The sequence below is a fragment of the Ammospiza caudacuta genome, chromosome 12 (assembly GCF_027887145.1).
Source record: "Ammospiza caudacuta isolate bAmmCau1 chromosome 12, bAmmCau1.pri, whole genome shotgun sequence".
NCBI classification, from domain to species: Eukaryota; Metazoa; Chordata; class Aves; order Passeriformes; family Passerellidae; genus Ammospiza; species Ammospiza caudacuta.
In genome coordinates this window covers 21,623,171-21,909,691 of record NC_080604.1, presented here as the reverse complement: position 1 = coordinate 21,909,691, position 286,521 = coordinate 21,623,171, and the positions used below count along the sequence as shown (strand labels likewise).

At 52.2% G+C, this 286,521-nt stretch overlaps 1 protein-coding gene across 2 annotated transcripts; it reads right to left on the bottom strand.

Moving 5' to 3' along the window:
- Positions 1–93,851: 93,851 nt before the first annotated feature.
- GRM7 (glutamate metabotropic receptor 7) lies at positions 93,852–259,653 on the bottom strand. 2 transcript variants are annotated; one of them, XM_058812843.1, is made up of 10 exons: positions 259,109–259,618; positions 190,248–190,464; positions 164,117–164,258; positions 162,944–163,098; positions 153,005–153,145; positions 148,414–148,614; positions 144,144–144,283; positions 133,627–134,562; positions 113,491–113,737; positions 93,852–95,082 (listed from the first exon to the last, which is right to left on the bottom strand). In XM_058812843.1, exons 1-10 carry the CDS (start codon positions 259,616–259,618, stop codon positions 95,033–95,035), a joined length of 2,739 nt encoding a protein of 912 aa, XP_058668826.1. In that variant the 3' UTR covers positions 93,852–95,032. The 2 variants fall into 2 exon arrangements, with proteins under 2 accessions (XP_058668826.1, XP_058668827.1); XM_058812844.1 differs by lacking the exon at positions 93,852–95,082 and adding an exon at positions 107,058–107,128 and having other exon boundaries at positions 259,109–259,653.
- Positions 259,654–286,521: the final 26,868 nt, after the last annotated feature.

Genomic DNA, 286,521 nt, shown 5'->3' with positions numbered 1-286,521 from the left:
GCTCTGTGAGCCTGTCTGTAAAGTGAGCAATACAGTGTTCATGCAGAAATGGATTAATTACCTTTGTGCCCTTTAGTTTGGAGTGAAGGGCTTCCTGCGCTGCAGCCTGGGCCGCGCTGCTCAGGGGAAGCTGCTCCTGTGCTCAGGCACCTGGGGCTGCTGGGGGGGCCAGCCTGGGCTGCCAAATCCACCTGGGCTGCTGTGGGGCTCTGGGACCATCTCCAGGCTGCTGTGGGGCCACGGAACCATCCCCAGGCTGCTGTGGGGCCGTGGAACCATCCCCAGGCTGCTGTGGGGCCACGGAACCATCCCCAGGCTGCTGTGGGGCTCTGGGACCATCCCCAGGCTGCTGTGGGGCTGTGGGACCATCTCCAGGCTGCTGTGGGGCCGTGGAACCATCCCCAGGCTGCTCTGGAGATGTGGAACCATCCCCAGGCTGCTCTGGAGATGTGGAACCATGCCCAGGCTGCTGTGGGACCATCCTGCTCTGAGATGGGCAGAGCTCTGTGCCCGGCACCATCCACGCCTGGTGTGAGGAGGTTCCAGGGCTGCCACCTCCATCACAGGGCTGGCATCCCCTGTCCTGCTGGCCTCACTGCCAGGAAGGCAAATCTGGGAAGGGAGGACACTGAATCTGGAGGATTCCTCGCCAAACCTCCCGAGAAAGCCGTGGGTGCACACAAAGAAAAGAAGAGATGTGCCAGAAGGGGCATCCCAGGGCGAGGGGTGCTTCAGCCGCTGGGCTGCTGAAGGTCGGCAGCTGCTGCTGGAGGGCACGGGCCAGTCACAGGGCCGGAAGGGTGCTGGGGATGATGAGAGTGATGGGGGTGATGAAGGTGATGGGGATGATGAAGTGGAGTAGGATTGAGGTGCAGGAGGCAGAGGGCACGAGCAGGATGGAGGTGCAGGAGGCAGAGGAATGGAGGGTGTGCAGGAGGATGGAGGTGCTGCAGGCAGAGGGATGAGGAGGAGGAGGAGGAGGGTGCATAGGAGGATGGAGGTGCTGGGGGCAGAGGGGATGAGCAGGGTGGCAGGGCACATCAAGAGGAGCTGTGGCTGACACGGCCAGCAGCAGGGGTTGTGCTGGGCTCTCCATCCTTCAGCCACAAATGACAGAGAGCTCCTGCCCCAACACCCGGTGCTTTATTGGGCACTGAAAGCACCGGTCAACAAAGCCATGGCTGTGTCTGGGACACCTCTGTGTGTGTCTGTGCCAGGGTCTTGGAGCTGTCTTTGAAGACTGAAATGTTTTGACATTGGGAACTTTACTACCAGGGAGAAATCTCAGAAATGCAAGAATGCAAAAGTAACAAAAGTAATTTTGCAGATCATTGCAGTTAAAAAATAGAACCATTAGCAAAGGAGGACTAACCTTATCTGATGCTCCTCTTCAGCATCTGGCATGTAGTTTTATGGATTGAGCTGTTTTTCATTTTGACACTAAGAGCCCTCTTTTAACTTTCCAAACGGCACATCTGAAAACAGCTCAGGAATCTCAAAGAGAAAAAGAGTTGAAAACAAAGATTCCTTCTCTGCAAAGTCTCTTCTTCACTGAAACTTGGCCACAAAGGCCTGGCTCCCAGCTGCAAACCCTCTTTTGGAAGAAATTACGAGTGGCCTTTTACAAACAGAGCAGTCCTGCTGCCCCCACCACAGCCCTGGGACGGACCAGGATGGACAAGGATGGACCAGAACGGACCAGGATGGACCAGAATGGACTGGGATGGATCAGAATGGGCTGGGATGGATCAGAATGGACCAGGGTGGACCAGGATGGACCAGGATGGGGGAATTCTCCCCACAGCCTTTATGAGGAGCACATGGATGTTCATGCTGGGGCTGTTTCCCACTCTCTGGTCATTCTGCTGCTGCTGGCAGTGTGTAACAAAGGTGCCTCACCTGGGCATTGCCCGTGTGCCACCAGGGCCATGGGAACAATCTGCTGCTGCTTGGGAACGGGCTCAGGGACTCCTTTGGAAAGGCTGCCAGATCACCCCCATTATTCACTGCAGAAGGACCTGTTGTGGTTTGATAGGAGGTGTCCTGTTTCCTTAAATTAATGATACCCTGCAGGGCTGCACCATATACTTAAATTGCCATTTACTGTAGCAATAAATATTAATCATCCTCTAAAAGAAGAAATGGGCCATTGTCAGAAGGAAGTAAAGGAACATTTCATGTTACCCCAGGCTGTCTTGTTTCTGCAGGGACACAAGAAAAATTGTGTTTATCATCTGGTATTTCAACAGAAAAACACTGTAGGGCCTCTCTAAATCCATCCAGCTTAACTGGCTGCTTGCAAGTTCAAAAAACAACTATGGATTTAAAAGAAAGCATTTATTTCCCTATAGTTTAGCTGGAGTTTATCAAATGTTCTTGCAGGCTGCCGGAGCACGTGGGGATGAAGGGCCCGGCTATGCCAGCAGGGGCAGTGGCAGCTCCCAGGGATTCTGCCACCATCTGCACCAGGGATGCCATCCTGAGGTGAGCCCAGATGTGAGCCCAGATGTGAGCCCAAAGCTGGCCCTGCTGCACCCTCAGCAGCTGAGCCGTTCCACACCCGGCCTGCAGCAGGAGCAGCTGGGTCAGCAGGGGCTCACTGTGAGCAGGGAATTCTTCAATTGCCTTGGCGTCCCATCCACGGCAGAGCAGGGCAGGGCAGAGCTGATCACTCCCCCCTGGGAGCACAGCCTGGCTTATGGCCGGGGTTCAGGGTGGGTGGGAGTCCCCAGAGCCTGTCCCAGGTCTGGCATGCAGCCCCTCTGACATTACCTGGACCTGCCCATATTTCTGTCCATCCCTCCCTCCATTATTTTGTGTTGACCCTGTTTATTACCTGGTTGTTGCTCCTTAGCAGCTGCCAGCCCATTTATCTCTCCATGCTCCACTCAGAGGCTGTCACTGTTTGATCTCAGGGCTGGAACTCTCCCTGTCTGGGGCAGATTCTCCCTCCTTTGCCTTGGTGCTGCCCGAGGAGCTCTGCCCTGGTCTGCCCTGGGATGGAAGGGTCATGGTCCCTCTGTGTCCACAGGGCCTGGGCAGCTGGAAATGGCACTGGGCAGCTGGAAATGGCACTTCCCAACAGGGGCCCTTAGTTTTGGTCAATTCAGTGGCCCTGGGGGTGCCCAAAGGCCAGGGTCAGGCTCTGCTCCCCTGCTTTCACATGGTAACTCCTTAAACTTATGAAGTACTGGGAAAAACTGGAGATGGAGGGAGGAAGGAAAAAGAAAGAAAGGAAAGAAAAGAAAAAAAGAAAAGAAAAGAAAGGAAAGAAAGGAAAAGAAAAAAGAAGGGAAAAGAAAGAAAAGAGAGAAAGAGAGAAAGAAAGAAAGAAAGAGAGAAAGAGAGAAAGAGAGAAAGAAAGAGAGAAAGAAAGAGAGAAAGAAAGAGAGAAAGAAAGAAAGAAAGAAAGAAAGAAAGAAAGAAAGAAAGAAAGAAAGAAAGAAAGAAAGAAAGAAAGAAAGAAAGAAAGAAAGAAAGAAAGAAAGAAAGAAAGAAAGAAAGAAAGAAAGAAAGAAAGAAAGAAAGAAAGAAAGAAAGAAAGAAAGAAAGAAAGAAAGAAAGAAAGAAAGAAAGAAAGAAAGAAAGAAAGAAAGAGAAAGCCAGGCTGGCACGGGCTGGCTGTGCCCACGGTGTGCGTGCCCATCCATCACAGCCTGACACGCTCTCACATTCACAACATGGGTTTGGAATGTGGCTCCTGGCCCCAGATGGAGCAGATTTACAGCTCTGAGCTCCACAGCAGCCTGTGGAGGTAAATCTGGGCAAAGGAATTTCCTTGTACCTGTCATTGTAAAGATTTCACACAGCACCGCTCCAGCAGAATTATTTATCTCTACAATCACAGCAACAAGGGAGGAGACAGCGTTATGTAAGGGCTGTGGATGGGTTTCATGTGAGAACAGGATAATGGACATGGCACAGCACACATGGATTCATTTCCCCCCTTCCCCAGAGGGCAACAAGAGCTCCTCAGCCCAGGAGACGTGGCTGGGAGCAGGGTGAGGGAATGCACAAAGAAATGATGTTGGACAGCCCAGGACTCAGGGAAGTGCAGTCTGCCGTTTCTAGGTAGGAACATTTATTTTTTAGAGGGGATAAAGTAGGAAAAGAAGTGACCTTACCAACCTTATCAGCTTCACCATCATTCAAATTCCTTTAGAGAATGAATCTTCAGCCTTTCAATGAGTTCTGGTCTTTTGGGTTGAATTAGGGAACCAGTAAATGGTGATTAAATTAAGGATAGTCCTAAGTTACTGAATAAGAGAAAATGGGACCAGGGAACCCAGGGAAGCAGCCCACACGTGCTCTGTAAGGAATATTCTTGCTGCCAGGGCAGTGACATCCTAGGGGTGCCCAGGTACCCCTGGCAGTCTGAGAGCTGTACCCCAGCCCTGGGGGATGGACAGGGTCACTGAGCCCCCCGTGTCTGTAAGTGCTGCAGGAGGGGAGTGAGGAGCTGTGCAGCCCGAGGGACAGGAAAAGGCAAGCAAACAAACTCCAGTGTGAGTTACAGCTACCCAGGGACTTGTCCAACTCATTTCTGGCCCCAGTTGGGTTTGTGTCTCTGTGCTCCAGGCAGCCAACACAAGCAGCCTTGCCATGGAAACTGCCCCCTCACCATGCAGAGACCCCGGAGGGGCTGGTGCCAATCAGCCCCAAGCCCTGGGCACACAAACACCAGAGGAGCTGCCCCGTCACACCGCGCCTGCCACTGACATCTCTATTTTAACCATTCACAAAGGGTGTGAGACCCATCCCAGCTCGTGGGGGTGATGGACTTCCTGAAGGGACACTGTGTGCTGGGAAGCAGTGTCCCATCACACTGAGCTCCTCCATGAGTGCTCCTGCTGGGAATCCCAGCCCAGCCCCATCCTGAACCCAAAGACAAAACTCCTTTTTTAAGGTTCCCCACGGCCTGTACATACCATATTTGCAAAGCAGTGTCTGCATAACTCATTGCTGTGGAAAGAGTCATCAGGATGATGTATTGAATCCCAGCCATCTCCATTATGGTATGCCATGTATGTTTTTAGAAGCTATTTTTAAAATTAATAGTACTCCGTAATGCTGATAAAGTAGAAAGCATTTATAATTTGTTGCACTCCCAACCTCTTTCTAAGCCCACATTAGTTCACTTTCCACTCGACTGGAGGACAATTTTTTAAAGATATGATGGTTTGGAATTTGTTAATAGTGTATTAAGAGAAAAAACCCTTTGTTATTTAATGAGTACACGGCTCTGAAGTGTTCTATAAAAGCTGTTGTGCTTCCTTTCCACCCTGATTTACGTCTCAGTGTTTCATGGCAGCATTCCCAGCCTCCTGCCACAGGAACACTCCTCCTTATCTCCCAGGCTTCGTGCTCTGGGTCAAGGCTGGATGGGGTTTGGAGCCAGGGACAGGGAGCTCTGGATGCTCCATTGGCCAGGAGGAGCAGACACACCTGGAGGGGATGCCAAGGTGAGGTTTGGTGGCAGGGACGGGGAGCTCCATGCCCCAGAGGAGCAGACACACCTGGAGGGGATGCCAAGGTGAGGTTTGGTGGCAGGGATGGGGAGCTCCATGCCCCAGAGGAGCAGACACACCTGGAGGGGATGCCAAGGTGAGGTTTGGTGGCAGGGATGGGGAGCTCCATGCCCCAGAGGAGCAGACACACCTGGAGGGGATGCTGGATGAGGTTTGGAGCCAGGGACAGGGAGCTCTGTCTGCTCCATGCCCCAGGAATCCACACACACCTGGAGGGGATGCCAAGGTGAGGTGTTCAACCCTGCTAAGGAGGTTTCAGGAAGCAGCCCTTTGCAGACACTGAACTTTATCCATGTCAATGCCCAGATTCTTGCCACCATTGGGTTCAAAAGCCCTGCATTTGCCAGAAACTGAGATTCTGGTGGTGTCCTCTGGAACAGGCATCTCCTTCTCTCCAAGAAAGGATCTCCAGGCAATTTCCTCTTTCAGTGAGCCCCAGTGCTGCAGCGCAGCCTGGGCAGGGGCAGCCCCAGGGCAGGGCAGGCTGGGCTGGTGGCAGAGCTCATCCCCAGGGAGGGGATACCTGGAGCCACAGGACAGGGCCAAACCCACCTGGGCCCTCCTGCTCCAGAACCGCACCGTGCAGGACACTGGTGCACTGGGACACGCACTGGGGCACAAACTGAGTCTATCAGAATTATTAATGGTGTTTTTCTAACCTTTTTAACGAGAAGATGCTCGCTTCCAACAGCACTGCCAGTGTTGGCATCCTTGAATTTTTTTCTTTCCAAAGTGGTTTAATTGAGCTAGGTATAAATAGCATATCAGTAAACAAGACCTTTTGGCTCTGTGAATCATGTCTAAAATATTTGAAGCCCTCCACAGCCTCTCTAATGGTGAAGAATGTGCTCATTAGGCTGGTCCAGATGCATTCTGCAAGCCAGGGAGAAGCTCAGTGTGCAGCAGATAAATCACAGCCGTGTTAATGCTCCTGTTCACAGGGCTCTGGCACCCCCTCCAAGGACCTGGGCACGGGTGGCTCTTGGGCCTTCCCAGATTTCCACAGTTTCACCCCAAAACAGTTTTGACACAAGAATCAGTTTATTTCATTCCATTGACTTCACCCCCTGCCTCAGAGAATGCCAGAATGACTCTAAAAAACCCATAAACAATCCTGCACTGGAAACAAAATGGACACTGGGAAAAAGAGCAACTTTTGTTCTGAGTTTACTTTCCTGGGAATTTCTCAGCTAAGCATTTACATGACAAACATCTCCAGTTAATCTGGCTTGGGTGATGTAAGGGAATGGTCCCATCCTGCCCAGGAATGCATTTTATTTTCCTTCAGTAATCTCTGTGGTATTAATTACGTCTGGTTCAGGGTATGTGGAAGCGTTTGTAGCATCAGGAACTTTATTTTTAAAGTCACACTAGACCCACAAACACGTGTGCACGTGGATTCACACCTACCCCTACCCAAATGACTGCGGCAATTATAGAACAGGCTGGAAAGCTGGAGCCCAGAGGCAGAGAGCAAATGCCTCTGAGGTGAAGGGCGGAGAGGGCTGGTTGGACCTGAATAACAAAACTGAAATGCCCACGTCTAAAAATATCCAAGAATACACTTAGGTCCCGGATTCTTCGAATTTCCTTAAAATGCAAATATGGGGATTGGAGCTTTTCTTATCTCGCCCGACGCCTCTCGGAAATGGAATTTGTTGCGTTTATAGGCTGCTTTTATCTGACAGGCTCAAAGCCCTCTGCTGATCTCAATTAAAGCTTGGCTGTGGAGCTGTGCGAGGTTGGGAACTCTTGGTCGAGGTGAGGAGAAGAACTCCATTAAAGACAAAAGAGAGGAGAAGAAGCCCCCAGGGCTGGCAGCAGGGCAGGGCCAGGTGCTGCCCAGCCACTGTGGGCAGCTCCTCTCACCCAGCAGCAGCAGCAGCAGGATTCCAGCTCCCCTTGGGCCCTGTGCTCAGTGTGGGCCCTGGTGATGCTCCTCAGCCTCCCTGGCTGCTGCTCTCGGGTCCCCTGGGAGCCACACAGAGAACAGCAACAGCAAATGCATTTTATAGAGCCTCCCTCTCTGTCTCAGAGCAATTGCACTGCTACATGTGATGTTTTATCACTGCCACATCTGATATTTTATGACTTCTGCTGGGGATTTAATAGAATAGAACTGAACTCATACATGCCATGGGATTATTAATAGAGTAACACTGAACTCATGCTGCCCTGCAGGGTCAGGCATCTGGGGGTGATTGTGCCCTGGACTTTTCCATCCCTGTGCATCTCCCCCCATGGTGGGGAAGTGTGGACACACTGACTGGGAGGGTGGGGAGGGTCTGCAGGGTCAGGGTTGGGCTCCATGGACCCCAGCACAGCTCTGTGAGAGAGCAAGGCTCAGGCCATAAGTATTTCCTGTTATTTTCCAGCCATCAGTGTCTGTTCTAGCCCAAATCCATGCCAGCAGTCCAGGCTGTGCTCAGGCAATGCACCCCGAGTTCTCAGGGTGTGAAATGTGCTGAGCTCACCCTGGCACTGCTCATCCCCCTTTCCTCCTGTCAGCAATTAGAGCCAATAAACATCTCAGGCACAATGAGTGGATTTATTATGGTTATCTTAGTGCTAAGTAAACTCAGAGATAAGAAACACAAGATGGTCCATCATCTTAAACTGCTCATTGAATTATTATCTTAAGTGTTTATAGGCTGAGGAGAAGAGCAGCAGCTCCCAAAACTGAATCCTCAGAGAACAAAGTGGTCCAGTGGGAGGTGTCCCTACCCAGGGCAGGGGATTGGAACTGGGGGGTCTTTTAGGTCCTTTCCAACCCAAACCATCCCAGGATTCCTTGAAGGAAAGGTTTAATGGTTGGGCTCAACGATCTTAGAGGGCTTTCCCACCCAGATGATTCTGTGATTCAGTGAAAGAAAGCCAAGCACAAGCTGCACTCAGAACCACATGGGAAGGTCACAGGTGAGCTCAGGCTTGGTTGTTCATAAATCCCAGGTTATATTTGCTGAGATTCTCTTCTAGGAAAAGCAGAAAGATTGAAAAACCCCTCTTGACCATGTCATGTTCCCCTGGTGTCTAATTGCTGGTGGCAATGTCCCCAGCGTGCCCAAGCCCAGGCTCAGGGTGGTGCTGGGCTCTGCAGGAGGGCTGGTGGCCCCACTTTCAGTGCAGAAAGGTGAATTCCTGTGTATTACAGCACTTCAGGGGTGTGGAACGGGGCAGGTATCAGTTTGTTACTGCGGTGATCTCTGAGTGCCTGTAATTGGACAGGATCAAGTGCACATCTTCAGGTGCCACTTTTAAAACACATAAAATGTTCTTTAGTCTCTCGCCCGTTTCCAGGCACTGCAGCTCCCCATGCTGGGAAAGCTCATATATTCCAATGAATCACATCCTTTTCTTGTCTAATCACCAGATCCCTGACCTGGCACAGCAGTAACAATTCACTTAAACTATTTGTAATGGTGAGCAGGGTCTGTAAATCAGCCTCTCTCTGCTGACTCCGCTGCAGCCGTGTGGATTTACTCCAGCTCTGGATCTGCTACGTTCATTTTTTAAACCGAACCTTTTCCCTTATTGATGTGGCATCTGTGAAGGTCACAGATATGTCTGTGTGATGCCATACGAAAGGAGACAGTACAAGGAGATGCTGTTCATCAACATCCAGACAGTTCATTCCTGTTGATGCAGAGAAATTCCCAGAACTGCTGCACGTCTCTCTCCCCATCACTGGAGCCACCAGCCGTAAATCTGCGACTCCAGCCATGGTGTGGGGCTCATTCACCCCGGGGCAATTCTGCTGAAATGCTCAGGAAATGCAGCTTGGCTCCAAACCGTGCTCCTGCCTGCTGGGGTTTGGTCTCGGGGCTTCAGGGAGCCTCTCATGGCTTTGGTTTCACACTTCAGCAGTGCTGGGGTTCTGTAAACCCGGAGCAAACAGAGGTGGGGCAAATGTTCCGAATAGGGAAATTGCATCTTCCCGAGCCCTGGGTTCCCCCGCAGCGCTGCTCTGAGGGCCCAGGGCTGGGCATGTGGGGTCTGGCTGAGGGGGCACTCCCGGCACCGTGTACAGCCCCGTGCCCAGCCCTGGAGCATCCCCAGCAACCCCTGGCACCGTCCCCAGCCCTAGAGCCCCCCCAGCATCTCCAGCACCCCCAGTCCCGTGCCAGCCCCGTGCCCATCCCGCAGCAGCCCGGCCCCGGCAGCGCCCATCGGGCTCCCGCTTCAGGGCAGGCCGCACTCGCCACCTACGGAGCCCGGCGGGAAATGCAGCAGCAGCAGCGGCAGCCCCGATCCCATCCCGCAGCCCCGATCCCATCCTGCAGCCTGGATCCCCTCCAGCAGCCCTGATTGCATCCTGCAGCCCGGATCCCATCCTGCAGCCCTGATTGCATCCTGCAGCCCCGATCCCATCCCGCAGCCCGGACTGCATCCTGCAGCCCCGATCCCATCCCGCAGCCCGGACTGCATCCTGCAGCCCTGATTGCATCCTGCAGCCCTGATTGCATCCTGCAGCCCGGACTGCATCCTGCAGCCCTGATTGCATCCTGCAGCCCTGATCCCATCCTGCAGCCCGGACTGCATCCTGCAGCCCAGATCCCATCCAGCAGCCCTGATTGCATCCTGGAGCCCTGATTGCATCCTGCAGCCCCGATCCCATCCAGAGGCCCGGATCCCATCCTGGGAGGTGACATTTCCTCTCCGGGCACAGAATCCCAGAGGAAAAGCCCTCCAGGATCATCGAGTGCCAGCTGTGCCCATGCCCCCCCTGTCCCCAGCCCAGAGCACTCAGTGCCATCTCCAGGGGAGCACCTGCAGGGATGGGCACTCCAAACATCCCTGGGCAGTGCCAGTTCCTGAGCACCTTTCCATGGGCAAATTCCTGCTCTGTCCCCCCTGAGCCTGCCCAGCCCAGCCCCGAGGATGGGCACATCCCTCCTCGCACAGAAACCTCCCCCTTGCTGGCTCTTTGTAACCTGATGTGGCCTTTTTCTCCATCTAGCTCTGTTCATTTCTTACCATCCTGAAAAATAAACCCTCATGAGATATTGGGCAGGAATTGCTCCCTGGCAGGGTGGGCAGCCCTGGCACAGGTGCTCAGAGAAGCTGTGGCCACCTCTGGATCCCTGGCAGTGCCCAAGGCCAGGCTGGACACTGGGGCTGGGACACCCTGGGACAGTGGGATTTAGGGTCCCTGCCATGGCAGGGTGGCACTGGGTGGATTTAGGGTCCCTGCCATGGCAGGGGTGGCACTGGGGGGGATTTAGGGTCCCTGCCATGGCAGGGGTGGCACTGGTGGATTTAGCCATTCTCTGGTTCTATGATCACTGGAAATGCCAGATGGGGATATGAAAGCAGGGAGTTTATTCCTGTGCAGAGCCCAGCTCCAGCCTCAGCCCAGCAACACCTCGACCACCCCTGCAGCAAACCCGTGAGAAATTTATTCAATACATCCTGCCTCATTTTCTTGTCACAAATTGCCAGTATTCACTATTCAGTTCATCACAAAGTAATTCTGGCAGACAATTCTTGATCTGAAGTTCATTTGTAGTTCATCTTCAGAATTAATTTCTTTTTGTTGGACACATTAATGGCATATTACTGGTAATGCTCCTAATGAGGCTTCCAGCATGAGCACTCACATCTGCATTCATAGGGTTTATGAAAATATTCCCCACTAGGTAAAAATTGATTTACAATAGAATGTCCGAGTAAATTGCTAAATATTCATGAGCACTGGGCATCAAACACCCCTGAGCAAGTGTGAAAACAACTGAGGATGCTGGGGCTCCATGTCTGGCTCTCTGTGAGGGTTCCCTCTCTCCCTGTGTGACTCCGGTGTTGTTGCTGTGTCCAGCTCTGGGCAGCTCCTGCTCAGCCTGCAGGATCCCCTTGGACAAATCCACCCCAGATGCAGCCAGGGAAGGCTCCTCCTCCTGCCTCTGTTCCCCAGAAACGTTCTGGGCTACACGTTATCTCTTAGCAGACTCACAGCTAAATGCTTTTAAACTTTATCTCTGATTTCTCATTAAAACTTGCCTGCATTGATGTTTTCAGCTGTTCTGTCAGAGACGTTGCCCTCTCTGTGTTAAACACAGAGTTAATGAGCAGCTTCTGTATTGAACCTTCTTCACTTTTTTTTTGGTTCAAAATCAGAATCAATAATCCCTGATCAAGAACACGGAGTTATTAAAAAAACCCTTGTCTCTGGAATTAGAAGTTAATTTTGGATTTTGCAGTGAAACATAAAATATCTGGGAAGGGAAAGCTTCTCAGCACAGTGGCCCATGCAAAGCACAGCTGCAGCTGCCCAGAGGAGGGAAATCTGCTCCTGCATGAGCTCCCTGGGCTGGGGTGGGAAGGGCTGGGCAGGGGCAGGGGCAGCATCCCCAGGCAGTGCCTGCCTCCCTCTGATGGCACTGGCAGCGACAGAGGGAGCACCAGGCTCTGCTGTGCTGCCACCACTTAACATCTAGAAACATTAAATGAGCTTCACAGATGTTCTCCTAGCTGCTGAACAAATTTAGAGCTTGAAACATTTAAGGGAAGGAAGGGAAGGAAGGGAAGGAAGGGAAGGAAGGGAAGGAAGGAAGGAAGGAAGGAAGGAAGGAAGGAAGGAAGGAAGGAAGGAAGGAAGGAAGGAAGGAAGGAAGGAAGGAAGGAAGGAAGGAAGGAAGGAAGGAAGGAAGGAAGGAAGGAAGGAAGGAAGGAAGGAAGGAAGGAAGGAAGGAAGGAAGGAAGGAAGGAAGGAAGGAAGGAAGGAAGGAAGGAAGGAAGGAAGGAAGGAAGGAAGGAAGGAAGGAAGGAAGGAAGGAAGGAAGGAAGGAAGGAAGGAAGGAAGGAAGGAAGGAAGGAAGGAAGGAAGGAAGGAAGGAAGGAAGGTACTGACACTGAAATTTTACCTGTGTTTCTTTGAACAGCAAGCACATTTACTCCTGTTATTATCTGCCACATGGAAAGGTAACAAAATGTGGCTTCAGCCACTGGGATTTGTGGCTTTTTTTGCCCTTTCTCTGCAAATTAACAGTCTGAATGGCAACATCTCTGTGTCACTTCATCGAGGCATGTGAATCCTGCTCTGATGCTGCAGCCTGCACATCCCATTCCTAGAGAAGAGTCCAGTGTAAAAGCAGGGCCAGAGCCAAGCAGGGCTGTCCCCAGAGCTGTGCCTGCCTCAGGCACTGGTGTCCAGGCAGGAGCAAAGGGGGGTGGATTGTTCAGGTGTGTAAATATCACCCCACAGGGGGGAAAAAGCCAGACAGACTTGTGGGGAGATGGCAGCTGCGCTTGGAACACCTGAGCGGAGTTCATCTGATCTTTTATTAAACTCTATTGAATTTATCCATTAATAATTTACCCTGGACATGAGGCATTCTCTCCCTGAGCAGTTCTGAGCACTGTGAGAGGGCCAGGAGGGAGCTGAGAGGCTGCTCCTACTGCTGCTGCTGGGCTCGGGCTCTGCCCTCACACCACGGGCAGGATTTGGGGTTTGGGAATTGGGTTTGGGTTTTGGGAATTGGTGTTTGGGGTTTGGGGTTTGGGAATGGCTGTCACGGAGCAGGAGGTCCCTGAGGATGCTCCCTGCCTCCCCCAGGCTCTGGAATGCCCTGGGCCAAGGCCCAGCACAGCTGAATGAGGATTTTTTGGCTTTGTATTCCTCATTGCTCTCCCTGTCAGACTGCAGCCCCTCACAGGCAGGACTTTTTTATGTCACATTTATATTTATTTATTCTCACTACATGTTAAATACTAATAATGGGGACCTTGAGGACAGACTCTGTTGGTTCTTATTTGCTGCTCACATTTCAAGGCCTCCTCTTAGGCATTATCTAAATTAATTCTTTATTCTTTATCCAGCTGTGATCACGGATGTTTCATGGAGGAAACCCTGGAGCAATGACCTGAGTTCTTTTTAAATCAATAAGAGAACTCCCAGAGAATTAAACCTAAACTAATCTCTACATAAACTCCCTCCATAGTCTTAACCACAATTAGGGGTTGATTTACAGCCTGGGGGCTGAGGTGTTTCACCTCCTTGTGTGGCTGCTCACAGCACGGCCCTGCTCCTTGCACAGACACAAAATGCAGGATTTTAAACATTGAAATATCTTAAAATCTTTGTACAATTAGAGTTTTGGTTTTTGTTGGTTTTTTTTGTACTTACCACTTACTTCCTCTTATAGTACATTAACACTTCTAGCACACAGATACTCAGAATTTTTATCTAAATTGCCTGAGTGTAAATATCTCTATTGCTGCACTGGAACATGCAGACTCCACACAGACCTTTAGTACTGAAGCACAGTTTTCCAGGCAGCTCCTAGGAAGGATGTGTGAGAAAGTCCTGTCTCTTAACCTACATTTGAGATGAGAATTTCCCTTTTATTTTGTGTGGCAGAAGAAACTGAAGGTATCACTGAAGGAAATTGAGAAAATCAATCCATTGCTGTGCAGACCCACCTCCAGAGAAGCCTTGAGTTGCACTGAAAAGAGAATTGAACTAATCCCCAAAATCAGGGAGATGCTGGAGCTCAGTGAGGCTTGGCCCCAGGTGTTTGCTGCAGGAGCAGGGACGTGTGTGGGGTGGGACAGACACCCACAAGGAGCCCTCGGTTTTGTGGTTTTGGGTTTTTTTGTTTTCTGAGAGCAGCCTCAGGAATGCTGGAATTTAACCAGGATTTAATACAGGAAATGCTGTATTTTAACCAGAGACCCCAGGCTGAGCTGTGAATGCCAGTGGGTGCCCTGTGCATTATTTCTCTCTCTCTCTCTCTCCTGCACCTGCTGGGCTGAATTTCCCCAGTGCTCCCCGTGCTGCCATCGTGCCTCCTTTGCAATGAGGAGCATTTTTGCTGACACTGAGGGAGTCCTGCAGAGCCCAAATCCCTCCAATGTCTCCATTGCTCCTTGCCTGCAGGGCAGGGCTGGAATTCCCGGTGTCTGGGAGCCGGTCCCGGTGCTGGCCGGGTGCCTGCGCGTCAGGACAGCGGCGGTGCCGTGTCCCCATCGCTGTCCCCATCCCTGTCCCACCCTGTCCCCACCCTGTCCCCATCTCTGTCCCACCCTGTCCCCATCCCTGTCCCCGCCTGTCCCCGCCTGTCCCCACCCTGTCCCCATCCCTGTCCCACCCTGTCCCCACCCTGTCCCACCGCTGTCCCCGCCTGTCCCCACCCTGTCCCCATCCCTGTCCCCATCCCTGTCCCCACCCTGTCCCCACCCTGTCCCCATTCCTGTCCCAGCCTGTCCCACCCTGTCCCCATCCTGTCCCCATCTCTGTCCCACCCTGTCCCCATCCTGTCCCATCCTGTCCCACCCTGTCCCCATCCTGTCCCACCGCTGTCCCCGCCTGTCCCCACCCTGTCCCCATCCCTGTCCCACCCTGTCCCCACCCTGTCCCACCGCTGTCCCCGCCTGTCCCCACCCTGTCCCCATCCCTGTCCCCATTCCTGTCCCAGCCTGTCCCACCCTGTCCCCATCGCTGTCCCCATCTCTGTCCCACCCTGTCCCCATCCTGTCCCATCCTGTCCCACCCTGTCCCCATCCTGTCCCACCGCTGTCCCCGCCTGTCCCCACCCTGTCCCCATCCCTGTCCCCATCCCTGTCCCAGCCTGTCCCACCCTGTCCCCATCCTGTCCCCATCTCTGTCCCACCCTGTCCCCATCCTGTCCCACCGCTGTCCCCGCCTGTCCCCACCCTGTCCCCACTCTGTCCCCACCCTGTCCCCATCTCTGTCCCCGCCTGTCCCCATCCTGTCCCATCCTGTCCCACCCTGTCCCCATCCCTGTCCCCGCCTGTCCCGGCACACCGAGCCCCGCAGGCCCCACCGGGTGGCACTGTGTGTGTGACAAAACCTTGGCTCGCTCCGGCCGCTCCCAGCGCCACCGACCGCAGCGGCAGCAGCGCCGATCGCAGGGCACGAACGGGGATTGCAGGGCAGAAATGCGGATTGCAGGGCAGAAATGCGGATTGCAGGGCACGAACGGGGATTGCAGGGCAGAAATGCGGATTGCAGGGCAGGAACGGGGATTGCAGGGCACGAACGGGGATTGCAGGGCAGAAATGCCGTTTTCAGGGCAGAAATGCGGATTGCAGGGCAGGAACGGGGATTGCAGGGCACGAACGGGGATTGCAGGGCAGAAATGCCGTTTTCAGGGCAGAAATGCGGATTGCAGGGCAGAAATGCGGATTGCAGGGCAGGAACGGGAATTGCAGGGCACGAACGGGGATTGCAGGGCAGAAATGCGGATTGCAGGGCAGGAACGGGGATTGCAGGGCAGGAACGGGGATTGCAGGGCAGAAATGCCGTTTTCAGGGCAGAAATGCGGATTGCAGGGCAGGAACGGGGATTGCAGGGCAGGAACGGGGATTGCAGGGCACGAACGGGGATTGCAGGGCAGAAATGGGGATTGCAGGGCAGAAATGCCGTTTTCAGGGCAGAAATGCGGATTGCAGGGCAGGAACGGGGATTGCAGGGCACGAACGGGGATTGCAGGGCAGGAACGGGGATTGCAGGGCAGAAATGCCGTTTTCAGGGCAGAAATGCGGATTGCAGGGCAGAAATGCGGATTGCAGGGCAGGAACGGGGATTGCAGGGCACGAACGGGGATTGCAGGGCACGAACGGGGATTGCAGGGCAGAAATGGGGATTGCAGGGCAGAAATGGGGATCGCAGGGCAGAAACTCGGATCGCAGGGCAGGAACGCGGATTGCAGGGAGGAAACGCGGATTGCAGGGCAGGAATGGGGATTGCAGGGCAGAAACTCGGATTGCAGGGCAGAAATGCGGATTGCACGGCAGAAATGCGGATTGCAGGGCAGAAATGCAGATTTCAAGGCATCTTCAATGTTCGGAAGATAGGCTGGATCTGTGGGAAAACTCCCAGTCTGTAATGGGCTGAGGATGCTGTAAAGGAGTTTTAGGAGATTTGCCTGTTGCTGCACTCTGCAGAGTGCCTCTAGTTTTAAGCCCTGTGGATCTGTAGGGCCGATGATGACAGCCAGGGTGAACGGAGTATCTATGAACAAAGCCTCATCCCTCGCTGGAGGGACACCCCCTTGGCTGAAAGGCAGCGCTGCCAGGGACAGATGTGATGCACGAACCATCCGTGCCCACGGGCAGGGCCGGGGAACACCTCAGAGCCTGCCCCAGCTGCTCCGGCACTCAGAGCCCCCTCTCAGTCGCGGTATTGTGGTATTGTTCTGTATTTCCCAGCACCGAAAGCAAACCCATTTGTTTTTAAATGTAAATCCTCTGCTAAAAGCCATAATGCTAATGGGAGACAGCAGAAGTTCCCCTGGCAGCAGCAGGGTAATGAATGTCAGGGCTTGTTCAGTATCTCTCACTCTCAGCATCCCAGGGGACTGTGCAGATAATGCCCTGCAGAGGCTTTTGGAGCCAAAACAAAATAACAGCTGGTCCAGGGCACTTTACAAATCCCATTCCAGATCTGCTCTCCCCTAAAGCCACTGGACTGATTTGCCCCCCAGAGCTGAACCAAGCCCTTTGTTTACTTTTGGTCCTTTGAAAAGAAAAGAGAAATTAATTATGATCATTTTTCTCAGCACTTCTTGTGGAGACCAAGTTCAGACCTGCCCAGATACCTGCCTGGCACACAGGGAATGAGGCTGGGCTTGACACACAGCCTGGCCACAAATAAAGACTGTGCCAGGGTTGTGATCACAAACACTGTGCCAGGTTCTGGTCACAAACAGTTCCAGGGTTCTGGTCACAAACATTGTGCCAGGCTTTGATCACAAACACTGTGCCAGGGTTCTGATCACAAACAGTTCCAAGATTCTTGCCACAAACACTGTTCCAGGTTCTGTGGCACACCTGGAAATTCCAGGTGAGTGTTTCAAGGCTAGATAGCCTTGACAAAGCCTCATCATCTGAGTGAACCTGAAGAGATTTGGTAACCTGATGAGTGGCAGCAGAGAACAGCCCCCAGCCCTGCACAGTGTCTGTTCACAGAGCCCCAGGAACAGAAAAGTTGATATAAATTGTTCTGTCCCTGTGGCGTGAGGTGCTCACAGCTCAGGTGTTTGACAACTATTGGATGCTTTCTTGGAAGCTGCAAGCTGAACCTCCCAGCTCTTTTGGGTACCACAAAGGCAGAAGAACACAAAGTTGTGCCAGAAGCACAGAACTCTCTGCAGCCTTTGAGGGAACTCGCAGAGTGCTCTGTGCTGCCAGTCACAGGGTGCATGAAAGGAGTGGAGGATGAGAGGCACAGAGCTGTCTAGGAAGGGGTGGGAGGGGGAGGAAAGGGAGACTGATGCTGAGAGGCAGGACAGAATAGGAATTATGTAAGCAAAACTGGCAGAAAATTAAAATAATGAAGAGAAGGCTGGCAAAGTTTCCTAGAGCTGCCAAGTTTCTTTTTGTGCCTATTTTACTGCTGCTGCTTCACAGAAGGCACAGTTAAGGTGGGTGCAAACTCCTCCCTCCTGCCTGAACGATTCACAGCTCTGAAAAGCAGCCTCAAAGCCAGCAGCACCTGGCTGAGAGTGTCCCTGGAGCCCGGAGTGAGCCCCGTGCTTGCACAGGCAGCTCCATCATGGGGAGGGACAGCAGGGCCAGCCGGGGCTGGCAGCTGTGCCCTGCAGTGACACCGTCCCCATCAGCTGCACAATTGCTCAGATTGCTGAGCAGCCCAGGCAGCGATGCTGGGTCCCTGCAGACAGCCAGCCCAATGAATTTGGCTTTCCTGGCCCTTTTCCCTCCCTGGCTGCTTTAATGTGCCCGAGGCCATGCAGGGAATGTGCTGAGGGCAGGAGCTGCTTCAATGGAGGTGCCTGTGCTGCTGCTGCTGCCTTTGAGCCAAAATGAAAGTCATCCTCCCCGTGTCCTTTCGCATCTCAGAGCCTGTGAACGCCCCAGCTCTGCCCTGGGGAGCAGCACATCCTGCTCCTCTGTGTTGTCAGGGCTCAGACACCTCGTTCTGCTGTTCTGCTGCAGGGCCTTTGCCAGGGGCCTCTCCTGGGAGGCATTGCCACTCTTGTTCTGCAAACCACAGCAGCAGCAGCTGGAGAGTCAGAGCCTGAGCTCAGAGGGAGCAGCACAGCAGCAGCAGCAGCAGCACAGAACAGCCCAGTTCCTGTTGGGATCACCTAAAGGATTAAATTCTGCTCAAAAATCCTGCTGGTTACCAAAGGATGTGGTGATGTTTGGTCTCAGGTTGGATCCAGTGCTCCGGGGCAGGGCAGGGATCTGCTGGCACACAGGGATGGGGCACAGCTCAGGGGGGGCCCAGCGCCAGGGAACTGCTGCCCAAAGTTTCCCTTGCTTCCCACGTATTAACTGTGCTTTCAGATTGGAGGGACAGAGACCCTGGAGATCTATTTGGGGTTCTTTTGTAATTTTAATCCTTTTTTTCTCTTACACTTGCCCTTATCCACCTTCTATAAGGGTCTTAAACTAGCACCTACACCCTGAGCTGGTTCAGCTGTGAGGAATAAGGAAGAGAAACATCATGGGAGGCTCAAAGAAAATGTCCATGGGATAGTGTTGTACTGCTCCATATTACAGCTCCGTGTAGCTGCACACTGGGCTGTGCTCTGAAGTGTTCTGCCAGCAGAGCTATGCCAGCTGAGCAGGGCTGAACAGGGATGAACAGGGCTGGGCAGGGCTGAGCAGAGCTGAGCAGGGTTGAGCAGGGCTGAATGGGACTGAACAGGGCTGGGCAGGGCTGGGCAGGGCAGATTTAAAGGAATTTATTCAGGCACGTTACTTGTGTGAGAGCACACTTTGGGGGATAGTTACTCCCAAGGCTTTGGAAGGACTCTAAAGGCTGCAACCACTTGAATCCTGTTGAAATTCAGTAGCTGTTGGTTCCTCCTGTGTTTGCATTCAAATAAAGCCTCACGTTTTATCTCCCTCTCTGTTTAAAATGTACCAGCTGTGCTTGACCTTGTGCATGATGAGCTCTCCTGGGCCGGTGTGGATCTGCAGCTCATCCCTGGCTGCCCCAGGACCTGCTGCTGTTTGCTGGACCCTGGCAGGGCTGCACTGGGAGTATTTCAGTCTCTCTCCCCAGAGATCCCTCTGCCCCCAGGGACACCTTTTGCATGGGGAAGCTGTTTCTGATGGCAGTGAGATCTGGATACGCAAAGATCCATGAAGCAGCGCCCAGGCAGCAGTCCCTGCTTGTTCTGAGCCCCTTTCACCCCAGCTGAGGGCAGCCCCAGCCATCCCCTGCTCTCCCTGCCCAGCCCAGCCCCAGCCCAGCCCCACACAGGCTGATTGCGGCGTCACAGCTCAATTCATTATGGATATTCAGTTACACAGCTCCCCTCTCCTGGAGGATCTGCTCTTCCTGTGGTGGGGACTCTGTGGGCAGGGACTGAGACCCTGAGGGCTGGGAATGCACACCCAGCCAGGAGAACAGGCTGAGAGCTTGTTCTGGGGAGAGGAGCCCAGGAGGGCAGGGATGGCCTTTATGCATCATGCATGCAGACATTTCATGCACACATTATCCCTTCCCCAGAAGATTTTCTGTTTGCTCCAACGACAACATTTAATTTTTAAAATATAAGCTTCTTTCACCTTCATATAAAAGATCAAGTCCCCACTCTGTTGCAATTACAGGAACAATAATGCTGGGGACTCTGCTGGGAGAAGCAGATCTGTCTGTCTGTCTGTCTGTCTGTCTGTAACCTGGCATCTGCCATGGTAATGATGCCCATGCAGCAAACCTGGTGGGCATCGTGAAGGGAATTTTCTTCCTCCTCTTCAAAGGTGAAGAACATGACTGGTTCCTTTATCTACTGCACGTTTCCTGACTCAATAAAAAAATACTGAGATTTTTTACTCTTCTTTTTATTTTTTTTTTCTGTGACAAGACTTCACTGTATAATAAAGATGTTCTCATGAGTAGAAAGAGGAGCTCAGCCACAAAGGGACATTACCCACACATGGAGGGACAGCCCCACACTGTCCCAGCCCCCAGACACAGCCCTGAGCCCTCTGTGTGAGCCCACCCCAGCTCTGCCCGGGACTGACTGCGCTCCAACGCAGGAGCAAACTCTCCCTCCCCAGCAGGAGGCACAACTGCCGCTCCTGTACAGACACTGCCTTGGCTCCTGCACTAACCAGGAGTTCCTAATCTTTGGACTTCTCTGTGCTGTAACAAATCTTGGCTTTGATAACCTTTTGGCTTTGGAAAGCACAGATTGTTCTGTGCAGAAGAACTGTGTGCTATCCATTAGCAAATTGGACTTGCAGCATTGCTCTCCTTTTTTTAATTTTCAGGCTCACAAGAAAATTGGCTTTTTTATTATATCTTAAAGCTGTACCCTCAGTTTCAGACAGGGTCTGTCGTCCCCCCACACCACCAGGTCTGAGTTACCCCAGTGCCCTGTTTGCCCTCCCTGCTGCACCTGTGCTGCTCCTGCAGGGCAGTCCTGGATTGTCCCCAGCTGGACCTGTCAGTGGCATTGCCCTCAGCTGGACCTGTCAGTGGCATTGTCCCCAGCTGGACCTGCTCGGTGGGACTGTCCCCAGCTGGACCTGTCAGTGCCATTGTCCCCAGCTGGACCTGCTCGGTGGGACTGTCCCCAGCTGGACCTGCTCGGTGGGATTGTCCCCAGCTGGACCTGTCAGTGGCATTGCCCTCAGCTGGACCTGCTCGGTGGGACTGTCCCCAGCTGGACCTGTCAGTGGCATTGCCCTCAGCTGGACCTGTCAGTGCCATTGTCCCCAGCTGGACCTGCTCGGTGGGACTGTCCCCAGCTGGACCTGTCAGTGGCATTGCCCTCAGCTGGACCTGTCAGTGCCATTGTCCCCAGCTGGACCTGCTCGGTGGGACTGTCCCCAGCTGGACCTGTCAGTGGCATTGCCCTCAGCTGGGGCTGTCAGTGGCATTGCCCTCAGCTGGAGCTGTCAGTGGCATTGCCCTCAGCTGTGCTGGGCAGCCAGGGTGGACAAAACCCGGCCTGGGAGCTGCCCCTGCCCTCCTGCAGGGTCTGGGGCTCGGGGGGCACCTGCAGCCCTGCCCTGCCCGGGGTCACCCCCTGCCCCAGAGTCTCTCCCGGGGACAGAGCGCTCCGAGAACTCCTGAATTAACTGCCCTGGAAGGCTTTTGGAAGGTAAGAGCAACTTGGGCTCTCTTGTAACACCCCAAGGGATGAGGAAGGCAAATCTTTCCACAGGCTCAATTCTGCGAGAGGGAATCAGTAATTTGGAAGTTTAATCTCTGCTCCCACCTAGAAAGGACAGGACAAAGGCAAGTTGCTGTGTGATGTGAATGAGGACCTTGGCAAGCAGAAATTTCTTCCCTGCTGTTATCCTGGCCTGTAGAAAAGCCTCAGAAAAAGATCAAGAATTGGGAAAGAGTCACAGATATCAGAGTTCTCATTTCCAGTGCTTGAAAGGCCCCAGGGAGAAGTAATTGGAAAATGCTTAAAATCATATTGTTATAAGGCAGCCACATTTTGCTTTAAAATTGCAGTGCAATAATCTTCTTTACTGATGGCAAGAAATGTGGTGAATTTAAAAACCCTGATAAAGAGCAGGTGGGCAGGGCTGTGTTTGCAGCTGCCTGTGATGCAGTGTGGATGTCCCAGAGGAGTGCTGCAGCATTCTAGCCTCCTGTAAAAACCCCAGCCCTGCCTCTCCATCCCTGGGCTCCTCCTCAGCTGTGTGTCCCTGGCTGCAGTGCCTGTTCCATGGGGTTTCCCTGTAAGGGGTTTAAATCATCCCTTGCTCTTGCACTGCCATGGCACTGGGCTGAGTTAGCCTCTCCTCCTGTGCTGTGATGGGCGCTGGGTGCCACAGGGCTCCTCGTGGGAGGAGACAGAAAAAATGTAATTTTTATTTTTTTTAATGTATGTCATTTGATCTCAGACTCCCAGGAGATGTAAAGGAAGGAAAGGATAATGACATACCAGGAGGATGCAGGCTGAGCACAGAAAGGTCAGGATTTATACCATGTTCCATGTGAAAGGAAGGGCAAAAGCTGCTCCTGCAGGCAGGCTGTGATGTGGCTGTGAGCTTGGGAAGCTTGGTGTGTTGTTCCTGTGTTCCTCAGATATTTTGTGTTCTGATGTGAATTCCTGAAGTGCGGAAGCAAATTAATTCATTATCAGTTTTGATAAATGATGAGATGCTTACACATGGTTTTAAACACCTGTGCCACGTGGCTTGGCCAACATCACAGTTTGTGAATGTTCCCTGAGCAGCGTGGCAATGTCAGAGCAGATATTGTGCATTTTCCACAGCTCTGTCTCGGGTCTGCTCACTGTTTCATTGCCACTTCTAGGTCATTAGTGAAGTGACACCCGAGGGGGAACAGAGAAATCAAATGACAGTGTAGGTGATGTCTGACATTAGCCAAATGTCAGCCTTTCTGATGGAGGCATCAAAATTAATCTGAAAATGTTATACCATTTTAGTCATTTTCCTAAGAGATTGCAAATACAAGAGGCAGGCTGATGACATTTTGATTATAGTTTCAGATTGCAGAGACCTTGCAGAACACACCTTCTTCTCTCCTCTCATGTAATTAAAACCTGCTGTCACCTTGATCTTTATTATATTTTTCCATGTCCTGGCAGGTCTCTGGAGTTCTGTGTGCTATTGATCCTTGCTGTTTGAGCAAATTCAACATGTCAATATTGCTCAGATGAGCAAGTGGCTCTGGTGTTTTGCGTTTAAGGGTAAACATGAGAGAAGCACATGGCACAGTGAGAGTATCGGTAAGAGCGCACGAAGAGGTGCAAGGAAGTGAACTCAATCATGGCTCAGGAAAGGCTCCAAGCCCTGGGGTGACTCCATGCTGGGTGATCCCAAAGGGACCCCTGGAGCTCTCCCTGGGCAGGAATGGTGTTTGTAGGGCCACGGTGGGACAGGAGCTGGGCTTTGGGCTGGCAGCTCCCCGTGCCCACCATCCCTGAGCTGGGTTTTCCTTGCTGAAAATGACTGCCGGGCCGTGAAAGCCAAGTGTGTGCAATGCAGGAGTACTCTTATAATGGATTGATTTTGGCTGCAAATCTGATTTTTGGCTGTAAATTCTGCTGCAGAGGGAACCCAGGGAGGGTGACTGTCCCGTGAGGTTTTTGTGGAGTGCCTTGGCCTAAAGGTTTGCACAGGGTTTCCTGTCAATAGGTTTTATTTGCTGGTGCTTCTCCTGACAAATGCCTTCTAAAAAGCAAGTGGTCTTTAATTCAGCTGTGCTCAAATTTGCATTCCTTTAATGCAAAGCAGATGCTCTGATATCACCAGTGGCAAGGAGATAAGCTCAGTCCAGAGTTTTCTCAAGGAAATTAAAATGTTATGGAAGACAAATGCCCAGACGGGAAAAATCCCACAACAGCCCTAAAGCAATCAGGGAAAAAATTATGTGGATATTTGGACTTTACATTTTAATGAGACTCTTTGGAAACATTAAATCCATTTGCTTTTCCTTTTCTAGGCTTACAGAAGGGATGAGACAATGACTGTAAAAAGAAAATTTGGCATTAATATCAGTGAAGAAAAGGGTTATGTTCAGTATTAAATTCCTTCATGGATACCTTCAGCATATAGTGAATAAGTAGAAATAGATTTAAGAAACACTGTAAAATTAAACTTTATAAGATTACTTTTTTATGGAATATGCAGTAGCTGCCACATAGAATAAATGTATGTTTTTCATTATATTTTTATTATTCATTTAAAGCACATTAAGGAGCAAACAACCATCAAAGAAAAAGAAACTTATTAGATTTAGCAAGTAATCATATCAGTTTTATGTATGGTTATATTTTGTGGAAGAAGGGAGAGATGCATGTCAGGTGTCCTTTCAGGCTATTCAGTGAGCCATTTTTCTTTGGGAGAACAATATTAATGGCTGTTTGGCTCTGCTCCTGCTGGATTGCATGAGCGTTTTGTCTTCTTTATTACAGTTCCTTATAAGAGTGCCATTACAGCTGGAGCAACCAGCAGAGCATCTGGAGAAATGGATTGCTTTGATTTTGGTCTCTAAATGGGCCTTGGTTTGTGTGTGCTCCTAATTTGTTTAAACATTTGGGGAAGGGTTTGTGGCTGTGAGTGGTGTTGAGTTGTTGCAGGCTGTCCTCCAGAGCTGAGACTGTGCTGTGGTGGGAGAATCTGCTGATAAACCTTGGATTGGGCTGGTGGGGACCAGGGCTGGCTGTGTCCTTTGGGTTCTCTTTGGTGGATGACGCCCCTTGTCACCTTTCTGCCTTGGCTCTTGGTCCCTCCCAGACCAGGATCTGCTCTCTCCTGGCTGTGCCAGCTCAGCAGGACCCCCTGCCCTGCCCTGCCCTGCCCGGGGTCTCTGGGCTTTGGGAGCTCTGTGGGTTCTCCAGGCTGAGTTTGTGAACAGCCCAGCTCCCCCAGCCTGTCCTGGGCAGGGAGGGGCTCCAGGAGCTGCACAGCATCCTGAGAATTCCCTGCAGGAGCCCTGGGCCAGGTGTGCTGGGCAGGAGGAGCTCCAGGAGCTGCACAGCATCCTGAGAGAGCTCCTGCAGGGACCCTGTGCAGGGAGGAGATCCAGAGCCTCAGCAGTGTCACATCATCCTGAGAGTTCCCTGCAGGGACCCTGGCCCAGATTCCTGGGCACCGAGCAGATCCAGAGCCTCAGCAGTGTCACAGCATCCTGAGAGCTCCTGCAGGGACCCTGGGCCAGGTGTGCTGGGCAGGAGGAGCTCCAGGAGCTGCACAGCATCCTGAGAGAGCTCCTGCAGGGACCTTGTCGAGGTTCCTGGGCAGGAGGAGCCCCAGGCTCCCCAGGTGTGCCAGCTCCCGAGCTGGGCTGCCTCACCTGGCTGCTCCTGCTGGGCTCAGCCAGCCTGGGCACAGGGGTGGGCACGCTGGGCTCAGCACAGGGCCGGGCTCAGCACAGGGCTGGGCTCGCTGGGGACAGCAGGGTGTCCTGCCAGCTGTGCCAGGGCTGTGCTGCTGCCCCAGCCCCTCAGCCTCCCTGGGCACGGTCTGTGGGAGCTGGGATCCGCGCTGGCAGCACCTCGGGCTCAGCTGAGATTCCCCTGGCTGGCCCCGGTGATGGCACTGCGGTGGAGTTCATGTGGGTAATGAATGGGCACTTGAGCAGAGCTGCTGAAAGCCAAAAGGGCAATGCTTGTGTTCATGCTGAATCACTACAGTAAATTTAGCAATGAGACTTGACATTCTCTGCCTAATAAGAGCAATTTTTATGCTCAAATTGTGACTCTCTTTATATAAAAGGAAAATAACATTAAGCAGTACTGTATAGCTTTAGCAGTGTCACAGTTTCTATAAATGTCAAAGTACTTATTCATTTAGTTGACAAATGTCACTTCAGAAGCAAATTATTTTTCTTAGTGGCAACATGATTTATGTATGCAACACAGTCCATTTTTTGAAAAAGTGGGTTTCTTTTCAAGAGCTATTAATTACAGATTATTTGCAATAATTATTTTGAGGACTTCATATTTTCATAACACTTATTAGAGCAACATCTCTGAATTACTTTTTGTGGAAGAACCTTATACAGAACCTTTCACTTGTGTGTTAAATGTAGGTTTATTAATCCCTAGATGATTGCAGGAAAATTGAGTATTCAGCAAGTGATCTGGGGGCCCCTGGAGGAGATGAAGCTCTGGTGCTCTGGGCAGGGATGCAGCTGAAAATTGCATTTGAAGCTGTGAGGAGGAGGAGGAGTGTGGCAGCCATCAGGGGAAGGGTGTGGGACCAGGGCTGGCTGCTGTGGTTTAGCTCAGGGCTCTGTGCTGGGTGCCCTGTGAAAGCCAGGCCAGGTTTTTATTGCTCTGATCCTGGTGCATCCCCAGCTGGCTCTGAGCTGGACCCCAGGGCTGCACAGCTCTTATGGCCCCTGCACGCCTTGGGCAGCAGTGAATGTGCTGGGAGCCCAAATTCAGCACCAGGAAAGCATCTGGAGCAGCAAGCTGTGAACACCTCCCAAACCTGAAGGGTGGCCCCAAATGCTGCAAGAAAAAAAGATTAAAAAAAGTTAATGGGTACAGAACTTCTTAAAGCACCAGTAAGGAGATTCACCTTTTGTATTTGCTTGGAAAAATGTGATCCAAACGCTGCTGCTCCAGCAGGGTAAGGAATGAGTGCTTGCCACAGCTGCAGCCACTTGCAGAATTTCAGTCTCATTCTGCTGAAAGTTCAGCTGAGTTTTTCCTGACACAGGTGAGCCTGCTTTGAGGCTGTGACATTTCATGTGGTTTTGGACTGATGGAAAATTGCAAGTGTTTTTTCCTGGCTTTGCTGTGGTTCATGTAGCATAACAAATAATAAATAAATAATTTTTAAAAGTGCTTTATTTCCAAGCCGATGTGATCTCCCATAGACACTGTTTATTTAAGCACAATTTCACCTTAAATACAGCCATTCTTTGTAGGTCTCAGCCTTAACAGAGGCAGAAAATGTGATCCAGGTTTATATAAATAATAGCTGGGGTTTATTTTCTGTCCCAGAGGGGGATAGTGCAGGTGTGTGCCTTTGTAGCAATAGTAAAAGATTTAGCAAGGAATGGCTTTAAAATTTAATCTGTGCATTCTGCTGCCTGAAAATCAACTTTGTGCTGCTGTGGAGAGGCTGCTGTCCCTCGCAGGGAGGAGCTGCTGCTGTGTGGGACCCTCTGTGCTGGCAGCCTGCGCTGGGGCCTGCCCAGTGTCTGCAGCTTTTCCCTTCTCTTTGCCTTGGCATTCCTGACATTATTTTCCCATACTAAGCATCTGTATTTTTAAATACAATTTTCTTGAATAATTTGAATTAATGTTCAGGCAATTACCAGGCTCTTCATGTACTTAGGGTACATATGTAATTGCATCATTTGGACAGTTAATTGCCCTGTTTAATGATGTTACATCAATTTCCTTATTAAGCATAATGAATCAAATGCAACTGCCGAGCACATGGGGTTTTGAAGGAGCAGTTTCTCACATGGTGGCTTTCACAGCAGGAGGAAGCCTGACAGAAATGCTTGGGCTGGACTGCAAGGTGCTTCCCACTGGCTTTGATCAGAGATGGAAACCGAGCTTTGAAAGAGAAAACTCTTCCATTCTGGGATTTTGGGGTTCAGCATCTGTTTTAAACCTTTAGCACTGAGAGAAGACTGAAAAAAACGAGCTGTACAAGAAAGGGGGTGAAAGGAGCAGAAACAACGTGTGTGAAAGGAGCAGAAACACAGGAGCTGTGCTGCCTTTGGGCCATGGCTCCATTCCCTGAGCTGGGCTGGGGGATATTGCAGGAGTTTAAACTCTCCCAACGTGTGTGAAAGGAGCAGAAACACAGGAGCTGACACCCTGGGCAGGGACAAGGGGAGCGGGGACACTGAGGGGGCAGTGATCAGCAATGCTGAAAACAAGGGGAGCTGGGAGGGACAGGCTGCACAGGGCAGGCACAGAAACTGCAAGCAAAGGAAAGTTTCTGCATTACTCCCTTATGTTTATTAGCAGTAACATTTCCAAAAGGTTAAGCTGGATTGTTGAAATGAAGACTAACAGTGTTTGTGGTGCGTTTGAGAAGTGACCTGCCCTGATGAAGAACTCACAGCCCATTCTCCTTGCTCTGCAGTTTTTACACTGATGATGCATTGTTGCGGCACTAATGCCAAAATACTCCATGATTCTGTCATACCTGCTGAGAACTTCCCTTTCTGGGGGATGCTAGTGCTGGCTGTTTCCCCAGACCCTGCCCAGAAGGGATTTTTGCTCAGCTGAGCTCAGACATTTGGGGTGCACATGGGAGTGACCTGGTGTGGCACCTGCCCGGGCAGGTTTGGGTGCTGGGCACCATCAGGGCCACGCCAGCCTCTGCAGGGAGTGCTGTTTTGTGATGTCTAATGAGGGAAACACAGCAGATGGAAAAGGGAGCATTTTGTGTTGCTTTTAGAAGCCAAAATATGAATGAATTTTCTTCTGCCGTAGGATCAGTGAGCAGAGTAGCTACCAGAGGCTTCCATGCAATATTATAGGCACAAACAGATTTGACAGGGTTTTCTTTTCCCTGTGGAATTTCTAGTAAATAGAGATAAATTATCTCATCTGTTTTCTGTTTATTAGCTGGGACTGTATCAAATTAAGTGCCTCCAGTATTGCTGTGAGATGGAGAAATAATCACTGCCCTCCATTTAATCATTTCTCTGCCAACATGGGCTCGTGGCAGTGGCACTGGAGGAATCTGCTGGCCCTGCCTGGCCGTGTGAGTGCTTGTGCAGAGGGGAAATACCTGAAAATACCTGCCAGAAGCTCCCTCCTCCTCCTGGTGCTGCTATTCCTCCTGGTGCTCCTGGTCTCTCACCTACAGCTTTGGCACCACCTCACTGCTTGTGACCACACAAATTTGCCACAACACAATCATTTATGGCCAGCTGGATGTTTTCTGTGCAGAGAACCTTTTTTTCTGAAACGAAATATAGATTTTTGTGTGAGTGAAGCCTTAGAGCTGTGGCACAGGTTGGCGTGCAGCTCTGCAGACTGGCTGGACCCCCTTGGGCAGGAAAAAGCAATTTAGGGTTGCACCACTTTGCTTGGGGTCACCTCCACTTGAGCTGTGGGGGTCTGCAGGGCTGGGGAGGACAGGCTCAGTAAAGCTGATGTGAGAGCAGCATTTCTTGTGGGAATTGTCATGTAGGGAATGGAGGAGCTCCCCAGGACAGGCCAGGGATGCACTGCACCTCCTTGTGTGTTATCCTTGGCTCAAACAGCCTGCCCTGCTGCTGAGGCTGAAAGCTGAATGATTTGAATGATGTTTCAGAAAGCAGGGGGTACTTGGAGGGTCCATGTCCTCAGCCTGGTTGTTCATTTTTGTCTTGTCTGCAGTCACTGTTGTCCTGCAGTAACACACAGCATTCAAACAGTGTTAGTTGTATTTATGGGGTAGATTGAATTGGTTTGAGTGAGATGTAATTCTTTGTTCAAAACCTCTCCAAACCACCTTTATTGCCTTTCCCATTCCACCTTTGTGCAGGCTGCATTAGCATTTAAAAAAGGCTTTTTATTGCAGGCTCTCCTCTCCTGCTCCCCTCGGCCTGGGAGGGCACAGGGCACCTTTGGGGTTGCTCACAAATGCCTGCTTGGTTACGCTTTGATGGCATCTCAGCAGCCCCGGGGCCCTGCCAGGGCAGGGCAGGAGCCCCAGGCGCTCAGGAACATTGATGGGATGGCAACTGCCCCATATCTATCTGTGATTGGGTTTTTCCTCCCCTAATCCCTCTGTTCTCCTCAGAACCAGCCCTGTCACACCAGAGGGGATGTCTGGCACCCTGGTCACCCTCCCTGTGCCAATGCTGAGCATCTCTCCCTGCCTTCCCCGAGCCACCAGTGCCAGCACCTGAGCCAGGCAGCGCTTTGAGTCAGTACATGGAATTCTCTGCAGTGTGGGACTGGCAGGGAACTCTGGCTATTGCAGTGATGATGGTGAGGGTTTGCTGCTAAGGCCCTTCCAGAAACAATAGCAAGCAAATTCTTTGTAGAACCAGGGCTCTAAGTGAAACCTGAGGTCTCAGGAAGGGGGCATCACTGCAAGGGTTGCCTAGATTATCATATCTGCATTTTTCCCCTGTGCTCCACTGCAGCAGCACAGAGCAGGGAGTTTAAAGGAGGCAGCCCAGGGTGGGAACACTCACTGTTACCCACATTAACCCCAGGGCTCCTGCTGCCTCCAAACACTCAGGAGTTCTATACACTGCCCCTGAAGCATCACCCAGCCTGGTCCCTCACCCTTTACAGCTGCTGGTAGATCTGGCACATGCAGCATTTAAATCAGCTCCTCATTGTGTCCCCTGTTTGGGTGCCGATTGGTGGGCAACAGGGGTGGTAATTAAAGATTTGCTCTGTGCCATGGGAAGAGAAGAGAACAAAAGCATCTGTTGCAAGGGGAGGTTTGTACCAGCTAATAACAAAACCTCTCTAAGTGGGAGGGGAGTTCAGTACTGCAATAAACAGTCACTGGGTTTTGTAGGATCCCTACACCTCCCTCTCCATGGGTTTTGGGGACAGAACAGGTTGTGCTGGCACACCTCTATGGTTGATCCTGCTTTGTGCCAGTGGGATGGACTGGGGCAGTATTTTAGACTAATTTTTTATGATCCTAGGACACTTTGTGCATATCAGCCCAGCAGAAATCCTTGTAGGAAGTGATTTCATGTTGGGGTTTTCAATCCCAGTCACAGTTAATGAGTATCCAGAGTGCTTCTCGTACATGTGCTGTGTTTAAATAAAATGTTCTGTGGTGCTGGCTTGTTTTACCTGAATCCATTCGATATTTCTGTTGTTACTGATATTGGATTTTTTGGTCCGTACGTTTTGTCAGGTACTGAAATGTGATTTAGCAATCCAATAACACTAATGTGCTGCAGAAATATGGCTTTATCCACCGGCCACCAGTAACCCACAGAAGCACTGCTGGAGTTTTAAGCTGACCTTTTCTGTTATTTAGCAGAAAATCCACGATTGCAGGAGGAAATAGAGTTTTTCCTTTGTGGGCAGCATGTTTTCCTTCAGGCTGGGAAGGACTGAGGGGCTGGGCTGCTTTCTCTGGGCCAATCCAAGCAGAATAAAGACATTTTTGGTCAATAGCCCATGACCGTGCCAGCAGGGGTGAGGATTGCCGTGGGATCATGGAGTGGTGTTGGCTGGAAGGGACTCAGAGCCCACCCCAGGGCTGGGCAGGGACCTTTGCTCCAGCCCAGGGTGCCCAGCCCTGCCCTGGGCACTGCAGGGACACCTGGGGGAGTTCGCTCCCAGCAGCTTTTCCAGCACTGTGGGCAGCAATTGGCATCAATGCTGACCCTGAGACTGTGGGATTGTCCTGCCAGTGCTGCCCCTTTGAACTGGTTATTCTGGGATTCACTGCACAGGCTTTAGCTGCTGGATGAAATTGTGAATGCTCCTGGTGAAATTTGTGAGGAAAAAATATGGAGCCCTTTCTAGTAGTTTTATAAGAAGAGATGTGTTCTTATAGAGCTCTGTTCTCTGTTCTGAAAAGGGCCTTTCAAATCAGGTATAGCTTTATCACCACTGGGCAACTTCTTGGAATCATCCTATAAAGTTTAATAAAAACCCAAGGTGTCAAAGAAATTATGCAAAAGGATGCAAAGTACTCTAAAAGAGAGCTTCTTTTTTTCTGCTAAATGCAGTATTGAGAACTTCCAAGTTCCCCATAAAAATATGCTGATGTTCTTTTATAAATATCATGTACCACTTTATAAATATTTTATGAAAAATATTAACACTTTGCTTTGGAGGAAAGCTTTTGAGGCTTTTAGGCACATCACAATTGCTTTCTCCAGTCCTCCCACACTGCAGCATTTCCCCACTGCTTTTGTCCTTATGCAGAGTGCTCTGAGCAAGCAGAGGTGGCTCAAACCTCTGCAGGAGATCAGCTGAGGGCAGAACTGGTGAGGTGGAAAAGACCTTTGAGATCAGCAGGTGCAGCCCCCAACCCACCACCATGGTCACCATTAAATGTTCACCACTGAAGTGTCCCCAGTGTCACGGCCAGGGGGCTTTGGGCTCCTCCCGTGAGTCACCCCTGCTCCAGGGCTGGGCACCTTGTGCGGGGCTGCTGGTTTTGGGGGGCTGGCACAGCCTGTGCATGGTCTGTTTGTGATTCCTGCCTCCCTCAGCATTCTCCCCAGAGCTGTGCTTCATGATTCTTCTCCTCTGGATTCTTGCACTGCCTAATTTTTATCTTGAGGTGTTGTTTTGCCTTTTTATTTTCTTCCCTTGGCTGAAGGATTGAAGGAAGGACGCCTGAGTCTGTGATCCCACAGCCCCTGTGAGGCAGGGTCCTGTCTGTCCTCTGGGCACAGGGAGAGCCGGGGGATAACGGGATAACAGGGGTGGGATAATGGGGTGCCCCCAGCCCAGGGTGGCTGCCCGGGCAGTGCCAGCAGTGCCCAGGATGGCTGTGGCAGTGCCCCGGGGTGGCTGCAGGAGCTGCAGCAGGTCCCTGTGCCGCAGGCCAGCTCAGCACAATGCCCGGCAGTGAGGGCAGCCCTGGGGAGCCAGGGCAGTGCTGTTCTCTCTGTTCCACCCTGCCTGCCAGGGAGAGCAGTGCCAGCTCCCTGCCATAACAGCTCTGTGCTGCTGATGCTCCTCCTGAGCTCCCAGGGCAGAAGCAGCAGCACTCCAAATGGCTCATTATGGATCTGTGTGTGTTCCTGGACCTGCTGAACCTCAGGGTTTTCTTAAGGGCTCGGCTTTTTTTGTTGTAAAGCTTGACAGTGTAACCCTGCTAATTTGAACATAAATGTTCTGGGTTTTTTGATGAATAAGCTTACAGTTCACTTCACATGGACTCCCTGATGCACAGCCCCAGTGGATGCGGTGCTGTGTGCTCTCTCTTTCTCCCCCTGCCCTTTTCCCTTCCCACACTGCGCCTCCCCAGCCCAAAGGCAAAGCCCCGCCACCCCTTCATCATCTGAGCCTCTCATCTCCTCCCTGGCTGCTGCTCTGCAGGAGAGCCCGTTCCTGCTGCTCATAATGAGCTTTCACTCAAGGGGCTGATCAATAGCAGAGCCCAGCAGGTCTGTCTCCATTGCTTGTTTTCTCTATCTTGAATCTGCCAAGAGAGATTAGACCATTGCCAAGGTCACTCAATAGGCTGTGAGTGAAGGGAAAGATATCTGGCTGACTTTTTTAGGACAGGCTGCAAAAAGGCAGCAGTGGAGCTCAAACTGTGTGCACAGAGACAGATTAAACCTGCCTCAAGGGCGCCAGGGGCTGCAGGAGTGAGCCTGGGGTGAGAAACACTCCCCTGCCAGGGCAGGTGGGTGCCCCAAAGTGCCCTGGCAGCACTCGGGGGATGCAGGAGCAGAGCAGAGATGCAGGAGCAGAGCAGAGATGATGCAGGGGCTGAGGGAGGGACCGCAGTGCTGAAATCAGGGGGGCTGTGCACGGTTTTGTGGGACACAGATGGGGCTGTGGCACTCAGCGCCCTGGGGGCAGCCCTGTGCCCTCCTCCTGCTGGCACTGGGGACCCTGAGGAGCCCCAGAACCTGCTGAGCACTGGGCTCTGGGTGCCTCAGCTGCTCCTCAGAAATGGGAAATATTATTAAAAACAAAAGCAGGAGTCACTGAAAGTTTTTTGTGTTGCCAATGAGTGGAATGACGGGGGAGGCTTCTAGGAAGAGGCAATATATTTAATGGCTCTGACTGCTGGAACAGGGACAGCAGTCTCCATGGCTGCTGTGTCTGAGAGCTCGTCCTGCTTGTTTTCCCCCAGCTTCCAGCAGCTGATCTAATAAAACACACTGTCTGGATAAATCTTGCAGCCTCAGATCATCGTGTCTGCCTCAGAACAGCTAATAAAACAGCAGACAGAGTCCCCTAATATCCTTTCCTCATTTGATGGCCCCTCCACACAGACCAGGCAATGTTCAGGAGCCTTGCACAGAGCACTCTGAGGTGTGGCTTTACCTGGCTTTGCACATACAACTGAAATAACTGCTTCCACAATAACACAAATTAAAAATCCTCTCCACTCTCTCTTCATTCAAACTTCTCCTGAGTTTGAGGCTATTTGATCTGTAGGACATAAACCCCCCTTTCTCTGCACTGGGAGGAGATGTGGCTGTGCCCAAGCTGTAATTCTGCTTTTATACCTGCTACATTGGTAGCTTGGTTTCATTTCAGTCTGGTTATCCCTAAGCTTTTAAGCAGCAGTGTGCAGTTAATTGCTGTCTTGGCCCGGGACCAGAGCAGGCAGGACTGCTCTGAGGAAGGAACAGCAGTTGTGGGGTTTTTGCAGGGCTTTTGGAGGTAAAATGATCGTTTTGATTTCCTCTGCCTCCCCATGGCCACCAGGGTGAGGCCACAGTGTCAGTGATGGTAAGGGATGAAGGAAGTTGTGTTCATTCCTTCAACTGTAAGAGACAATCTCATATAATTATCTGTGAGAGAAAGCCAGCAGATAATTGCAAACTGCCACAGCTCCCACTCTGAGTTGTTCTGTGTGACTAAAGGCTTCAAAGCCTGAAGATTTAAATCATGTGAGTGGCCTGACTCCAGAGTGACCAAACTGGGCTGGAACAAGGCAAACAGAAGAGACTCTGGCTCTGAGTGTGCCTGTCCTTATCTTACAGCTTTATCTGGGCTTCTAATTGAATTTTAAAGATGCTGATTATAGGCTGAGGCTCCAGCCCAGATGGAGAAGGACCAGTGGGACTGAGCTTGTCTAGAGCCCCTTTTGGCTTTGAAACCCTTGCTGTTCTCCTTCCCAGAGCTGGTCAGGCCAGGGGCTCCAGTCTGGGCCTGGGTTTGGTGCCAGGGCTCAGCTCAGAGCTGTCCCAGGGTGTCCCCAGTGTCCCCAAGCTGCAGAACTGCCCTGTTTGCAGCTCTCTGGTGGCTTCCCAGCAGTGCCAGGCCTTGCCCAGCTGTCTCCTCCCTCTCTCCCTGTCGTTTCTGACCCACTGGGTGTTGGTATTTCAGTTTCAAGCCCAGTTTGGCACGGGGTGAGGGAGATGCCAAAGCTGGTGGGGTCTGTCCCTCCCTCACCCCAGAGGCTGCATTTTCTGGGGCTGTGAGAGCTTCTCCTGCCTCTGCCAGAGGATCTGCACTGAAATCACTTCAATTTGAGGAGAATCCTTGCTGTTCTCCATGCCCTGTTTGGAGCCAATCCTTTCCTGCTGCACTGTGGGATTTGTGCAGTATGAAGACTTGACACAGGATTGTCCTGTGGGTGAAGGCTTGGCCAGAGCTGGAAGGAAAAGTGTTCAGGAAGGGTTTTTGTTTGGCTTTGGATGTACCTTTGGGTTTTTCTTGCCACTTAACCCCCTGTCTGTGCTGTGGGAAGTGATTCTGCTTGCCTTAGTGGGCTTCTATAAGAATGTAGAACTATAGAAATATAGAATATACTTCTATACTTAGAAAGTCAAGAGAAATGCAGATTGTGGGGCTGTTCCTTGGCCAGGAGCACAGGTGAGCAGCAGAGATGGAAGTGTTTGCTTCCCTGTACCATGGCCTCAGTTTGTAGACTGACTGAACCATCAGCCATGGGTTGGTTGTTTACTGACTGCCATGGGCTGGTTATCCTCTGTTTACTGATTGAACCATCAGCCATGGGCTGGTTATCCCTTGTTTACATCCATGGGCTGGTTATCCTCTGTTTACTGATTGAACCATCAGCCATGGGCTGGTTATCCCTTGTTTACATCCATGGGCTGGTTATCCTCTGTTTACTGATTGAACCATCAGCCATGGGCTGGTTATCCCTTGTTTACTGACTGCCATGGGCTGGTTATCCTCTGTTACTGACTGCACCATCAGCTGTGGGGTGATTATCCCTTGTTTACATCCATGGGCTGGTTATCCTCTGTTACTGACTGCACCATCAGCTGTGGGGTGATTATCCCTTGTTTACATCCCTGGGCTGGTTATCCTCTGTTACTGACTGCACCATCGGCCATGGGCTGGTTATCCTCTGTTTGCTGACTGCCATGGGCTGGTTATCCATTGTAACTGACTGCCCCATCAGCCCTGGGCTGGTTATCCTTTGTTTACTCATTTGTCTCATTGTGTTGCACGCTATGAAATCAGTTTAAGTGTGATGGAATGGGATGCACTGAACTTCAGGTCTGTTAACACAATATGGCAGCATGTTTGGATGCATTAGTTTCACTTCATGGAGCCACAACTGGCTCTGACAGTGGTGGAGCTGGTGGAGGCTGGGACAGGGCATAACACAGATCCCACTGCCAGTGCATTTGCCTCAATGAACCTTGGCATCATCCATAATTGTTCCAAAAATAAATCAAATTTAATCTTGTAGAGTGCTTGAGGAGAACAATGAAGTCCAAATTGAGTATAATTTTCCCCATTTTGTCTCTTGAAGCAGCAAAACCTGCAGGTTTAATTTAACTTGGATTGCCCAGAGCAGCTGGGGCAGCCCCTGGATCCCTGAAGTGTCCAGGGCCAGGCTTGGAGCAGCCTGGGACAGTGGGAGGTGTCCCTGGGTGGGCTTCAGCATGCCTTCCAACCCCAAACTTTCTGTAATTCTCTAATTCTAGTCACCTTTCTATCACTGCTGTGGAAGCTTGGGGCAGGAGGTAGCTGGGGATGATTTTGGTGCTTCCTCTGGTGATCTGTTTTTTCTGTTGCCTGTGCTTTGTTTGATGTTCTAAACGTGTTTCAAATGGATCTCCCTGCCACAAGGAGAATAAACAGTGCCCTGAATGAGGCTCTATCGGTGTTTGGGCAGGCGTGCAGCTGTAACTCAGTGTGGGTAACTGGGGACTGGGAGTGTGCAGGGAATGCCCTCGGGAAGGGCTCAGGGCTCTGTTCTGCTGAGGCTGGCCCTGCTGGCTGGGTGGCACAGGGCCCTGCTGAGGAGGCCAGGGCTGGGCTGGGGCTGCTCCAGACCCCCCAAAGAAGAACAAGGCTCTGGAACCCCTGGGGCAAGGCTGGTGACACAAACAACTCTGCCTTTCAGCTCCTGTTTGCTTCCTTCCCTTCTGCCAGCTGAGATGTTATTAACTCTGTCAGCTCTCTGCAGATTAATTGGAGCTGTAAACACTGGAATTACCTTTGGGTTGAAGGAGTGAGCTTAATCAGACCTTGAGGAGGACAGGGGAGCTGTCTGAACGTTGCTTGGCTTGCTCACAAAAACCTTTGGATCTTTGCAGATGGAAAACAATGGTCTGAGTGAATGAATGGAAGATGTTTGTCTGATTTCTCCTGCCTGTGTCACTGAGATGTTGGAATTGGTTTGGTTTTGAGTTCCATGATTCTGTGGCCTCGCAGCAGTGGAGATCCCAGAGCTGGTTTGGCACTGTGCTGGGTGTATGAAATGCTGAGTGCTGCAGGAGCACCTGCAGCTCTCTGTGTGAGCATTCCCTGCTCTGGAGGTGCTTTTTGCAGGGCTGTCATTTTCCATGCCCCATCCTGGGCAGGGGCTGCGGTCTCTGTGCCCACCCTGTGCCAGCAGCAGCCCAGGGTTCCAGCCCTCACCACAGCTCCCTGATGCCATGCTGACCTTGCTCTGTCCTTCCCATGGGTTCTGGAATGAGCTGCTAGAAAACAAGCACGTGTTTAGTGTTTAGGAGCTTTTTCTACCTGAGTTTCTTTGTGTAACTCACTGCAGCCTGTCTTTGCAAGCGTGGTATTTTTCTCCTAAAGGGCTCTGCATGTTTATGGATCTGCAGGAAGATGTGAGTGTGTCAGAGCAGGAGCAATCGAATGGAAATACAAATGGAACCTGGGGCTGGAGGCAAACTGGGGGAGCTTGGGCCTGCTGCAGGCTTCCAGGAGCTCATTATTGAGCTGTTGATTTCATTAGACCAAAACCAATGGTGTCTGAATAATTAACAATTTGCTTTGTTGGTGGCACGCTTTGTCTCCCATTGATCCATTTCCTTTAAATTGCCTGGAGTGCATTTGGGGGGGTCAGACCTGTGTTGTGGGACAGGGGCCCTGTCCTTGCTGTGCAGTCAGGGAGCCTTGGGTGTGTGTGCAGCTCCCTTTCTTAGGGGTTTGCTGTGCTTTGCAGTGAAACTCTTCCCCTCTCAGAGCCTGCCCAGGTTTCACATCCCTGGGGGCTGAACAAACTCCTCCTTTATGTTTCAATATAAAACAATGTCCTATAAACCAGGCAGAATTTTTAATAAGAATATAAAGGTGTACTGTAATAGAGGATTTATGCATTTTTATTGGGTTTCCTGGTGCTACAATAATAGCCATCATTTTCTGAATGTGTTTTCTTGTAGTGGGCAGAAATTGTGAGGCTGGATCCTGATTTAAGGAGGGTTCCTCACAGCAAGCTGGGCATTCCCAGCCCTTGCCCTGGGAGGATTTACTCCTCTGTGAGCATCCCTGAGACCTTCACTGCCTCTCCTGAAGGACAGGACCTGTTCTTGCCCATCCCCACTGAGCTCTGTAACCCTGCAGGACCTGTCCTTGCCCTGTCCATCCCCACTGAGCTCTGTCCCCTGCACTGGCAAGGGCAGAAGGAGTTTGTTCTGCTCACACCAAAAGGAGCTGCTGGAGGATGAGGCTCTGCAAAGTCAGACTCAGATGTGTGCAGAATAAATGGGGAAGTGACTTTGGTTTTCAAGGCAAATGAAAATTGTGACGTGGGAAGAAGGAAATAAGGGAGCTGCACCCAAACATTGTGGAACAGAAATTTGTTTTGTAGCTGAAAGGAGCAGTTTGAAAATCCCTGTTTTTCAGCAGAAATTGCTTGGGAGCAGTGAGGGAAGCACAAAGCTAAACAATTATAAATGGTAACCTTTAAAAATAGAGACATATTCCCTAACAAACAGCTCCTCTTCATTATCAGACACTTGTTAACTGAAATATTTATTTGGGGTTATGGGATGTTTAAAAATGCAGCAGCTGCTCCGTTTGCTCTGTCCCTCTGTGTGATTTATTCAGGGTTGGTGCCTGTTCAGCAGCACAAGGCAGGGCAGAGCTGCTCCCTGCAGCTGCTGGGGGCTCTGGGGCAGCAGAGAGAGGTGTGAGCTGTGCTGGGTGTGTGCACACCCCGAGAGGTGTGAGCTGTGCTGGGTGTGTGCTGGGTGTGTGCACACCCCAGAGAGGTGTGAGCTGTGCTGGGAACCTGGCTGGGTGTGTGCACACCCTGAGAGGTGTGAGCTGTGCTGGGAGTGTGCTGCGTGTGTGCACACCCTGAGAGGTGTGAGCTGTGCTGGGAGTGTGCTGCGTGTGTGCACACCCTGAGAGGTGTGAGCTCTGCTGTGTGTGTGCACACCCCGAGAGGTGTGAGCTGTGCTGGGAACCTGGCTGTGTGTGTGCACACCCAGAGAGGTGTGAGCTGTGCTGGGGAGGAGGAGGAGGAGGAAGGAGGTGCCTGCACAGGTGCTCCAGCCTGGCTGAGAAACCTGGCGTGTCAGGGCTCCTGACAAGCCATACATCCCCAGCTCTCACATAAGCTGAGCATGAATATTAACCTGTCAAAAGCCACCTGAGAAAGAAATTGACCTCATTTGCAGACAGCTAAAAGGAAATTTTTTCTCGGGCTCACAATGTTATGAACATTTTTTGTTCATAGAAGCCGTCGGGTGTGACACAGACTTTATAGATATAGGGAAAAATCACTTCTTGTCATTTAGCTCACGTAATTCTCCCATTTTCACTCCAGCAAAATGTGGGTGGGACAGACAAACCCTGCCTGCCCCCCTTCATGGTTGGCTTTGGGGCGTTTTGTAGGCAGAGGGTGCAAAGCAGAGTTGCTGTGGCTGGCGTTGCCCTGCTGGGCCCTGGGTACTCCCAGTTCCAGCTGCAGGTGGCACTGAGCCCAGCTGGCTGTGCCCAAATCCCAGCCGTGCCAGCCTGGGAACAGGCTGGGACACCACCACCACCCCCTGTGCTCCGGGGGCACCAAGTGACCCGGCAGGGTGAGGATGAGGGGCCCTGGGTGTCCCTGGAGCTCAGAGGTGACAGCCCAGGGTGCCAGGGTGAGGTGCCCTGGGTGTCCCTGGGTGTCCTGAGGTGACAGCCCTGTCCCTTTCAGGGCACACAGGCACCTCATCCTCTGTGCTGCAGTGCCAGCGCTGCCCTGGGTCACTGGGTGTCCCTGTGCTCCCATCTGAAGGGATTCTTGCCCCAGCCCAGGAGCTCTGGCATCTCTGATGCTGCTGCTGCTGCTCCCAGTGTGCCATGAAGAGCCCCAGTGGGTTGGTGCCTGTGGGATGGTTGCTAAGGTGACACAAACAGGCTTTTGCTTCAGCTGCTGGAGAGGACAGTTCAGCAGGAGGTGTTCAAATGAAGCTGAATTCAAACCTCTTTGCATTCTTTCCCCCTGAAGTAAAGCCAATTTTGTTTCCTGGAGGTTTGGTTTTGGACCCCCTGAGCTGGGGTCATTTCTAGGCCAAGCAAAAGCATCATTCTGTGTATCTGCAAAGATGTCTGTGCTTGAGAGAGAAAGAGGAGTCTGACACAGAGTGTTTCACTTGCAATCTGTGTTTCAGTGCTCACTGTGTTGCTGCACACAGAAGCGCTGGGCTGGAAGGTTTCTAATGGCTGAGTTTATCAGAGATCACAGGAGCAGAGCCTTGATGATCCCTCTGTGCCGTGTTACTGCTCGGCTCTGCCCTGTTTGCCCATTTGAGCTGCAAATGAGGGCTCTTGCATCACTTGGGCAGATAAATAAGCACAGAGCTTTGCCAGCAGATCTCGGTTCGTGCTGCTGCGCTCAGCTCTGGCTCGGGAGTCGCTGCCTCTGCTCAGCTCTGCCTCTGCTCAGCTCTGCCTCTGTCAGTGCCAGGAGAGCCGAGGAGCTCCTTGCTCTGGAGGGGCACAGGTGCACTCAGGCCCAGCTCTGGGGCCCTGGCAGCCTCCTCTGCAGCTCCTCTGGAGTGCTGCTGCCACCTGTCCTTGTGAGCCCTGCTGGCCTTGTGGCCGCTCCAGAGGCTGCAGCCTGGCCACTGCATTATATCCATGCCTGGGGGGAGCCCAGGCTCGTGGGGGGCTGCAGGGCTCTGGCCATGCTCTGCCCGTTTGCAGGGCACTGCAGGGACCCCTGCATGGTGGGTGCTGCCCCTGAGCCCCCGGCTATCTGGGATATTGGTGTTACCTGTTAGATCTCACAGCTGCTGCACAGGGTTCAGCTCCTGTCTGTCTGTGCTGGCTGGGGGCTCCTGGTGGTTCTCCCCTCCCAGCCCAGCTGTGCCAGGGGATCCCAAGTGCCAGGGCCAAGCAATGCCCCTTCCTTGCAGCCAGCTCCTCTCCCCTCAGCAGGAGCTGGCTGTTCCGGAGGGCTGGGAGAGAAGGATCAAACCTCCCCTACACACCTGCCCCTGCCCTGATGGGTTATCCTTGTGCTCTGTATGGGAGAGAAGGCTCAAACCTCCCCTACACACCAGACGTGCCCTGATGGGTTCTCCTCCTGCCCTGCAGCAGCACCGGGGCTCTCGTGGCTCCACTGGCAGCAGACAAATTTGCTTTATTTATGTCTTGGCTGTGTGATCCAGACACTCTGTGAGTTTGGAGTCTGTCACACAGAGCCCAGAGTCAATAAATCCCCTCATAGTTAATCATAGCCTGGACACAAATCATTCACAAATGCAAACAGAAGGTTCCTTTTTGGGAGGTTTAGAAATGGGTGCATTTAAAACCAGAGTATTTGAGCTGTGTCAGGTTTAATTTTCACTTACTAAGAATATTAGTTAGGATGCTATTTACTTAAGAAATTTGCCATTAAGAATTTATTCCTAGCAAATGCAAGCACCTCTGAAACCTTTGTTCTCAGTTGAAACAAAATGCTTTGTGGGATTATTAAACACTGCTCTGTGAACTTTGAATTTCAAACAGGAGTTGGGTTCAAAAGGGTCCCAATGGATTGAGGAGATGGAGGAGACCAGCGGGGACCCCCCTCTGGCCTTGAAGGAGTGCTGACATTCCAGCTTGTGCCTTGATTTGTGTGGGGAGGTATTTACACCCACTGACCTTGTAAAAATGGTAAATTGTAGAAATGGAGCCAGAATTAATTGTTCTCCTCTGCAGCAGGATTTCAGAAGGCTTTGTTTGTGCCAGCAGCAGCACACAGGGCCCTTCTGGTCAGTGCTGTGCCTGCACTGGGGTGTCTGGGCTGGGCCTGGGCTCTGTTTTGGGAGGGCTGTGCAGGAGGTCTCATCTTGTAATACCCTGATGTCCATTTGTGCTGGTTTTTGTTCTCTTAACCTCCCTGATGTGCCCTTGTGCTGGTTTTATTCTCTCAACCTCCCCCCCTTTCTCAGTTCTGGAATCTGTAGCAATGAGGGCTCAGTTGTAGGAGGCTGGGCACAATTTGTGAGAGCAAAGTTGTATTTTTGTAGACCTGGGTGCATTCTTGTGTTGAATCCATTTCACCTCGTGAGTTTGCACCTCAGCCACTTTTATGTTATTAGAGTACAACCAGAAATGGAAGGAGCTCTCCTCCCTGTGCAGGGTTAGTTAAATTCTCCATATGCTGGTAGGTTAAATGGGTATTGAGCTGTTTAACATTAATTAAACAGCCAAGGCTGGGGAGTAGCCAGGAGCACACCAGCCAATTAAAGCAGTTGCCTCTGTGAACAGCTGCCCATAAATCAGCTTCTCTTGTACACATAACAATTGTTAATTGAATAATTGCTTAAAATGAATCTCTTCATTTTTCCTCGGGAAATGCACTGCATTGACTTGGAAACATTGAATTTTTGAGCAGGTCTTGATTTACCAGAGCTGAGGTGCAACATGTGTGTTAGCAGGAACAAAGAGCTCAGAATGAGGGACAGGAGGGTTTGGGGTGTGCAGGAGGGACAGGAGGGTTTGGGGTGTGCTTTTGGTCAAAAGGTGCTGGTCAAACCACTGCTAAAATTGATTGTTTCCAAGGGTACAGGGAAGGAGACCCGAGTTTGGGCTGAAAACATCCAGTGCACAGACTGGACACTGAATGGACAGGAGGGTTTGGGGTGTGCAGGAGTGCACAGGAGGGGTTTGTGTGAGTGTGCAGGGGTGTCAGAAGCTCTCTGGGAGTCCTTTGGAGCTTAACCTTTCCTTGGCCAGCCCAGGCATCATTGGGCATTGGGCAAGGATCAGGCTTGTACACTTTTTCTCTGCCACTGTTCAAAAGTTCTGAGATGTTTAAGCTCAGACTCCAAACAAGGATTTCTGGTGTATTTCAGATTATTTGATGTGATCTGGGAGAAAAGCATCAACTCGTGTTTGCTCTGGGCGAGCTGGATGTGGCTCCCTTATGTGTGTCAGGGAGCCCTTGGCACTGTGGGGAAGAGCACCCCAAGGTTAGGAAAGCTTTTATCTGTCCTGCTTGGTTTATAATATGAAAGAAAAATCTGAGTCTGCATCTTTAGCTGCTGCAGGTTTGTGAAATTCCTTTGAAGTTGGCACTCTGATATGCATACATAAAGAATCAGAATAATTTCAGTGAAAATCTGCTAATACAGATGTTTTCTTCTTTATAACAATAACAGTGAATTTTGATCACTCCTAAACAAGATCAAAGGCATCACAATCTCCTCTTTGTTTTAACATTATAATGAGAATACAATGATGCCTAAAACACTTGAGTGGTTGGAGGCACAGTAGCTGAAATAAACCTCAGCTGCCTGAGTGATGCCTCAGTGTTGGGCTGCAATAACCCGGATTGTCTTGGCTGCTGGATTCTGCTGAAAGGAGCAGCACAAATGGCTGAGGACAGGAATTCAGCCCATGTGCACTGGTGTACACAGCAGCAAAGGTTCTCCCTTGGAGTCCCCAGCCGTGGGAAATGAGAGGGAGTTTTCATTTCTGATGGGGGCGCAGTGGCCTCAGGAATGAGATTTTTCTGTGCCTGGTTTGTTTGGGTGTGCTGGGCAAGGGCAGTGCCCTGCATGTCTCACCTGTGCACCCCCTGCTCCTGCCATGGCGGCTCCTGTGCTGGGAGGGAGCAGGGAGAGCGTCCCTGGGGCTCAGCTCCACCAAACCCCTGCAGCCACAGCTCTGGTTTATCTCCCTTGAGACGCTGAGGGGTTTGGGGTCCCTCCCTCTCCCCCATCCCAGCCTTGTTCTGTTCATGGAATCGAGGAATGGTTTGGGTGGAGGGAACCCCAGAGCTCAGCCATGGCCTGGGCAGGGACCCCTTCCTGAGCTGAGCCCCAGCAGGGCTGCAGTGTTTGTCACCTCCCAGGGCAGGCAGGGCCCGGCTCAGGTGTGTGCATGGCCAGGGAGGGCTGGAAATGGAGTAAACCCCCAGCAGCAGCAGCCCTGCTCCGTCACACACATCTTTTATGGAAAATCCTTTCCCTAGGATCTTTCCTCCCGAGAAGCTGTGAGGCCTCAGGAGCAAAATGTAAACAATGGTTATCTGCTGCTGTGGGATGCAACAGGTGCATCTGGGATTGGTCTCTGTGGTTGTTTCTAATTAATGGCCAATCACACCCAGCTGGCTCGGACAGAGAGCTGAGCCACAAACCTTTGTTATCATTCTTTCTTTTTCTATTCTTAGCTAGCCTTCTGAGGAAATCCTTTCTTCTATTCTTTTCGTATAGTTTTAATGTAATATATATCATAAAATAATCAGCCTTCTGAAACATGGAGTCAGATCCTCATCTCTTCCCTCATTCTGAGACCCCTGTGAACACGGTCACAGTGCTGTGCCCTGGGGCCATCCCTGCTGTGCCAGGGCCAGCCCTGCTCTGGTGCTCAGGAACCTCCCGCCCTGTCCCAGAGCCACCCTGGCACAGGAGCTCCTGTGGCTGGGTGAGCTGGCAGCTGCTGGGGCTCTGAGCTGTCCCCCAGGAGCTCCTGAGCAGGGATCTCAGGGATTCTGTCCCGTATTCCCCCTCTGGCTGGGCTGGATGTGGTGCAGAATGAGCCTGTGGCAGCTGCAGGCTGAGTGCCCTCTGCAAATGCAGCCCTGTCACCCTCCCAGCAGCTGGAATTGGATGCCCACAGAGGTGGTAATTACAAATCCCAGCCAGGCTGCACAGGCTCATTTGTCTGTGTTTATCATCAGAGCAAGAATATTGATCATTACTAAACCATTAAATGTCTTCGGAGAGGAAGGAGAAATCAGATTAATAAAGGTTGACGTGCATTGTGGAAGGTTCTTCTCCATGAAAGTCAGGTTTGGCAAGTGCAGAGATGACAAATGAAATCCCTGTGCTGGCCTGGGCAGACAGCACCTCAGAGAAAGGCACCTGGGCTTCCTGTAACTCAGCTGTGCCTTTATTTCAGAGCCAAGGGGGTCCTGTGTGTTTACCTGTGTGTGTGTGCAGCTCTGGGCTCTGCTGGGCTCCCTGAGCCTGGAATTCTGGGCTCAGACCCTGCCTGGCAGGGGGCTCTGAGCCTGGGGACAGCAGGGATTCAGGGCTACAGCCCCGGCTCTCCCCCTGGGATCGAGTTCTGGGCTCAGACCCTGCCTGGGAGGGGGCTCTGGGTTCAGGGCTGCAGCCCTGGCTCTGCCCTGGGCTGGCACGCAGCTGCGCCCTGGGCACTGCTCAGTGGAGATGTTACGCCTCTGTCTCAGCAGGGCTGGGTGTTTGCAGCCCAAACTGGGATCTCCTCTCTGTACCCTTGGAAACAATGCACTTTGGTTTGACCAGTACCTTTTGGCTAAGGGCATTGTCACCAATTTCCCTTCTCAGTCCCTTTATCCAATCCCCACTTTACAGAGAAATGGCTGTGGATGCTCCAGGCTGGGTTTGTTTCCTCAGGCTGGGTTTGGGGTCTGCAGGGAGCAGCAGAGCTGGTGTGGGGTGCAGGGGCAGGTAAAGCAGAGCCAGGCTGATGTCCAGCTGTCCTGCTGGTGTCTGTCAGCCCAGGAACAGAACTGACCATCTCCCAGGCTGATGTCCAGCTGTCCTGCTGATGCCCAGCTGTCCTGCTGGGTGTCTGTCCAGCTGTCCTGCTGGTGTCTATCAGCCCAGGAACAGAACTGACCATCTCCCAGAGCACAACCACTCCACAGCTGGAGCTGCTTGCACACATCTGCAATCAGCAAAAGCCTTTAACTGTGGAGCTTTAGCCCCAATTTGGTTTCCACGCATGCCAATTAGGAGAACCTTGTTTTCTATAGATACAGTCTTTTCTATTTTGAAAGCTTGACAGTTCTAATGCTTTGAAATTATTGAAGCTGACATGTCTCCTCAAGAAATGTTTAATCTGTCAGATTCTTCCTTCTTCTATCATCTCAATCATCTAATGACTAAAGAAAAAGAAAAACCTCCCAATGAGTTATTTTCTACCTTTCTTTAACTTGCCAGTAATTACAGAGATTTTTACTTGTGGTAGGAATCTCTCTTTAGAAACAGAAAAGAGCTAATTAAAAACATCCAATATCCCAAATGAAGAATTATGTTGCAGTGCAGAGTGGTTTGCAGGTGATAATGTCCCTGTGGGTTGGAGACATGACTTTGTTGTGCTGGGTGCTGAAAAGACAACCTTTCTGGATTCTTTCATTTTTACACTGGAGTTTCTCTTTGTGTTCATACAAGCAAATCTCCCTTTTCTGGTGACATGCATCCTGGTAACTGTGCTGGGAGGTTTTTGTCAGTCTGAAGGGAGTGGCAGACTGGCACAGACTGGCAGTGCCCCTCTGAGGAGGGCCAAGGATGGTGCAGCAGGGAAGTCTGGGGTGGGCACCCCTTGGAGACGGGCACAGACCCTGCAGGTGATGCCCTGGAGCTTCAGAGTCATCTGCAGGGACTCGGAGCAGGGCTGGGGGAGCTGCCTGGGGGTTTGGTGTGCTGTGTGCTCCTTCTGTCTGCTTAAGCTGCTGCAGGAGCCCTGGCACAGGAGTGGGCAGATGGTGAAATTCCATGAGATCTGCTGAGGGGAGAGAAAAGCCATGAATGGGTGATATCAGCACTATCAGTTTCCTTTCATCCTTCAGTGAAACCAATTATTGATTGCAGTGGGAGTTTGAATAAGGGATGATGGAAAATGGGTGGGAGCAGGAACCTCAGATTTCAGTTTGGATCACCAGCTCTGGTGTACAGTGTGTTCCTCCTGCTCAGTCACAGCAAGGAGAGTGTTTGTTATTCTGTGGAGGGAGAGCAACAGGATGTTACACATTAACAGCCTTGATTCCTAATTAAAAACGAACAAGCGATGCAAACTCTCCCAATCAAAGTCTTTAATTGGTGCAGGTTTCATTTTTTGATGCTCTCAGTCCCCCACATCTGCATGTATAATAGCAGGTAACTCCCCCATTGTGAATGATGGATGTGAAGATATAAACAAAAGCAGCTTTGATTTATGACTTAAGATCCCTGCAAAGGCATTTTAAACAATGTCCCTCAGCTGCCTGCTGGCACTGCACAGCAGCAGTGCAGGAGCCAGAGCCCAGTGCAGTATGGCACTGCTCAGAGCCCAGCCCAAGGCTCTGTGCCCACCTGGGGCTCTGTGCCCACCTGGGGCTCCATTCACAGCCAGATCCCAGAGTGTGGCACTGCTCAGAGCCCAGCCCAAGGCTCTGTGCCCACCTGGGGCTCCATTCCCAGCCAAGCCCTGCCCTGGATCCTGCCCTGTCTAATCCCAGACGTGTCAGCAGGGTTGATCCTGCCCCAGGCAGCTCCCCAGGGACTCTCCTGCCCTTTGAGCCTTCTGCTGGAGCTCTGATGGAGAACGTGCCCTGACCCAAAGGGATTTTCTACTCAATCCACCCTCATTTCTTGTTGGTTGAGATGCCCCTCATATTTGTTCAGCTGCAGGAAGGGGTGCTTCTGTGCAGCAATTAATTAATCGGGAAGCAGCTGCACAAGGGCAGCTTTCCTTGGCTGGACAGGCCTGGTGGTTCAAGGAGAGGCTGGGTGGATGTGTGGCAGGCCCAGGGAGGTTTTTGGGGGCTCTGGGGTACCCCAGCCCCTGCCTGCCGGAGCTGTGCAGCACAGCTCTCCCTGCCTCTGCTGCACTCCATCCCACAGCCTCCTCCGTGGCTGTCGGTGCTTTTCTGTGCATCTGTGCTTGCCTTTTATCTTGCAGATCTCCTGTGCCGGGGCCCAGCTGCATCTTTGCACAGACACTGATTTTCAAGGAGTCAGGAGAGGTGTCACCTGCCAGGTGTCTGCAGGCTTTGATCAAGCTGAGCCATGGACTAGTGGCAGCAGGCACAGGCAGGGATCTTTTGCCTCCTCTGTGGTGTCTGAGTTTCCTTGCCCTCTCCATCCCTGCTCTCTCTGTCCATCCCTGCTCTCTCCTCCCTGCTCTCCTTCCCCTGCACAGGTGACAGGAGCTGCTGGCCCAGCCCTGGCGACAGCACCTGGCAACCATGAGCAGCGTGTGTTTTATTGGGGTATCTCAGAAGAAATGACTGTTAATAGAACTTATTCAGTCTGTTCACTAGCGTGTGCCACCAGGAGAGCAGTCAGTCTCAGAAGGCTCCAGGTTCCCTGGGAGCTGGGGATGTAAATCCACCTGAAATGAGAGAGCACATCAGCCTCTGGGCTGCACTGCGTGACTGGGAGGAGTTAAAACACGCTTGAAACAGCCACTGACAAACCCCATCAATGGGAACTCCTGGGACTGAGCCCAAACGCTGCTGTGGAGCCCAGGGAGCACCAGAGTGGGAGAATCCAGCAGCAGGGCTCGGTGCCAGGCTGTGTTTGTGGTGCTGGGACCCCTGCAGCCCCTCCTTGGCGGGTTCTGCCCTGCCCTCGCTGCTCCTGGGCTTTGTCCCCTCCTGGCTGTGATGCTCGGGGTGCTGTGCTCCAGCAGCTGCTGCAAATGGACCCTGAGCAGCTCAGGGTGAGCTCAGGAGCACACCCAGCAGGATGGAGATCATTTAGGGGAAAAGGGAATGGAGGTGTCTGTGCTCTCCTCAGAACCAGGGGTAGGGGTGGCTCTGCTGCTCCTGGGGTCTGCAATGGGCTTTTGTTTGTGCTGGCTCTTCCTCAGAGCTGCTGTTCGGAGTCATTTGCCACATTCTGCTCCTGCTTTTTGCAAGTGAAGAAAAATGGGATTCTGAGGCTTTCTCTGTGCCTTGTGCTGCAGGGAAAAGGAGCACTAATAGCCCATGAATAATTAGTGTGTTGTTCTAAGCTCACATTCTAGATGGATGCAGTCAAAGCGTGCCTGGGTTATCACAGAGGCTGGGGGAGCTCTGTGGGGCTGCCTGGCCCTGCTCATTGCAGAAATTCCTGCATCAGAAGCACCCAGGGACAGTTCTGCATGCCAAACGTGGGGTGACATTTGCAGCAGCACAGCCCTCCCAACAGGGATTGTTTGCTGTGCACAGCTTCCCCACAGCCCATCCCGAGCTGCCCTGGGAGCTCTGGCAGTGCCCTGGGGGCTGGGGAGGGCTCTGTGTGTGAGGGGTACCTCAGGGTACCCCAGAGCCTCCTGCCAGGTGCCAGCACCAAGGCAGGCAGCACAACAATGGGCTACAGGCAGCTTTTCAGCCTCTAGTTATGGGGTGCCTTGAGCTGCCCTGACACTGCCAGCTCCTCTGAATTCCTTTGGCATCAGCTGGGATTCCTGCAGTGCCACACAGGGACTGGGCTCAGGGCTGGGCTGGGGGCAGTTGATGCTGCCTCTCCTTCCTCCTTGCCCTGGAGCCCCCAGCCCCTGGCTTTGCCCATCACTATTGGCATCTTATATGAGCTCACACTGCACATCACCCTTACTTTGAAGGCTGTAATTGGCACCATCTGCCAGTGCCTCCCTCAGGGAAGAGCCTGGGTGTGCCCTGGGCAGGGAATGGATCAGGGTTTGTCCCATCCGGTGTATTTGATACCATTGACCAGTGCAGGCAGAGGCAGTGGGACTGCTGCAGCTGTGTTGTTGCTCTGGTTTAACAGCTGATGCACAGTGCAGGAGGAGCTGGGATACCTGGCCTGGGTAAGGATTGCTGAGCCCTGGCTGCCTCACTGCCCCAGTCCCATCCCATTGTGCACACCCAGTCCCTGTGCCTGGGCAGTGGAACAAATACTGTGGTTGTGCACGTGGAAAGGCTCCACACAGAGCTCAGATCAGATCAGAGCTGCCTCCCCTGCAATCCCCAGCTCTGCATCCCCTACTGGAGCCGAACAGCAGCAGGGATCCCATGGGTGTAAGGGCAGAGAGCTGCGTGCAGGTAAAGGCAGCGAGGAACAAACTCCTCCAAGGGATGGAGACAAGGGGTAACACACTGTGGGAAGGCTGATTGATGCTGTCTTGGCAGATAAAGCCCCAGATCCTCTGCAATTCGTTACTTACAGTTCAGCCCCGTGAAATCAATTACTGAGATGCAATTTAATTAAGGCAGGTTAATGCTTGATCTAAGGCACGAAACCCATAAGATGTAATTTCAGTTTACTAATCATTGTGATGCTAATGGCCATTTGACATCTGCTCGGGCAAATTGGGCCACAGTTTGGTGCCAATTGCCTCTGATTGCCCATCCAGAGCAGTTTGGGGCTGGGGGAGCTGGGACAGGACTCAGGGAGGGACTTTCCTTGGTTAAATCGGGCCATGGTTTGGTGCCAGTTGCCTCTGATTGCCCATCCCAGAACACCCAGAGCAGTTTGGGGCTGGGGGAGCTGGGGCACCCCTCAGGGAGGGACCTTTCTCTGGCTGATCCCTGCTGCTGCTGCCCAGAGCCCTGGCCTGGGGTACCTGGCACCTGTGTGCAGTTCCCATTGCCCTTTCTCCCCAGAGATCCCAGAGCTTCCCCCTGTACCACAGACCTGGCCAAGGCCTTCTGGGGGCTCTTGGGTTCATTTGTTGTGCAGAGATTCCCATCCCTGGGGCAGTTGTGCCTCTGCTCTGCCCATGGTTCCCATTGCAGGGAAGGTCCAGCCCTTTGCTCCAGCTCATTGTTCTGTTCCTGCCCCTCGTGGTGCCGAGGTGGCAGACCTGACAGAACTCTCTTTTATTCACTTTCCTGCAGCCCTCACTGTCATCTGGGATGTTTGTGTGAGTGGGGACTTGGGTCTCTTCTGGCTTCAGAAAGTTTTTATACTGTAATTTCCAAACTGGTGTTTGTAATTAGTCCATAAAAGAAGGTAATATGTGAAAAGTGTTCGACTGCTCTTGCCAGGATAGAAAATATATATTGTAATGCATCCAGAAAACATTTCAGGGGTAGAGGATCAAGTTGTATTTGATTTTCTCATTCTCTATAATAATCATTTTTGTTGTCTTGCAAAGCTCCAGCTTTGAAGTGCGACACATAAAGATTCTGCAATACCAGCAACTGTTTCTCTTTAGCTATTTTCCAAGTGATTTGATTTTCTCAATAGCATTAACTATATGGAGGTCTAACAAGTTGTAATTAATGTATTCAGCCATTTTCTTTTGTGACAGGCTGGAATGTGAGTGACAGCATGAAGGGAAGAAGCAGAATAGAACTGGATGCTTGAGAAGATTATCATAACATAAAAACTGACAACTCTCTGGCTCTTGAATAACATATTGTGTTACTGAAAAGGGAGGAAAAAGCTATTTCACAAAAAAGCCCAATGGGGCTTAGAAATTTTTTGAGGAGGGGAGAGATTTTCAAAAGCCTTTTTTAGTGCTGGACAGATTTGAGTACTGAAGTTCACAAACAGTTTCTTGCTTGCTGAAGTGTGTGTGCAGGGGGATTTGGGAGCTCAGGTGGGATGTGGGGCTCTGAAGGACCTGCTGGTTCCTGTGGCTGCAGGAGCTGGGGGGATTTGGGAGCACAGGTGGGATGATGGGCTGGTTCCTCTGGGTGCCTGTGGCTGCAGGAGCTGCTGGGAGGCAGCAGCCTTGGAGGGGGAGCAGGGAATCAGGTGCAGAGCCTGGCTGGCCGGTGGAAACCAGGCTCCCCACTCATCTGCCAGGACCTCAGAATCTCCTGAGCTGGCAGGGACCCAGCAGGGTCAGCAGAGGCAGCTCTCCAAGGACTCCCCAAGATCCCACCATGTGCTGAGAGTCTCTCCAAAGCTGAAGCACATGCTCAGCTCATCCCCTGGGGCTGCTTGGCCTTTTGGGAGCTGGGATTCCTCCTTGGGAAGGTGCCCTGGGTGATTAAGGAGCAGGCCTGGCAGCCTTTCCTCCCCTGCTGCCATCCATCCCCCACAAGGTCATCCCTGCCCTGGCCCCTTCATGTTTATTTCTGAGCCAATAAAATTCCCATTTGCTCTGCTCCATTCTGTAATCCACAGCTTTCAGCCTGGGGATTGATTATCTGTATTCCTAGATAAAATCAAAGTGCAGGACTTTAAACAGATTTCACTTGATTATTTCCCCCAGACAGCTGAAATGGTGGTGTGGAAACCCAGATTAACTGAGGGGTAGGCCAGAGCTCTGTACCTGTGTTTGCCCCCTGGCCTGGCTGCATTCCACTGCTCAAGGGGTTTCATTGCTCTCCCTCATTTCCCCAGCAGGGAGGGAAGGGCTGTGCCCAGCCTGGGCTGGCACTTGAGCAGGGCAGCTCAGGGAGCTCTGGCTGCAGAACAAACCAAAAAACACCATGGGCACCTGTCTGCAGCTCTGCCCTGGGCTGGGGGGTCCCAGCACTGTGTCACTGCAGCTCTGCCCTGGGCTGGGGGGTCCCCCCAAGTCACTGCAGCTCTGCCTTGGGCTGGGGGGTCCCCCCAAGTCACTGCAGCTCTGCCTTGGGCTGGGGGGTCCCCCCAAGTCACTGCAGCTCTGCCCTGGGCTGGGGGGTCCCAGCACTGTGTCACCGCAGCTCTGCCCTGGGCTGGGGGGTCCCAGCACTGTGTCACCGCAGCTCTGCCCTGGGCTGGGGGGTCCCTTGGGCTGGGGGATCCCTTGGGCTGGGGGGTCCAGGACTGTGTCACTGCAGCTCTGCCCTGGGCTGGGGGGTCCCCCCAAGTCACTGCAGCTCTGCCCTGGGCTGGGGGGTCCCCCCAAGTCACTGCAGCTCTGCCCTGGGCTGGGGGTCCCCTGGGCTCTTCCCATCCTGCAGGAAATCCTGACTGAGGAACCAAGGCCTGGATGGAAACCTGCAGCTCTGAAGTGTGCTGGGTGAAAAGTAAAAGGTGGGTTTGAAACAGAAGGAGAGAATTCCTGGCAGGAATACAGAATTCCTGTTTTCTCCACCTGCCTCTGAGATTGGATCGAGGGTGTGTTCAAGGAGCCTCTGCTCGGCTATTTAAATGTATGAAAGTGAAATTCCTAAGGAAATCAGGAAATTAAAATGGATTTCAAGGAGGATGTTAGAAATTAGGATTGGAGGACAAGTTGTTAGCACTGGCTCTAATATTTTTTTGGGACTGGAGGACATTTTTGCACGAGATTTTTCAATAGAAATATAAATGTAATCCCAGCACGATTTGAGAAACACATTAATTGTGAGCTATACAGCAGATGGAGGCTTTAAAACTGTATTATTTCACTTGATTTATTGATGGCTTCTTCAGAATTTTTTAATTGCCATTTTCTTCTGAAAACCTTTAGTATCTATCACATTGATAGATGTAAGATTGAACACTGCCAAGAGAAGAAGATATATATATCTATTTATCCCAAACCAAACCAGACATTTGAACTTTTTGATTCATCAGTGTGTTGACATTTATTTTAGTCATGGTTGAAATTTTTTTTTTTCTTTTTACACTTCCAGGAATGATCAGTGATTCAAAATATCCTTTCCTTTCTACAGGAAACCAGGGCATCGTAAGTGAGTTTTTCAGTTCTGGGCAGACAGTTTTGTAATCCAGAGCATTGAGATGCTGGTCAGGGAAAGAGACATTCTCCATCTCTTTCTTGTGATATTGAAGTGTAAATTGAAACTGTGGCAACAAAGTCCAGTGTCAGTGATAAGAAATTGCAGGTGTGTGTAGTAGGGGATGGATTTGTGTTCGCAGATGGATCACAGGTGGATTAGACAAATAATTGGCAAAGGAACCTGGGAACCTGCACCAGGCCTTCACTGCAGTCAGCTGTACAGCTACCCTGTAATTCCAGGGAAGTTATTCCAGCCACTCTGATTTACAGGAATCACTGAGATTAGGAGAATTCAGAACTGACTGTAAGGGCCTCAAAAGAGCTGCTGAAACGTGTGAGTCATGGTGGAGAGCCTCCAAACAGGAGCTGTGGCACAGGATGACGACATGTCTCCTTTGGGGATGTTTTCATCTGAATTTTGCTCCATTTCCTTTGTTCCTTGGCGTGCTGTAGTGTGGGGTGAAGCACACTCCAAGCAGCAGCATGTGGAATAACTGCATGATTTTGCAATCTCTGTTAAAGCAGCTGCATCTGTAACTCATTTCATGGAAGTTTTACTGTTTTTTTTCCTTTTACCATATCACACTCGAAGCTCAATAAAGATAAACTTCAAATAATGTCAGTACATCAGGGAAGATTCAAAGCCCTGCAGCTGAGCCCCTATTCCTCAAAGTGCCATTTATGAGCTGAGCTGCTTTAATGCAGTGCTAGAAGTAAACCCAAACATTTGGCAGTGTCTGTATCGGCACCCTTGGGACAAATGATGGAGGAGTTATTTGCTCCAGCCTTTAATCAACTTTAGGTAAACAGCACAAGGTACCTGGAGCATCCATATTTCCTAATTGGCTGTGTTCAATTGTGCAGCCTGCCACAGCCCAGCAGGGACTGAGGGAAGCTCCCACCTGGAGCTGTGATGGATGTGCTCTGGCAGCCCCAGGAGCTGCAGCTCCTGCCAGAGCCCTGCAGACATGGCCAGGTCCCAAATCCCCTGGGATGCCCTGCCCTGCAGACATGGCCAGGTCCCAGTGGGATGCCCTGCCCTGCAGACATGGCCAGGTCCCAAATCCCCTGGGATGCATTGCCCTGCAGACATGGCCAGGTCCCAGTGGGATGCCCTGCCCTGCAGACATGGCCAGGTCCCAAATCCCCTGGGATGCCCTGCCCTGCAGACATGGCCAGGTCCCAGTGGGATGCACTGCCCTGCAGACATGGCCAGGTCCCAAATCCCCTGGGATGCCCTGCCCTGCAGACATGGCCAGGTCCCAGAGCCCTGCAGACCTGCTCCTGAGCTGAGCTGTGCTGCTCCCTGCTTTAGCACTGCCAGCTCTGGTTATTTCACCTGTGCTGAGCTCCCTGGGCCAGTCAGTTCCTGTTACTCAAGCAGGGCTTCCCTGGGGCTCAGGGAGTTTGGTAAATCTGCTTCCTGCACTTGGCTGGTGGAGTGTTTGTGGCCACCTCTGCAGAGACCTTGGGTGAGCTGTGAGGTGAGGCAAAGGGGAGGTGAATCTCACTGTGGGGTCGTGTCCAAAATCATACAGAGGTGGCAGGACTGGGGAAAGGCACAAGAGAGGAGTGATGGTGAGGAATGGCTTTGCTTTTTAGGGCATTTGAATTTATCTGCTTCCCTTGGAGTCTGTGCCGAGCTTGGTAGCCCCAGAGCGAGCCCAGGCCCTGTGTCCATGTGCCCAGTGAGGCTCAGTGTCAGGGCCAGGGCCTTGGAGCATCCTGGGGTGGTGGGATGGGAGGGGTCCCTGCCCATGGCAGGGGACAGGGGATGATGTTCAATGTCCCTCCCACCTCAGACCCTTCTCTCCTTGCATGTTTGCTCTCCCAGCCCTCACCTCTGCCTCCTCCTTCCAGGGATCACTTCTGATGCTCTCCTGCTGTCCTGATTTTCTCCTCTGTGTGTCTGTGTGAGTCCTGGGGCCGTGGCACAGCTCAGTAACTGCAGGGGTTCCAGAGTCAGCTTCCTGAAATCCAGGGAGCCTTTCCCAGCTCTGGCACCTGTGGCAGCACACACACAGCCCCTAAGAGCAGCATTGTGCACAATATTCTGCATTTTCAGCAGGTTGGGACACCCTTCGTTAGGATTCAGACTTTATGCACTGATTACTGCTCCTCTGCTACAGCTTAACTTCTCCTGCATGGCTTAACTTTAAACCCAAGTGAAAGGAAATCCAATAAAGATAAATGAGATGCCTTTAAAGGATCCAAAAGGAAATTCAGTAGTGTCAGCAATGAATGTGAAGATACAGTGGGTTGAGGAACTTGAGGATGATGGGTTCTTTATGAAGTTACAGCTGTTCACAAAGTCTTGGAAGTATTTAAGATAATTAATTGCTTTAGGAGCAACATTTCTTCAAATTCTCATGGCTGTGAGTCTCTGAGTTCCTGTCTAGCCCCAGAGCTGGGTGCATAATGTAGGAGCTAGAAGCTGATGCCAAGCAGAGTGCAGTAAGCACTGGCAAAACCAGCTCAGCTTCCTGTGGAATTCCTCATGGACAAAGTGTTTAATGTGCTTTCTGAACAACAAAATCTGTTTCTTTTCCACGTCTCCTGGTGCCAGTGGTGAGCAGGGGTTTCTGCTGTTCCCCAGACAGGTGAGTCACTGAGCTGTTTATTCAAAATGGGTCCCCAGGGGTGGCATGAGCAGTTGTGCAGTGCCCAGGAATGGTCACCTTCAGATGTGTTCCTGAATTTTAAAGGAATTCATTCCTTCCAGAGCTTGGTTGTCACTGTTGGGTTCAGTTTGACTGCTCAGGGTGTCTGTGGGTGCAGAACCAGAGAGGTGCCCAAATCCCCTGGGTGTCAGCTCTCCTGACTGTGAGGGCCAGCTCAGGGGTGTTTGGCTCTTTCCTGATGGCTCTGAGGACAAGCAGTCCCTGCCCATGAGAGGCCTGCTCAAAGGAGGGTTTTGGTTCCAGCAGCCCCTGCCCATGAGAGGCCTGCTCAAAGGAGGGTTTTGGTTCCAGCAGCCCCTGCCCATGAGAGGCTCCTCAGAGCAGGGTTTTGGTTCCAGCAGCCCCTGCCCATGAGAGGCTCCTCAGAGCAGGGTTTTGGTTCCAGCAGCCCCTGCCCATGAGAGGCCTGCTCAAAGGAGGGTTTTGGTTCCAGCAGGCCCTGCCCATGAGAGGCCTGCTCAAAGGAGGGTTTTGGTTCCAGCACCCCTGCCCATGAGAGGCCTGCTCAAAGGAGGGTTTTGGTTCCAGCAGCCCCTGCCCATGAGAGGCCTGCTCAAAGGAGGGTTTTGGTTTCAGCAGCCCCTGCCCATGAGAGGCCTGCTCAAAGGAGGGTTTTGGTTCCAGCAGCCCCTGCCCATGAGAGGCTCCTCAGAGCAGGGTTTTGGTTCCAGCAGCCCCTGCCCATGAGAGGCTCCTCAGAGCAGGGTTTTGGTTCCAGCAGCCCCTGCCCATGAGAGGCCTGCTCAAAGGAGGGTTTTGGTTTCAGCACCCCTGCCCATGAGAGGCCTGCTCAAAGGAGGGTTTTGGTTTCAGCAGCCCCTGCCCATGAGAGGCCTGCTCAAAGGAGGGTTTTGGTGTCAGCACCCCTGCCCATGAGAGGCTCCTCAGAGCAGGGTTTTGGTTTCAGCAGCCCCTGCCCATGAGAGGCCTGCTCAAAGGAGGGTTTTGGTTCCAGCACCCCTGCCCATGAGAGGCCTGCTCAAAGGAGGGTTTTGGTTTCAGGTGTTGGAGGGATGTCCCAGTTCCCCTCCTGTGGCAGCAGCTGCTCCTCGCAGTTATTGAGTTCTGTGCCCAAATCCCCAGGAATGCCCCGAATGCTGGGACTCCTTTCCTCAGCAGCCTGCTCTGCTCCCTCTGGTTAATGAGATCTGTGCTGGAGCTGTCATCCCCAATTACAGTTTCCCTGTTTATGTTGTTCTTCCCACTGGTCACCAGCGCAAATGGCTCTGGGAATCTTAATGCATTTCCTTTTCTTCTAATGCAGAAATGCCTGCAAACCAATCAAAACAACCATCCTACTCTGATTGTGTATTTTATTTCTGCTGAAAGGTTCAAATGTAATGAAAATAAAATGTTCAATGAGCAAACACAGATTTTCCAGAAGAAACAGGCACATTTAACTTGTTTTGAAAGATGGATGAACGCTATTAGTTTTGATATATTCTATATATATCTTCTCACTTGACAATTGTTATTTAAAGATTTAGTTCTGGGTTATTGCTGCACTTATGTTGTAGAGTCGTTTTACACCAACGCACGGATCAGTAACTTAATTATAAATAAGGGGTTTAAGCCAAGTGTAATGAACAGAGTTTTCTTAGCCAGAGTGGGCCTGGCTCAGCTGTGGGGGTGAGCTGGTGCCATTGGGGTGCCCCAGTCCCACAGTCCCCCAGAGGGTCCCAGGGTGCTGAACTGGGCTGTGCTGGGCACGGGACACCCTGGAGACCCCAAAATCAGCAAAGCTTGGTGAGCTTGGTGTAATATGGGGGTGTAGGGCTGCTGTGCACAGCAATTCCAGGATGTCTGCCCCACGAGAGTCAAAACGGATGCTGGGACCAAATATTGCAGGGGGTTTTATTTTTACACTTCTTTCTTTAGCAAAGTGCCTGGGTATTGTTCAGCCTGAGCCCCTCGATGCATACCATTGTCAATATTAATTTAAAATCCTTTCAAAACGCCTATTTAAATATTTAATTGTGAGGTGCTTTTTTTTGCTTCATCTCTCTCATGTACATTGCTCTTTATCTCAGCAAACGAAGCGCTTGAGGCTTTGACAGGGAGGGAAGGAAAGTGATGAAAACGTGAGAGGCAGGAGCAGCAGATTGCCCAAGTCTGGGAGGTTCCCTTTGGGGTTTGGGGCAATTTGTGCAGGATTTGGAGAGAAACGGGCTGTTTGTAACTCGGGATGGGAACCTGAGCGGCTGCGCTGCTGTCTGGGGACTGCAGCGGCTGCGAGTGCGCCAGCAGAGGGGGAAGGAGAGGAGCTGTTCTCTGCAATCACCTGGAGAGAGCCAGCCCGGGCTGGGGCGGGTGCCAGGTACCCATCCCGGGCTGGAGACGGTGCCCAGTGCCCATCCCGGGCTGTGCAGGGTGCCCAGTGCCCATCCCTGGGTGCAGAGGGTCAAAGTCAGCAGGAATTCCATTTTTCCCTCACTGCACTCTGGATGGAGCCTGGCTGGGGAGGGGATGGCAGGAGCTGGATTTGGAGCTGGTAAGTGCAGTTCTCACTGGCACTGAATTCATGGGGTTAAACTGAGTTTGGAGTAAAACAGATGAAGTTTGGCACTTCAATAATAGAGTTTGGGGCAGGATCTGGAAAAAGAGATACCTTAACAACTGTGGCAGAAGTGGGGAACACCCAGCTGCAGACCCCCATGGCCCCAGAGCAGTTCTTCTCACCAAAAAATGAGATTTCAGGTGTAGGTGATGCCCTGATCTGAGGGCAGTGCACAGCTAGGGCACAGCCAGGGCACAGCCAGGGCACAACCAGGGCACAGCAGGGCACAGCCAGGGCACAGACTGGGCACACCAAGCCTCCCTGCTCAGAGCACTCCTCCTTCCCCTGCCTGATGCCCAGCTTTCCTTCCTCTGCCAGCGAGGGAGAGGGGCAGATGACACCTGGCAATCCATGAAACACATGGAAAATGGGATTTCGCTCAGAAGGGTGATGGGGAGAACTCTTAAAGCTCGTTCCATCCCGAGTGCTGACATTTGCAGCAGGGAGCTCCCGGCCCTGCTGCTCTGGAGTGGTGCCTCTCTTCCTGAATGCTGCCTTGTGTTCTGTAGCAGGGGCAGGGTGACAGTTCACTGACCTGAGGATGAACGGGGAAAAGGCATCTCATGTGGAATGAAACGATTTATTTGATTGAAACACTGAAGCTGCGAGATTTCTTTGTGTGGAAAGAGGAAGCGAGTGCAGCCTCAGCCAGGGGGCCCAGCAGGACCAGCCCTGTCCAGCAGGATGTCTGTCTGTCTGTCTGTCTGTCCCTGTGGGGACACCCAGCCCCACACGTGGGGACCTCGTCCTCTTCTGCTCTGGTGAGGCTCCTGCCATGTCCTGGACTGCACCTCAGTAAATCAACAGCAAGGTTTGGGTTACCTGGGGGAAAACAGGGCAGGCTGGGCTGGGAATGGGGCTGGGAATGGGGCAGGAGCTGGGCTGCACTGAGCTGCCTCCCTCCCTCTCAAGCCTTCCTGAAAGCACTTCAGGCCAGTAATTTGGATTAAAAACATTCTTTGGGCTCATGGAATAGCCCAGGTTGGGAGGGACCCACCAGGATCCCCCATCCCAGCCCTGGCCCTGCCTAGACACCCCACATCCCACCCTGGGCATCACTGGCAGCTCCTGGAGCTCTGGGGCTGTGCCCATTCCTGGGGAGCCTGGGCAGTGCCAGCACCCTCTGGGGATGAACCCTTCCCAAAATCCAGCCTGACCAAAGTGTCATTGGCAGCAGCTGGCAGAGGGCTTGAGCATCCCGAGGGTGGTTCCCAATTCCTCCAGACCTGCACTTAATTTAAAATCTGGCAGGTGCTGTAAGAACTGTCCCAGTACAGAAATGGGGAAGAGAGAAGGAAGCTTCCAGTGTGACTTCCATCCCTTGCTGGCAGTAAGAACATCCCTCATTTGTGTCTTTTAAATCATCTTAGGTTAAGCTTAGAAGTGCTTAGATTTACTTTTATGGATTTCATTTTTAAATACTTTCACTTGGAAAAATTACTTTTAAATTATCATTATTTTCTGTGAAATTTGCTTTCTTCATCTGTCCCATGGTTTAAAAGTCAACTGCTTACTCAAGAGAAAACCACTTTGATGTCATGGAAGTAATGAACACTACAAAGAGACTTTTGAAAACTTTCAGTTTTGTTCTCAAAATGGCTGATAATGTCATTTATTCTTCTTCATCCCCTTTTCACTGCTACTGAAAGTACAAAAAGAAAGAAAGGGGAAAGCAAACAATACCCTGGGAATAATAACTGAAATGTTTTTATGGGAATTAATCTATCTCTTTTCTAAAAATGGGCGAGAAAAGTAGAAATAATTCCATGAAGCCGATAGGAGAAACCCCAAGTGTCTGTGCCTGTCCTGTCCCTGAGCTGTCAGCACTTGGCAAGGGGTGGAGGTGGCCCCATGTGGGGTGGAAATGGACAAGTGAAAGGAGTGTCTGACACAGGGAATGCTGAGAGGGGTGATTGGGGTCAGATATGGGGAGAACTGAGTGTGGGCAGCCCTGGCACAGGTGCCCAGAGCAGCTGGGGCTGCCCCTGGATCCTTGGAAGGGCCCAGGAATGGGCACTGGGGCATGGAGCACCTGGTCTGAGGATGGATCCCAGTGCTGGATCCCACCTTGGTGCTGCCCCTGGGCCCAGGTGGTTCAGGGGGATGTGGGTGCCCCTGCAGCTCCCAGCACATCCAGCATGGGATGGTTCCATGGGGACAGGAGCTGCTGTTGGATCTGGCACAGGGACAGGAGCTGTGCCCAGCACAGGCTCCAGCTCAGGTTTTATCAGAGCACGAGCCCCCAGAGGCTGTTCCCAGTGGGGTGTAATGGAGGGGACGGGAGAACACAGATGCAGCCAAGATGGTTTTTGCCTTTTTTAGAAAATCCCTGCGATGGCCAAGCCCAGGGAAGTGAAGATGGCCAAGCCTGGGGAGCTGAAGATGGGCAGCATTAATTCTGTGTTTCACAGCTGGGGAAAAGGGAGCAAACGCAGAGCGTGACACCCGAGGCTGCAGCAGCTTCCCTGCCTTCCTCCATCTGGTTCTGAAGCAGGAATTGTCTGTCTGTGTGATTGCAGCTCTGGCTGCCTGTGCCCAGACTGCCAGTGCCCAGAGAATGAAATCACTGCTGCTGTGCAGCACAGCTGGGGAGGAGGCTGCTCCCCCTGCATCCCCGCAGGCAGGCAGGCTCCTGGCATGGGAGCCATCTGAGCTCTGGGTGGATGCACTGAGTGCTCCCCTGCATCCCTGCAGGCAGGCAGGCTCCTGGCATGGGAGCCATCTGAGCTCCGGGTGGATGCACTGAGTGCTGCCCTGCATGCCCAGGTGGATGGATAGATGGATGGGCACTGAGTGCTGCCCTGCATGCCCAGGTGGATGGATAGATGGATGGGCACTGAGTGCTGCCCTGCATGCCCAGGTGGATGGATAGATGGATGGGCACTGAGTGCTGCCCTGCATGCCCAGGTGGATGGATAGATGGATGGGCGCTGAGTGCTGCCCTGCATGCCCAGGTGGATGGATGGGCACTGAGTGCTGCCCTGCATGCCCAGGTGGATGGATGGGCGCTGAGTGCTGCCCTGCATGCCCAGGTGGATGGATGGGCACTGAGTGCTGCCCTGCATGCCCAGGTGGATGGATGGGCGCTGAGTGCTGCCCTGCATGCCCAGGTGGATGGATAGATGGATGGGCACTGAGTGCTGCCCTGCATGCCCGGGTGGATGGATGGGCGCTGAGTGCTGCCCTGCATGCCCAGGTGGATGGATGGGCGCTGAGTGCTGCCCTGCATGCCCAGGTGGATGGATGGGCACTGAGTGCTGCCCTGCATGCCCAGGTGGATGGATGGGCGCTGAGTGCTGCCCTGCATGCCCAGGTGGATGGATAGATGGATGGGCACTGAGTGCTGCCCTGCATGCCCGGGTGGATGGATGGGCGCTGAGTGCTGCCCTGCATGCCCAGGTGGATGGATAGATGGATGGATGGGCACTGAGTGCTGCCCTGCTTGCCCAGCTGTACCTGCAGCCTTTCTAACTGCAGCCTGTGCTCTGTCCCTCTCCTGCACGCCTAATGGAGCACTGGGCTCTGCACAGAAATCCATCCCTCCTCCTCCTCCTCCTGTGTGCTTCATCCTGCTCTGGCTGTGCCAAACGATGATGGCTCACTGCACACCTGCCACACAGAACGGGGCTTTATTTACTTGTTTGTGTTTAAATTCTAGACTGGATGACAGAGGATAAATCGGGGGAGAAATTGATACATTAGAGAATAAATTAGACATTAGAATCTGGAAGTAAATGAATAATAAATTAGCAAATAAGTCAGGCGTTCAGGCATCAGCAGTGCTCTATCATCTCTGTGTGAGAAGCCATGCAATGAATGTTGTTGGGCTCCTTTGTTTCTGTAACAGGCCAGAGGAAAAAGCCACCTTTGCAAACACTAAATCTTGTCGCACCTTTGCACATGATTTAAAGATCTGAAAGTGAAAGAATCCTTGATTTTCAGTAAAGAGAGGGAAAATTGATAACACTCATGAACCTAATTTGAGTTACAAACTGGGCTCTGGCAGAGCTTTGCTTGGGTTTGGTTTGGCCACTCCATCTTTACCTGCCAGCAGAACATCTTCAAAAGAGAATCTCCCTGAACAAACAGCACTTACTCATCTAATTGCTCACCAAGGACACCCCACTAGCAGGATTTATAGAGGCTCTCAACACATGAGTTATTTTGAGGTCCTTCCAGACTGTCCCAGAGTTAATTCATCAGCAGCTGCATCATTTGTGCCAAACTTTGTTCATGGCTGGCTCCGATCTCTGGGCTGGCTCTGCACTTCCCTGGGTGTTTGTAGAAACACTGACACACCAGGGTCACTGCAGGGACTCCTTATGGCACAGCCCACCCTGCCAGGGCTGCCAGCTGGGATGTGGAGAGCTCTCCCACGCCAGATCTTCTCTGGCTGGCTCTAAAGGGGCTCAAGTCAACTGCAATGCCCCGACTTTGACTGGACTTTTGTTTTTTTTTTTCATGTCATTGACATATTTTGTTTTAAACCTTTTCCTAGATGCTGCTAAAGAGCCCAAACCTCCCTGGGCAATGTTATGGGCCAGAGCCAGATCCAGCACAGATCAGAACCAGCTCTAGCATGGAGCAAAACCAGCTCCAGCATGGGTCAGGATCAGAACCAGCTGCACCCAGCTGGCCCCAGCCCAGGTGGGCAGCCCAGGAATGGGTGACAGTGCCAGAGGTGAGGGTGGCACTGAGGAGTGACAGTGGCAGAGGTGAGGGTGCCAGTGAGGAGTGGCACCTCCCAGGAGTGCCCCCTGTGCTGGGGGTGTTTGGGGTATTTGGGGCATTCCCTCCTGGCTCTGGTGCTCAGTGTGGGGCCACCAAACCCCAGATCACCCCAGCCAGGACAAGTTTCCCACACAAAATCTTGGCAGAATGTCTTTGTTTAAATGTATTTCTGTGTGTTTGCATTTGTGAGAGCAAACAAGCCCCATGAAGTCTTTGCTTAGGTTATGAATTATTTGCTTATTTGCTTATTTTGTTCAATGTTTGTGCAGCTGCTGATTTTTCGTGGCTGTGGCTGTGGCTCAGCCCAGGCTGCCTCATAGCAGTGAGTAATAAGGGTGGTAAATGTAATTAAAGGAGTCAGTATTGCTCTTTGTGGTGGTGTGGCTGTGCCCTGCTCACAGGGAGGGAGGGAGAGCAGGGGGACCCCAGGCTGGGACCCCAGGCCAGGCTGCTGGGATGTGTGATGGCTTTGGCTGTGGGGAGCACCCAGGAGCTGTCCCTGATCAATAACCTGTGGGATTCCTGCTCTGCAAACTGAGCCAAATTCAGATTAGGGATGAAAAGGCACATCTCAAGGGAATTGTTTGTGTGGTTGTCTCAGCATTTCCTTTGGACACAGCTGCTTTTCCCAGATTGGGTGCAGTGGTGGAGCAGCTATAACAGTGACCCAGAGCAAAGTTGAATCAAATTCACAAGCAAGGCAAAAAAAGCCACAAAGCCACCTTTAAAGTGTAACCACAAAAGACCTTCAGGCTGTAATGGAGAGCAGTAATAACCCAGTGACAGCACGAGCAGAGAGAAACCACAGCAGAGAGGGAGAGCAGCAGGACACAAAGAGCCATGAGAGGGGGACTGCAATCACTGCCTGCTGTCTGTGGCTGAGCTTGTTTTCCTGCAGCCCCATTAAATCATGTTTGTGCTGGATCATCAGAAGGAAAAGGCACCGTAAAGGTTTATGAGGTGAGCCTTGGAGGGGATGAGTGTTTGTGGCAAGCTGCTGTGGGCTAAGGGGCCATTCAGGAGAGGCGGCAGTGCCAGGCTGAGCTGCTGAACTGCTGGGTGGGTGGCACTGAGGGACAGTGCCAGGATAGTGGCAGGGTGGCAGTGCCGGGTTGTGCAGGAAAGCAGAACTGGCAAACCCACTGTCACAAACACCTGAGAGCTCCATCCCTCAGAGAGCAGCTCCTGTCTCAGTGCTCCATTTACTGCCCAGCTCAGCTCCTGGGGAGCACTCACAGATCCCTGCAAGGTCCCAGCAGGGTAATTGGGAATCATTGCTCAACAAAACCAAAAATTGCTGAACACAGCCCTGCCCTGAGCTGTGCCTCCAGGTGGGCACTGCCCTTTAAACCCCCATGATCAATCCCCTGATAAAATCCATCCCCAGCTGCCCGGTCCCTCGGGGCTGGCAGCAGCTGAGGGTGCAGCAATGGGAGGTTTGGCTGCCCTGTGCAGGGATGCTCTGCAGAGCTGCCCCCTCCTCCTCCCAGCACAGGCTGGGGTGGGGATGCTGCTCAGGGCCCTTCCTGCACCCCCGGGAACAGATCAGAGTTAGAGACTACAAACTGCTCAGGTGTTTAGCTTGAATTCAAACACACAGGGCTGTGCTGCCAGGAGCAAAGGGGAAGCCTCAGATTGTTCTGCCTGACTGCCCTGTGCAGGGGCTCCACTCTGGGTTCCCTTTCCTGGGCTCCCCTTCCCACATCAACCCCAGGGCTGTTCCCTTTTCCTGGGCTCCCCTTCCCACATGAACCCCCGATCTGTTCCCCCTGGACCCCCACACCCCCAGCAGTCCGTGGGACATCTCTGTTCCTGTGAGGTGCAGCAGGTGCCTTCAACCAGCCCAGGGCTGCCAGTCACTGTTTATTCTCTGAGAATCAGAACTAACCAGGGTTTGGACACAAAGGCAGACCCCCATATAGTCAGCTTTCTGGAAGGATGCCAGCAAAAACAACAACAACAACAAAACAAAACAAACCCCCCCCCCCCCAAAAAAAAAAAAAGAAAGGAAAAAAATTAAAAATTAAAAAAAAAATTGGAAATTCTTGCACAGCTGCAAAGACTGGGAGCTTGATTTACCAGTGCAAACAAGAGGAGCCTGCCAAACTGCCAACACAGTTGTCTAATTTGTTGACATGGAGATCACAAGCAAGGTTTTATTTAGTCCAGTGCATCTGCATTTGTTTGCTGCTTCTCAGGTTTGTGATCCAGCCCCTCCTGGGTGGGGAAAAATGCTCCAGGTCCTTCCCCAGCAAGGGCAGGGGGCATTTAAACCTCTGAGCCTCCCTGGGAGGGTCTGAGCTCCCAGGGGGGTTGCTATGGGGCTGGGGCAGGTGGGGGGACAGGGATGGGTCCCTGCCCCATTGGGGTGGGTGACATCCAGCTGGGTCCCTACACTGTTGGGTGGGTGACATCCAGCTGGGTCCCTGCAGGTGGGGTGGGTGACATCCAGCTGGGTCCCTGCAGGTGAGGGTGGGTGACATCCAGCTGGGTCCCTGCCCCGTTGGGGTGGGTGACATCCAGCTGGGTCCCTGCACTGTTGAGATCCTTCCCAAGGAACCTGGGTGCCAGCTGGGGTCCCACTGCAGCCAGGGCATCCAGGGATGGGGCTCCTGCTTTGGCTGCCTTGGCCCTGCTCACACCCAGCAGAACTCTCCCAAAATCCCCGAGGGTGTTTTGCCCAGACAGACAGGGAGATCAATTCCTTGACCAGGAGAATCTCCCTCTCCCTTTCAGCCTTAATAGAATTTTCCTTCTTTGCCCCTTCCATGTTCTCCAGTGCTCCCCCAGCAGGGACAGGGCACCGTGCAAACCCTGGTGCTGAAAGCCCCCAGACCCCCAGGCTGCAGTGAGGAGCCCCCAGACCCCCGGGCTGCAGTGAGGAGCCCCCAGAGCCCCAGGCTGCTGTGAGGAGCCCCCAGAGCCCCAGGGTGCAGTGAGGAGCCCCCAGGCTGCAGTGAGGAGCCCCCAGAGCCCCAGGCTGCAGTGAGGAGCCCCCAGACCCCCAGGCTGCTGCAAGCAGCCCCCAGAGCCCCAGGCTGCTGTGAGGAGCCCCCAGACCCCCGGGCTGCAGTGAGGTGCCCCCAGACCCCCAGGGTGCAGTGAGGAGCCCCCAGGCTGCAGTGAGGAGCCCCCAGACCCCCAGGGTGCAGTGAGCAGCCCCCAGAGCCCCAGGCTGCTGTGAGCAGCCCCCAGGCTGCAGTGAGGAGCCCCCAGACCCCCGGGCTGCAGTGAGGAGCCCCCAGGCTGCTGTGCCACCTCTGAGCACTGCTCTGCCATGGAAATGGGAGATGCAGCAGGTCAGGGGTCACTCAGGTCACACACTCACCTATTGCCAATGCAAGTTTACCTTCAAGAATCGATTTCCCCTGCTCAGGAAATCATTCTGTGAATGCCCAGGCGACAAAGGGACTGCACGGGGTCATTCTGGCTCAGGAAAAATTCTATTTGGCACGAAAACACCGTGACCCCAAATGCTTCCTCCTGACCTCTGAATAATTCTTGTCTCTTAGTGCTGTATTAATACATTTAAGTAACTCCAACTTTCAAAATGTGGGATGATACTGTTTAGAACTCTCTAAAAATTGGTAAATAACTTTTTTACTCTAATGACAGCTGGGAAAAATAATCCTTTCAAAAACTCTAATATTTTTTAAAAGCCCTGTGCTCAGCTCTATAAATGCACAAGCAACTGAAGCCCAGGAAAAGCTTTTCGTTTTTGGATGTCCTGACAAAATCCCCTCTGTTTGGGACAGAAGCATCTTGGGATGAACCATCTGAGCCTGGGGTCCGATGGCCTCATCCTGGGCTGGCTCAGACTCTGCAGCTGCTGCATTTCTGTGTCCCTACAGCCCTGGGGGTCACACACACCCCGTGGGGTGTCCCCAGGGTGTCCCATGGTGGGCACAGAAGGGGTGTCCCAGCTCTGCTCCCTGGGGCAGGGCTCTGGCCTGACTCCATCCCAGCTCTGCTGAGCTGTGGCTGAGCAATTTCCCCTGTGTCCCCTGTTCCTCCTGGGCTGGCCTGTGCTGGCTCAGAGCTCTGAAATCCATTTGTTCCAGTGATGCCAGGCTGGACCTTAGTGCCTTCCCAAACATCTACTAAAGCAGAGCCACGGCCTTTCTTCCCCAGAAAACTTCCATTTGCTCTCTGGCTGGAATGGTGATGGCAGAGCAGAGTGTTTAGGATCTCCAAATTCCCTGCCACAAAGCAGGAATTAGCTAATCAGAGGGACAGACAGGCTAATTACAGCAGAGAGAGCACTTCTATTTATTCCCAAGGATCTTGTTAATCAGCAATAATGGAAAAGGAAACAGCAAAAAATTACAAGGCAGTTAAGTGAGTTTGGGGTAAAATATATGTTCTTAAATTAACCTAAGTGCCTTTGAATCACAAGAATGTTATTTAATTAATCCATTAACAATATGAAACTCGAATCCTCCTTCCCCCTGTATTTTCAGTAGTGGAGGTAGTGGTGTGTGTGGTGTGGAGAGGAGCTGGTGGTGCTGCCTGCTCTAAGGTGGGACAATATTGACCCAAAGATTTCATTTTGGGGTGCCTTTTGCTGTCCCAGTAGAGAAAAGCTGGGGCAGAGGTGCTGGGCAGTTTGCAGAGGAGGCAGATGCAGGGGTCACAGTGTGAGCCCTGGGCTGAGGAGTTTGGTGGAACAGGAGCAGGAGCAGAAGGAGCCCAGCAGAGATGAGTGATGGAGCTGCTGGTTCCCTGTGCCTGCAGCACAGGAACATTACACCAACAGCAGCAGTAAAATAAAAGCAATTCCATGTTGGCCATTATCTGATCTCCCTGATGTGCAAACACCCCTTTGGGATCAGGGCTCATCACTGGGATAGGATGGAGAGCAATAGGATCTGGTCTGCATTTGGAGTCTGTTCATGAGCACATTCAGTCTCCTGATTGGAAAGAAACTCCCTTAAAAAATCAAACTTTGGTCCCCTCGAGTCACATAGAGACAGGCACTAACAAGCATCTTGTAAGCTCAAAATTGAGTTTTACAGCATTTCAGCAGAGCAGTCTTGGAAAATTAAGATGAGGTGTGGAGACAGGAGTTTGTGTATCTGTGTTTGATGGATACATGCTGTGTGCAGCTGTGCTTTCTGTGTGTACACTGTACCTACACCTGTGCTGACCACATCCCCCTGAATTATTTCACCCTGCAGGTAAATAAACCTTGGCTGCAGCACACAGGACAGAGAGGAGCCCAAGGAGCAGCTCGTGCCTTTTGCAGCCTCCCCTCCCCTGCCACACCAAGCTCTTCAGAAAATGGTCCTTCAAATATTGATGGTTTCAGCTTCCCCTCACTCCTGGTGCTGTGTTTGGAGTGTGCTCTGATGGAATCTGTGGGGAGCCCATTCCCATGGGCTGTTTGGAACAGCACCTTGGATGGGGATAGAAAGGAGGAGGAACAGGAGGATGCTAATGGGAACACAAACTGTTTCTGCCAGGAGGGACATCTCAGTCACCTCCTCGTGTTCTGTGCAAGCCCAGGTGTCCCCATGGGGAAAGTCCTGTTGCTTTCCAGGGACACGTCCCTGTGGCACTGCCATCCTGGCAGCTGGGGGGCTCTGTGTGCAAGGGACAGTGAGCTGAGATCCTGGGGACACGGGCAGTGACAGGGGCAATGTCCCTGCCCAGGGGACACAGGCAGTGACAGGACAATGTCCCTGCCCAGGGCACACAGGTCAGTGACAGGACAATGTCCCTGCCCAGGGGACACAGGCAGTGACAGGACAATGTCCATGCCCAGGGCACACAGACAGTGACAGGGACAATGTCCATGCCCAGGGGACACGGGCAGTGACAGGACAATGTCCCTGCCCAGGGGACACAGACAGTGACAGGACAATGTCCCTGCCCAGGGGACACAGACAGTGACAGGACAATGTCCATGCCCAGGGCACACAGACAGTGACAGGACAATGTCCCTGCCCAGGGCACACAGGTCAGTGACAGGACAATGTCCCTGCCCAGGGGACACGGGCAGTGACAGGGGCAATGTCCATGCCCAGGGCACACAGGCAGTGACAGGACAATGTCCCTGCCCAGGGGACACGGGCAGTGACAGGACAATGTGCCTGCCCAGGGCACACAGACAGTGACAGGACAATGTCCCTGCCCAGGGGACACGGGCAGTGACAGGACAATGTCCCCTTGCTGAGAGGAGCAGGCAGGACTGGCACTGCACACAAGGCTCTGGGTTCCTCAGGGCTCTCACAGCTGGGTCTCACTCTCCTCCCTGCTCCCCTGCTCATCCCTCTATTGCTCAGGACTCACACATTGCTCACTCTGGAGCTCTCTCATCCAGCTCTGACTGAGTTTTTAATTTCCTTTGTGACCAAGCAATCCAGCCCAGCCTGGGCTAGAGGCTGAGAGAGCTGCTACAATAAAGCTGTGCTGTTGTTCTAGAAAAAGCTGACAGCTTCTCAAGGGCTGTTGACATTTCTTGTATCAAGAATTGTACACAGCAGCAGCATTCACGGGCCCTGAGCAGGGGATTCCTGTGATTCTCCTGCCTGGCTCTGCTGTGTTCCTACATGGGCACTGCTGGTTCAGAGAGTCCCAGAACTCATTTTGGCTGATCTGAGCTGTAATGTTTTGTTTCACTCTGAAGTGTTTTTTTTTTTTTTTTCCCTAAGATAGAAAAAAACTTATGAAACTTGAAGTCCATGTCAAATAGAAAATTTTTTTGATGTATTTTATCTCAATGCCACCATGGAAAGTATTGAATGATCCACTTCTAGCTGAATATTAATGAAGTAAATTATCTTGGAAATTTCCCCACTGTGTTCATACTCCAGGAACTAACAGGCCTCATTAGATGCCTGTTGATTAGAAATGTTCAAGTGGGTTTTCTTTCTTTGAATTGCAGTTAAAATTAATTTGCTAGAGTTAACCCTGGCCTGGAACGGGCTGTCACTGAATGTGTGAGCAGGGAGGGGAGGGCAGGTCACTGCCCTGGGTGGGTTAGGGTGCCCTAACCCTAACCCTAACCCTAACCCTAACCCTAACCCTAACCCTAACCCTAACCCTAACCCTGAGGGACCCCGAGGTCCCTTCCAGCCCAAACCTCTCTGGGGCTGTGCTGAGTTTCTGCCTTTGCTCAGGCCTCAGCCAGGCTGTGCTCCTGCCCCAGTGGCACCTCAACACTCGTGTCTGCTCATCCTCTGTCAGCTCTGCAGCTCGTGCCCCTCTTGTGCCTGGGCTTGTTTCCCTGGAGCCCTGTGCAGGCCAAGGGATGCTGCTGAGGTGGCTCCCTCAGGCACAGAGCCAGGAATGAGTGCAGTGTCACCTGTGAGCCCAGCTGGCAGCACAGCTCCCTGAAACAGCCCAGCACTGCCCATCAGTGCCCCCAGTGCCCAGCAGGAGCATTTGGGGCCTGGCAGCCCCCAGGGACTGCAGTTAGAGATGTGTTTCAGCACCAGCCCCTGCAGGGTTAACAGGCAGGGCAGGGGATAACACGTGTAATAGATTTTATCTTTCTGGGGGCTGAATCCAGGCAGATTAAATGCTGCATTCCTTGCAGTTATTTCTGTTCTCAGGATGTGTATTTGGGTCAGAAAGATCCTTAATGCTGTAATGGAAACGCATTACAGGCACAGAGAGCTTTGGCTGTCCCTGGCTCTGTTCCTCTGGGGGTGGTGCTGAGCCCTGGCAGTGCTGTGGCTGTCTCTGGGATTGGGACCCAGGTGCTGTGTGTCCCCTCACGCCAGGGAGCTGGGCAGGGAGCTGGGCAGGGCCCTGCAGCCCCTGATCCTGCTCAGCCCAGGGAGGCAGGCAGGAAAAGCAGGGGCTGCATCCTGAGCCAGTCTGGAGCCCGAGGGGCAAATCCTGCTCTCCCTGCAGGGAGGAGCTGGCTGGGCTGGCAGCTCTGCCAATGGCACGTTCCAGCCCTGGGGACATCACTGCTGGCACTGCCACCCAGCCAGGGCTTGCTCACTGCCCTGCTCCCCATCCCACCTGGAGCAGGAGGCTCTGCCAGGGGCAGGAGGGGCTGGGGACCCTTCCCTCGAGCTGGTCTGGCACCTCAGGCCCCAGGTGGCTTTGGTTCCTCCAGCCCAAGGAAACAATTCCCACCCAGGAAGTGCCAACTCCATGCAGCTGCCTGGGACAGAGCTTAGCAGGGATAACTTCAAGGGATGCCCTGTGTGTGGGGTGCACTAAATGGGAACAAAAACTCAGCCCATGTTCATTCCAAGATCCCGACACTGTCCCTGCAGCCCTGGCAGGTGGCCACAGCCAGCAGGTGCTTGCCTGACCCCATGTTCTCCTGGAGACAGTGCTCAGAGGAGAAGGACATCGTTTCCTGCAGTCCAGGGGAGCAGCAGGCTCAGTCTATGCTGTCTGTGCCGTTTGTCACAGGCTCAGATGGTTCACTGTGCTCAGTGATTTATTCCTCCCTCCCTTCCCCTGCGCTCCCTCCCAGCCTCCCGAGTGGCTCAATTAGATAATTGCCCTGATTGAGACATCAGGGAGCTCTCAGCTGTCTGAGGCCCTGCCTGGGCACCAGGGTTCCTGGGAGGAGAGGAGAGCTCCTGCAGGCACAGCACGCACAGCCCTGCTCTGGGGTGGGCATCCCCGGGAGCTGCAGGGCTGCTGTGCCTGGCAGCTGCCAGCCTGGCTGCTGGGCTCTGTGTGCTGCATGCCCAGCAAGGAACCCCCAGAGTGGCAGGGCAGTGGTGACCAAGGAACCCCTGGTGTGGCATTTAAATTGTGACCAGGGAACTCCTGGTGTGGCAGCTCAACAGTGACCACAGAGTGTCTGGTTTGTCATTTTAGTGGGGACCAAGGAACCACCCCCAGTGTGGCAGCTCAGCAGTGACCAAGGAAGCCCTGGTTCGTCATTTCAGCAGCGACCAAGGAACTCCATGTTGGCAGCTCAACAGTGACCAAGGAGCCCCAGGCTGGCAGGTCAGTGGTGACCAAGGAAGCCCTGGTGTGGCAGGCAGGTCAGTGAGTCCCTCCTCCCCATCCTCCCAAACCCCTGACATTCATCGATCCTGTGCAGGCACAGCTGTCACTGCACAAACCCACGGCGTTTATTAATCTGCCGTGGAAAGATTTCCTGCCACTTCTCACCACAATCAACCCCACATCGTGAGCAGTGATATCCCCTGCCGTGCCAAAGGAGGGGAGAGCCCCTCAGGAGCCTGGGATGCCTGTCCCTGTGTCCCTGTGGGGATGGGGCTGTGCCCAAGGAGGGGAGAGCCCCACAGGCTGCCTGGGATGCCTGTCCCTGTGTCCCTGTGGGGATGGGGCTGTGCCCAAGGAGGGGAGAGCCCCACAGGCTGCCTGGGATGCCTGTCCCTGTGGGGATGGGGCTGGGGCTGTGCCCAAGGAGGGCAGAGTCCCTCAGGGTATCTGGGGATGCCTGTCCCTGTGTCCCCATGGGGATGGGGCTGTGCCAGCCAGGGAGGGCACGGACCCTGCAGCTGTGCCAAGGAGAGCCCCTCACCAGCCAGCCCCAGGCCCTGGGCAGTGCTGCTTCCTCACTGCCTGTTGGCACCTGGGCATTGGGCTAAAATGGAAATTATTGACCCACACTCACGTGGCCTTTGCTGAGCAGGTGGGATGTGGGACCAGGGCTGTCAGGAGCTGCATTTTGCTCCAAACTCCAGCAAAGTGACGGGGTGATTTCTTATTTTCATTTATTTAATAAATATCTCCAGCCATAGAAGCATTTGCCTGACTCGGTGTACCAGCATGAATTAAAACATTCAATTACACCACTGGGGGAAGTTTAAATATTTACTTATTCTTGAGGGGATTATAAATTAACCCTAAGGACCTCCATAAACCTTTGCCAAGACATTGACAAAAATCTTGAATCCAGACCTTAATTAATCTGGGGAGAACTGCACAGAGGCCCCAGAGCTGCTGGGTGGGAGAGCCCCAAGGGCCCTGCAGGAGCAGGCACACCCCGCTGCAATAACTCACATTTACTGAGAGCGAGTGGGGATGATTAAACCCTCTGTACCTGGCACATTTCATGGTGTGCAGGGGAGCTCTGGCTGCTGCTCCTGAGCAGTTGGGGACGGGCAGCCTGGCCCGTGGGGCTGTGCTGTGGTACCAGGGCCAGGGATGCTCCAGCAGCAGCCAGGGCTGCTCTGCCTCAGTGGGAAGGGCTCCTGAGCAGGCTCGTGGTCCCCCTGAAGCTCCTTCCCTCTCCCAAGGGATAAACAGGAATTGAAACTTGCTTGTCCAGTATATTCACTGCTGCTCTCTGAGGAACTGAATGGAGCTGTCGGGGGGCGATCAATTAACAAGATGGGTTTGATGAGCAAACAGCAGTGCAGGTGCAGCCCCAGCGAGGAGGGGTTTAAGGGGTTTGGGAGGCCTCTGGAAGGGTGTTGATCCCCAAATCTGCTCCCTGGGATGCCCTGCCCCTCCCAGGCAGGCACGCTGCTCCAGGGCAGGAAAAGGGGAATTTGCTGGGACCCCATCCTGCCACCCTCCCAGCCCTGTATTCTGTGCTTCTCATGTGGTAATTGATGGTTTATTTCAGCAGAAAAGCAAAACTCTGCCTGAGAAAAGCCTGCCCAGCCTGGCCCTCACTGTGCCTTGGACTGCAGCTGCAATCCTGCTTGATTTGGATTTATTTTCCTGAATTATGTGCATCTGTCGTGGGGCTGTTTGACAATCACCTGCCCTGTGCAGGTGCTCCTGCTCTCCAGACACCACGGGGCTCCTGAAAGGATGCTCCCGTCTCTGCAGGGCAGCAGAGCCTCTGCTGAAAGGGCTGCAAATTGGGCCAGGCTGGAGGAAGCAATTCCAGGGATGAAAGCAGGTACAGTAACTGCACCTCAGTAACCTCAATAACCTGACTGTGGCAGCCTTTGGTGGCTGTGCAGCTCCTGGTGCCCAAGCCACCCTCCCCTGTGCCACATACACGTGGCAGGTGAAACTGTGGGGGAAAGAAAGGGAAAAATCCCTGGGGCTGGGAATGAGAAAGGGATTTCACATGGATTTCTTGGGGCTTTGCTGAGATCTGGCTGGGGCTGGAATGGTCTTTAAGGTCCTTTCAAACCCAACCCTCTGCTGGAGTCATGGAATAAAAATTACTGTGAGTTCCTCTAGCAGAGGTCATGCTGCTGGGAGGAGCCTGCAGCAAAAACAAATCCCTGAATTGCTCCAGGCCAGGATTCCCCCTTTGGCCTGTCCTTAACCACCCTCCTTCTCCTGTTCACACCTTCCTGCCAAGGTGGGCTCTGGGCAGGGGCTGCAGGGGCTGCACACCTAACCCTGAGCCCCCCAAAGCATCTGCAGGGGGCAGGGGAGCCCCAAACCCCAAACTCTGCCCCAGGAAGGGGTTTGTGGTCACTGCACAAACCCAGCTGCCCTGCCAGGGGTACAGGGACAGCCCCAAACCCCAAACTGCCCCAGGATGGGGTTTGTGGTCACTGCACAAACCCAGCTGCCCTGCCAGGGGTACAGGGACAGCCCCAAACCCCAAACTGCCCCAGGATGGGGTTTGTGGTCCCTCTGCACAAACCCAGCTCCCTGCCTGTGCCAGGGCCTCAACCTGCTCCAGGGAGAGCTTTGCTGTGCTGGCAGCAAGCAGGAGTTTATTAATTGAGCAATTTCTCCTGACCTTGATGGAGACCATCACTAACAGCCAAATAAATAGATTAGTACCCTAATATTTCAAGGGCAGGCAATGAATTGCATTTCTGTGGCTGGGGCTGCTATGCTGTGGCAGTGGCCGGAATGTTTTGCACGTTTTGGTTCCAATTTGCACAGAGACATCCATCACACAGGGACAATGCTGCACCTCATTCACTGCAGCAAATGGCACCAATTAAAAACAACTCCGTAAAAATTATACTGAATCTTCAATTACTTGGGGAGATGAGGAGCAGGACATTCTGTAATTGACTTGTTCATCTTCTCATCCTCTGAGCACAGCCCTGGCCAGGGTAAGTGCCGGGCTGGAGTTTCACCCCTGGTTCCACTCTCTGAGCACTGTAAATCACACACTGTGGTTTCAGCTTTCAGGCTGGATGAAGGTTATTATCTGTATCTGTGGGAGAGTGGGAAGATGGAGCATTTTTTCCATCAGAAATGCAGTTTTCTTCCAGCTCTGCTGCTCCTGGTGTGCTGTGACACCTCCTGCTGACACCTCTCACACGGCTCTGGATGGGTTATTAGAGTGGAGAGAAAAGCAGGGGATGGGAGTGAGCACTGGCCTGGCACTGCAGGGCTGGGAGCTGGGGCTGTGCTGCTCAGCACTCCTGGTCTGCAGGTACATACAGCACACCTGAATGGTCTGCATGGTCTGTAGGTACACACACTCCTGTTCTGCATGGTCTGTAGGTAATCCCGTGTTTCAATAAGGAGCAAAAACAAAATGCCATGAAATGATGGAAATTCCTGCCTTTGCAGATGCCCGCTTTGAAAATAAATAGAATGGGAAATGAATAGAATGGAATCCTGAAGGGTGGAAAAGATCCTCGAGATCACCCAGTCCAACCACCAACTTGGCACTGCCACCAAGCCATGTGCCCAAGCACCACATCCTTTAATTACCCCTGGAAATCAGATGCTGCAGGACTCCCTGTGGTAAATACATTTCTAGCCGTGGAATGAGCATCTCTGGTGCCACTAATTACCCGGGCTCAGCTCTAATGAGGGCCCTGCTGCACGTGCTCCTCACCCACAGCTGGACTCGTTGGGATGAACAATCAGCTGCTGCTGCTAGAGCCAGGGTGTGCCTCAGGGAGGGGGCTCTGCAGGATGTCAGCGAGGGTGGGCAAGGCCTGTTAGTGCTGTCCCAGTTGTCAGAGGTAAGTGCTGCCAGCCTGGCACCGAGGGGTCTCTCCTGTGCCCAGCTCTTTGTGTTTTACCAGCCACAGCTGGGCAGGAGCCTGGCTTTCCTAGGGCTGCTGAAATGCTCCTGTGGGAGGGCATTGCTGACTCTGCCTCCGTTTAGGGGAAAGTTTTTCTCTTGTTGCAGACTGTCTGAAGAAAGCTCCTGCCCAGGTTTGGCTCTGCCACCCCTGGAATGTGTGTGCCCAGCTGGCTGCCAGCTCTGCTGGTTTGTTCCATCACTTCTGTTTTGTCCCTCCATGCCCTGTGAGAGATGTGAGGAACTTTGCTTGCTGGGAGGTCACTGAGGGCCCTGAGCACCTGTGGTGCTGTGTGGCTGCTGCCTGGGATGGGTGTGCTTACACTGAGTGTATTTACATCTTCTTTTCCTGTCCCTAAACTGATGCCCCTTTGTTCCCTTCTGAGGCAACATTCCAAACTTTGCATCAGAGTGAAAAGCTGGCTTTCATGTTTGCTGTGCAGTAAGATGATGTAGTGAGGATGAGCCCTCAGTGTGATCCATGCCTCTGTCAGTGCTGTCACCACCAGGGCTCTCTCCTCTCTGAGCAGCCTGTGTGTTCTTCAGGCCACTCTATACACTTGCTGCCTTTGATCAATAATTTAGGGTAATCATTTTGTTCTGTAAAATTTCCCAAGCCTATATATATTGCATGAAATGCAGAATAGCCAATCTCAGGATGGATTTTTAAAAGCTTTTCATGAAAGGCTTAGGGTTTTGTTTTTTTTTTTAACTCTGGGGAGGGGAAAGAAGTGGGCCTAGAGACGTGAATAAATCTGTTTGTTTGGGGCCTTTGATTCCTGAAGATTTATTTTCTTAATAGTGCAGGGTAGCACTATGGCTGTGTGCAGCTCCTCAGCACTCATGGAGCTGCTGTGTTCTGATTGATTTTGTTATTTCAGCCTCCGGCCCTCCATGCCCAGTGAGGGGAGAGCAGTGGGGCTGGCACATCCCTGCCTGGCAGGAGGGGAGCAGAGCTGCTGTGCCCTCCTGTGCTCCTGCCAGGGAGCTGCTGCAGGGCACAGAGCTGGAAATGAGGGGCTCTGCAAACTGGGGTGCCAGGGGCAGGGAGAATGGGCTATTTGGGGTGCCAGGGCAGGGAGAATGGGCTGCTCTGGGTGCCAGGGGAGAGCAGGGTGTCTGAACTCTGTTTGGTGCCAGGGCAGGGAGAATGGGCTGCTCAGGGTGCCAGGGGAGAGCAGGGTGTCTGAGCTCTGTGTTGGACACAGCAGAGTGTCTGAGCTCTGTTTGTGTGTCTGGAAAGGAGCAGGGATGGCAGAGCCAGAGTCGGCAGCACAGACCTGCTGGAGCACAGAGCTGGGTGAAAGGAGGAAAAATAATCACTTAGAGGTGGGAATCTCTGTGCTGAACGCCAGGTGGAGGTGAAATGGGAAGGAGAAGCACACAACTTTACAGGCTTTTTATTTTTGGGAGTGGGGGAAGACTGATTTATAGGCAGTATTGACTAAGGTCAGAGAAAACAGATGAGGAGCTGGATCTGTGCTCTGAGCAGCCTCTGCAGTAGAGGCAGTCTGAGGATCTGCTTTATTTATGTATTTGTTTATTTTAAAAAGGAAGAAAAAATACCATTAAGCAGCAGTGGGGAGAACATTCACGTGCTGCATCTATTTGTCTATCTCCACAAATAATGAGGCGTAGGATTGGAATAGGTGGGGAGTGAAACCTGACTGGAGTCTGATGTGTGGGGATTCAGGTTTCACTTCCAAGGAGGAACATTTCAAATGGCTCAGGCAGTGTGAGCTGATGTGTTTTTCCCTCAGGAAATGGGATGCAAAATCATATTTATTGCTGCTGGTAGGGGATCTGAGGGTTTCTCAGTGCAAACGTCTCCATCTCCAGAGGAAAGAGGTACCAGGGCATGTTCTGAATTCCACATGCCTGTGCAAGGGGAGAGGGAGCCCAAACCTCTGGCTGTGGGGCCGTTTGGAGAGGCAGCGCCTGGGGGATCCATGAAATCCCTCTGGGCTCTCAGAGCCTGGGGCTGCCCCATGGATGGGGAGGTTTGTGTCCCACTGGTGAATCCATGGGGCTGTGCGTTATCCTGGGATCTCCCATGTTCCTGAAATGAAACAAACCCACCTGTGAGGGGAGCTGATGGAAGGAGCCCTGAGGAGCTGGGAGAGGGGCAGAGGGAAGCAACGCCAGGGCAGGCACACCTTGGTGCTTGGGGTGAGCTGGCCACAAGGAAATCTGTGTAATTGTGACATTTCACAAATCTGGAATTGTGACATTTCACAGTGTCCAACAGCACACAGAACCACCAGGCACTGAGCACACCACAGCCTGCACGTGTTAAAATTCCTCCTGTGCTCAGAGTGAAGGGCAGGACTGGCTGTGGAGCCAGGCTGGTGAGGAGGGGCAGCAGAGCCTGGCCATGCTCCCCATTCCATGTTCCCTATTCCATGAATGTTCCCTATTCCATGATCCCCATTCCACGGTCCCTATTCTGCACCACCCCTCCTGATGGGATCAGGGGCTGGCAGCACTCCTGGCTCACACACAGCCCCGCTCCCTGAACTTTCAGTAGGTGTTTTCCCTCACCTGTTTTTGATTCTGGAACCCAGGAGGAAAAATAATTGGATATAGGGGGAAATAAGAGCCTTCAAATGTGATGTTACCGTAATGTGCTCTGGCAGCTTGGGCAACGTGCTCACTTTTGCAATCCTGAGGTGCATGAATAACACATGAGGCAGAGCCAGCTGGAATGAGCTGGAAAGAGAGCTGGGCCCAGGGCAGGGAGCACATAAAAGGTGTTCTCCAGAAAGGCCCTCCAAGCTTTATCTTCCCCAGTGCTGGCTGGAGCCTCCCATGGCCCCCGCAGCAGTGGCAGCCCCTGCTGTGTGCACTGTTGTCTTTGTGGTGTTTATTCCTTTCCAAGGTTCAGCTCAGTGCTGCAGTTGATAAAGATATCTCCTTTTATTGCCTGTTTGCAGGGCCCTGTGCACAAAGCAGCTTTGGCCTGCTCTTTAGGAGTGCTCTGTGCTATTTCACTATTGTGCGTTTGCAGGGAAATAAAGAGAACTGTTTGATCTCTATTGTAGAGTGGGCTTTAGGCTTTTCCATGAATTGAAGCCACATGAACATAATTAATTTAAGTCCTTTTGTCTGCCACTTTTCTGGTTGCTACACACAAGTACCAAGATGACAAAAAATGACTTGGCCAATAAGTGGCAATAAGTAAATGATGTTGTATTGATCTGAGCAGACTGAGCAACCAGTCTGTTCATTACAGCTCTTCCAGGCTCCTTCCAAACCAGCCTTTCTGTTAAATATGAAATGTGTGTCTCCAGTGCTGGATCAGCCATTAAATTATGCTCATGGATATTAATAAAAGAGCTGGAGGCTTGTCTTTATGCAGGCAGAGAGGGAGCACCAGTTACATGGGAAATGGGATGAAGAATATAGTTTTATGGTGCTCTTAAAATTTATTCCATTTTAAGATATGTAGCAGTGTAAGAAGTGAGAATTCTTTAATTCTGACCTTTCCACACATAAATTGGCATATTTGGCTTATCTTTTTCCCCCTTTACCCAAAGAATCACTGACAGCTCTTGTTTCCTCTCCAGCAGAGGAATGGCCTCGCTCCCAGCAGGGCTGGCAGGGACACGGGTCCAACCTGAACATCCTCCTGCTCTGAAACCTCGGCTAAAGGAAACTGCCTGGGTGCTGGGCTCAGCATTCCCTCAGGGCTGCTCTCCTGGGCTGGCCTGGGCTTTGCTTCCAAATGAGAGATCCATGGTACAGAAATGCATGGCTCTGGGAAGGGCACAGCACTCCTGCTCTCTGCAGAGCCCAGCTGCAGGGCAGGGAGCTGGCAGTTATTAAATAATGCTCTGTGCCCGATTCTAATGACAGAAACTGCACTTGCAATCTCCAGGTGGGTCTGATCATCCATAATCTGCAGTTATTAAGTTGCTGGGAGAGATGAGAGTGAGAGTGCATTGAGTCCTTGCCATTTATAAGGCCAATTACCAAACCGTTTCTGTCCAGGCACGGAGCTTGTCGAGCCTAAGTGAGAATAACCACGGCAGGAGGGAGCAGGAGGTGCCCAGGGGCAGCAGGCAGGCACAGCTGGGCTGCACAGGGCGCCTGGGCAAGGGAAGGTTGGCACCAGGGACATCCTGGCACCCTTGGCAGGGTGGGGACCTGGGTGCTCCCTCCTTTCTGTGCTCTCAGCACCTGCCAGGCTCTGCAGTGAATGATGTTCAAACCCGATCTCTTTATCTTCTTCTGAAGGTATTTGAGCTTCCCATCCCTTCAGGAAGGGAAATGTGAAAATGTCCATGGCCAGGCTTCTGGATGTGTCCAGCTGAACACAGCTGCTGGCACTCCCTGCCTCTCACTTCTTCCATTTTTTCACCAACCTCGGTTTTCCTTCTATTTAAATTTCAAATGAATATGTTGTGTTTTCACAGTAATACCTTGAGATTGGTTGGGTTGTGCAGACATTTTAGTTGATTTTGTGTAATGGTTTGGGTTGGGAAGGACCTTAAATGCCACCCAGTGCCACCCCTGCCATGGCAGGGACACCTCCCACTGTCCCAGGTGCTCCAGCCCCATTGTCCAGCCTGGCCTTGAGCACTGCCAGGGATCTGGGGGATGGAATGACAAATATTTATTTATTCCTGCTCAGATTTGTAAGGCCACAACCAGATGCACTAGAAAATAATAATAAAAGAAATATTCTTCCTTCTTCTTTGTTCAAAAAATGTTCCTCTGGGAAAAGCCTGAGCTGAAAGTAATTTGTACCCCACAGAGGTAATTTTCTACCCCACATTTATAGAAGAAATGCTCAGAGTAAAGCTGGTAAATGGGGTAGAACAGAGAGGCCTGACAGGATTATTTGTATCCTCCTAAGAAGCCAAGCAGAGCAAAGTCATCTGCAGGAAAATGTCCTGGGTGGGAGAGGTGGCAGCTCAGGCAATATCCAGAATTTCTCTGTGCCTCTGCCCTGGGAGGGAGGCCCAGCCTGAGGACAGGCTGCTCTGGCAGCAGCTGAACCCACACAGCTGAAAATAAAGGAATTATTAACAGTGGAAACGTTTAAGCACTTCAGGTAATTAGGAAATATCTCTGTGCTCTCAAATAAGTAAATTAAACCTGTGTTAAATAAGTGCCCAAAGAAAAGCAGGTGCCAGGGTGCAGGGGGTCATGAATAAAACATTTCTGCAGCATTACCTGGTACTCAGTCTGGATGGCACTGCAGGTGGCACACAGGGACCTGGCCATGGAGTGCCTTTGGCACCTGGGCAGCTGCTCCCTGTGCCCTTTTTGTGGATTTTATCTCCTTTTAGGAAATACCTTTGCACCTGGGCAGCTGCTCCCTGTCCCCTTTCTAATGGGTTTTATCTCCTTTTGGGACAGGCCCTCTGAGGAGGCAGCACAAGGCTGCAGTCCCTGTCACCAGCAAATATTTCTTAACTAATACTTTGATTTCTCACAAAATTGTGAAGCAATTACAGAAATTAAGACAAAAGTCTGATTAATTGGAGGATAAATGGCAACAGATCCCAGTGCAGAGCCACCAGCATTCCTTAAGGGTAACTTTGAAATGTTTTTAAGCCTTTTCCTAACTCACTGGATGTCCTCTGCTGCTCATTTAAAGCCATCTTCCCACACCCAAAATTTCAGATTTATATGTAAATGCACTGTTGATCAATTAAAAGATAAACCCAACTTTTATGTAGGAATCTAGAAGGAATAAACTCAATAAAATGCAATTTTCATATCCTGATCTTTGTATACAGTGATCAGGAGCAATTAATCAGATTATTTTTATTGCCCAATAGTAATTTTCCACTCTGTAGTAATTTTCTTGGTCTGTAATTGATAGTTATAAAACCTTTTTATATAAAAAGCTAAGTTTCATGTAGGGGATCTGTTTTGATCAAAGGCAGACCAATGAATGGTGCTGGAAACACAGGGCAGGGTGACCCTGGCAGGAATGTGGTCAGGAACATGAGGGGCCCTGGAGCAGGAAGATCTCAGTCAGGCCTCGCTGAGTGCCTGGGGTGAGGGAATTTCAGAGAGCAGAGACAAAGCCCTGCAGTGATGAGGGTTCCTGCTGGTTCCTGCTGGTTCCTGGAGGTTGCTGGTGCTACCTGGAGATTCCTGGAGGCAGGTTTTTTTCCCAAAAAGCTCTACTTCTGTCAGTTAAATCAACACAGAATAAATTTATAAACGTTTGTTCTTGGTTTATTTTTATCTGCTTCAAAAAGGAATTTTGTGGTACTTTATTTTTAAAATGCGAAGTTTGCGGGAGGTGAAAATCATTTTTCATGGTGGTCTTTGGGTAGAATTTTGCTCTATTTTTTTTTTTTTTTCTAATTAGTACCTGTGGCATTTGCAGGGTTTTGTCTGGAATGGGGGTTCCCAGCCAGGGCTGCTCCATTGGCAGCTGCTCCATCCCAGCTGGGCTGGCTGTGCTGTGGTGGGGCTGGGGCAGCCTGGGGCTGGCTGTGCTTTGGAAATTCTCTGATTTCCAGATCTGTCACAGCAGGACCAGCTCGTGGTGAGGATACAATGCCTGCAGAGTCTGGGGACAAGGGATGGAGCCCAAACGTGGGTGAGGGGCATTTGCTTTGGAAGCACTGGAGAAAACAGAACAGGAGGTTGATTTCTCAGTGGTGGAGGAAGAGTGGAATAATAGAAAACTGTGCCTTGAAGAAATACATCAGGGAAGCAGGAGGAACTGCCGTGCAATGTTTCCTCCTGGCTTCTCACAGTGATATTACTAAAAGTATGAAAAAATAATTAATTATTGTGTGAAGAAGGGCAAAAATTAAAGTAATTTTTCCTGTGAGGTTTTATGATGTGTTCTACACGCTCTCCAGATAAATAATTCACCCTTTGTGATGGATGCAGTTAATTTGTGTTACATTTTTGTTGCCTTTGGGCTGTGGTGTTTGCAGAGCCCAGGGCTGGGCTGTGTCCTTAGAGAAGACAAAGTCCTGGCCTGTGTTTTCTGTGACTCCCATTGCCATTCTCCCAGTGCCATTCCTCAGCTCTGCCTGTGCAGAGCAGGAGGAGGAGGAGGAGCTGTGCTGAGCCTGCCCTGCCGTGCCAAGGAGATGCTTCTGCTCTTTATCTTCATGAATGACCACATGATTTATTTGGAACGCGCCAAACACCAACAAGAGCTCATGCAAGCAGCGAGCAAAGGCTCCCAGCAAACAGTGTGACACTAATCTGTTGTTTGTGCTAAAATACAGAGAGGAAATTACTGCTGCCTGTCATGAAGCTCATAAAGGAAAAAAGAAAAATGCCACCGCGAAAGAATGAGCTTCAGAAGAAAGTTCCATTATCAGTTTGTTTCATGCCTTGTAGCTCCAGCTGCAAACAATCCCTTCCACAAACACGCCCTCGAGATAAATGGCAGCACAATTCGGGTGCTGGTGGGGAGATAAAGCCACAAGTCACTGTTTGGGGGAGGGAGGATCTGCTGCTTTATTTTGTAACATCTCATCACCATCTCGGGGCAGCAAATGAATATGTATCGTCTGTTATCTTGTCATTTTGGAGCCAAACAACTTAAAATACATTTTCTGTGAAATAACCCCGGGGATTTCAAGACCAGAATAAATTATTAGAGCAATTTGAGTTTGGAGTCTCTGCTCTTGCTTGAAATGTGGCAAAAGCTCTTCCTGGTTTGTGTGAGCTGCTTTTGCTTAGGAAGCAAAGGGGAAAAAGAGGAAAAAGGATCGCCCAAGGTCTTAGCCCAGACACCTGTGCCAAAGCAGGGAACCTGCAGGGTGGGATTGGCCTCTTCCCCCAGGGAACAGGGAGAGGATGAGAGGAAATGGCCTCAAGCTGGGACAGGCTGGACATTTTGGAGAATTTCCCCATGGAAAGGGTGGTGAGGCCTTGGCAGGGGCTGCCAGGGGGGTTTGGAGTGCCCATCCCTGGAGGTGTCCAGGGAATTCCTGGAGGTGGCACTCAGAGCTCTGGGCTGGGGACAAGGTGGGATCAGGCACAGGCTGGATGTGAAGGTCTGGAGGGCTTTTCCAGCTGAAATGATTTCGGATTTACACGCACAGCTGATGATGTTCAGCAAAGCTCTGCAAGGGCTGGGCCTGCAGGCTGTGGGGGTGTGGGGACAGATCTGGTGGCAAATGCCCTGTCAGGTTGTGACACTGATTCTGTGTTTGATAATTTGTGCTGGGATCTCCTAAAGCTTTCTCTGGTTTCTGTTGTGCTCAGGCTCAGGAGGGTGAGCCCTGTGCCAGCCAGGCAGCCCTGGGCCATGGCTCTGCTCTTGGATGCAGCTCTGGCAGGGCCCTGGCAAAAAGGAGCAATTAAATCCTTTAATGGACATGTAACTTCTACCTAAACATGGACATCAGAGAACACAAAACACATGAAAAAAGATGGGCTTTTAGCTGCTGCCATTTCCCGCTGTGTAGCTAACTGTGTGGGCCAACCTCCACCAGGCCTGAGCCAGGAGCTGGGGCTGCTGCAGCCAAGCACTGTGACAATCCATGCAAATCTAAGCTCTAATCCTTTTATATTGATGGAAATTAAACTTTTATTCTTGCCATGGATATGGGAGCCTGAAATTCACTTTGGGAAAAAATTCAGGGTTTTATTTTTGGCTCCACTTTCACAATTACTCAGCCCGGGGCCTTTTTATGCTGCAGCTCCATTATGTGAAAATCGTGAGTAACATTTTTCTCTCCAGGACTCTACATTTACTCTCCGAATGTTTCACTGAGAATATGACATGATTTAGACTGCAGTGCTTTTAAAAATCTACCCGATTTCTAGGACCAAATTGTACCTGTGAAAGTGGCTGCAGGCAGTCAGCACCGCCGTGGTGGGATGGAGCCAAGAGATGGCTGGAACTCATTAAAGCTCTCTGCAAATTATCTCATTAAGTGCTTTCAGATCGGGAAGTGTCTCAGCACTGCAGTGCTGAAGGATGGATCTCTTCAAAAAGGGGATTTTTAATGATTTGGGGGTCAGAATTCCCAGTGTAACCATCTGCACCCTGGCATGGAACAAGTGTAGGGTCTCAGGCACCCCAGGGCACCCAGCACGGAGCAGGTGGTTGTGGATTTTGTGTACTTGGGATTTTGGATTTTGGGGACAGATAACCCAAATCAGATCTCAAAGCCAGTGCTGTTTGTTCTGGAGGCTGTTTGGGAAGGTGGCAGTGAAAGGCTGGGCAGGATTGAGGCTGAAGAAGAAGTGAAATCCATTAATTTTGCAATTCCCCAGTTCTGCTGTGTCTGTGGGCTCGGTTCCCACCGGCTCCTGCTCCACATCCCTCATTTCTGTGGGTGGGTCAGTCCCTGGGCACCCCCTGCTCCTCCCCACAGACACCTCTCACCCCCCAGGAGGAAGGAAGGGCTGTGCTGAATAATTGAGAACATTGGAAATCTTTGTTCTGCGCCTCCAGACTGAAGTGGAAATTTGTCTTGAAGTGGCAGCTATCTGAAATCAATAAAATCATCAACATCACCTGCTTTTACAAAGATAATATTTCCTTAATATTGCCTGGATTCAAAGGAAGAAGAAAGGCTGTGCAGAAGGAAAAGGCAAAAAAAGGCATTGCAGTGAAGCAGCACTAAATTTTAGAAAACTTTTCCAAGGTCACTAATTGAATTGGTTACAAGATTTAAATGAAATATTGAAAATCAAACACGGCGGCCCAGTTTTAATTGCCTGTGCTGTGCTGGAGCACAATCTCAGAGGTGTGACCTCAGTTTGGGATCTGTACAGGTCCATCAGCCTTGGGCAGTGGGGGCTACTGTGTGCCCTGCCTTCCAACAGGGCCTTGTCCAGCACCTGTCTCAGGGTGTATTTGAAAATAAATGCACTTAATAATACTTTAAGTATTGTGGAATACCTGCTTGATACAGGGAACGTGTAGTTCATGTGAAAAGTTTTAGTGCTACTTGGTAAAAAGGAATTTCTGGTGCAGCATCAGCCCAATAATGGCCATAATGTCTCACCTAATGGACAAATAAACAGCTCTGGGGAAATTAAAATAATCCAACCTGTTAATGCTGCAGGTTGGGCAGTAAACAGGGCACACACAGGGAGAACAGGACCACTGAAATACAGAGGGAGTTAACTCTCTCCTTCCCAGGAGCCAGGGGAGGGGGTTTGTTGATTTGTTTGGGGTTTTTTTTTGGGTTTTTTTTGTTTTTTTTTTTTTGAGAATGAATTTACATTTAAGATTAAAATGCCAGGAAGCTGCCTGACCCATCCAAGTTCCTAGTGGGATCTGCAGTGCTTTGTAGACATAAAGAGATTGAAAACATTTATCTTCCCCCATGATTAATAATAAATCAAGCGTCTTATGATTCTTCCTTTAGGTTTTAATTTTAAGCAAGCTGTTGAAATACAATCTCTAAGCAAAAAAGGGTTCAGAACAGGCTTTGTTTGGATTGCAGACAGAAGTTTTGTACTGTTTGGGACATAAAAAATACAAGTATATAAAAACTCAGCCTCCTGCAATAACATATGTCTGCGAGCTGGGCTGGGTGAATGAGGAGGATTTATGTCTGCAGTCACAGCAGGAATCTGAGCAGCTGTGGGAGATGAAAAACGTGCTCAAGTACACGAGGAGGGTCCCAGGCAGTGTCCATGGAGCGGCTCTGGGAATTCCAGCGGGACAGCCTGGATCGAAGTATGTAAATAAAGGAGTGTCCACACTGAAACGTTATTGCCACAAGCTGAGGGACCCCAGGACGGCCCTACAAAGGGGAAGGGAGTGTCTTGGTGTGGTTCAGCTTCCCCCAGAAATGGTGGTGCTGGATTCCCTGGAGGAGCCCCGGGCTCAGACCTCATCCCTCCAGCCCCAGGGATCCATTCCCAGATTCCAGCCTGGGGGGAGATATTCCCTTCCTCCTCCTCCTCTTCCTCCTCCTCCCAGGAGCAGCTCTGCTGTTGGATGGGGTTTCTTTGCCATAAAATGTGAGAAGGATCCTGAGACCAGACAATTCCCAAGGGAATGGGGAGCCCTACGTGGGATGTTAGTGTGTGGTCCAACCATCCCTTGCTGCTCCTCTGAGCAGCTCCGTGTTACTCAGCAGTTTATTCGAAAAGAAATAAGGAAAAGGAGCAGCAGCAATAATGGCACTAACAGGGAACGGGGGAACGGGAGGAAACTGAAAATTCTGCCTTTTGCTAGGTGGGTGAGTGAGCAGAACATGAGCTCACCCAAACCAGCCCTGGCACAGGGGCAGCTCTGGGTGTGAATGGAACAATATTTCACTTCCTGGGGAAAAAAACCAGGCTATTGGTCAAGATGTTTCTATGGTAACTGATATAATTTCATTTTAGTGATGGATTACACAGGAAAACTCCAGGGAGGTTTGAGATGATGGAGTTTCATCTGACAGAGCCTGGCAGGCTCTTTCTCTGAAGTTAGCAGGCAGTTCTGGTGATGTTTAATATTTTATATAGCCATTTATAACCATATATGTTTGTATTTTATATCTAACCGTTTTCCATGCAGGAGCTGTGTGGGACAGCTCTGCCCAGAGCCCTGGCAGTCACTGCTGTGCTCCAGCAGGAGGGACCAGGGCTCTGCCAGCCCAGGGATGGGCAGGGCTGCCAGCACTGCAATTCCCCAGAAGTTTTGTGTTTGCCCGTTTCTGAACTTGGAGCCAAGCAGCACAGAGGCAGTAGGTGACAAAATTGGAGATTTTGTTCTTGAAAGGTGTTTCTGCTGCAGGCATAAAGCACAGGTACAGTGCAGCAGGCAGAAGAAAGCTCATTTTATTCCTCTTGAGGGGATCAATGTTCCACAGGAGGGAAAGTTCTGTATTCCCAGTATCCTTTTACAAACAGCATTTCATTATGGCCATTATCATAACAGGCTCTTGATCTCCTCTGTCAATATTTGGCTCTATCAGGCTCTGTCTTATCTTGAAAGTGAAAAATCCATCATTGTGACAGAAGGGAAAGAATGCAAGAACACCCACCTGCTAATTTCTATTTGAGGCTGGAGGCCCAGAAGGGCTTTGAGGAGCTGCTGCAGGTTGGCATCAATTGTGTGCTTGGGCAGGGCTGGCAGTGCCCTCCTTGGGCTCTGAAATTACCCCTTCTGCTGCTCACAGGGGTAATTTGGAATGTTTGCAATAACTGAATATTTGGAATAAAAAATTGAATATTTGAAATAATTGAATATTTGGAATAATAATAATAATAAAATATGGCTGCAACTCCTGCTGGGAGAAAGAATCCCAGTGCCTAAGCTCTGTGCAGGTGTCAGGAATTAAAATGTGACTTGTGCCTGGTGGGGACAGTGTGCAGGAGCAGTGGGAGCCCAGCCTGGCCCCTGGTGCCTTTACTGGAGAGGAGAGGCTCAGCACAGGGTCCCTGGCAGGGCAGGAGCAGTGGGGATGGAGAGGGGTCATGGACGGGAAAGAGAAAAGGGAAGAGGAAAATGGATAGAAATGGAGAAAATGACTTTGAACAATTCATACATGCTCGTGCATCACTCATCAAAAGCAGCATTTTAAAAAGGTTAACACCTTGGCAGAGTTAATTGCTGTTCTTCCTCTTAAATTCCAGTGTAATTTCTGATTTCTTCCTCTGTTGTTGATCTTTCAGCTAAGTAGATTTTAAATAAAACAAATATTTATGCCAGTAAAGCACACAAGGGCTTCAATGTTTAAGTAAAGCAAAGCAATTGAAACTTCTTCGTGTAAATATTGAAGGAAAGCAAAGCAAACAAACCCAGAAACTCACATGGCTGAAGGAAACTGCCTTAAAAACCCGAGGTTACACACCTCTTCCCATATAACTTTTATTTGATTTTATGTAAAAGGCACGTGTGAGAGAGCAGATACAGGATTACACCAACCAGAAAGTTAAGAGCAAGGTTCACTGATCTCATGGTTCAATACAGTGGGAGACAGTGATTTTTATAAATGAAAGAGCAGAGATTGAGATTCATTCATCACAGATTAGCTGAGGTTCTGCCTCGAGGGGCTCACTGGGATGTGTGTGATGCCCATTGTTGTGTGAGGGGCTGGTTCCAACTCTGAAGAACAAGATAAAAGCTTGTGACTGGGAGAAAGAGCTGCTGTCATTGCTGGATTTAATAAATCTGCTGCGGGGACAATAAGCCTGAGATAAACCCACACAAAGCCTCTGCCTGGGAGTTCTTTTGGCAGGTGGGAAGGAAGGACATCCTGACATTGTGGTTTGGGACTGTGCACGTCTCTGGGCTGCTGGAACCTTCCTGGGGTCAGAGCAGAGGCTTTGGCATTGCCTGGGCACAGCCAGGGGCTGGCTGGGGGAAAGGGTGAGGGGCTGCCCAGTGCCACCAAAAACTGGAGGAAAAATAAAGCTGAGATCATTCTTATGGGGGAAAAAAAAAATAAAAGGAGTATTCTTCCTTCTGGGGTGGTACAAAATAAAATAACAGAATTTACTGAAAATAAAATTTGCTGGAAAGAAATATGTGGGTTGGAAAAAGGCTCCCAAGATCATCAAGTCCAACTTTGAACCACCATGTCCATCAGCCACATTGCAAATGCCACATCTCATTTGTTGAACTCTTCCAGGGATGGGGATGCCATCACTTCCCTGTTGCAGAGCTTGGCCAATTTTCAGAGAACAAATTTTTATTAATACAAAATAATCGTTGAAATTAAATACTAATTTAATTTCTAAATTATAATTTAATGATAAAATTTAATTGTTAAAATTAAATAATTGTTACAATTACTGTTTATTAATACTAAATAATTGTGGCTGCATCAAGGAGAGCAAATAGCCAAGGCTGCTCCCCCTGGAGCTCCCAGGGGACAGAAATGACCCTGCAAAGGCAGGGCCATGTTCCCCCTGCCCCATAACCCTTCTCACACACACTGAGTGATGATTGGCAGGTGATTGGCAGGTGATTGGCAGCTCTGGTGATTGGCAGCCTCCCAGTGGAGCAGCGAATGGAAGTGGCAGCCCCAGATGTGGGAAGTGCCAATCCATTTGCTCCCAAGTAGAACCAAGGCCAGAGGGCACAGCCCAGCCCTCGTGGGACTCCAGGTTTGTCGCCTGCATGCAGCCACCCCCAACATGCTCCCAATTTCCCTTTTGAAGTGGTTTTGGGAAAGGCCTGGGACACTGAGGATGGAATTCTGATGGAATTCTGACTCCACGGGAGCCAGAGGCAAAGCTGGATGGAGGCAGCACCTCACCCCTCAGCTCTTATTAATCTATTAGAAATGATATTAATTATGCCATAGCACAAAAAGCAATTATCAAAATATTTTGCTAAACATCTTAAAAAATGTTATTTACCAAAAACCACTCAACTGTATCAAAGCCCTGACAAAAAGCTCTCTCAGAAATTAATAAATATGTTTGATTAGCACTTTCATGGATGCACAGATTCTGCATATGGGAGCATTATAGTGCATTTAATTATATATAAAGGCAATTAATGTCACAAATTAAGACTAAGCTCTGACTCGGGCTAAATAATTGTCATTATCTATCATACAACATGCCCAGAAAGCTTAACTCCGCAATGATTTTAATGAACAATAAACTTGGCATTTACATACCAAAACAATTTGGTGTAATTCAGTCTCAATAATAAACGGCAACAAAAAAAAATCACTGCCATTCTTGGGGAATTTTCTCCTTTCAGGATCGCAGGGGCGTTTTTCACAGCACGTTCATCAGTTCCTCACCACGGGAACATTTCCTGTCAGCAGCTGGGTCCTACAGCACAGCCCGAGGGCAGGGGATGCTGCAGCCTCATAGCACCCCAGGATTCATCCCTGTCACCTGGGACTGATCTCCATGGAGGTGCAATAATATCCCAGGAGTCACTGCAGGGACAAACCGGTGCAGAAACTGCAGGGACAAACCAGTACAGAAACTGCAGGGACAAACCGGTACAGAAACTCTGCAAGGACCAAACCAGTACAGAAACTGCAGGGACAAACCAGTACAGAAACTGCAGGGACAAACCGGTACAGAAACTGCAGGGACAAACCAGTACAGAAACTGCAGGGACAAACCAGTACAGAAACTGCAGGGACAAACCGGTACAGAAACTCTGCAAGGACCAAACCAGTACAGAAACTCTGCAAGGACCAAACCAGTACAGAAACTGCAGGGACAAACCAGTACAGAAACTGCAGGGACAAACCGGTACAGAAACTGCAAGGACCAAACCAGTACAGAAACTGCAGGGACAAACCGGTACAGAAACTGCAGGGACAAACCGGTACAGAAACTGCAGGGACAAACCAGTACAGAAACTGCAATAACCAAACCAGTACAGAAACTGCAGGGACAAACCAGTACAGAAACTGCAGGGACAAACCAGTACAGAAACTCTGCAAGGACCAAACCAGTACAGAAACTGCAGGGACAAACCAGTACAGAAACTCTGCAAGGACCAAACCAGTACAGAAACTCTGCAAGGACCAAACCAGTACAGAAACTGCAGGGACAAACCAGTACAGAAACTGCAGGGACAAACCAGTACAGAAACTCTGCAAGGACCAAACCAGTACAGAAACTGCAGGGACAAACCAGTACAGAAACTGCAGGGACCAAACCAGTACAGAAACTCTGCAAGGACCAAACCAGTACAGAAACTGCAGGGACAAACCAGTACAGAAACCCTGCAAGGACCAAACCAGTACAGAAACTGCAGGGACAAACCAGTACAGAAACCCTGCAAGGACCAAACCAGTATCATGACACCAGTGTGTACTCAGAGGGGAATGAGATGAAGCTGTTATGGAAACAATGGAAACACTGCACTGATGCTAAGTGCAGCCAATTGTAAAATAAAAGACTCTAAATGGAGTTAAAGGTTCGTGGTTGTGTGTTTGAAAAGGAGCTGTGTGGGTGTAATAGTGTGGTGCAGTTAGTGAAATAAAAATAAAAATTGATCCACAGTGCAGAGTGCAACATCTTCACCTTGTGTCAGCTCTTAAACCAGAGCTTTGCTGGGCTCAGGGACTTGCTTCAGAGTCTAATGCATAGAAAGAGGGGTGGAGGTGATAAAAACAATTCCTAATGCGCTCTTTTTTTTTTTTTTTTTTTTTTTTTTAATACAACTGACAAGATTATGTGGTGATTATCAGTTCTGTTTGTGTGTGTTGTAGCAGGGTGCTCTGCCTGGAATGGGATAAAACAACTCCAGTAAGGCCCTGTCTGCAAAGCTGTCAGTGCTGGATGAATGGGGTCAATGCTGAAGCCAGCCTGACTCATCAATCCCAATGTTAAATGTCCCGAGGGGGAGTGAAGATGAGCTTGGGTCCAGCTGCATCCCAACTCCTCCCTGAGGAGTTTAGGAAGCTGGGGGCCCCTTCTGCCCCTCATGATTGAACGGAAGGGTTTCCCTAAAAACTGGGGACTTTACCTGGGCTCCCAACGTGCCCAGGACACGTGTATGTAACACAGAGTGGTCATGTGTGTGCACATACACACAGCAAGAGATTTATGGCTATGGAGGTACAGCTCCGAGAGAGCCATTAATGCACCCGGGGTCCCTCATTCCCCATCACCCCCTCTGAGCAGCACCATTCCCTCTTTCCACCTCAGTCCCACCCTTCACCAAAATAAAGTGAAAAACAAACCAACAAACCATTTTTTTCCCATTCAGAAAAAAAAAAAAAAAAAAAAAAAAAAAAAAAGACAGCCTTTGAGCAAGAAACATTTGTTTGATGGCAACGTAGTTATTTAGCCCAACGCTGGCTCTGTCCCTGTGTTTATGGGAACAGGAAAATGCTGCAGCACCTCTGCCTTCATTATTAGCTGGCTGGTGATTAGTTTGTTGCTAAGAAAGCCTTTATCTGGTGGAGTTCCATCTGGAGTCAGCTGCAGTTCATGGGAGGTGCAGAACGTCCCCAGGCCATGGCCTTGCAGAGCAGGCAGGCTGTGACACTCGGCTTTTCATCTCCCGTGCCCTGTCGCAGCTGTCACAGCTCTCCTGATGCTGATTAACTTCATCAGGGTAAGCGATCAAGTTGTCTGCAGAAAATGGGAGGCTAAACACCTTCCCCAGGCTCCATCAGCGCAGCCGAGCCGTGGCTGCCATGCCGAAGGTACTGCAGGTGCTGTGCTGCAAAGGGAATGAGTTTCCTCTCACCTCTGCCTCAACTTTTCCCTTTTCCTGCCCCAGATCACCCCGGCTGTGCCTGGCAGATTGACTCTGATTAACTGCTCACCTAATTACCGTCTGGTGTGCTGCTGAACGTGGTGTCCTGCAAAGGAGCCTCAGCAGCTGACAGCAGCTTTGCAGATATCAGACACTGACAGGGGTTGGCACCCTGGCACTCCAGCTTCGCTTTCAGGGTTGGGACAGACCTTTCAAAGCCCCTTCACCCCTTCCGAGCCCTTTTCCCCCTGCAATCAGCTGCTAGCTCCCCCAGGACTTTCTGCAGACCTGCTCCTCGTGCACAAGCCTGGGTTTCTGCATGTCTGACAAGGCCATGAAATAAATGTTAAGTCACAAGGGGGAAGGGGGAGGGAACAACTGAAAAAATATATTTATTGGAGTAAATAAAAAAAAGTTAACCAAAATCCTTTATTGATACATTCTTGGATAATATCACAGGATCGAGAGAATGGAAAGGGAGGGAGGAGGTTGCGGCAAAGATCGGTTTCACTAAATTGGCACATAAGCAGCAAGATTAACGAAATTACTTATTACAAACAGTAGAAAACATACATGCTTCTGTAAGTCCTTATCACACTGGTCAATCATGGTGGGGCATCAACAAAGAAAAACCTCAAGACATGTAAAAGCCATATTCTTTCCTCCAAATATCCTAAGAATCATTGAAATTATTGCAAAATAGTCATATACCTTAAAGAAAAGAACAAAGTAGAACACAAATACAAATATCAAACATAAATTATTAACATGTACCATAAAATACATTACTGGCATGCATTCCAAAGATCAAGACCTCTACTAAAACTCAGCAAAAATCCTTCCTGCTTCCTCTGCAGCCCATCGGAGGTTTGAAGGGGGGGACAAACTTCGCCAGCACAGTTTTTGGTCTTTAAATTCTTTTTTTGTTTTGTTTGTTTGTTTAGTTAAAAAAAATAAGGTATATGGATTGCAGTGATACAAGAATAATAATACAAGTCATGTACACAGGTCTCAGATCCTCAGTGGTCAGTTGGTTTGAGAGGTGCCGAGAGCACAGGGCCTCAAGGAAACTGTGCATCCAAAAAACAAACAGTGACTCGGAACAACATGGATGGCAATATGCAAAAAATCCTCACAAACTGTACAGAGAGTTCAAAAACTTGCAGTCTGGAAGTACATAGAAAGACAGAATTAGCCCCTCAGAGTCCAGAGCAGCCGAGCGCAGCCGGCCCAGGGCGCCGCTCCTGAGGCGCGGCCATGGCGGCCCTGAGGCCACGGTGGCCCTGAGGGCACGGCGGATCCACGGCCGGAGAGGCCCCAAGGCCACAGCGGTCCCAAGGCTGGAGAGGCCCCAAGGCCACAGTGATCCCAAGGCCAGAACAGCCTCAAGGCCATGGTGGCTCCAAGGCTGGAGAGGCCCCAAGGCCATGGTGGTCCCCAAGGCCACGGTGTCCCCAAGGCCACAGCAGCCCTGAGCCCTGAGGCCAGGCCAGCGCCGTGCAGAGCCGGCAGGATGGAGGAGGTGCTGGGAGCGGCCTGGAGCTGGGCTCCTCTCGCCTCCCCCGTGCCCGGTTCCCCGGAGCCCGTGTGGGGAGCTCAGCCAGGCGGGTGGGCTGGTGGCCCGTGCCCCATGGCAGCTGGCCTAGATCACCAGGTTGTTGTAGCTCACGTACTTCTTTTTTGCAGCAGGGCCTGCAAGAGAAGCAGACAGGGGTCAGAGCCCGCGGCCAAGCCCTCGGTGGGGCTGGCACTGCTCGGGGGGCACCTGGGATGGGGATGTGCTGGGAATGGGGACACACCAGGAATGGGGACACACCAGGACAGGGACATGCCCAGGATGGGGACACACCAGGATGGGGACAGCCGGTGGCTCCCAACCCTCCACTCCCACCCACAGGACTCGGGCAGGCAGCTCCCAGGCCAGCCCGAGCTCCAGCTCCAGCTCTGGCAATAAACAGAATTAGCAGGGATTGATTTTGTCAGGCTCCCGCAGTCTGGGTGACTGTGCTGCTGAGGCACCACAACCAGATCCTATTAAGATTTCTTTTTCACAAAAACAGTGACATTTCCTCCAACTTCTTAAATCTCCTGGGCTAAACTTGGCTTTTCTCATGGATAAAGTTGATTCTTATTCAACTTTTATGACTTCTGAGAATTTTTCAATATGGGGATGAAGGTACCAGCTTTCCTAATTATGACCTTCAAATCCAATCTGTTTGCAAACAGAAGGAAATCAGACCAGTCAGAAGGTTATGAGCGCAGCTACACGCTTCTGTCAGGAAAAACTGCAAATATTTAACTGCACCTGAACACAAAGCAAACTGTTCTGCAGTACCCTGGCAACACTGACAGATCCAGGACACAGAATTGTGGAATATCCTGAGCTGGAAGGGACCCAAAGGGATCACCCAGCCCCTGGCCCTGCACAGACACCCCAAATCCCACCCTGGGCATCCCTGGCAGCTCCTGGAGCTCTGGCAGCTGTGCCCAGCACCCTCTGGGGATGAACCTTTCCCTGAGATCCAGCCTAAACTCCACAGAGACCAAAAAGAGAGCCTGGATTTCCAGCTATCCCAGTTTGCTAAACCACTCAGGTCTAAAACCCACAGTCTTTGGGAGAATTTGGCATAACTTAAGCAGTTTGCTGAGTATTTCCAATCTGCTAAGCTAGGGCAGACTTCACTCACACTTTGGATGATATTTTTAATGTGTCGTGTTTAGTTTTAGAACTTTCTCAGGAAGATTTAGGAGACACTGTGGAAGGAGAGACGAGAACAACAATTGGATTTGTTCTACAAATGTGCTTGTCAAACTTCATTGGGTTTGGGTCTCCTGGGGCTCCTCTCAGCCCCTCTGCAAAACCAGACCCAAACAGGACATGGCTCCCACAGGGCTCTGAGTGTCTGCCCTGCATCCCCTGCCAGCCCCTGAGCATCCCCTGAGCATCCCCTGCATCTCTGCTGGCCCCTGAGCATCCCCTGCATCTCTGCCAGTCCCTGAGCATCCCCTGCATCCCCTTCCAGCCCCTGAGCATCCCCTGAGCATCCCCTGCATCTCTGCCAGCCCCTGAGCATCCCCCAAGCCCTCAGAGACCAAACACAGCTCCCTGTGCTCCCCAGCCAGGCTGTGGTGTCCCCCAGGGGTGTCCCCCAGGCAGCAGCCAGACATCGCTGCTGGCTTTTCAGAAACTCTCATGCCCCAGCAATTCAGACTGTTGTGAGTACAGCGCACAGGGTGCAGCCCAGTATCAGTATTTTCCATGGTGCTCACTGACAAAGACAGGATTTTAGTCCCAGGTATTCCCAAGATGGACATGTAGGCACCTCACGTGGAGCTGCAGCCCTTGGCAATATTATCCTGCAACCCTGATTCAGCTCTTCCCTCGTGCCCCAGACAGGAGTCAGTGCTGTCTGTTCAATCAAGGACTGATGCCACAGAGGGCTGATCATCTTCAGCTCCCATTAACTTCTCCTGCACACGAAGGTGTCCAACACCTGCCAGGATAAAACTCATTATCCTTCAAGGCTACACTACAAATACTCAATAAACTGGGGAACGCTATTAAATGCTGAAGAAGGGTAAAATGAGCCTGGGAAAAAAATGTCATTATGGAACAGGTTGCAAAGTAATTCCATGTATTATTTTGTGATGCACTTCAGCTTTACCCATTACATGCTCCAATTTCAAGGAGCAGCAGCGTTTCTATGACAGATTTAGATGCTCGCACTGAGAGTTCAGATCATGCCACCCCTCCAGTGCCCCCGGGCATTACTGGGGCTCCCAGCAAAACCAGTCCTTCTGCGGGTGAGTTTTCTCACCAGTTCAGCCCCTGCACTCCTTCCTCACTCCCAGCAGGACCAGGAACCCCCGGTGCCGGAGGGATGGAGGCAAGGAACGCTGCGGGTACCTGGATGGGCTCTGAGACAGTGACACAGGCCTTGGCACGGCCCTGCCTCACCGGGATAATGCAGCTGGCAAAGGCATCGTCCATAATTCAGATGAAATAATCAATAAAAGCCTCGGGGTCATTTTCAGAGAGGAAAGACAACCTTCCTCGTTTAAAGGCTGTTGGGCCAGGGGGGGATCATGTCCCTGGTGGCTCTGCTGCATTTCCCCTCTCTGCTCCTGCTCTAACTCCAGCAATCCGCAGCTCTGGGCAACTTCAGACACATCGCAGGCCTGGCCAGCTCAGGAGACACAGTCTGCCTCGGTAATGAATCCTCCTGAGTCACAGCTCATCATTATCACCGCAATTAGCACAGGTATGGATTTGATTTTCCTCAAAGAAATTAATTTACATGAAAATGGGGGACGCTAATGAACCATCGGCGCTGCCACGCTTTATTGCAGCATTGCCTGCTCCTTACACGGGACAGATACGGATCTCACCGCTCCGTCGCCGTTCTGCTAAAGGGTGACGGCTCCGACAGCGAGCACAGATTGGCCTTTCGCGAACAGCCTCCACGTGTTCATTAATTAACTCATTCATTCATTAGTTAATAGCCACGGAATGACGGCAGCCCGGCTGGCCGCTGCTCTGGGTGTGCTGGAAGGAGCCGAGAGCAGCACCCGCACTGCCGGGATATCCCCGGGATTGCCCAGGGCATCAGCCGGGCTAACCCTGGGAATGCCCAGGGCATCAGCCGGGCTAACCCTGGGAATGCCCAGGGCATCAGCCGGGCTAACCCTGGGATTGCCCAGGGCATCAGCCGGGATAACCCTGGGAATGCCCAGGGCATCAGCCGGGCTAACCCTGGGAATGCCCAGGGCATCAGCCGGGCTAACCCTGGGAATGCCCAGGGCATCAGCCGGGCTAACCCTGGGATTGCCCAGGGCATCAGCCGGGATAACCCTGGGAATGCCCAGGGCATCAGCCGGGATAACCCTGGGAATGCCCAGGGCATCAGCCGGGATAACCCTGGGATTGCCCAGGGCATCAGCCGGGATAACCCTGGGAATGCCCAGGGCATCAGCCGGGCTAACCCTGGGAATGCCCAGGGCATCAGCCGGGCTAACCCTGGGAATGCCCAGGGCATCAGCCGGGCTAACCCTCGGGTTCAGGGCCCAAAGCGGTGAGGAAGGAAATATCGCGGCTGCTGCCTGCCCGTGTGCGAACAGCACTGCTCCGGGGGCGCTGGCACCATGTCACTGCCTTGGGAAAGGGGAAACCCTTCAAAAGGGCCTTAAGCACCTAAAGAAGAGGTTTCTGTCACAGTTAGAGAGCAGCGCCCTTTTCTGCTCATTTCCCACTAGTTAGCGGGGAAGAGTGACAGTGCCAATGGAAGGAACGAGCAGGAGGGAGCGCTGAGGAGCACAGGTGAGCACAGCCAGGCACAGGTGAGCCCATAGAACCACCGGGGATGGAAAACCCCCGAGATCAGCGAGTCCGACCTTCAGCCAACACCAGCACAGCCACCAGAGCTGCAGCTGAGAGCAAACACGCTCCTGAGAGCAGCACATGAAACCCAACAATGCTCCTGGGAGAACAAGGATTCATTCCTTTCCTGCAGTGGGGCCACTGAGAGCCCACACCCTTCCAGAAGTGAGTAACAGCTGCATCTCTGTGCCAGGAACACATCAAAAACAAACACACAGAAGCAATAATCCTCTTTGGACTTATGAGTTTCATCACTTGACTGGTTTTCATTATCTTGGGCACAGGTCACAAAGACAGGAGCTCCCACAGCCCCCCAGAGCCAGGCAGAGCTGTCAATACTGACTCAGAGCGAGATGTAATCACTTGCACTTCAATTTTATGCACATTTGTAACCTCTTCCATGCTTAAAGAGCAAAGATTTACAGTGCAAGAAATGAATTTTATTGCAGCCCGCAGGCATCTCGAGCTATCAAACACATGAAACCTCATCTCAGCATTCCCAGCTCCGAGCAGGGACGAACATGGGGATGGCTCCGAGCCTGGAACTCCTGCTCTGATTCCTCTGCAGTCACTGGGGCAGATAATGCTCAGCTCCTCTCTTTCATTTCCTTAATTCTGGCTTAGCAGCCCATATCATTTGTGGCAGGCAGAGCAGAGGCTGATTATTAAATCCTACTCCTAGTCCATCTAAAAGCAAAATGGAGCTGCGTGGCTTTCCCTCGATCTCTGCCAGAAAGACAGAGCTCTCCCCATGCTCTGCTGCCTTCAAATTGGGGAATTTAGATGAGAGCCAGATGAAAGCAACAGGCCTAAATGATTCTACATGCTTGCCCAAAGCCCAACAAATGGAATGAAGCTTGGAGAAAATAATTTTAAATTTGGTATCTAAATGTAAATGGATTGTTCTTTCACATTTTGACATCTCTCTTGTTGTGCTGCCACAGTGTTCTGGCACCTTCTCAGTCTCTCAGTGGCTGCACTGCACAGAGCATTGCACTGCCTGTGCTGCTGGGTGCCTCCAGCCTGGCCCTTGGCTCTGACACACAGGAGCAGTGGAATGTCCTGTTTGAGTAACAGAATGCAAGTACATTAAATAACAAATAAAACAGTAGGAGAAGTGTGTTCCTCCCCAATTGCTTCTTCTCCTAGAAATTCTGTCCTCAGCGGTCAGGCTCCCCTGCCACTGCTGGTGCAGCAGCACAGCCAGGAACAGGGGTTACCCTCAAGGGGTTACCAGGGGGGAGCTCAGGACATAAATCCAGAGATGAACCTCCCCACCTGGCCACCAACACAAACGGGACTTTGAGTCACAGAACAGAGCCAGGCTGTTCATGGCCTGGAAAATCTGCAGGCTGTGCCAGAAACAGAACTATGGGATTGAGATTTTGAGTCAGGAAATAAAACTGATAGAAAAGGATTAGTTGTACCCTTCCAAATAAAATCAATGAAGCACAGCACTGCTGAGGAACATCCATCTCAGGCACCTTTGTCTGTCTCCCTATCTCCTGTTTGGCTGTCTCCCTATCTATCTCCTGTTTGGCTGTCTCCCTATCTATCTCCTGTTGGCTGCATCTCTCCCCATCTCCTCCTTGTCTGCTTTGCAGATAAGAACCTGTGTGTCAGGGGAAGCTGAGAGTGTCTGCCCCACCAGGATCAGGGGATGGGCAGCAGGAAGGCTGATCAACACCTCCAGCCCTGAAGGACTGCAGGAGGCACAGGCAGAGCTGTGCTTGTGTCCCACAGGGATGGGGGACAGAAATCCTGCTCTCAGAGGAGGAGGAGGATGTGGGGATGGAGCCAGGGGCCAAAGGAGCCACTGCACAACCCTCACACAAATCCAGCCCCAGAGCCTCACCTGCACCAGGTCACGTGGAGCTGCAAAGGTGCTCAGGAGCTTAGGAAATGTGTTTCCAAATGTTTATGAGATTATGGCAGGGAAGAAACAAACCCAACTCATATTCCTTAATTGGAGCCAGCGGTACAGAAAACCTGCTAATTCCAACTCCATTTCTACTGCTGCTGTGTGAGTGCTGTGGACTGCAAAGATAACAAATGGAAGCAAATTATTTTCACCTGCTTAAAACAAAGTCATTAACAGCACTTTGGTTATCTTACCTGGAAAGCCAGGCTCTGCAGAGAGCTGTTAGAGCCAAGTGTGAAAACAGTTTGCATGAAACATAATTAAAATGATGACCTGAGTGATGGCTGAAACATCCCCAAGGAGGGCTGGAGTCAGAGCTGATGGAAAACAATTCACCTCTGCCTCCTGACTGTGCTGCTGACCTGCTCCCAGGGTGTCCCCAGTGCCTTTTCCCCAACCCTGGGCACAACCAGGGCTCCGTGGCTGCCCTGCCCTCCCAGCACTGCTGCCACCTGCTCCAGCACATCTCCTTTACTTCTCTGCCATCCTGGGAGCTGCTGTGGGCTTCATCCCCTCGCAGGGAGCAACTCCTCCGCAGTATCCCAGCTCACAATTCCTCTCCCCAATATCCCAGCTCACAATTCCTTCCAATATCCCAGCTCACAATTCCTCTCCCCATTATCCCAGCTCACAATTCCTGTTCCCAATATTCCAGCTCACAATTCCTCCTCAGTGTCCCAGCTCACAATTCCTCCCCATTATCCCAGCTCACAATTCCTTCCAATATCCCAGCTCACAATTCCTCTCCCCAATATCCCAGCTCACAATTCTCCCCAGTATCCCAGCTCACAATTCCTTTCCTCAGTATCCCAGTTCACAATTCCTCCCCAATATCCCACCAGCTCACAATATTCCCTCTCCCCCTTTCCTGCCAGCCCCTCCAGGCTCCAGAGGCCACAATCTGGTCACCCTGAAGCCTCTCTCCAGCTCTCCCAGCTCTCCTATGGTTATACAGCAATCACACAGCAATATTTTCTCACTCACCCCAGGAACTCTTCTCCCTCTCTGCTAGCTGGCCTGCTCGAGCTCCTTGGCAAAGGGTTGCACGTAACAAACATCTTAACAGGAAAATCGAGGATGTTCATGAGGTGCAAGAGACTCAATTCAGCGGAAAATGTATTCCTGGTGTACAACTCTGTTCCACAGTGTCTGACACAATTACACTCTGAGCTGCACTGTCAAACTGCCCCATTTTGCTGCAATCAACATTTAATTTTTTAGCAGAAGTCTTGATTTCAAATACCCTGGAAATGTTTAACAGCTGATATTAATAAGAGCCCAGATTTAATGCAGGGCTCTTTATCCCAGGGACATGATAAGCATCGTGACAAGTGGTGTAACTATGGCAACTTTATCTTTGCTGTTTCTGTTTCCCCGGAGCAGCAGGAACAGGCACCTCGGTGCAGGCAGTGCCAGACTGCTCCCAGCTGAGAGCCAGAGCTCTGGGTCACTGAGGGGAGCTCAGCCAAACCCCACACCCGGGCTGGGCTGCCTTCCTCCCCTCCTCCCTGCGCCCATGGCGTGCTTCATGGGAATTTACATGTGTTTAACCTGCTCCCTTCCTGTTCTTTCATTTCCCCTGGCTGGAAAGGAACCTCCTGCCTTTGCTCCCTGCTGTCAGAGCCCAAACAACCCCAGCCCAAAGGCAAACACATCTTTGGAATGGCAAAGGATGCTCTCCTCAATGAATGGCACAGCTCTCTGGGAGATGCCACATTTCCTTCCCTGGAGCCAGGAAGGACAAACAGCCCCTGTGATGTTCTCCAGAGGTGCTGGGTGTGAAGCAGTGCTGGCAGAGAGGAGCACCCAGAACCCCCAATTTCTGGGTGTTTGCTTGAATTTGCTGCTGCTTGCTGGCCCTCAAAAGCCAAACCAACCCAGGTCCTGCACAAGTATATCCCGTTTGCCCTCTGTGACTCTTTGCACTCTGTTTGCACTCAGTGAGAGCACAGACCAACCCCTGCCTCAGTGCAGTGATCCCTGCAGGGACACCACACCTGGGCTGTGCCCCCTTCTCTGTTTGCTCCCACCCTCCCCAGAGCTGCTGGGGTTTCCTGTTTGCTTCCACAAGGTGACAAACACAGCAGGGTTTGCACAGCTCCACCAAAGGCACACACTGAGGCAGGAACTGAGATTTCTTGCTGTTCTGACACAACCTGAGCAGTTTTCTCCATACTTGCAATCATGCCCACCAAAAACTGCCTGGATTTGTGTGTTTGAGAAATTAATTTTGCTGCAATATTGCTTGAGGCTTGTTCTTCTTTTTACCCCATCATTATTAGAGTTTCCTTTTTGAACTCACTTGCTAAGTTTTCATTAGGTCTATGAAAACCATGGCCCTTCCAGCCTCTGGTTCTGCTGCTGGGAGCTGCTCCCAGAGCCTGGGTTCAGTGATTGCAGGGGCTCAGGGGATGGAGGGCAGGCTGTGCACTCTGATCTGCTGATCTCCAGCTCCTTTCCTGCAGCAGGAGGGATGGGAGGGAGCCCTGCAGCAGGGCTGAGCCCTGACATCTGCCCTGCCTGGGAGCAAGGGAGCCATTCCACATCTGTGGGACACAGGAGAGCCAAAAGCTGAGTCTTCTCCCTGATATTACAATTTATAGATGTGACAGATCCTCCCTCAGAAGGTGTAAGGAGTGATAAATTAGTCAAAGGGAGAACTCAGAGCTGCTGAGTTTGTTAAGCAAAGCAGTGAGAGAGACTGGTCTGTGAGGTACAGCTGTATCTGCTCACTCCTCACCAGGATTTACCAGGGTAAAAGAGCACACGAGGAGACAGAAAATGTGGAATGAACAATGAATACTTAGACACTAACTAATCCTAATTTGTGCTCCCAGACATCCATCTACTACACAGCTTTTAATATCCCAGGCACTTCTAGCCATGAGTGTGTTTTTATTCACACATCAGCCTCGAAGGTGATGCTTTAAGTGCCCTCAGAATTTCAATTTTTAAAAATGGAAACAGTCTGACGCTTCTCTGCACACTACAATCTTGTATTGTGTACAGTCATGAGAGGTGTGAGACAGTCTGCAGATAATTAATATGGGAGCTGGCAATTATATTAGAGTAATTCTTTTTAGATGTAAAAGAGAAAGTAACATGATCCCCAAATGCTCAGACAGGAGGGAATGTTCTCTCTGGGGCTGGAGCCCCTCTGAGCCAGGCTGGGACACCTGGGGGGGCTCACCTGGAGGGGAAAAGGCTCCAGGGAGAGCTCAGAGCCCCTAAAGGGGCTCCAGGAGAGCTGCAGAGGGACTGGGGACAGGGATGGAGGGACAGGACACAGGGAATGGCTCCCAGTGCCAGAGGGCAGGGCTGGGTGGGAGACTGGGAATTGGGAATTGTTCCTGGCAGGGTGGCTGCCCCTGCATCCCTGGCAGTGCCCAAGGGCAGGATGCACCTCTGTGCAACACTTTTAAAATAAGCACATCACCATTAGAAGGAATTGGTGATGGTTAGTTTTCCAGTCAGCCGTTCCAGAAGCAAACAGATGCAGTGAAGGGCTGTCAAAGCCTTTCAGTTATCAATTTTGAGTGCAAATTCTCATTTCTCAGCAGCCTCCACTGAACAGAAAATCCCTCAAGTGAGGTTAAACACGGAGTATTTTCTCAGGCTGAAACTGGCCAGATTTAAAACAAAAATGACACTTCAATCCAGCAAATAATTATTCCACAGCACACACTGGAGGCTGATGAGCTACAGAGCATCTCACAGCTCAGACCCAGAGCCTGCAAAGAGCTGTCTGTGCCCAGGGCCACCTGCCTGTGCCCAGGTGTTGGCACGGGCTGCTCCTGGCCTGGGGCACCCTGGGCTGGGAGCAGGAGGAGAACAGGCACGGAATTGAGGGGCACCTGAACCATGGGGCATTGGGGGCACCTGAACCATGGGGCATTGCGGGCACCTGAACCATGGGGCATTGCGGGCACCTGAACCATTTCCCCCTTCCAACAGCAGCCCAGGTCAGCCTGAGGCCAGGTCAGAACTCATCCCACATCGGTTCCTTACTGGAACCCAGAAACTGCCCTTCTCCTCAGGGCAGCTGTGCCCACGGCAGGCAGGGACTGCACAGCGGGGCTGCACGGGCTGTGCCAGCCCTGGCAGTGCCCTGGCTCCCAGTGCCACGGGAATGAGCGTTCCATGGTGTCTGTGTGCAGTTCCACCGTTCCCTGGAGTCAATCAGCACTGCCTGGTGTCAGCGTCCAGCCCCAGGCCCTGGCACGTCCCCGGCCATGCACATCCCTGCAGGACCTGCTGGGGATGCTCTCCCTGCCCCAAGCAGTGCCAGGGCCAGCCTGGCACACCCAGCAGGAACCCAGGGGAATGCAGAGGCCAAGGCTCTGCCACCCTGCCAAGGCCAGGGCAGGGAGCTGCCCCTGGGCCCTGGCAGCCCCAGCCCCAGCCCAGGGGGAGTGCCAGGTGCAGCAGGCACTCGTGCAGCCCCAGCTGTGACCCTGCAGCCCTGCAGAAGCCTCAGCTGCCTCCTTGCCTTGCTCACTGGTGGACGATTCCTTCCCTCACACACCTACCCGTGTTTTCCAAGCCTGGTATTTCCATCAGCCTCAGGAGCAGAGAAGCCCTATTTGTCACTCCCAGGAAACAATTTAGAGCCTTTCAAAGCCATCTCCCTGTGCATCACAAGCAGAAATTGATACAGTCACGTCAGGGCTCAGCTCTGCTCGTTCCTACTACAAACACCTTACCAGCAGAACAAGTGTCAATTTACAAGCAGCTGATGTTTGCTGCTGGCCCAGCTTTGTTTTTAATACACTGCATTGTTTCGTGCTGCTTGTTGTTCTGTATTCCTGGGAGAACAGATCAAAGCAGCAGCCAGGGCTGCAGGAGCTGGAGCAGCGGTGCTGGGATGGAAAACAGCCTGGAGCACAGGAGCACTGGCAGGACCAGCACAAGCCCAGAGCAGCCCTGCTTTGGGATGAAAAGCATTTTCAAAGCTTCTCTGGACCAAGTTTTAAAATCTGCTTAAAGAATCTGAGTGGCCAGTTGCTTTTTATAGGACCTGGATGACAGAGTTATTTGTGTGCCTTTGCAGACAGCAATTCCTTACATTATTCCCATTAGTACACAGAAATAAATTAATTTTAGGATCTGAGCTCCTAATTATTTTTGTGCCATTTAAAAAAAGTTTTCTTTAAAAAACCAATTTCTCCTGAGATTTAGGTGTCTCCCATCTCTCTCCTTCTCATCTCCTTCCTTTAACAATCTCATCTCCACAGAGCTGCCCTTTCCTTCTCCTTTTTCATCTGCAGGATGCTTTGAGTGGCCCCTTGTCCCCCCGGTGCTTTGTCCCATTTCCCCAGCCCAGCCCAGCCCAGCCTGGGATGCTCGGGGTCAGCCCGGGGTTCACGAGAGCTTCAGCCTCCCCTCCTGAGCTGGGAGCTGCCACAATGGCTCTGATTCAAACGCAATCCAAACCAATTTGGGCTCTCGGGAGGACTGAATTGATGCTGGAGCTGGGCAATTTACACCAGCCAGAGATATTGGTAATTTCTTTTCCTGTGTCTCAGAGGCTCAATTCAAGCAGCATTCCAACCTTTGCTGATAGGAGTTCTCACCTATTAGGGCCACGCTAAACACTCTGAAGGCTGAATACAGTGATTTTCCCAGCCCTCAGCGCACAGCAGCACAGGAACCAGGTCAGGTACAGGCTTTTGTACCTGGGCAAAGCCCCTGAGCACGCAGGGAACTGTGAGAAACACTTATTAATGCTTGGCAATCGTTTCTGTGCACTGTCAAAGGCTTCTGACCCCTCTGTGTCCCTGGGAAAGCAGCAATTCCTGGCTGCTGCAGGCACAAATGCCACAGTGCCACAGGAGCTCACACATCACCAGATCACCACGAGGCAGCCACAAAAGCCAGCCCTCAAAAATTGTTCACTCGTGGTTCCACCCAGTCAGTGCCACTGGGCTGCCCTGGGGAAAAGCAGCTTTTCAATCTTTAGGGGCATGTACAGCTTTGGTGCTGGGGAGGACTCAGAAAACACTGCCTGGGCTGTCAGGTCTGGGGGCCAGAATTCACTTTTGATCATTTGTTTGTTTGTTTTTATACAAATATTCCACCCTCAAAGGCTTTATCGGGGTCCAGCTCCAGTGGTGGGCAGGAGGAGAGCTCCCAGACTCACGTCAGGGTCTCCCCTTTCAGGCAAACCCCCCCATGAAAGCTTTTGGTAACAGGTTTGTGAACAATTTTTAAGTTAGATATCTCTTTTAACACAGCTGCACTAATGAACATTTCTCATATAATTACGTATATAATAAAAATAGTCACAATAATCATAATCACCATCATCATCATCTGAGAATAAATAAGAAAAGCTCGGTTTTCCTTACCTTTTTGGAAAGCAGGCAAAAGCTATACAGTAGGTGGGAGAGTGTACCAAGTAACAGACTTTTGAACACTCTTTCTTACTGGTGGTATGGAGTCTACAGGGAAAGTAAATACATTGAATGTAGGATGGGTCTGGGCACAAGGAACGCTCCCAGCCTGCCCTGCCATGAGCCCTGGCACTCCTCTGCCTCCCACTGGGGTCTGGGGGCACCAGCACAGGAATCAGCCCTGGCAGCATGGAAATCAGCACAGAAATCAGCACAGGATTCAGCCCTGGCAGCACAGGAATCAGCCCTGACAGCCCAGGATTCAGCCCTGACAGCACAGGGATCAGCACAGGGATCAGCACAGGGATCAGCACAGGATTCAGGACAGGAATCAGCACAGGGATCAGCCCAGGAATCAGCCCAGGATTCAGCCCTGGCAGCGCAGGAATCAGCACAGGGATCAGGACAGGAATCAGCCCTGGCAGCATGGAAATCAGCACAGGGATCAGCCCAGGAATCAGCCCAGGAATCAGCCCAGGAATCAGCCCTGGCAGCACAGCAATCAGCACAGGGATCAGCACAGGGATCAGCCCAGGAATCAGCCCTGGCAGCCCCAGAGCAGCCAGGCCAGGGGGCTCAGGTACCTCCAACCAGGGGAGCAGCTCTCTCAGGAGAGCAGGGCTGGCTGAGCTGATTTTCCCTGCTCCCCCCTGAACCCCCTGGCTGCTGTTTCAGACCCCCTGTCCCTCCTCAGCATCACCGAGAGCCATTTGAGTGCTTTCCTCAGCAAGAGGGAAGCAGTATTACATGTAAATCTCAACAGAAGCTAAGCATGGGTTCTGTCCCAGTCTGACACTGCTCCTGCAGCAGAAAATTGAGCAGACAGCCCAGCAGGGCCCTCCACCTGCTCCACCTCAGGCCCCACAAGAAACACCTTCCCAAAGTGTGAAATTCCAGCAAAGCCACACAGGAGCACAGCAAGCTCATCCCAGGGCTGGGAGCTGCTGTGCCCCACATCCTGCTGAGCCCAGCAGGGAAAGCTGTGCAGTGAGGGACAGCAGGCACTGCCAGATGGCAAACAGGAGTGATTAGGAGACTTCTCCTAAATGGATTGGAAGGCTTGGCCCTAACACACCCCGTTGAGCAGGAGAGGTGTGGCTCTCCCAGGGATCCCAGGCAATCTCACACAGCCAGCCCCATTCCCCTGATGGCAGGGACATGAGGTCACTGCACTGCCAGGCTTCTCTCTCATGGTAATCAATCAGTGCCTCCCTCTGGGCTCACTCCAGACCCTCTCCAGGTGCTCTGCACACATTTCTGTGAGCCTCAGTCCCAGCAGGCTGCCCCTGAGCTGTGTGCACTGGTCCCACAGGATGAGCATCCCCTGCTCCTGGGCAGCACTCAGCAGTTCACAGGGCTTCAGCCTGACAGGGACACCTTCAGCCCACTGCCACAGAGGGGTCTGGGCTGGGAGGGACCCCAAATCCCACCCAGTGCCACCCCTGCCATGGTAGGGACACCTCCCACTGTCCCAGGTGCTCCCAGTGCCAGTGTTCAGCCTGGCCTTGGGCACTGCCAGGGATCCAGGGGCAGCCACAGCTGCTCTGGTCTTCTAAAGATCTGCTGAAAACCTGGAGATGTTTTCAAGGCTATTTCTCTGTAAAACCATCCACATTTTGCTTGTGCTTTGACTGTGGCCTGTGAGCAGGACAGGCCATAAATGTGCACTCAGCCCCAGATTTGCAGGGTTTGGAGGCAGGGTCAGCCCCACGTTTCCAGGCTTTGGGGGTAGGGTCAGCCCCACATTTCCAGGGTTTGTTTGGAGGTCTGTGGGTCCCGTGCTGGTGCTCCCTGGGCTGGGACAGGGGAACACTCATGGAACACCTCCCAGCAGAAATGGCACCTGCAGCACCCAGCAGCTGAGCAAGCAGCAGCAGCAGCCCCGTGAGAAAGAGCAGAAAATCAAAGTGCAAACCCCACTGTACTCGCAGAGCCCACGGCTGAGCCAGGCCAGCACTCAGCTCGCTCTGGGCACTGCTGACTCTGATCCTCCCCAGGAACTTCCCTGCTCCGCCCCCTGAGCTCCAGAGCCTTGCATGGCTCCAACAACCAAACCCTGAATTTCACAAAGAAATACTGGAAAAACATCCTTTGGTTTTAAGAGAAGATATTTGAGATTTTTAGAAAAAAATGCTCCAAGATGCATCCAGAGCAATTTGTAATTCACATTTCCTATTTTCTGATTGGTAAAACTCTGGAAATTTCTCTATTCACAGTATAAAATATTTTTAAAGTGAAATTGCTATAAAAACATCAAACCCATTTTTATGTATGGACACCATACCCAAAATTTCACTGAAAATTAAGTTTGAGGAGTTTTGCTTGGATGTTATGACTGTTTTTAAAATTCACTAACACAATTTTCATTTTTTTTCCACCTAAAAATGGAACTGTAAACAACTTTTATTTAACAGACTACTCAAACTTCAAAAACCTGAGTTCAGGTGAACTACTGTTATACACATTCCTGAACACTGCCTGATTGGGGGGCTGATCAATAACCCAATCAATGCCACAGCACAGTAACTGCAGCAGTTACACTGGCACTAAGGCACCCCAAAACTTTGAAGTACAGCAGAAGTTTATATAATTTGATTTTCTAATAATTGTTATGAACACACAGACCTGGGGAATGAACGAGCAGTGCTGGTGCAGCTGAGACTATGAACAGATGGAATTCCACATAAATAATGAAAATGTTTTTAAAATAATTATTTCACAAGTGATAATAAAGAAGGAAAAGCTCATAAAGCAGAAAGTCAGAGATGGCACATTTCCTAACAAACACATTCATGAGCTTTAGATTCCCACTCAGTGAAGGCTCGAGGCAAAGGTGGCACATCTGGGCAAGCCAGGAGCCTCTGCCCCTTGCGCCTCTTAAAAACATGTTCTGGTCTACAGCCCTGGACTAAAAATGGGTGTCTGACCAGAAACATGGGGCTTAGGTGAGCAGATTTTATTTATAGTAAAAATGTTTCCTCCCAAAATAAAATCTGGCAGTTCTTCGGTGGGAGGGGAGAATGTTCTCAGAAGTCTGAAAGCAGGAAGAGATGCAGCACAGGAGGATGAGAGCAGGAGGGGACCCTGGGGTGGGATGTCCGCAGGCTGGGCTCCCACAGGGAACATTCCAGCATCACAGCTTGGGTAGCTTTCTCTTTGGCCAAGTTTTGGCATGAAGTTCTTACATTTGGGGTTTGTGGTGTTTACTTTCAGCTTAGTTGATCCAAAGAGTGGTTAGTGAAGTGCACCAGCAACACAATCCCCTGCCCTGGCCCAGTTGGATTTCAAATTCTCTTTTCCTGCCTTCCCTTCCTGAAATGCCTTGGCATAGGGCCCTAAGTGACACTAGGGAACAGCCCAGGCAGGAATTCCATTTATTTCCTGCTGCACAAGGGGCTCTCTCCAGCTGCAAGTCCTTAATTTGTGAGAGCCGTTCCATGGCTCTGTCCGTGGCTCTGTCCAGGCTCTGTCCGTGGCTCTGTCCAGGCTCTGTCCGTGGTCCTGTCCCTGGCTCTGTCCATGCCTCTGTCCCTGGCTCTGTCCATGGTTCTGTCCCTGGCTCTGTCCGTGGTCCTGTCCCTGGCTCTGTCCATGGCTCTGTCCTTGGCTCTGTCCGTGGTCCTGTCCCTGGCTCTGTCCATGGCTCTGTCCTTGGCTCTGTCCTTGGCTCTGTCCGTGGTCCTGTCCCTGGCTCTGTCCCTGGCTCTGTCCGTGGCTCTGTCCATGGTCCTGTCCCTGGCTCTGTCCGTGGTTCTGTCCCTGGCTCTGTCCATGCCTCTGTCCCTGGCTCTGTCCATGCCTCGGTCCCTGGCTCTGTCCCTGGCTCTGGGCCCCAGTCCAGCTTCCAAGGATGAATCTGGTTTTCCCAGCAGGAATGGATTTTGTACACCTGCATGATCAGACATCAGCGGTAAATCCAGCAGGGGTGAGCAGGGGAGGAAAATGCAGTGTCAGGGATGTGCTTCTTGCTCCCACTCTGCTTTGACAGCAGAGCTGCTGCCCCAGGCAGGAATTCCAGCAGCAGCAACGGGGCAGGAATTCCAGCAGCATGAATGGGGCAGGAATTCCAGCAGCAGCAATGGGGCAGGAATTCCAGCAGGACTAGAGGCAGAAATTCCAGCAGCATGAATGGGGCAGGAATTCCAGCAGCATTAATGGGGCAGGAATTCCAGCAGCACTAGGGGCAGGAATTCCAGCAGCACTAGGGGCAGGAATTCCAGCAGCATGAATGGGGCAGGAATTCCAGCAGCAGCAATGGGGCAGGAATTCCAGCAGCACTAGAGGCAGGAATTCCAGCAGCATTAATGGGGCAGGAATTCCAGCAGCATTAATGGGGCAGGAATTCCAGCAGCACTAGAGGCAGGAATTCCAGCAGCACTAGGGGCAGGAATTCCAGCAGCACTAGAGGCAGGAATTCCAGCAGCACTAGAGGCAGGAATTCCAGCAGCATGAATGGGGCAGGAATTCCAGCAGCACTAGAGGCAGGAATTCCAGCAGCACTAGAGGCAGGAATTCCAGCAGCACTAGGGGCAGGAATTCCAGCAGCACTAGAGGCAGGAATTCCAGCAGCACTAGGGGCAGGAATTCCAGCAGCATGAATGGGGCAGGAATTCCAGCAGCATGAATGGGGCAGGAATTCCAGCAGCACTAGGGGCAGGAATTCCAGCAGCATGAATGGGGCAGGAATTCCAGCAGCAGCAATGGGGCAGGAATTCCAGCAGGACTAGAGGCAGAAATTCCAGCAGCACTAGAGGCAGGAATTCCAGCAGCATTAATGGGGCAGGAATTCCAGCAGCACTAGAGGCAGGAATTCCAGCAGCATGAATGGGGCAGGAATTCCAGCAGCATTAATGGGGCAGGAATTCCAGCAGCATTAATGGGGCAGGAATTCCAGCAGCACAAGGGGCAGGAATTCCAGCAGCACTAGAGGCAGGAATTCCAGCAGCACTAGAGGCAGGAATTCCAGCAGCACTAGGGGCAGGAATTCCAGCAGCACTAGGGGCAGGAATTCCAGCAGCATGAATGGGGCAGGAATTCCAGCAGCACTAGAGGCAGGAATTCCAGCAGCATGAATGGGGCAGGAATTCCAGCAGCACTAGAGGCAGGAATTCCAGCAGCATGAATGGGGCAGGAATTCCAGCAGCATGAATGGGGCAGGAATTCCAGCAGCATTAATGGGGCAGGAATTCCAGCAGCAGCAATGGGGCAGGAATTCCAGCAGTGTTAGAGGCAGGAATTCCAGCAGCACTGACAGGACAAGAAGTGGCAGGGATTCCAGCAGCTAACAGATCAGTGGGGCACGGGCAGGGAAAGGGCATTTCTCCACATTCAGAGCTGGCTCTGCACAAGAACTGCAGACGTGCCCAAACCTTTGCAGCATGCTCAGAGCTGTGCAGCTGTCTCCTTCCTCAGCTCCTTCCAGATTCAAATGCAAATCAAATTTGATGGCCTCAGTCTGTAATTTTGTGCTGTGCTATCCTCTGCTATGCACATTAAGGAAACTAGAAGTGTCTTTGCCATCTATTTTCCCTTTAAATCGGTGGCAAGATTTGCATTAAGACCAGATAAAATCCCTAAATGGGAATCTTCAGGGACCGTGAGATTTTTGCAAAGCAACTTTGCAAGAACCAGGGTGAAAACTGGTGCTAGCAGAGTTATTGATGAATTTGGTGCTTGCCAGGGCCAGCTGGACCCGGGCTGCAGGGTTCTGTGCCTGGGGATGTGCAGGGTTCAGTGCCCAGGGTTCTGTACCTGGGGATGTGCAAGGTTCTGTGCCTGGCTCTGTGCCCAGGGTTCTGTACTTAGGGGATGTGCAGGGTTCTGTGCCAAAGGGATGTGCAGGGTTCAGTGCCCAGGGTTCTGTGCCCGGGGATGTGCAGGGTTCTGTGCCCAAGGGATGTGCAGGGTTCAGTGCCCAGGGTTCTGTGCCCGGGAATGTGCAGGGTTCTGTGCCCAAGGGATGTGCAGGGTTCAGTGCCCAAGGGATGTGCAGGGTTCTGTGCCCAGGGATATGCAGTGTTCTGTGCCCAGGGTTCTGTGCCCAAGGGATGTGCAGGGTTCAGTGCCCAGGGTTCTGTACTCAGGGGATGTGCAGGGTTCTGTGCCCAAGGGATGTGCAGGGTTCAGTGCCCAAGGGATGTGCAGGGTTCAGTGCCTAGGGTTCTGTGCCCAGGGCTCTGTGCCCAGGGATATGCAGGGTTCTGTGCCGAGGGTGTGCTGTTCCCTCCCTCTCACAGGTAAAGCAGGGGACCATGAGTCACTCACAGCTCCCAACCCCTACTGAGGCTCCACCACCAAACGGCACCGCCAAGAGCCAAAAGCAGAGAGTTCCACCACCAGGCCAGAGCTGCAAACACCGTGATGGAGCAAAGCAGGAGCAGCCCCGGAGCGCTGCAGAGCCCCGTACTCACTGTTGGGGTCCACGTTCTCGCAGAGCTCCGTCTTGGCCTCGCCGTTGGGGCGGTCGCTGGGCTTGTGCGACAGGCGCGAGGACATGGTGGCCGCCGTCACCACCGCCTTGAAGCTGCGCTTGCGCTTCTGCACGTTCAGCTCGGGGTGGAAGATGATGATGTAAACCTTGGGCATGTAGAGCATCCCCAGCGCCACCGACGCGCTCAGGTTCATGGAGATGGTGAGCGTGGTGGTTTGGATGTAGAGCTGCGGACAACAGACACGGGTTACGCGCGGGGTCACCGGCCTGGGGCTGCTCACACACAGATAAATACCCCTGGCAAGGGATTGTAACCTGTTTGGCTGTTACACACCAGGGCAGGGCTGCAGTGCCTCACACACAGATAAATAACCGCTGGAAAGGGATTAGAACCAGTTTCCATGTGTTACACACCAGGATGGGAGCTGCAGCACTTCACACACAAATAAGTACCTGCTGGAAAGGGATTTCAACCTGTCTGCATGAGTTACACACCATGGGTGTGGGCTGCAGCAGTTCAAACATAAATACCACAGTAAAGTAATTTTTAACCAGTCTGCATGTGTTACACATAGGGCTGGGCCAGCCTGCAGGAGTTCAAGCATAAATACCACAGTAAAGTCATTTCTAACAAATTTGCACACATTACACATAGGGCCTGGCCAGCCTGCAGCACCTCACACACAAACACCAGTTGTAAAGGAATTTTTAACAACTTTGCATGTTACACACCACAGGCCTGGCCAGGCTGCAGCAGTTCACGCACCCACACACACATTTTACACCGATTTTTAACCAGTCTGCAATGCAGATGAGGGAGCTGAGACCTTTGCCCTGCAGCCACCATGATGTCCCACACAAACGCTCTGCCTGATCCACCAACAGCCTCAGTGCCCGAGACTTCCAGGGGCCTTAGCACAGTTCCCACAGCAAGGTCCCACAGTTTAATTGTGATTTATGTAATTAGGGCACCCTGCAGCAGCTGCTGTGCCCCAGGGGGGAACTGCACTGACTGGAGCTGCCTCAGCCTTGGGTCCAACCCTTCCCCTCCATCCTGAGCAGCAGCAGCTCAGGAGCTGGGTTTGATTTCTCCTGCTGGGAAGGGGTTGAAGGTGAGATGATTATTTAATCAAAGGGGTCTCTGGCAGCACCTCCAGAGCTCCCACCTTGCAGACGCTGATGGGAGATAAAAGGGAGGCAGAAAAGAGCGTTTGTAGAACAAGGAGGGATGAGTGACACACAAAGCTTCTCATGACAAATGGGAGCAGCCTAAAGATAAGGGAAACTAATAGATATGCTTATTATGCAGAGCCTCAGTTTTATGTGTTTTATCTCTGCTTTGTGGTTTTACCAGTCAGACATAAAAATGCAGTTTACGTGAAACTATTTCATTTCTTATTTCACTTCTTCTGATAAATTCTCAGGAAGCATTTTAGATGAATGCAAATGGGTGACTTAAAGTACAAAGGATCAGATTTAACTGACAATGGGACTCTAATAACTCATGCGTGCCTTTTACAGCTGCCTGCTGAACCTGGCAGCTCCCAAACCTGAGATTAAATTAAGAAATTAAGATGCAGATTTAGTGAGAGATACTCAGACTCGACATGAATGAGAACTGGGATGGAGCTTATCCAGCCTGGAGGGGAGAAGGCCCTGGGGTGACAGAGCTGTGGCCTTGCAGGGCCTGGAGGAGCTACAAGAAAGTGCAGAGAGAGAGAGAACATTTACCTGGGATGGAGGGACAGCACAGGGAATGGCTCCCACTGCCAGAGGGCAGGGATGGATGGGAGACTGGGAATTGTTCCCTGGCACAGGTGCCCAGAGCAGCTGGGGCTGCCCCTGGATCCCTGGCAGTGCCCAAGGCCAGGCTGGACATTGGGACACCCTGGGACAGTGGGAGGGGTCCCTGCCATGGCAGGGTGGCACGGGGTGGGATTTGGTGTCCCTGCCATGGCAGGGGTGGCACTGGGTGGGATTTGGGGTCCCATGCCATGACTGGAAGCGTTGCCAGAGGAAATCCAGGCTTTCTAAAGCAATCTGGTGTTGGTCTCCCTGGCCACTCCCCTGCAGGGTTTGGAGCCACATCTGCTCTGACAGAGGGACAAACCCTTCTGAAGGGTCACCCTCACCCAGATCTCTCTCCACCAGACTCTGACTTCTGACAAATCTTAACTCCACACACTGCATTGCAAATGCAGCGACTTTGAAGCAGGCACTGGAGAAAACCCAACCCCGAGGACATCATTCACATGCAAAAGCACCTAGATTTTATCACGGCTTTTACATAAGTGATTTCCATTTGAATTTTAGATTTTTATGTTTTCCAGATTCTTGCTTTATTCATGCAAATCATAAAAATTGCCTTCCAAACCTTGAGAGAAAATTGGACTGGTCTGGAATACACACATCTAATAACGGGCAATTTTTATACAACAAAATACATCACTGGCTAATTTTGCATGAACTGTGATTTCTCTGGGAAGCAGAGCCCTGCAGGATCAGGCCTCTGTCTTTGCCAACCCAGGAGAGATTTCCAGCGGCTGGGCCAGAAGAACTGAGCCTCCAGTTTATAGAACAACTTAACTCAGAGCTGCAGAGCTTTGAAAAGTCCCTTTAGGAGTCAGAACCCTTTTTGCAGGCTAAAGCTTTGCCTTCAGTCTAATCAGGAGCAACTGCTCCTCTTCCCTAATTCAGCTTTCTAATTATGCATTGAATTGTGTTATGTTGCAATATGGAAATAAAGTGGTAACTTGAGATATTTTTGGACTCGTGCTATTACAAGCCAATTTATCTCACTTTTATATGGGAATTAAAACAAATGTTCTTACAGCTGAAGTAGACGGTTTATAAATCTCCCAGAAGGCTTTTCCAGGTCATCTGAAGATTCTGTCTCATTCTCTACATTATGTTGTGCAAATATAAGAATGAGAAACACTTTTTAATAAAAATTAAAATTAGCTTCCCCTGCGCCGTGTGTTTGCAAAACCATGGGAGGTGAAAGGACGTGAGTGCAAAACGTGCCCTGGGGGATTTGGGGTGCAAGGGGTGGGAGAGGGCCCTGCCCCTCCTGCAGGAGCCCTGTGCCCTCCCTGGGGACCCCAGACCCACCTGCCTGTGCCAGCACCTGGGGCATGCAGGGAGAGACATTATAATACGTGGTTTGGGCCCTGGTGCTCTATCAAACCAGCAGCCAGAATGAAAGCAGCTACAGCACAAACCAGAATGAAAGCAGCTACAGCACAAACCAGAATGAAAGCAGCTAGAATCACAAACCAGAATGAAAGCAGCTACAGCACAAACCAGAATGAAAGCAGCTAGAACCACAAACCAGAATGAAAGCAGCTACAACCACAAACCAGAATGAAAGCAGCTAGCACAACTAAACCAGAATGAAAGCAGCTAGAACCACAAACCAGAATGAAAGCAGCTAGCACAACTAAAACAGAATGAAAGCAGCTACAGCACAAACCAGAATGAAAGCAGCTACAGCACAAACCCTTCTGGTAAGAGAACCATTTGCACCTGTAAAAAACAAGGAATCTGTCCCATGGCAATCAGTGAACACAATATGTAAACCATCCAGAAATAGAAGGATTTGGTGGGCAGGCACAAAGGCCATTTACTGACCCTCAGTGAGTTTCAGTGTATTGTTAACCAGATAGGTTTAATACAGTGCCTTCTGATATTTCCTGTAAGAATGAGCTACGTGAATAAGGAACTGGCCATGTGAGTAAAGAACTGGCTATGTGAATAAAGAACTGGCCATGTGAATAAAGGACTGGCTTTTCTGCATGAAGGAAGTTGTGCAAGTGTCAAGGTCTATAAACAAATCTGATCTACACAGAAATCACAGGAGTTGTGCTGATCACAGCCATCAGAGCAGAAATAGCAAGGCAGGCACAGAGAGCCCCTGTGGGGTGGCTCAGGGAATGGGCTGCATGTCCAGAATCCCAGAGTGGTTTGGGGGAAGAGACCCAGTGCCACCCCTGCCATGGCAGGGACACCTCCCGCTGCCCCAGGCTGCTCCAACCTGGCCTTGGGCACTGCCAGGGATCCAGGGGCAGCCACAGCTGCTCTGGGCACCTGTGCCAGGGCTGCCCACCCTGCCAGGGAACAATTCCTCATTCCCAATAACAATTTATGCCAACAAAATGAGAATTCCCCCAACAGATGCACCTAAAAGTCCAACTTGCTGAGGGCAGAGTCATGTCCCAGCCCCTGTGGCAGCACCCGCAGCAGGGATGCAGGGATGCAGGGATGCAGGGATGCAGGGATGCAGGGATCCTGTCCCAGCAGCTCCTGGCAGCAGGAGGCTCAGCCATCCACAGGAATCCTCACTCACAGTCCCAGAGAGGCTCCCCTGCAGGGCCACATGCAGAGGCAGCCAGCACGGAGTGAGCAGGACTAACAGGACAAATTCCCAACTCCCAGTGCCTGCAGGCTGAACCTGCTGCTCCTGATGTCACCTTGTCAGAGCCACCATCCATTCCCACGTCCCCAGAGCACCCAGCACATCCAGTGTGCCAGCTTGTGGTTCACACAAACGTGTGGAGGAGAGCTGGAGTGAATGTCTGTATTTTAAACATCTCAGTTATTCCAGCTAAGTATTTTATACAGCTTGTTCCCTTATATTAGGAACCTCCTTATGCAAGAAATTTGCATGCACCAAAAATAAACGTTTATGGGTTATATCCATAACTTGTGTGATAATTCAAAATAGCAAATGCTGAATTGCTCTGAGGGTGCTGATGCAGATGCAGAGAGGAGGAATTTTGTCCCTCCAGCCTGCAAGAGAAACTCTAACAGCTTATCTGGAAGGAAATTAAATTAGCCAGATAATTGGACAGAGCAGCAATGGCAACAAGCAAGTGCTGCTTTCAGGCAGCATCTGACGGCAGAGAGAGAACTGACGCAGTGTCAGAGGCAGCCCCACGAGTCACACACAGTGCTGAGCACATTCCTCCAATGCTGCAGAAAGGGCTGCCTTGGCTTTCTGAGGCAGGTTCAGAGACAGCAAAGGGGCCCAGGAGCTGCCTGGGGTCACCTGGGAGTCATCACCAAGGAAAGCTCTGGCTCAGGCCAGCAGGGGATGGAAGGGGTTTGGAGCTGGTGCCTCCCTGGAATTCAGTGTCCTTGCACAGAAGGGTCAAGGATGTGCAGGAGAAGTGACCCTGCAAGGGCAGGGGGGTTTGCAGTGAGCTCTGTGCACCCCCAGCCCTGGGCAGGAGAGCTTCTGCTCCCCCTGGTCCCTCCTGCTGCTGCTGCTGCTGCTCTGTGCCCTGGCACTGAGCTCTGCCCTGCTGGGGTGAGGATCCCACTGAGGGATGGGATAACAGGATGGGATCCATGGGATGGCATGGGATGATGGGATGGGATGGGATGGGATGGGATGGGATGGGATGGGATGGGATGGGATGATGGGATGGGATAATGGGATGGGATAATGGGATGGGATGGGATGGGATGATGGGATGATGGGATGGGATGGGATGGGATGGGATAATGGGATGGGATGGGATGGGATGGGATGGGATGATGGGATGGGATGGGATGATGGGATCCATGGGATGGGATGGGATGATGGGATGGGATGGGATGATGGGATCCATGGGATGGGATGGTATAAGGGGACAATTGGATGGGATAGTGGGTTGGGATGGGATAATGGGATGGGATCCCTGGCCTGGTTGGTGACAGCAGAGGGACAGCCCCTCTCCTGGTGCCCCGTCCCTGCTGCCCACATTTCCCCAGGGATGGACACACTGCAGTGGATGAAGGACCCAGCCAGGGGCTGCTCCCCTGCAGGAGGGTCCTGACACCTCCCACCCCTGCTGGCTCACCCAGGGACTCCAGCCAGGGCTTGGCTGGATTTCAGGCACAGCCAGAGGGAAGAGCTCCAGAAATGCCATTATCAGTCCTCAGAACTGTCTAACGTCTCTTGCTTGGCATTCCTATTTGTGATCATAGCTCTAAAATAAGTTACACATCACTAAAGGAGACAAACACAAAGTGCAGCAGGAGTAATGCACATCCTCCACTTCTATTATTACAATAATGGCTTTTCCCTCTCTCACGGGCTGAGCACTTGGCTTTTTTGAGCTAGAAATAATTCTTCATCTGTCACTTCTTCCAAAAAACAAAAAATTAAAAAAAAAAAGGAAAGGAAAAAAGAGCAAAAAGAGCAAGCCTTCATTTCATTGCTCCCCTCGCCACTGCACTGCTAAATTGACTGACACACAATCTTGGCATTTTTGGGCATTCAGAGCCAGACTCTGGCTGCTGTTGTAAATCATATTTCTCCACACTTATTGCATTTTATTCATTTTATACATGACCAGAGATTAGAGTTCAAATGAAACAGATTTTGCTATCCTTCTTACATTCCAAACGTCACCAGTCTAGAAATCTTTAATTTTACTCACTTCAGCTATTGAATAATTCAATGTAAAAGGAGAAAAAACCCAACCCTACAACCCTGAGCTCGAGATTTTGAGGGAAATAACGTCAGACCCCAGGGCTGTGTCTCTGCAGGGTGGTGGGCACTGCACAGGGCTGGGGCACACAACATCACCAAGGACACATGATGCCCCCAGGGACACACAATGTCCCTAGGGGCACACAATGTCACCAAGAAGGCACATAACATCACAAAGGACACACAATGTCCCCAGGAGCACACAATGTCCCCAGGGACACCCAATGTGCCCAAAGGGCACACAATGTCCCCAAGGGACACACAGTGTCACCAGGGGGACACAATGTCCCCAAAGGCACACAGTGTCCCCAGGAACACACGATGTCCCCACCACACCAGGCTTCTCCAACCCTGCAGTCACCAATATCCGCAGATGCCAAACCCCCATGCCCAGTTTCATAGAGGAGCTGTGGAAGGTTCTGGAGCATTCCATGAGATTGCTCACGGCCATGCAGCACAGCAGAGAGTCCTGGCTGGGCCCAGAAACATCCCAGGATCAAATATCGCCTTTAGGGATGGAGCCCAGGCAGCCTCCCCCTAAAAACACACACCCCTGCTTTACCAAACAGCTGCACAGTGAACTCCAGGCAAAGCTCCTGCAAGCTGCAGGGATGGATGCACAGCTCCTGCAAGCTGCAGGGATCCATGGTTCCTGTAAACTGCAGGGATCCATGGCTCCTCTAAGCTCCAGGGATGGATGACTCCTGGGAGCTGCAGGGATGCCCAGCAGGGATCAGACCCTGCTCTGCCTCCCTCTGCACGGAGCCCTGAGGGAGCTGCAGGAGGAAGGCAGGGCAGGGAGCATCTGGAGCACAGGCGCTCCTCCCGTGAGGAGCAGCAGAATGGGAGGCAGCAGCAGGAGCTCCTGCAGCCCCAGGGTGTGGGCAGGTGGGATCTGGGCTGGGGAGGCTCAGGGGGCTCAGGGCCAGGCAGGCACAGGGGGCTCAGGGGGCTCAGGGCCGGCCCAGGATCAGGGGGCTCAGGGGGCTCAGGGCCGGCCCAGGATCAGGGGGCTCAGGAGGCTCAGGGCTGGGCAGGCACAGGGGGCTCAGGGCTGGGCTGGCACAGGGGGCTCAGGGCTGGGCTGGCACAGGGGGCTCAGGGCCGGCCCAGGCTCAGGGGGCTCAGGGCCAGCCCAGGATCAGGGGGCTCAGGGGGCTCAGGGCTGGGCTGGCACAGGGGGCTCAGGGCCGGCCCAGGATCAGGGGGCTCAGGGGGCTCAGGGCCAGCCCAGGCTCAGGCACAGCAGCCCCTGATGTGGCCAGGTTGCCATGGCAATGGGAGCTGTGAGTGCAGCCCTGCCGTGCCAGCACTGCAGAGCACTGCCAGCATCACTCACAGCCTGGCAGGACGGGCACGGGTGCCCGGGTGCTCCTCTCCCCCTCGGGCTCTGTACCAGCCCGGGGCTGCAGTTCTGTTCCACTGCCCAGTACATCACACAGCTACACGCCAGGGCAGCCAGCAGCCCTCTCACCTCAGGTGCTCAAGCCTTGCAAAATTAAACCCATAATCCAGAATAAATACAACAGCACCGCTAAGAGTCCCCCAGTCACACACAGCAAGCTAATACTGAGAAAATAAAGCAAAAGGAGCAAGTGAAGCCTCAAGCCAGCCTCAGAAGAGGGGCTGACCAGGCCAGCAGTGCAAGGCAGCCCCAGCACAGGGCTCCTCCTGCCCTGACTGGCTGTAACTGAGCTGTAACCCAGTGCCCATCCCTCTCAGGTTCTCCTGAGCCATCCAGCTGCACTCCTGCCAGGATGAACACCCAGCTGCTCCAGCCCAGGCCCTGCCCTAACGAGAGCAGAGATTCCACAGGAGGTTCATCTCACAGAGCAAGCTCCAACACCTTTTTCTGTCCTTCCACTCCAACTCTGCCTGCCCTGACCCAGCCACATAAATGCTTGGTTTATATCCAGCCAGTCTGGCCCACTTGGAAGCCTTTCCCTGAGATCAAGCTGCTCTTTTCCTGAGACACTCCAGTTAATAAATTCCCTTTGCCTCCACTTGCTTCAGCCACTGAACATGCTCCATGACCCACACACCAGGCTCATAAAATCTCAGCCCAAACATTCCCCATCCCTGAAACCCTCTGGCCTTCCCAGGAGAACAAAACTTGTTCCCCTGCAAAAGTTTTGTTCCCCTGCACAGCTGGGTGCCAGATGTTCACTGCGACCCCACAGCTTGGCCGCTCACAGCCCCTGGATGTGAGCGGTGACCCTGGGTGTGTGCAGTGAGCCCTGCCCATGCACACAGCCCTGGGGGCTGCAGTGAGAGGTGCCCATGCACACAGCCCTGGGCAGGCCCTGCTGGCACCAGCTGGGCACGGTTTCTGCCAAACCCACCCAATCTCCTCTTGGTTTGGGCACTCCAGGGTGCCCATTTCAGGGAGCAGGCACTTCATGCACAGCCTGTGTCCCTCCTTTATGGCTCCCTGCGAGCAGACTGAGGGAAGGAGCCCCCATGAGCCCTGCCCTGGGGGCTGCTGGTCACACAGTCCCTGAGCTGGGCAAAGCCCCCCAAGATCAGCCCTTGTGCCCCAGACCAGAGCCCCGAGTGCCACATCCAGAGAGGGTCCCCCCACCACTGCCCTTTGTACTGAGGCAGCCCAGTCTTCCCAGTGTACTCCCAGCCCAGCCAGTGTGCAGAACCTCAGACCAGCCCCACGAACCATTCCTTGCCCACCCGGTGCCAGGAGGTGCCCACGGCCCTGCCCAGCCCTGCCTGGGTCACCTCAGCTCCCCCAGTGCCACAAATGCCCCAAGCCAGCTGCAATCCTTCAGTGTCACCGAGGTCTGACCCAGCCCCACACTGAGAATCCACTCCACGGATTTGCATACAAAGCGAGATCTAATTCTGCTTGCAGACCTTCAGGGGAATTTGAAGTGCAAGGCAGTGCCAGTGCAGGAGGGGGAGAGGGAAAGGATAATCCCACATTATTACTGCTCTTTAAAGCCCTTGCAGCAGAGCACTGGCAGTAAAGAACATGACAAATATACATATATGAAGCCAGCCATTTCTTCAGTGACTTTTGAAATGCTAATGTAATTATTAGTTAAAGCAGAGCATTTACAAATTGCTTTGGCTACTTAGAAAAAACTCGTTATGGCTGGACATGTCCTGAGGCCCCACAGTGCTGGGTATGGACTGTGGAGTGTGCTGGGGACCAGAGCAGTCAGCAATTCATTTATTTTTGTTATTAATTAATTCATTCATTTGTTAGCATGCCCAGAGCAGCTGTGGCTGCCCCTGGAACCCCGGCAGTGCCCACGGCCAGGCTGGACACTGGGACATTGGAGCAGCCCGGGACAGTGGTTGGTGTCCCTGCCATGGCAGGGGCGGGATTTAATGCCCCTCCCAACTCAAACCATTCCCTGAAAATGATTTCATTGTCTGAAAGGTGACAGTGAGCAGCGAGTGTGGTCGAGCTGCTGAAGGAATGGAAGATTCCTGGGTAAGGCAGCAAAGCCTTTGCTCCTGACCAGCCATCGGTGGGAGTTTAAACCCCGGCACAAGGAAAATAATTCCTTGCACTAAAGAACAGCAATTTAAACATCAAAACAATAAAAAGGATGGTCAGACCCGGGGTGTGGGCAGCAGCTGGAGCCCCACACGGGCAGGACCCACACAGGGCTGCTCAGCTGCCCCTGCAAGAACCAAGATCCCCAAAGCTCCCCTGAAGCTGTGCCAGCCACCAGCAGCATCTCCCTGGCTGAAAATGCCCTTTGGAGGCTCTGTGCTCCTCTCCCCAGCTCCGTGCCAGCCCCAGGGGCTGCCCCGACCCCTCCTCACCGCTCCTCCCACGGCAGAGCTCCGGGCAGGAGAGCCCCGAGCAGGGCAGGGGCTGGGACTGTCCCCGCACCGGAGGCGTTCCTCCTCCTCCTCCTCCTCCTCCTGCCCAGCATTCCCCCAGAGCCGTGCCAGTTTGCATTTAATTAACTCCGTGACTGGAGCCAGCCGATTCTTGTTGCTGCTATGTGTCACAATTAGAACAGCGTTGCCATGGCAACTGCCCGGTGCATCATCATCATCATCATCATCATCACTGCTTCCCCGGCTCCGCGCGGTCCTGGGGCTGTGACACGCACACGGGCGTTATTGTCATGCCAAACTGGCGATGGGTAATCCCACCGAATACAACATCATTTAGGTGCTCATTTCAATGAGATTTAATTACCAAAGTCTGGCGTTTCAGGAGCTGCCAAACTCCAGCCGTTCCCCCGGATCTTCGGGAGGCACCCGCGTGCATCAGCCCGGAGCATCAGGGAAGCGCTTCTCTCTTAATTATCTAACGCTGCCTTTTATTGCAGGAATAAAGCAAACCCGCATCTCAGACCAGCGCTGCCGTGACAATTGCAGCTATATCCAAACCTGAGAGGTGATCCCATCCCATCCTGCACAATGCCACTGCAGCTCCCACTCCATCCCCAGCTCCAAGTTAACTCCAAAATTCCCTCCCACACTCAGTCAGACCCCCAGACACCACCACAATTCCCTGCGAATCCTTCAGAGCATTTGGGGTGCTCACACTGAGCAATCTGGGGAGAAAAGCCTGAGTTTACACCCAAACCAGCTCACGTGTTTAACTCATCCCTGGCCTGACAGAGGAGCTGCAGACACGAATGCGGATCTGTAACTGATTAATGGGTCTGAACAGGATAAAATAGCAGAGCCTGGCCATTGGTGCCTTGAGCGCTGTGAAACCTCCCCAGAGTCATTTGGTGCTCTATTGCACTGCACAGCTGCAGCCCCAGGAGCCTCCAGGAGCCTGAGAACAAACAGGATTGGGGGCTGGGGACAAACGGAACCTGCTGCCAGTGAGGGGACAGAGAGCACCGAGCTGGGTTCTGCTCTAGCTGAGCTGGAACAATGAGCATTGAGCTGGGGTTCTGCTCCAAGCTGGGCTGGGCTGGGCCCGGCCTGGACAGAGAGCAGTGAGCTGGGTTCTGCTCCGAGCTGAGCTAGAACAATGAGCATTGAGCTGGGGTTCTGCTCCAAGCTGGGCTGGGCTGGGCCTGGCCTGGACAGAGAGCAGTGAGCTGGGTTCTGCTCCGAGCCCAGCCCAGCCCAGCTGAGATAAGCCCAGCCGCTTCTTAGGCACCTGACCTTGTCCATACTGTTTTGGGACCTGAATCTTTGGGACCTGACCCAGACCATGCTGTTGTGGGACCTGACCTGGTCGCTGCTGTTTTGGGCATCACCTCCCAAGCCCAGGACCCCCGAGCCCCAGGGGACACACGGGCAGCCCAGGCTGGGCTGTGCCCCAGGAAAGGCTGGCTCAGTCCCATCAGACCCAGCCCAGACAGGGCTCGTCCCTTCTGCACCACCAGGGACATCTGCAGGCCTGACGTCCCTTCCTTATCTGCAGTCAGTATCAGAGTTCATCTTCCAGTCAATAAAACCTGCTAAAACAACATTGATTCTCAACTTCTGGAGAATCAAATCACTTGACTTCCTTGGTCCTCCAATTAAGGCACCAGAATAAATCTTAACTACTCCCTAATACCAGTTTTCACAAGACTTTCTTCAGCTCTAATCACGTTTAAGCACCTTGGCTAAAGGAATTGATTTCCTTTGCTTTCCCTTCCTGCCACCCAGGAGAGTCTGCTGAGCCTCCCCTGCCTCTCCTGTGCAGCTCCCTGTGAATTACTGCTGCCAGCTCCGAGCTGCAGCACGAGCTGCTCCCACTAAAAAGAGCTATCTTGTCTCCAAATGATATTTAATTATCTCCATTAAGCATTACAGGCTGCTCTGATGCCGGAGATGTAAATCAGAGGAACAAGAGGAAGATGAGAGCATATTGTTCCTCGCTTGTTTTGTCCTCCTACTCCCTCTCTTAAATAAGTGTCTCTAGAGGTAAGGCCAACGTGGAGCTTGTGAACACTCAAGTTATTCAATTTACAACACACACATTATTTGTCACTGCTGAAACCATGAGGCTCAGCCTGGGCAGGGCTAAGCCTCAGCTTTCCCTGCTGAGGCAGAGGCAGCTAAAGACTGAATGGATGGTGTTTAATGAGCAATTAACAGCGCAAGAAAAGCTGCTATTGCAGAAATACAAACACCCCCCAAATCACTTTGGACATGGTAGGGTTGGGACGCAAATTTTTTGCTTTAGTCTACAAAAATCCACTGTTGATTCTCTTTAACCTTCTGCTAAGCTTATGCCTCAAAGACAAAACATGAGGCAATTTCTATGAGTGAGCGTGATGGTTTCTATTTTTATTATTATTACATGCCTGCTTAAACCACTTAGAACAACAAATAAATCCTGCCAGTCGATATTTTTGTCCCCATCTCTTATGTACAGAGTCCTACCTTTTGGACTGGCCCTGCTGCACTGAAGATGGTCCTTGCAGAGCAGCTCTGCTCTGCCCTGCAAAGGCAGCTGTGCCCAGCTGTGCTGAGCTCAAAGGAGCCGATGCTGGTGTCAGAGCATCCCCAGATCTGTCTCCAGGATCCACAGAGGCCCTGCTGTGTGGAGAGGGGATTCCCTTTCCCGTGCCTGCAGCTTGGGGCTTTTCACTGATTTTGGAGGAACAGGCTGAAAGAGGGCAGGTTTAGATACCAGGAAGGAATTGTTCCTGCCAGGGTGGGCAGCCCTGGCACAGGTGCCCAGAGCAGCTGTGGCTGCCCCTGCATCCCTGGCAGTGCCCAAGGCCAGGCTGGACATTGGCCCTGGGCAGCTGGGACAGTGGGAGGGGTCCCTGCCATGGCAGGGGTGGCACTGGGGGGGATTTGGGGTCCCTTCACACCCGTTCCCTGGATAGCTGACTCCAGGGCTGAATGCTCCCTTCACCCTCAGTGGTTTGGGGCAGGATGGTGCCCTGGCAGTGCCCTGGGATGTCGCTCACTCTCTGTGTCACCCATGCCAAGCAAGACTTCCACTTCCCCTGGCCCTTCCTGCTCCTCCCCTGGCAGTTCTCCTTGTCCTTCCTTTTGTTCCTGTTTATTCTAAAGCAAACAGAAGGGAAGCTCCACTCCGGCCATGAGGGATGCTCCTTCTGCAGCGCTGCTCCATCTGGGGCCCTTTGCTCTCATCACCCACTCACAGGAGCTGCCAGGAGTGCTCAAGGACCAATTCCTGCTGCTGAAAGCCCCGATGACAGCAAAGCCTGACTCCAGCATCCACCTTCAGCGCGGAAATGAGAACCATCTGCCTAACTGCCATTGTACTGAAGGGCCCCTCCAGGCTCTGCTGCTGATGAGCTCAGAATCAGCAGCCATTATTTCTGCTCCAAACAGCAGATTGTGTTTGTACAACACAGGGGCAGAGCCTGGCTGAGCTCTGCTCTCTCACATCGGGCTGGGCTGGCTCTGTGTGCCCTGGGATGCTCTGCAGGGTGAGGAGCTCGCTCCAAACAAAGCAGCAGCAATGGGAGCTGGGGATTTCTGCAGCAGGACTCACCTGAGCTCCATCCCCAGCCCCAGCAGAGCCCCTGTGCTCCGGCTGAGCCCACAGGGACAATCCTGCAGGGCTGGCACAGGGAGTGCCCCACAGCACCCCCTGAGATGGGGCTCTCGTCAAACATGCACATGGAAGGGGATCAGGGCTGCAGGGATGGGTCAGTGCCTCTGGGAACCACCACTTACCCTGAGTAAACAGGGAATGCAAAATACTCATTAAAGTCACAGAATCACCTGTGGGATCACCAAATGCCACCATGAACCCACAGCAGCACCATGTTCATCACCTCCTGAGGTGCCACATTCACACTGGCTCTGGGCACCCAAGGGTGGTTTCACCATTCCTGTGGTGATACATGATCACAAACATGGACACTCAAACAAACTGACCCTCCCCTGTCTGCAGTCACTTATTCTGTGATGGATTCCTTCCTGACTGACTTTGAGGAGCTGTTCCATAACCCCACAGCCACAGCTCCCATTGGTGCCTGCCTCAGCCCACCCCGCTCAGCGTTAATCCCAGCACAGGGCTTGGCAAGGCTGAGCTTTCCTGGGCTGCCCCAGCCCCTCTCAGCGTTAATTCCAGCACAGGGCTTGGCAAGGCTGAGCTTTCCTGGGCTGCCCCAGCCATCCAGCCAGCTGGAAACCCCCAGCCCCTCTCAGCGTTAATCCCAGCACAGGGTTTAGCAAGGCTGAGCTTTCCTGGGCTGCCCCAGCCATCCAGCCAGCTGGAAACCCCCAGCCCTGCCCAGCAGCGGGGCAGGGTCTGTGCAAGGAAATGATGCCGTCAGGCCAGTGGGTTTGACACTCAGAGATATCACAAGGCAAGCACAGAGCAAAGTTTCACCAACACAGTAATTACTGCCCTGGACTCCACGGAGCTGTAATTATTTCCCGGTGAGGGGCTGTCAGCTCGTGCTGCAGATAAGAACTGTTGATAGGGCTGCCAGGGCCCGAGCAGGGCTGGCTTTTCAGATGCAAAACCCTCCTGGCAATGCTACGTTTTCCAAAAAAAAAAAAAAAAAGGAACAAAAAAAGTACGTGTCAACACTACGCATTAAACACCTACACGTTTTTCCCTTTAAAGATTGTGTTGCTTTTTAGCCAGAGGCAGTTAAGCACGCACCAGAAATCCCAGGGGAAAAGGGACCTTCCTTCCCCACTTCTCCTGTGTGACACAAAGGGTGAGCCCAGGGCAGGGGCAGCTGTGGGCTGCCCAGAGCTGGTGATGCCGAGAGCCACGGGCCAGGCTCACAGGTGGAATGGCACCAAAATGTTTCCAAATCTGCTGCTCCATCACACAGAGCCTGCCCGCACCTGGGGCTGGTGCAGAATGGTCACAGTGGAGATGGAGAAAGCTGGGGAGGAGCTGGTGCAGCTGCCAGGGCTGCCCCAGTGCCACGGAGGGAGCCTCAGGCTGGATTTTAGGAAAGGTTGATCCCCAGAGGGTGCTGGCAACTGCCCAGGGATGGGCACAGCCCCACAGCTCCAGGAGCCTTTGGACAGCCCTGCCAGGGATGCCAGGGTGGGATTTGGGGTGTCTGGGCAGGGCCAGGGGCTGGGCTGGGGGATCCCTTTGGGTCCCTCCCAGCTGAGGATATTCTCTGATTTCCACCTCTGTGATGCCCTCTCCCTTCTGGGCTCCATTTATGTTCCCATCTTCCAAACAATTTCCCTTTTCTGTCTCCTCAGGAATGGAAAAGGCTGGAATTATCACAGCAAAGAGATCCCTCAGTGCCAACGTCAGACATGAAAGCAGCCACTCAGAGGCTTCAAAAGGTCCCTGGTGACAGAGCAGCCCCTGGGGACAGGGATGAAGCCACTTCTGCTTAACTGAGCCCGTGTCCCCTGCGAGAGAGCAGCAAACCCCAGTGTAGTCCTGCTGCTCCCTGGCTGCTCCTAAAACCCAAACATTTCATCCCATGGCTTGGGGTTCATCCCCTGCCCTCCCTGCACAGCAAACCCAGCCTGGTCCTGCTGCTCCACGGCACAGAGAGCTCTCCAATAACCGAACATTTCAGTCCATGGGCTGGGGCTCATCACCAGCTCTGCCCTCCGTGCACAGCCCTGTGCCAGCCCCATCTGCTGTGCTGGTGGCACTGCTGGCTGGGGGAGCCCCCCCTGCCAGGTAATTATGTGGAACACGACTGTGGCCCTGGGCTCCTCCTGCTCAGTGTTTGCAATTAGGTTTTACTACAAAAGTACATATTAACATTAAAGGAGCATTACAATGCAGCAAATGTGATAAAGCAGAGCCACGTTACTGCACCTTCTGCTTCTGTTCTTCCAGGAATCATAATCACCGTTAATTTATGGTCTTCTGAGGAGCATCTAATTACTGCAATCAGCGCCTGTTTCACTCTGGGTGTGCACGTGTGCTCCTCCCTGCCTGTCAGTGCCTGCCCTGGCTGCACACAGACCAGACCTGCCTCCTCAGCGGCCCTGCAGCCTCCCTTTGCCTGGCAGTGCTGGGGGAATCCGTGCCAGGACCCAGCAGAGGCAGGAACCCCTTCCAGAGAGCCCTGCTGGGGGTTACAGCACTCTGGGGAACCTGTTCATTCCCAAATGTCTTTGCTTTGCCAGGACACCACGTGAGGAGCAGGGGCTCCTTCCCCAGCCATCCCTGGCACAGCAACCCCAGTGCCAGCTCCAGAACCTTCCCAAACCCCAGTGCCAGCTCCAGAACCTTCCCCAAACTCCAGGGCCAACTCCAGAACCTTCCCAAACTCCAGTGCCAACCCCAGATCTATTCCCAAACCCCAGTGCCAACCCCAGAACCTTCCCAAACTCCAGTGCCAACCCCAGAACCTTCCCAAACCCCAGGGCCAGCTCCAGAACCTTCCCAAACCCCAGTGCCAGCTCCAGAACCTTCCCAAACCCCAGTGCCAGCTCCAGAACCTTCCCCAACTCCAGGGCTAACCCCAGGACCTTCCCAAACCCCAGTGCCAGCTCCAGAACCTTCCCAAACCCCAGTGCCAACTCCAGAACCAGGCCAATGAGTGCAGGAGGTAACAAAGGAAATCTCACTGAGAACTTTACCCAGGAGCTGTGCTTGAAGTTTTTGTTCAGTTCTGCAGAAATTAGAACTGAAACCCCACAGACACTCAGAGGTTTCCACAAGGGTTTTAATACACTTTTCAGCAGTGTTGTTGTATAACTTGATAAAAACCTAGGCCAGGATCACCTTTGTAGTGAAGGTCATCAGCCTTCCAAAAATTCCACTGAGTATTTCACAGAACACCTAATTTCTCCTCAATTAAAGGTGGAACTCCAGTACTCCAAAGAAGTGGATTTTCTGGAGTACCCTGTGCTTTGAGGCTCTCCAGAGCTCGTGGAGGTCAGAACTGCCTGAGCTGAAGCTGCTCCTCAGTTCAGGCTTCACTCAGGACAGCTGCAGTGCCAGATCCCCAAATTCCAGGCTGCTCTCAGGGACACAGCCCAGGCTGGATGGAATTAGGAACTTCAGCATCTGAACATGCAGATAATGAAGTGAAAGTGCATCAATGAGAAATTCCTGGTGTCAGAATCCTCCTTTAAACAAAAATAATTTAAAAGATTGAAACAAAAGCTGCAATCCACAAGAGCTGTCCCTGTGAGAGCCCCAAATCATGGCAGAGCCAGGCACATTCCCTGGGAGCCTCAGAGCCTGGGTTCCTCCACCATCCCACAGTGTGAAACGCCAACAAATCTTGCATTAAATTCCTCCTAACTCCCAAATCCACACATGCAGAGTTGCTATAGCAACTGTCAGCCCAAGCCTTCCCAAGAGAGAAAATAAACGTGTGTCCTACCTGGCTAATTGGTATTTGTGTTACACAGAATTGAAGGGTAACTTAGTTCCACCAAAAAATAGAACGGAGACTGAAGTGCTCCTGTGCTAATGTGACATTATTTAATCTGAACAAGGAGCCATTTTGCATGTGCCTTCAAATTATAGTATTTATGGAACACTCAACACAATAAGTAAAAGTGTTGCTGCCAAATATGCCTGACTTGCCCTGCTTATTGATTTGAATAAAAGGGGCACTGAAAAAAATAGAGAAACAAGAAGGAAGGTGGAAGAGCTGATGGGATTAGGCACCTCAAATTTCATTACAAAACCTACAAACCCCCCCAGAAAACCCCAACAGTTTACAACTGAAAGTTATGCAGAAACAAGCTGATGGAAGGTGACAGCTCTTTTCCGTATTTCACCTTTTCCCCATTTCTCATCACTGCGGGAAGAGCAAAACTCCCAGGCAGGGCAACCACAGTGGCTGAACAGCAGTCACCCCTCACTCAGAGGCACAGCTAGAACTTTTTGAACTTTATAAAAGCCCTGAAGATCATTCAGGAGAAGAGCCCCACTGGCAGGATGTATTTCAGGAGCACTCTGACAGCTCTCCCTGGCTTGCAAACATCCAGCAATGCATTTGTTTAATCTCAGCACAATTACTAAATAAAAGCAATCAGAGCTCTGAGGCAGCAGAACCTCTCTGAAACATGAAAACATAACAATGACATCTCTGTCTCCATCTGAGAAAATGAGATTTTGGGGGAATATTCAGCTTCCCTGGGCACCCTGGGCCTCCCCACCCTCACAGGGTAGAATTCCTTCCAGATATCCAGTCTAAACTTCCCCTCCTTCAGCTGAAAGCCACAGTGGCTTTCCATCAAATACACTCTAAAGGAAGCACCTGTCCGAGCAGGGACAGCACAAACCCTGCCCCAGAGCTGGCACAGCATTTTCAGGATACACAATCCATCCAGGATAACACAGCCCAGAGCTGCACAGTGCCCAGGAAGGGAGAGCAGGACACACAGTACAGGATAACACAGCCCATAAATCAGAGCTGAGGCATAAATCACAGCCAGCCACACCTTCTCTCCATTTCTGATGTGGACAGAGAAACAGGGTGAGTGAACTCAAGCTGTAAAAATGTCTGATATCTGCTTTTACCACGTTCCACCTCTCCTGCTCCTCATGGCTCATCTTCATCCTGGAGAATCTCAGATTTCTGGCCTTCCTCCACCTGCTGCAGCAGCTCCTGCTTGAATTATTCACCTTTTATGAATCACCTGCAGCACTTTGCTCAGGGTTTGGTTTTTTGTTGTTGGAGGTGTTATTCTCTGCCCTGAACAAGGCAGGTGTTTACAATATGCCTTCCACCCAACAACATTTTGCTTGTATTTATAGATAGAATAAAATAAACCCATCCCCTGGAACCCCAGTGTTATATATAACCCCATTGCTCAGCTGAAGGGATCGTGCTGCATGAGACTTTCCAGCAGGTGCAATTTCCATTTCAGCAGACGTGCGTTCCTCAGCTAAGGCACAATATTTTCCAGAGGGAATATCTGACAGGAAATCAGTGGCAAGCACCAAAAAGCACAATCCCTGCACCCCCACCCAAAAGGAGTGCCAGAATAGGAGGAAAAGCATCAAAGCTCCTGCAGCACAGCCCTGGGCAGGGCAGGGCAGGAGGGGACAGCCCCAGGAGCAGGGGCTGGGCACCGAGCCTGGTCACAGAGCTCAGGAGCTGCACAGCCCTGTGGGGACGTGGGGACAGGGACACGGGGACAGGAACACAGGGACATGGGGACACAGGCTGGGCTGGGGTGGAGGGGTAAAACAGACTGACAGCAGTTCGGGACAGCCCAGTATCACCACTGCTCTCTAAATACTGGACGTGGTGGTGTTTGCCAAATCCCTCTGAAATGACAGCTTTTCTCCAGGGAGAAGTAAAGGTGAATCTGCATCATGGAGCATCAGCTGGAGCCGCTGGGCCCAGCCCCTGGAGCTCAGGACAGGCCCTTTACACCGTAGTGTAAATGTGTCCTGGAGCTGTTTGTGAGCAGAGCACTCATCACACTCCACACTGCCCTCAGCTCCAGAGGCACAGGAGCCCACCTGGGTATTTTTTTGACAGTTCTCCTGCTTACATCTTGTATTCAAAGTGATTTAGTTAGGAGATGTCTCTTTGTGGGTAATATGACAGCTAATTCCCACTTATCCTCCTGTAAAGAAACAATTGAAAAAGGTGCAACAATAAAACTAATGGCTAACGTGATTGCTATTGATCATTTGCCAGTTCTTTAAATGAATGGCCCACGAGCTAAACGGGGAAGGAAAACAGTGCCACAGATTGCCCTGAGTCAGGAACGAGCGGCTGGAGAGCTCAGCTGGAAATCCACGGAAATCTGAGCACCAGCACGTGGCTGCAAGCACAGCGGATCCTGGGCACTCTCACCTACCTTTTCTGCTGACTGGGCAGTGCCAAAAAATATTGGAATGAAGGCAAGCCATACTATACAGGTAGTGTACATAGTGAATCCAATGGGTTTGGCTTCATTAAAATTCTCCGGGACCCCCCGAGTCTTGATGGCATACACAGTGCACGTCACCATGAGCAGAATGCTATAGCCCAAGGAACAAATGATTTGTAGATCCGTAATGTCACACTTGAGCACTCCTCGCGCCTGCTCGGGGTTCATAGTTTTCTGCTCATCGTAATCCACGATGATGTTGGGCGGGTCCACCGCGAACCAGATGAAGACGCCCAGGAGCTGGACGGAGATGAGGCTGGAGGCGATGGCCAGCTGCGAGGTGGGGCTGATGAGCCGCGGCGCCGTCACCGACTTCTTGCCCTGCTCGAAGATGCGGTAGATGCGGTTGGTCTTGGTGAGCAGCGCCGCGTAGCTGATGCACATGCCCAGCCCCAGGAAGATCCTGCGGAAGGAGCAGACGGCCACGTCGGGCTTGGCGATCATCAGGAAGGTGATGATGTAGCACAGGAAGATGCCCGTCAGCAGCACGTAGCTGAGCTCGCGGCCCGAGGCGCGCACGATCGGCGTGTCGTTGTAGCGGATGAAGGTGGCCACCACGAAGATGGTGGCCACGATGCCCAGCATGGCCAGGAAGACGGGGATGACGGCCCAGGGCGAGTGCCACTCCAGCTTGATGATGGGGATGGAGCGGCAGCCGGTGCGGTTCTCGTTGGGCCGCTCGTTGTAGGAGCACAGCAGGCAGGTGACCTCATCGGCCTGGTACTGGTACCCGTCACACAGCTCGCAGTGCCAGCAGCACGGCATGCCCTTCACCATCTTCTTCCTCTCGCCCGGCCGGCACGGCTGGCTGCACACCGAGGGGGGCACGGCGCGCACGCCCCCGCCCCACTGCATCTCCTCAATCTGGGGAAGGGACAAACAGGCTTGGGGTTAGGCCTGGCTTAGGGCTGGCTGCACACCGAGGGGGGCACAGAACACACATCCCCGCCCCACTGCATCTCCTCAATCTGGGGAAGGGACAAACAGGCTCAGGGTTAGGCCTGGCTTAGGGCTGGCTGCATACACACAGAACACACCCCACTGCATCTCCTCAATCTGGGGAAGGGACAAACAGGCTCAGGGTTAGGCCTGGCTTAGGGCTGGCTGCATACACACAGAACACACCCCACTGCATCTCCTTGATCTGTGGGAAGGGACAAACAGGGTCAGGGTTAGGGTGGGGTTAGGGCTGGCTGCATACACACAGAACACACCCCACTGCATCTCCTCAATCTGGGGAAGGGACAAACAGGCTCGGGGTTAGGCCTGGGTTAGGGCTGGCTGCATACACACAGAACACACCCACTGCATCTCCTGATCTGTGGGATGGGACAAACAGGTCAGGGTTAGGCCTGGCTTAGGGCTGGTTTAGGCCTGGCTGCACACCGAGGGAGGCACGGCCCACACCCTGCCGCCCCACTGCATCTCCTCCATCTGTGGGACAGGGACACACACAGGGTCAGGGTTAGGGCTGGCAGCCACAGACTGAGCTGGGAATGAAGGGAGGGAACTCAGGGGAGCCCCAACACACAAACCCTGAGTGGATAAAGTTCCCACGGGCACAGTCCCAAAGCCACACCCTGGGGCCTCTGTGTGAGCCCTAACTGTGCTCACTGCCTCCATTCCCCATTTCTATTGCTCGCTAAGTCTGAGGGAATGACATCCAAGCATGGATAAACCACATGAGCATTATAACAACACTGCAAACCTCAAGGGAAGGCAGGACTTAGACTTGCAAGGCTGCTTCTCACAAACCTTGGGGCTTCTTACCGAGACAGAGCAGAGACCTCCCCTCCTGGAACTGCTACTGACCAGGAGAAGGTGTGAAATGAGGTGGGAATGTGTTTCTATAGGGCATGGGATCAGTGAGAATGGGGGAGGCTCTGCCACACAAGCCAGGAGAGAAATATGAAGGACAAAGAAAATGGTCATCACTGAAAAAAGCAACAATTAGATAATATTTAATTTCAAAGTCACATTCAGCTTTTGAAATACCGCATGTGCTTCTGGGAATGCAAATGATAAATGATTACATTAAATACAGGGAAAGTCTCACTTACTCGGCAGTCTGCAGAGTCTTGAACCCCAAGGCAGGCAACAAAGGCTCCCAAGGACTGTGGAAAACTGGACTCACAAATCATTTCAAATGTGCCTCACTAAAGCCACTCCCCAGCCGCCAAGAACAAGGAAGGTTTAGCACTGGAGCCCCAGACTGGAAGCCTGGAAGGCCCTGGCATTCCCAGCACCAGGTACCAGCCCAGCAGCACCTCAGTGGCTCCAGCAGCTGCTCTGTGTGTGTCCTTTCCAAACATATAACCTGACCCCCTGGCATAGATGTGAATGAGTGTCATCAAAAACAACATTTCAGCTATTTTTCCTTAGGTCACTTAAGTGCTGACAAGCTCCATGATTTTCCCTACAAGCAGTCAAAGTTCTCAGATGAGTTTCTTGGATCAGCTGCCTTAATTATTCATACAGAGAGGAAGACTTGGATGGGCAAGTCTTAAATTGAAGAATTAACTTGCACTTTCCTAATTTAAATCAAAATAGATCCTGTATCATCTTCATTTCATATTTGTGAAAACACAAACCCTGAAGTTGTCACACTCTGCTCACACTGGAGTACCAAGAGTCTTTCTGTGAATGCTGTAAAAATAATCCCTCAATAATGAGAGATATTCTAGAGGTCTGCTCCTGAAGAGAGGGATTGGATCCCTGCATCCCTGGGAAGGAAGGATGCTCTCCCTGCTCCCACCCATCCCCAGCTCCTGAATGCCTCCACTGCATCCACTCCCAATATACATTCTCATTATGTTCACTATAGAACAAACATTAACAAGAAATGCTTAGTCTGTCTCATAAGGCCTAATGTAATTGTTCATGTTAATGAATAAAGTAACTCAATATCTGGGGATAATTCAAACATTGCTGCTTTGCTTCCCTCCGCCACAAACATTTCCACAATAAGCTATTTGTTCTGAACTTAATTGTTTCGTGCAATGTTTGATTAAAATAAAAATCAGTACAAAAATAATTACATTAGTGGTAATTAACCTACTCAGGGAAGAAAATAGCCACGTTCCCTGATCCCACTTTCATAATGATGGTGCCATTAATTTCAGGGACACACAGCAGCCAGCAGCGAGGACTGGGCTCAGATTTATTGCCACCTCCAGACTGCAGCTCCTAACTCAGCACTTCAGACATTTGTGTATATTCCACTTTGCAGACAGCAATATTTGCATGACTTAGCTCTTCAGGCTCAGCTATTAATGTCTTGTAATTAGCTTCTAAATCCAGGGATTTACCGTGATAATGGTTTTAAGCTAAGAATATGTCAATAACACATCCTCGGCAGAGTCTTCTGCAAAATATCAACTGAAACCCCTGAAGAGATAACAGTGGTGATAAGCCAGAGAGAATGCTGCTCCAGCTGCAGTGGGAACTCACAATGCTCCATCTCATCCCATTATCCCATTCCTTCCCATCCCATTATTCCATGCCATGCCATGCCATCCTATCATCCCATCCCATCCCAAAATTCCATCCCAATATCCTATAATCCCTTCCCCTCAATCCCATTTCATGCCATGCCATCCCATCCCATGGACCCCATTATCCCATCCCATCATCCCAGCCCCTCCATGGGGTCCCCAGCACAGTCCCAGCCCAGTCCCTGGGTGCTCCCTGCTCCTCCCAGAGCCACCCCAGCACTGCTCTGTCACCCCAGGAGGGGCAGAGCTCTCTCCCACCTCCTCTTTGGGGTTCCCACAAGAATCAATTCTCAACCCTCTTTATTTCCCTTTCATTTCTACTCCTCCTTTGTCTTTTGTCACCTTTTTCCAGCAGCCCTGCTGCTCTGCCCCAGCAGCACTGAGAACTCTCAGAGCACCATCTTTAATGAGATCCAAGGGCCATTTGTTCTACATTAAAGCAAGGACATTGCCAGCACACCACTGATGGAGGGAAAAATGCTTAATCCACAGTTTTTGCAAAAATGCTTATTATTATGCATTTCTGTTGACGCACAATAAAATGGAAAATTAATTATTTTAATGCTTTTATATCTGCCTACAGCTTTGTGTTGTCTTCTCACTAATGGAAGGGGGTGGACCATGCATCTTCAGTATTCATCCTGCAGCCCCTGCATAATATTTTCTTAATTGAAAAAAGAGCATATGCTTCCAAATGTGTATTTATAACACACAGCTCTTGTCTCTTTAAATGGATAGGTTAGGGCAAAACTATCTTCTGAAAGCAGAGCTAATCCAAGACAACTTTTTATCCTAAAGTGGCTTAGAATGAGGGAAAATCTGAATTATCCCAGAATCCCAAACTGGCTTGGACATCAAATCCCACCCAGTGCCACCCTGGCATGGCAGGGACACCTCCCACTGTCCCAGGTGCTCCCAGCCCCAATGTCCAGCCATTATTGTCCATCCTGTGAACAACTAGCTGGGGACACTCTGAATTCCACATCACACCTCTGATATTACAGCCCTGCTGCAGAAATCAGTGCTCAAGGACATTTAATAGATTATTTCTGACCCACTCCACACATGTGGCCTGTCAGGAACTCTGTGCCCTGCTCAAACACTGCAGCTCTGAGGGCTGCTCACACGGGCTGATGTGAGCAGAGCTCTCAATCAGCTTTGTGGAATTTCTCTCTGCTCCCTGAAGCAAACAGGCACAATCTGACACATCTGTCATAATTTCTGCTCCACCACCCTCGGCACTGGCATCCGTGTGGGACCAGAATTTCATTTTGCAAACACAGCTGGGTCATGTTGGGGATCTACAGAAGCAGCTCGAAGCCAAGAGCTCCCAGAGCTGCTCACGCAGTTTATTAAAGGAGTTTGCTTGCAGATTTGATCAACACAAATGGAGACAAAGCAGCAAGGCTTGGCTGCTGTAATTGTCACCAGGCTCTTGGCACCGCTGGCAGGTGCCAGCCCCTGATGTGCCACTGGAACCTGGGGCAGCTGCAGTCCCTGCAGCCCTGCTGAGTGCCCCAGGGCTGGCAGGCAGTGCCAGGCTCTCAGCACTCACAGGGACGGGGATGTTCAGCTGCCACCTCCTCCCAGAGTGACCAACAAGGGGAGGTGGGAAAGGAGACCCCGAACAGGGAACAGCACGGGTGCCTGGAGTGCCCTGCAGACACAAACCCCACACTGGCCTCTGCAGACACCAACCCCACACTGCTGACACCCCTCTCAGACAGAAATCACTCTCACATTGCTGTGCAGGACTGGGGGTTTCAGCCACACTCCCCATTCCAGCTCAGTCCCAGTTGTACAGGATCTGGTTGTTTCAGCCTCACTCCCCCTGGAGCAGCAGCAACCAGCACATGGCCTTTGAAAAGTCCCCTTCCACTTCATGCTGCAAGTTGAGATCATTAAAGGTGTTTGTGCTGCTCAGGGCTGACATGAGCAATGAGAGATTGCAGAATTTAACGAGGGAACCAAACAAACAAGATCCACTCCTGCAGCACATGGCAGGGCTGCTGCCAGCTGGGCACGGGGGCACTGGGGCAGTTCCAGGGATGGGGGCACCCTCAGCTCCTCCGTGGGTCACAGAGCCTGGGCTCAGACAGGCCCAGCCTGGCCAGGGCTGTGACACAGCTGCACGTCCCTCTGCAGGACTGGGCACCAGCAGCATCAGTGCTGGGAAATGATCCCCACCACTGCACTGCACACACCCACAGGGAGTGGCACTGCCACCTGTGCCACCACTGCACTGCACACACCCACAGGGAGTGGCACTGCCACCTGTGCCACCACTGCACTGCACACACCCACAGGGAGTGGCACTGCCACCTGTGCCACCACTGACCGAGGTGACACCTGCAGGGACAGGAGCAGGCAGCAGGACACACAGAGTGTCCCCAACACTGCCAAAGCCAGAAACTCCATCTACCCTGAACACATTCTGCTCCAAAGGAAAAACCCAAAACCCAGCAAAAACCCAAGAAAACAAGGAACAGAAATCAATTTGAAGGTGTTATTTTAGACAAATACCATCTGTTGGCAGAATATTCCTGAGCAACAAACAGCACTGGAGAGGTGCTTGGATGCAATTCCAACTCGAATATTTCATCAGAAAAAGGCAGGTACAGCCAGGTCTCTTGCCAGCAGGTTAGACAGTTAATTACTCTCTTCACCAGCTCACTATTCATAACATTTATTTCCAAACTCCCTAACAGAGATGTTTATGGCATGTAAATTGATTAGCCTGAGCCCAAACAGATTCAGGAGGTGTTGAAGTGAGCAGGTTTCACATAAATTGCACAGAGGATTACAGAATTACTCTGTAATGTGCTTCTGTTTGTGGGGAAAAAAGGATTGGAGGGTGGAATTTCCATCCTGTGTCAGTGTCCCTGACAGGAACAAAAATGTTCCTGATCCCAAGCAGGGCTTTATATCACACTCTGCTCCTCATGGCAAAGAGCAGCTCCCAGCTGCCTGCACAGGGAACAGGGAGTTATCCAGGGGCAGGGAATTATCCAGGGGCCCACACCACATCCTTAGGGGTTGAGGAGGAGAGCAGGCCCATGAACAGCTGTGTCCATGGAACCACACTGATCATCATCAATCCCATCTATCTCCAGTGCCTCCAGCCCGCGGGGCAGGGTCCCAGCAGCCCAGGGATGGGGAGATCCCTGCACCCCCTGGCCCCAGGAGCAGTTCATGTCCATGGGCAGCAGCCCAGCCAGGTCTCTGCAGCCCCAGCACAAGGCCAACACCTGGAAAGAGCAGGTTCAACAATTTCACAGGGAATGTTCCCTTCACCTATTGATTTTGGCAGTTCTGGGATCCTTGCTCAGGGAATGGGATGGGAAAACATAATAAACCTGGGAGCTGCTGAGTTAACTGTACCTGCAGGAAGAGAAGCAATATCCCCAAATTTCCCAGGAGAACCTGTGCTTCCTCTAGGAGCCATCCATTTCCTCCTCCTTCAGGCACACCAGTTCCTCCAGGAGAGATGTGTTTGTGTTTGTGTCAGGCACCTCCAAGCAGGAGAAGCTGCATTTTTGGAGCCAGCAATGGATGGGAGCTGCTCAGGCAGCTCCTCACACTCCTCCAGTGCCCCTTGTCCAGCAGCCCCAAAGACCTGTCCCCTGGCCATGCTGCCCTCAGCCAAGCTCCCATTTCCTGCTGCTGGAACCACACAAGCCTCAGACACAAAGGAAAACCCAGCCTGACAACAAACTGAAATGAGCCACTGGAAAAGCAAACCAGCCCAAACCTAACTCCTCATCCTCCCCAGGGCACACTGGCTCCTCTCCTCCAGCAGCACCTCTGCATTTCAAACAGCTCTCCTGTGGCCAGGGGATCTCTTTCCAGCCAAGTGCACCAGGCGCATCTCTCCAGCCTCAGTGCATCAGGCACACTTCTCCAGCCTCAGTGCATCAGGCACATTTCTCCAGCCCAAGGGCACCAGGTGTGTCTCTGCCTCCCACAGGAGCTGTGCTGCAGCAGGGATGGAGCTGGCCAAGCTCTGAGCCTGAATCCAGGGCAGGAGGGTGTCAGCCACGAACACTGCACCCCAAACCTGCCTGCAGCAGTGACAGGGGCTGGCAGAGCTTGGCACAGCCCTCACCTGGCCCCCAATGGTGGGAGACGGGTGGGGGCACCTCAGCATCACAGCCCTGCTGCAGGGAGAGCAGAGCACTGCCACGGCTGTGCGTGGAGCCCTGGCCAAGGCCAGTGAAATCAGACATCTGCTCATTTTATCCTTGCATGGACACTGAAACACAGCCAAAGCTGCCACTGAACCGCGCCCTGGGCGCTGGGCACAGCTCTGCTGGGCTGGCTGCTGCCAAGCAGGCAGAGGAAAAGGGGTGATTGCTCTGCCCTCACATCAATTGCTGTGTCCCAGGTTTGCTGCAGTGAAAGTCATCAAATGTTCTGTTATCTGGCCTGAGATACAGACAGCCCCAGGTAATTAATACAGCCAGGTTCATCAACAACAAGAAAACAGAGCAGATTTGGGGAGTCCCAAGAAGTTGCTAAAGCTCTCCTCAGTCTGTCTGCCAACACAAGCACAAGAGAGTGTTGTTACTCTGCAATCTAACATGGAAAAATCTGGTTCCACTCTCCAGATTATTACAGAGAATAAAGTACCATGAACGGGAAGATGACCTTGTTGAAGGCACCCACAAGAGCCTGCAGAGCAATCCCACAGTGAAACATTTCTGGTCCTTCCTGGAATGAGGATGATGAGAAAGAAGAAAATCTTTACTCACCGAGCTGCTGTCCTGCAGTTCCTGCCCCTGGATGTGCAGGGTCCTTACCTGTGGAGTGTGCAGAGCCTTCCCCATGCCCAGGGGATGCAGACACCCAGGAGGGACAAAGCCCCAGGGACACAAAGCACCACACAGAGCTGCCCCCTCCAACCTGCACCAAACACCCCTGGCTCTCCCCTCTGGTGTTGTATTTGAAAATAAGGACTGGGAAACATCCCCTGAAGAGTTATTGCCACAATAATTACTGAGGACAAATCGCATCCTCTGGTAGCTTTCCCTGGGATGTATTAAATAGAATTTATTTTGGTTATTTCCAGGAATCCTTGGCTTCTCTAGACGCCACAATTGTCCTTATTATTGTAAGAAATAATCCAATAATACAAAAGGGACCGTCTTAGATATATATTTGTGTGAGAAACCGGGACACTTGAGTGATTAGAAGGGAAGTCAGTGAGAGAATCTCAGCTACTGATATGACCCTGTGGCCATGAGGCTACAAGGGTGAGGAAAGAAATCTTTTTATGGAAACATTTAACACAACAACAGGAATACAAATCAAGCTCCATTAATTTAGCTTTAAATTTGAATGGATCAGGATGTGCAGTTTACATAAAGAAGGACTTGCTTAATAAAATATTAATATTTTTTGCTAAAGAACTGTAAATTGCAAGTTAATATAGGTTTCCTTATATAGAACATCAAAAGTTGAAAAGCACTGAAAGAGCAAATCAAACACAGAAAATAAAAATGGGCCAAAATTCAAGGAGAGTGAAATATTGTGTGTGGTCAGCCTCCAAGAGTGAGCCCTCAGTGACCCACATTAATTACTTGGTTTAACAAAAACCATGGAAACATTAAAAATAGGAAGTGTGGGGGCTTTGGTTCCATACCAGGGGGTGGCTGTGACCCTGTGGGCAGCCCAGGCGTCCCCACAGGTCACAGGGCCAGCCCCAAATGTGACACCGGGTCCAGAGAGAGACCCAGGCTGGGAGAATCCCTTGGGTCACCCTGGGGTCACCCCCTGTGTCACCCCAGCGTGTCCTGGCCACCTCTGGAGGGTGTCAGGGCTGTGCCATGTCCCACAGCCTGTCCTGTCCCCCTTGCAGAGGAGATGTGGCAGCAGGGGCACAGAAGGGGCCCCAGCACACCAAGCATTCCCCATGTCCCTGGGCTGGGAGGGCTGGCTGAGGGAGGAAACCCTTGTTCCACAAATACCCAGCAATGCCTTGATCCTCCTTGTTGGTAACGCTCCACAGGGATCCTGCAGCCAGCCGGGGCACAGGGCAGGCACAAAGTAAAGCTGGAACCCTGCCCCAGGAGCCCAGGCAAAGTGCCCAAAGCCAATCAGGGACCCTGCACCCAGCCAGGGCACAGGCCAGGCTCGGGGGATGAGGCTGACACGGTCCCCAGCTCTCCCACCCACCAGCCCTGGGGATTTTCTGGGAAACATCAAAGTGTGTTTCAGCACCTGCTCCCACGTGCCAGCTTTCCTTCAGGCATCATCCCACAAAGGGATGCCCACCTCATCCACAGGGTTAAAAACACCACTGGAAAAGTGACTCACTGCAAACACATTTCGTTCCAGCCTTCCAAAGACAAGGAAAACCAAAAAGCATCCGCAAGTGAAAGCTCAGTGGTTTCAAACTACAACAAACCACAGCTCCATTTCCCAAGCTGGCACCTGGGGACTGCAGCCACGCAGCAGCAATAAAATTTACATGAGCACCTCGTGTCTGTGTCAGTCTGAGGAGCTCTGGCTCTCTGGGTACAGGGAGAAGCTGCAGGACAGGGGAGAGGGAGACTGTGCAGAACCCCCAGTGTGGGGCTGTGAGGACATGGCCAAGGTCCCTGCTGGTTATAGAGCCCATGGCCAAGGTCCCTGCTGGTTATAGAGCCCATGGCCAAGGTCCCTGCTGGTTATAGAGCCCACAGCAAAGGTCTCTGCTGGTTATAGAGCCCACAGCAAAGGTCCCTGCTTGTTATAGAGCCCATGGCCAAGGTCCCTGCTGGTTATAGAGCCCATGGCCAAGGTCCCTGCTGGTTATAGAGCCCACGGCCAAGGTCCCTGCTGGTTATAGAGCCCATGGCCAAGGTCCCTGCTGGTTATAGAGCCCACAGCCAAGGTCCCTGCTGGTTTGGGTGCCCATAGCCAAGGTCCCTGCTGGTTTGGGTGCCCATAGCCAAGGAGAGGGGCACTCACATTGAGCTGCAGGTCGTCTGTCCACTGCCCCACCAGGCGGTAGCCGGGCGTGCTGGTGTTGCTGCTGTGGAACTGGAAGATGTCGTAGCGCCCTGGGGCGTCGCCGTTCTTGTTGAACATCACTGGAGTGCCAGCACTGCCTGGGGAAGGAAACCAGACAAAATCCAACCACCCAGCAACAAAGCTTTACCCAGTCTTTGAGCCTTCACACTGGAAACATGTCCCAGGCCGAGGCCACCATCCCACAGCCATCCAAAGGGGACACGCTGGGACACTGCCACCGCCCAGCCCTGTCCCACAGAGCCACCATCCCTGCCCTACCCTGCTGTCTGTAACAAACACAGCAAGGCCAGGTGAGCCCTGCCTCACCCTGCTCTGCCCAAGGCCAAAAACAGCAGGAGGCTTTTCTTCCTGCCTCCCGTCTCCCTGTCCTCAGGGAGTTCTCCAGTGAAACCACTCCTGTGAACGCAGCCTCTAAATGCTGCTTGCCCCCTTCAGAAAATGGCCCATCTGCTCCTGAGAGATGCTGCTGTCAGAAGCCAGCCTGGCTCTGGTGAGTCTTGAATGCATCCAGAAACAGGAACCATTGGCATCCTCCTCCACAGTGTCCATTCCTGTCATGGGGGTGGGAGAGGACAGAGCAGCCTTGGGAACAGCAGTCCTGGTGGATTCTCTTGTCCAGGAAGGGCACTCCTTGTGCACTCCCTTCTCCAGGCCCTGTGGCACTACCACAGGAGTGTCCTGGGCAGACCCAGAGCAGGACCCTGAATTAACTTGATTTACCATGTAAATGGTAAATAATACCATTTAATAAATGGTAAATAATACCAGTCACTCCAGTGACAAACACAGGTAAGTGCAGGACAAGAGAGCCCCAACCCCTCCTGTGCTGGCCAAGCCTGGATCTGCTCTGACACCTGAGCCCCAGGTGAGCTCTCAGCAGGACAGACACCTGCATTTAATCAGCACAGCCCTGCTGGGAACCCTCCCAGGAGGAGAACCAAAGCGCTGCCTCATTTCCTCACAGCTCCAGCAGCACCTTCCAGGGTGACATTTATTTCCAGACATATTAAAATAGGCTGTGGTGGGGTAGAGTAATATTGTGTCAAGATTGAAGATTATGACAATCCTCCAGCATATCTATATTCAAAGCTTCCTCCTCCTAACTTTTTTTCCCTAAAGCAATGAAAAATCTCTCCTGTTGTAGCACTGAACTTTAAGATTATCGTTTTCTTCATGATTCCCATTCTTCATTGAATTCCGGGGAGTGAAAAAAAAGATTTGAAGGAGTGAATTAGCATAGTCTCCATTCCAGCCCTGGTAAATTGTTTCCTGTCTCTCCTACAATCCTCTGAGATCAGATACAAATTCAGTTCAAAGGCTGGTACAGAAAATCTCCCACTGAAATCTCTCCTGGCTGGTTCCTTGCGAGCACCAGGCAGATATTTAATTGTCATTACAGATTCATGCAGCCAGAATACATCAGAGTGGAAACACTCAGAGTCAATCAGCAGTGGCTGTAATTCCTCGGCTCCTCAGGAAAGGCAGCAAAGTGCTCAGTGGGATTTGGCTGATCACCACTCTTAGGGCTGCTTAGGGTGAGTTAGGCTCAGCTTTGTCAGAGCTGACAAGAAAGGGACACCTGGAACGGCAGGAGCTCAGGTGAGCTCCCAAAATGCAACAGACACACGCAGGAAGGTGCAGGGCTGGTCCAGGGCTGCTGCTCAGGAGGCAGGTGGGGGATGGACCCCACTGTCACAGCCACGCCAAAGCCAGTTCAGAGACAAACCCTCGGGGATGCAGCCAAGAACACAGCACAGGCACCCCAAACCCCAGCAAAGGCACTGAAAGGGACCTGGGGTGGCCGTGGGGGCAGCAGGGGGGCACAGCACCATGGGCTGGAGGCCTAAAGGGACCCCACAGGCACAGCACCGTGGGCTGGGGGCCTGCAGAGACCCCACAGGCACAGCACTGTGGGCTGGGGGCCTGCAGAGACCCCACAGGCACAGCACTGTGGGCTGGGGGCCTGCAGAGACCCCAAAGGCACAGCACTGTGGGCTGGAGGCCTAAAGGGACCCCAAAGGCACAGCACCGTGGGCTGGGGGCCTGCAGAGACCCCAAAGGCACAGCACTGTGGGCTGGGGGCCTAAAGGGACCCCATAGGCACAGCACCGTGGGCTGGAGGCCTAAAGGGACCCCAAAGGCACAGCACCATGGGCTGGAGGCCTAAAGGGACCCCAAAGGCACAGCACCATGGGCTGGAGGCCTAAAGGGACCCCAAAGGCACAGCACCGTGGGCTGGGGGCCTGCAGAGACCCCACAGGCACAGCACTGTGGGCTGGGGGCCTAAAGGGACCCCAAAGGCACAGCACTGTGGGCTGGGGGCCTGCAGAGACCCCAAAGGCACAGCACTGTGGGCTGGGGGCCTAGAGGGACCCCAAAGGCACAGCACCATGGGCTGGGGGCCTAAAGGGACCCCAAAGGCACAGCACTGTGGGCTGGGGGCCTAGAGGGACCCCAAAGGCACAGCACTGTGGGCTGGGGGCCTAGAGGGACCCCAAAGGCACAGCACTGTGGGCTGGGGGTTTGCAGGGAGCCCACAGGAACAGTCCCAGCTCACCATGGCTCAGAACAGGGCAGGCAGGACCAGACCCTGCCCACAGTCTGTGCTGGAATAGCTCAGCCCCAGGGGAGGTGGGATCCATGCAGCAGCTGGAGAGACAAGCACTGCTAACCCCGGGGCAGGCACGAGTGTCCCTCTGTTCCCTTTGAAGCTGCAGTAATTGGGCTCCAGCCAGGGCTCTGCTCTGCAGGGCCAGCCCTCCTTAACCTCTGGGTGAGGCTCTGGAGCCCCCTCTGTGCCACCTGTCTGCAGGGTCTGTCAGTCCTGCTTCGCATCACTGCAGCCATCCAGCCTCAGCTCAGGCTCCTTGCATGAAATAATGAAATTAATTAAAAGTGATGTATGAAAACCTCATGGCAGAGAGGAAACAGGCATTTCAGAAATAACCCTTGATCTTCCAGTCATTAAAACATGTCGTTATTTAACCGGTGTTTGATCATTTAGGATTTATTTTCTTCCTGTTAAGGTTTCCCAGGTTCTGCTGAGCCAACTGAGCAGTTCAGAACCTGTGTCAGTCTCCAGGCTGCAGCTCCTTGCTCATGCAGAGCTGTGACAATTTAATTCAGTTCCCAACAAAGGAGCTGCTTCTCCCCACGCAGACACAGGGCACTGACACCTGCAGGAAGCCCTCAAACCCAGACACAGCCTGACTGAATTTGCAGGGCTTCCATCTCTTAATCACTGCAAGGTGAGGAATGAATTATGGAGAGGAGGCCAGGAGTGACACAGGTGTCACCAGCCAGGAGTTTGTACTCAGGGCACATCCATGGCAATTTGGGCACCCGAGGGGCTCCCACGAACAGCACCCTCAGCTTTGCACTGGCAGAAACACAGCTGCACTTCACAACTTCCAGAATTTCACTGGCTGAGCACTTGAGGTTTAAAGTCTCCCATATGATGGGCCTTTTGTCCTCCAGGCAACGATGATCACAAAATGCACACTGAGCTCCTCACTCACATCCAGCCTCTCTCCATCACAGCCTGGCTGCATTGATGGCAGCACCTCTGCAAGGACGGCAAGGACCCAAAGCAGGGCCGGCAGGGGGGTCCCAGCTTGGCGCAGGACCAGCAGGATGGTCCCAGCTGCACGGGGCTGAGCAGAGGCACTCCCCAGCAGGAGGATGGCCAGAGAGCAGCAGCAGAACAGGCCATGCTGTTCCTGTCACACACAGCAGCACAGAGCTCCCCCTGCCCCACCCTGCACCCAGGAAAATCCCCTGCAGCACCGGGGAGCAGGATCTGCAGCCAGAGCAACCCCCGCCAACCCCAGCCCCATGGAGAGGGGGCAGCAGGGATGGCAGTAGGTGACAGTGGGGTCAGTAGGTGACAGAGATGTCAGTAGGGGACAGGGGGGTGTCAGTAGGTGATGGAGGTGGTCAATAGGTGACAGGGGGTGTCAATAAGTGAGTGGGAGTGTCAGTAGGTGACAGGAGTGGTCAGTAGGTGATGGGGGGGTCAGCAGGTAATGGGGGGGTTTCAACAGGTGATGGGGAGGGGGTCAGTAGGCGACCGAGGGATATCAGTAGGTGACAGGGCGGGGTCAGTAGGTCACCCGGGGTGTCAACAGGGGACCGAGGGATATCAGCAGGTGACAAGGGGATATCAGTAGGTGGCAGGGGTGTCAGCAGGTTCCGGGCCGGGTCTCACCGTTGAAGTTGACGCTGCGGATGTACTTGAGCAGCCGCTTGCCCCCGGCGTGCTCCATCTCGGGGCACAGCCCGGCGCTGTCGGCGCACAGGTCGCGGTTCATGTGGTGCAGGGCGTGGGCCATGGCATACACGGCATCGATCACGAACTGCACCTTCCCCTCCTGCTCGTAGTGCGAGTCCTTCCCGATGCGCTCCTGCCCTGCGGGGACACGGTGACACTCAGGGACAGAGGGACAGCGCTGCCCTGTGGGGCACTCAGGGACAGAGGGACAGCGCTAACCTGCGAGACACACAGGGACAGAGGGACAGCGCTAACCTGCGAGACACACGGTGACACTCAGGGACAGAGGGACAGCGCTGCCCTGGGACACGGCGACACTCGGGGACAGAGGGACAGCGCTGCCCTGAGAGACACACGGTGACACTCGGGGACAGAGGGACAGCGCTGCCCTGAGAGACACACGGTGACACTCGGGGACAGAGGGACAGCGCTGCCCTGTGGGGCACACGGTGACACTCGGGGACAGAGGGACAGCGCTGCCCCGGCACACGGTGACACTCGGGGACAGAGGGACAGCACTGCAGAGCCTGAAGGGGCTGCGCCTCCAGCCGGGACCACGAAACGCTGGGCTGCAGCGTTATTGATTAAAACACAACCAAACCTCAGTCACTGCTACCAGAATCACCGGCTCTGCTCGCGAATCACTCTCCATAATCCAGGAAACAAGTCCTGCCCGAGCCCGGAGGGAGCTCCAGAGCCCGGAGGGACATCCCGGAGCCGCTCCAGCCTCGGGGCTCCCCCAAGCCCGGCTCCGAGGCTCCAGAGCGCTCCAAACAAGGCACAGCCGGTATTAAACCTGGTGCTTGTTCTGCTGCAAATCCCGGGCTCTAATTGAAATCAAAGCCAGATCAAGGAATGGAAGAGTCCCTTCAGAGAAGCTACCGACGGGGCTGCGGAGAACTGAGGAACGCGCCGGCAATTAGCGGGTAATTAACGGGCAATTAACGGCACCTCGGGATGCTCCTGTCACTGTCACCTTTCCCCTGAAACCGTCCCCTGGATCCCTGGCAGTGCCCTCGGCCAGGCTGGACAGGGCTTGGAGCACCTGGGGCATGGGAGGTGTCCCTGCCATGGCACTGGGTGGGATTTAAGGTCCCTTCCAACCCAAACCATTCCAGGATTCCATGATGGTTGAGGCACTGAGTTTTACATCTCAGCTCCTCTAGAAACCCCGCAACCCTGCAAACAAGGGAGCAGAACAAGTGAGTTTCCAGCTGGTGAAGTTCCAGGCAGGATCCTTTTCATTATTCACTCCTCTCATTGATTACAGAACTTATCAGGGTTTCAAGCCCTGACAAGGAAAATGCTTTTAAGTGGTTTCAGCTCTGTAACCAAATGAGCAATGCAGCAGGAAGGGATGCCAGGGGAGGGGATCTGGCATTGAAATGCTGCACACAACCAGCACTGATAAGCCACAGCAAGTTCCAGAAGCACGGCTGGGCACACACACAGCAGGGGGAAAACCTGCAGCAGTGGAGAGATGTGGGAGAGGAACCCAAGCAAAACACACCTGGAAAAAACCAGAGCAATGTAACGGCGTCCAAACATGAAAACAGTAAAGGTTTTTAAATCTCAGTAGAATTTCCAAGAACAAGGATGCTTCCCTGTGCTGGAACAGCCACTCAGCTGGGTATTAAACATCAGCTGTGCACAGTAACTCCAGATGCGGAGCCAAATGTAACTGCTCACCCCAAACATGTCTGAATTTACAGCTGGGAGTGTGCTGTCCTTCACCAAAACACAGCCTGAGGTGCCTCCTAAAGACATTCCACTGCAATTAGATATTGAACCCAAATCTGAAGCAGCAAAGAACCTGCAGAGCAAATGTTATAATTATGAAATGTTATGGACCAAATATTGTTCAGACTTCAAAAAAACCAGCAAATATCCAGATCAATAGGCCTGGCTGAAGAGTGTTCCCTCCAGTTTGTGTCACCCTTCTGCTGTTGCAGTGAGCATTAAGTCAGCCCCAAAGTCCATTTTCAGGCAGGAATAAACCAAAGGTGACGGGCACAATTTTAATTCAACATTATTGTGGGGCATATTTCCCTCTCGGAGGCTGAGCTGAAGAAGTCAGGCAGAAGGTTTTACCCCAGGCTCCAGGAGCAGCTCCTGTGTGATGGGAGTACATTCAACGATTAATTACTCTGCAGGAGAAGGAAGCTCCCAGAAGGCACCGAGTTGCTCCAGATGGAAGCAGCAGGAGCAGTGCTGTGGGTGCCTCTGGGGAAGGGGCAGGAGAGACCCCCCAGCCCCTGTCAGGGCATCCTGGCGTCCCATGGAGGGAGGGCTGGAGAACCAGCCTAAGACATGGGGCAGCAGGAAACCACGAGCCCCTCTGTGCTGCCCGAGCAAAACCGTGGGAAGTAAAAACAAACTCCAATCAGCACCAGGTCTGATTATTGAGAACTGCATTATTTCTGCTCCTCTCTGAGAACTGCATTATTTCTGTTTGTCTCTGAGAACTGCACCATTTCTGCTCCTCTTTGAGAACTGCACCATTTCTGATCAATGAGAATGGCACCGTTTCTGTTCCTCTTTGAGAACTGCACCATTTCTGATAATCTCTGAGAGCTGCCGCATTCCTGCTCCTCTTTGAGAGCTGCACCATTCCTGCTCCCCTTTGAGAAGAAGGTTCTTTTCTGTTGGTTTTTAACCCGGGGATGTGCAGGAGCCCCACAGCAGCATGGTTGTGTGCCAGGGGAGCAGCTGGGACACTCGAGCACAGCGTGATTTCAGAACACTTCTGTCCCACGGGTTTGCAGTGAGTACCTTGGGATGCCAGGAGAAGATGAAACACAAAGGCAGTGTGTTGACATGAGCATTTTTTGCCTCCAAAGGATGTATTTGAAGGTGATGAGAAGCAGTTTAACCCCCCCTTCCTACTTGAGGCTGGAGTGCTCCTCATCCTGATTCCTGAGACACGGAGCAGGGGCCGGCTTCAGGCACATCCTCACAGCAGAACAGCTGCAACAAAGGCAGGGAAACAGCTCCAACCCAGAGTGCTGAGAACAGAGAGAAGAATCCCACTTGTTCCATCTCTTTCAGACAGCAGCAGCGAGATGCAGGTTTGAGAGCTGCTGGTCTCCCTCCTTCATCTCCAGACGTGCCTGTTCCCAGCGCCTCTCCTTCAGCTGATCCCCCTGCTCTCATTGTTATCACCACACAACAGAGGGGACGTGTTAGGAGAAATAAATAGTATCTCTAGGACGAGTTTTATGGCATATAATTCACACAGGCAGACATCAAAATCCCACTCCATCGGCGCTCGCGCGAGATGAGTTCAGAGCCTGCTTCAGCTCCTGAAGAATTAAACACATCTTCAAAGGGTCTGGCACAATGGCGCTGCTGAGAGCCTGGTGATAGTCATCATTAACAAGAGATTTAATTTAAAGATTGTGCAGCGCTCACGGTACCGAGCAGGCAGCTCTTATGTGCACAAGGTGCAATTGGGCAGCTGGCAGAAACATCTCAGTGTTCATGCACCCCAGCAGCATCACAGAGCCCTCCTGGGGACAGGGACAGCCCCAGCCCAGCCTCACAGACACACAGGGCTCTGCAGGTACCCCCGGCGCTCCCTGCCAGCACACCCTGCACACACGGCCCCTGCAGGCTCCTCCACACCAGCTCCTGTGTGAGAACAGCTGGGAACAGCTCCAGAGCCAGCCCAGCACGCCAGGGTCAACATTGCCGTTCGGAGCAGCAGAGGGTGACAAGGGGAGCTCTGTGCAGTGACAGCCCTGCACTGTCACCTGGCAAAGCCCTGCAGGACCAAGGACAGCTCTGCAGGGACAGAACCCCCAGCCCAGCCTCAGCACCTGATCTCATCACAGACAACAGCCTTCATTTATCCCGGCAGCACCCAGCAATCCCAGGGCATTTCCTGGGGAACGCAGATGAGCTTTGAAATTTCTCCTGCTCACCACAAAGCATCGGATAATGCTCCAACCCAAACTCCCTCCACACTGCTCTGGGTGGGAGTTTTCATCAGTTTTCGGTCAAAGTAAAGCACATCCTCCCCTGAACTGATTTCCCCTGATCACAACTGAAGGCAATCATGCACCATGGCACATTCCAGCTGCTGCTGGCAGATCTGAAGGGGTTGGGGGGAGGCTGGGGGGGCATCAGGTGCCACCAGCTGTGGTTTCTGTGTCACAGAGGCACATTGTGCTTCTCCAGGGTGTTCTAATCACGGAATCCCAGAATGGGTTGGGTGGGAAGGGACCTCAAATCCCACCCAGTGCCAGCCCTGCCATGGCAGGGACACCTCCCATTATCCCAGGTGCTCCAGCCCCAGTGTCCAGCCTGGCCTTGGGCACTGCCAGGGATCCAGGGGCAGCCACAGCTGCTCTGGGCACCTGTGCCAGGGCCTGCCCACCCTCACAGTGCAGAATTCCTTCCTAAATTGTTCCATTCTCTACCTAAAACAAACAAACCAACCAACCCTTCCAGCCGCCCCTCACTCAAACCAAAGCCCCGCTGGTGCCCCGTTCCCAGGGCAGGAGGAGGGGATGGGTTCATTCCTTACCTGTGCATTTCCTGTCCGACTCCTCCTTCTTGGAGCCAGTGATGGTCAGCTTGCAGTTGAAGTTCTCCTCCCAGTACTCTGCAAACCACACGTTCCTCCTGTTGTTCTCCAGGGTGCGAGAGGTGAAGTAGGTGTCAAAGCCTGCAGGGGGAGAGGGCAGGGCTGGGGCCTGGCTGCTGTGCCCTGGGAGCTGCAGGCTGGCACTGACCCTGCTCCTGGCACCTCAACCCTGCTGGTTCCCTGCTGTGCCCTCCCAGGGCCAGCTGTCCCTCTGGAGCTCTGTGCCAGCCCCACCAGGGCACAGCTCACATCTCACCTGTGCTGGGCTCACCTGGCTGTGGCTGCAGAGCTGTGCCTGCTCCCCAGAGCACCTCCCAGCCTGCAGCCCAGCACAACAGGAGCGTCTCCTTTACTAAGGGAGTTGTGGAGGAGCTCAAATACCCAAATCTGACGCCTGGATGAGGCAGAGCAGGGGTGGGGAGGATTGAGAATGCTGGCTGTGCCCAGAGGAGCTCTGGGGTGAATGATCTGCCATCCTACAGGTGCAGTCCCACTGCGGAGGGCATCTCACAGGATGTTTGGGCACTGCGGCCGCTCTGGCACTGCAGAGGGTGCAAGGATGGGAGCAATGAGCTCTCACAGCCCCAGCCACCCCTGTCCCAGCCCCATCCAGGGCTCTGCAGCGAGGAAGGGCTGCAGATGCACCTCCCACGCGCGGGGGAACCTCCCTGGCCCGGCAGCCAAGGGTTTCCCTGCTGGGGAGAGCCACAGGGGCTGGCACAGCACAGGGTGGAGCAGAGGCTCAGGAAACCCATCTGGCACGGGAAACGAGCACGGCAGCCCTTCCAGCAGGGTAAAAATAGCACAGAGGCAGCTGTTTGCAAACTGGAGAGGAGATGGGAACGGGGTCAGTGCCTGTTCTCCCTGCTCTGCTCTGCGTGCCGCTGACTCAGCTCCAAGGCACAGCCCAGACACCCCAAAGAGCAGCCAGGAACAGCAGCCCTGAGCCCCTCCTGAAACAGGCTGGAAGCTCACTCACATTGCACCTGCAGCCTCACCAAACCATGCCGTTTGTTAAACCCAAGGCAGGTCCCTCCTCCAGGAGGGGCAGCAGGAGGGTGTCAGAGCACAGCCCCAGCCTGAAGCAGCCCATGGGAAAGGCAAGGAAACCACAAATTGGGCTGGGAGAACCCTCAGGGCTGGGCTGCAGCTCTGTGAGTCCCTGGGGGCACTCTGTGAGCTCCACACCACTGCCCAGCCATTCAGGGGGGACTGCAGCTTGGGATGAAACCTTCCCACAGTTAAATGGACCAAAGTGCAGGAAAAGAGACCCCAACCCTCCCTGCTCTGCTTGTCCTGAGACCTGGGCCTGCCACAGATTGACTGAATTATGGGTTAAAACTCCTGGGACACCTGCTGGAGCTAACTGATAACAAATGAGTCATTTAGGAACATTTCTGTGCCAGCACTGTTTCTCTGCCCAAACCTTTCTGTGATTCTGTGATTACCATTTAGAGGATTAAATTCCCTGAGGAGAATATTCAGAAAGCAGCCAGGTTTTATGGACACACAACCAAAACTTCTTCCTGCAAACCTGTGTATTTTGGTTTTGCTCCTGATTAAAAGAGCATTTCAAAGGGGATATCCAGTCCTGAGATGTACAATGTCCATATGGCAGGGAAAGAGCAGCAATAAACTCTCCCCATGTGCCAAACTCACTGACCTCTGGGGAAAGTGCTCTATAACTTAATAATGCAAAATCAATGTGTCCTGATAAAACTGTAATAGAATTCCATATGAATTACTCTGAACCATTACAGATTTAATAACAAATAATAACATTCCCATTGATTGCTTTAATGATCCCTCTGCATTCACAGGCGGGAATATGGATCCCTATTAAAAAGGGAACATTTTTTACCATTCTCTCCTATTGACTGGGACAAGCAGTGGGGGGGGTGACAGTGGGAGGGTTCAGGGCTGGACAAAGCCCTGGACAAAGCCCTGGGCACTCCTGTGGTCAGCCCTGGACAAAGCCCTGGGCACTCCAGGCTCAGCCCTGGGCAGCCCCACTCCATTCCTGGGAATGCTGCTCCTGGAGCCAAGGTCCTGGAGAATCCCCAGACCCTGCCCTCCTTCCCAGCCTGGGAACAGGCATCTGGGCTGCTTTGGGCTGGAAGGAGCCTAAATCCCAGCCAGGCCACCCTGCCGTGGCAGGGACACCTTCCCCTGCCCAGGCTGCTCCAGCCCTGCCCTGGGACACTGCCAGGGGTGATTTTAGCAGCCAGGACTGTCCCCACACGTCCCACAGGGCTGTCCTGCAGGTCCACCTGTGCCAGTGGGAATCTCAAATGCTTCTCTCATTTCAGAGACTTGTTTGGAACAAACCTGACCCAAAAACGCTCAGGTGAACGAGGCAAACGTTCTAACCACACACCTGGGGCTGTGCTTCACCTTTCTGACCTGAAAACACACAGAGAGCTCACCCACAGAGCTGAGCTGAGAGTGCTGGGCTCACCCACACAGAGCTGACACTGCTGGGCTCAGAGGCTCTGGGGTTCCGTGACCCAACAAAACCCACTGAATGCTGAAATGCAAGAGCAGGAATCATCACTCCCCAGCCCTGCTCGTGACCAGGCACTGCACTGCTGTGACAAGATTTAGCGATTCCCCAGCGCTCCCCATATTTCATACTTTAGCAAATCACTTTTTCAGCAAATACCTCTAAGAGATATAAATAGTTCCTTTATGAGATTTTCCAAATTACAATGAATCTCTTATTACTTCAAATCACTGTGATTTGATTAAATAATTATTTTTACACGTAGAAAGATGATACTACCTAAAGGGTTCATTTATTTTCCCCCACGGGATAAATACATACATGGATCACATTGTGATGAGACAGAGGGGAAAGGGGGGAGCTGGAGGGGGGAGTGGGGGAAAGGACAGGATCCCAAACCCTGAGAGGAGCTGGGGACATCCAGGAGAGGGACAGGGACGGGATCCCAAAGCCTGGGATGAGCTGGGCAGGTCCAGGTGAGGGAAAAGGACAGGATCCCAAAGCCTGGGCAGGTCCAGGTGAGGGACAGGGACAGGATCCCAAAGCCTGAGTCCAGGTGAGGGACAGGGACAGCACCAGCAGGGATGCTCAGCAGAGCCAGGAAATAAACCCTGCTCAGCCACTGCATCAGCACACACCACAAACCATCCCCTCCACGTGTCACAAGGGGCGTCAGGGCCCCAGGGCTTATTTAATAAGGAAAATCATTAAGCCTAATTAAACCACAAAATTATTGACCCGGTGCATTTGCCATGTGCCTTGAGTGCTCTCATTGGCAGCCCAGGTGAGAGCAAATCCAACACATTGACCCAATTTCACTGCAGCAGGGATGGGAGCAGTTTGTGATATTTTTACTCCTCTATTTAGTCCCAAGGATGTCCATACTACTGACAGCCAGTTATTTACCCACACAGTAAATCATCACCTGCTATAATTATTGATGCCAAATGAGCTGAAAGCAGCTACTCAAACACTTTTCCAATTTCCCTAGCATTTAACCCAAAGCAGTGTCATTTACTGGCATTACATCTGGGATAAAAGCATTAGGTGGGGAATGACAGCATCAATTTTAGGACAGCAAGTCTCTCTACAGATTTTCTGCTGCTGCCCAGCCACACACTGTGAGGTGGTGTTAAGACAGTCTACAGATATTATTTTAACCTTCTAGCTTGGTAAAAAGGCCATAAAAAAATGATTTCATTAACTTCCATCATGCCATGAAAGTGCTTTGCAGCTGTTTTCTTTTGCAGTAATTGCAGATTGTAACTGTGCAAAGGGGTATTTCAGGTGGTGCCACATCTGACTTTTATATCCATGGCATAAATCAGGTACAGAGGGAGTTCCACTCAGGGCAGACCTGGGATTTTGGGCTGTTCTGATGGGGAAATTAGATAGATAGATAGACAGACAGACAGATATAGATAGGTAGGTACATAGGTAGGTAGGTAGGTAGATGATAGATTAGATAAATGGATAGACAGATTAGAGAGAGATACAGAGAGATACGTAGGTAGGTAGGCAGATAGATGACAGATAAATAGATAGATGATAGATGGATAGGTAAATTAGACAGACAGATTTTGGCTGTGCCCTCATTCCCACTGTACAAAAGGACCCAGCTGAGGTGAGATCTCAGCCAGTGCTGGGTGGGGCAGCCCTGGCAGGGGAAGGCTCACACACCAGGCTGTTATTGCTCCTTATTCTGCATCCCACACCCTCAGGCGCCTCTCACTCCCTGCGTGCTCCCGTGTGCACAACACCAGCAGCACAAGCCCTGGGTTTGTCTCTCCATTTCCATTCCCAGGCAGCTCTAGCAACACCTCCTGGAGCAGAGTCCTGCCAGGAATTCTTCCTTTCCTGCTGCCCTCTTGCTGGAAATGGGCAATTTGTTTTGCCAGGACCTTAATCTGTGAAAAAATCCTTTTCCTCACAGCTGAAGATGAGCTGAAAGCTGTTGAGCAAATAACAGAGCAGCTGGGGCTGCCCTGGACCCCTGGCAGTGCCCAAGGCCAGGTTCATATCAACTTGGGACAGTGGGAGGTGCCCCTGCCATGGCAGGGTGGCACTGGGTGGGATTTGGGGTCCCTCCCAACCCACTGGATGTTCCTTCCCGCCAGTTCCCCAAGTTCCAGCTCCCCAGCCTTTCAGCAGCAGCTGCTCCACAGATGGCCTGTTCCATTTTAATAATGCAGAGCAGCAAAAGCTGAGATGCAGGAGGTCAAAATGCAGAACATGAGAGTGCTTTTCCCCCTGCTCAGCAGCCACTGACAAAATGCTCGAGCCTCTCCTTAAAAGCAGCTAAACTGCAGTCACTCACTGCATAATTCAAACCAGGGTGAAAATACAGAGATGCCTCTCTGCTGGGATGCAGAGACTGCAGCAGCTCCTGGGGACGCTCAACAGGTTAAAATTGCAATACAGAATTATAATAAAATGGAAATGCAAGGGGCTGCTCTGCCCAGCCTGGCGGCACTGAACCTTCAGAGTTAAACTCATAATAAAGAGTTATAATAAAATAGGAAGGGGCCCTAAATCCCACCCAGTGCCACCCCTGCCATGTCCAGCCTGGCCTTGGGCACTGCCAGGGATCCAGGGGCAGCCCCAGCTGTGCCAGGGCCGCCCACCCTGCCAGGAAACAATTCCTCATTCCCCAAATCCCATCTGAACCTCCCCTCCTCATTCCCTTGTCCAGTCCCCCCTGCTCCTGCAGAAAATCCCTCCCCAGCCCTCCTGCAACCCCTTTCAGGTCAGGATCTCTGAGATCTCCCCAGAGCTTTCTCTCCCCTCTGAGCAACCTCAACTCACTGAAAACAGAACCAAACCCCACAAGTTGCAAGATAATTTGTATTCCCCTCTCTTCACACCAACACATTAACCAAATACATTATTTCCATAATGAGGAGATGAACATCTGTGTGGCTTCCCAAAATTTCAAGTGGCAATACTCGAGACAAGTATTCCCTCTTTGGGACTGACACATCAGCATTTCAAATGACTGCCACAACTAAAAATATTATTTAAATTCCAGGGAGGTCAGAGACAGTTCAGGTGTGGTTCGGATTTCAGGTTTTTAGGTAAGCAAACCAATTGGATCCCATGAAATTAAATCACTGCAGTGTTGGACTGAATCATTTGTGCTTGGGTAAGTGAGGTGCTCAGTGCAAGCTTTGCAAGGGTGGCAAAGACAAACCCCAGAGGCAGGGCTGTGTCCCTGAAAGCTGCTGTGACAGAGCCCAAAGCTCTGGGTCAGGGCCCCATGGCAGCAGAGCAGCCCCAGCTCTGGAGGCTTCACCTCCTCCCAGCTTTGGGACAGTAAACCTGCCCAAAGCCCCCCAAAACCATCTCATCCCATTGGATCTGGAATGTTCTCCTTTGGAAATTCATGCTCTGGGAAGCAGTAACTAAACAGAGAAGCAGGAAAGCAAAGGTGGAAAGGAGGATGAGAAGGATTTCTGCTTCACATCTGGGCTCCATCCTCTGTGACCCAGCGAGGGGACTGAGGGCTCCTGGCATAGGGGGGCACTGGGGGCACCCAGAGGAAGGAAACTGGAGAGAAAATCGGCACTGAAAGCTCAGGGAGCCTGGGGAGGTGGCATGGAGAGGGTACCAGCACTGTGGCACCAGCCCAGCGTCACCCCTGCCCAGCCACAGAGGACCCGGGGCTGCTCCTGTGCCATGCAGGTGCCAAGGGCACTGTGGCACCACACCAGGGGCCCTAATTAGGCCTCGTCATTATTCACAGGCAATTCCAGCATCCTCCCCAGCACTGCCCCTGCAGCCACATCCTCCCAGCACATGGCTCACGCCCCAGGGACACAGAAAGAGCTGCAGAACAACAGGGAGCTGGAAAGAAGCCTGCACCAGGCTGTAAACAAACAGAAGGAACGCAAAGGGAAGTTTTTACAAGTATTATTATGCAATAAACTCTGGCCTCCTGCTCCCATGAGGAGAGGCAGGAAGGGCTGAGGGCAGCACATCATTCCCAGGGAATATTCCAGGGAAAAATGAGCCCTGAGCTCCTTCCTCTGGCACTCAGGGGCTGTGAGAGTAAAACACTTCAGAGCCATAAACAAAGAGAGAATTTCATTCTCAGTTTTGCTTAAGTCACCACTCTTTCATTGCTTTTTCCAAGTTCATACTGCCCAAATAAAAAAGGAGCAAAGCAGCTCTTGTTGGAAATGAAAACAAAATGGGATTCACATCTCTTTGGAAGACAAACAACTGAGAATTCCGGGCACAGTTTTGTTGGTTTGCAGTTTTGAATTTTTAAATACACAGGCTCATCCCTGTGCTGGATCTGAGCTATCCCTCAGCCTGCTTGCCCAGAGCTTCCCAAACTCCAGCCCCATCCCCAGGCTCTGGAATGAACCATTCATGTGAAATCCATCTGAATCCCAGTGCTCAGTTACAGCAGTTCTGAGCTCAGACAGCAAAGACTGCTTTTCTCCACATCAGCAAAGCTTTTGCCAGACTTTGTAAATAATCCAGCTCAGATCTCTGTCCTACCCTCTATGCAGCTGCTCCCGTCCCCGGGGCTGCAGTCCATGCAGCCAGAGCACACTCACTGCTGAGGGAGGGCAGGGGGAGCCTGGCTGGGGAGCACAGGAGAGGGAAACGGGAGGAACCCAGAGCTCTGCAGGGCTCAGTGCAGCCCTGCTGGGACTGCCCGGCCCCACAAACCCTGCCCAGCCCGGCCCCACAAACCCTGCCCGGCCCCACAAACCCTGCCCGGCCCCACAAAACCCCTGCCCGGCCCCACAAACCCTGCCCGGCCCCACAAAACCCCTGCCCGGCCCCACGAACCCTGCCCGGCCAAGGGCAGGGCCACAGAGGGGAGGAGGTGGGCACATGCCTCCCAGATGAGCTTAAAACAACTTCTGGGACTCAGGGTGAGGCTGGGGAACCTGTTGTCTCCTTATCACAGGTGTTCCATGCTGTTGTCTCCTTTCACAAAGGTTCCACACCTTCCTGGTGTTTCTCATGGTCACCTCCTCAGAGCTCTGTTTCTCCTTCACACAGCACCCAACTGACTCCAGTTCCCTTCTCAACACCACCCCACTCTTTTATAGCATCCGCTTCTCACTGGGTACAGCTGTGGCCTGTTAAAGTCAGGCCTGCTCCTAATCTTTGATAACTGCCCCAGCTGCAACTCCTTAGGGGTGAGATTACTTTCCTCACTATCTTTATTTTCTTATATTCTATCCCCTTACAGGAATCTCCTCTGGGGTGAGGAGGAACCAGCTCAGAACACCAAGGAGCAGGGCCCAGCATCGGAGAATCATCCTGCTGCCACAGCTACTCTATGAACTATCAAACAAATAAATATATAAATGAATACAATCTCCTCTTTCTCCTCTGAAAGCCTCTCAAGTTCCCTGTACCTGGCTGGGCTGGCTCTGGAGCCGTTCCCCACCTGATTCCTCTTTCATGTGCACTCCTCTGGCTCACTGTCTACTGCAATTATGCAAATAAAATGCAACTTCATCCTTTCAGCATAATTACATCAAACACAATCAGGCTATATTAAGACTGACTTAAGATGAATGAATTCAGTTCATCTAATGATTTCCTAAATCCCCCCCGTGGGACCGTGGCAAAGGAAATTCTGTCCCAAGAGTGACATCAAGTACCAAGACAAATACCTGTGGATCTGGGGCCTGATCCTACAAATACCAAACACTTGGGGCCCCTCTGGAGTGACAGGCTGGGACATCCCAGTGGCAGGAAAGCAGGAGCACCAGCTGGAACCCGTGTGCAGAGCTGTAAAAGCACAGCACACCTGCACGTCACACCTGGATTTTGGATTGAAGTCACTAAGTCACTGCTGGGGGTGGAGAACAATTTGAAAAATGCTTTTTTTTCTGTGCGGTGAGTGTTTGAGTTTACGAGCTGTGTGACATCCCGTGGCCAAATGAAACTCAAAGGCCAGAAAGGGAACCAGAACAGCCTCCAGCAGCCTGGGCACGAGGAAAGCAGGAACCCAGAGGGATCAGGGCATCCCTGGGCATGGAAACACCAAAGCCTGGGGTTCCTGACACATCCCCTGGCTGCTCTCGTGGGGATGGACAGAAATGGGACCAGCCGGAAAGGGGAACGTGGGAGCTGAGCTGCTGCAGCAGCGCTGGGATGAGCTCTGAGCACCCCCAGGCCCTGGCAGCAGGAGCAGATGGCACATGCAGATGGCACTGGGGACAGCTGGATGGGGCTGGGGAGGGCAGGAGCAGCCTGAGCCCCCTGCTCTGCCCAGGGACCCCTCACACCTCACCCTGCTGAGCCCTTCTGGAGCACACAGACCCCACAGGTGTCTGTCCTGAAGGACACCTCAGGCACACACACACACATTTGTAGGCAAAATGCACTTTAGGCACCGCAGCAATCCCCAGCCCACGTGCAAAATGCACCCAGGCTGCTCCAGGCACTTCCCCACCGAACCAGGAGATATTTGCAGGCTCCATAAATATTTTTGCAGGCTCCATAAACACAATTTTTTTGCAGGTATACCAAATACACAGATATTCATACCTGCAATTTAACTGACTTTGTACACCTGAACTCTCCCACTCTGCCATCCTCACTCACTGCCTCCAAAACCCCCTCGTGCTTTCCATCAGGGGTTTAATGCGTAACATAAAAGGAAAATACTTTAAAACAAACAAACGTGGGAAGGTTTTGTTTCTGTGTACTGTTGACAGAATTTTCGGTTCTGTGTCAGAAACCCTCAGGGATGAATACAGACAGTGGGAAAAGCTTATTAAAATATCCTGCTTTTCAGAAACAAACCACTTCATTGTCTGTCAACTTTCTGTATTTACGGAGAAATAACATCCAAGAGTGCCTCAGGGGGCTAAAAATGTAAAAGAATGAAGCAGATGATCTACCTGAGAGGAATAACTGATGAGCAGGGAGTGCAGGCGCAGGAAAAATGCAAATATTTGGGTTTCCAGGGAGTGGAGGCACCAGAACCCATTTTAATGTGGGCAGCGTGTTGGAGGACTGGGCCAGCAGAGCAGTTGGGTTTCTCAGTGCCTCCCCTGGAAATAACTTTTCCTCCAGAGAACACAGACCCTGACCAACCTCGCCCAGAGGAAGCCATGTGGATGCTGAAGCATCTTTAGCACAGCAGGATTAACACACTGAGGTGAGATCAGACTACAAACACTGGGGAGCACAAAGGGAAGCTGAGAAAGAAAGGGGTTCAGCAAAACCAGCTTCCCAAAATTCACTATACACACACATCTGTACAGGTGTGGCTATTTCTGAAGCACACAGCAATATGGATAAATACGGAGCTTGATCTGAAATAGAAGTTAAGCTGAGTTTAAACGGAAAGCACTGATGGGAAAATGAAGTTTTAATCAGTAGGAAAGGTCTCTTACCCTCGATGGTGGCTCTCTTGGGCAGGATGGTGATGGCTCCCTCGGCCACGTCCTCCTGCTGCAGCAGCGGGCTCACCTTGGAGCCCCAGGTGTCGGAGCCCACCCACAGGAAATGGCCCACCTGGTCTGCCCTCTTGGCTGCTGCCAGGATCTGCCTGCGGAGAGAGCGGGGTTGGCATCGGGGGCACTGGCAGGGGGGAGACTCCAGGGAATGGGGCTGGCATCGGGGGCACTGGCACCGGGGCCGCTGCAGGGAATGGGGTGGCACTGGCATGGGGGCTGCTCCAGGGAATGGGGTGGCACTGGCACAGGGGTGGCACCGGCACAGGGGTGGCACTGGCACAGGGGCTGCCCCCCTTGGCCTCAGGGGTCTCCTCCAGCCTGACTGGGCTGTGATGGGGAGGAACAGCACATTCCTGACCCCGGCAGAGCTCAGGGCTTTGGGACGCTCGGTATCACCAGGGCTCTGATCCCAGGGAAGGACGGGACTGGGTGATCTCCAAAGGTCGTTCCCAACCCCAACCATCCCACGGTCAGTGCAGCACCAATGGGACTTCTCTTTAAACTCACCCAATATCCCACAACTGAATTATTGATTCTACTAAAACTTAGAGTTTTCCCATTGACTTTACTGAAACTTTTCCCAAAATTCTTTTTGTCTCGTTTTGTGGGACCGGGCCTCTCAGCAACTGGTGATTCCATCGTGATTTTAAGCTAATTTCAAATTCTGGACCCAGAATACGCAAGCGAATAATGAAATATAAAATATTCTTTGTGTTATTTTATGAGCCCATTCCATGTGGTTTAACCTTGAGCATCCAAGTCACTTTATCACTATTAACTTTCATTTGCCATAAACCAGACTGAATTAATGAATTACACCAAGTAGAACGAGCCTGGTGAGGGGGGCGTGGTTGCAATTCCTCTGAAAGGAAAGGTCAGCTCTGCCACCCAACAGGAGCACGGAAAAGCTCCAGGAAAAGCTCCCAGGTCCTGGTTCCCATTTAGGGCACCCATGAGCCAGAGGCAGCAGTGACTGGTTCTCTCCTCATTCCCAGCTCCCCATATCCAATATTGCAGCAGTGCCTGGTGCTTTCCCCCATTCCCAGCTGCCCATATCCCAGTGGCTCCCAGCACAGACCATTCCCTGGCCCAGGGAAGGCCCAGGCTCACCTGATGTCCTCGTCGTGGGCGAAGATGACGATGGCCCTGGCGTTGGGCGTCTCCAGCAGCTGCCGGATGATGCGGTCGAAGTCGATGCTCTTGTCCTTGCGCTCCTGGGGGATCTTCAGGGACTGGGCGATGCAGAGCCCACCTGCGCCAGGGCAGAGCACAAAGGGACCCTCAGGGGACGACAGGAGATGTCACAGAGCCCACAGAGCCCAAAGGGAGCCTGGGAGGGAGGGACTCCCCCAGGGATCACTGCCCTTCCAGCACCCACGGCCAGATCCAGAGGGATCCATGGAATTCCTGCTCTGATCCAGAGCAATCCCTGCTCTGACAGCACTGCCTGACCTGGGGGGGTCAGGGGTTACACAGACTGTGCCCAACCCACTGCAGAACGGCAAAACAAGCAAAGAAATGGGAATGGAAGGATGAAAAGAAGAAGAATTAAAGCAGGAGACAACAGCAAGCTGAACGAGCCTGAACTGGTGAATAAACCCCAAAACAACAGGCTGAGAGCAGAAGATACTCACAGTGTACTGGGCAGCTTTATCTCACTGAGAGCTGAGATTCTTTTTGATTTTGCAGCTTGAGGGCTACTGGAGGAAAATACTTCCTCTGCAATCACTTACATGGAATGGGAACAGCCAAAGCTGAGATATTGGCAAAGCTCACACTGTGCAGGAAAGCCCCTGTTCCTTCAAGGGCCCACCCCCAAACAGATGGACAGACACAAACAGTGAAACCTCAAAGTCTGTGAGAGAGACTTCTCATAAACACCCAGAGAACACAGCAAAGAGCATCAGCACAGGCACAGGTACCCTCAGCCAGACCAAAAAATGCCCACTTTTAGCACAGTTCTTGTATTACAGCTGTCTAGTCTGTTTAAAAAAAATTAAAAACTTTAAAATCCCATCTCCACTGACATTCTGGTTGTTGCTGGCAGATGAAAACGCAACTTTTGCCTTAATTATTTTGTTTCTCAGCAGTAATCACTTTCATCTTTTACAGCATCTTTGATACCAACCTGCTCACCACAGCGCACAGAGCGTTAATTAATAACGTATCAGAGCTCTTAATAAAAACCAGCAGTGGGGATGAGTTAATTAAAAGGCAGCAGGACAAGGGGGAGATTCACAGATAGGCTTTAAAACCCAGCTTTAAAAGTCCTGTAATTGAAGCACTGGAGAAGGTGTTGGAGGGTGAAGGACCCAGAGGAGGAGGAGGCTCAAGCCCCAGAGCATCCTCCTCATCCCAGGGCAAAGCAGACCCAGAGAGAAGCAGGGAAAAGCAAACTGCTGCTTGGAAATGTGAAACCCAGCTCCTGTGCCATCCCTGAGCCCCTCACAAGGCAGGCCAGCCTTGTTTTCCCTGGTTTTTGAGAGAGGAGCTGAGCTGCAGCTGCCTGAAGGCAAAGGAGCTCTGCTGGGCCAGCTGCTCCAAAGGCTCACTGGAACAGAACCATTGTTCCATGGGGAGGAGGGAAACAGTGAACAGGAAAGGCTGGGAGAGAATAAAGGAGAATAATAACCCCCAAGTTTTTCTCTGTCTCACATAAAACATTTGTTTTGCAATTATCACAACCAGGACTTTCTGCAACCTTTCTTTTCCCCTTTAAAAGCAAACACCACTGAGCTTTAAAAATAAACTCCATTTTAAATGAAGACTGAAAGTCTCAGTGCCAGCGAGTTCAGAACCTGACCAGTTTTACACGCTCTGCTTTCCCCAGTCAGAATGACCCCAAGGGCACGAGCAGGGCTGTCCAGCTCTCCCAAATTGTCCCACTTGGCAGGGATCTCACAGTTTGAGCTTTCCCAAAAGGAGCAGATGCCATGGGGCCCTGCTGGCCTTGGCACCACCCCTGCTCAGGGGAATTTGGGATAAATGGCAGGAGGGGTTAGGGATAAATGGCAAATATATTGTGCCCGAGGAATTGGGTTCCTGCTGTCCATAAGGCACAGGGGAGTAAGTTCAGCTTCCATATCTTCAGGAACCTTTGGTTAAACAATGCTTGATTATTTCAAACACAATCCCGGCTTGTAAGCCTTAAAACACAATGCACAGAGCTCCATTATTAAGCTCAGGACTTCCTAATATCACACTAGATAAACTTCTCTGCAGCTTAGGGAGTTATTCTAGACAAGTGTTAATACACAGACCATTGTTCTATTTGTCCTTGCTTTCCTACTTTTTAAATAATTTTACTGCTTAGCTCTACTCACAGTTCTGCTGTCTCTGGGGCCTGCCTGTTGCATCTTCCCCAAAATCCTCTGATTTTGTAGATTCCCACAGCTCCTGCCAGCCCTGAGCTGTGCCCTGGCAGGCAGAGCCCCAGGCTCTCTGCAGACACCCAGCAGCCCAGGTTTGGGGGTGCCAGGGGCAGCTCAGGTTTGGGGATCATAGAGGCAGCCCAGGTTTGGGGGTGCCAGGGGCAGCTCAGGTTTGGGGATCATAGAGGCAGCCCAGGTTTGGGGGTGCCAGGGGCAGCTCAGGTTTGGGGATCATAGAGGCAGCCCAGGTTTGGGGGTGCCAGGGGCAGCTCAGGTTTGGGGATCATAGAGGCAGCCCAGGTTTGGGGATCACAGAGGCAGCTCAGGTTTGGGGATCATAGAGGCAGCTCAGGTTTGGGGATCATAGAGGCAGCTCAGGTTTGGGGGTCCCGGGGGCAGCTCAGGTTTGGGGATCACAGAGGCAGCCCAGGTTTGGGGATCATAGAGGCAGCCCAGGTTTGGGGGTCCCGGGGGCAGCTCAGGTTTGGGGATCACAGAGGCAGCTCAGGTTTGGGGGTCCCGGGGGCAGCTCAGGTTTGGGGGTCCCGGGGGCAGCCCAGGTTTGGGGATCACAGAGGCAGCCCAGGTTTGGGGATCATAGAGGCAGCCCAGGTTTGGGGGTCCCGGGGGCAGCTCAGGTTTGGGGATCACAGAGGCAGCTCAGGTTTGGGGGTCCCGGGGGCAGCTCAGGTTTGGGGGTCCCGGGGGCAGCCCAGGTTTGGGGGTCCCGGGGCTGGCAATCAGTGCAGTGCTGCTCCAGTATCCATGGATACCCACAGCTGGCTGCTGTTTGGGCTCTGTACAACACTCACCACATTATTCTGCTGCCCTGGAATGCTGCACGAGCGGTTTTCCTTATCGCCACTTAATTGGATTATCAGGTAGCAAAAGAGACAACTGAGCACTTTTTCAGCTGATTTATCTGCAGAGATCCCCTTTTGGGGGGAATCGCTTTTGGCAACACTGAAAACATCACGTCACGAAGCCATGTTGGTGCTGATGATTATTAAAAGGAACTCTCAATTAATTTGATTAATACATTCCTTTAAAATTAGCAGCTGCCAGGAGCTGCCTCCTGGGTGTTTATCAGAACTCTGGGAACAACAGGAAAGCCCCTGGCACAGCTCCTCACTGCAACCAGCACAGGAACCAGCCCAAAATGGAGATTCTAACCCCCAAAATGGAGATTCTAGCCATGCTGTGTTGGGAAGGGGCAAGAAGAGCTCAGGTTAAGTACAGATGGCACCAAGACTCTGAGAAGTAAATAAAAATTAAAACAATGAAAATGAAAAGTCTCCAAGTGCAGGAGAGCTCTGATCCCTCACAGACCCTGCCGGGTGGCCCCAGGATGCTCCAACAGGCAGGACCCCCCCCCCCCACAAAAGGGGAAATAAATCAGTCAAACACTTTAAATGGAGTTTGGGGGAGCCAAAGGAGGGGAATTAACCGGGGAAAACTGAAATAAACCCCAAAGGCACACAGGAGGCTTTTCCCATTTCGTTGTACATTTTCTGTCCCACTGCTGGTTTTGGCATTTCCTGCCATTCCCTGCATATCCAATTTATGAGCTGCAGTGGATTTGACTTGTAAACCTCCTGTATTCTGCAGGTGAGAAACCAGTACAGTAATGCTGAAAACAGAGTTTAAAGAAGTCAGGATCCTCCCCTTGGGAAAACCTGGGCAGCACAACTGAGGAGAGCTCCCTGACAAAGCAGAATCACATCCCAAAGAGCCAGAATGACTAAAGATCATTTTATAGTCCTGAGATGCAGCTGGGGCTGCCCCAAACTCCTCAGCAGGGACGGGGTTGTTCAAACACCTGACACAAACCCACCAAAGCCCCCAGGGCAGGGGCTGCAATCCTGACCCTGAGCAGCATTCACAGCATGGCAAACTCACCCAAAGCCTCAAAGGCAGAGGCTAGGAATCCTGACACTGAGCAGCATTCACAGCATGGCAAACCCACCCAAAGCCTCAAAGGCAGAGGCTAGGAATCCTGACACACTGAGCAGCATTCACAGCATGGCAAACCCACCCAGCCCTCCAGGGCCGAGGATGGAAATCCTGACACTGAGCAGCATTCACAGCATGGCAAACCCACCCAATCCTCAGGGCAGGGGCTGGGATCCACCTGAGACCCACACAGAGCACTGCTGCAGCAGCCTCTTCCCAGGGAGGGCTTTGGGCCAGGTTTTGGGTTACGTTTAACCAAAAACCAGAACGAGCCCACGTTCCAGAACCTGCCAGCAGCCTCACAGGAAACCATCAGACCTTCAGGAAGTGATTGGAGTGCAGAACATTTCCAGTTCCATTCCCAACCCTGCAAATTCACAATAAAACAAGTGAACAGAGCGATCCTGGCCTGGCTGTGCAATATTCCCTGCCCCACCATGGGACACAGCACCAGCAGCGTGGCACTTGTGCACCAGGGGCTGCCCTGAGCCCATCCCAAGCTCTCAGGGATTCATCAAAGGGATGCAGAGCCCAGGAGATGCCCAGGGCACCTGCCCCAGCCCCAGCTCTGCCCCTTGCGCCCCAAAGCAATTCCAGTCTGCGGGAACGAGCTGAGGGACGGAAAAGCTCCTGCCACTGCAGAAATGGCAATAAATTGATTTTATAAATGATTGATGTCCTGCAGTGAAAGCAGAGCAAGGCAGGTTCAGAGGGAGCTGGTTCATTCTGCTGGCACCCAAACCCAGAGCTCTGGGAAATGGAACACCCTGGGCATGGAGCACCATCCTGCATGGGAAATAATACACAGAGAGGCCAAACGAGCGCTCAACGTGCAGGAGCCTCAAGGAAAAGGAGCTCCAAGTTAAAACAGGGCTGGTAGAGAGATCCAGAAACGGCAGCTCTGTCCTAAATCAAGTCCTGATGAGCTCTGCATTGGCTGCTTGCTCCTTCCTAGAACAATGAATTCCTGCTCCCCAGGAATGCTCACCCCCCTGCCAGGAGCCACCAAGTCCTTGCTTATGGCACTAAAAGAAGTTTACAACTGCCCTGATCTGCAGATGGGCTCGGCTTTAAATTACATCTCCACAGCATGGTAATTCAATTGTAAAAATGGAAAGTGCACCAATAATAAAATTACATTAACACATGGAATGACAACAATTTATCCAAGGAAAAGGATCCCCGTGGATACCCAACAGCTTTAACTTAGAAACTTTCTGCACATGAAGAAGCTACTGAATCACTTGGAAATTTCATTTTCACTAATTTTGTTTATTGTTTCATTTTTTCCCATTAGCCCTCATCACAACCCAACAACAGAACACCTAAACTAATATGGAAGACTAATATTTCTAGCATGTTATTCATTAATGCTTAATTCCATTGTGTCAGACCTTTGCTGCATATTTAATGACATTCCTGGTGTGTTTTATCACCTCAAAATTGTCCTTTATTATGGCAGTTAAACTCCAGTAATATACAAAAAATTAAGACTCTCCTTGGGAACACTAAATTAAATCACAAGAGCGGTGTAAGATGACTTTGAGAGATGCAGGAAAGCTCTGTTTGTTAGGCAGAGTGGAAGGAGAAGGAGCTGCCTGAGCCTGGGAACCTGGGGTGAGAGCAGGCTCAGCTGCAGGAGGGATTTAGGAGCTTTTGGCCTCCTAGAATCTGCTGCAAAGGTGCATTGGAGCCACAGAGTGCAGGCAGGCAGGAAAAAGCAATAGGAAATAGAGCATTTAAATGCCTTTTGTTGGTGAGCTCTGTGTCAGGAGCACTCCCAGGACTGGCCTGGGCAGAGCCCTGCTCAGGAGGGCTCTGGGATCCCCCTGGCAAGGAAACGTGACCCCTTGGAAGGAGATGGGAGTGCAGGCAGCCAAGAACAAACCCCTCGACGGATGAACCATTCCCTGTTTTCTCTGGAAGGCCCAGAACAGGGAGCTCCTGAGCCGCACACCTGTATTTATGTGTGAGCCCTGTCCTTCACTGCTTCCAACAACCAGGAGCAAAGAGAGAGCCCAGGTTCAGACACGGGAGCTGCTGGGCATCAGGGAATGCTGGGGATCAGGATCTGATGGGGATCAGGGAACTGGGGATCAGCATCAGGGAACTGGGGATCAGGATCTGATGGGGATCAGGGAATGCTGGGCATCAGGATCTGATGGGGATCAGGGAATGCTGGGCATCAGGAGAATCAGGAGATGTTGGGGTTCAGGAAAATCAGAAGATGTTGGGGATCAAGATCAGGACCTGCTGGGGATCAGAAGCTCCTCAGTGCTGGGCTGCTCCTGCAGGGTATTTGTCCTCCCGCCAGCAGTAAGGATGCCACCTCTGGATAATGAATCCTTCCAGCCTGTGAGCACAGAACGGTCCCTCGTGACGGAGCTTTTCTAACTCCAGGTTGGAGCGTTCCCAGCTGCCCCAGTCCCTTTTCCTCAGGGAGGGAAGGCGGCATTTCAGCCGCTCCCAGATAACGGCTCTGCTGAGGCTGCAGGTGTCAGGGCAGGCAGAGGCTTGTCACCTCCTGAGACAGTGACAAGTGCACAGAGCAGCCAGGACCCTGTGAGACAGCCCCGTGGGAGGGCAGCGAGCAGAAGCATCTTCGATAGACAATTTTGGAAGGAAGCACGTTTCCTCGGTTTTCCACCCAAGAAGAGAGCAGCACTGACAGCATGACAAAATTCCTCCAGGAGCCCAGAGCCAGGCTCACAAAGGCTCTGCCACAGATCAGGGACAGGGAACGAGGCCACAGAGTGAAGATCCAGATAGGGCTGAGGGCTGCGGCCCAGAGGACGCTTCTGTGACCACCCCACCCTGGCATCCCTGCAGTACCAGACCAGGTTTGGGGGGTCCCTCCTGGGTTTTGGGTCACTCCTCCCTTGCTGCAGCACATTTCCCTCCAGACTCACAGCCAGGGTCCTTGCTGGGAGCTCACACAGTGATCTCTGCTCCTCTGGGACCCCAAACGTGCACATTGAGCACAGCTGGGAGCTGCTGGAGCAGGCTCTGTCCCCAGCCCTCACACAGGGAAATGGGAAATAGAACTCTGTAACTCCTTGGTCTTTGCTAGTCCTTCTCATAATCCCCATCTCCTTCACACTGGAGTAATGTTCTTAATGTACTCGCTGAGCCTTAATGGCCTCTCTCAAATGAGCACTAAAAATGCAATATAGCTCAATAAAAGCACTCCTGCAGCCTGGCACAGCCCAGCCCAGCCCTGAGCCACTCCATCCCATGGAGCTCTGCCACAGAGGCTGGGAGAGGAGACAGGAGCAAGCAGTGGGAAGGCAGGCCAGGCCTGACCCCCGCAGGGCCTTATCTCAAGGAAAAGCTCCTGTGGGATCCCAGCAGGCACCAGCACCCACCTGGGACTCACCTGGGCACAGGGGCTGGGACAGGCACCTGGGCAGGGACACCCAGGCCAGGCTGGGCAGGCTCACAGCAGCCTGGCACAGTGGAGGGGTCCCTGCCATGGCACTGGGGGGCTCAGAGCAGCCTGGCACAGTGAAGGGGTCCCTGGCATGGCACTGGGGGGCTCAGAGCAGCCTGGCACAGTGAAGGGGTCCCTGCCATGGCACTGGGGGGCTCAGAGCAGCCTGGCACAGTGAAGGGGTCCCTGCCATGGCACTGGGGGGCTCAGAGCAGCCTGGCACAGTGAAGGGGTCCCTGCCATGGCACTGGGGGGGCTCAGAGCAGCCTGGCACAGTGGAGGGGTCCCTGGCATGCCGAGGTGGCACTGGGGGGGCTCAGAGCAGCCTGGCACAGTGAAGGGGTCCCTGCCATGGCACTGGGGGGGCTCAGAGCAGCCTGGCACAGTGAAGGGGTCCCTGCCATGGCACTGGGGGGGCTCAGAGCAGCCTGGCACAGTGAAGGGGTCCCTGGCATGCCGGGGTGGCACTGGGGGGCTCTGGGCTCTCTCCCACTCCCTGTTCACATGCTCAATTCCCCCCAGCAGAGATGGAATGTGGATGTTCCAGCACAGAGCCCTTCACTGCCTGCCTTCCAGAGAGCCTTTTCAATGGGCAGCCCATCACAGACAGGGACTGTGTTCACTGGGGCTGGGCTCGAGGCACCTGTGAGTTACCAGCCAATGTCCAGAGTGCCCAGAGGGTTTTACTGAGCGGGGATTGCTGCAGGAGCCATCCCTCCAGGGAACCCCACAGCCCTAAAAGCTCCCAAAACCCCCATCAGCCTTTACAGCCTCCATTTCCCTGGTGCTGCAGCCCTGATTGCATGAACTGGGCACCCTGACCTGGGACAGGAGGGGCTGCACTGTGCCACACCCAGAATGAACCCCAGGAAATTCACTTTACAGCAAGAACTTCGGAGAGTCAAAAGATGAATGCACCAGAAATGAGGCCACAGCCTCCAATCAATTAATCAATCTGTCTGTCTGTCTGTCTATCTACAATTTTTGTGCCACAAAGAAGGGTTTTCTTGCAGAATCTTGTTAGGGCAAGGTAATCAGAAAATTACCAGGAAAAATCAGAAAAAAATAGGAAATCTGGGATTCACAAGACCAAAGAGAGGGGCCAAAGACAGGATAAGGAAGAATTAATAACGCTGAATGTGCCCCTTTCCCTTTCTGTGGGGCACTCCTCATGTCAGTCCCAATTTTGCTGAATTTCCCTCTGCTGTTTGCAGATGAAATCTCACCCTGTGCCCCTGCAGTGGGCACTGTCCCAGGGCATTTCCCACATCCCTGGAGCTGGGAGGAGCTGCAGCTCCTCCTGGAACGAGGGACAAGAGCCAACACATTTCCCTTAATAAGAGTCTGACTTGTATGGAGGAATTTAAACGATGTTCTGAGTGTTACACAAATGAAAAGTAATTAAACCAATGTAACTTCTGAGGAAACAGATGTTAACTGCTATTTCACATAAAACATCCACTTCCTTTATCTTTAATTCATTCTGTGGTCGGAAAGGATGACCAAAGTTATCTTTACTTTGCAAAAACTACTGCAATGGGAGTGAGGGAAATTAACACTTTTAATATTTGAAATTAATTTCAAAGCTCCATCTCAGTTTCCAAGGTTTGCATTAATCATTTCTCCCAATATTATGGCATACTGAAAGAACCTGATGAGATTGATTCCAAAACAGAGAGTGAGGGGACAGCTCAGGCGCCCCGATTCAGCTCCTCCCTGGCATTCCAAGCCTGCCTACCCAGGGAACCTGCACTGAGGAGGAGCTGCTTTGCTACCACCTTTGTCTTACCAGCAAACATGGAATTTTTTATTTATAATTCTTTTTTTCAGAGCTTGCACACAGAGCAGCTCATCCCAGGGCTGGGACACCCACAGAGCTCTGGCAAACCACGGCTGGAGGGGAACTCTGTTAAGCCCAGGATCAGGGAGTGGTTTGGGCTGGAAAAGCCCTCCAGGACCAGAGTCCAGCTGGGGGGGCTCAGGGTAGCACAGCTCCCCAAACTCCTCCACTCTGCAAACACAGAAAATGCAAAATCCCCTCCAAGCTGCTGGTTTCTGTCACCTGCAGAGTCCTTGGCACTCACCATGGACATCACAAACCCAGCACTCATTAACCCAGCCCAGGCCAGCACTGCCCTGTCCCCAGGAGCCACATCCACAGGGCCCTCAAACCCAGCATGGGTGTCACAGACATCTTTTATGGAAAATAAAAGCAGAATACCCACAGAATTCCAGCGAGCCCTGTTTAATCCACTCGCCTTCAGTTGTTCAGACTCCTCATTTCGGGGAAATAAATGTTTTTAATTAAGGTGCCTGCACAGCTGCTGGGGCAGAGCTGCCAGAGCCGGGAGCAGCCCCTGCACAGCCCAGAGCTGCCCTGGATGGACGGAGCCATTTGTTGAGTCACGCTCTTCCCTCTCCAGCCCCCGTTCCCCAGACAGAGTCACCGCTCCATTTGTTAATCCACACTTCATTCCTAAATCACAAAACATCACGGCTCTGAAGATAAGCTTTTAAACACCCTCCCACACAGCCTCTCCTGCCATCTCCCGGGACACTGTGATAACCGGCAGCAGCCAGACACTGCAAATATTCAAATATTCAAATAATGGCAATGGAGGAGCTGCTGCTGCTGGCTGGGGCTGGAGGTGGGAGAAGGGAGGGGACACCTGGGGAGGTGGGATGGGATGGGAGGTGACACCTGGGAGGTGGAGGTGTGCAGATGGGATGGATGGTGACACCTGGGAGGTGGAGGTGTGCAGATGGGATGGATGGTGACACCTGGGAGGTGGAGGTGTGCAGATGGGATGGATGGTGACACCTGGGAGGTGGAGGTGTGCAGATGGGATGGATGGTGACACCTGGGAGGTGGAGGTGTGCAGATGGGATGGAAGGTGACACCTGGGGAGGTGGGATGGGATGGGATGGAAGGTGACACCTGGGGAGGTGGGAGAGGATGGGAGGTGGCACCTGGGGAGGAGCAGGGAAGGAAGGTCAGGACCTGGGAAAATGCCCCTTCCATAAAGGCAGGGAGAGGGAAGGAGCTCTGCCCGCTGGTGTGAGAGCCCCATGGCACAGGGCAGCACAGCTCCCCAAATTCCTCCACTCCGCAAACACAGAAAACGCAAAAACCCCACCAAGCTGCTGGTTCCTGTCACCTGGAGAGTCCTTGGAACACACAATGGACATCACAAACCCCAGCATCCATTAACCCTGGGAACACCACAGAGCCCCTGAGCTGCTCGTGTTTGAAATGCCCCAGAACGGGAACTGCCACCCACAAAAATCCAGGCTGGAGCCCCAGGGCTGCCCCAGACCCACCAGGGATGTGTGGGGCAGGCACTGGGTGCCCCTGGGGCCACCCCACAGCTGCAGCCCCCCTGGAATGGCCAGAGCACAGCACGGCCCTGCACTCATGGAGAATCCTGATTTTCTGTTTTCAAAGACTGGAGGAGCCCTGCTCCCTCCCTCAGTCAAGATTTCAAATGTAAACTCGATTCCTCCAGCACTGGGAAGAGTCCTATTAAAGCTACAGCTACTTTGATGATAAATTTTAATTAGTGCTATCCACAAAATGCTAAAATAATCTGATGGAGGAGGCGAATTCCAGCTGAAACAGCAGAACATGTAAATCCTCTGCCTGATTTACAGATCTTGGAAGCAAATCTGGAGCAGTTCCCTCAGCCTCTCATGCAATATTTTTTATTTTTCCCCAGAAAAGTTGCATTGCCAAGGAGACATCTCTTTTTTGGGTAGATCCCTGTTAATTACTAGCACGGAACTTTCCTACTAATTGAGCAGCCAGCCAACACACCATCTTGGAGATGCACAGCTTGCTGCAATCTGAGCTCCAGCATGGGAAAACCAAGGGATTCTTCTCCAAAAGGAAATCAAAGCATTTCAGCAATGGTTGAAAGAGAAATGGAAGCACTTTTTACCTACCAAAACATGGAGTTCAGGGTTGTGTGCTTCCCCTGCCACAGCTGAAGGCATCACTAACACCTAAAACAGAGCAGAGAGCTGCACTTGCACATTAAATGTCTAGAGGCAGGGGCAGAGACAGTGACATCAGCTCCTCACAGAGCAGCAGGCACAGAACTGGCCCAGGAGCATCCCTGTTCCACCCAGACAGCGACACCTGGGGCAGGTGCTGGAGAAGGGCACAGAGCCTGGGGCAGGTGCTGGAGAAGGGCACAGAGCCTGGGGCAGGTGCTGGAGAAGGGCACAGAGCCTGGGGCAGGTGCTGGAGAAGGGCACAGAGCCTGGGGCGCTCGGGGCCGAGCCCTCTCAGGGTCAGCGGCTGCTCTGCAGAGAGAGAAGAGGAACCAAACCAAGGGGAAATTCAGGAGAGGGAGGGTCAAAGGAGAGAGAACATCTCCTTGAGCACAGCTCGTGCCACGCCTGCAGGCCCCAGGGATGCTGAAATGCTGCCCTGGCAATGCCCTCACGCTGTTGTGGGATCAGCAACCCCTGACCCAGCTCTGCCTTTGGGTGGGCTGACATTCACCTGGCCAGCCAGAGCCCAGAGCAGGGATGGAGAGTCTGCTTCAAACCTGCAGGGTCACACAGTGAGGCACTGCTGGTCCAGAGCAGCCTGGGAGCGCTGCTGAAACTGGGGAGGGACAGGAAGGAAACCAGAGAGGAAAACTAAACCAGAGACGGAAGGATAACTAGAGAGAAAAACTAAACCAGAGAGGGAAACTAAACCAGAGAGGGAAAGATAACTAGAGAGAAAAACTAAACCAGAGAGGGAAACTAAACCAGAGAGGAAAACTAAACCAGAGAGGAAAACTAAACCAGAGAGGGAAGGATAACTAGAGAGAAAAACTAAACCAGAGAGGGAAACTAAACCAGAGAGGAAAAACTAAACCAGAGAGGAAAAACTAAACCAGAGAGGAAAACTAAACCAGAGAGGGAAAGATAACTAGAGAGAAAAACTAAACCAGAGAGGAAAAACTAAACCAGAGAGGAGAAAATAGGCACAGCTGCCTGGTGTTTCTGGTGGGCAGCTCCTCAGAGCTCTGACTCTTTCTCCTTCACACAGCAGCCAACTGACTCCAATTCCCTTCTCAACACCACCCCACTCTTTTATAGCATCTGCTTCTCACTGGGTACAGCTGTGCCCTGTTAAAGTCAGGTCTGTCCCTAATGTTTGCTAATTGGCCCAGCTGCAGCTCCTTAGGGGTGAGATTACTTTCCTCACTATCTTTATTTTCTTATGTTCTATTCCCCTACAATGAGTGGGTGGATGGATGGATGGATGGATGGATGGATGGATGGATGGATGGATGGATGGATGGATGGATGGATGGATGGATGGATGGATGGATGGATGGATGGATGGATGTCCAACAAAAGCACCTCCCAGCCCTACAAACCTTTAGGAGGAGCCTCCTGGAGCCCACCTGCACCTCTCTGTGCCAGGGGTTTGCTCCTTGTTGCCGTGCCTGACCTGGCTGCTACACAGTGTTTGCCATGCTCCTGCACCAGCAGAAATTATTTCCTTGGGAAAAAATGTAAAGGCTTTAAAATAGATTTTTAAAAAAGAGAGAAATCCATTAGAGTAAGTAAAAAGGAAACCCTTTTTAGGCTCCAGCTGGGAGCCTGAGAAGTCCTGAATCACTTCCAATTTATCATGAGGTTGTCCAAGGTGAAAAGGTTGAACCTGGTGGCAGTCACTTCCACATTCTAGTGGCTGTGTCTGGATTTTTGCCTGCCAGCTGGAGCAGCAGTGCAGTGAAATTACCCAGCTGCTAACAGCTGGAAATGACTCCCAGGTCAGCCCCTGCCCCTGGAGTGCTTGGATGGGTGCAGTCCCAGAGATTTTACTGCAGGTGCCACTTGTGCCTCCTATTTCAGGGAGGATTTCATCTTGGCTGCAGACAAATTTTCTCTCTGGCTCTCTCTCCCTTCATTTGACAGAAACAGAACTCAAACTTAAATAGCAAAACACCCATAATTTCATATCAAGGTTCTCCAATCACCTGAAAAGTGGTGGTTGGTGCAGCCAGTTCTAACCCTGTCTGGACAGAAGATGTGCTGGAAATAAAATCCAGAGCTCTCCTGTTTCCACGGCAAATTAGGATGAGCAACACAAAATCAGGAGAGAGAAATCCGGGGGGAAAACCCAACATGATGGAGAAGGGAAGTGCACACAATGTGGCTCGTTAAGGTGTGCATGACACTAATTACACCTCTCAGTGGGGCAGGGAGGGGCGGCACGGTGCCATCCCCTCTGTGGCACCTGGCGCAGAGCAGAGGCTGCTGCTCCTCAGAGAGCTGGGACACCAACAGTGTCTCATGAGCTTGTAAATCATGGAATTCCAGCTCCAAACCTCAGCACTTCCTGACAATTCCTGAATGGTTTCCATGCTGCTCTAGCCACCCACCCAAGCAGCCTCCGTTACCCGCGAGATGAGAGGAGCTGCTCTGCCTTCATCCCCTGTCCTCACCCCTGTGTCGCCATGATATTTTATGAAAAATCCCTTTTGCCAGTATTTTTCTCCTGAGAAGCCTCAGGGGAAAAGAAAAACAATGGTTATCTGCTGCTGTGGGATGCAACAGGTGCATCTGTGATTGGTCCATGTGGTTGTTTCTAATTAATGGCCAATCACAGTCGGCTGGCTCAGACTCTCAGAGTCACAAGCTTTTGTTATCATTCAATTCCTTTCTATTCCTTGCCAGCCTTCTGAGGAAATCCTTTCTTCTATTCTTTTAGTATAGTTCTAATATATCATTTTCTTTTAATATAATATATGTCATAAAATATAAAATAATAAATCAGCCTTCTGAAACATGGAGTCAGATTCTCATCTCTACCCTCACCCTGGCACCCCTGCAAACACCTCCACACCCCTGCCCTGATCCCAGCCCTGCATCCCCAGCCCATCCCTGCCTCCAGGGCTCCCTCAGCCCCATCACCCCTCCAAGCTCCCGAGTGCTCTCAGAAAAGGCAGAACATTTTCCAAAGGCTGCAGAGGTCTTCCAAGCCCAGCCATCAAGGAAAATGAAAGATAATTCACAAAAATCACACTGAATTTCCCACAAATGACGGGCATTATGGCAGTTAGCCATTTTTTCATGCCACTTTCCCACATCTCTTTGTTTCAGGTGAACGGCAGCTGGGGTTTTAGCAGCCCCATTTGGTGGAGGGTGTGCAGGAGAGGTGAGGAAAGCACAGTGCTGAGCACTGGAACCCTCTGGGGATGGAACACACTCTGGGGACCCGTGATGCTCTCACTCAAAGCTCCTTGTATTTTCTGTTGATTTTTCTTTGGCAGTGTCACTTTTAATAACAGGTTCAGAAGCAGGCTGACCTACATAATCCCTCTGGTACAGAAGCACATGCTGCCTCCCACTATTTTTGGAGAACATAAATGGAAATGTCTGTGCCTTGCTTGGTCACCGTGTCCCTCCAGAGCTGTAAAAACCAAATTGGAACAAACGTCCCAGGCTCGTCCAGCTCGCCAGGCAAACTCACAGACCTGTTCTTTTCTCAACAGAAGGGCCCAGCAATGCAGAAGGGTCTGATTATTTCACACCAAGGCATAAATCCTGCTGCTCTACACTCAGATGGCACCGGGGAGCTGCAGAACGCAGAGCTGGCCTGGGACTGGAATTTCTGCCTCTCTCCTGCCCATGGACACCAGCTTAGCAGAAGAACCCAGCATGGGGAGATAGGCTTGAAATTACCTTGATGCATCTGCCATCCTTTTTCCTATTATTCTGTATCCTTTAACTGTCCTGAATCAACCCTGCCCAGACAGAACTCTTGTTTTCCTTTCTGGGATCTCATTCTCACTTGCCTCTCCCTGGGATCCAGCAGCGCCTGCACACAGCCCAGCCTGAAACAAGCAGGCCACAAATAAATCCCCTTGGGTGGTTTGGCTGAGTCACACCTGGTCTGAAAAGGTACAGAAGGGGCCAACACTGCCCCAGAACTCCCTTGGTCAAACTGGCATTTCCCAGCTTCATCCTGCAGCAGGGCCGTCATCATCTGTCACTATAAAACACAAAGAACACAAGCTCACGCCGCTGCTCTCAAAGTAAAGAAAAAGGGAAGTTCATTTTCTGACTCCAGCATTTATAGATTTCCAAGAGTGCCAGCGGATTGGAGGGTGACAGTGCCGCCTCTCCAATGACACTGGACAAACCAACAGTCCATCAACTCTCTCCTCCTCCATAAAAGGATGCAAAACAATGAGTTTTTTACAGAAAATGTGTGAGAAAGTTCGCTACATGAATGTCAACATCAGAAGGCTTAAAAAATCTTAAAAAACCAAAGCGACAATCATCCTCCCCAGGGCCATCATCCTCCTCCCCAGCCCCACAGGAACCATCCCTGTGCCCCAGCCCTGCTCACCTCCATCCTCTCCTCACCTGGGCACTCCCCCTCTCCCTTCAATGCCAGCACACAGAACATTTCCCTGCCAGTAATCTTGTTTATTCTAATAAAGAGCCACTGACTAAAACAAAATCCAGAGAATTGACTGTTGACTCACAACTGAAGAGAAATTCCCACAGGCAAATCTTTTTAGCATTCCAAGAGCATGACTAATTCAATTAACACCAGCCAGAAGAAGATTCTGTAAAGCTACCGAGTTATACATCTCTATATGTGCAGAATAAATAACAATTACATGTTAAGGAACACAGGTAAGAGCTGCGGTTTGCATTTTCCATTTCAAATACTGCTGGAAACATCTTTAGTGCCAGTTTGACTCCAGGAGGTGTTCACAACTTTTCAGACATATGTGAAAATAAAGTTTTAGAGGTGTGTGGTTTTAATTACCTTTTCTTTATTCAGATCATTACTGGATGCTGTTGTGGCAGAGCTGTCTCTGTCCATCAGTGACTGTACATGTGCCAAACTACTCTCCACCCTTCCTTTTCTTTTCTAATTCAAAACCTCCCCAAATCTCATGAAAAGAAAAAAGCAGAGAAGCAAGGAAGTGGAAAGGAGCTTGTCTTGGGGATCACTCATGCAAGGAGAGAGCTCGGCATTGCCCTTGAAAGGCTTTGCAGACTTCCCCAACCCAGAGCACAATTAAAGCACGAGCCTGAAAGTTCCTTTGCCAGAAAACAACTTGCTGTGTTTCCCTTGGGCTCCAAGGGCAGAGGCTGCTGAACCCCCCCAGGCAGTGAAATAAATGTGAATTCTGGGCTGGGGCAGAGCAGCTCGTGGGGCTGCCCCAGAACCGGAGCCCCCTGGCAAACTGGGCACCACAGGTGACGATGCGGCTGCTGGAAAACCTCTGTGAGCTCGTGGGCTCAGCCAGCCTGGGAGCACTGCACGGCAGCCATGGCACAGCCCCGGGTGCCAAAACCCCTGCACAGCTGCAGCCGGGCCCTGTCCCTGCCAGCCTGGCTCAGCGACCCCCCCTCTGTCACCCGGAGCAAGCCCTGGCGCCTTCTGGACAGCGCCCACCACCTCAGCTGGGGTGAAACAAGCAGGAGCTGGGGCAGTGGCCCTGGTTTAAAACCACATCTGTGCCCTCCTGGGACCACCAGGGCACCCAGCACACAGCCCCAGTGCCAGTTAATGCTCCCAGACACATCTGTGCCCTCCTGGGACCACCAGGGCACCCAGGGCTATCAGCACACCCCCAGTGAATGCTCACAGAGAGATCTGTGCCCTCCTGGAGCCCAGGGCACTGAGACACCCAGGGCAGGGCTGTGGCACCCAGGGCTCCTCTGCTGGCTCAGCCAGAGCTCAGGTGAGCTCCGGGGCTTTCTGAACCCCATCCCTGAGGGAATCCCACCCACAGCCCCTTTGCAATCTGTGCAATGGAAGTGAACAGCCCTTATGTACCAGGAACAGCTCCCAGGCTCTGTTCTCTGGGATTGCAGCTTCCCTGAGTGTCACACACATCTTTTATGGAAAATCCTTTCCCTAGGATTTCTCCTCCTGAGAAGCTGGGAGGCCTCAGGAACAAAATGCAAACATTGATTATCTGCTGCTGTGGGATGCAACAGGTGCATCTGGGATTGGGCTCATGAGGTTGTTTCTAATTAATGGCCAATCACAGTCAGCTGGCTCAGACTCTCTGTCCAACACACAAACCTTTGTTACCATTGCTTTCTACTGTATTCTTAGCCAGCCTTCTGATGAAACATTTTCTTCTATTCTTTTAGTATAGCTTTAATGTAATATATATCATAAAATAGTAAATCAGCCTTCTGAAACATGGATCCTCATGTCTTCCCCCACCCTCAGACCCCTGTGAACACGGTCACACCTGAGCATCCCCAGGTGCTGCCAGAGCTGCTGCAGGCACAGGGAGCTGGACTGGGCTGGGCTGGGCTGGCACCTCGGGCTCTGCCCCTCCTCACCTGCCCCCTGCCCTTTGTCTGCCAGGGCCTGCTGGCTTTGCTGCACAGTGAATCACTGAGGGCACATTTCATTTCTTGGAGCTGATAATGAGTGCAGCCAGATATGGATCCTTTCATTTAAAAGTCTGCTTTGCAATTTAATCAGCCTCCACAGCAGCCTGAAAGCAATGTGGGATGGTTGTAATGGTGAATGAAGAATGGAAAAATTAGACAAGAATTAGATTAATGATTTTATCAGAACTACTGAGCTGCTGTCAGTAATCAAGTTTCAGTGCAATGTGCTCTCCGAACACACTGCTGTCCCTGGGGAGCATCACACACCTCCAGCACAGCCTGGCTCTGTCCAGGGCTGGGCAATTCCAGCTCCTCTGCACACACTGACAGGGGACAAGCACCACTGTGCAGCCATTCCCCCCTTCCTCCTCCTCCTCTTCAGCAACAACTCCAGAAATCAATGTTGTGACAAGACATCCACAGCCAGCCTGACCCCACAGGACCCACCTCCAACACCAGACCCTGTGGGGAAATTTGGGTTTGCACCCAGTGCCCTGCAAGGGCAAAGCAGGACTGAGACAGCAAAGGAAAAAGTCAGCAAACAGCTGAGGAGGCCCAGGCAGCCCTGAAACCACTGCAGGGGCTCCAGGCAGCCCAAATCCATTGTGGGGAGCCCCAAATCCATTGCGGGGAGCCCCAAATCCATTGTGGGGAGCCCCAAATCCATTGCGGGGAGCCCCAAATCCATTGTGGGGAGCCCAGCACCCCCTGCCCCGGGGCAGCTCAGCCCCCAGCTCAGCCCCTGCCCTCCCAGCCCATTGCCAAGCGCAGAAGGCAGAGCTGAGCTGGGGGAGGATTCCCTCCCTGGATTTTCCCCCGGGAGCAGCACGATCGCCATGGCCTGGCTGGGTGGGACACAGGGAGAGCTGCTGGGGCTGGGATCAGCTCCTGCACGAGTGAGCAGAGCACAGGGCTGCACAGCAGCTCCCAGGCATCCCCAGCCCTTTGTGGCTGCAGGAAATGCTGCACTCAGAGGCAGCTGCCGGCACACCTGTGCACATTCACCTGCTGAACTGAAAAGCGGCTCAGCACTAATGACATCCAAATGAGATCTCTGCCATCTCTGATGTTTGTGATTCCCAGCTCCTTTCGGAGTGAAAGATGCTGTTAGGGTTTAATCAATAGCATTCTGCTCACAGAAAGGCTTCTGAAGCTGACAAAACTGCACAGGTTTGCTCTGAGACCTGCTCGAGCTGAGGAGCCAGAAAAAGAAAACGCTCTGCTTTTCATGCTGGGGAGGCTGCTGAGATTGCTGGGGAAAGCAGAGAGTGGCTGCAGACAGGGAGGGAGCTCAGTGCTGATGGGAGGCATGGGTGGGGCTGGGGACGGGGACAGGCTGGGTGTGGGGGCAGAACCGGGACAGGGACAGGCTGGGGATGCAGAACCGGGCTCAGGAACCTCAGCAACCTCAGAGATCAATAAAAACCCTCAGATCGATGCCACTGAAAGCCAGAGGGATGAGACTCCCAGGGCCACCCTGTCCCACCTGGCTCAGACACCGAGGCCAGGACTGAGCCCCAGCTCTGGCAGGGATCCCCCTGCCCGCACAGAGCCACCAGTGCCCAGGGCTCTGGCACAAAACCACCGGGCTCTGGTTCCCTGATCCAGGCTCAGGTGCTCAAACATGAGACTCCAAGTGGCATTTGCTTTGGACACTGAAACAGATATGAAAAAAGCCCTCCCAAGGCACAAAGGAAAACTTGGCAAAAGGCACAGGCTGCAAAAATAGAGGCCATTCCTTAAGCAGAGTCCCTGCTGTCCAGCAGCGATATACCAGCAGTATAATCTTAATTAGCCAATAAAAGTTTTTAGACAATCTGTCTAGACTTGCTTTTGCCTGGACATAAAATTGGCTTTAAAAGAAATACACAAACAGCAATGAAACGCCAGTGAAGAGCTATCAGACAAAGCTCCCTGCTGCTCTACATCTGCACCCTGCTCTCAAACACGAGCATTTCAGTGAAATCCCTCAGGTTTTAAGCAGAAAGCTGCTGGGTTTGGGCTCAGAGCACTGTGAGCTCAGCCAGCCCCAGCCCCTGGGTGCTGCTGCAGCAGGAGCCCAGCTCTGCTGGAGTCTGAGCAGCGCAGCCTGGCAGCCTCAGGAAGGCAGGCTCTGGAAATAATGATAAACGAGCAAACCCCTGTCCGGGGAGCACTGGGCTGGTCCCTGCCCGCTCCAGAGCAGCAGGACACTGGGGGACCCTGGGCAGAGCCAGCTGAGGAGCAATGAGGAGCAGGGCTCACACCAAACCTCTGGGAAGGCTGCTTTCCCTGCCCCACAAAACAGAGACCTGGGGCAGAATCCCTGCCTTATCTTCCAGAAGTTTTAAATTTTCACAATCAAATCAATTCTGCTCCTGAAATCAGGTTTTTTGGGGATTAAACAAATGTGATTTTCCAGCCCACTCACTCTGGCAAAGCTTCCTTACTCGTGGACATTTTTCCCAGCCATGGCTCAATCTCTGCAACCCCATCCACTGGTATCACCTTTGTTCTGCAGCTTTTCATCCTCCCTCTCCTCAGCCCCGTTCCTCCCTTGCTCTTTCACCAGACTTGTTCCTCTTATTGTTGTCTAACCCCAAACTCTCCTTTCCCCTTCTCCTCCCCAAGATTCAAGGGCATCTTTTCCTCAAGCTCCCTAATGCCCAGTACCAAACTGCGTGTCCATTTCCTCCCCATCTCCCCTAATGCCCAGTAACAAACTGTGCCCCCATTTCCTCACAGCCCCTGATGCCCAGTTGTTGGGAAGGATGAAAGTTTGACAAGAAAGTCTCACAGATATGTGTGCTTGGCAGAAAGATTTTTGAATGTAGCATCTGAAGACTATAAATGAAAGCAAGTTTTGCTCTAGAAGACAAGAATTGCTGAGCCAGTCTCACTGGATAACCAAGGAGGCAAAAGGTATTTTATGTTAGTTAGAAGGGGTTTTTATGGCTTAGAGCAAAGGATAAACCCACCTCAAACAGAAGATGTTTTTACCAAGCAGAAAGAGAGCACAGGCAAACAAGGCAGCAAATGTGGCAAGGGGAAAAAAGGTCTCACTCAGAATTTTCCACTGCAAGAAAACTGAAAAACAACTTCTAGCTTAAACTGCAATGTACTGACTTTTAGTGACTGGAGAACAGTAACATGAGTATGGTAATTACAGCAGTTATGATGGGCTATAGGTAATAGTTAAGGCATAGATTGGTTCTGCTGTATGAAGATGCTCAGAAAAGAAAAGTATCTAATGCAGTGTAACTAAAAGAAAAGTGTATAATGCAATGTAACCAAAAGAAAAGTATAGAATGCATTGTAACCAAACCCAAAGGGTCTCCAGGGCTGCCTGCAGCTGGAGCTGACAGCTGTAGGCACAGCTCTGTCACCCACAACCCTGGAAATCCACACCAGGAACTGATCCCCCATGATGGCAAAAGGGAAGGAAATACCCCTATCACCAGGCACCAAGGACTGGATGTGGTTAAAGGTGAGGAAATACCTCTACCACCAGGCACCAAGGACTGGATGTGGTTAAAGGTGAGGAAATACCTCTACCACCAGGCACCAAGGACTGGATGTGGTTAAAGGTGAGGAAATACCCCTATCACCAGGCACCAAGGACTGGATGTGGTTAAAGGTGAGGAAATACCTCTATCACCAGGCACCAAGGACTGGATGTGGTTAAAGGGAGGGAAATGCCTCTAACTCTAGGCACTAATAGCTGGATTTGGTTTTAAGGTAAGGAAATACCTCTACCACCAGGCATCAGTGACTGGGTGTGGTTTTAACTCAAGCTCTTTACCAGTGGCTTGTGTTCGGTGCCGACTCAGCCCGTGCAGTCCGAGAAAAGGGATGTTTGCAAAGGGAGCTGGGATTCATCCCCGCTGTGCTGGCAGGGAGCAGAGCAGCCCCTCAGGACCCCTGGCAGGCCCAGGAGGGAACAGCCCTGCAGCCACAGGGGCTTGGGGATGTGACACCACTGCAGCACCCCAGGCAGGCACGGGAGCAGCTCTGAGCTCCGGGCAGCCCCTCAGGGAGCTCAGCCCCTCCTCTGCACTGCTCACAGGTCCCAAAGAGCTCTGAGCACTCCCAGGGACAGGTTTTGCTCTCCTGCTCTCAGAAATTCCTCCAGGCTCTCACTGCAACCCCAACGCTCCTGAGGATCAAGGCCAGGGCATCTCCTCCCAGCCCAGCACAATTAACAGGAAACCTCATTAACCCTGCCAGGCTGGGCACAGAACTGCAGCCACTACAAACTCAGACAGCCATCCTTCCTGGCTGTTGGTTCTGAAACGCCAAAACATTTGTTATGTGACAACAGGAGGGAGAACAATAGATTTCATAATGTTGTTATTTAACATCGGTGCACACTGAAAGGACACGTGCCTGAGTGCTTGGGAAAAGTGGGAAGAAAAATGGAAAACACTTGAAGTGCTTGGATATAAATGACTCGATTTTCTGAGCGCTTTATCCATTTGTTTTTGCGCGTTTGATCCAGAAAGCAGGATCCCAGGAGAGTGAGGAAAGGCTACTCCCATCCCAGCTGAGCGACTGAGCACACCCAAGGACAGGGGAACACACTGAGCCCCAGGAGGGGTCTGCAAACCTCCCAAAGCCCCCCCGTGCACCCTCACACCCACCAACACCCGGGCTCTGTGACCCTGCAAGGAGCCCAGCCCCACAGCCAGGGCTGGGCTCTGCTGAGGCTGCCCCAAAGCTGAGCTCAGAGCTGGGTGAGCCTGACTGGGCTGCAGGGGGAGAGCTGAGCCCAGCCGGGTGCTCTGGGGCAGCAGCAGCAGCTCAGCCCAACATCCAACGGCTCAGCCCATCCTCCCTGCTGCTCCTCATCCTCCAACAGCTCAGCCCATCCTCCCTGCTCCTCCTCATCCTCACTGCTCCACCCTGGGCAGCCCCAACAGCTCAGCCCAACATCCAACAGCTCAGCCCATCCTCCCTGCTGCTCCTCATCCTCCAACAGCTCAGCCCATCCTCCCTGCTCCTCCTCATCCTCACTGCTCCACCCTGGGCAGCCCCAACAGCTCAGCCCAACATCCAACAGCTCAGCCCATCCTCCCTGCTGCTCCTCATCCTCCAACAGCTCAGCCCATCCTCCCTGCTGCTCCTCATCCTCCAACAGCTCATCAAATCCTCACTGCTCCTCCTCATCCTCACTGCTCCGCCCTGGGCAGCCCCAACAGCTCAGCCCAACATCCAACAGCTCAGCCCATCCTCCCTGCTCCTCCTCATCCTCCCCAGCTCTCCCCATCCCCTCCCAGCTCAGCACAGCAGGACAAGGAGGGACGCTCATCCTGCAGCCCAGCAGTGCAGAGCAGCAGAACCCCACTGAGCTGTGCCAATGGGCCATTTGGGGAGAGCAGAGCGTTCATAAACGCACTCCAGATCTTTCATTTATCTGTTAGGAGGCATTCAAGTGGTCTTTTGCTAACGACTTCAATATATATATTTCTTACAGATAGCAATTAACCTTCTGGTACAGATTAATCTTTAAAAAAAAAATCAAAGATGAATTAATCTTTGAAATTCAAGTATTCGGTAGTTTCATTAATAATCTGAAATTGTCCTTTAGATTTCCCATAATTAGACCATTCCCCTAATTTATTAATCCCACAGACTGCAGAGCATGTTTCAAATCTTCATCTCCTGCCACAATGACATATTCAAACTCGCTTGAAGTGCTCATAATAAAAGTCACTTTGTGAAGAATTATTAACTCAGAGGATCAAGCAAAGTCTTTATGTGCCAAAGCATATTTGAAAACTGAGCAGGGGAAGCACTTTCCACTGATCCTCAGATTTCCTACGATCCCAGCTGATCAGACACGAGTTTGGATGAAACTCTGTGTTCGGGATAATTAACCTGCTACAGACTGCAGCCAGAGCCAGGGAATGTGCTGGTGCCTGTGGAGCAGAGCTGCCCTTGTGCCAAGGGACAGGGCCTGGAGATGGCAGAGAGCTCTGGCACGGCTCAGCTTTGGGCTGGGCTCTGATCTGCCCGCTCCTAAGGGAGCACAGGGAGAGCCACGAGGGACTGTGCTGCCATCCCTGCCCATCCCTGCCCAGCTCTGACCCCGGGTGTCACACACATCTTTTATGGAAAATCCTTTCCTCAGGATTTCTCCTCCTGAGAAGCTGGGAGGCCTCAGGAACAAAATGCAAACAATGGTTATCTGCTGCTGTGGGATGCAACAGGTGCATCTGGGATTGGGCTCATGTGGTTGTTTCTAATTAATGGCCAATCACAGTCAGCTGGCTCTGACAGAGAGCCAAGCTACAAACCTTTGTTATCATTCTTTCCTATTCTATTCTTAGCCAGCCTTCTGATAAAACCTTTTCTTCTATTCTTTTAGTATAGTTTTAATGTAATATATGTCATAAAATAATAAATCAGCCTTCTGAAACATGGAGTCAGATCCTCGTCTCTTCCCTCAACCTGAGAGCCCTGTGAACACGGTCACAGCCAGGTGCCACTCCCAGCCCTTTCCTGGCCCTTCCCAGGGCTGGTGCCTGTCACTGTCACTGCCCCGGGCAGTCCCTGCCAGGCTGCCCAGCCCATCCTGGACAGAGTTTTCATCAATACCCACCCTGAGGCTCCCCGGGGGCACCCGAGGCCCCAGGAATGAAACCCTGTCAGAGCTTCCCCCGAGCTGTGTGAGCACGGCACAGGGAGCTGAGCGCCAGCCAGGGATCAATTACCCCATCCCGGCTCTGAGGAGGAGCTTCAGGCAGCATCCCCGTCAGAGCCTTCATCCCCAGCATCACCTCCATCCCCTGCACACACAGAGCGGAGGGGAGCAGGCTCTGCAGGCTCTGCTCTGTCTGAGGGGCTCAGTTTGGTGTTGGCTGCATGGGCAGCTCATGGAATAAATGTCATTCTGCACCAGGTCCAGGAAATGGGACCCTGCTCTGCAGCCAGAGCCTGCCCTTCACACAGGGAACGAACGCATTTTGGGCATGAGCTTGCATCAGTGGATATTTGCAAATAAAGCCAATTTTAAATTCCAATGAGCACTGGCATTTGTCACTTCCTGCTGTATTAAATCCAAACCCATTTGCTTTAATACCACATAAATATGCATTTGTAGGAACAGAAGAATTTATGCAAATGTGGGTTCCTTCCGTGACACCAGCATAAGGAAACAATTCCAGCTCCCCCTCTCCCAGGCCCCTTCCTTTAAGCCCAGTGACTTTCCCTGCCTGTTCCCTGGCAGGTGCTGCCAGCAGGGGCTGTTTGGGACAGTTTGGGGGCTGTCCCTGCAGACAGAGCCAGCGCTGTGGGACCAGCCTGGGCAGAGCAGCTCCTGCCCTGCCTGGGCACTGAGCTGGGCACCGAGCTGCTTTCATTGAGGCAGTGCCAGGCTGGGACACCTGTGAGCCCCGTTTGGGGAGCACAGCAGAGCCTGCCCCGCCCCTGCTGATGGTTCTGCCTGCAGAGCCTGTGCAGACACCTTTGCATTGACCACCAGCAATGAATCCCATCCTCTGCTGTTCCTCCTCCCCAGCACAGGGATCAGCTCCAAACACTGCAGCTCCCAAACCCTCGTGAGTCTGGGTTGCCAACCAGCTGGCCAAGGACTCACAGCCAGCTCTGGCATGTCCCGTGGGCCTGGGGGCTCCACACCCCACACAGCAGCCCCTGAGCCTCCAGGGGAAGGCTCTGAGCTCCCTGCACTGAGCTGGGCAGGGCAATGCCAAAGCAAAGCCAAGCTCAGACCAGGCTGGCATGGAGAGCTGGGCACCCACGGTGGCACCAGCCGGGCTGGAAGCAGCTCACAGCGCAGCTCACGGCCTGGGGAGACACACAGAGGAGCTCAGCCTTTCCAAACCTGCCCTGTGCCCATGCCCACACCAGGAGAGCTGAGCCAGGGCAGCAGCAGGAGCTGGGCACAACTCAGGGTTTCTGAATGCCCCAGAAATGACTGAAACCCACTGAGGGCTCCCACTGTCTGACCCTCCACGAGCAGTTTAGGAACGACAACACCCAGGAGCCATGGCAGAGCATTGCAGAGAGCTGAGCAGCTTTAGGAGCAAAGATGAGCTCTGGGAACACAGGATGACATTGAGCACAACACAACACGGATGGCTTGCTGAGCAGCACGGCCTACCTGCCTCTCTGGAAATTTGCATGAAGGACTCCACTCCTTTTTCTCCATAATTCCCTTCAGATGCCACAGTGGACACATAATTCCATCCCAAAGCTTTCACAATGTCCACCATTGCTTGTGCTTGGAAGGAATCTGGAGGAACCACCCGTGAGAAGAAATCATAGCGCCTGTCATCGCTCAACTCGGGGGCAGTTGAGGCATAACTGATTTGTGGGATCTGTAGAAAAAAACAATTTCTGATAAATACACACATTCACAGACTCATGGCACTTCTTGCAGCAGCAGCTAGAGCTCCTGGCTTCCGCTGAGCTTTGGCTTTGCTGTGTTCTGCACCACATTCCCCTACAAGGTACAGGGACGGGAACAGTCCTTCACTGGCTCCAGTTACCCAGAAAAACTGGGAACCAGCTGCTCCCAGTTGGCCAAATAAATCTCCCAGTTACCCCAATAAAACTGGGAACCAGCTGCTCCCAGATAAAGGTCCCAGTTACCCAGAAAAACTGGGAACCAACTGCTCCCAGTTACCCAGATAAAGCTGGGAACCAGCTGCTGCCAGTTTATTTATCACCCTATGGGTATTCACCAGCACTGCACAGTATTTATCACCTACAGGTATTCACCAGCACTGCACAGTATTTATCACCCTATGGGTATTCACCAGCACTGCACAGTATTTATCACCCTATGGGTATTCACCAGCACTGCACAGTATTTATCACCCTATGGGTATTCACCAGCACTGCACAGTATTTATCACCCTATGGGTATTTACCAGCACTGCACAGTATTTATCACCCACAGGTATTCACCAGCACTGCACAGTATTTATCACCCTATGGGTATTCACCAGCACTGCACAGTATTTATCACTTACAGGTATTTACCAGCTCCTGCCTCCTCAGAAAATCAAACGTTGTACTGCCCCAGGATCTGCACTGCAAGGGCTCAGCACCTCTGGCTCACAGAGAGCAGGGCAAGGGGAGAGCAAGGGCTGCTTTCTGCGACCAGCAGGAAAGTCAGGCAGTAATATCAGGTTTGATCCGTGGCACCTCTTTGTACTCCACCTTGCCAACAACTGCTTTTCCAACCCAAAATCAAAAGGAGCTCATTCTGCACTTCCACAACAAGCAGAGCTTCTACAGAATCTGCTGCATTGCTTATATTCCTAAGGAGGCCTTTTGGATTTTAAATCTTTTTCCACTGTTCATAAAATATTAACTGCTGCTGGCTGCTTCAATCACTGGGAGTGTAAAAAGCAGATATGAGGTGTTTTACCAGTGTTTCTAACAGGATGTCTAAAAGCAACATGAAGTTATAGAAATGTGCCAGGTAGAATTCTCCTGTTCTGTTCAAATACAGAGTAGAGTCCTTCAGTGGGTGTGCCAGGGACTGCAAACCACAGAACTGCAAACAGAGGGGCAGAGCCCATTCAGACACCTGCAAAAGGCACCTCCTGCCCCTGCCCAGCTCCCCATGCACACCAGCAGCATCCCAGTGGCCAAACTGGGCACCACCAGGTAAAAACCAGCTGAAATCCAACTGCAGCCTCCAGGGAGCTCCCCACAGGCACCCCAGCTCCTGCCAGCTCTGAAGTGCCTTCAGAATAAACATGGATTGTCTAGATCAGAGAGACCCACGGGCAGCTGGGCAGGGATGGTGCCCATGGTGCCACTGGCAGGGCAAGGCACAGCCAGAGCTTTAAATCCTTAAAATCAGAGTGCTCTGCTCAGGGCTTTTCAGTATTCCAGATAAATATTTTCTGTCTCTTCATTGTTTCATTTTTCTTTCATTACCATCAACTCAGAACTGGAGTTGGAAGAAGCAGGATTTCTGTTCCTTCACATTCCCCCATTTCTGTTCTGACCCATCAAAAGCTCCAGAGAAGCCCAGGGTGCCCTGGTCCTGGGGCTGTGATCCCAAAGGACGCCGATGTCCCGGTCCGTGCCCAGCTGCCCCTGCCCCAGCAGCACGGCAGGGCCGAGCTGGGCTGCCTGAGGGACCCGAGCAGCTGCAGGGAGCGTTTCACCCTCGGGGAAGAGCTTTCCCTCAGTGCCTGTGCTTGTGCACCCTGCACACACCGTGCAGGGTTCCACGTGTGTGAGCCTGGCTGATGCTCTGCTGCCAGCAAGGGGGAATGATTAATGCTGGGAACACTGTCTTAGTCAGTGATTAATTGATGTTAATTTATTTCTAACGTTGACCATTATTCTTCATTTATTTCATTTTCTCCTGCTAATGAAGAGCTGTCTCTGGGTCACTCCTGTTGTCTTGCTCAGGCTCCTGCAGGAGAGCAGCTGCAGCAGGAGCAGCACAAACACCCCAGGGAAACAGGAGCGTCCTCAGCCTCTCCTGCCACAGCAGCCAGCCCAGCAGCAGCCTGGGACAGCTCAGGGAAACCCCAGTGAAACACAGACTGGAACAGCTCACAGAAACCCCACTGAAATACAGATTGGCACTGCTCACTGCAGAGCAAACCCCAGTGAAACACAGACTGGAACAGATCAGGGGGACCCCACTGAAACACAAATTCCCTGTTCCAGTTTCCCTTCCAGACTGACTGGGTGTTATTATCCAGCCCCATATCCTGTCCCTGCTCACCAAACCCTCACCAAAGGCACGTGTCTGTCCTGGAACACCAACCCCAGTGCCAGAGCACACAGCAGCCCTCCCTGGGCTGCAGGACTGCCAAAGCCTGGCCTGCCTAAGCCTGGCCTCTGTCCCAGAGTCAGCCCCAGCTGCAGACACCCCAAACACCGACAGCCACTGCTGCTGTGCTGCAAACACCCCAAACACTGACAGCCACTGCTGCTCTGCTGCAAACACTGACAGCCATTGCTGCTGTGCTGCGAACACCCCAAACACCGACAGCCACTGCTGCTGTGCTGCAAACACTGACAGCCATTGCTGCTGTGCTGCAAACACCCCAAACACCCCAAACAGTAATTGCTGCTGTGCTGCAAACACTGACAGCCATTGCTGCTGTGCTGCAAACACCCCAAACACCCCAAACAGTAATTGCTGCTGTGCTGCAAACACCCCAAACACCGACAGCCACTGCTGCTGTGCTGCAAACACTGACAGCCATTGCTGCTGTGCTGCAAACACCCCAAACACCGACAGCCACTGCTGCTGTGCTCCCTGCAGGGACTGAGCTCAGCCCCTCTCAGCCACTCATTAAAGAGGATGAGGAAGGTGCACCTGACCCACCTCAGGCACTGACAGCAGCCAGGAGCTTCAGAAAGGCAATTTCCCTGAGGACCTGAGCAATTAGGATAATGCAGGAGTGCCCCTGCTGAGACATTAATGAGCTCCTAGCAGGGCAAGATGAGGTTCACAGTTTGCTGCATTTCCACTTTCAGTTTCCAGGGAAGTTTTATTGGTTCTGGTTTCCTGGCAGTGGGGAGAGCTCAGCTGCTCTGGCAGAGCCTCCTGAGCCCACCACGTATGGCCGGGCAGAGTCGGGCCACACACACTGCAAATCCCCCCAAAGCACCCAAATTCACACACAGGAGCTGCCTGGAGCCTGCTCCCAGCTGCAGAGCTCTGTGTGAGCTGATGAGTGAGGAACAGCCTGGGAGCTGTTCAGGGCTTGGGTTTTATTCATTTAGAAATGCATCAGGTCAGGGTTCAATCCTCAGTTAGCACAGCTCGTCCTGTGCCCCATCCCCATCCCAAAGTGCAGGACAGACAGCCCCAGCACCCTGCAGACAGCTGATTCCCCTCTCTGAGCTCAGCTCACTCAAGTTTCTCCCTGGCTTTTTTCTCTGGGCTACCCCCTCCAGACCCTTCTCATTCCCACTTTGCCTTCTGCGCAGCAAGGAAACCAGGCAGGCAGCTCTAGAAATCCAGATATCCATGGGAATTAGTCCCTGCCCTTGGCCTGAGCAGAGCTTTAGGCTCTCTGGAGCCCAAACCATGCTGTGATTCTGTGGAAATTTCACCCAAAACACTGAATAAGGTCAGAGCTTGCAAAGGTAACGGGAACAGATGCTCCTGCTGCTCCCCAGTGGATGGAGCTCAGCATTTCCCCAGGGGCTGCCCCAGCCAGAGAGAAAGTGAGGGGGAACAATTAGGAAAGTTTTCATGTCAATTCATTTCAGGAGCAACAGCAAATATTTCTGAGCAGTGGAGGGGACACGAAGAACTAAACCCAGCAATGATTCCCGCACCTGAACTTTGGTTCCATCTGCAGGGGCTCTTGCACCAGCCCTCGCAGCTGGGTGGGCTGAGCCCCTGGAGCTCCATCTCCCACTCCTTGGCCAGGGCCAGGATAAAGCAGCCATGGTGCAACACCTTTTAAAATCCCCTTTTAAAAACTCCTCATTACCACTGTTTTTGTGGATGGAGCCCATCACTGGAACAAACACTTCCAAAGCTACTTTGGGTCTCTCAAACAACCGCCTTTCTAATTGAACACATTTCAGTTTAATTAATTTCAAGCCTGAAAAGAGCCCATTTCCAATCCCATCCCCTCTACAACTGCCATGAAAAGCCACGAAAAGCCATCCTGAGTGGCAGTGGCCACTGGGAGCCCTCTCTGTACCCACAGGGTTCTTCCTGCTCCCTTCCCCAGAGTGAGATAGCACTCCTGAAACAAACCATTGTAGCAATTAGGGGACAGTAATTACAGCAATTAGTACTGTCCACATGGCTCATGGGAGCACTTCATCAGCTCAGAAAGCAGAGAAAGGATCATAAACACCACATACAGTGAGATGTGTCCATAAATGGGAGATATCCTGCATTTCATCCTGATGACCCGTGCCTGGACCAAGGTCTGCGAGTGACAGGGAGGAGCTCATGGCACAGATTGGATTTTTATAGAAAATCAGGGGGGGGATTTCTCAGCTTTTAAATGCTAAAAGAACCTTGGGCTGGAACAACCTGCCTTGAAACCAGGAGACGCAAAATTGTAATGAAAATGAGTCACAGCACAAAAATAAACACCTTACCCTTGTAAAGCTGGAGATAAACCTGTCCTTGAATAAACAAGGACATCACCCCTGTCTCAACATGCTCACATACTGGGGATGGGGACTCAGCCATTTATGCTTTCCTGGGGATGAATTATTTACTAAAATGCTTTACTTTCCATCCTACTGACATGGAAAAAGAGTTTTAAATACACACTTGCCTAATTTGGGTGTGCAAATTCCTCTCTGTGAATAAAGCTGTGTTTATGTAATCATGAAGATCCTGAGTGAGCACTTCTCAGAAGTAAAATTAACTGGTATTTCTATGACTCGCATTTTCATTTCTCTTGGTTTATCTGCATTGTGATTCAATAATATTGGGCAAAAATCTAATTTATAATTGTTAATTACTATTTCTAAGCCCTTGATCTGCAGCCACCCTTCTTGGAGGGAGCCTCCTGGAGGGCACCAGCCCTGGGCAGGCAGGAAAGGCACAAACACCAGGGCACCCTCCCTGGCACAAGGAGCCACCACAAACACCTCTCCCATCCCAAAGAGGGAAATTTATCTCCTGCACCTCAGGGATTATTGACACTGAAGGCAAAGGCACAGGAACAGGTATGACACTTCCCCATTTAATATTTTAAAGTGAAATACTCAGCTTGGAGAGAAATGGAGGGGATTTAAGGTCCCTTCCAACCCAACCCATTCTGGGGTTCTGCGTCTGTTCTGTGCACAATGGAGGGAGAGGAAGGGCTTGTGTGCCCCTCCCATGCCCTGAACACACCCTGCAATGTCTGTCACATGCCAAAATATATTCCCATTGCTCTGGTGCTCAGATTTACAGCAGTCAGGGCATTGTCAGGAGGGTTCCTGTCACCACCCAAATTTGATTTCATATTTTCTTTAATCCAAAGTGCTGGGCAGACACTCGGGGTGATTTGGTTTCATCTCCTTCCCCGTGCACCATTCCCCATCCCTGCCTGCATCCCAGGAGCTGGGGAGCCAGAGGGGTGCACGGACACCCAGCACTCACGTCCCTGCAGGGATGGAGCTCCCACGTCCCAACACGGACTCACCGATTCCAACTCTTCTGAAAATAAATCAGGAGCCGAATATAAACAGAGCGAAGCAGCTTTTATGTTTTATTTATGTGTACGCACTGCTCCATTCATCCCAAACAGATAATTGAACCTTATATTGTCTATGCATATTTTAAAAGGGTTTTTAATCTGCAAGCATAAATCTCATTGATTTTGAAAGTAGCCCGATGAAGACAACAGCAGCAACGACTCATTCAGCAGCCAGGCTGAGGCAGAACCCGTTCCTGTGGCAGAGCAGAGTTCTGTGAAAGCAATCCACACACAGACACACAGACCCAGCCCAGAGGAGACAGCTGCACTGTGGAACAAGGGGAGGCACTCATCCTGTGAGCTGAGTTATTGGCTGAGTGGGAGCTGTGCTGGGGTGTGAGCACTGCTCATTACTGTATAATGTAATAACTGCATTCCCTGGAGAGCATCCACGCTCCTGTCCTGGAAAGTGAGGCTGGGATTTGAGTATTTATTCCTGAATTTTCAATATAGCCAAGAGTCTGACAGCCAAGGAGAATAAAGCTCTGGCCTTGGTGCCCTGACACAGTAACACATCCAAATTCTGGCGGTACAAATTTACCTGCATTGAGGGGTCATTTCTAATTTCAGTGTGCAGTTAAACTTTGGGCAGGCAGCTCATCAGCACGGTGAGCAAACCCAAGTTCTGTGAACAATTTCCAGTGAGCAGATACTGCAGAAGCAGCAGCCTGTTCTCATGCAAATGTCAGAGTGGCCTCAGACAATGGGATCTCTCCAGCCCCCCAGATCTCTGACACCCCAAGGGAAGCAGCTGCATTTCAAGCAGTAAATGATGTTTTAAACAGGCCTTCTGGAGCTCATTTCCCTCCGTGCAATATTGGAAGGATTTCTGAATTTAAAAATGTGTCAAATAATAAAAACCCCCAGGTTTTAATGTGCTCACATTGTGGCTGACTGAACCGTTCTGCTTGAGCTTAAACTGGTTTGGATTGGCACTTTATGGAGAGCTGGAGGCAAGAGCAGAGCTGTGAATTATACAGAATATGTGTGAGCTGCTGCCTGACCTCCCTGCAGCCCTGCACACCCACACCTGTGAGCCCCAACAGCTTCATCCTCCTCCTCTTCCTCCCCCGAGGTGTCCCCACAGCCACAGCCAAAGCCCAGGGTGAGATGCGCTCACCTACTCCAGCTGGGGCTGACCAAGCCAGGCTGGAAAATGGATCCAAATCCATGAGCAGAGGCACAAACCTGCCCCGGTGGGCACAGCACCCCTGCTCCAGCATCCCAGTGACACCAGGGAGAGACATCCCCCAGGCAAGGGCTCCTGGCAGCCCCACTCACTGTCCCAGGGCACCTGCACGGAGCCCAGGTGGGACACAGGGCACAGAGCCCAGGTGGGACAGGGGGCACAGAGCTGTCCCAGGGCACCTGCACAGAGCCCAGGTGGGACAGGGGGCACGGAGCCCAGGTGGGACACGGGGCACAGAGCTGTCCCAGGGCACCTGCACGGAGCCCAGGTGGGACAGGGGGCACAGAGCTGTCCCGGGGCACAGAGCTGTCCCAGGGCACCTGCACGGAGCCCAGGTGGGACAGGGGGCACAGAGCTGTCCCAGGGCACCTGCACGGAGCCCAGGTGGGACAGGGGGCACAGAGCTGCCACAGCTGCTGAGGAACAGCTGGGTGTGACACGGCTGCGAGGTGCTGTGCTGGCAGGAGGGGACCGTGCACAGCTGACCGTCCTGGGGCTGCCTGCACAGGCGGGTGTGGGTTCTGCTGTGAGCTCATCCCAGAGACTGGCATGGTCTGAGTGATAAAACCTCAGCCATCATTCTTCGTTTTCCCTTTTCTACCTGCACATGTGGGCAGGCAGCTCAACCCCACAGTGAGCAGAGCCAAGATCAAATCCAACCCTTCCCCAGCACTGCCCAGGCCACCACTGCCCCGTGTCCCCAAGTGCCACCTGCTCAGGGCTTTGCAATCCCCTGGGATGGGCATCCCTTTCCATGGGGAAATTGTTCTGATATTCAGCTTAGACCTGCCCAGCCCAGCCTGGGGCTGTTCCCTCTCCTCCTGCCCCTGTTCCCAGCTGCGCCCTCCTGGCAGGAGCTGTGCAGAGCCACGAGGGCCCCTGAGCCTCCTTTGCTCCAGGTGAGCCCTGCCCAGCTCCTCAGGGATTCTGCAGCCCCTGCCCAGCTCCTCAGGGATTCTGCAGCCCCTGCCCGGCTCCTCAGGGATTCTGCAGCCCCTGCCCGGCTCCTCAGGGATTCTGCAGCCCCTTCCAGCTCCTCAGGGATTCTGCAGCCCCTGCCCAGCTCCTCAGGGATTCTGCAGCCCCTGCCCAGCTCCATTCCCTGGACTCTCTCCAGCCCCTTCCAGCTCCTCAGGGATTCTCCATCCCATTCCCAGCCCCTCCAGGGCTCCCCTGCACCAGGGAGCAGCAGCAGCATCCAGGAGGGGCTCAGAGAGGACAAACTGTTCCATCATCTGCAAGGTCAGCCATCTCAGCCATCTCCTCCTCGAGTCCCAGGCATTTAAAATTCCTTCAGAAGTGTGGGAAGCACGGCTGACCCGGGCCTGGCACGGCTCCGCCAGGGACACTGAGGGATTATATTTAGCCTGCCTTTGATTTCATATTTTCTTTAATCCAAAATAAACATTATCACAAGTGAAAAGGCCTTTTGTGTCCTCTGAGCATCAGGAACAGAACAAGGTCCTTCAGGACACAGCCTGGGTATAAAGGAGAGTGAGAAAATGCAGTGAGAGCGATGTGAGCGAGAATGGGTTGTAATTATGGGAGAAATCTGCATTTGACATTTCTCCCACTACATATCCAAGAGTTATAGGGTATAATGGACTTCCAGTGAATATCTGTACCTTTTATTCCCTTATATTTCATCTCTGGCCTTTCACAAAGTGCATCATCACCATGTAATTCCACAGATATCTAAATATTTCTGCATTATTACAGGGAAAACCACAAGGCAATCACACTTTTACCTTCACTGGTTGTCTTCACCTCGACATTGAGCTTGCCAGCTAAATAATTACATTTCTTCTTATCTAACTTGTGGGAAAACAAATTTAATAACAGAAATACAGTCAGAAAGACGAATACTTAGGGGAGAATAATTTTCAGACTTAAACTTCACAAGCTCAATAGATTATTCTGGACACCGGATAATTACTCTGCATGTCTTTATCGCAAAAGTGCCCGGACATTCTAATTAATCCAAATTACTTTCTAAGGGCCATGTTATTGGACTCACGCAGGACCAGCCAGATATAGAAATACTGTTATTTTTATAAAGGTTTCTAACAGCTCAGCCCTGCAGCATCCTGATGGAAACCATCCCAGAGCAGCTCCTTGCCCTGCCTGGGGCAGCCCAGAGCCAGCACTGGGGAACAGGAACCTGCAGGGAAATCGGCCTTAAAAATAGAGGCTTTCCTAGAAATACAAACAGGGTCCAGTGCTGATCCCATCAACAGACCCACCCCAGCACACAGCCTGTGTCCGTGATGAAACTGATCCTAAAGCACACCAACCAACACAAAACTGATCCTAAAGCACAGCAACAAACACAAAACTGATCCTAAAGCACAGCAACAAACACAAAACTGATCCTAAAGCACAGCAACACACACAAACCTGATCCTAAAGCACAGCAACACACACAAACCTGATCCTAAAGCACACCAACAAACACAAAACTGATCCTAAAGCACAGCAACACACACAAAACTGATCCTAAAGCACACCAACAAACACAAAACTGATCCTAAAGCACAGCAACAAACACAAAATGGATCCTAACGCACACAAACAAACACAAAACTGATCCTAAACCACACCAACACACACAAAACTGATCTTAAAGCACAGCAACACACACAAACCTGATCCAAACCACACCAACACACACAAAACTGATCCTAAACCACGCCAGCAAACACAAACCTAATCCTAAAGCACACCAACAGAGAAAACTGAACCTAAACCACACCAGCAAACAAACCTGGAGCTGGGCTGTGTGACACTGGATGGGCCCCAGGCAGCACCTAAAATTGGCTTCAAGCTCCGAGACATCAAAATAAAGGGCTCTTGGATTTCTCTGCCCTTCCTTCCCATGACTCCTGTTACATACAGGTAAAGATATTATAAAATAAAGGCCTTATAAAAGCAGGCCTTGCTCTGCTGAATTACCAACAGGCTTGTAATTTCTCATATGGAAAAACTATAGAATAACACAACAAATTATTCTTGTAGAGAAAAACAGTCTACAGCTGTAGAAACAAGAAATCTGTTCCGTAAGAATCAGTGAAGAAAATATGTCAACACATCTAGAGAGAGAAAATTTGATAGATATGTTCAGTAGCCCTTTCTAAGCAAGGAACTGAGTTTCACTGAACTGCTGACCAGTTAGGTTTAACACAGTGCCTTCTGATATTTCCTAGAGATGTGAACCTTGGGAATAAAGAATTGGCTTTTCTGCACGAAAAAAGTGAACGCCCAGGATTTCCCTGCTGTTCCTTCCCCTGTCCCAGTGCCCAGGATTTATTTCCCTGCCCTCCTTTCCACGCCCCAGTGCCCAGGATTTCCCTGGCAGCTCCAAGCAGGGCTCTCCAGCTGATCTCTGCACAGGGCAGGGAGCTTCGGGAAGATGAAAGCGACCCCTGTGACCCTGGCAAGCCCTGAGGATGAAAGGTGCAGAGCCATTTCTGGAGAGCACAGAGCGTTTCAGGATGCTCTGTGAAAAGGCTGCTGGTGCTGGCAGCGCTCAGGATTCCCGAGGGATTGATCCTGCGAGGTGCTGAACAAGCTGTTCCCCTCAGGGGCCACAGGAGGATGGAGCAGAGCCAGCAGAGGCTGCAGGGAGCAGGGATGGTGTGAGACCCGTGTTCTGCTCCCAGGACAGAGCAGCCTGTGCTGCTGCGGGGAGCAGGGATGGTGTTCTGCTCCCTGTTCTTCTCCCAGGACAGAGCAGCCTGTGTGGGGCATCCTGTGCTGGCTGCAGGGAGCAGGGATGGTGTGAGACCCCTGTTCTGTTCCCAGGACAGAGCAGCCTGTGCTGGCTGCAGGGAGCAGGGATGGTGTTCTGCTCCCTGTTCTGCTCCCAGGACAGAGCAGCCTGTGCTGGCTGCAGGGAGCAGGGATGGTGTTCTGCTCCCTGTTCTGCTCCCAGGACAGAGCAGCCTGTGCTGGCTGCAGGGAGCAGGGATGGTGTTCTGCTCCCTGTTCTGCTCCCAGGACAGAGCAGCCTGCCTGGAGCATCCTGTGCTGGCTGCTGCAAACAGCCCCGGCCGCGGTGGGCAGCGCACAGCCGGGGCAGCGGGGGATGAACGGCCCTGCAGTCACTCCTGCATCTCTGTTTATCACAAACCGGGAGAGGGGGAGAGGACAGGGACAGGAGAAGGGGGATGGAGAGTGGAAATATGTGGTGAATCCAAAGGGAAGCAGCAGCCCCAGGAAAGCCAAACGCCGCTGTAGCTTTCCCAGGCAAGCTAGGCTGTATGATTTCCCTGTGCGCAGCCGGAGCCAGCCCCGAGTGACAAACGAAACCCCAGACATTCCTCCAAAGGCTCCTGCACCTCCCGCTCCGAGGCGCAGCAGCGTTCCATGGATGCTGGGGCGCTTTGGGAACGCCACCCGTGCCCCCGGCTCTCCCATCCCGGCCTTAGGAACGCACACACCGCCTCTGTTTCCTCCTCCTTCATCCCATCTCCCTGCAATTCCCTTCCCTCCGGTTATTTATCCCTCTGGAGGGCAGAAGCACGGCGCAAAGGAGCAAACCCCCTGTGCATTGTTCATCAAGATCTGCAGGGCGGCTGCTAATTACTGCAGCGGAGCTCTGCCCGCCGGCCTCGGAGCTCCGGGCTGTGAGAGCCCCGCACCCTGCCCAAAACCCGCACCCTGCCCAAAACCTTCATTCTGTCCGGCCCCGCACCCTGCCCAAAACCCGCACCCTGCCCAAAACCTTCATTCTGTCCGGCCCCGCACCCTGCCCAAAACCCGCATTCTGCCCAAAACCTTCATTCTGTCCGGCCCCGCACCCTGCCCAAAACCCCGCAGCCTTGCCCAGCCTTGCCCATCCTGCCCGACCCTGCAATAGGGTTTTTGAAACCAGCCGTGCACCGGTATCACATGCAACCAACGGGAAAATTAGCATTGTAAAATGGCAACCTCATTTAGATAAGCACGCTGTGAATCCATCTAATTTGTCTACAGAGTCATTATGTGGTCACAGCCGAGTGCCTCCAGCCTCTCTCTTTTCTCCGGCTGCCCCCGCTCCCAAACAGGGTCCCGAGGCTGCTGAGCACTGGTGGCACACCGAGAGCAGGACAGACCGTCCCTGCCTGGCACGGACGGTGCCACAGCGGCTCTGCCCCATGGCCAGGGCGCTGCCACCTCCCTGGGCCCCAAACATCCCCCAGACATCCTCACCCGGCTGCTCAAGGGCTCTGAGCCCTCTGCACTGCCACAGCACCTGCTCCAGGTGCCCCTTGGGGAGGGGTGACACCTGTGGGCACACTCCTAGAGGGGCACAGGTGGCACACACCTGGCTGCACACCTGGCCGGGTCCCTGCCCCACTCCCAGCCCCCCACATCACTTGTGGGATTTGCTTCCCTGCAGACTTTTCCCCAGGCAGAAACTCTAGAAATGTTACCATCAGTTCTGACAGCTTGGGGATCACCGTGTTTGATAACAGAGCTGCCAGGGAAGCTGATAAACAGAATCCTCTGCACTTCCCCAGTGCCCTGGTCCATCTGCATTAGCCCAGACACGCAGGAGATCTTTATCAGCCAGGTGCTTACACCAGTTCCATCATCACCATGGCATCGCAGAGCTCTCAACTCTTTAAAAAGAGAACTAATAGCATTTTCTCGTTAGCTCTTCCTCCCAAGCTTTGCAGAGAAATGCTGGGAGCACTTGTGGCTTTATTTTATTTATTCCTTTCTTTGGGAAAGAGGCTGAGCCGAGCACTTGGCCTCCCTTCCTGCCAAGGGGGTGCAAAGGAATTCAGGAGGGTTCTCTGTGCTGGTGTGGGGTGCCAGCACCTGTGGGTGCTCACACACCCCTGGGGGTGGCTCCCCAGCCCTGGCCAGCCCAGCCTGCACAGGTGGGATGGGAGACAGAAGGGAAGGAGCTCTGTGAACTGAGAGCAGCCCTACAGAGAGCCCGGATCAATGAATTGGTGCAGACATCCCTGCTCAGGAGCAGCCACTGCAACGCTGCTGCATTTCCTCATGCCCTGCACACGGGGAGAGCCAGGGCAGGGGGCTCTGCTGGGACCCCAGGCACGGGGAATGGCAAATCCATCCTCCATCCCCAGCGAGGTGCCTGGCACAGCTCAGCAACAGGGAGACAAATGGTCCTCAGATCTGCAGGAGTGACACAGCCCCAGCGTCCTGCAGCTCTCACTGGTGCCACTGAGCCCCGGGTAACCCCAGAGATTAATCCCATCCTATTCTGCCACCACAACCCAGCAGGAAAAGCTCCTCTGGCGGTGCCACAGCTCCAGCAGGAGCTGCTCCAGCGTCCTGCAGCTCTCACTGGTGGCCACTGAGCCCCGGGTAACCCCAGAGATTCATCCCATCCCATCGTCGAGCTGGAAGAGCTGGCTGTGCCCAGCCCCAGCTGGGTTTGGGGCTCCACAGCCCCACAGAGGGCTGGCACAGCCCAGCCAGCTCCTCTAACAGTGCCACAACCCCAGCGTCCTGCAGCCCTCACTCTGAGCACCAGGTAACCCCAGAGACTCATCCCACGCCATTCTGCCACCACAACTGAGCAGGAAGAGACACTAATTAGCAGGGAGCTGTTGCAGGGATGCATGAATATTAATGCCACCGTCCAAACCAATTTGCCCAATTACTGCTGTTCCAGCAGCTCCATTACAAGCCATAAAGCCGGGCTGATAGAAAATCTCCCTGATAAGGGAGTGAGAACAACCGCTGGAGAGCTCCACCACGCCTCAGCTGACACTAACAAGGTTAATTTTCCCCCTGTAGAAAATCACAGAAATCTGTAAATATTTTAAGAACAAAAGCAGCCTTTCCCTCCTGGTATAAATATCCTGCTGGAAAATCCACAGGGAGTTTCCTTCAGCAGAGCCCGAGCCCAGGGAGGTTTGTGATCCCCTGAACTCCCAAGCGTGCAGCTCTCAACACAGAGAGACAGAAAGAGCCATTAAACCAATGAGCTGGCTCCTGCTTTGGGATCTTCGTTCCAGATTTCACACTGATACTCCTCTCTGAAGTGTCTGTGCTCAGGAATCCATCAGTCTGTGGCATGGCTGAACGATTATATGACATGTTAGAGCTTAAATGCACTTTTATTATGCATAAAGCATTACATTTTGGTATTTATTTCCTTTTGCAATGCTTTTTTACCCCTCTGCAAACACAGCCAACACTTGGAAATGATAAAGCTAAAAACTCTGCAATGACAAAGAAATGAAACCTTTTCCTGAGGAAAAAAGAAGCACTATGTACATTCAGATAAATGATTGAGTTACTCTGGTTCACAACAAGGGTAAAACACCATTTCTGCTCCTGAACACGACCAGAGCTTGGTGTGCAGTTTGAGTGAATTACCCAGCACTGCAGATCCATAGGGATGATCACACCCACAGCCCTGGGAGAGGTCCCACATCCCAGCCAGAGCAGCAAGCACTGAGCTCCCAGCCAAGGAAACCAGTGCATGTGATGGTCACAGAGCTGAATTCCCTTTCTGACTGGCCAGACACCATGAGCACACCCCAAAGGCACCCCAAGCCCAGGAGCACAGCCTCTGCCAGCCCTCCCATCCTCACCCTGGGGCAGACTCCTCTTCCTTCCCAGCTGAAAGGGAAAGGTGGGAGCAGTGGGCAGGACAAGGCCACAGCACCTTCCAGCAGACAAATCTCAGAATCCCAGAATATTTGGGGGTGGAAAGGAGCTCTGGAGCCCACCCAGCCCAGCCCCTGCCCAGCAGGGTCACCTGGAGCAGTGCACAGAACATCCAGGTGGGGCTGGGAGAGGGAAACTGCACAATTCCCTGGGCAGCTGCTCCAGGGCTCTGCCCCCTCCTTGGAAAGTTCTTCCTCCTGCTGGGGTGGAACTTGTGTTTTAGCTTATAGTTAAATGCCTGCTAGAACCCAGCTTTCAGTGATACCCCAGGCTCCGAAACAACCAAACCTGGCCTTGTCCTGCCCCCAGACCTGCGTGAGCACTGAGCCCTGCACCAGCCTGGTGCTGCTCAGAGACACTCCAGGAACAGCAGCACAAGGTAACAAACAGCACAAACACAGGGGTAAGCAAAGTGTGGTTTTCCTGGTGCTTAGGATATACAGGAGCAGGGAAAACTCAAACAAAGCAAAAAGCCCTGTGGTGATGATCAGTGCCAGAGGAAAGTGTAAAAACCCCATTCAGAGTCACCCGGATGAGGCTGTGCCGGAGCAGATGCAGAGCTCAGGAAGTGCTGCAGGATTTGACACCATCTCCAGCTTTGAACACCAGGTTGGTTCCCTGGGAGCAGCCTGCAAACCCAGGAGCCTGGGAGAGGTTTTTTTCTCTGCTTCCACCTGCTGGTCACAGCATCCTCCATCCACCCGGGACAGCACGGCGGGGCACTCACACCTGGGCATGAGGAGGGCTGGGACACCCAGAGCAGCACAGGGGACGTGCAGCAGCTCCTGCAGGCTGTGAGCGAGCCCCATGCCACGGCTTACAGCTACTGTCTGAATAATGACACATTCCTTCCCTTGGTGCTGCTGACAAACTCCTGTGGAAGTGCTGGACACTGCATTACACATTCCACAAACAGAAATAAACCTGAAATGCAGCCTCTGACAGCAGCACCATTTCCCTGGTAATGCCAAGAAAGAAGAGTTTAACAAATAACAGTTCTGGGGGTGAAAAGCAGTCCCAGTGTATTCAGGAGATTTGTGTTTCCAGAAGGGACACTGCCTGGGAACTGGAACAGGCTCGTGGAATTGTTCCTTGGGATAATTGCTATGGATGGCTCTCCTGCAGGGTGGACATGGAATTAGAGCCTGCCTCTGCTGAGATGTGCACTGAGTGCCTCCCTCAGATGGGCACCACTCATGGAGGGGACAGGGATTGCACAGAGCCCGAGCTCCTCCTGCCCCAATGCATCACCACTCATGGACAGGGATGGTCTGCACAGAGCCCGAGCTCCTCCTGCCCCAATGCATCACCACTCATGGACAGGGATTGCACAGCACCTGAGCTCCTGTCCCAGTGCATCACCACTCATGGACAGGGATGGTCTGCACAGCGCCTGAGCTCCTCCTGTGCCAATGCATCACCACTCATGGACAGGGATGGTCTGCACAGCGCCTGAGCTCCTGTCCCAGTGCATCACCACTCATGGACAGGGATTGCACAGAGCCCGAGCTCCTCCTGTCCCAGTGCATCACCACTGATGGACAGGGATGGTCTGCACAGCGCCTGAGCTCCTCCTGTGCCAATGCATCACCACTCATGGACAGGGATTGCACAGCACCTGAGCTCCTCCTGTGCCAGTGCATCACCACTGATGGACAGGGATTGCACAGCACCTGAGCTCCTGTGCCAGTGCATCACCACTCATGGACAGGGATGGTCTGCACAGCGCCTGAGCTCCTCCTGTCCCAGTGCATCACCACTCATGGACAGGGATGGTCTGCACAGAGCCCGAGCTCCTCCTGTGCCAATGCATCACCACTCATGGACAGGGATTGCACAGAGCCCGAGCTCCTCCTGTCCCAGTGCATCACCACTGATGGACAGGGATGGTCTGCACAGCGCCTGAGCTCCTCCTGCCCCCCAGCACCATGAGACCCTCTTCTCCCAGGGAATGGTACCCAGCTGCCAGGGCTCCAACAGGCCCAGCCAGGGGGAGCAGCACTGGAACGGGGCATGGAGGCTCCCACACTGATAACAGGGCACAGGGAGCAGCCCCAGGCTGCTCACGCTGCACAGCAGGAAACATTCCTTCACAAAAGGCTTGCCCAGCCCTGGCACAGCTGCCCAGGGAAGTGAAATCACCGCTTCTGGAAAAGGACAGAGCTCACGAGGATGTGGCAGTGGGGCCGTGATCACTGGTGGGGAATGGCTGGGCTGGATCTCAAGGGCTTTCCCAACCTAGAGGATGCCATGGTTTGGAACGAGCAGGAGGGGCAGGAAAGGAGAGGATGGGGAGCAGAGCCTCCCAGGCCAGGGCAGGAAGGGAATTTGGCTCTCACTCTCCTTGCCCATCACAGCTGCAGCAGGGCTACTTGGCTGAAATGGAGCTGAAGTGCTCAGAACGGTGACCCAGGCACATGGAGACCAAACAGCCCTGAAACTGCCCTGCCCTGCAGCCGCCTGATCCCTTGTCTCAGCTCCTTTCATGTCCCTCTCCCACCAAGGAGCAGCCCTTTGGTTCCTGCCCCTCAAGGCCTGTTAAGCTTTTCTCTCCCTGGCTCCCTTTAAAGCCACTGCCTTGATTCCAAGCCTTTCATACTCCTCCCTTACATATCCCTGCTCCATCTGGCACTGGCAACACCTTCCAATTCAGATTCATCTGGAAGGAATCCAGCAACAGCTTCAGAAATACTGGAGCAGATGCTTTAAACAATGTCTCCTGCACCTTCTGCCCTGCTGGGAAGGGATGGAGCACTCAGCCCCTGCTGCAGGATGGAGAAGCCAGGCTGGGGCTGCCACAGCTCCCTGGGCTCTGGGCACAGCCACCAGCTGCTCCTGGGCAGCTCCAATCCCTCATTCCCAATCCATGGCACATCCTCCCTCCTCTCCAAACAAAACCCCATCTGCTCTCTGTTCTCCACTGCCACCATCTCTCTCTGTGTCTCTGCTGCTTTCTCCTTTGCCACAGCTGCTGCCAGAGGGCCCAGGTGACAGCCAGCAGTGGGTGTCCCACCCTGGCACAGCTCCCGTGGGTGTCACAGGGACCCTCTGGGGTTTTCAGCACCCCAAAGTGCAGGGCGGAGCCCCGTCACAGACATGTTTTATGAAAAATCCTTTCCTTAGGATTCTTCCTCCCGAGAAGCTGTGAGGCCTCAGGAACAAAATGCAAACAATGGTTATCTGCTGCTGTGGGATGCAACAGGTGCATCTGGGATTGGTCTCTGTGGTTGTTTCTAATTAATGGCCAATCACAGTCAGCTGGCTCGGACTCTCTGGTCAGTCACAAGATTTTATTATCATTCCATTCCTTTCTATTCCTTGCAAGCCTTCTGATGAAATCCTTTCTTCTATTCCTTGAATATAGTTTTAGTATATCATTTTCTTATATATCATAAAATAACAAATCAGCTTCTGAAACACGGAATCAAGATTCTCATCTCTTCCCTGGTCCTGGTACCCCTGTGAACACCAGCACACAGAGCAGCTCCTGGACTGACCCATCTTTAACCATGGCCCTGTGCACAAACACGCAGCAATGGTTAATTGGTTAACTATCAATGGCAACACCCCTGCACAAACACCCAGCAATGGTTAATTATCAATGGCAACACCCCTGCACAAACACCCAGCAATGAAATCCAGGAATATTTAATTACCAATGGCACCACACACAGATCCAGGAATATTTAATTTTCAGAGGCATCACTGACTGCAGCTCCACGCTCACCAGCACTGCCTACTCAGCAGATCCACCTCAGATTTACTGAGCTGCCTCTGTTCTCTCTCTGTTTTCTTTTCATCTCCCTGATTATTGCCCATCATTCCTGGGAAGCTCCATCAGTAATTCCAGCCTGGCTCCTGGGCACGGTGAGGGGGTGCTGCAGCATTGATCTGCCTTCCTGTGTGCTTCCATAAATATCAATCCAACTGCTCATCCTGCGCGCTTTGAAATGCAAACCTGAGCCTTCCAGTGCTGCTGATCCTTAACTGCGCACAGAAACCAGCCCTGACTTCCCTCCAGAGCAAGCAGAGGCTGGGGTTCACCTGCAGGGGTTCCAGGCTGCATCTCAGGTGGTGAGGAGGATGGAGCTCCCCTTTCACACAGAGCATCCTCAGGGCAGCGCTGCTTCAGCTGGGAGCAGCTTGGTGCCAGCTGGGACACCCAGGCTGGGCAGGGCGACACTTCCCAGGTGTTTTCCTGCTTGCCACATTTGCTGCCTTGTTTGCCTGTGCTCTCTTTGTGCTTGGTAAAAACAACAATCTTCTTGTTCGGGGTGGGTTTATCCTTTGCTCTAAGCCATAAAAGCCCCTTCTAACTAACACACTGTTTGCCTCCTTGGTTATCCAGTGAGACTGGCTCAGCAATTTTTGTCTTCTATATCAAAACTTGCTTCCATCTCTATTCCTTCATCAGACTCCACGTTTAAAAATTTTTCTGCCAAGCACACACATAGCTGTGAGACTTTCCTGTCAAACTTTCATCCTTCCCAACAACTGGGCAGGTGCCAGCCCCTCACCTGGCAGGACAGAGCCAAACCCTCTGGCCAGAACCTGTTGTGAATTCATTCTGCCTCCCGCTACTCTTCCAGAGCCCCCTGTCCCAGCCAGGAGCAGGAGTGTGACCAGCAAAGGGAGACGTGGCACTGGGCAGCCTGGCAGTGCCCAGAGGGCACAGGGGGCTGGTCCCTCCCTGGGCAGCCCCAGGCACACGGGGCTGATCCATCCCGTGCCAGAGGACTGCACCTGCAGCAGGAATTGAGCAGGAGTGAGAACAGCCCTGGTGCATTGAAATGCTGAATGAAGCTTTGAGAAAAGCACAATTGCAGCGGAGCCCGAGCCAGAGCTGCCGTAAAACCCCTCCTTCCCAGGGGTTCTGCTGCAAAGTGCCTTATGTGTAATTAAATGATATGGATAATAAAAGCCAGGAATCAAAGGGAAGGCAAAATAAAGGTTTGAAGGTAAAAGATGTTTTCAGATCTGATTTCAAAATGATGGTGCATAAATGGAAAAGCAAATTTAACAATATTACTGTACTCTATCATTAGGAGGGAACGAGAGCGATTTACTTATCACTAAACTGCATTTTTTAAACAAAACCACCACTTAAAACAAAACGTATCTTTGAGGGAAGGACCATCAAAGCTGCTTGTTCACAGCCAGGCAGGCTGAGGGGAGGTTTCAGTGCTGTTCCCCAGGCTCTGTATGCCCCAGGGGAGGGCAGGTGGCACAGGGACATTGGCACAGGGGGAGGAGGAGGAGCTGCACCCCTGACCCAGCAGAGGCACCCTCGGGGGCACCCAGGGCAGGGGCACCCACCACAAACCCCCTGGGCAAAGGTGAGACCTTGCCATGGCAGAGGAGGGGAAACCCAGCCCAGAGCAGGCTCAGGATGGGGGCACGGGGAGTGCCAGGCGAGGCTCATCATGGAGCTTTATGGGTCCAATGTACAGAAAATGCAAGTCAGCTTTTGCTGCCCACAAGCACCAGGAGTGTGTTCTGCATCTGCCTGTGATCTGCAGCTCCCCAGGCTTGTGGGAAATACACAAACTGCCCCAGAGCCACAAAGTGCTCCAAATGCTCAAAGTGCCCCAAATGCTCAAATTGCCTCAGAGCGCTCCAAATGCTCAAACTGCCCCAAATGCACACACTGCCCCAAATGCTGAAACTGCCCCAAATGCTCAAACTGCCCCAAATGCTCAAACTGCCCCAAATGCTCAAACTGCCCCAAATGCTCAAACTGCCCCAAATGCTCAAACTGCCCCAAATGCACACACTGCCCCAAATGCTCAAACTGCCCCAAAGCGCTCCAAATGCACAAAGTGCCCCAAATGCTCACACTGCCCCAAAGCGCTCCAAATGCACAAAGTGCCCCAGAGCCACAAAGTGCCCCAAATGCACCCGCTGCCCCAAATGCACCCGCTGCCCCAAATGCACCCGCTGCCCCAAATGCACCCGCTGCCCCAAATGCACCCGCTGCCCCAAATGCACCCGCTGCCCCAAATGCACCCGCTGCCCCAAATGCACACGCTGCCCCAAATGCACACGCTGCCCCAAATGCACACGCTGCCCCCTCCCCAGGCTCACACCCCGGGAGCAGGGCTGTCCCTGTCCCTCCCAGGCTGCAGATCTGATGCTGCCCCAGCCCCAGCCCCTGCAGGACACCAGCCTGGCCAGGCACAGCCTGAGCTGCAGCCCAGGGACAGCAGGGATGTGCAGCACAGCCCTCGAAGGGATTCACACAGCAAGAGCCGTTTGATTTATATTTCATTGCGAAACTCAAAGGAAGCCCAGCAGCGACGCGAGGCAAAGCACAGAGATGAGAGACGCAGCTCTGAGAGCCCCGAGCAGTGCTGGGGATTTTCCCCACCTGGGCCCTTCAGCCAAACCCCAAACGTGGCACTGCGGTGCTGAGGGGAAGGGGCTCTGGCACAGCTGGGCAAGGGGGGCGAGCTCAGGGACCCCCCAGCTGGGAACAGGGGGTGCTCTCACAGCACACCAGGGGGAGCAGAGACAATAAAAGAAAAAAAAAAAAAAGAAAAAAAAAAAAAGAAAAATAATAGAGAAGCAGAGCAGAGCCACAGGAAGGGAACATCTGTCCCAGCCTGGTTGTGGGAACTCGGGCTGGACATCAGGAGCAATTTCTGCCCTCAAAGAGCGACCCAGCACTGGCACAGGCTGCCCAGGGAGGTGCTGGAGTCGCCAACCCTGGAAGCTGCAAACAAGGAGCAGAAACTCTGATCTGGTTTGGAGGACATGGGGCATCCGTCAGAGGCTGGACTCACTGTTCCTGGAGGTGTTTTCCAACCCTCGTTATTCCATGATGCCCCCTCCCTCCCCTCCTCACCGCTCTGCAGCACACACGCGCAGAAGGAAAAACTCACCTGAAATGTTGGGATCTTATTCTAGACAAATTTACTGTAAATTTACCTGCATCAATTGCTGTAGTCTATTTTTAATTTTTCTGCTAATGAAGCTTTTCCTCTGAAACTCAGACAACAGACCAATTCTGCTGTTGAGCAGCTCTCAAAGCACAGAAGGAATCCATCCATCAGAATATTTTCCAGCACCAAGCAGGGCTTTGGCGCAGCCCCCACGGGGCCCAGAGGAGCAGGGTCACACAGAAGCAGCAGGAGAGCCACCAAAGCAGGGGATGAGCAGCTGGAGGGGCCATCCCCCCCTGGCCCTGCCCAGGGGGTGCCAGGCTCTGACCCGGGTCAGGCCAGGGACAGGCTGGGGCACTGAGGCCAGGGGTGTCACCCTGAATTTTTAAGATTTTCTGAGCCCTCTGATGCTGACATTCTTGCAGCAAACTCTCTCACACACTTTCTGTAAATAACTCATTGTTTTGCATTCCTTTATGGAGGAGGAGAAATTTGATGGACTGTTGGTTTGTGCAGTGCCATTGGAGAGGTGGCACTGTCACCCTCCCATCCACTGTCACTTCTGGAAATCTATAAATGCTGGAGTCAGATTTAAACTTGCCTTTTTTCACTCTGATAGCAGCAGTGTGTGCCCGTGCTGTTTGGTGTCCTGCAGAGCCACAGGGGCAGAGGGACGGAGCTGCCCCAGGCTGTGGATGCAGGAAACACTCCAGGATGAAGCAGCTGATGGTATCAAAATGCATTTCCTGGGGGCTCAGGGTCCCTCTGGAGAACAGCAGGGGCAGAAATCACCCTGTGAGAGCGGCCCAGGGCTGGGGCAGCTGGAACCCTGGGCACTCACTGACACCAGGGGCCACAGCAGCTTGATGGGGCCTGCAGGAAATGCACATTAAAAGTTAATTCCCATAAATATCCTTTACAGCTTGCACCGCTAATTACATTGAATTCATTTAGTTCTCGGACCATTAAATAAAGTTTTCCATTGATTTACAGATTATAGCCTGATATATCACAGCAAAGCTCCTTCCTGGTTTATTATGCCCCTCGAAGCCTTTTTAAAAATATTATTCAGTCCAAAATCAATAGTTACACTTGCAAAGGAAAAAATAGCAATGTGGAAAGGCTCCCAAAGGGAAGCTTTAACCCCGGGGTGAATCTTACCCAGAGCAAGGAAACATCCCAGCCATGAAAAACAGGACACAGGGATATGGAAATACCTGACCAAAACATCTCCAGTCTGCACCCTTCTCCTCCACTCATTCCCCACAAGAATTTTTTCCAATAAAAGACATGATAAATGGCTCTAAGGCTTTTGCATTTCCAAACCAGAACCCACCCAAGGTTTTGGCCATCCCCATTTGGATGGGTTTGATGCAGCTCTCAGCTAGGAGTGATTGGTTTGCAGAAGGATGACATTTCCCAGAGAGAGGGGAAATCTCTAACACGATAATGATGTGGGGAAGATTGCATCTCCCAGATCAGGCCTGGCAGGAGCAGTGCAGGAGCTGTGAGTCATCAGCGGCTCCGAGATGCTCAGGAATGACTAATTTGAATTTTAAAGGGAAAATAAAAGGTTACATGCTCGGGGATGCAGGCCAGAGGCAGCTCTGGCAGATGAGAGGGAAGGAGGGGACAATTCCTTCATCCTGGAGATGCCAGGAGGGCATTTCCCCTTGCTGGGCTGTGCATCCCTGGCTCAGCTCACCCCTGGGTGCCCCCATCTCCTCCTGCTGCAATCCCACAGCAACCAGTGACAGATGGGGAGAAAAGCACAGCACTTTGCACTGCTGCTTTTAGGGATCCATCCCTGAAGAGGGGCTGTACATGGACAGCCAGCACACAGGGAAAGGATTTGGGGGAGCAATTCCCCCCTCTGAGGCGTCTCCCCCACACCTTGCTCTGCTGTGCATCCTTCAGCCCCCAGACAATAACACAAATATTCTCCACAGCTCTAAAAATGCCATTAGGGGAAGGTAGCACAGAAACACTGAAGTTTCAGAGCGTATAACTCTCCTGCCACGGGAGTATTTAAATTGCATTTTGCTGCCTGTGATGGATCTGTCACCCCAGGAGCAGCAGAGCTCCCGAGCTGGGCTCTGGGAATATTAAAGAAGCTCTGCTCCAGGTTCATATATTTCAATCTCCTCTGTCTCGCTGGGCAGGCATTGCCAGGGCTGGCAGCTAAGTGGGTAAAAAATTAGCTATTTATTTATTCCCTCCCCCTGCATGCTCCCAGTAGGAGCAGCACAGTCACAGGCACCGGGGCTGAATCTAATAACAGATCTGTGATTGTGTTAACTGCCTTTTCCTGGGAGCACAGGGGGAGGCTCTGGGCTGCCACGGTTATGGGGCAACCCCTGCTCGTGTCCTCACCTCCTCCTGGTACCCCAGAACCCCCAGAGGGCTGTGGGATGGACCTGCCATGGCTGGGGAGAGCTGGGGCCCTGCTGAGCCCCTGGGCAGGGAGTGCCAGGCTGCTTTGGGACGGCAGGGATGTGAGATCCTCCACAGGGCCACCCCTGCCAGGGCAGGGGCCCTAAATCCCACCCAGTGCCACCCCTGCCAGGGCAGGGGCCCTAAATCCCACCCAGTGCCACCCCTGCCAGGGCAGGGGCCCTAAATCCCACCCAGTGCCACCCCTGCCATGGCAGGGGCCCTAAATCCCACCCAGTGCCACCCCTGCCAGGGCAGGGATGTGAAATCTCGCTCAGTGCCACCCCTGCCATGGCAGGGACCCCTCCCACTGTCCCAGGTGCTCCAGCTCCAGTGTCCAGCCTGGCCTTGGGCACTGCCAGGGATCCAGGGCAGCCACAGCTGCTCTGGGCACCTGTGCCAGGGCTGCCCACCCTGCCAGGGAACAATTTCCAATCTCCCATCCATCCCTGCCCTCTGGCACTGGGAGCCATTCTGTCCTGTCCCTCCATCCCTGTCCAGCTCTCCTGTTTTCCAGCCCGGAGCAGGGCAGATGCTGCTCCTCCTTCCCTTCTCCTTGCACAAGGGCTGGGCCGGATCCTGGAGGCCTTTTCCAACCGTAATGATTGTGTGATTGCACAAAAGCAGGTCAGGCTGTTCTCATTAGGAGCTCTTTGGGGCTCACTGACCCCTCACTGCACTTTTCTTGCACAGAAAATGCTGCTATAAATACAAATGGAGATGACTCTCCCTGAGCATCCCCACCTGGCAGGATTGGAACTCACTGCAGCTCAGCCCAGCCTGGAGAGCAGCTCCTATTACAGCTCACATGATAACGAAGCTTTTTATTTACCTGCACCCCCTTCAGAAAGAACACTGTCAAAACTGGCACTTTTCATCTGAGCAGGGTCTGCTAGGAAACTCCAAACCCCTGTGCAAACAGCTCACTGGAAACCAAACCAGCTGCTTCCCACTGTACTCGGTGCCCGAGGCACTCCCTTGTTTGGAGATGCCAGCGCAGCGTGGCCCTGCCCCGTGCCAGGAGCTCAGCAGGGCTGCACCCATTGCACAGCAATGCCCATCCTGGCTCTGGGTGCCCTCTGTGCACTGACACGCCTGGCCAGAGACAAAGCTCTGGTTCCTCACCCGCTGCGCTGCTGGGGAGGGATCGGCAAGGTGGGCAAAGACCTCTGAGATCAGCAGGTGCCACCTGGCCTGCCCAAAGCCCCGAATCTCCATCTCCTGCAGCCGCTCTGGGGGCGCCCGGGGGGACAGCAGAGGAGAGGCAGCGCAGGTTCCTCAACCTGCGGGCTCAGAAATCATCTCCAATGCTCGGCAATAGGCACCGTGGGTGTGTGTGAGGCATGAAGAGCCCCGCACTGCCCACACTGACCCTGGAAACAGCGTTAGGGTGAAAACGTCACAGATAGCCACACTCGGTGCACAACAGCAATACCCAGGGCTGCCACCTCACCAGCAGCCTCTAGGGAAGGGGTTTAGCACTTCACCACCTACCAAGACTTTGAAAGCTCCTCCTGAGTCATCTCCCTGTGAAGTTCCCTCTCCTGTCACTGCGGTGAACATTTCAAAGCAGACGCTACGCTTTCATTTCAATTATTCTCTTTTTCTGCCCTCCGTTTTTCAGGGAATGTCAGTTTTCTCCTCAGAATGTTTATTTTATGGTTTCAGATAAGCTTTTAGGGATATTGTAGGGCTGCTAGTCTGGAGCAGGCTCATCACACCCTCCCCAGTGTTTGATGCTGCCCTACTTTGAGGCTGTCTTACACAGACTATATTAAGCACACACATGCAAAAATGTTCCTTGTGATGTCTGGGTGCCTTGGAAAGAAACAAGTGGTGAAACAATTCCAAACAGGGCACACATTTCAGACTGACAAAATTATCCCCATCAGCTGGGGCAAGAAACCTGAAATTATCTCATTGATTAAAATCACATCCTTCCTCCCGCTGATCAAACGGATAATGCACCTTATTTATTTGGAAACAACCAACTCTGCTAAGTAGTACCTGCTGAAATTGAGCTCTCGAGATGAAATTAATGCCATTTGCTGCTTGAAACGGGAGGAAATGTGAAATACCTGTCTGGGGATGCAGGAGGAACATTTAACTTGGAATTCATAAATCCCTCCCTGACACCAGCAAGCTCAACAGAAAGCTCTTGGTAAATTCCTTTAAATTGAAACCTTAAGGGCTTTAAAAACACAAAGCAAAACTTCTGTGGTCTTCAGGTTCCAAAGAGGCACCTAAATACCCAAAAACCACAGAGAGGCTGGGGCTGCCCTCCCTGGAGGTGGCCAATGCCAGGGTGGGCACTGGGGCTTGGAGCCACCTGGGAAAGGTGTCCCTGCCATGGCAGGGGTGGGACAGGTGAGCTTTGAGGTTCCTCCCAAACCAACCCATCCTGGGACTGCAGGATTCCCAATTCTGCCCTGGACAGAGCAGCCCAGAGGATGGAAACCAATCCACCTTGAGGAGAACCAGCATGGAAAACAACTCCACCCTGAGGAGAACCAGCATGGAAACCAACTCCACCCTGAGGAGAACCAGGATGGAAACCAATCCACCTTGAGGAGAACCAGGATGGAAACCAAATCCACCCTGAGGAGAACCAGGATGGAAACCAACTCCACCCTGAGGAGAACCAGCATGGAAACCAACTCCATCCTGAGGAGAACCAGCATGGAAACCAACTCCACCCTGAGGAGAACCAGGATGGAAACCAATCCACCCTGAGGAGAACCAGGATGGAACCAACTTCACCCTGAGGAGAACCAGGATGGAAACCAATCCACCCTGAGGAGAACCAGCATGGAAACCAATCCACCCTGAGGAGAACCAGCATGGAAACCAATCCACCCTGAGGAGAACCAGCATGGAAACCAATCCACCCTGAGGAGAACCAGGATGGAAACCAATCCACCCTGAGGAGAACCAGGATGGAAACCAATCCACCCTGAGGAGAACCAGCATGGAAACCAATCCACCCTGAGGAGAACCAGCATGGAAACCAACTTCTGCAGGAGTTCTGCAGCCTGGGCTGCTCAGGTGGAGCCACACAACACCTGAGCCTCCCTGCCCAGCTCAGAGAACAACTGAGAGTTTGCCACTCTAAAGTCAAGAGCACTGAAAGTTTCTGACAGCAGCAGTTCGGTCTTTCAGCTTAATGGAGGAAATGGGCAAAAAATAGCAAAACCCAGCACTGGTAGCTGTAAAATTCTGCAGAGCAAATGTCAAAGAGTAATTAAGAAGAAGGGAGGATTTCTGTGGACCTGAATGAATAATGAGGAAGGGAGCTACTGTTGAAGTGACACTGCTTAATAATCTCATTGTAAAAACAGAGAAAAGTTGCATTCAGGGGAATTATTTTTTAATTATTTTGAATTGGTAGCTGGAAAATGAAAGGAAAATGGGTGCTTGTGCTGTTAAATGCCACTAATGTACAAGGCTCCTGAACAAAAAAGGCTTCTCAATTAAATCTCTCCCAACGCAGGCCACCACTTATCAGCTGAAATGCATTTTGTGCTGCCTTCTCTTGGGAACACCACTGCTCAGGGATGGAAATGAGGAACCAGATCCATGGATCTGTGTGCTGCCTTCTCTTGGGAACACCACTGCTCATGAACTGGGAAATGAAGAGCAGATCCATGGACTGCTGGGCTCTCTCCTCCCATGGTTCCACATCCCAGGGCTCCCTTGGGCTTTGTGCACTGCCCCAGACAGGGCTGGGGGCTTCACCCGGCCACTGCCATGCAGCCTGTGCCCAGCAACGGGGCTGGAGAGGACACACAGGTGGTGGCACTGTCACCATAGGACACAACAACACGATGCAGACTCGCCGCTCCTTCCGAGGTAAAAAAAAATGGGAAGTTTGTTTTCTGACTCCAACATTTATGGATTTCCAGAAGTGGCAGTGGATTGGAGGGTGACAGTGCTGCCTCTCCAATGACACTGGACAAGCCAGCAGTCCATCAAGTTTTTCCTCCTCCATAAAAGAATGCAAAACAATGAGTTATTTACATAAAGTGTGTGAGAAAGTTCATTACAATAATGTAAACATCAGAAATCTTTAAAAATCAGGGTGACAGTGGGAGCAGAGTGCTGGGGCTGGCACAGGCACTGGCACACCTCTCTGGGAGCCAGCACCCACTGAGCTCATGCAGGGCCAGCTGAACTCTGGCTCAGGCAGCTCTGAGGGGCTCTCCTTGATCCACAGGGCACATCCCATGCTAACACACCTGGTTTTGTCCTTGTCCCAGGGAAAGGGCACATCCCAAGCTATCACACCTGGTTTTAGCCATGTCCCAGGGAAAGGGCACATCCCATGCTAACACACCTGGTTTTGTCCACGTCCCAGGGAAAGGGCACATCCCATGCTATCACACCTGGTTTTGTCCACGTCCCAGGGAAAGGGCACATCCCATGCTATCACACCTGGTTTTAGCCATGTCCCAGGGAAAGGGCACATCCCATGCTATCACACCTGGTTTTGTCCTTGTCCCAGGGAAAAGGTGGGATCAAACTCCAGGAGTGCCAGGAACACAGCTCAGAGCCAGTGCCTGAGCATGGAGCTGCTCCCTCCCAGCCCTGCTCCCAAATCTGCTCCTTTTCTCAGCAAACCTGAAACCCAGAGCTCAGCCTCTCTCCCTGCCAGATGCACCTCTTCCCCCTGCACGAATTATAGATGTTAGACAACCCAAGAGAGGAGTGTTAATTATTAATAGGAATTACCTGGATTGATTCACAATTACAAAATATTATTTTCTGTTACATTGCAACAGGACTGCAGGAATTCCATTAAACCCAAAACGAGCATCATCAATTCCCATTAAGGCACGTGCAAACTGAACACATGGTGTCTCTGTTGAAGGCAATGATCCCCATTAGGGTTAAGCCATGTCCATGGATCCCCATGAGGAGTGGCACAGCTGGGGTGGCTCCATGTCCCTGTCCCCATTCTGGGTCCCAGCTGCCATCACTGCTCCCCAAAAACCCCCTTTGAGCAGCACAGCTCCATCACCTCTGGCCCCCTTCCCTGAATCCTGGCCCACAAAAATGGGCACTTTGGGTTCTTTCCTCCTGATTAACAACAAAGAGAGGGGAAAATGTGTCTGAAGTGCTTTTCTTATCAGAGACATTCCAACAGGTGCTCAACACAACTCACTCCTTCCCTGCATGGATATTTCTGCTCTGAGACCATAACAGAGCATGTTACTAAACACTAAAATAGTCATTTATTTCTAAACTTTCTGCAGGAAAGTAAACATTGGATGTAAACAGGTTTTTTTCCGTCATCTTGAAGTGGGAAGAGACACAAACAGGGCCTTTTTCCACTGAGCAGGCCACACAAATCACACACAGGTGGTACAGCAGAAATATCCAGATGGTTATTCTTTTTTGGTAAGAGTCTCTTTTTTCCCCTACCGCTTGTGATTCTCACTTCTAAGGGTTATTTTAATTTTTCAAGGGCTCTTTCAACACAAATTGGTGGAACTATACAAGCCAGCATCCCAAAGACAAAGTTAATAGATTAAAGCCCAAATAAAGTGAAAACACTCCCCCACAATGCAGTGGCAGAAATCTCCAGTCTGGCTACAGCAGGCAGCTTTTCAATAACTAAATGCTGCTATTGCTGATAAAGGTGCGATGGTATCTCCAGCTCAGCCAGCCCCTGTGACTCCAGGGACTCAGAGCAGCAAGAACAGCCAGAGCTCCTGGCAGGGGGGTCCTTGTCCTCAGAGGGGAGCCAGGTGGGACCTCATCCTTCCAGGGGCAGCACCGGCCCCAAAGGCCTGCCCCAGAACCTTTCCCTGCTCACACTCAGCCCCTGAGCAGCTTTCCCCTGTCCCTGTGTACAAAGAGCAGTTTGGGTGGGCTCTGTCCTGTCCCAGCCCTGCTCCTGGCACCTGTGCAGGCAGGCAGGAGAGGGAAGGGCTCAGCACACGGTTTGTGCTCACCTGGGGTGATTCCCTGCTCCTCCTCATTGCTGCCTCTCCCTCCTCTGTCACCCCTTGTGTCCCAGCTCACAGCCATTCCCCGTGAACAGGGAAATCCTGGATTTTCAGTTTTTGTGCCTTGGGATGCTTAACAGCCATTTGGGATAGCGCTTTATGAACCTGAAGATCTCGATTTGCACATCCTTCAATTGATTTGCATATCCTTCAATCCGAGCAGGAAAACGGGAGGGGACACTCCAAACCGGGGCACCAAAGGGAAAAGGGAAATGAGGGGAGCCAAGAACAGGTCACAGCCACACTGAGAAGCACTTGGGAGGCAAGAAGCCCAAGGAAAGGAGATAAATAAGCGCATGAATAAATCAGGGCTGTTGCTGGTATGAGCAGGGACAGACAGCGAGCTTTGCTGCAGTTCAGGATGTGAATGTGGGAGCCCTGCTCTCTATGGAAATGAAGATTGAACCCACCCAGACAGGTCAGGGCTGCTCCCAGGGAGCAGTGAGCGGCACTGAACTGAATTCAATCCCCCTTAGCATAGGGGGATTGAAAAATGTCTGGGACAGGACAGAGCAGCAGTGACCCAGGCCAGGGGCTCAGAGTCTGGGAGGGCTCCAGGAGCACCCGCAAGGAGGGACAGCAGATTAAACGCACAACATAAAAATCTAAAGAGATGCAGTTGAGAAGCAGAACCCCCGAACTGTTGTCACCTTATCACAGGGGTTCCATGCTGCTGTCTCCTTATCACAAAAGTTCCACGCCTGCTTGCTGTTTCCCATGGGCAGCTCTCAGAGCTCTGACTCTTCCTTCTTCACACAGCACCCAACTGACTCCAGTTCCCTTCTCAACACCATCCCACTCTTTATAGCATCTCCTTCTCACTGGGTACAGCTGTGGCCTGGTAAAGTCAGGCCTGTTCCCAATCTTTGATAACTGCCCCAGCTGCAGCTCCTTAGGGGTGAGATAACTTTCTATCTCTATTTTCTTATATTCTATCCCCCTACACTGACCCTGTTCTGTGTATTACCCTTAAAATCTGCAGGTTTGGAATGTCTGGGACAGCAGGCACTGCACACAAGATGGGAGACTCATTTACAGATTGCTACAGAAATCCAACAGCTTCTCCCACAATGCACTAAACCCAGTAACTTTTCAAATCCCTTAGAAAAACATCACTTTCTGCTACAGAAAGTTTCAGGCAAGTCAGGCCCTAGTGATCATCTAACCTTGAGAAATTGCATCTTTTTTTTGGCTGGGCTGTAATAACTTCTGAGTGACATATCTGATCCACTCAGAAATGTCTGGGAATTAAGCAGGCATCAGTAGGCAGAGTCCAATTGATTTTGGAGAAAGCCAGGAAAGAGCAGAGTAAATGAGGCACATATTACTCTCTTTATCTGGTTAGCAGATTAATTTCCTCCAGCATCTCTGTAATCATTTATAAATAGCTGATGGCAGCCTTAGAAAGTAAAAAGAAAAGAAAAATCAGTTCAAATTGACATCTCAAAGCCTCACTGCCCAAGGAGAGAAACTTAACGGGATCACAGCGTGGGCTGAGGGAGCTCTCATGGAATGGTTTCAGTGGGAAAAGATCTCCAGGATCAGCCAGCCCAAACTTTGGGGGGGATCTCCAGAACTGAGAATCCAGGGCACCTCTCTGGGAGCCCAGCCCCTCCTGGGATGCTGAGATTGCTGTGCAGAGCTGTGAGTACAGCCCAGAGCTGTATAGAATAGGAGGTGTGTGGTACTGCACAGCCTGCCCTGCTCTGACAGAGCCCTTTTCTGGGCAGCTTTATCCCAAAAGAAACAACTCTGAACCCCTCCCTGGCTGCTGATGTGGATTAACCCTTGAGACCAAGCAGCTGTGTGTGCAACATCACAGCTCCCAGAACAGAAAATGCTTCTTGCAGGCAGTGATTGGGCACAGGGAGCCTTCCCACCCCTCACTGCTGACAATCCACCCAGCTCTCAGAGCTGCTAGCATTCATGCTGACTCCAAGGCGCTTTCCTGTCAGAGGAATATGTTTTTCCAAAGGGGCACCAACTCCCACAGAAATTCTCTATCTCCCAGCAATACTGCAGCACAGATCCAGTGTCACACCAGTAAAATGAATTCCACTTCTTGAGATCCTCGGTCACAACTGCACCTCCCCAGAGCTCCCTCCCCACTAGTGCTGATCGTTACCACGTTATTTATTTGTCATTTCCCATTTGCCCTCACGAATCCCCATCCTCCGAGCAAGCTGGAGCTCAGCTCCCTGCCCTCACTGCCACAAGGCTCTCCCAGAGCCCAGATGTCTCCTAAGCACCAAGAGCCATCTACTAATGGCTTTATGGGGTTAATTAACTGTTTCCTTTTCGAGATAACAGAACTTGCAATGAGGAACATTATCTTTAGTGCTACCTCTGCAAACAGAGAGAACAGGATAATTGGTGCTGCTGCTATTGGCCATTATGCGCTGGAATGAAGGCAGGGAATTTACACACAGTGATTACCACTGGTGCTTTATTACCTGCCGTTCCTCTAATGGATGGCAGCTCTCACAAGGGATGTGCGGGGAGCTGCTTTGTGTGCTCTCCCAAAGGGAGCATCCCGCTGCAGTGCCCATCTGCAGCCCTCAGGGGCTCTGCCAGGCCTGGGGAAAGCATTAACTGCACTCTGCATCGTCCTCAGCCTCCAGGAGCATCCAACGGGATATAAAGTGATGCTCTAGCAATTTGGGAGAGTCCAGAGGTGATGAAATGCCTTAGACTTCATTTCAGCTAAAACCCTTGGAAGGGTCTGGAATGCTCCAGGCTGCAGATGCTGACGAGCGAGCCAGGTCACAGACCCCAAAACAACTGGCAGGAAACCAACAACAAACTTGTTGTGGTGCTGAGAGCAGGGACGAGCCAGGTGCTGCCCTGCCCTCCCTGCTCTCAGCCAGGTGTGAATGCACTGAGAGCCCGGGCCAGGGCCTCCCCTCTCCGCTCTGGCCAACCCAAACTTTCCCTGCATTTAAACGCTCCCTGCATTTACTCCTCTGTGTTCAACCGCCAAGATGTCACCACCTTCTCCTTTTGTCCTCACAAAGCCAAATCCTGTGTGAGACACTGAAATTCTGTTCAGGACATTGCCCCATCCTGGAGAATTGTTACAAACAATTTCTGAGCAAAGCCGAGGCAGATACGTGGCCTTTGCTGTACTCCTCCCAGCACTGAAGGCTTTCTGCATTCTGCTCATCCCTGTCCCCCAATGAAAGAGATGGCAATGGAGCTCCCAAATAAGCTGAGTGCATTGTAACTAAAGCTAAAGGGTCCCAAATTAAATATGAGCAGTGTACAATTTAATCTGTTTTCCTTTTTCCTACCACTCATAAAAAAATCTTAAATTGTGCTTCTGCAGTTTAAGACATCAGCAAATTCTCTAATTGCTTTCCAGAACAATTGTTATTTTATGAAGGGACTCTCCATCCTCCATGTTCTACAGCTGGAAAATTCAATTACCCTTTGCAGGCAACATGCACAGGAGCCACAGGCACATTTTTGAACAGACATTGGGGATGGATTCCTGCCTGGCAGGGTGGGCAGCCCTGGCACAGGTGCCCAGAGCAGCTGTGGCTGCCCCTGGATCCCTGGCAGTGCCCAAGGCCAGGCTGGACACTGGGGCTGGAGCACCTGGCACAGTGGGAGGTGTCCCTGCCATCCCTCCTGTCTCCCTCTGCCCTGGTGCACAATTAACTCAGGTGACAGCTCCTCCTCCACCAACTTGTGTCTGCTCTGAGTGTGCCCAACAAACAGCAGCAATTAAAGCTGGCCCTAATTAACACGCTGCTTTTATGAATGCACTGCCCCATTCCCAGTATCAGCATCTCCACACCTTTCCCATGAGCACAGCCACTGCCAATTCACTGATATCAGCATCAGACACAAGTTTAGGGAACAGACACAAACTCAAGTGCGTCACTGCAGAGCTCGACAGAAAATTCCTTGATCAGATCCTTATAAATCCTCATCTGCGCTGCCATAGATTCATTTGGGGTTTGTGCTAATTCACTGCAGAGTCCTGTAATCCCTTGTCATAAATGTGAAGGATTTCACCCAGCCTATTAACCTGCAGAATTACAGATTGCCAGGGAGTAAATCATCCCCCTTTTCCAGTCACACCAACAAAAGGTTGAGAAAAATTACTCATTCATTTTTATAATCCTTTAATTCTCATAGATGTTCCTGTGGAAATTGATTTAAATTGATGAGTCACAGGGCAGGATTGGTGGGAATTTGTCAGGCTGCAGACGGTGCCTGCGATGGAGCGATCTCAGCTGCAGCCCCGTGCCTGCCCCAACTCATCCCTCTGCCACCCTGAGCACTCAGCATCCAGCTCCCCAGGCTGCCACAGCAAATGGGATTTCATTCCTTTGGCCTGACCTGTCCTCACACTCATTTCTCTGCGCTCAGATGGATGGGGAGGGCAAGGCAGAGGCAGAAATTCCCCTTCTGCAGGTGCCAGGGGCTCTGTGCTGGCCTCAGGACGCTCTGTGCCTGTCACCCATTGCAGGGACAATGTGCAGCCCTGGGATCCCACAAAGATCCCCCTGGGGAAGCCCCAGGACCCGCACAGAGCATCTCATCCAGCTCAGGCTGACCCACAAGGGAAGGGCTCAGCACCAGGCACAGAAGGAAAGCACTTCCCAGCTCCTACGTCCTCCACTCTGTCACAATAATCCCAAGAGATTTTCTCCTGCTCTGGGTTATTGCTGGTCAGCTGCTTCCCAAGAGACATTTGCCTGATATAATTCACACAAGGATAAACAAAACTAACCCCTGACTCGATCATAATGACTCTTGTCCTTGTTTTGTGACCAGAGAGGATCTGAATTTCAGAAAAGATGATGAAAAGCCACCAGCTTAGCCCGAAAAATCTCTCTCACAGAACCAGGAGACCGTTACAATAATTGAGTTGTCAGTAGCACATAAAGTTACCACCCTCTGCTGCTGGGAGCGGACTCAGCCCGTGCAGCAGAGCCAGCACAGACACCCACACTCAGCTCTGAACAGGGCCTGAAGTGCCTCAGAGCTCCTCTGGCCAGGTTCTGGTTTGGGGTGGCTCTATCCATTTAGCACAAGTGCAATTAGCACAGGAATTCCATGGGCTGGCCAGGATGTCCAGCAGGAAAAGGAGAAAATGCAGCCCCAGAAGCTGTGAGACAATCAGGTCATTTCTGCAGAGACACGCTGGCACTGCCACACAGGGGATTCAGGATTCCCATTAATATCCTCCAGGTTTTCATTCCAGATGTTGCTGGAACATCCAGCCTCTGGCACTCAGCGTTTGCAGCCCACAGCTGCCCATGGCACCTCCGGGCACTGGCCACCATTTTCTGGCTAAAACCCTACAAGCCTTTAATTTCAGAAATGTCCCTGAGAGTGCAAAACACCTCTCTCAGGCTGTGAACCCCAACACAGCCCCAGCTGCCATTAGCTGGATATACAGTCTGTAATTACCCCAGCAATAACTGCTTTCTGCAGGGGAACCTCTGCTAATTTTCCTTTGTCCCTGTGCTGAAAACCAGTTCATTATCAGGTGGACAGGAGCAGTGAAATTCCAATTAAATGTGCAGTAAATTTAATTTTGTTCCTTCAGCCCAACCTTAGCAGAAGGAGCTGCCATGAGTCCTGAGGGCCAGAGCAGGATGAGCTGCAAGGTGGAAGGTCTGTACCAGGTGTGGAGATGGAATCAGTGAACCAACCACACGTGAGCAGATCAGGTGTGCCCTGCTCCCACTGGAGCCAATAAACACAGAAACCCCAGAGTCTGCAGGGGCTCCTGGAGACTGAGCCAGGCAAGCCCTGCTCCAGCCCTGCCTGCTCGGCACAGTGACCATTGGTGGCTTTTGGGTCCCAGAACAGAGCCAGAGGGTCCCTGAGGCTGGCACAGCCCTCCCAGCCCACGGAGTGCCAACTGTGCCACCCTGTGCCCAGCCCCGAGTGCCACCCCAGGGATGGCACTGCAGAGCTCCCCAGGGCCTGCCCAGCCTCCAGCACAGCTCTTTACACTCATGGGCCACCCTGAGGAGGAGTTCACTGCCAGACCAGGCACAGACCAAAATATAGGACAGCAACTGAGCTGGAACATGAGGAGCTGACGTGAGAGCCACTGACAGCCCCAGCAGGAGGAGCTGGGATGTCCCGGAATATCCTGTCCCTCTTCCTCCCGTGGCACAGTTTGGGGTGACTCCTGCGGTTCCACAGGAGCTTTGTGCCCACGGCTGGGGTCCCACAGCCCTGGGGGTGCTGGGGACATGGGCACACCTGCAGCTGCGGGCACTGGGGGCAGCCCAGGCTCTCAGAGGAACCAGCACAGCAGCAGCACTGGCACAGGAACCAGGAGGGGCTGAGGGAGCCCTGGGGCACTCTGCAGCCCTCACACCCTGTGAAACCTGCCAGGAATGTGTGTGTGTGTGTGTGTGTGTGTGTGTGTGTGTGTGTGTGTGTGTGTGCGTGCCAGCAATGCTGCCCAAAACACAGCCTGAGCCAGGTCCCCTCTGCTTCCACAGCCCCTGGCTGCCCTCCCTGAGACCCTGCAAGAAGCACAGCAGCCATCCCCATCCCCATCCCCATCAGAGCCAGGGCTCCCCCCGGGAGCTCAGGGCAGGGGATTTCAGGGAACCCAAAGCCCTGTGCATGGTAATTGCCCCTGGAAAGCAGGAGCCCTGAGAATGAGCAGAGCTGACACATGGACTGGTAACACGGCAGAGCCTGGCATGAGTTACACAACAGCTCTGCTGGGTGAGCTCTGCCCTGTCTGCCGCTCCCAGAGCAGCCCTGTCCCATCCTGCAGCTCCCACAGCACCTCTGTCCCATCCTGCAGCTCCCACAGCACCTCTGTCCCATCCTGCAGCTCCCAGAGCAGTCCTGTCCCATCCTGCCGCTCCCACAGCACCTCTGTCCTGTCCCATCCTGCAGCTCCCAGAGCAGCTCTGTCCTGTCCCATCCTGCAGCTCCCAGAGCAGCTCTGTCCTGTCCCATCCTGCAGCTCCCACAGCACCTCTGCCCTGTCCCATCCTGCAGCTCCCACAGCACCTCTGCCCTGTCCCATCCTGCAGCTCCCACAGCACCTCTGTCCTGTCCCATCCTGCAGCTCCCACAGCACCTCTGCCCTGTCCCATCCTGCAGCTCCCACAGCACCTCTGCCCTGTCCCATCCTGTAGCTCCCACAGCAGCTCATTGACAAGAACTGAATTAGGAACGTGCCCTGGTACCCGCCTGGCTCTGGGGCACAGCCACAGCTCTCCCCCCCAGCTCTCCTGACCTCCCAGCCTCTGTTCCATGAAGAAAGCAGGGATTGTGGAGTACCCAGGGCTGGAGTCAGTTAGAGTGGAAGTCACTCTGGAAACAGACGAGTCACTTTTCCGTAACGTTACTCTAAATCAATACAGTTCTTCTCAAAAATGATCTTTCCAAAGCACAGAGTCTGAATGGTGTCTGCTCTGAAATCTGATGAATGCAGAACACGAGTGCTTTGTGCATCTGATACCACGACTCTGAGATGTAACTCCAGCACAGTATGGAAATGATAAACTTCCTGCCTGAAATTAAAATTGCTTGTCTTAAATCCTGCTCACAAAATCCTGACAGCATCACAGCAAAATTGCTCCATGTGTTAAAATTGCTCCCAGGATCCAAACCCAGCTGGTAGGAGCCAACCTCCCATCCCTGGCTGCCCACCCTGAGCAGACAGCAATTCCCTCTTGGAAAAATCAGATTTATCCAGGGAGGCTGATTGGAGGCACAGCAAGCAGGGAAAAGGCAGAAAGAGGAGGGACAGGAAGAAAGACTGCCGTGCTGGACTGAGCTCCTGAATTTGGTTTATCATCAGCAACAACAACAAACCCTTCCTCAGAGCTGCCCGGTCAGGCTCCTCCACCAGGGAATTGCTTTTCCAGGCAGCTCAGCCCCACTTAGCACTCAGCCCGCAGGAAGGATAATGCAAACAGACTTCATTGCTACAACTGACTGACTGGGAGGACACAATTCTCAATAAATCTAATATTTCCAAGTGCTCTTCCTGCCAAAGCAGCACTTTGGATTTGTGTCGGTTACGGGAGCGAGCAATAATGCATTTCAGATCTAATAGTGTCTGCAGCAGAGGCACCTCCGAGTGCTCTGCCAGCACGCAAGAGCTCCAGTGGCAGGAGACACTCGGGGACAGGCTGCCTCCCCCAGACTGAGGGAACAGCTTCCAACACCCACCCAGAACCCTCAGCACCCAGGGGAAAGCTGTGCAGAGAGCTGCAGCCCCTGAGCTGAGCCTGCAGCCAACACACCTGCTCCTCAGAGAGCCTGGAGTGACTCCCGGCATGGTGGGAGGGATCACAGCCACAGCCTGGCCCTCAAAACCTCTCTGGCTGCGCTGGTTTGAGTGGAAATGTGACTTAAGAGTCACCAGCACCAGAGCTGGGAACATTCCCATCCTCCAGCCACAGCAGCCAGGCTATACAGGGCAACACAAGCAGCAGAAGCTGCCTGGCTGCAGAGCCCTGCAGGGAGGGAGGGTGGCAGGACGTGCAGGACTGGAGTGAGCAGCACAGCTGGGGACAGGGACGGACAGACAGACACCTCTGCCAAAGTCAAACACGTCCCTGTCAGCTCTGGGCTGGCCTGGGGTGCCCAGAGGGACCCTCCAAGCACAGCAGAGCACCCCTGGTGTGGCAGGGCTGGGACGAGCCCCATGCCCAGGGAGGAGGCAGGGGAAGGGCTCGGTGTCCCAGCTGCTGGCTGAGCGTGCCTGGCCCTCCCAGCCCAGCAGTGATGGATTGGGTGAATCTACAGCTGTTGCCTCAAGCGCTCAGCACGGGCAGAGTTATGTGACACTCCATCATCAGCATGGGTTCCACAGAGCCAGAAACCGGGGATGGCCAAAAAATAATCTGCCATTCATCAGCAGCGCTCCAGGAGGCAGAGCAGCGGGGAGAGCACAATGATTTCTGATGCTCATTGACTCTCATGCAGCTCCTCAGCTCAAAGGAAGAATGGCTCCTCATTCTTTTTGATTTCTGGATCACAAACAGCCTTCCTCACAAACCCTGCCTGCAAGAGCTGCGGTTCTGCTTTGTCCCTGCTCCACCTGACTTCCCCCTCGTTTGGAAGTGTAACGGATTGCTTTTTTCTCCATCTATAAAAATAATATTGGCAGCAACATCTGACCAGAGCTCTTGGCTGCTTTTCCTCCCAGAAATTGCTGTGACTCCAGGGTACTTGTGCTCCTGCCAGAGCTGAGTCCCAGCAGCTCTGGGGCTGCAGGACCAACACCTCAAACGCCGATGTCAAACACTGTCACATCTTTATTTTTGGCACATCAGAGACTGTATTTCTATTGCTGCCTCCAAAACTTGCACAGGCTTTATGGCCAACAAAGCAACGACAACCTACATGGATGATCAGTATTCTCTTAATGAAAGACATTCTGAGATTGAGCTATAAAAGATGCAAAACCAAGTGCGCTCACTCCGCAGGAGTTTTGACAACTAAATTTATTTCTTTTTCTCTGCTTAACCTTGGGAATGTGGTAGTGCCGCTAATGACTGCAAGAGAGAAGGAAACAGTTTAATCTGAATTATTTGCTCCCTCTGTGGCCTGGGGAAAGGGATTACAGAAGTTTCCAGGAGTTGCTGGATGGTTTGCGTTGGCTCCAAGGCAGAGGAGTGCTGGAGCCCCAATCACCCTCCTCGGTGTGCCAGGGATGCCACCACAGCTGCTGTGGCTGCATTAAAGGGCAGGGAAAAACCATTTGGGGATGGACAAATACCTCCCTAGAATTTCAAGTTCCTCTGATGGTGTGGGAGGCATTAAAGCTTCATAATTAAAGGGTGTATCCTGCTTCTTTTGGTCATTGCACAGAAATACAAGATACAGGGGCAGCTGTGCCTGGTGCCAGAGGAGCTTGGTAAATCCAGGCCTGAAAGAGTGGTGGTGCTTTGATCACTGCTTCCCTTATCAGCCCCCGGCTGGAATTACAGCCTAAGCTCCTTACAGGGAGCTTTTCACTGCCCTGCATTCTGCAAGAGCTGCCTCAGGTCTTACAGAAAGGTTTAATCTCCAGCCCACTGAGAAAGGCAGCGCCACAGTCCCCCTGCCTGGCTCCAGAAGGTGGAACCCTGGTAAATAAGGGAACTGCACCTGGCTGAGCAGCCTGGCATTGTCCTGGCCGTGGCTGAGAGCAGCCTGGCATTGTCCTGGCTGCTGGGGCAAGCCGTGTCCTGGGCAGTGCTGCAGGAACCCACATCCAGCAGCAGCGAGGGCCCTGGGCACCAACCAGCTGCAGGAATTTCTCTGGCACACGCTTCCCCTTCCAGGTCCAAGTGGAGTCTGAGCCCTGCCAGTGCCCAGGGGGGTGGCTCAGGTGCCAGGGCTCAGCCTGAGCTGCTCTATCTCCACTCAATAACTCCATCTGAGATCAGGGTCATGAGGGGAGGCTCCTTGGGGTGCCCAGGGTGCTGGCACATGTGCCAGGGCTCAGCCCTGCTCTATCTCCACTCAATAACTCCATCTGAGATCAGGGTGATGAGGGGAGGCTCCTTGGGGTGCCCAGGGTGCTGGCACATGTGCCAGGGCTCAGCCCTGCTCTATCTCCACTCAATAACTCCATCTGAGATCAGGGTCATGAGGGGAGGCTCCTCCTGCAGCCCAGCCAGGCAGGTTTGCAGCCAGTCCCACTAATTAGATAATCCATTACCAGCAGGGCACTATTTCACTCCTGACACTTTATTTTCCCTCTCCACAGCCACATTTCCCTCAGCACCCAGCATCACTCAGCTCAGTGAAGGGCAATTTGATGCCAAGGAAATCAGGAGCGAGAGAGAAGCACATTAGGAGCAGGGAGAGACTATTTCTTAATATTTCCTTCCTTCTTATCTCCCAATGACATTAGATTGGGCAGGCAGAGGGCTCCATAAAACATCCCATAAACAATTAGGAGTACCAGAGTCTCTCTGAGCCATTTGTCTGGAGTGCTGTGCTGGGAGGCTGCAGCAATATCAGGAGTGTGTGTGTGCCACTGTGCCAGCCCCAGTGCCCAGCCTGGCCCTGGGCACTGCCAGGACCCAGGGGCAGCCACCCTCCCTCAGCAGGTCCTTCCCAAGCTCTAAATCAAACCTGACTCAGCAAAGTGTGGTAGGAACTGGACAGGGATCTCCATCCATTCATTTATTTAACTACAGGCTACACACACAGGACTCACTCAAATGAACAATTGCACAAGGAAAAGGAATCCAGACACAAACTGCCCACACATGGTAAAGAACCTCCTGAAATTACCTGGGACGAGCCTTAATTACAACAGTGCTTGAGAAATACTTTCAAAGACAAAATTATATCTAAAATTGGCGTTTTCCTTCAGTGCCAGTGTCCCACACTGGTGTTTGTGAACAGGCAAGAGAAGCACCTCAGCAGCAGGGATGGACACCACAGTGATGTTCACGTCTCAGCACATCCTGACCCAGGCAATCGCCATCCCTGGGGACAATGTGACAGCACCAGGGAGGCAGAGCCACGGCACAGCACCGAGCTCTGGGGCAGGGACGCTGACACGAGCTCAAAGAAAGGCACAACAATTGCTCTCTCAGAATTTAATTACACTGAGAGAGAGTTTAGAGTGTTCCCAAGGCTGGACATGGCTGGGAGCTTGATTTGGTTTGTGTTCTGTGCAGGAATGGTCAGGGCTGGGTCAGACCTTTGCCTTCATGGGGACAGCACTCGCACGGAGCTGCCTCTGGGACCAGCCCAGGGCTCTGCCAAACCCTGCTGCAAACAGCTCAGGGGAGGGGACCCATCCCACAGTGCCCACCAGGGGCTGGCAGGAACCCAAACATCCCCAAAAAGCAGCATGGATACCCACGCAGCACTGCAAACTGCACCAGCCCTCCCTTGTTCCCCTGCTCACTGCCCCACACAGCCCAGAGCTGCTCCCTCCCTGGCAGCCAGGGTGACTTTCTGCAGGGTCTCAATGTCTGAGTACACAAAAGCAGCTGAAATCCAATTATGATCCACTTGGGCCCCTGCCAACCTGCAGATGAAGTTGCCAAATTACTTCCCATTAACTTTTATGTCTCCCGCAGCCATGCAGCGTTCCCCCAGCCCAGCCCTCTGCCAGTAAGGGTTTAATTGGCAGCCCTCCTCCCCAGCTCTCTCAGGGTGGTCTGGTGGCCCTGCAGCCCCTCCTGTCCCCTGGCTGCTGGCACACAGAGGCACAGCACAGAAACGGCCCAGATCGAAAGGCTTGATGCAAAACCCTCCTGAGCCCACACAGAGCCCTTCCCTCAGCTCCCCCAGCCCAGAGGGAGCAGCTGCCTACAGAACGTGCCCCAGAAATGCTGGGTGTGGGGCCATTCATGGGCACAGCCCCAGAGCCACTCAGCAAAGCCTCTTCCCAGACAGCATCCTTTTGGGAGAAGGTTTTGGGACTGGAATGGGGAAATCCCTGAGCAGTCTGGAACAGAGACCCCCAGACCTGCCCACCTGAGCCATTCCCTGAGCACAGCAGCTCTCCTGCATCCCACACCCCATTTGGGAAGCACCAGTGCACGTTTTCCCCTATGTGAAAGCCAGCTTGGAGCATGTTTAGCACTGCACTGAGATCCAGCATCAGCCTCGCCGAGGGAAAAAAGAAGTGAGAAAGATGCAGGAGAGGTGAAAAATGCGAGAGGCTCGCAGCCCAGCCACTAAGGAAATTTAAGTGGTCTGATGTCAAATCATCACCGTTTCTGGAAGCAGGAGGCTGTCAGCTGATGGATGAGGATGCACAAGCATCTCTATTCCGCAGGCAGGAGAGGCACTAAGGCTAAAATATCACCGTGCTTGGTGTGACAGTCTCACTTAGAGTCACCAGCTTTGGCAGTGTTTGCCTTTGGAGGCCTGTGCCACGGAAATTCAGTTATCCACTTGGGAAATTGCCTTTCAGCCATTCTGCTGGGCTGATTAATTAGGCTCCTTTAGCAAAAACATCTGAGAAACAAAGATCTAACACCTGATTTATTCACTCTGGGGAGAGTGACCCACCCCTGTGCTGCCACTTGTGCTTCAGTTAAGAGCTCTCCACACGAGGAAGAGGAGGGCAGGGCCACGAGCACTGAAATGAGAGGAATCCTGCTGCTGGGCACTGCAGAAACGTGGCAAGGAAAAGGTTTCACCGTGTAATTTCTGTCCCATTAAAATCAGCTTTTTCCCCCTGGGGGTCACTTCAATCCCAGCATTAGCCACACATTTCCACCACACAAAAAACGGGATTGAAAACCCACACCTCCATTAGCAAATCCTCATTTACCTGGGAATTTCCTGCCTGCTACTCCTCCTGCCCGCAGGGCTCACGGTGGGAGGGGGTGCAGAGGCCACGATGGCTCAGATAATACTGGAATCTATAAATACCCCTGTGAAATATCCTCTCTGATAACATCAGGCCAGATTTCAGAAGTTATTTACTCCCAGCAGCAGCTAACCCTACCAATAATCCTGCCAACTGCTCCGGGATTTCTTCTGTGCCGGTGGCTGATGGGTGCCAGGGCCAGGCCCGGGGGTCAGTGGGTCCAACCCCTGTGCCCTGGGCAGCCCTTTCCCAGCCTGGCACACACAGCCCGGGGCTCCGAGTCCTGCCCTCCCACCATGGGCTGCCCGAGTGCTTCCACAGAGCTCCACAAGAATTTGGCTATTCCAAAACCCAGGCATCAAAGCCAGAGGCTGCTCCAGCACAGAGGATGTAGAATCCCTTCCCTGCTTCCTTATCAAGGAGGGCCAGGGCTCTGGAGGAGGCAGACGTGCTCCTGGCACACACCACCTTCCTGCCACACTGGGGTAAACCATCTTGTACTCCAGCATCATGGAATCTCTGAGGCTGGAAAAGCCCTTCCAGATCACCGAGTACAATTATCACCCCAGCACCGCCCCACGTCCCCAAGGGCTTTGAAATCCCCCTGGGGATGGGGACTGCACCATTGCCCTGGGATCTGCCACCCGCTGCCCCGGAGTGCACCCCAGCCAGCAGAGCGCAGAAACCATCCCCTGATGGTGCCGACCCGGCAGCCAGGCGTGTCCCTGGGCATCAAACCCCTCCCCAGCGCTGTGACCCCCAGGCTGGCACTCGGGAGCTCTGGGATTTGCAGCATTTCCCCTTGGATTTCACTGCAGCACCACCCCAAAGAACAGCTCACTGCCAGCAGTGCCGCTCAGGGACAGCCCAGCAAGGGAGGCTCCAAATCCATCCCTGCCCTGCTGTAACCCATCTGGGAGCGCTGGGATTTGCAGCATTTCCCTTGGATTTCACTCCAACACCGCCCCAAGGAACAGCTCACGGTGAGGATGCTCCTGCCAGCAATGCAGGAGCATCCTGCAGGTCAGGTACAGCCCTACAAGGAAGGGAAGGACAAATCCCGGCCCCAAATCCATCCCTCTCCTGCTCTAACCCACCCGGGACTCAGCAGGGAGCACAGCAGGGAGGTGCCACGGGCACACGAACCCCCGAGGCTGCAGCTCCCAAACCCACCCTCCTCCTCCTCCAGGAGCACGCTGCCACCGCGGCCGCCAGCCTGGCACCGTAATTAGGGACAATCCCAGCTCCGATTGATGCTGCTGCTCCTGTGGAAAGAGCAGAGGGTGGAGCTGGGCTCCCGTTGTTTGTGCTCAGGACTCATTAGAATGTGCTCAGGGATGTCGATGCTTTAAGGGTCTCTTCAAGTTTTGTTCCTTATTTTTCAGATTGATTTACTTGAAGGATCATCAGGGGACCAGCCCACGTGTGCATTTCATGCTGTATCCTTTGCTTTTGAACCAAAGGCAGGGTTTTTAACAGAACTGAGTGGGTTTTTGTGCTGAGCCACATGAACAGATGCAGCAGGCGAGGGCTGGATCCCAAGTCAGCCACGGATCTGCAAGGCACAGCCTGCACCAATTCCTCTTGGAACCATGGAATGTCCTTGGTGGGAAGGGACCCACAGGGATCCCCTGGCCCTGCCCAGACACCCCAAATCCCACCCTGGCCATCCCTGGGAGGGTTTTTCAAAGGCTCCTGAAGCTCTGGGGCTGTGCCCATTCCCTGGGCAGTGCCAGCACCCTCTGGGGTTCAACCTTCCCCAAAATCCAGCCTGACCTGCCCTGGCCCAGCCCCAGCCATCCCTGGCTCCTGTCCCAGAGCAGAGATGGGAGCTGCAGCCCTAGCAATCTCCCCTCTCTCCAGCCCCAGCCCTCCTCTGGCCCCTCCAGACCCTCCCCATCTCCATGGCTTCCTTTGGGTCCTCTCCAATGGCTTTAATGTCTTTTTTTTAGACAAAACTGTCCCCAGGCCTGGGGGCGAGGCCACCCCAGTGCAGAGCAGAGGGGACAGTCCCTCCCTGGCTGCTGCTCCCAATCCCCCAGGACAGGGATGTGCCCCTGGCTGCCAGGGCACTGCTGCTCCTGTTGCACTTGGCAGCAGCCAGGACCCCCAGGTCCTTTCCTTGCACACCCAGGGCATTAGGAAATCCTTCTCTCTGGGACACGGTGAAGGGAAAGCCGAGCGAACTGGAGCCACGAGCGTTTCCTGGGCACAGGAGCTGGGGGGCTGACAGGAGAGGGTCCCTGAGCTGCAGGCAGGGCTGGGGTGCCCAGCTCTGGCAGATGAGCACAGCTGCTAGCAGAGCTCCCTGGCTGTGCTCTGGGGCTGGGCAGGCCCTCCAGGACATTCTGGATAAATAAGCACTGCACGAAGGACAACACTGACCTAAATTCCATCCTGGTGGAGCTGCTCCAGAGCCTCCCCAGGAGCCCCAGCAGAGGGAAAAGCTCCGTGCAGAGCCAGCCCTGCAAGGTGGAGAGCACCAGGAGCTGCTGCAGGCTCAGGAGCTGATTTGCAAGAATTCACAGGAAGGTTTAACAGCTCTTTTATCTTTGGCTCCCTTCTGGTGTTATTTCAACATTGATTTGCATAGTCAATATAAAACTCTTTACATCTAAACTGCCTGCAAGGATGACACCATCAATCCTTGGCTCTATTCACAAAATTTATTATTTGTTTCAATTTAAGAGAGATCATTGCCGGATTACACAGTTGCTGATGAGGATTTATATTTACATTTACAGCAAGCAAAATACACGTCTTGGTTTTTTGGGGTTTTTTTCTTAAGTCATCTCCAGCACTGTGAAAGAGGGAACCAAAATAAAATCAGTGTGTGCGCTCTCCTGAATGCCTGCAGATCCTGTTCTGCCTCATCTTCCCTTCAGACAATATTGCAAATTAGTCAGCATCTGTATCACAGCAGAGCATGAGCTCGATCATGAGGCAGAATTAAAGGGTATTACTGAGACAGCCTTAATCTTCCATGGCTGTGAAATTGAATGCTCAGATGTGAGGGAAAGCTGGGATGCAAAGGGCCCCAGTTGTGCCTCCGTGACATCGCGTCAGGCACCAGAAAGCCACCCCACAAAATCCACATCACACAAAACCAGAGCAGCAGCAGCCGTGGAATGAGCCCCACACAGCATGGACTGAGCCCCACAGATGGCTATCAGGGCAGGAAAACACCCCTGGAGAGATTCACAGACAAAGGAACCGAGTGCAGCAGACATTGCACTCAGCCAGCCTGACCTGTTGAGCAGCACCACGCCTGTGATGCAGCACATTTCACCAAATAAGTCTTTTAACATAAATCTCATGGGATTTGGAAGGAAAAAAACCCCAACCCACAAAATAACAGGGATTCATCACCAAAGCAGCTGAACTCTGCTTTCCCACGTAACCGGGGAGAGAAAATAACTGAGCTGTGATAATATTCTACATCACCCACAGAAGTTCATAAAAGTTACAGCTTCTCTGAAATAAAAGGAGTTTGAGTGTGAAACGACCTGAACAGAAGCTGAGTGGAGAGTTCTGCCTTGGAAAAATGAAGCAGGTTTGTTTTCCAGAACGAGAGCAGGAGGGATGCTCCATCCCCAGTGCTCCCCTGGGCAGCTGCAGCTCCTTGGGGCACTGCTGAGATCACATCAGGAGCCTCCTGCCCACCTGGACCTGCCAACCCCTGCACTGCCCCCTCCACAGCAGGGACAGGCAGAAACGTCCATCCCAAAGCCCCAGGTGAGAACTGAGCTTGTCTGAACCAATGTGCAAACACAGCCAAAGGCACCAAAGCTGCACAGCAAGCTGCTCCCAAAGCTCCCAGCTCCAGCCTGGCCCCACCTGGGCCTGACACAGTGGGGAGCAGGGTTCAGTTCATTTGTCTGAATTATCACCTCCAGAAATGACAGAGCCTGCAATGACTGATCCATGACCTGAACAATCACCACATGATCAATGGAGATGAGAGCAGCTCTCTCCCACCAAACCTGCTCAAAGCAGGATGGGCCCTCCCTCTGACTGAAGGTCTTGTGAAGTGACTCGTGCTCCAATGTCTCCTCATTCACCTGCTCTGTCTTTTTTCCCCTGTATTTTATTTCCAGTTACCTGCCACTATTACAAGTGTCCTATAGTGGAAAGGCCCTGGCACAGGTGCCCAGAGCAGCTGGGGCTGCCCCTGGATCCCTGGCAGTGCCCAAGGCCAGGCTGGAGCAGCCTGGGGCAGCGGGAGGTGTCCCTGCCATGGCAGGGTGGCACTGGCTGGGCTCTAATTCCAACCCAAACCTGCTGTGCCTCACTCAGAGCCCCAGAGAACAGGAATTGTCCCCAAAATGCAGCTCTGCAGCTCCCAATGTGCCTGCTGCGTTACTGGAGCAGGCAGGCAGGGAAGGGGCCCCAGGGCAGCAGAGGATTCTGACATTTCCTGCCTTCACCTGTGTTCACATCAGCCTGGTATCAGCTCACTGGCTGCAGGCAGGAGAAACCCTTGGTACGAGCATCTCCCCCCGTACCTGTCCCAGCATTGCCCAGAGCCAGGCAGTGACACAGATCCCAGCCGAGGAAGCCCTGACCCCTTACTCACTGCCAGACAGATCTGCCCAAGGCAGCTGTGCACAGTCACAGCAAGCTACTAATGCAGAGATAGACACCACAGTACTCAGGCAGGCAGAGGAAATTTCCAGCCACAGAGGTCCAGTCCCCTCCTTTTTGCCATCTGAAGTGTGAGTCTGCATCCTGCTCAGTGCCAAGTCTGTGCTGCTGCCACTGGAGCCACCTGAACCTCAGAGCCGCGTCTTCTGCAAAGCACAGCCTGCATTATTAATGCATGGACAATGAACACAACCCGTGCCTTCCTTTATTTAGATAATTGCTGTTGTTTTCTAGTCGCTGACTAACGTTTGTCTCAGGTGTGCCTTTCAGCTGAGGTACCCCACAGCTACAGAGCTCCTGCAGGGTGCAAACAGCAGCACGTCCTGCTTGTGGCCTGCTCCTGTCCCAGCCCCACGGCCTGACAGGGGTCACCATCCCCAGGCACTGGTTACCCTGTCCCAGCCATGGGATGGGGCTCACAATGCCCTGGCACTGGTTACCCTGTCCCAGCTGTGTTTGCATGGTCTGCAATCCCCCCAGACTGGCACTGGTTACCCTGTCCCAGCTGCGTTTGCATGGTCTGCAATCCCTCCAGACTGGCACTGGTTACCCTGTCCCAGCCCTGTTTGTGTTTCCATGGCCTGCCAGGGCTCCCCATCCCCTGGCACTGGTTGCCCAGAGATGAGTCAGCCACGAGCAGTGCCAGTGGGGTCAGGCAGCCTTTGTGCCCAGCCTGGGCAGGGGCCACGGGCACGCCCGGCTGAGCAGCTGCCAAGGGGGCAGATGTGGCTGAGCCCCCCTGCACTGCAGCTGCATGTTGTTATTGGAACACAAAGCACCCCAAAAAGGCACAGCCTCAGCTGCCAGCCCAGGGCTGTGCCAGGAGCCCAGGGCACTGCAGGGCATTCCAAACTGCCTGACAGACACTGGTACAGAGGGCAGGGATGGATGGGACACTGGGCAGGAATTGTTCCTGTAAGGGTGGGCAGCCCTGGCACAGCTGTGGCTGCCCCTGGATCCCTGGCAGTGCCCAAGGCCAGGCTGGACACTGGGGCTGGAGCAGCCTGGGACAGTGGGAGGGGTCCCTGCCATGGCAGGGGTGGCACTGGGGGAGATTTCAGGTCCTCCCAACCCAAACCACTCCACAATTCCATGACCATGTCAATAAATGTTGCCAGCACTATGGAGCAGACCGCCCCCAGTCTCTACCCCTCCCACAGGATGTCCCTGCAGGTTCAGCACAGCTGCTTTCCCCGAGCTGCCCCAGGCTCCCAGGGCACACACGTGGAGAAGGAGCAGCCCAGCAAAGCTGGGATGTGTGCCCAGCCCTGCTCAGGCAGAGCAGCAGCCCTGCTTTGCATATCTGTTAAACCAGATTAAATACTGCTTAGTCACTTCCAGCAGCCATGGGAGAAGTGACCCAGAAATCAGCTGGAAAACATGACATGTATTCATCCTTGCTGCTGCTGCCAGGCATGGGTGAAGCAGCCACCAGAGAAGAAAAAAACCACATTAATTTCTCCCTCCATTGCTCTCCTTCACCTCCTAACAGGAGTTTCTTTCACATTTTAAGATAGTGTACCTTGTTTTGCAAAATTAAACACACGCACAAACATAACAGCCATTCTTCTGCTGTGCTCCTGGAGTCACCAAAACCATCCAGGACTTGCCCACATGGCAAAAATTCAAATCCTAATTCAGTCAATTAAGAAATGAAGCAGCCCCAATTGAGCCTTTTACATGAGCACTCACTCAGGATCAGGCTGGATCAGGCTTAATCCACATCCAGAGTGAGCTAAACTCCACAAAACCTCAGCTAGTTCTACACAAAGAGCCAGTGTGGCTTAAAAATCTGACCCAGGATTAATTATTACCTTTAAATTGTGTTTTAGTCCAAGCCCATCCCCTGGAACAGGCCACAGCCATGCCCAAGAACATGCAACACTGCAGGGTTATTTTATTTTAATGCAAACAGTCACAAACTCAGCCAAGACCCAAAAAACCCCTTGGAGCATCCAAGTCAGTTCATTTTAACATTTCTTCACTCAGATATATTTCCAGACAGAAAGACCCAGTAGGAGCATATTTAATCTGAGCAGCATCTTGTGATGATTTATGTTAATTGATATTTAATGGGGTAATTTTAGCCTGGTGCCATTAGCTCTGAAACCTGAGAGATTAGAAGGATCTTACAGTGAACTTCTCCATGTACAGAGAAAATGGTGAAGGCAGAAATGCTGAAGTCTCTAGAAGATCAGCCAGATCTGCTGCAAAGTGGATCAACAGAGACACTTGAGGGGCAACATTTTGGAATTCCTCCTCCTTGCACTGGACTGAAGGGGAGATGGGGTGGGGGAAAGTGGCACAAACATGGCAAAGGGAGGGAGCACTTCTGGGCACAGCAATGGAAACCCAAGGGGTGCAGGGAGGGAGCTCATCGCATCCCAGCACAGAACTGCCATGAGGAGTCACAGAGAGCTGAGAAATAAACCCACATGTGAGCACTGAAATTGCATTTTTAGCTCTCTTCTCCCTCAGTGCGAGACAGATCAGTAAATCAGATGCTACAGGTCCTTCCAGCCTGGGAGACCTTCCCACACAGCAGCACAAGCCCTGGACAGTGACTCACTGCAAATGATCTCAGGTTTTTCACCATCCCCTGCCGATAACCACTCCACCTGCACACCATTGTGAAACCCAGCTGAGATGGGCAATCACATCCTCCAGTGCCAGCCCAGAGCCAGCCTGGGGCCATTTCCCTGCTGTGCAGGTGCTCTGGGGCTGGAGCAGCCATCCAAAGGGTTTGCTTTGCCTCCAGGAAAGGGGAGCTCACTGCAACCTTCTTTTCCTCATCCCCCCCTTCTCTGAGTCAGGATCACCTCAATCTTTTGTATTGCATAATGACAAACCCTTCCCTCCCCTTCTCCTAACAGGGCTGCTCATTTAAAACACTTTTAAGTAGATTCCTTTGATTTGTACATTAATATTCTCCAGGCAGGGAAGAAATAGGACAGAAGTAGGGCTTGCTGTAATGAGGGCTGATCTGGCTGTTGGCTGCTCAGTGTTTGCACCCTGGGTGCCCATGTGAGGCAGACACAGACCCATCCCTGGGGGCACCTGGCCCAGCCCTGGCAGGGCTCCTCAACACCTCTCAGTCCCCTCAGAGCAGCACCCCTGACCCCAGCAGAGCTCCCTGGAACCAAATCCCAGCTCCAGCCCCTCAGCCAAGGGCAGGACAGACAGACAATGGCAGCAGGGGCACAGAGCACCAGCAGCCTTGGCAGCGCAGCTCTGCCTGGAGGCTGCTGTGCCTGGGGGAACAGATCCACAGCAATACTGGGGCAATTCAGTGCCCAGGGTGCTGGAGCTGAAGCATTTCCAGCAGCCTGGCAGGCAGCAGGGACGGACAGGAGGGCACCCTGCGGGCCTGGACACCATGGGAGCCGACAGGGCCATGCCAGGCCCAGCCTGGCCCTGACAGCCCAAGCCAGGCCCAGCTGGACCCTGCCAGGCCCATCCACTCCCTGCACACCGCGCTTAGAAAGGAAACACATTCTGCGAAACAGCAACCCACCAGCACTGCTTAAACATAAGTGGTTTTCAACGAAGTCTGCATCCACTTCTCTCTGAGGACAACGGCCCAAAGGAGGCCCAGACCTGCCTTGCCCTGCTGGGCTGCCCTTGGGCATGAACCCACCCACCCATCCCATTTCTCAGCCTGGACACGCAGCAACTGAGCAGCAGATCCAGCCCAGCCCCTCCCTTGGAGTGGTGGGAGCAGCTCAGCACCAGCCCAGGGTCCTCACTGAGAGCACCGAGCAAACCCTCAGGAGGGCTGGAAGGTGTTCATCTCATATTCCACAAGAACATCCCAGCTGTTCCTCTCCAACAGCACCCCAGCTCATTTTTAATCCCTTGCAAAGCTTTGTGACCTGCCCAGCACAGCCCCTTCTCCACCTGGCCCTCAGAACAAACATCCACCCTGTATCACAACAGCCCAGCTCTCCCTTTGCTCAGCCAGCACAGCTTTATCTCAGTTATCACATCATTCACAGAAAACAAAGATGCTGTCACGAAATGCAGATGTGAAGCAGAAAGGCGTTCTGTGGGTGAGGGAGGAATCCACAACATGACAGAGCTCCCAACTCAATGCCCTCCTTGTAGGGAAACACTCAATGCATCATTTCTGATCAATTGTACTTTCAAGTCACTTTCTTATTTATGGGTGACTGAGAAAACACTTGAGCTGGCAAAATAATTCACATTTGTTTGCACAGACAAAACCAAATTTAATAATGCAGCCCTTTTTTAAAATAAATAAAGTCATGCATTACAAAATGTGCATTTAGAGTCATTCTCTGTAGAAAATTCACAGCATGAACTCCAAAGTGCTCCTTTCCCTCCTCTGAAGTGAAAACCTTTTCCAGTGTGTGCGTGATACGTGCCATACTCCACTAATAAAAGAAGCAGCACCTGAGTTTCTGTTACTCCTACAAATTTACACTCATTAGTGGCAAAAGTTCCATTCAGCTCCCAAATCGCAGAGCAAGGTCCTGGCAAAGCCTCTCATCAGTGAGCAGGAGATGACTGAAAATTCCTTCTGTCAGTCCAAGGGGCTCCTTAATGGATTTGTGGGGTCTGAGGAGCCAGAGGGTGAAGATGGGAATTACTGGGGACAAAGTCAGGGCTCAGACACTCCACAGCAGGAGAGAAACATTCCTTGGGAACTCTGAACCGAGTAAAAGCACTGAAATACCCCAGGAGAGGAAAGCTAAAGGGCTTTTTCTTGAGATAACATGCTGAGATTCAATTCAAAGAACAAACCCTAAAAGCACAGACATTACAATAATTGAAAAGCCATCTTACACCAGCACCAACCACCCCAAAGCAGCTGGAATCACTCTTACCTGCACCAAGGCTCCTTCCCCCAGACTGCTCTTCCTCTAAACCACTCCCCATCCCACCCTGCTCCTCTCTCATTTATCCCCTCCCTCATTAGCCCCCTCTAATTGGGGGATTCCCCTGCAGGGACCTGACCCCACTCAGCCCCATCTCCCCACCCAGCTGCTTTTCCTGCTCCCTCCCAGGGCACAGGGGATGCCACTGGGCACATGGCCATGTTCTCCTGCCTCTTCTCTCCCCTTCCTTGCCTTTCCTGAAGGGAGCAGCACCAAATCCCTCCTGTGGTGGCATTTCGGACATTTCATTCAAGGCTAGGTTTGTTGTATTTGTGGGGTGCCCTGCGGCAGGGAGGAATGATGAATCTGACTCCATGTTCTCAGAAGGCTGATTTATTATTTTATGATACTATATTATATTAAAGAATACTAAACTAAGCTATACTAAAGAATACAGAAGGATACAGACAGAAGGATAACAAGATAATAATGAAAAAACTCGTGACTCTCTCCAGAGTCCTGACACAGCTTGGCCTTGATTGGCCAAAGAGTCAAAATAATTCACAGCAGAACCCAATGAAACAATCTACAAACACATTCCACAGGAGCACAACACAGGAGAAGCAATCACATAATGATTGTTTTCATTTTTCTCTGAGGCTTCTCATCTTCCCAGGAGAAAACCCCGGGCAAAGGGATTTTCCCATACAACGTGAACGCCACAGGGACGTGTCCCACAGCCCGGCTGGGGAAGGTGCCTGTGGCTCCCTCTCTCAGGGATCCCCACTCTGGAATCCCCCAGTGACCCCCTGAGTCCCTCTGGGCTCCATCTGCACATAATAACACATCCTGCCCGTGCCTGGGCCTGTCCTGCAAGCAGGGGAGTTCTGCACGGCAGGGAGGGCCCACGGGGTCCCCAAACAAAGGAGCACAACAAGGGAGCGCCGTTCATTGTCCCCTGATCAGTGGGTGGGGCTGGGCTTTCCCAGTCCAACTAATCCCCCAAACACTGCCCACAACCCCAGCCCAGCTGGCACCAAACCAGGAGCCCTCAGATGCTGCTGCTCACCTCCCCTGCACGCCTGGAAAACACCTCAAGAATTATTCTGTGGTTCCTTATGGATCTCAATAAACCCCCAGACCTGATAATGTTGCAATCATACCTAATCATTCATTTATATATATATATTTATTTTTAATATATTTTATATGTGCCCTGCATTTAATTTTGCCCCCAAATGCTCTTAGGGGATTTGCACAGTTATTTTAATAGTCCTAATTTTAAATTCATTGAAATGCATTTATGCACCTTTAGACTGAACTCGTTTAGGCATTTACACCACAGTAATGAATTGTAGGACAGCACTGTAGACACAGAAAGAAATTCTTTCCTCCTGTAGAGTTTATATTTCTAAATTCAATTGTGGGGTTCATTGGCATGCAAAGAGTCCAGGGACCTTTTTTAAACAACGACATTTAAGGATAAATGTTTCAGAAGATGCACATTGAGAAAATCTCTCCTATTTGAATGTCAGGAAATTAGAAATATTCTAATGAATTCCATTTTTTCACATCTTTCATCAAAGCCTTTGTAAAAAAGGTCACTATCTTCACTTGTTATTTTAAAAAGCCTCCTGCAATTTGCCTTCCTGCCATAATTAGAGGGAAAGTTCCCACAGCACCACACCACAACAATCCAGGGGGACTCTTCTTCCTCCTGATTGTCAACAAATTTCAGCATCCGAAGGCAAAAATGATGAATTTCAGAGGCATAATGAGGCCGCTGGTCACAGTCAACATTACATAAAGTATTTGCATTTCATGCTTTCTCTGAACTGGGAGCTCCCTGAAGTCTGACAGCCTCAATATGCTGAGATGAATTATTATTTTATTGACATTTTCAAACTACTCCTCTCCTTTTTTATTTTTTCTTCCCCTTCAGACAAAACTGTTTGAAACCCCTTTGCTAGATCTGACCCACATTTCAAAGAGGCTCCATCCAGTCCTTGCTGCGGTGACTCCCAGCTGCAGGAGCGCGCTCACAGCCGGGTTTTCATCTCCTCATTGCTCATTCAGGTTCCATCCCAGCCCCAAGCTCCGGGAGCTGCCGGCTCCCAGGGACCTTTGGTGGCTCTGGGTACCAGAATAACAACCAGCAGGCTGTTCCCTCCAGGGCAGGGCTGTCCCCAAGGCAGGGATGGCCCCAGCCCTGCTGGGAGCACCTCAGTCCCACCCAAATGGGAGCATTTGGTGCTTGCTGGGAACAAAATCCAGCTGTAGCTGCCCCTGCATCCCTGGCAGTGCCAAGGCCAGGCTGGACACTGGCACTGGGAGCACCTGGGACAGTGGGAGGGGTCCCTGCCATGGCTGGGGTGGCACTGGGTGGGATTTGGGGTCCCTCCCAACCCATTCCATGGTCCTGAGGTCTCTTTCCCTGTCACTTCCAGCCCTGCTGGGCTCCTGGAGCAGTGCTGTGAGGCCTCGTGGAGGGTTTCTTGTGATTACCAAGAAATCAGGCCCTGAAAAATAACTCCCAGCCATTGCATCTGCATTTAAAAGTCAAGTTCAATCTCCCCTTATTACAGCTGCAAAACCCCTCGCTATCTAATTCAGATAAAGTAACAAAGCTGCACTTCCAATGATTGGAACTAAATGCAGTTAACCTTAAAAAGTCACTTTTACAAACAGAGCAGATTTATCTGGATTTAAATTTTAGTTCTTGTGCAAAGGCTTGAGAACAGGTTCCTCCCCATTATTCAATTTAACAATAATAATAAAAACCTCCATGACAACTATTACAAAAAGACTGAGATAAAGCCTGAAACCTTTTTGATAATGAAACACACAATTTCCCTGGTTGAAGCATAATTCCCCAGGGAACATTTTAGAAAAGATACAGAAGAACTGTCGTGTCCCAATTGTTCATGTACAGAACCACACGTGAGAACAGCACATGGGGAAAAAAATCAACTTTGAGAAAAGCTTAAAAAGAGATCAAGGGCGGGAGAGAGGAGACAATTTAACTGCAGTTCTCATTAGGGCAATTAGAGTCATTAATGTGGGAGAAGCAGGAAGGTTGGGTTTCACCCCAGGGGACATCAGGGCCACCTCCTGGGTCATTCTGGGTGCAGATCCCTCTCCAGAGCTGGCCCTGCTGCACCCCTGGGCCTGCAGCAGCTCCCTGCCTTTTGCTTCTCAAAGCTCCAAAATGAATGAAAATATTAAAATTGCCTATAAAATACATGGGTCACAAGCTGATGTTCCTTCCTGGGCTGGAGGAAGGCATGGCAATGTCCTGAGCATCTCAGAGCTCACTGTACTGCTGCAGCCATTGCATCTGTGTGACTTTTAACGTCCCAGCTCCTGCAGCCAGGAGTTACCATGAGAACCTCCACCCTGATTAAAACAACTGCTCAACCATGGGTTTGTGTTTTGGGCTTTGAGGCAGGTCTGTGTCTGAGAGGTTTGAAGAAATTTGTATTTTTAACTATTTTTTTCTATCAGGGCAGGGGACTTTTCTACAAAAGACGCCAGTTCACGAAGCCCAAAAAATGTGATCGCATCTTGAATCAAGCACATGGTGCCACTCCTCTCTCTGCTTGCTATTTGTGCCTGTTGGCTGCTGTCTCCCAGGAGCTCAGAGGTGCTGCTGGTCACAGCCAGCAGCCAGGCTGTGATCTCTGAGCCCCAGAATCATGTTCCTGTCAGCAAGGTGTGAATTTAAAATCCCATCTGGAGAGACAGAATGATGAAGTGCAAAGTGGGGGGGAAAGCCAGCTCATTAAGCTGACAAATCCATTGTAACAGAAGGACAAACCAATAATGCCAGGATGGATTTGTGCGCTCCGGGGTCCATCCCAGCAATGCCCAAAATCCCTGGGCTGGGTTTGGCTCAGCAGCTGAGGCTGCCAGCATGAGCTGGGCTGAGAGGCTCCAGCAGAGGTTTGTGGGGCTGCAGAGCAGAGCAGAGCAGGGCAGGGCTCTCCTGCTGCACAGGGGATCAGCTTTGTCAGGCGGACATTAGACATCCACGGATCCCTTTGTGCTGCAGGGAAAGCTCTGATCCTCGGGCAGGTGTGGGATTGTCACAGCTCTGCTCAGCCTCCTTTGGGTCCTGCCTGGGCCAGACCCAGCACAGATTCTGTTCTGCCAGGGCACAAACCACATTTCACCCGCAGCATTCCCAGGTGCCACCCCTCGATGGGAACGTGCCCTGAGCGATCCCAGCAGCACCTGAGTGCCAAAATCGGGGGCACTGGGTGGGACCGGGACCCTGCAGGGCTGGCAGCCAGAGATCAGACCCCGAGATCATTCCCTCCTGCACCAGGACACGGCTCACAGCGCTTCCAGAGCCCAGCAGAACTTCCCTTGCCAAGGCTCTGGGAGGAAACGGGGCTGGTTATTCCCAGGTAGGTTTGTGTCTGTCCCTGAAAGCACAAGCCAAACCCCAAGGTAAGGGCCCTGCCACTGTGCTGGCAAATCTAGGCAAAACCCAGCCCTTTATGCACTGTCACTGCAGTCATTTGTGTATTTACTGCTATGTGGGCAGGGTGGAGGTCAAACCCTTCCTAGTCCTCTTTCCCCAGACAAATCCTTAGCACAGTCCTCACTGGGAAGGGTTTATACATCCCACACAAGCTCTGCCGAGTTACACACCCATTGCTATGACAGGCTGTATTTTATAGATCAAAAAACCCCAAACAATGAATTCCAAATATATCTGTTATATCTGTGATGCCTGGAACGAGGATGAGCAGCATGGCTTTAAAATAAAACGGGAAGGGCTTTGTGGGTTTGGCATCTGCCAAAGGATTCAGGTTCAATAGCACAGACACCACTTTGCCAACTGTTAAGGAAAACAGATTCCAGTTGTCCCACATTTTGCTTGATTTATGTGAGCACTGGGAGAAAGATGAAGGGGAAAAAATAACCTGCAAAGAAAAAAAAAAATTTTACCTTGTTTTTCTGTTCTGCCCATGAACCTGCCAAGTTTGAGGCTGCAGGAGCTCCCCCACAGCTGAGCACAGGCACAGCAGACCCCGTTCTGTGGATCTGCCACACATCCCTGGGCACTGGCAGGTCCCTGGGGCTGCTTTTATCCCCAGAGTGGGATAAAAATCAGCTAAAATCACATCCCTGCTTCCCTGGGCTTACAGCAAGCACTCACCTGCTGCAGGCAGGAGTCAGGCGATGCACTGCTTTCTGAAATCAGGTACTGCCTAACCCAGGCCTGCCAGAGTTCCTGCGTTTTGCAATGTAAAGCAGGTCCCAGAGCAGCCTGGGTTTGCCATTGCTCCCCACCACCCCCAGCCCCAGCAGCCCCTCACGCACCCAGACAAGCCTGAGCGTTTCTCAGTCCAAATGAGGAACAAAAACAGCTTTGCTCGAGGGCCAGGAGGAGCAGTGCCTGTGCTCCCCTGCAGCTCCCAGCCCTCCATCCCCAGCACAGCCTGAGCCCATTAGGGCCAATGCCAGCTCTCCCAGGGCTGCTCTCCCTGCCAGGCCATTTGCTCCCTGCTTGCTATTTTTAAATTGCTCCAGCTCCTGAGAGTGTTTGGTTCAGTGCAGTGACAGGCTGTCACTTCCCCGAGCACGGCCCTTCCCTGTGCTCAGCGTGCCAGGGAATTCACCAGCACCCGGGCACTGCCCTGCCAGGCTCCCTGCAGGGCACCACGAGCTCTGATGCTCCTGGGCCAGGGCATCCTGCAATGGTTGGCTTGGAGGGACCCCAAAGCCCACCCAGTGCCACCCCTGCCACGGCAGGGACCCCTCCCACTGTGCCAGGTGCTCCAGCCCCAGTGTCCAGCCTGGCCTTGGGCACTGCCAGGGATCCAGGGGCAGCCCCAGCTGCTCTGGGAAGAGGGAGAAGCACACACAGCACAGCACAGCACAGCACACACATGCATTGCTGAAAATTCCCTGTGAGGAAGCAGCAAAGGCAAAGCAAAGCAGCGTTCAAAAATAAAGCACGGCCTGAAGTCTGTCCATTGCTGCTGGACAGAGTGACACACAGCAGCTGCTGGGATTGCAATGAACTGCCACTACTGCTTCTGGATTAGAGCAGGGATGGCACCTCTCAGCTCCTGCTGATGGGACCTCTCAGCTGCTCCTGCAGTCCAGCCTTGCTGTGTTGGGGGTCAGAGGAGCCCCAGATCCACTCCAAAGGCTGCACTTCACCCTGGAGGTCTTTTCCAGCCTTATTGTCACTATAGAACACAAAATAAAATGATGCAGACTCACTGCTCCTTCCAAGGTATAAAAAGGGAAGTTCATTTTCTGACTCCAAGATTTATGGATTTCCAAAAGTGACAGTGCATTGGAGGATGGCAGTGTTACCTCTCCAGTGACACTGGACAAACCAACAGTCCATCAAATTTCTCCTCCCCCAGAAAAGAATGCAAAACAATAATTATTTAGAGAAAAGTGTGCAAGAAACTTCGTTACAAGAATGTAAACATCTAAGAAAAACTAGAAGAACAGGGCAACACCTTCCTGGTTCTGTCATTCCGAGGAACAGCCCCACTGCTGTTCTGCACATGGTGCTGGCAGGCTCAGGGCCAGGCTCAGCCCCTGGCTCCAGCACGGGAGCACACCCAGAACCACCCCAGGCTGTGCCATGCCCAGGTCTGCCAGCAGAGCCGTGGCGGGCACAGCACAGGAGCACACCCAGAACCACTCAGGCTGTGCCATGCCCAGGTCTGCCAGCAGAGCCGTGGCGGGCACAGCACAGGAGCACACCCAGAACCACTCAGGCTGTGCCGTGCCCAGGTCTGCCAGCAGAGCCGTGGCGGGCACAGCACAGGAGCACACCCAGAACCACGCCAGGCTGTGCCATGCCCAGCAGAGCCGTGGCGGGCACAGCACAGGAGCACACCCAGAACCACCCAGGCTGTGCCATGCCCAGGTCTGCCAGCAGAGCCGTGGCGGGCACAGCACAGGAGCACACCCAGAGCCACCCCAGGCTGTGCCATGCCCAGCAGAGCCGTGGCAGGCACAGCACAGGAGGCACCTCAGCCTTCCCCTGCCACAGGCGCAGCACAGGCTGGGCTGGGCTCGAGCAGGACATTTTACAGATGAGTTCTCAGCCCCATTCCTCATTCTGTGCTTCCCATTCCTGCTTCTGTGCTCAGAGTTATTTCATTCTCTTCTGAAATGCAAGGAGATTCTTCCTGAGGAAATAAGCACAGGGGTGGGAGGTATTTTTTAACAACAATTCGATTCCCCAGCAAAATACATTTTTCACAGGTGGGAAAAATTGTATTTGGGATTTATTTCATTTCTTCGTGGATTTAATGCTCTTCACAGTTTATCGCATCACTGAAATATTCCTGAAGAAGGAAAGTGGCTTTTCCAGGGACTCCATGACCTCTGCTGTGCTGCTGTTTCACACTGAGCTGTTGGGGATCCTGGTGGGTTACAGAAGGGCTTGTGCAGCTGCCTGGGATCCTCATGGGGCTGGAAAACCCCAGGCCATTGCTCATTCCCACATTTCCAGTTTGGCCAAACAGGAGCTGTCACTCCCTCGGGGCTGCTGCCACCCTGGGCACTGCAGGCAGATGGAAAATTCATCCTTTTGTGCCAGCTTCCAAAATCCTGTGAAAGGCCAAAACCCTTCACCTGGGATACCACCATTCTGCTGGAGGAGATGGAACAGGCAAGGAGCTGCCAGTGCAGAGGGTCCCAGGGTCCTGAGGCTGGCACAGCCCGCCCGGCCCAGGCGGTGCCAGCTGTGCCCGATGCTCACCCTGTCCCCGGCCCAGAGCCCCGAGTGCCACCTCCAGGTGCCACCTCCAGGGATGGGCACTGCAGAGCTCCTGGGCAGCCCCTGCCAGTTGTCCATGCCAGTCGTCCATCCCCGTTGTCCATCCCCGTTGTCCATTCCTGTTGCCCAAGGCTTGCTGGAGAATCAAACCATCTTTTCCTCCTTTGCAAATCCTCCACGTAGCCACAGCAGACACATCTCAAAAAGATGATTTTCTTTGCGTCATCGTCCATGGAAGGGGTTGGGATGGAAGGGACCGTAAGGGTCATCCAGTTACTCGGAGATTTTCTGTACTGCTGTCAGATAGAAAAACTACAAACCCACAAAAAGCCGTTTAATTAAATTTTATTGTCAATATAATTTCTGTGCATTCAAGCCCTGCCACAAAATTACCTGCTTTAAAAATCACTAAACCATCTCTATTAGTGCTGAATTTTATTCCTGCAAAAATGACAACTTCCTGCCAAATCTGAGCTGACACTTTGTCTTTATTTTTGCAGTTATTCCTGCCATTTTTCATTAAATGGAATTTGGCCTTGGTCCTATCCATTAGGGCTGGGTTTTGGTGGGACCCACATGGGAAACAACTCCATGCACTCAGGGCTGTCTGTGCTCTGGGAGCTGCCATTAAACCCCAGGGTTCAGTTCCTGCCACCCATTAGATCTGCCTGGGTGTTATTATTTCAGCACCAGGCTGTGGATAGCCAGAGGTGCTTCTAAAGCAGCAAATGCTGTGCCAGGACACCAGGACACCCATGGGGACAAGGGCTCTGCTCTGACACCCAGCAGGGAAGATCCAGCATCACACCCAGACAGATCAGCATCACACACACAGAGAGCTCCAGGATCATACCCAGACAGATCAGCATCACACACACACAGAGCTCCAGCCTTACACACACAGAGCTCCAGGATCACACACAGAGAGCTCCAGGATCACACACAGAGAGCTCCAGGATCACACCCGGACAGCTCCAGGATCACACCCAGCACAGCTCCAGGATCACACCCCCAGGCAGCTCCAGATTGCCCAGCCTGTGAGCTGGCAGTGGCCCAGCAGGGCATTGCCCTGGGCTAAGGAGCGTGCCAGCTGCCTGGGCTGTTGGCACCCCTGGCCCTGCTGGCACCCCTGGCATGGCTGCAGGGGCTCTGTTGCGGTGGAGGAGAGCTGTTCCTGCACAGCATCCGCCTCCAGCACCTTCTCACCCTGCAGGGCCAACACCAACCTCCCCACATTCTTCCCTGGTTCCCAGCAGCTTCAGCCTCTCCTCCCTCCGCTCTCCCCTCACAGGAGCAGCCAAGCCCCAGCACAGCCTGGTGCTGGTGCTGCTGAAGCCTCTCAGGTGGCTCAGCATTCCTAAACCACATCTTTTCTCTATTTGTCACCCATGATTGATTGTTCTAGGCCCTAATATCATCTTAATGTGAGACAGGCAGGACCAAAATGCCACACAGGTGCCAGGGCTCACCCAGAGGTGCTCCATCCTCTGCTCACCCAGCACAGCCCTCTCCTTCCCAGCCCAAGCCCTGAGCAAGACCTTAAAGAAACACATTTACAGTGTAAGAATGCACAACAATGATATTTTTGTCTGTCTGTCTGTCTGTCTATCTATCTATTCTATCAACACCCACATATACAACCATGCTCAGAGGCATTGAGCAGAACCATCATCAGGACAAAATCTTGTGACCTGTGACTGCTTCAAGCCCTCCCCTCCACCCCCACAGCTCAGGCCATCCTTTTCCCACAAACCCAGCCCAAACCAGAGCTGTTGGATGTGCCCTGAATGTGCAAACATGGACCTGCAGCACCTCAGGAGCACAGGGCACTGCCAAGGGGAGCTCTCCAGGCTTCTCCTCTTCCCGGTGCCAGCCAGAGCCAGGCAGCCCAAGTGCCTCAGCGATGCCAGGGGCGATCTCCAGCCGGGAGCACGTCCCAGGGCTTGGGGAACATTTGCCAAGCTCATTTCAACAGGCTGGGAAGGGAGGCACAGCCAGCATCACCCGACAGCTGAGGGAGAGGAGAATGCCCAGCACTCACCCAGCATCTTAATGCTCTCCAGATCCCAAATGACACAGCAAAAGTGTCCTCAGCACCACGGCCACAGGGGCCTGGGGTGCCCTCTGTCAGCCAGGGGCACTTTGTGCCCCCAGAAGGGGTGGGAGCCCTGGGTGTGCCCAGGCTGCCCCATCCTGCACCTGACACCGGCTCTGCTGCAAAAGGCTTTGGTCCAAAACACGGCCCATGGAGAAGGACAGCCCCGTGGCAGCCACTGCACCCACCCAGCATGCCCTGAAAGAGCAGGGCACACACAGCCCATGGTGGCCCTGGGCACAGCGAGGAGCTCCAGCCCACCCCAAGAAGTGCCAGTGTGTGCTGGTGGGGCAGCAGCCAGGGCTGCAGAGCTCTGCGGGCTCAGGGCTGGGCTCACTGCAGCCAGGGCAGCACAGGACACTGCCCGGGAGGGAGCTGTGGCCACGGTGGGACAGGGCCACCACCTTTCCCTGTCCATGCTCCAGGCCAGCAGCAGCAGCAGCAGCAGGAGCAGGCTTTATTGCCATTAAAGTGGTGGTGGCGGCTCAGAACAACTGCACTGCCTCAGCAGAAGGGCCTGGGAGGAGCTCATGAATCACCAGGAAGGAGCAGAGCTCTGGAAATCCTTGTTCTCCTTTAGCTCTCTCTGCCTGGGTACCCTCGCACCCCACTAATGGCCTGGCTGGATTGGATTCCATGCTCTCCAAACAGCCTTCATTACATGCATGGTATCTCCCAAAATTATGATAAAATTAATCATGGTCCAGTGTCTGGGACAGTCAGCATTGTCACTCATTGAGATTAATTTGAATACCACTATAAATAGAAATAACAACATCTGATCTTATGAAACACTATTGTGCTGGATGGCTTTAATGCCTCCAAGCAAAACTCATTTAATAGAATAAAATATGGAACAGAGTACATGTAGTTTTGTAGTATTACTGTTATGAGATTCCAAAGCAGATCAATAATTCTTATATAAAATTAATGCCTTGAAATGATCCCTCCATTTGTCATTCCAGAGAGGTCACCTTAGTTTGTTTCAAAGAGCAAATTGGGAATTGCACAAGTGAACTTGCTGGAAATGTGTTCTCCCTGTCCCTGCACCCCTCGGGCCAGCCCCAGTTACCCCTGAATCCTGTGCCCATGTCCCTCCCTGTCCCTCTCCATGGATGAGCATCCCTCTCCTGGCAGAACCACTCTCCTTCCAAATGACCCTTTGCAGTCCCTCCTGCCTCGAGAGAGACACTTGAAAACAGATTAAGAGCCAAGATTATTGCTCAAATTGAATTCTGCCTTGTCGGGAAAATGAATTTTACCTCCCAAACACAGCGTTCCAGAAAAACGCCTTCCCAGCACCTCCAGCCTCTCATTAGTGACTCCCCATGTGGAATTCCTGAAGGGAGGATATTCCTGGCCTTTTGTTTATCCAGGAAAAATCAGATCCCACCTCTCTGGAGCAGCCTCACAGCTGAGGCCCAGCCCTGCATGTCAGGGTCTGACACACATCAGGGCCTCACTACCAGCAAGGACAAATACTCAGGGGCTGCTGAAATGAAAGCTCATTAAAGAACACAAAAACCCTTTTTTTTGGAGGAGGCAAAGAATTAAAGGTTGCTGTTTCCTATTTTCAGCTTTTTGTTGCATTCTCTATGTGAGAAACTGAAAAAATATGGAGTTTCCTGAAATATCTTCTCTAAAATGAATCATTACTCCACTGCCTAAAAAGCGTTGTCCTGTTTGAAGTGAGGAGAGAAAAATGCAACAATCAGGTCAGGATTAATAACTTAGCATCCAGGGAAAAACCCTGCTGAAATGTGTGAGATTTCCTCTCGAGCCCCAGTGGGATCCCAGGTACATTCCAGCAATGAAACCTCCCCAGCAGCTCCTCAGGGCAGGGTCAGCAGGAGGGGCTCAAACGTGGGCTGGGAATGGAAATTATCTCCCATGGAATGGGATCCCACATTCCTGCAAGAAACCGAGATGGAGGAACAACCATTGCAGGCATTTTCCTGGGAATCACAAGGAGTTTCTAGACACTGATCAGATCAGCAGTGGGGAACTCCTCAGAAAGCAAACACTGCTGAGGGATCTGATGGAACCATGGGATCACACATGGTTCTGTAATTCTCACACAGCCCTGCCCTTCCTCCCTGTGCCTGAGGAGCATTTCCAGCAGGAGCAGGCTCCAGAGCTCCCCTCGCTCTCTGGAGCAGCTGAATGCCATCCCAATCCATCCCAATCCATCCCATCCCCACCAACCCCAGCCCGACAGCCTCCCCCAGAGAGCCTGGCAACAGCGTGTGCACTTTGCAAGAAAAGAGCAGCATCCAACTCAGAGCTGCACTTTTAAGCTCCCTTCCTTTCCAAATAATCTCATTTTTGTGATTACTGTGTCTGGAGCAGAAGGCAGGACTGCAACTGTCATCTTCCTCCTTCGGCAGGAAGGAAAGGCAGCCAACAGCCCCAGGGAGATCGGGGATGTTCCAATTTGCACTCCCAGCCTCCCTGCGCTGCCTTAGCCCACTCTGCTGCACAGTTCCCTGGAGGGGCTCGGGAACAGCCCCCTCTGGGCCACCAGAGCCACCCCTGATGAAACCCCACGGGGATTTAGACAAGAACAAAATTATTCTTGATTGACTCTTTCAAATTGCACCCACGGAGGACACAAACCTGAAGCCGTAATTTGCTCATTATTAAAGCCTGTCAGGAGAAGTCTGCAGGGAGCACAAAAATAAGTGTAGGGAGCACAAAAATAAGTCTTGCAGCATTAAAAGAGGAGTCAGGGTGCTGATATTCCCCATATTGCATGGTTCTACTCCCGTGAAGCACCCTGGCCATGGTTTTATCATGGAGTTCCATTTGTAGGGAAAGCTACAGCCCTCCAAAGGATTAGCATTTTCTCCAAAGCAAAACCAGCAGCCTAAAAGCATCCTGCCTGAACTCCCTGGTGCATTTGGAAGCAGCTTTCCAAATTATTTTGGTGTTATTTTTAGGAGGGATATTTAATTTATGACCGGGCTGCTATTTACTGGTGTGCACTGATAGAATTGTGTTGGGAAGACGTCCCTGCCTTTGACACACGTCCTAGGGAGCCAGCAGGAGCACTGACCAGCCCAAAGTCTCATTTGGCTCCATCATCAGCAGCAGCCCTTCAGCCGGGCTCCAGCAGCGCTCTGTGCCTGCCCCATCCCTGGAGAACGCTCCCACCCCAGCTGTTCCCAGCTCCTTTACCCCAGGAGCAGCTCCGGGCTGGGTGAGGGCAGAGCTGCAGAGCAGGGGAGGGGCAGATCACAGCAAACCCCCGGTGCCGTGGAGACCCCCATCGTTCCCCACCCCAGGAGAGCTCCCGCAGCACCTGCAGCAGTAACTGCAGGGATGAGCTGCAGCCCCGGGAGCCCAGCCCCGGCCCTCCTGCCGCTGCACCTGTTGGCTTTGGCCGAGGCTGCTCGCAGCCCCTGCGCCGGGAGGGAGCCGCAGGCACAGCCAGCACTGCCTCCCATGCGGAGAGGAAGATGAAGAGCCTGCACGGACCCGGCCCCTCCTGGGGAGAAGCGCCTGGAGCAGCAGGAGCTGCCTGAGGAGGCCCTGCTGTGCTCTGGATGGGTTATGTATTTCTACAGATACAGATTTACACCCATTTGCTCCCTACAGCAAGCACAGCACAAATACTTCTCTCCCAAGATACGTCAGAAAAGCACGAACTCCATTAGGATTTCTTTGCAGGGGCCTCCACAGAGCCTTTACCTACCAGATGCGAGGGAAAAGCCAGTTTGGGCATGCAAATAAGCGTTCAAGAGCCATCCACCCTCCCTTCACCCACTGCCCCAGGCAGCAAAACCCACAGTGACCCCTGAGAAACAAGCTGGCTGCCACACTCAGCAATTTCAGAGAGTTCTGAGGTTAACAAGATTTTTTGTGACTGGTACTTGGTTTTCTTCTTTCCGCTAACTTAGAGCTTCTCATCCACCCACACACAATGACACTTAGCTGTTGAACAGGTCTACTTCTCCTCCTAAAATAGTTATTTTCTATTTCTCTGTGGCTGAGCATGTTCTAAATCGTGTTTTGAAGGAGGAGAGGACAACAGGGAACAGTTCTACAGCATGAAAGATCTGCTTCAAGGCAGCTCATCCAAGCTGTAAAATAGATGTTCAATAAATTCCCTCAGCATGGGCCACTTCCTGCTTTCTGGATGATCTGGTTAAATTGCAATTTTGAACAGATGCTTAGTCACAATACATTAAAACATTTAGTTCATATAAATATCTCTACATGGAAAAACTGTCCAAATATCTGATTTTCTGACAAGTAACGTATCACCAGAGGCTTTGCAGGTATTGTGGCATTATCCTAAGGGTGCCTCGGTTTCCCTCAGAATGGATGTCGGTGGGGAGTGCCCCGGGCTGGCGGTGGGATGGGAGCTGGAGTGGCAGAGCTGCCTCCTGCACCCTCCTGGCAGCGGCTGAACGGGGGCTCGGGCACAACGTGAGCCGGGCTCAGGGGGCTCCGGGCACAGGGGGCTCCGGGCACAACGTGAGCCGGGCTCAGGGGGCTCCGGGCACAGGGGAGCGGGAGCAGCCGGAGCGGGAGGCACGGCACGGTGAGGGCACACAGACCCGGGGATCCAGCGCTGAACTGCAGCCATGCGCTGCCATCCGCCACGATGGAGCGAGCACGGCAAAGCAGCGGCTCGTGGGTGTGATATCACGAAATAAATATACCAGGGAAATGCCCGGGCACGGCTCAGGGCAGCATCGCCCCGCTGGGCTCGGCCGGGGATGGATGGCACCGGCAGCAGATGGGAGCGGGAGGCTCGGCGGCTGCCACAGCACCGAGCGCCTCTGCCGTGAAAGCCTCACAAGTTTCCAGCTGGGAAACGCGGGGGATCTCTCCGCCCGCTGCACAAAAATAAAAAAATCCCTCCACCACCTTCCGCATGCGAAGGCGTAGGACAGGGAGCGAAGAACTCCGCTGCTCACGATGCATCTGGTGGCGCTTCTGTCACTGTCACCGCACCCGCGATCGCTGCCGAGCAGCACCCGGCGCTCGCTTGGGGCCCGGCGGCTGCTGCGGGGCCCCGGGGGCACACCCCGGCCCTGGGGGACAGCCCCTCATCCCGGGGGGACATCCCAGCCCTGGGGGGACACCCCAGCCCTGGGGGGACACCCCAGCCCTGGGGGGACACCCCAGCCCTGGGGGGACACCCCAGCCTCGGGGGGACACCCCAGCCTCGGGGGGACACCCCAGCCCCGGGGGGACACCCCCGCATCCCGGGGGGACACCCCCTCATCCCGGGGGGACACCCCCGCATCCCGGGGGGACATCCCAGCCCTGGAGGGACACCCCCTCATCCCGGGGGATCCAGATGGCCCCGCACGGCCCTGGGGCAGGGGATGAGCGGGGATGACAAATCTCCGCGCTCCACACCCAGCGAGGCGCGGCGCCGGGGGCGAGACGGGCGCGATGGCAGCGCGAACGGGGGAGAGGCGAGGAGGGGGAGAGCGGGCAGCGCCGCAGCGCATCTCCCCCGCACACACACGCACACACGGCTCTGTAATCCCCCGGCTCTGCTCATCCCTCGCTCCTCCCGAGCCCCGGAGCCTGGGGCTGAGCCGCCCCCGCTGCCCCCGCTCCGGGCTCGGGAGGGAGCCGGCACCGAGCCGGGCAGGCGCTGGGCGCTGGGGCTGCCCCGCACAGCCCCGGCTCGGCCGAGAAAGCCCCTCCTGACCCCCTCCCGGCCCCGTCCCGACCCCCCGCGACCCCCGGGCCGTGCCCGCACCGCCGGCATTCGGTGCGGGAGCGGAGCGGAGCCGGCCGTGCCCCCCGGGATCCGTGCGCCCGCATCCATCCCCGCCGAGCCGTGGCTCTCGCTAACGCAAACCCAGCGCAACCAGCGCTTCTTCTCTTCCTTTTTTTTTCCTTTCCTCTTTTCCCTCAGGCATTGCTTCGTGCAAATGGGGCGATAAATCCAGAAAGCGCCACGCACCGTGGAGAAGGGAGAGGGCGGCGGGGAGGGGAAGCAGCTGCTCCGGAGGGAGGCGGATGGAGCACCTGGAGAGGCACAGGGGGAGCCGGGAGCGGCGGAGCCCCGCGGCACGGCCCTACCTGGAACAGCCGGAGGATGTTGGCCACCATAATGGACACGGAACTTCCCGACGCCCCGATCACTCCAACTACTTTCTCCGGCTTGACGAAGACGGGCGGCTCGCCGTTGGTGCACCTCACGTCGGAGGTGTCCTTCTGGATGAGCGCCTGCACGAAGGTGAGGGACTGCTCCAGCGCGTAGGTGTCCCGGGAGCAGGTGTCCAGGATGCGGGCGCCCAGCGTGACGTTGGGCAGCAGGTCCGGGTCGCTGTTGATCTGGTCCAGGGCGTAGAGCATCGCCTCCAGCCTGTGGATGCCGTTCTCCTTCTTGATGTCCCCGCAGGGGGAGCTCGGGGGGCCCTTGGCGTGCACGGGGAAGAGGCCGCCCAGGGTGATGTCCCCCTCCAGGCGGATGGAGTGGGGCGCGTACATCTCCTGCCCGCGGGCCGCCTCCCCGAGCAGCAGCTCCAGCAGGCAGCAGGGCAGCTCCAGCAGCGCCAGCAGCCGCAGCACCCTGCCCGGCCGGCCCATGGTGATGCCGCTGCCGCCGCCGCCCCCGGGCGCTGCCCCGCGCTCCCCGGGGGCCGGGCCGGCCGGGATGGGGTGGCCGGGGGAGGGCTGCGGGTTCGGCCGCCCTGCCCTGCCCTGCCCGCCGCGCTCCGGCACCGGCACTGGGAGCGCGCCGCGCCGCTGCCGCTTTAAACGGGCCCGGCCGCCCGCCCCCCGCCCGCCCCCCGCCCCGCCCGCCGCCGCTGCGCAGCGCCCGCCGCGCCGCCCCGGCCGGTCGCGGGCACGGGCACCGGCGTGGGCACCGGCGTGGGCATCGGCACGGGCACGGCACCGGCGTAGGCATCGGCACGGGCACGGCACCGGCGTGGGCATCGGCGTGGGCATCGCAATGGGCACGGGGATGGAGCCGCGGGGTCCCGGCCGTGCCCGAGATGGGGCTGGCGGCCGTACCGGACCCGCGGCGCTGCGGACGGGGGAAGCGGGGGAACGAGGCGGCTCCGCACCCTGCACTCCGCTCCCTGCATCCCGTACCCGCTCCCCGCAGCCAGAAGCGGAGCGGGCTCGGGCAGCGCGGCTCGGGAGCGCCCGCCAAAGGCGCTGCGCGGGGGAGGCTCGCTCGGCCCCGCCGGAGCAGCGGCAGCAGCAGGGGCAGGAGCAGCAGGGGCAGGAGCAGCAGGGCAGCCTCATCCTCCGCCTCGCTCTCCGGCGGGGAGCGCAGCGCCGCGGGGCCCGGCAGTGCCGCCGGGGACAGCCGGGGACAGCCGGGGACAGCGGGAGCGCCCGGGCAGCCCAGGGCATCCAGAGCATCGATCCGGATTGTGCCATGGGAACCAGAGCCTCCGCCCGCCGAGGTGGGTACCAGTGGAGCGCTGAGGAGGAGGAGGAGTTTGGATGTAACCCCGTACTCCCAAACCCGAAGAAATGCAGCTGAGCTCGTTCTATTTTAAGATCTCCAGACCCATTTTCCTTCTGCACGCCCAGATCTCGAGGATGCTGGAACATCCTGGTTTTGTTCCCTTTACTCCAAAACTCTAAACACCCAAAGGGACACCACCACCTGTTGCCATTCCCTCCTGACCGGCAAATCCACGCCCTGGCGCATTTCCAATCACAGCCAATGCAGAATGCATCTCTCACGTGCTCCCACCAGACCAAGCACATTTTTTGGAGACAAACTTTAATTTCTCCTTCATAAATACCAGACCAGGGGTAGCTGCTGTTCATTCCATGGCCTCTGACACACTCTGGGCCAGCAGAACCTGTGTGCAGGAACCTGCCCAGTCACAGGATCACAGAGTGGTTTGCATTGGGAGAGACTTTAATGATTGTCTCATCCAACCCCTGCCATGGCAGGGACACCTCCCACTGTCCCAGGTGCTCCAGCCCCAGTGTCCAGCCTGGCCTTGGGCACTGCCAGGGATCCAGGGGCAGCCACAGCTGCTCTGGGCACCTGTGCCAGGGCCTCACCTCTCTCAGATCACCCACACATCTTAGAAAAGTGCCTCCCTTTACACTGCCAGCAACAGAATGGGTGGGGTTGGAAGGGAGCTGAAGGACCATCCAGTTCCTCAGAGATTTTCTGTAGTGCTGTCAGACTCCCACCCTCTCTGCCAGGGGGGTGGAGCTGAACCAGCCCCATCCCCATCCCCTGCACACACATCCCAGCTCCTCACATCACCTACTGCACATGGAATTTCCTTCCCAGTTCTCCCTTGTTCCCACCAGCTCCATCCCCTTTTGCATCCCCACCCAGGGAGAGCTCTTTGGTGCCTGTTTACCTCTTGCTCATTTAAAGCTCCTCAGTCAGAATCTTGCTTCTTCTTCTTCTTCTTCTTCTTCTTCTTCTTCTTCTTCTTCTTCTTCTTCTTCTTCTTCTTCTTCTTCTTCTTCTTCTTCTTCTTATTATTATTATTATTATTATTTCTGAGTCTTGTGATTGGAGCCTCAAGTTTTCCTCAAGTGCTCAGTTCAGGAAGGATGCGGAAATAAATCACTTCTTCTAATAAATCCCATTGTTTTGCTGGAAGTCACCTCATGATTTTGAAAGATGCAGCAGATGCACCAGAAGAAAATGACAGTTTTACAGTATGCAGATATCTTTATTCTCCTCCTGATTTTATTGGTTGGAGCCCTGAAGCATCAAAGATTATTCTGATTACATTACACAAATTGATAGAGCAATCACTGCTCTGGATCCTCCTGATATCCATGAGAGTGCCCAGTCTCTCTCCCACTGTTGCTGAGCTAACAAGGACCACTGGACATCTCCTGGAAACCCTGTTTGTCACTTTGCAGTTTCCTGCCTTTGGAGCTGAGCTCTCCTTCTCCTTGTACCTGAGCCCCATCCCCTCTGCTCTGAGCTACCCACACCCAATCTGGCCCTGTCAGACAGGAAACTAAATATAATAACAGCCTGTGCATCTCTCACTGCTGTGCTTTCCTTGGGAGAAATACCAGCCTCAGCTCTGAAAGGCCTTTTCCAACCAACACATTCTGCCATGCTGTGATTTCCTTGGCCTTGCTGAGCACCTGGGGTGAGGCAGCGCTGACTAAACGCAGCAGAGAGTGTGCCACACCTGTGCTGGGCAGCATCTCCTGCCCCTCTGCACCTAAAGGATGCCTCCCCTCCCTCGAGAGAGTGTGCCACACCTGTGCTGGGCAGCATCTCCTGCCCCTCTGCACCTAAAGGATGCCTCCCCTCCCTCGAGCCTGCCTCGAGGGCCACTGTCACCACAGGACACGAAGGAACACAAGCACACGCCGCTGTTCTCAAGGTGAAGGAAAAAGGGAAGTTTATTTTGTGACTCCAACATTTATAGTTTTCCAAGAGTGAGAGTGGATTGGAAGGTGACAGTGCCACCTCTCCAATGACACTGCACAAACCAACAGTCCATCAAATTTCTCTTCTTCCATAAAAGGATGCAAAACAATGAGTTGTTTCCAGAAAGTGTGTGAGAAAGTTCGCTACAAGAATGTCAACATCAGAAGGCTTAGAAAATCTTAAAAAATCAGGGGGACAGACCACAGTCAGCATTCAGCACTCAGAGCATCCAGCACTCAGAGGCACACTCATCAGCTCCTGAGCAGAACCGAGTCATGGCCATTCCCCCTCTCGGAGCCATGAGTGTTTCCCCTTACCCTCAATCCCAGGAAAGCTGCAGGTAATCCTCGAGGGCTCAGGAGGGGATGCTGGTGCAGGAAAGCAGCCATTTGTGTCTTTAATGGGGCACTGGCAGGAGCAAATGGAAATGGGGGAAGTCACTGCAGTGTGAGTTTGTGTTTCACTTCCCCGAGTCACTCGTGTGCCCAGCCCAGCTCCCAGCACAGCTCTGAGCTCCCAGACCTGAACACATTCTGTACTTCAGCCTTGGGAGCTCTGCCCTCACCCCTGCTCAGGCTGAGAGCCCTGGGGTGAGGGTGAAGCAATTCTGCTTTTCTCAGCAGGGAACGACACACCAGGGAGCTCAGCCTTGGTGATGCACTGCTGCCCCTCCAGGTGTGCCCACGCACCCAGAACCAAAATCCCACCCAAAACCAAAATCCCACCTCCCATCCCTGAGCCTTTGCAGTGCTGGGGACACACTCCATCTCCCCCTGGACAGATTTGCTTCACCAAAAACAAAAACCCAAAAACCGCAGAACAAACCAAAAATTCCTCAGAAAAATAAACCAAACCCAACGAGCAAACCCAACCCAAGCCTGATCTTTTTAGCAAGACAATTTGTTCAGAAGTAAACACTGGTTAAACACATCCAAGAGAATATTCAAAACCATTTCTTAACTTGCCTGTCAAACAAGACTCAGCCAAATTTCTCCTGGATAAGCAAAGACTTTGCCAGAAAGGAAGGGGCTCATTTCTGGCACCCTCCAGGGTGTGGTGTGATCTCCAGCACAGGAGGATCCACTGTCAGAGCTGCTGTATAATTAAACATTGCCTTTATCTGGGCAGCTGGCAGAGCAGGCACTAAATCCCATCACAGCCAACCGGTGGAAGCAGCCCAAAGAGCAATGGGCCAGCAGGAAGGAGGAATAAAACAATCCTTCAACTATTGGTGATGTGGCAGAGGCTGCCACGCAGGCAGAGGTCAGCCTGGACAACTGTAATGGACGTGGTACAAGCAATTAATTTGTTGGGTGAAGTCAGGCTCGGGAAGGCAGCCAGAGCTCCTGCTTATCTGCTGCTCAGAAAATAATGGATTTCTGGAGCAGAGGCCAGTGAAAAGCTCAGATCCTTAACTCGGGCTTTGTTGTTGCTGTTTACAAAAAGAAGGTGTCAGTGAGGCTCTGGTTTCCAGGGAGGACAGGGGACAGCAAATTCTCCTCAGGGATATGGTCGCTTAGATACCTCCCTGGTTCCTTATTTATGTAAGGGAAACATTACTTTTACAATTGTAGCTTATTGAATTATAAAATATTAAAATATATTAAAATTATAAATAGATTGTAATTTATAAAATATATGAAGTTATTAAATCTACAAGACATTACGGATTGTTTCCAGGACAAGACTGCAACGAACAGGTTGTGCTAAATGAACTCTCTGGGCCTGATTCTCTGCAGCAGCACTGGTGTGACCCTGTGGAAAAGCAAACAGCTCTGAGAGCCAAGCTCAGCCATCCTTGGGTGCTCCCAGAGGCCCTGAGCATCACACACAGAGTTATCTTCCATCTGAAAATAACCCATCTCCCAGGGGCCCTGTGCCTCCTGTGCCCAGGAAGCAACAGGAGGAGGAGGAAGAGGATGAGGACGAGGAGGAGGAGGAGCCCAAGCTGGTGACATCCAGGCTGGACCTGGCAGTGCCAGGCTCACCCTGGGTTGGAGATCTGAAGGTGGATCTCAATGACTTTGTGCAGGACGTGGTTAAAGGGTCCTGGAGCAGGGATTGGGGAAGGAGCAGAAGGGCAGGGGAGGAAGGCCCTGCACCTACCAGGAGCTTTTGGGTGGTCTTGCACCCAAAAATCGCTGCACTCTGCAGCAGTTGCCCTTTCAGAGCAGGAGCTCAGTGCCTCGGGGACGCGAGGCTGGTGGCATTTCCCAGCGCCCAGGGGAAGCTCCCCCAGTGCAGCCCCATCCATCCCTGCCCAGCCCGAGAGCCACGCAGCCCTTCCCGAGGAATGGATCAATCAATTACACAGGAGACACCTTCCAAGTGCTCCTTGGAGATCACAAATCTTCCGAGCAGGCAGCTCTATTAGATGGGCACTTCAGCCAAATCATTAAACTGGCTGCCACTCACAGGGAACAATAACTTCTTCTTTCCAAACACCTATTATTCTCTGTTACTTATTTACTAAGAATATTTTGATTCTCTTAATGTTTGGAACATCTTCCTGCACTGCTGAATTAGAAATGATGGAATTGCACATTCAGGATAATTAAATAAGACAGCTTTCTCCCAATAATAATAGTGTTGTAATGTCAGACAATAAAGGGACCCAGCCAGCTCAGGCAGGTCTCCTCCTCCCCTTCTGGCTGTGCTGCCTGGACTTTTGCAAGGGACAAAGTGGCATTAAAGCTGATGGAATCACTCAGGATGCTCTTGAGAGGCTTTTCCCTCCCTGCCATCAGCGCCCCTTTTCTGTCCTTTGCAGCTTCACCAGATTTTAAACACTTAAAAGATACTTGATAGATTTTTCCCCCCCGCAAAGAACACAGGCAGAAAATGCTTTATATATTTCTGAAAAAGCACCTTGAACCAGTGCCACCTGTGCCAGCCCCTGGTTAGGGCGCTTGGTCCCCTTCAGGGGAGATGGGCACACAGCTCACCCTTGTGAAGCTTGGGCTGTGCTGCTCCTGCCAGCCCCTGAAAGTGCTCAAACATCTCCATGGCAGGCAGCGCCCACCCTGCAGAGCCCAGCGCTGGCAGCGCCCACCCGCAGATCCTGCAGATGAGTCCCTGATATTCTGCCATGGCTGCCCAGAGGTTCATTACTCTCGCTGACTCTGTTTTCAGCAGCAGGGTGTGCACAACAGCACAGGGACTCTCTGAGGGGTGACTTGGCCTGGATCAGAAAGGATCTGTCTGCAACCTGCTCCCAGCGTGTGAGCCCAGGGCTGATCTCACACCAGCAGGAAAGGCCTGGACAGGGAGCCCCAGAGGGGTTTGGGGTGGAAGGGCCCTCAGAGAGCATCCCAACCCCTGTGCCATGGCAGGGACACCTTCCAAAGCCACACGTTTGCACACTCCTGGCTTTCCAATGTGTCCTTTTGGGAATTTAACGATTTTTGTTGAACTAAGAGAGGTCACTTTAGCAGAGAAAAGAAACATCCTGGGGACTTGATGGATTTTGTTGTTTGCTGTAACAGAAAACTGCAGTTCCTGTGTTTAGGCACCAAACTCATCCCTCTTGGGCCAGCCCAGCCCCAAGCTCTGAGCCCTGGCTGCTGCTCCCCATCCCCAGGAATGATCCCAGGGGAGTCCCCAGCCACGAGTCCCACCACAGCTGGCACCCTGCTAATTAGCCCTGACAAACCCTGATAATGAATCATTGAGAACATGAGTTAAGCATGAAATAAAGCAAACTCCAAGGACCTTATGTAATTCTTCCTACTTCAATGGCTGCAGGAATTGAGTCACGAGATTGTTTTGGAACATTTTATGACACAAGTCAGGAGAGCTCTTTGTAAATGAAGTTTAAACTTTTTTTTTCCTTAAGGGCCCTTCATGGCTGTGCACATTTTGTACAAGTGGAGATCTTTTCCTCATCTCTTTTATTTACTCCCTTAATGCCCTTCTTCATTCATGTTGTAGCAAGCCTGGGCTGTGCAAGGCTTTACTCTGTGTGCATCAACAGCAAGCTCAGGCAAAAACCATCGACAGCCTGGTGTCCCCAGGTACTGCTAACAGCTCCTTTCTGCTGCTGTGGGCTCAGGGCAGAGATCTTTACCTTCACTCTCCTGCTCTGATACACTGACTACCAGACAATCCTGAAAATTCCCACTTCCTGCTGCTTAGCCATGGCTTTCCTTCATGGCCTGTCACACTCCGTGAAATGAATTTTCCCCTGGCTTCACCTCTCCCAGCACTCACCTGGTGAGCCTCTGGATGCTGGGGTTCATCCCTGGGGGAGCCAGCACTGGGTCCTGCAGTGCCATGCTGCATCACCCATCCCATCCCATCCCATCCCATCCCATCCCATCCCATCCCATCCCATCCCATCCCATCCCATCCCATCCCATCCCGTCATGAAAAAATGATGTCAAAATGCTTATGTATGTATTTATTGTGATATGCAGGGCTGAGGCCCAGATCTGGTACAGATACTGGATCAAGCCCTGTGCTCCCTGGCAATCTAATTTTATCCTGACACGTTGATTGCTCTCTCTTCATCTGTGGCTGCTGTCCCAAAGGGGCTAAGTGAGAGGAGCTGCATTTTTTTTTAACTTTCCTGTAAGATGACATGAAATAAATTGAGAAGAACACACACAAGAACAATGTGGGGTTTGTTATTCACGAGACAGCTCTGAGAAGGGGAAAAATTGGAGCTGAGATTCGTGAAGGATGGCACAAAATATGGTGGAATTTCTGACTAATAAATCACAGAGAACCATTCCAAACAGAGGGGACTGGTCCATGCATTTTGGAAATCACTCTGTATTGCTGTCCCTGCTTTCCAGCAGGTGTTAAACATGGGATTTCCTGGAAAAGGCAGGCCTGGGACTCATGCAGTCTATGGACAGATTTAATGGGGAATTACAGCTCCCAGAACAGCCAAAGCCAGCCCCCAGTGCAGGTGCAGGGATCCCTCAGGGATCTGGAATTTCACAGGCAGCAATGTCCCTCACATGCAGCACCTCAGCAAGGGATGCTGAGCTTTGCCACAGGGCACAATTCATTACCTGTCCTTTCAACAAGGGCTTGCAAGGATTTCCACAGATTTCCATGGGTATCAAACTCCAGATATAAAGCTGAGGAACGCCAGCAAGGGGCACAGCACCAGACCTGGACAGCAAAAGCAACAAAAGCCCTCGGAAGCACCAAAGCAAAAGCAGACAGGAGAAGCAGCAAGCCCCATGTCAGCCAGAAAGCCACAAGCAGGAGATGCCTGGGTGAAAAGCACATCTCCCCCTCCAGGATTGCTGTATTTTACCAGAAAATGCCCAAATGAACCAATTTTCCCCATGTAACTCTGCTGGGAGCAGCCAGAGCTGAGCCCCTGCTCTCCCCACCTGACCCTCAGTGCAGGGGAGGGTCCCTGGCCCCTCTCTCTGGGGTGGCCCTGGGGGTCACAGGCTCAGCTCAGCAAATATTGGTGCTGCTAATGGCACAGGAAAACCTGGGGTCAATATTTGCACAGCCAAAGCGCTGCCCTTAATTTTCCTGCAAATATTTAAGGAAAAAGTCAAACAGAGACTCACCCTCCTGTCAGGAAAGCCTCGTTTGCACCACTGACAATCCAGAGTTTCTCACTGAACCTCTCTCACTTCAAATAACCCAAAACTTAAAAGTGTTTCTTAATTTTAGCAGCTTTTTTTTCTCTTGACCCAGATACCAACAAGCTTTTACTACTGGGAAATGCAATGTTCATGCAGCAGGGCTAAACCCATTTATTTCTGCATTAAACTTGGAGAGCTTCTCTCCCTCCTCCTTAATTCCCCACCTTGGTGGTGCTCTGCATTCTCTCCAGGTTTAGAAGGTGTCTTGTGTTCCCCCTCTGGTTCCTCCATCAGCTCAGGGCCAACCCTGCCCAAATCACTGAACATTTCAGACACGCCAATGGTGGCTCAGGGTTGGCGTGAGCAGACAAGAATAAAATTGCTTTTTATAAGGTTTTTATTAAAAGCAATTCAGTTTGGAGAACCAGAGCATGAATTAAAGGAGTGGTGCTGGGCTGTGTGTTAATTGCAGCCAGTTAATTTAATTGGGGGTGGCTGATGAGGGCAGGGCAGTGCTGGCTCTGCCACAGCCATGGGGAAAATCCACGTCCTCAAGACATCCCCTGGATTTTCTGCTGGTTTGACTCATTAGCAATTTTCCTTTTCATGCTCTTTGAGAGGGAAAAAACAACAACAACAAAAAAAGGCATTTTGGAGAAGAGAGGAGCGAGTAAAAGACAGGCAAACCCATGAGAGCACTTAGGGAGGAGAGAGCCCTCCTGTGTCCCTGTGTTTGCTTGGGAACTTTTCCATTTACACCCAAGGCTCCAGCTCAGGGGTCACACCAGGCAGCCCCAGCACTGCAGAGGGCACAGGGGAGCCTCAGCAGCTTTTAGTGCTTCCAACCAGCACAGGAATTCCAAACAGGAATTCAAGTTCAGTCCCATAAATCACAACTCCCATCGAAGCCCTGCTTGGGAGTGGGCAGGATTGGGATGCGCTGAGTTAATGCTTGAAATCAAAGTAACCACTGACAATCCTCCTGAAACACAGCAAATTTCCTTTATCCTCACTGCCAGGAAGGAGAATCTTCCCTTCCTTCATTACTTTATGTCCTTTTCTGTGTTTATGAGGCAAAAGTTATCTAGGCATTTCAACCATTAATTAATTGAAACTCCTGCTTAATCCCCACCAGAACTAGGCTGGAATTCTTTAAATTGGAGTGTTTTGGAGTTATTTGTCCATTTCTACACCAATGAAATTGTGGATTTGTTCAAATCTGAGGAACATTTAAGGTTGGAGTTGATGTTCTTTTTCAACTGTGATCATGCTGTGATTCTGTGAACACAGTCTGAAAATTCTGAAGGAAAAAAGGACAATGAGAACATCCCTGAGGGAAGCAGAGCCATCCCAGCTCCTCTTGTGGCCAAGGCTCCACGTTGGGTCTCTCTTTAGTCAAAGCCTTCTCCTGGTCCTTTCTGTGTGCTGGGAGAGCCCCAGCGCCAGTGGGAGTGTGGGCCTGGGGTCTGGGGAGATGGAATGGGCTGGGTTCCATGGATTGACAGAGAGAGGAGCAATCTGCACCCTCTCTTGTAGACCAGAGGCCTCCAGAGAACGTGGCTGTCCCGGAGGAACAGCAAACCCTGGCCAGCCAAGAGCCACATCATAACAGCTGCATTATTTAAAATTATTTAATTGGCAGTGAGCGTGCAATCTAAGGCTGCAATACAAGCAAAAACCCACTTGAGCCAAATTGCTGGGACACAATCATTTGCTGATTAATCCCCAAAGTACACTGTAAAGGACATAGCCAAAGACTTCAGGACAATGGTCTTATTTTTACTGTGCCACATCATATTTTTCATTTACCAGTGCAGTTCTTGTTAAAGACCTGTAATTTCATCTTTGGTTCACCCTGTGAGAAGCCTTTGCCTCGTCCCAAAATACCCACTCAGAAAAGCTTTCACCAGAAGCTTGCAACCAACAATAAAAACAATCACCTGAAACCACCCTCAATTTGGGGCACTTCCATCAATCCAGCTCCTGCTGATGCTCCCATTGGAGCTTGGGCTCTTAAATGATTTCTCACTTTCATCCTGGCTCTGAAACTGCACAAAATTCTCACATTTGGGCAGCGCTGGAAGCAAGAACAGCAAAGCCGCAAAGCTCCTGGGTCCCCGTGAGAGGCAGAGAGGATTTTGCCCTAAACGTCCCCATTTCCATCCATCCCTCATGCTAATTGAGTTCTAAACCTCCACTGGAGCTTCCTGTTGGCAGCTGCTGGCCCAGCTCCCATCTGTCCTGGGGCCATTCGTGTCTCCTGGGCTCCGGGTTCAGCTCCAGGTTTTCCACCCTTTTCCTGTGCAGGGCTCCAGGGAACGATTCCATTCCCTGCTGCTGCGGCTCCCTCCCTCCCTCTCAGCAATAACAAACCCACTAATTCTCACCGCTCCAAGACACCAGAGCCATAGCAATAAAACTTGCAAACAGAGGGGAGGGAGAGAAGCACGTAAATATGATTCAAACCTAAGCTGAAGTTACTAAAATCCAATTGAATTCAAATTTCTTTTCCTCCTTCCCCTGGCTGATGTTTCCCCAGAGCTACTCCCTTGAATTACACGTGCACAATCACCCTTCATTTCCATCAGCTGCATTCCCACGTTGGAAAAACCTCAGCATTATGGAAAAACCTCAGCACCTTGTGTTGCTTATTGAAAAACCTCAGCACCTTGTGTTTCTTATGGAAAAACCTCAGCACCTTGTGTTTCTTATGGAAAAACCTCAGCATCTTGTGCTGCTTATGGAGAAAACAATTTCTGTGATGAAGGTTTTGTCCAGGTGAGTTCTGAGTGCCTGGAATGACTCAAAAGCCAAGGATGCCTCTGACACTGGAAAGGTTTGCAGGAATGAGACCAAGCAAATGTCTGTCCCCCATTTGAAAAGGAGCAGAGCGTTTACAGGAGCACAGCAAAGAGTGGTAGCAGCCAGAAAAAAGGGAATGAATTGGTTTTGGAGAACCATGGGAAGTGTCTCACCACCATCAGCCCAAATCTTCCTGCTGGAGCACAGGCAGGTGACCCAAGAAGTGACATCTGTGAAGTGGCCGTGCAGGGGTGACACCGATGCTGCTGGATTTGGGGAGACTTTGGTTGTTTCCAGGATTTCAGCCCTAGGGAACAAGAGGACGTTGGTTAGACTCGGCTGGCAGCACCACTGCTGCTTCTTACTGCCCAGGAAACGTGGGTTTATGGCAAGCACAGCTCCCCAGTTTAATGGGATTTTGTTGGGATAAGAGAATTGACCATACAGGAGGTGTTGACCTTCCAGAAACCAACTGCAAAATAATCTCAGATAACCAAGAAATTGCTGAGATCCTCCAAGATCATCCACTGAAGGGATTTCCAGAGCAGCTGTGGCTGCCCCTGGATCCTGGCAGTGCCCAGGGCCAGGCTGGACACTGGGGCTGGGGGCATCTGGGACACTGGGAGGGGTCCCTGCCATGGCAGCCTTTAAGGTCCAACCCAACCAACCCAACCCATTCTGTGACTCCCTCTACAGAGCACACACAATAAATAAATAATTTTTTTGAGCACTCTCATGCAGGTCTCCTCCAGGGGCAGTACTTTGGGTGCAGACACAGGGAGGTCAGCCCAGGAGTGACCACAGGATCAGCCCCAAGCTCGAGCTGAAACGTGAAACCTCCCCTGAGCTCCATCAGCCTGTGTGGAGGCCTCTTGCAGAACCAGCCCTAATATTCAAAATTTAGCAACACCATCTGTTAGGGACTTTGTTAAATAAAAACAACTCATTACTGAACTTAGATCTGGGAGAAGGATGGCTTTCCTTCACATATAACTGATTTTCTTCAGCTGGAAAAACACAAATAGTTGTTTCCCAGCATTTCTGAACCGTTTCCAAAGGTTTCTGACAGCAGCCACGTTCCTAACCTGTAGCCAAAGAAATAACTGTACTATTAATCTGGAGCTGGCAGTAACTCCTGACATTTGAATTATGCTGCTGAAAGGTGTCTTTTACCAGCTGGTAAATAACGATCCCCTAATTACAGATATAAATCTGGGGAGGTATGAATGCACAGCTCAAAGTGATGAAAATGTTTAATAAAATATGGCCCAGAAATGGAAAGTGTGATCAGATTCAGCACCTTGACCACGGGGGGTTTGTGGATCTGCTGGTAGAACCACAACAGCCCCTGAGGATGGAAGACCCCTGTCTCAGGGACAAATAGAATTGGTTGGGTGGTTATAATTGGTAAAACTGGTGGTTATAATTAGTAAAACTGGTAGTTATCATTGGTGTAACTGGTGGTTATCATTGGTAAAAATTATGATTATTATTGGTAAACTGGCGGTTATCACTGGTGTAACTGGTGGTTATCATTGGTAAAATTGATGATTGTAATTGGTAAAACTGGTGGTTATCATTGGTAAAACTGGTGGTTATAATTGGTAAAACTGGTGGCTGTAATTGGTGTAACTGGTGGTCATCATTGGTATAACTGGTGGTTATCACTGGTGGCCATAATTAGTAAAACTGGTGGTTATCATTGTCCCAAGAAATCTAAACAACCAGTGTGTCATGAAACCCCTTCTTAGCTACCCAGGTTCCTACGGCTGCAGCAGAGAAGAGCACTAATGATGAGCCCTGCTGATAATCAGCAGACCATTATTAATTTTGTTTCCCCAGTGAAGTTTGATGAAGATATGGTTTCCTTTTGGGGCCTGGATTTGTCACCTCTGTGATTCAGACTTATGTCATAGATCTCTAATGACAGAAATTGGAAAAAGCTCAAAACTGTATTTTTTAATACTTTTGTTCAAATCACTTTTTAAAATTCTATCCCAAGCCAACTATTCTACAAAAGCCATGGCAGCTTGATCTCAAATGGCTTAATTTTTGTGCTTCACTTTCAGTTTTTTTGAGTATTACATTTATTCATTATAATTTTTCGTTGGTTTTTTTGGCAGTGCATAAAGACAAATTTTTTTTCTTAAGATTGATTTTGCTAATTGCTGCCTCACCAAAAATCCCCAGCAGAGCTTCTCCAGTGACTTGCACAACTCCCTGACTGCAGTTCACAGCCTGAGACAGAGCTCACCCAAGTGCCTGCATGGAAGAGATCTCTGGGTGTGACTCAGTGAATATCATGGGATGTTTTGGGATGGGAGGATCCCCCATCCCAGCCCCTGGCCCTGCCCAGACACCCCAAATCACACCCTGGGCATCCCTGGCAGTGCCAGCACCCTCTGGGGATGAACCTTTCCCAATAATAGAACAAAATAATATATACAGTTTATATATTATTATATTATGGATATAATAATTATTATATATTATTATAATATTATTATATATTATTATAGTATTTTATATTATAATATATAATATATAATATAAATATATAATATATAATATAAATATATAATATATAATATATATTATATAATATATAATATATAATATATAAAATATAAATATAATATAAAGATATATATAATAGATATAATATAAAATAATATAAATTATAAAATATATATTAAAATATTATTATATATTATTATATGCTATTATAGTCTTTTATATGTATATACCTTTTTATATACAGGTGCATATAAAATATATTGTAAATAGTAACACAGCCTGGGGAATGGCGAGTGACCTTGCTGACTGCTGAGACACAGCACAGCTCAGTCCAGGCTGGATTTCTCACCTGATAATTGTGGTTATCAGCCACAACTGCCACTTGAGCCCAGATCTGGGTCCCACTCCTCCAGCGTGCTCTCAGCTGAGCCTGGAAGCAAAGCCGGCAGGGAAGGAGCAGGGGAGTTCATTCCCAGCTGCCAGCGCAGTTCCTTCTCCAGCACTACAGTCATTAGCTGTGCGGCACAACACCCAAATGACTCCTCTGCAGCTCCTGCAGAGCTTTCCCTGCCACGCTCGGGGTGCTCCACCTCTGTACTGCTGTGCCTCACTGCACCCTTATCGATGGAGGCACTGCCCACCCAAGGGCTCGGCAATCGGTCACGTTCCCAAATCCCCGTGTTCCCCTGAAAGGAAGGCATCTCTGACACAGCATCTGCCCGTGCTCAAATTACAAATTACAGCGATGAGCCTCTGCCTCTGCTCATCCCAGCCATGGCAGGGACACCTCCCCTGCTCCTGTTCTGTCCAGCCTGGCCTTGGGCACTGCCAGGGATCCAGGGGCAGCCACAGCTGCTCTGTGCCAGGGCTGCCCACCCTCAAATCACCAACCCCACCACCCTCAAATCCCCAAAAATCTTCTCAATGCAGGCCTTACCGAGGCCATCTCTGGCATGGGGATGAAGAACACGCCAGGGCATCACTGTGCATTTCCTGGTGACCAACACCAACCTTCCTCAGAGCTCTGCTCAAACCCACCCCACAGCCAGGCTGAGACCCAAACAAGGACCAAAGCCAACCCTGCCAGCTCCACACCAGCTCTCTGGGCTGGGCATTAAACCAATGAAAGGGGTTTTTGAGGAAAGCTGGAACAGGAGAGGAAGAGCTGGGCTGCAGGAGCTGGAGCTGGCGTGCAAGGCTGAATTAATAGCTTAATGCAATTCAGTTCTTACTGGTTGCCTGGAAACTAACTTCGAGAAAATAAAGAGGAAAAGCACAAACCATAATGGGTGTAGAGGGCTTAATAGGAATTATTGATGCCACCAGACTGTCTGACAGTCTGATGGATTTCTAACCAAATCACTCCAAATGCTCCTTTATTATTATTATATGTTCTCTTCAACAACAAGGTCCAAGGCCAGAGGAGAGGAAATATTCCTGGAGCTGGGGTTAATGCCTGCAGGAGGGGCTGGTGTGCGCAGGGCAGCCTGGATGATCTGCTTCTGTGCTCAGCATCTCCTGCAGCAGCACACACAGGGACAATCTCTGCCCTGCTCTGTCCCTCTGTGCTCAGCATCTCCTGCAGCAGCACACACAGGGACAATCCTTGTCCTGCCCTGCTGGACAATCCCCCCCTGCTCTGTCCCCCCGTGTTCAGCATCTCCCTGCCCATCTCCTGCAGCAGCAAACACAGAGAGAATCCCTGCCCTGTCCTGCTGCTCTGCCTCGGTGCTCAGCATCTCCTGCAGCAGCAAACACACAGAGAATCCCTGCCCTGTCCTGCTGCTCTCCCTCCGTGCTCTGCATCTCCCTGCCCGTGTTCTGCAGCAGCAATCACAGAGAGAGAATCCCTGCCCTACAGAGCTGCTCACAAGCAGGAGCTGCTGGGCTCCAGCTGCAAACAGAACTGCTCGGGCAGCCCCAGCCCAGCCAAGCACTGCCCCAGGGAGGGTTTGGTGCCTCCTCATCCCTGTGCTCATGGGCAGGGATAAAACCTGCTCTGCAAAGCTCCTGCCTCCCCAAAGGCTGAGGGGTCCTCTGGGCTGAGCAGAGCCTGGAGGAGATGAGGGATCACGGCAGGAAAAGGGGACCAGAGGCTGCTGGTTTTGATGGAAAGCTCCTGTTCATCCCAGTAAGGGCCTCATCCAACCCAGTGAGGACCTGCCGAGTCTGGGAGGCCACGAAGCTAACTGTTAATGATGCATATTTTAATTAGCTAAGGAAGCAGCTCAATGGTTCTGGCAAACAGAGCAAATCCTGTCCCCGCAGCAGCCCCAGTCACAGCAGCATCCCCCAGGGCAGCTCCCACCGCCAGACCCTGGTGCCCATCTTGGGATGGTACACGTTTTATCCTGATTATTTTGGACAGGACTGAGGTCAGTTTAACTGCCTTAACCTTCAGATGAGCACCCGCCTCTCTGCTGGACGTGTAACTAAAGCACTGAGAACACCAACCCAGAAAAACCCCAACACCCTGGGGCTGCTCAGAGCCTCCCACACACACCCCCAGCCCTCAGGGACAAACCTGGCAGGATTTCAGGGTGAGGACATCAGGTGTTAGAAACACCTCTGAGAACAGACCCTGTGTCTCCTCCCATCTCTGGGGTGCACTGGACAAGGCTGGATAATGTAATATAGAACATATTGTAATATAGAACAGAGCAGGGCTAATTTTGAGTCTGCTCCTGATTTATCTGTGATGTCAAGATATTCAGTAGATACCTCGAGAGCATTTAAAATAGTCTCTAAGCAAGTCATTATTTCTTGCTAAAAATGGGGTTTTAAATGAGCTAGTTACTGAAAAAAACAACAAACTCTAAATTGTTTTCCAATTCCACAGGTCTCGTTCCTGTTTCCAAGTGATCTGTGGTAATAAAGTCCCAACATGGAGATCCAATGCCCCAACAAAATTACTTAATGATTCACAGAATGCACATCAAATCCCTACAACCCAGGCTAAGACAAACATAATCACACACCTTTTTCATTACAGCTCTTTGGACACTGGAGGAATAACAGAATTTAGCTCACCATTTTTCACTTATTTTTCATTGTTATCCCATTACCCACAAGTTCTGTTTCCTGTGTATATCTCTTTTTAGGAGTTGCTGGACCAACAAACCTGGAGGGTGGAGCCGGGCACTGCAGAGCAGGGCTCAGCCGCTCTCTGTGGCCCTGGCACAGCCCCTGCAGGCTGGCAGAGCCTGCAGCCCACCAGCCCCTCTCCAACCAACCTCACCAGAACCTCCTCACGGGAGCTGCTGGCTCCTCCCGCCATCTGGGGAATTGCAGGGATTTATTTCAGCTCAGGAGCCGTCTCCCGCTTGGTGAACTTTTGGTGGTGGACATAACAAAAAGCATCCCTGAGCCCGTTCTTCTTGGAAGGAAGGAGATGTCCTCCTCAAGTTCAACAGTGTCAAAGTCTGACTTCTTTGTGGTGGCTGGAACACGTCATTCCGGGGCTGTTACTCTGCAAAATAATTCACAGATTCCAAACACTGATATTTATAGCTGAAGCACAACTCCTAAAGTCTCATGGTTCTAATGGGAATGTTGGCAGGTCCTTTATTATGTCACAGTGAGCAGTGGTGTTAAAAGTTCTGGAATCAAACTATCAATGCATGATAAATGGGGGGTGAGCTGCTTGTGTCACACCACTTATTAAGTTGGTACCATAAATTATTGCACTGTAAAAATCAATGTTTACTTCAGACTTCCCTCCCATATTTTCATTGCTGTTTTCTAGAATTCATTTTAAAAATTACAAGTAACGAAAAAAGAAAAAAAAGAAACCCAAAACCACGTGAAACAGGAAAATTAATTTTCTTCAGGCCAAATTGTTCTCTATTACCTAAACAAAACAACAGCTGAGGGTGTTGCAGTTATTAAAACCAGCCAGACAAGAGAGGATGAATTGGAGATGGATCAGACCGTGCAGTCAGATATTAACCAAAAATTCCAGGAGTTGAATTGAGGAAAGTATGATTTGTTTGGGGGTTTTTTGAGGATGAATCACTATTTATCAGCCAATTTAAACTTTTTATTCCCAGATGAGACCTCCAGGAACACTGAGTGCAGCATGAGTGTCCCTTTGATGGCAGGCAGAATGTTCTGATGTTAATTCTCCTGGATTTTGCACAAGGAGAAACATCCTCTGCTGGGGTAGGACACCCTGTGACCCTCCCCTGCTCTGAGGAGATGCTGAGAGCTGCCAGAACCTGTCTGGATGGCCCAAAGGGAGGAAAATCCTTCCTTTCCTTGTCCTGAGCCCTCAGCCTGCTGGGGTGCCCATCCCTCCCATCCCTCCCCAAAAGACTCCCCAACATTTAGGATCCAGCCCTGTGTTCCAGGGAGGTTGCACAGCTGTTGAATCCTGCTGGGGAGAACTCAGGAGCAGCCAGGGCCAGAGGAATGGTGTGGGAGGAGATCCTGTGGCCCTGTTTGCCCTGCCCAGCCCCAGGTGAGCTCGGGATCACACCTGGCCCACGGCTGCCACGGTGTCACACACATTCAGGAGCAGCCTGGCAGGTCTTGTGAGCACAAACAGCAAGAGAAAACCACATTTCCTAGGTTTTTACACCCAAAGAGTGGAGCTTTTTTAGAAAATAAAAATTGTCCCTGGTGTTTCTGCCAGTTTGGTTTCAGCTTCCACTTGGCAGGAGCTGCACGCCAGCAGCGCGTTCCTCACTCTGTTTTGATAGACTCTGTCTCCCAAAATCCCAGTTTTTGGGGATTCCTCTCCTCCAGCCCAGCACCCAAGCACTTCTAGAGCGTTCCTGCATTTATCAAGTGCCACCTGCAATGTGCAGGCTGGCAAATTCTCCTTTGCTGCAGGCCAGGCACAGCCCGGGGATTTATTGCCCGTAAGTCAGAGATTCCGCAAACAGCAGCACCAAAGAGCGCATTAGCTCTGCTCTGAGTGAGCACAGCCCGTCTCCAGCCAGCCTCCCTGACTGATGATGCAAAGGGGAGAAATTAGGGCCTCAGAAGCTTTTATGGCTGTTCTTAGCTCGTGTGTGTGTGCACAGTGTGGGGAGCGGCGTGCTGCGTTGGGCTGGCCATCAACAATGGGCTGGAGCAGGCAGGTGTCAGTGAGGGCTGCAGGAACCTGAGAGGGACCATTCCCACCTCCCTCAGCACGGGGACAGGCTGCCAGCCAGGGCAGGAGGCACCAGAGCAGGGGAACGTGGGGATTCGGGGTTGCAGCAGGACACTGCCTGGGTTTGCTTGGTGGCCACCCACACTCTGGGATTCTGGCATTCCTTGCCCTAAAAATATAATAATAAAATAAAAAATCTAAAAAAAAAAAAAAAAAAAAAAAAAAGAGTAAAGAGTCTGAATTTTGCAGGATAAAAGTTTGAATATTAAACTTTACCTACCTTTAAAAGAAGGGGCTGAGGAAGAAGGCATGGCTGCCTATGATTTAACAGCTTCAGCAAGGATTCTGTGCAGAGTGCAGAAAGGAAAAGGCTGTCACAGGCCTCCCTAAGTCTCTCAGATCTCAGGCCAAGATTCCCCCATCCTACAAATAAACCTTTTAACCCTCTTGTTGGCCATGCTGCCACCTTACAGGGGGTCCTAGGGGTCGAGTACCTGTGCCTGTTATTGCCTGGGGCTCAGCAGCTCTGCCAGGCAGCATTCTGCAGATGCACAAACTCATTAATCCTGCAGGTTCAGGGTGCATCTGCAATCCTCTTGCATCCCACATTCCCACCTATTACCTCCAATTTAGATCATCTGCCTTGTTTGGTACCCGTGCTGTCTGCAGAGGGATCAGAGCCAGCCCGGCTCCCTGCATGGAGAGTGAGCTCAGAGCTGGGCAGAAATCAGAGCTGCATCCCTGAGGAGCCTCCCCTCAGTGCCCACACTGTCCTGGGAGCACGGCCTGGTGTGGAATAAAAATCACACACCTCCTTCTCCCCACAGCTGGGAAGCGTTCACTCATTAAACCAATCATTCTGCTGTAACAATATGAAATTAAAGGGTTTCTTTTGCTTAAAAGTAATAGACAGAGGCAATCTGAGGTAATCTCGTGTGCCAGTGTGGAGGAAGGACGTGCTGCAGAGCACATCTGGGGCAGATGTGTCAATGACACTGCATAGAGCTCTCAGCTGGGGCTGCCCTGCCCATGCCACCATTCCTCACAGGGCTGCTAGGGTCTCCTGCCCATCCCTCGATGGTTCTGTCCCTGATGGACAAAGACCTCTCAGAATCCCACAATGGGTTGGGTGGGAAGGGGCCCTAAATCCCCTCCAGTGCCACCCCTGCCGTGGCAGGGACCCCTCCCACTGTCCCAGGATGTCCCAGCGTCCACCCTGGCCTTGGGCACTGCCTTTAGGTCCCTTCCCACCCAAACCATTCTGGGATTCTCTGCTATTTATGTCTCAGAGCTCCTAATTGACTTCCTGCATATTACACCTATTATGTTCAACATTAAAATAGTGCTTCTCTTTATATTATTTTTAATTAAGTGCAACATTTCTGGGGTGTTTTTTTGTTGTCATCCTGACCTTTCCAGAGCACTGAGCTTCACCAGCAAACCCAATCATTGCCCATGCTGCACAAAGGCAAAGCTAACTGCAAAATAATATTGGTGCCATTTATTTATGGCAGGTATAAAATCCCCCTGGGAGCTGGTAAATCCCCTCCTCTGTGCTCAGACATGAGGGGCCACAGCACTCCTCTCCAGGAGGGTTTCATTATCCAACACTGGTGATCGATGCTGTTCCTGAGTAATCTTTCAGGTAAATGAGCCCTCCCCACCTCATTTCCATAACTGTGTTATCACTGTGTGAATTAGCTGCTCACACTTCTGCAGAGTTACCTCTCCAACAGGAGTTTCTTTATACAGCAATAGAAACATCCAGCAAATAAAAAACACCCCAGCAAGTGCTGAATGCCTCCCAGCAAAGCTCAGATTCCTCTCTTTTAACAATTAAAATATTGACATTGCTTCATGCACTCCTTCCTCAGCAGGTGAGGAAATCCAAGCCAGGAACAAGGAGCAGGCAGAAGGGAGGGATGTTTTCCAGCAAAAACTGGGGCCAGCCAATAAAATCCAATCCAGACAGAAAATCCACCTTTGTGAAAATCCTCCTTTGTCAATACCTACAGGAGTTTCCTGAAACATCTCTTCTTTTGGGAAAACAGCTCCAAACTAAATTAAAAACCAGCTTCAGGAATGGGGTTTAGAGGACTCTGGACAAGAAAAGCCATTTGTTCTGAGGCAATCTGGGCTTGCTTAGATTGCTCCCTCCATCCTGAGCAAACAGGCAGAGAGGGGGCCTGGGTTTGAGTGCTCTGGATGAAAGGATCAATTCCAGGCGAGTTTCTGGTTGTGCTCACTATAAACCCATTTTTCCAAGGGTCTCACATAAATCCAGACGTGCTCTGGCACTGAATGAAGAGTGGAGCTGAAACCAGGCTGGGGACTTGGGGGTGTGGGTGCTCACACAGCAACAGAGGTCACACACCCCATTGCTGCTAGGCATTTAACATGCTTTCTTCATCTTAAAAACAACTTAGATTTAAAAAGAAAATAAAATATGTTAAGCCCTTTAGTGAGGACAGAATGTGAGATCAGAGCAAAAACCAGCTGTGGAAAACTATGACCATAACTCAACTGCTCAGATATTTCAGTATTTTCAATCTTAAAGTAATTTTTGCACAAAAGCTGTCACATTCAAAACTTGACCAGTGCCATATATAAAAAAATGTCATTCAGGATTATTTTAATCACAACAAATGTTCCCAAACCAGGTTTTAAGGCAGTACCTAGTGGTAGCATTTATCTAGAAAAGCACCAACTCTGCTGGCACCTCGGGAGTTTTGGGAATTTTTATTGCTCCTCTAGAACAGGGACACAAAGGCACAGCAGTCCTTGGGATGGAGAACACAGGGATGCGGCCACAGAACCCATGGATTCCCATCCAGGTGAATGCTGAAATTTATCCCCCTGCAATAAAATCACAGAATTGGTGTCACCACTCCAGGAGTTCAGGGCCACAGACTCCTCCAGACTCCTCTCTGCTGGCAAACAAGGGCATTAATGATGGGATCATTCACATTTCTGCCAAGCTGATGCCAAAATGTCCTCATAACTTAAAAAAAAAAGATAATAATAATTTGGGGACATTTGTGTAAACTGTAAGGAATTCCACCTCTTACAAATCAAGATATTTCTTTTGTTGAAAACAAACATATTTTCCTGCATATCCTGGGACCTTGTTCCTCAGGTTCTGTGTTTGTTCTTCAGCCTTGGGATGAGCTGAGTTTCCACTGAGACACCTTTCAAGCCTTTGCTCCCACATGTTCTTAGATTTCCCACCAAATTATATAGAAAATATTTCTGTTTGCACCCAGCCTGGCATTACCTGTGGTGCAGGTGGAGCTTCCCCACCCCCTGGGCTTTGTCCCCTGCAGGTCCCTCAGCAAGGACACTCTGGACATGGGAATGGGAGGAAGGACCCAGCAGCTTCCATCCTCTTCCGCTTCTCCTTGAAGGATTTCCTTTCCTTTGGAATGTTCTCTGTGAGACTGTGCCAAAACCAGCAGCATTCCTCAAATTCAATTTGTTATTCCTTGAACAACAGAAGGAAACGCAATATTCTTGGGAATACAATATGCAAAACATGCTTGGGTTTATTATTTGAAAAACCCAGACAGCTTTGCCTGTGGAGATAAGGGAGAGCAGAAATAACATCCCTATGCAGAAATAACATTCCCTATGCAGAAATAAATCTGTTTTTCTCAGCAACATTCACAAATGCTGTCCCAGGGGTTTCCTTGTCCATGGCTGGACACAGCACGTGGCTGTGAGAGGCAGTTCAGAGCCATGGGGAACTGCCCAAATTTCACCTTGCTCCCTGCTCCCATCCCCAGGGAGCTGCAGCAGCTCTCTCCTGGAGCCTGCGGGATCTGATTTACCCATTCTGGGTGGATCTGGCTTACCCTTTCCTGGAGGATCTGATTCACCCATTCCTGCAGGACCTGGCTTACCCATTCCTGGAGAGGATGTGATTTCCCCATTCCAGGAGGATCTGATTTACCCATTCCTAGAGAGGATCTGAATTCCCCATTCCTGGAGGATCTGATCTACCCATTCTTGCAGAATCTGATTTACCACTTCCTGGATTAATCTGATTCCCCCATTCCTGCAGGATCTGATTTATCCATTCCTGGAATATCTGAGTTCCCCATTCCTTGAAGAGCTGCTGAGCTGTCCCTGCCCGTGCCAGGGATGCAGTGAATTGGTCTCTGAGGTCCCTCCCAGCCCAGCCCACTCCAGATCCCAGTGCCCCCAGTGTCAGGACATGAGCAGGATGCTCCATCCCAGATCTCAGGGCTGAGCAGGAGGGAGCCAGAAGCGCCCACAGCAGTGCTGCTGACTCAGCACAGCTTTGCCTCAGCATTCAGGGCTCTGTGGGCAGCTCCAGGCTCCCTTCCCACCCCTCAGGAGAGCCCCTGCCCTTGCCTGGAGGCACACAAAGTCCCCCCACTCAAATTGAGGCCAGCCCTTGCTCCTGGGCACCACGCTGAAGGCACAAATCAAGCAGCAGCGCTCCCCAGGCTGCTGGACTGCTCTCCCAGCCCTCACTCTCAGCCAAGAACTCCCACAGAAACGCTTTTATATCTCAAGACTACTTGAGAGCAACCTAAGTACTGCACTTTCACTGCCAAATTTAATTTCTTCGTGGAGCTCTCAGCTCACTTAAGGCTTGCCAGGCTCTCTGAGGGCTGAGAGCTCCTGAGGGCACGGCCTGGCCTCTGCCACGGGGGCACAGCAGGCCTGAGGAGCTTTCAGGCCTGCCCCGCTCTCAGCTCTCCGTGCCCGTCCTGCTGCCCTGTGCCCTTCTCCTGCCTTCAGAGAGCAATTCAGCATCTCGAGCACATCTGAGTGCTGCAGAGTCACCTCCTGCCAGGGGGGCTCACAGGGACCCTCTGCAACCCCAGGCTGGCACAGCCCTGCCAGCCCAGCAGCGCCAGCTGTGCCCATGCCCAGCCTGTCCCTGCTCTGAGTGCCACCTCCAGGTGCCACCTCCAGGGATGGGCACTGCAGAGCTCCCTGGGCGGTGCCAAGGCCTGAGCCCCCTTTCCACGGGGAAATTCCTGCTGCTGCCCCACCTCAACATCCTGAGGCCATCTCGTCCCCTCCTGTCCCCTGGCAGAACAGGTCCCCCCAGCTGTCCCCTCCTGGCAGGAGCTGGGCAGAGCCACAAGGTGCCCCCAGGCCCCTTTGTGCAGGCTGAGCCCCCTCCCAGCCCCTCAGGGTGGGGAGGGCATGGGGCAGATCCCCTGGGTGGATTGTCACGGCGTGTCGTGATAAAACCCTCCAGAGAACAGAGAGGGAGGCCAGGAACAGAGATGGTGCAGTACCCAGAGTCAATTGGAGAAACAAAATTAGAAACAATCTGTGTTTCAAAAATGTGGTCAACAGAATGCATCACCATGACAATTCTCGCTAGAAGCAACAAGAGAGGCTTGCTGGCACTGCTGAAGGAGGGCTGGTTCAGAGTGAAGATTCATCAAAATGCAATTTACAGCACCAAAAAAATATATCTGTAGTGGCATTTCATTGACTTTTATTCTTAAAATGTGAGAACCAGACTGGAGAAGCATTACCTTACACTGAATTCTGTGAAAATCCTGGTCCTGACGGAAAACCAGAGACATCTTTAGCGTGTTCCTTGGTGGTTGCATTCCAGACAAAGCTAAAATAAGGATCAAAGATTTATATCACAGATAGAAAATAAAATCAAATGAGATTTCAGATTAAGGCACACAGAGGTGGGCTTGAAATGATAAACATGGCTCTAAAAGGAAATGTAAAGAAAGGATTAAGAGACCCACGCACTGAACAGTAATTCCCTTTAAAGGTGCCACCATGTCCCAGCTGTGAGAGAAACACAACTGGATGTAGTTTAATGATGGATCTCTCAAAACATCCCATGCAGGGGCTGGACATCCCTCCCTGCCACGCTGGGTGAGGGTTCCCAGCCACAAAAATGGATTGGTTTCACCTGGGGCAGCTCTCCTGATGGATGAGGGCACCCAAAGGTGTTCTTTGCATCGTCATGGGGACAGGGCTCAGCTGCAGAGAGAGAAAAAGGGAGAAAAGGCTATCTGAGAGAGAGCCAAGGAGCCCAGAGGGGCTGGGCTGCCCTGGGTCCTGGCAGTGCCAAGGCCAGGCTGGGCATTGATGGGAGCTCCTGGGACAGGGAAGGAGTCCCTGCCATGCAGGGTGGGATGGATGAATTAAAGAGTTGAGCTATTCTGGGATTGTGTGATCACAAAAAGCCCAAGGAAATGTTTTGGTGACAAATGAAACGAAGAGCAGCTCTGGCTGGGGGTGGAGGTGGGATGGAAATCACGTCTCCACCTCTGGAGCTTCCCCCAGCAGCTCCCCTTCAGGGGTTACTATTTACTACATTTTAGGGAGTGCAGGCACTGAGGATAAATTTCCTCTCTTAAGCCCATAAATCTCTGCAGGTCTGACTGAACGCTCAGCATGGTATATGTGTGTGGCTGGCCTGACCTTGAGCTGGGGAAAACTTTGTTAAAAAACTTCTCCTTTTGGAAAAAACCCCACTGCAGGCTGACAAATCCTGCACAGCTGCCCATCAATTGCCACGAGTTGTCTTAATTTTTTAGTGCCTAACTAACATTTTTTTCTCATCAAAATAGTTGGTGTCAAATATTTCATTTTGAATGCTATGCTATGTTAAAAAATAGTAAATCACTTAGCAACTAAAATGAAATATCTAATGTGAGGTCAGATTGGTTACCTTGTTGATTCTGGGATGAAAAAACAACTTTTTATCATTTTTGCTTTTAACAAAGCTTTTTTTTTTTCTTTTTCCCCCCAGCAATTTCGAATTGCCAGAGAATAAAATAAATATATTATCCCCAGGTAGGTACTGTATAAGTAAAATATGGCAGAGCTGTAATAGAACACTGAAAAACTCCATTACATTGCTGTTCCTCTGTCAGAGGCAGGAGTGGCTGGAGCAGCACCTGTATATCTCAGTGATATCTAATTCCCAGGGAAAGGCTCCCAGCGCTGAGAGCACAGGCAGCTGCAGGCACGCAGGGCCATCAAACACTGCCAGCACCCGGGTTCTTCACAGGCCGGGACAGGGAACAGCAGAGAGACACGGCTGGGATATTCAGAATTCACGGTAGCACGAGCTCACCTCACTGCCAGTGCAACTCCTGATGGACCCAGGTCAGCTCTGATGGACCCAGGTCAGCTCTGCAGGACCCAGGTCAGCTCTGCAGGACCCAGCTCAGCTCTGATGGGACCCAGGTCAGCTCTGCAGGACCCAGGTCAGCTCTGATGGGACCCAGGTCAGTTCTGATGGACCCAGGTCAGTTCTGATGGACCCAGGTCAGCTCTGATGGACCCAGGTCAGCTCTGCAGGACCCAGGTCAGCTCTGATGGACCCAGGTCAGCTCTGCAGGACCCAGGTCAGCTCTGCAGGACCCAGGTCAGCTCTGATGGACCCAGGTCAGCTCTGCAGGACCCAGGTCAGCTCTGCAGGACCCAGATCAGCTCTGCAGGACCCAGGTCAGTTCTGATGGACCCAGGTCAGTTCTGATGGACCCAGGTCAGCTCTGATGGACCCAGGTCAGCTCTGCAGGACCCAGCTCAGCTCTGATGGACCCAGATCAGCTCTGCAGGACCCAGGTCAGCTCTGCAGGACCCAGGTCAGCTCTGATGGACCCAGCTCAGCTCTGATGGGACCCAGCTCAGCTCTGATGGGACCCAGCTCAGCTCTGCAGGACCCAGGTCAGCCCTGAGGGACCTAAATCAGACCTTCTGGACCCAGATCAGCTCTGATGGGACCCAAATCAGCTGTACTGGACCCATATCAGTTCTGACAGACCCAGACCAGTTCTGCAGGACCCAGATCAGCTCTGATAGACCCAATTCAGCTATGGTAGACCCAACTCAGCTCTGATAGACCCAGACCAGCTGTGATGAACCCAGGTCAACTCTGATGGACCCAAATCAGCTCAGATAGACCCAGACTGTTCTGCATGACCCAATTCAGCCCTGCTGGGTGCCATCCATGCCAAGCTGACCATTCCCATCCACCCCTCTCTCTCACAGGCAGGGCCACGCTGATAAAACACAGAGCTGGGACGTTTCCCGGCGCAGGGCTGTGCCCGCACTGACGTCACCCTGCCAGTGGTCCCAGTTGTCCCCGTGGGCCGGGCTGCCCAACACC

Excerpts from the sequence above, each read along its gene's own strand:
- GRM7 (XM_058812844.1), bottom strand. The coding sequence starts at position 259,618 with ATGGGCCGGCCGGGCAGGGTGCTGCGGCTGCTGGCGCTGCTGGAGCTG. Across the intron at positions 153,146-162,943 it reads CAAGAGAGCCACCATCGAGG|GCTTTGACACCTACTTCACC; the intron begins GTAAGAGACCTT and ends CTCCCCCTGCAG. Across the intron at positions 113,738-133,626 it reads CTGCCCAGTCAGCAGAAAAG|CTCTACATCCAAACCACCAC; the intron begins GTAGGTGAGAGT and ends TGTTGTCCGCAG.